Raw genomic sequence first — 243,793 nt, forward strand, 5'->3', positions numbered from 1 at the left:
TTTTTTTTGTCCTAGGGATTGAACCCAGCTGTGCTTTACCACTGAGCCACACCCCCAGCCCTTTAAAAAATATTTTATTGATAACAGGGTCTCTCTGAGTTGCTTAGGGCTTTGCTAAGTTGCTGAGGCTGGCTTTGAATTTGGGATCCTCCTGCCTCGGCCTCCTGAGTCACTGGGATTCCACCTGGGGGATTCCACCCAGGTGTGTGCCACTGTGCCTGGCTCTGGGGAGCTCATTCCTGGGTGGAGAGCTTCTTCCTGCCTGCTGTGTTCCAAGCTCTCACCCTTCTGTGGCCTCTGGGGTGAGGGCAGCTCAGCCTTGGGCTGCAAAGAGGGACCACAGGAATGCTTAAGCTAAACAGGCTTAAGAGGGCCTTGCTTCCAGTCCGAGGGGTTATACAGAGACTCCCCCAGCACCCAGCTGCCCATCTTCCTGACTTCAAGCCAGGGAACTCTCAATCTGGGCCCATGAGGGAGTGGGTTCCAGGGGCCCTCGTACCATGAAGACATGAACAAAGCTGTGTGTGCATGCATGTGGGTGCACATTGTTCTGGGCTGGGGATATGCACAGGGCTCTGTGGCCCCACAGATGAGAAACCTGCTCTGGAACATGAGGGCTGGGGGGAGCTCCAGGACTCAAGAGATCAACCCCTGCACTGATGGATGAGGAAACCAAGGCTCACATAGGAGACATGTTTGGTCTGAGGCCACCACGGCAGCTGGTCTCTGATCCAGGGCCTCAAGGCTCCATCAGGAGCAGCATTCTTGGTGCCATGGAGGGCACATTGAACCCACATCTCTGGGGAGCAAGTCAAAGGGCATATCCCTATGCCCTATTCCCAAAGGTACTGATATACTGTCTTTGCACACCAGAATTTAGGGAGGTTTGTACTAGAGAACAGGCACTATGTGTACACATGTGAGCTCAAGTGTGCAGTACTTTTGGAGCTGATTCTGGAAACCTGGTTAAGAGTGGGGCCCTGAGGGCCAAACAGTGCTTTGCTACTTACTTACTGGGTGACCTTGGGCAAGTCATTGCACCTCCATGGTTCAGTTTCTCCAGCCAGAAAAGGGGCAGAATAATACACCAATTACCTCATGGGATTGTGGTGTGTATGAAATGAGCCCTAAGCAGTGCCTGCTTTGGGATACTGCTCATTCTTCCTACCTTCCCTGATTTGGGAACTGAGGATGACAGGCTGGCTGGGTGCATCTTCTCAAAGTAAGGATGAGCTTTACGTCTGTATCACATTCTGGGTTGGTCAGTTCTGTCTGAGGAGCCATTGGGCTTTCTTCCTCTCAGAGCACCTCTTTGAAGGAAAGCCCACCGATCTGCTTTCACAGTCCTTCCGGCCTGAGCACTGGCCCTGGGAGCAGTCTTCAAGGCTGGGCCTCATCAGACTTTGGACTTACCCAGGCCCAGGGAAAGGGCAGGTGCTCAGTGAGATGACCCATCAGCCTGAGGCCGGGCAGCTGCAGGCTGGTACCTTGAAGCATGATGAGCGGGACTCTGGCCTGGGAAACTTAGTGAAGGGCCCCTGCACTGGACATGGGCCGGGAAGGACGGCTCCACCAGTCAGTCATTGTACACTGGGGTTATGGAGAGGAAGACAGACCAGACCCTCAGCCCCTGTGGTGCTTCTGTTCTAATGGAGGGCGGGGAAGGTAGGGATAGAAGATAACTGAGTCAAACAAGTGGTTTTGGACACTGTTCCAAATGAAATGGAGGGCAGTGCAGACAAGGGACACGGAGTCTGGGGCAAGGGAGGGAGGGCTGTGATTTCAATAGTGTGATGAGATGGGTCCCACTGAGGTGCCACTGGAGCTGAGATCTGCAGAGTGAAGACAGCTAGGTGGGGGCAAGAGGGGTCCAAGCACCAAGAACAAATGTCTCACTAGTTGGCACGACACTAACTGCCAGTAACAGGAAACCCCAAACAAAATAATTTAGTCTGAGCTCATTTTTCAGTCCATTGCAGTTGTTCCTTGGGACTCGCAGGATCCCCCATGTGGTGACTCGCAGGATCCCCCATGTGGTGATTCAAGGATTTAGGTTCCTTCCGTGGTGTCTTAGCAGCTCAGCTCTGCCCACCCCCCACTGTAGTCATCTGTTTCCCTTTAGCAGGGGGATGGAGGCAGGGGCAGGCTCTAGGCTTCTTGGCCATCCTCGAGTTCCCTTGAGAAGACCTAGCCACATGGCCTGTAAAGTGTTGGGAGGCGTCTTCCCGGGCTCGGGGAGTAGCTTCCCAGCCCCAGCTCTACACTGTGGAGAGTGGCTGGAGGTCTCTGCCACAGCCCAGACTTGGGAGCATGCCTGGAAGTTCAAGGAGCAGCAAGGAGGTCAGCTGGCTGCAGTGAAGAGAGAAGGGGGACAGGGCAGATGGTATAGTGTCACACAAGCCATCACTGGGTCTTTGGCCTGTTCTCTGAGTAACTGGGAGATCCTGGAAGTTCTGAGTAGGGGAGGGACGGGATCTGCCTTATGTGGACATGGTCCCTCTAGCTGCTGTGTGGGGAACAGCGGCTGGGGTGTTGGGGGGTGCTGGGCGGGGCAGTGTGGGGGGGTGGCAGACAGGAGCCTGGTATGCGGTGGTCGCGATGGTCAAATAAAAGGCTGTGGTGACCTGGACTAGGGTGGGAAGTGGTGGAACCAATATCCTTTGAAAGCCAGGACAGTAGGACTTCCTGGAAGGATGGATGCTGGGTAAGAAAAACCAATCTGGGGCTGGCGGAGCGGCTTAGTGGGAGAGTGCTTGCTTAGTATGAAGGAGACCTGGGTTCAATCCCCAGCACTGCAAGCAGCAAGAAAACAAAAAGAAGGCAAGGCTGAGACCCACACTCTGGTGTGGGCACTGGGGAGCTGGTGTAGATGTCTTTTATGAGGGGGGGAAGCAGTGGGAGGTCTTGGATGTGTGTACGTGGGGGCCAAGAGTTTGCTTTTGGATGTGTTGACATGCTACTTAGGCTTCCAAGCGCATACTGGCTCTCAGAGTCTCAGTTCCTTGCCTGGCAGGTGGTAACGGGGATACCTGACAGGATGGCTGAGTGGCCTCGGTGAGAGGGGTTCTGTGGGTGTTGACTCAGGACTGAGGGCAGCTGGTGGAGGGAGCTGGTGGCGTGTGTGGGGTGGAGGGAGGAAGAGGGGCCTCTCAGAATGTTTCCCTTTAGCTGGAGGATGGAGGCAGGAGCGGGATCTGCACCTTACACCTTGGCCATCTTCTTTTCCATTAAGAAGACCTGGTCAGTTGGCCCGTTAAATGCCTGGGCCTTTTTCTTTGTCTCCTGCTTCTTCTAGGTCACCCAGGGTCAGATCATTGTGCTGGAGCTGGTGTCACTGCCAGGACTGCAGCCCCCAAGGGTGTGGAGCAAACTCCAGTCCAGTAAAGAGCCTACCGTGGCCCAAGGTCTGGGCCCTGGCCCAGGCTCACTACGCCTCACTCTTGGTCCTAGCACCTCCACACTCTGGTTTCTCGTCTGTCAAATGGGCTGAGCTGGGGCTTCATCACCCAGCCATGGGAAGCACTTGGGGTACTTGCAGGTGCCTCGATCGCACAAGCCACACAAGTCCCTGCCCAAGTGGAGAGCCCCTGCGTGCCCCCGATCTTTGGTGAGAACAGACTCAATGAACAACACACCCTCGTGGGGGGAGGCACCCCAAAGCGTAATACTTTTATTCCCATCAGTGCTGCTGACAGGGCCTGACCCTTTACAAAGAAAATGTTAGGAAAACAGAAGTGGGGTGAGGACCACGGGGCCTCCACCCTCACCGTCCCACCCTGTCCCCACCCTCTGGTGAGGGGCGAGGCACTGCGCAGGTGCAGGTGCTGGTCCCCTCGGGGCTCCTGGGGCTGGCCACCTGCTGGCAGCATGGAAGGTGAGGGCGGGGAGGCCGGCCCAGCAGAGCTCTTCTGGCACAGGTGGCAAACGGAGAGAGGGCTGCTGGTGGGCTGTCCCCTTGTGACTGGTCCTGGACTTTCGGTGCCTGGTTCAGGCCTCACGGGGGCCCCTGCTGGTTCCGCCTCTCCTCCAGAGCCCTGCACACCCACATGGACACCACTGTGGCATTTCCGTCATTGAACTGCACGATGAACGGGTGGCCCTGTAGGGAAGAGGAGCAGGAGTGAGCTTAGCCCCCAGACTTCCACACACCTGCCAAGGCCTGTGCTCAGCCTGGAGCTGATGTATTTTTCTCAGAGAGGTAAAAAGGATAGCTTTCAGCCCCTTTCTCACCCTAGATAGCAGGCCCAGGCCGGGACAGTGACCTGCCCTAGTCCCCAGGGTGGACGTCTGAAGCACTTACTGTCATGCCTCTGCTACCTTCTCCTGAAAGCTCCTTAGGGTGGGGCCTGCCTAACTCCATACTGTCTGGTCCTTATTCAGCTCAGTGTCACTCCCACAGCCACCCAGCCAAGGCCTGGCCCTTGTGTGGCCAGCTTTCCGGTCCAGTTGCTGCCCAGAGACCAAAGAATCATTTTGTCAGGGGCTTTGTCAATCCCTTTTAGTTTTCCCCTTTGTCTACAGCTCCCCTATAAATAAACCGAAATCTGCAGCTGGAGGGAAGGTGAAACCCCAGGGGAAGGGAGAAGGGAGAGGAGGTGTGGGACGTACACATCCTTCTGGCTGGGGCAGAGGGCTGGCCTTCCGAGGGGCCAGCTCTGTCTCCATGCGGTCTGTCTGGTTCTAACCTACTTAGCCCACAGGCAGGCCAGGTTATATTTAGCCAGTCCCCTCCCTGCTGTTCTGAAGCACTAAGATCTACACTCACAATCTCTGGGCCTCCTGGGAGTTCCCAGGGAAGGCCAGAAGAAAGCATGGAGGGCCACAGGGCTGACCTGGCCACAAGTCAAAGGTGGAGGGAAAATTAAAAAGCATTCTCTTCCATCCTCCCCAAGTGGCTTTTTGGCTCAGGAATTTACACCTGGCGGTTCCCCAGGCTGGAGCTGGGAACTTGCTAGAAGCGGTGTACTTCGGAGCAACAAGCTCGTCACACTCTCTTCATAATGGCCAGCAGGGCTGCAGGCCCATGGTGCTCTGACCCCAGCACTGGCAGGAGCTGCGAAGGACTAGGTTGGAGTAGGAAGGGGGCTACTATGGCCCATGCAGACCTCAGGTCAGACCTGAGATGTCCCTGGGTTCGGGAAGAAAGAGCCCAGGCCTCCTCGGTCTGGGCTGCTGCTGTCCGTTCATGGGGTTTGCCCGGTCCAGGTAAGAACTGCTCCCAGGTGCAGCTGCGTGGGTCTAGCTTGGAGGCACTCTCAGAGGTGCCAGGAGGATGGGACCTCAGCTTAGAGGGTGCCCTGGCTCCCAGCCTGGTGTGGGACCCGCCAAGGCCATGGTGGAACTAGGCCTGGAGCCCAGTGGGGCAGGCCTGTGACTGCGTATGGCATTCTGTGGGGCCGTGGGGGGCAGGGCTGACGGCCAGGTTGGGTGGGTGTGGGTGGGTGGCGCAGGCCTGCGGGACTGAGGCCGGAGGCAGTCTATCTGGGTTCCCGCAGGTTCTCCCTCTGTATATGCCCACTCTCCACCTGCTTCCTCTAATCGTGGCTTAGGTGGAGCAAATCCTTCCTGAAGTCCAAGTGCACACACTTTCTTTTCAGGAGAGGTGACCTTGTGCCCTTCTGAAGAACAAAGGGAGAAGCTGTGCTCAGAAGCCATGGGCCCCTCCCCCCAAGCCTGGGGTAACAGTGTCACTTTCCCAGAATGCCGGGTGACTTTGGGGCCATATGCTCCATCTCTGTTATCATCTGTTCGGGAACAAGCAGAGCGGAACTGCAGGAGGGGACTGGAGGCATTCCTTCACGTTACAGGAAGGGCCAGTGGCCGCTCTGTGGGGAGGCGCTGTGTCCAGTGCCCAGGTGGTAGGTGAAGGGGAGAGAGCTGCTGGGCTGCTGGCCTCCCGGCTCGGCCTCTGTTGTCACTGCTGCCTCATGGTGATGAGGCACACCAGAGCCTTGATGGTTTGCACACCCTGCAAGGAAGTGACCTGGACAACTCGTCTGTCCCCAGCCACTAGGACTGGTTTAGGTGGGTGCCCAAGAGGAAGATATGAGAGGGAGAATCAGAGTGGGAGGTGCAGGGGGACAGACAGAAAGCTGTGGCTGGGCAGCTGCCAGGCTGGAGCTGCTCCATGTCTTGCTGGCCTCGCTACTAGGCAGTGGACACCACGCAGTGGACACCACACTCACTTCCTGCCTCCTCGCAGGGCACCACAACAGTTAAACCAGGGAGGGCTGAAGTATTCTGCTCCACAGACTTTGCCACAGAAGTTGGGGGCCAGAATGAAGGCAAAGGAAGGGACTGCAAGAGGGAGGATGCGTCCGACATGGGACAGGACAGGACAGGAGGAGCCAACGGCAGCCAGAGACGGCCAGTGTCACTGCTGCAGACCCCCACCAGAGGGGCCAAGCTCACGAGGAGGGTGCTGGTGAAAGTGAGGCACATCATGAACAGGGGCTGTGAGTCTCCATTCTGCTCCCTTCTTTGCCTGGGTGCTGTCTGGCCTGCCTCAGAGCAGGATGCTCACCTCTCTGCTGAAGTTCCCTCCATCCCAGGTTTTTTTTTTCTTTTTTTTTGGTACTGGGGATTGAACCCAGGGGCACTTTTCTACCAACCTACATTTCCTTTTTATTTTTTGAGACAAGGTTTGGCTAGGTTACCCAGGCTGGCCTTGAACTTGGGATCCTCCTGCCTTGGCCTCTAGAGTCACTGGGATTATAGGAGTGCACCATCACGCCTGCCTGAAGTTCCTAATTCTTGCCCACCTATTCCATCATTATGAGATGCCTTCCCAAAGGAAAGCTAGGACACTCCTGAGCCCCTGTCTAGAAGCCAGAGGTGGAAGGGCTAGTGTGGCCTGCTAGGTAGGACAGGGGCTTGGAGCCTGCTGCAGGGCTAAGTCTGGACTCAGTCCAGTGGTCTGGTGCTCATGTAAGTGGCACCTCACTGTTTGCTTTTGGGCTTTGAGTTTCTTCCTAGATAGGACTTTTTTGGGGTCCCCACATTTTCTTCTCATTATATAACTTTCCTAAAGATCATCATACATTTGAATCAATTCATAACTCATGACTGCAAGGCCTGATGCATGCCTAGCACATAGCAGGCTCTCAAATAGCGCCTGTGGCATGAGAAAGTTTCTTGTACATCTGGTATGTCTGTATCTCCCCAGGCACTTACTGTGCAGAGGTCAAGACCTCCCAGATGCACATGGCTAACGTGAACCTTCCCAGAAACCCTACCTTACAGACAAAGAAAACCAAGGCTCCAGGAAACATGAGGATGGGGGACAAGGCCACAGAGCCAGAAGGTGGCAGGGTCAGGGCTTAAATCCAGGACACTTTCCCAACACGGAAGACACTACACTGTCCCCTGACCACTGCTATCCTCCAAGGTTGGGCACAGTGAGTTTTATATTTCTACTTTTTAAGAGTAGCTTGTACATTGTAGGCACTCAACAACTAATTTTTAACTAAAATTGGAAGGGGAAAAAGCATCCTTGCATCCTCCCTGTTCAGATTCGTAGGTGTCAAGGATTTCTAGTCAGTTATTTGGTACTCAGCAACTCGACTAAGTATTAATATCATCCCCATTTTACAGACAAGGAAGCTAAAGCACAGAAAGATCCACGAACTTGTCTAAGGCCACAGAGCTTGTCCTTGGCATTGCATCTCCAAAGCCCAATCCTTGCTGGAATTTATGGTACAAGAGATCACCTCCCCAGTTTATTTAAAGCATGGGATGAGCTACTGTCACTTGACCTTCACTTTCCTCATATGTAAAATGAAGACAGTAGCAGTACCTACTGCATAGGTTTGTTGGAAAGATCAATATAATAAAATAAAATATACAAAGCTCATAGCACCCTGAGCAAGTATTCAGGAAGTAGTAAATGTAAGTGAATAGCGGAAGGTGGGTGTGCAGATAGACAGACAGCACAGGTTGTCTGTCATTTAGTATCAGCGACTAGTTGGTTTCTTTAAAGTTGATATAAAAAGGATAATATATTAAAGGAGATAGTTATCCAATAATGCTCTCCTAAATGGTTAGTGCAATTTGCTTCTCTAACCTTGCTGTTACTCAACGTTAAGTAACAGGTTTCTCATACAAAGATAGCTCTTGAGCAAGGTGTGGTGGTGCATACCTGTAATCCTAGCCACTTGGGAGGCTGAGGCAGGAGGATTGAAAGTTGGAGGCCAGCCTGGGCAATCATACAGTGAGACACTGTCTCAAAATAAAAAGGGCTGGGGGTGTATGTAGCTCAAGTAGTAGAGCACTTGTGTGAGGCCCTGTGTTCATTCCTTAAACACACATACACACACACACAGACACATGCACACACACATATACACACAGATAGCTCAAAGATTTCAGTTTCCTATTTAGAAGAGTAAAACCTCAGTCATTCATCTTGATTCATCTCCCATCTTGATTCCTCTGCATGGGAGAGGATGCCCTAGACCTTGGCCCAGGTATCTCCCAGTCCAGATCCAAATAAATAACGAGTCCAACAATCTGCTCAAGGGGACAGCAGGGCAGCCCTGTAATTAGGTGGGGGCCTGCAAAAGGTGCCTGCATGGGCCCTCATTCTCCTTCCCTCTTGTGACTTGGGAGCCTTGCTTAAGACTCTATGTACTACTCCAGCCCTCCCCTCTCAGCAAGAATGGAGGACTGTTAGGATTGGATGGGACCTCAGAGACCTGAGGAGTCATAGGGTGTGAGGTATGTGGCATTTCTATAGATGTTTCATTCAAATTCCATTATTTTAAATTACATTAAAATGATTAAAGTAATATATACACTCAGTTATGTTCATTTCAAAGTGTTGCACTGAATAATGATGATTTGTCATCTTGCATTGTGATATTATTATTATTTGCAGGTTTTGGAGCAAAGTCTGTCAACTTGTTAAATCTGTTTATATTATTTGATTCTTACATGTAGTTTGGTAAGTAAGAGTGCTGTTATGGTACTCGTCATCTGAGAAAACTCAGAGCTGGGATGTCCACTCAGATTGTGTGTGTATACATTTATGTGCGAGTATCCCACCAGAGCCCAGGGACATGGAGCTCCTTCCTGAGTATCTGCCCTGTGGCCAGCCCTGTGACATACAGTGAGGTCGGGGTGGGTCAGGGTTGCTCTGAGGTTCTGATGGTATCTGCTTTGAAAGCTCTGAATACCTACGGCTTGAAGTACCATAAGCAATCATAGGAGAGCTGGTCGTCACGGTCAGTGACTAAACTTTGAAATAAAAGTATTCTGCTGTTCCATTTTAAATCATCCACATTGGTTCAGTGAATGCCTGAGACAGCAGCTGGGTGTGTCAAGATTTCAACACAGTGCCACTGAGACTATCTACTGAGATAGATATAAGACAGCAACTGTCCCCGGTGACCCCAGCTCTCCGAGGTTTGTGGTCCTCAAGAGAAGCTTCCTGGATGATTGTAAAAAAGAAGTGTCTACAATGGATACTAACATATTCACGCTAAAACCTTATCATTTCTTGTCTATATTGAGTCCTGCCTTCATTTCACATAACAAAAAGTTTAAAAAGTACTAATATAATCCTTATTTACACAGGAGAAAACTTCAGATTACAGAAGATAAATAATTTATAGAAGGGCGCACAGATGGCCAAGGCCTGCTCAATGGCTGACGAGTGGCAGGGCAGTGGCAGCTCTTAGAACAGTAATGACGTGAGATGATACATCACAACCATCCCTGGGGGCTCCCACGGGGCTCCCCCACCCCGCCCCCTGGGTGTGCCCAGGTCAGTCCACAGGGCAGCAGGGAAGGCTGTGGCTGGACTGAGGCTGCTGGGGGCCCTGATGGGCAAAGCAACAGGGAGAGGCTGAGGAGTGTGGGTTCCACCTGGGGCTCTGGACTGAGTCGCGTTGCCTTTTCCTGTCACCCTGCTGGTTGTGAGGTGTGTAAGGTCACAGCTACTCACCTATGAGAAGGAATACCCAAGCGGGTCCTCCATTCCCTGGCCTCACCATGCAATGTGAAGGGACTCCTGGGTCCTTTCCCAGGGAGGGGGTTGTGACACCAAGGGGGAACTGAGCTACTGGGCCATGGCATCTCCTGCTCTCAGGGGAGACCTCTGGCTGTTCACTCTGAGCGGGGCTCAGTGGGCAAGCTTTTAGCAAGGCCACTGGTACCACACCAGTAAGCACATCCTTCAGTCCAGATCTTCACAGAAGCAAAGCTGACACTCACTCTCTCGCTGTCATTTCTAGGTCTTCTCCCCAGCTGGTTTTGAAGCCTGGGAAGCTGTCGTCTGCCTGCTGCCCTTGTTTGGAAGAGCTCTCCCCCTCCCCCCCGGGGGCTGGGTAGACCAACTGAGACTATCTGACAGGCAGCTGGGCCTCCAGACACCCCATGCAGGCTCACAGGGAGCGGCCCCAGGAGCTGGGGTGCAGCAGTCAAGGGCGCGAGTGTGCATGGCCTGGGTACCCAGCAGGCCTGTCCTGAGAACATGCGTTTCAGCTTCTAATTTCTATGTTTTTCCCAATGTCTGGGGCAGGGGTAGGAGAGTGTCTTCTAGACTTCATTTTCTTTTAAGACCTCAGGAATGATTTGTGGCTGTGACATGCCACTTCAATCAACCTTCCTGAGTTTATTCTTCACAATGGCTACAGAAATAGATGTTTCCCTCCAAACATTCAATTATTAGTAGCAAACTGCTTACCTCTAGCTCTCCTAGATGGCACACGGCCATCTGAGGGGGTCAAGGAGCTCCCCACCTTTCCTCTGAGTAGATCTATGTGTTCTTAATAATTGGTCAGAAAATGGCCTAGCAGAACAAGAGGCTTGTAGAGGTCTCTGTGAGTTGTTCTAGGGCGTGTGCTTCCAGGGCAGACATGGACTAGTACTGTGTGGTGTGGAAATGGGCACAGATTGACTTCAGTAGGCCAAGATGAGGGGTGTATTTGGGGTGCTGACCTTCGGCAGAGTGTCTGAGGAAGTTTAACAATATGAGTGGGCAGGGTGTGGTGGTGTAAGCCTGTAATCCCAGTGGCTCGGGAGGCTGAGGCAGTAGGATCACAGGTTCGAAGCCAACCTTAGCAACTTAGTGATGCTATAAGCAACCTATTGAGACCCTGTCTCAAAATTAAAAAAAAAGGGGGGGGTTAGAGATGTGGCTCAGTGGTTAGGCACCCTTGAATTCAATTCCTGGCGTGTGTGTGTGTGTGTGTGTGTGTGTGTATATATTCCCATCTAAGGGCGCTGTGGTGGTGTGGTGGTTGCCCTGGCAGAGGCAGGGGTACAGTAGAAACATGCTGCATCCTCTCTGCCACTTCAGTCTTGGGCTGGGCAGATGCACAGAGGCGTCAGGACAAGGGCCCCAGAGGGAGAGTGGGAGTCCTGTCCCAGATGATGTTGAGGATTCATGCTTGAGGAGGGTCTGTAGCAGGTCCAAGCTGTGAATTGGAGGTCAGTTAGGATGTCTGGATATTCAAGGTTTGTTTCTTGGGATGACAGCTACGTGGTGGTGAAGGTTTAAAGACACTATCCTCAGAACATACACTCTTCCATATCCTCTATTTTTCTTATCTCTTGGCTGTAATGTTTGAGCACTGAGATCTTGGTTCTGCATACGGGTACTTGTGCACGTGTTAGTTAGATTCCTGTTACTATAACACAGGCCAGAGATAATCACCTTAGGAAGAAAACTATTTATTTTGGCTCATGGTTTCAGTGTGTGATGGATCCATCCTGTTGCCCTGGGCCTATGGCAAATAGCACATTATGCTAGAATCTGTGACAGAGCAAAACCAGTCCCCTGGGGCTGGGATGTGAAAAAGAGAAGAGGATGACACATTCAAGGGCACACTACAAAGACCTAAAACCTCCCACTAGACCCCTCTCATAAACATTTCTCCTACTCCCCAATAGTGCCAAGCCAGTGATGAAGTCTTTTGGGGGACATTCCAGGTCCAAAGATAGCAGCGTGTGAGAACAGCGAAGGGGGAAAGAGTAGCAGAAGCAGCAACACAACTTTCGGCACATGGTGGGAGCTCAGGAAGTTTGCTGAACCAAACAGAACTGAATGATTCTGCAGTGAGTGAATGAAGAAAGAAGCTGACAGATTAGACCACCCCAAGGCCCTCCATCTACAAACACCTGTCCACGTTAGATAGACTGGAACATGAAAAAATAAAGCATGGCTTATTCAGAAGAAAGAACAAAAGTCCCCAAGTCCTAAAAATAAAGAGGGAGCTGAAAATCACAATTATAAGTGTGTGAGTAGAGTCTTGTGACTCTACGGGATTGGTTTCAGGCATGTTGCACCTGGAAACATTTAGACCTAAGTAGATGCAGGAGGAGAGGTCCACCTGGAAATCTGACAATGAGTCCCTGAATGAAGCAGGACTACAGAAGGAAGGATCTGGAAAAGTCTGCCCATAAGCAAGGGGAAGATAAGGTAGCTCTGATGGGAAGTGGCCCAAGAGAGGCAAAAATGAAGCCGAGCCTTCCACGGTTTGGAGGGTTCAATATACCAGCTCTGTGGTCTGAGAATCCTTGGCTAATACATTAAAATAACCCTGATCCTGATCTAGTGATATTCTAGGGTGCCTCAAGAAGCACCCTAGAAAAGGGAAAACCATTCAATATTTCTGAAATCTAAGAATCTCCAGAATAATAGGCCCATTTAATATGAGCTTAATAAAAATTCCAAAACATATAAAGAAACGATTCCCCACGGATAAGAGTTGGCAGACACAACACAGAGGAATATCAGTGCTCTCAGAACAGAGACTATGGAAAAATAACCAGAAAGAAAATGTTAATAAAAAAAGTACATTTGAGGGCTGGGGTTGTGGCTCAGTGGTACAGAGCTCGCCTGGCGCATGTTCAGCCCTGGGTTCGATCCTCAACACCACATAAAAAAATAAATTAAAAAATAGAGGTATTGACAACTACAACTAAAAAATAATATATATGTGTATGTGTGTGTGTATAACACACACACACACACACACACACACACATATATATATATATTTAAACATTTATTTTTTAGAAGTAATTGGACACAATACCTTTATCTTAAGAAATAAATAAAAGAAAATTACCCAAAAAGACAGTACAGAGAGAATTTCTTTCTTTTTTTAAATGCCAAACAGAAAGGTCCAGAGGATACAAATTCAAAAGTCCCACTGATTTTGACTCTGGGTGCAGTGGTGCATTCCTATAATTTCTGCTATTCAGAAGCTGAGGCAGGAGGATCATAAGTTCAAGGCCTGCCTTCGCAACTTAGCAAGATCTTACCTCAAAATAAAAAAGGGCTGCGGCGGGGGGTGGGGGAGGTGGGGAGGTCTGTAGCTCAGTGGTAGAGCACTAAATTCCTGGGTTCCATCCCTAATACGGAAAAAGAATTCCCCCCCCCCAAAAAAAAATAAATGCATGACTATGAAAAAAAAAAAAAAGAAAAAGAATTCCCAATGATTTTCAAGTAAAATAAATATGACAGACTCCATACTCAGAAAAATCAATGCAATTATAGGATATCTAGGACCAGAGGTGGCAATCTGGCAGTCAGCAGATTCTTCCTAGTAGGAGCAGAAGCCAGAGGACACTAGGGCATTTCCAAGGTTCTAGGGAAAATTGTCAGTTTAGGCTTCTAAACACAATGAAACTAACAATCAAAAGAGTGAGAGCAGCTACGTGCAGTGGTACATGCCTGTAATTCCAGATCCTTAGGAGGCTGAGACAGGAGGATCACAAATTCAAGTTCAGACTCAGCAACCTAGAAGAATCTATCTCAAAATAAAATTGAAAAGGGATGTGGAAGCCTACCAAGTGCAAAGTCCTAGATTTAATCTCCATCACTGACATTAAAAAAAAAAAAAGAAGGGCTGGGGATGTGGCTCAAGCGGTAGCGCGCTCGCCTGGCATGCGTGCGGCCCGGGTTCGATCCTCAGCACCACATACAAACAAAGATGTTGTGTCCGCCGAGAACTAAAAATAAATATTAAAAATTCTCTCTCTCTCTCTCTCTCCTCTCTCACTCTCTCTTTAAAAAAAGAAAAAAAAAAAAGAAAAAAAAGAAGAAGAAGAAAGAAAAAGAGTGAGGGGGAAAGTGAAAACAATCCTAGAACAAAACTGAGCCAGTTTTACCATACATAGGACCTGACCCACAGAACTCTTAACATCTTCAGAAAGGAAAAGAAGCCTCAGAAGGGAGGAAGGACTCAATGGCGATGAAGAACAAAGAATTGGTCAGCATATGGTTAAATGTAAGTAAACACTGGAGTATAGAAAGCCACATGACAGTATTCTGAAGATCTAAAACCAGACTGTGGCGACATGGAAGAAGAGGGGGCGATCAGAGAACTAGAGCCCTCAAGTCCAGCATGTGGCAGAGACTGCCAGCTGCTTCTCACTCTTTAGTCCCCCTTCCTCCTTTGTGGTAAGAACCCTGAGTTTCACAAGTAACACTGTCACCCTGCAGAGCAGAGGCATTTCCAGTCTCCCCTGGGGCTAGTTCTGACCAATACCATGAGAGTAGATGTGCTGTGGACCAGTTTCTAGATATTCTTTTATTTTTGTAGTGGGAATTGAAACCGGAGGTGCTTCCCCACTGAGCCACATCCCAAGCCCTTTTTAATTTTGAGACGGGGTCTTGAAAAATTGCTTTGGGGCTCAAACTTGGGATCCTCCTGCCTCTGCTTCCCAGATTGCTTGGATTATAGGTGTGCACCACTGTGACTGGTTAACTCCTAGAAATTCTGTCTGTAAGAGAAGAGGCAGGCAAAACTTTCCACTTCCCTTCCTCTTTACTACTGGCTGGAGCACAGGAGAGAAGAGCTGCCACAGCTGCCAGAGTATCTGCTTCCTGCCTTTGTTAATGAGGGGAACTGCCCCCATCTCATTTAAGTAGCTATTTTTTATTCATGACGTTAAAGCCAACTCTACCTAAAATAAAAGTTGATTCAAACACTAATTATTTTTTGGAAGGAGGGTATATTTAGTGATTACTTTAAGCTTTGCTAAATTAACAATTTAAGGCTGGGCATGGTGGTGCATGCCTGTAATCCCAGCAGCTCAAGAGGCTAAGCCAGGAGGATCTCAAGTTCAAAGTCAGCCTTAACAACTTAAGTAAGGCCCTAAGTAAATCAGCAAAACTCTGTCTCAAAATACAAAAAAGGGATGGGGGTATGGCTCAGTGGTTAAAAACCCCTGCGTTCAATCCATGGTACAAAAAGAAAAAATTAGGGATAATAAATTAGAATTTAGAAATAGAATTTCTAAACCAATGGGAAGATAAAGGGGGAAGGGAATACCTTTATTGTAAGCAAGTGGAGAAATAATAAGAAAATAATAAAAAAGTAGAGAGAAAGTACAAAATAGGTACATGCAAAATGGAATAGGAGAAAAATAATTTAGAATATATCAATAAACAATACAAATGATTAAACTAATCAGTTAAAACTGACTAAGATAAAATTAAAAAAATCAACAAAATGCAAAAGTTCATTTGAAACAAGAGAACACAGAAGAGTAAAGAGATATTAAAATGCATATCGACAAATGCCAACCAGAAGAATATGGCAAAGCTATATCAATATCAGACAAAAGAAAAATTTAAAACAAATATACTAAAGAAAGTTATTACATAAAGATTAAAAAATACTTTACAATGAAGATACAATGTTTTGATGCAGCGCCTGACATCACAGCCTTACAGCATGTAAAGCAAAGAAGGAAAAAAAATGCAAGAAGAAATGGACAAAGCCACACCAAGAGTTTGAAGGAACTGAACACACCTCTCTCAGAAATTGATAGATAAAGCAGGCAGGAAATCATAGAGCTACAGAGTATTAGAGCAACACAATTAACAAGGTTTATCTGAGGGATGTTCATAGGACAGTGCATTAAAAAATTGGAGAAATATGTTGTTTTTAAGTAATGAGAGAGCATAGAAAAAAATGACCATGTACTGAGTTTCAACAAATAACAGACCTGATGTTATACACACCATGTACTTTGACCACAACAGTCACAAGATAATGAAACATCTTTCAATCAATTAGCCTGGACCCACTCAGGGCCCCAGTTTATCTTTCAATATTTAGAAACAACAACAAAAAGTGCTTCTAAATAATCTGTAGATCAAAAAAAGAAGTCCTAATTGAAGCTGGAAAGAACAGGGTGAATACCATTTATCTGAAATGCCTGGGATTGGAGGTGTTTCATATTTTAGCCTTTTTTTTTGATTTTTGGAATATTTGCACATGCATAAATTAGATATTTTAGGGATGGAACCCAAGTATAAACACAAAATTCATTTATGTTTCATATACACTACATACACAGAGCCTGAAGTTAATTTTAACAATATTTTTGGTGCACTTACATTCTGACTATGATCTGTCAGGAGTTCAGGTGTGGAATTTTCCACTTGTGGCACCTTATTAACTCTCAAAAAGTTTTGGATTTTGGGTCATTTCTGATTTCCTGATTAGGAATGCTCAACTGTACTTAAAACTGAATGACATCTAGATGTGGTGGGGCATACCTGTAATCCTTGAAGGGTAGGAGGATTACAAGTTCAAGGCCAGCCTGGGCAACTTAGCAAAGCCCTGTCTCAATAAAAATGGAAAGGGATGGGAGTGTAGCTCAGTGGTAGAACACTTGCCTAGTATGCACAGGGCCCTGGGTTTAATCCCCAGCACCACAACAAACAAAACCTAAAAGCTATATATAAACAATTGTGGGATGCCACTAAAACCATACTTAGGAGGTAATTTATAGAATTGTAGACATATATTAGGGAAAAAGATCAGAGATTTATGAATTACATGTTCAATTCAATAGTTTTTATAAATAGAACAAAAAAAAGTCTAAAGAAAACATTAGCCAACAAATGATAGAGGTAAGAACATAAAGGAATTAGAGAAAGATACAGAACTGAGCACTTGAATAAAACACTCTTTAGAAGAGATGGGTAAAATAAAAAAAATTGACAAAATTGGTGAAGAGAAGATATAAGTAAACACCCTCAGGAATGATAAAAGGACATATAATCTCAAATCCGGCCTAAATTTAAGAAGAGCATGGTTTTACCATATGAATGATATGAAACCAATGTATCTGAAAATACAGAGCAAGGATGCGGGCGCGGGAAGGGTGTTAATGGTGTGGACTGGCAAGGTGCCAAGGAGCTGGGACAAAACGTGCCCTGGCAGCCAGGCCATGGATTTTGAGCCCTGGTGTCACACTTAACTTTTTACAGCATTTCATATCCATTGTCTCATCTTATTTGAAGGAGCAGCCCATTAAGTCAAAGCTGCTACGCACGTGAAATCCATCTTAGTAATCGTTTTTCTAGTTTCTTAACAGGGAGAAATAAACCATTCACACAAATACTGAAGTTAAATTGGAAAAGGTCTGATGCTATCAAACCAACAAAAAACACAAGAGGAAACAAAAACAGCTATGGACGATAGACATCATCATTTGGGGTAAATAACATTCAGTGAAGCACCACCTTTTTCCTGTTTTCACCTATGATGCTCCAGATTTTTTGGAGCCTCACTCAATTCAGTGAACGAGTGCTGTGGGGTTGGGGGTCCAGGGAGCTGGATGGGGGCCCCTTTGGAAAATGTGAAAAAAGAATGCATTTGTAGCCAGGCGTGGTGGTCCACGCCTGTATTCCTAGTGGCTGAAGAGGCTGAGCAGAAGGATCATGAGTTCAAAGCCAGCCTCAGCAACTTAGTGGTCACTAAGCAACTCAGTGAGACCCTGTTTCTAAATAAAATACAAAAGAGAGCTGGGGATGTGGCTCAGTGGACAAGGGCCCCTAGGTTTAATCCCCAGTACTGCCCCCCCTCAAGGAATGCATCTGTAATATGCAGGATTGAAAAATACCTGTTACTCTAGTTTCTGCTATTAGCTAACAACTAATAGCAGAAACTAGAGTTTCTCCTTTCAAAATTTCCTTTTTTTTTTTTTTTTTAAAGGAAATCCATAAAAAGGAAGCAAACTGTTTGAAAATTCTGGTCATTTTGCATCCTGGTTGCAAATAAAAATCATCAATAGAACCTGCTCTTGGCCTTGAGCATTATTTTCTAAAACAAAACACAAAGAACCTGTGGTACTTAACTATTCTGTTATTGATTTACTGTGGTTTGCAAGGTAATGTTGAAGAAGAAAATTAAATGTATAGGAGCTGGGGAATGTGTTTTCTGTGGCAATGAATGGGTGACCTTTGTCTTCTGGGATGGGATCACTGGCTGTGCTCAGGATGAGGGACTGAGGGCCCACACTTTATCTATTTACATATGAGCTGGGTCCTTCACTGCAGGGCCTTATGAAACCCAAGTCTATTTCACTTTAAGAATGACAGTTACTTGATTAGAAGCTTGCTTCTGCTGGTAGCTAGGTTCTGGTTTTCCTGGAGACATTGGTTCAGTGATGTTCACATTGGAGCACTGAGAAGCGTCTATGTACCTGTACCTAAGTCTGGGTTTAGAGCACCAGGACTTTATCTGGCCCATTCATGGCTATTTGGTCTCCTCAGAAAATAACAAAACAGCAGCAATTTGAAGTCCACCCTAGTAACCAACTCAAGAGCAAAATGATCATATTCCTGTTTAGTAAATGGCCTATTTCCAGATCTAGAGTTCCCATTTACCTGCCCCTGAAATCTTTCAACCTTTTCTAAGACTATGAATCTGAAGTTACACTAAGACTTGTACATTTCATCTAATACCAAAACTATGTAACCAACACAAAAACAAAAAACTGGCTTGGGGACATATGCCCTCTGCATGACAACATCAGGAGACACCAGAACAGCAGCAGAATACAGCAAGACAACATCCATAACAATGATCTAAAGGGAGTGGTTTGTTTGTTTTTTAGCTAAATCCTGATGCATGTAATCTGTTTAGGAGGTTGGGGGAGTGCATGATACATTTCAGTGGACCTGCTACTTGTTTGATTTTTTAAAAAATTTTGGTTTTATGTAGGATGATTTCATTTATCTGAACTTGCTTCATAAAGCAGCTCATTCACCACTGGTGCTGAATTACAGAGTGCTGGCACTGTGCATGGCGAAAGCTCTCACTCTGCCCAGTGCCCTCCGTACAGTCTGCTATGAAGCACTGTGTGACGTCACGGGGAAGACAGACCTGCTGTCTTCTGGATTCTATAAAGACTTACGGGGCCACTTAGGGCCCAGTTTATCTTGGCTTCCTCTGCAGAGAGTTTGATTACTTCTGAGATTTATGGCCCAAGTGAAAGGGGAAGGAAAAAAAAAAAGAAAAGAAATACCTTGCAGAGTAGATTTATAACCTCGACTTGTTTTTTAATAACATTAGGGATGACATCCTATGACATAATCTTGGAATGGCTACAGGGCATTTCAGAAACTCTGTGGGAAGTTTTATATTTTGGGTTTGGCGCATTTGTGGTGGCAAGGTCAGGTAGGAAAGGACCAGGGAAATGAGCCAGAGATGGTCAGGGAGTGAGTGTCAGCTGGTTTAATTTTCTGTGTCAACTCTGAAAATTAGATAAACAATGACAAACCAGGCTTTTTAAATGAACTTGTCACTTCTGGTTTTCTTGATACAGGGTAACATTTTTCAAGTCCTGGCAGCCCCCAAGACAGATTTAACCCCTGGGAGGTTTACTCAAGTCTTTGAAAGTCCCTATGTTTGAAAACAAAAGGTTTAGTGAAAGCCTGTACCCCTAAAAGAAAAACTAATATCCTTGAAATTTAAATACTCTTCTCATAACAATGGAGGGGACTTTGCCTAAAACCAGAGGGTCCAGCCTTTTGTGAAAGGTCTCAGCAACTTAGTTTTTTCCGTTCCATCGTTGTCTTTGCTCTACAGGCCAATTCAACCCCTTGGTAGGTTCCTTTGATGGATCTCTCTCTCTCTCTCTTTGGCACTGGGGACTGAAACCAGGGGTGCTAAACCACTGAGCCACATCCCCAGCCTTTTTTTTTGTATTTTATTTAGGGACAAGGTCTCACTGAGTTGCTTAGAGCTTCACTAAATTGTTGAGCTGGTTTTGAACACGAGATGCTCTTGCCTCAGCCTCCTGAACCACTGGGATTACAGGTGTGCACCTCCGTGTCCAGCGGTTCCTTTGATCTTAACTTCCTTTTGCAAATACATTCTTGAGCCACTACTCTAAGCACCCCAGCACTGACCTCACGAGCAGGGGCCGACACTCTTCTCACCGAGTAGGCTCTGCCTGCTCCTGCCCTGCCCTGCTGCTTGTTATGAAGAGTGGTTGGTAGGATCTGCCCTTTTACTGTTTTGTGCTATTGTGAGTCTATACTGCGGCACTGGCACGCTCTGACGGGGGAGGGGCAGATCACTGGATGTTTCTAAGAGCTGCCCTTACTGGCTCTGCTCTGAGGCTATCTAGTCAGTGGTAACCCAGTTTGAACACGGTCTGGAGGAAGCAGTGTCCATATTCACAAGCAGTAGCATCTGAACAGGTGTTCCTACCAGAGCTCCCCTGTCTTCAGGTGGCATAGCCACCCAAGAAATGGCTGGATGGTGCTGCTGCTACTCCCTCAGTTTGTTCATTTGAAAACTAGGCTCAGAGCCGTTATGTGATCTGGCCGAGGTGGAGCTGGGATTTAAGGTGGACAGACTCCACATCTGTGCCTTCTATTCTGACATGGCAAGAATAGCCATGCAACGTGGCAGCTGTGAGCACTCATGCAGGCCAGGGCTTCATGTGGCCTCCAAAGTCCCATCAGAAGTTAAATGTGAATCTGTTTTACAAACAGAGACGCTGCCGTCTGAGGAAGCAAGGAGGGAGCTCCAAGTCTCAGGGCCAGAACTCAAACCCTGCTTCTTGGATGTTACTGTCACTCTTGTGCCACACCCGATGTCCGGTAGAAGTAACTCCCCTAGAAAACAAGGCTACAGACACTATGGTCTGCTCTAGAGAAAATGTGAAATAGGAGACCCAAAGTCCTCCAATCTTCTAGTCTTGGCCTTATTTCTCGATTCTGAGGCTCTTTCTCCTGTTGAGTGTAAAAGGATCTTTTCTTCTGATGCATCAAAACTTCAAAATCACCTATGATGCCAGCTGATGGCTGAGAGGGCAACTTCTGGAAGGCCCAAGTGACAATGTGCCTCTCAAGAAAAGACGCTGGCACCAGCTGCCTGCTCCCATGGCGGGAGATGATCTCCTATCCACGCAATATAGGCACCTGGGTAGGCGGGGAATAAGTCCCCCCTGACCCCCAGGAGTCCTGTGGACTCCATTCTCAATGACACAGCATACCCGCCACCTCCTTTCACTGGGTACAGAAGTCCCAATACACAGGCTGTCACAGAACCATCTCCAGGCACACGATGATGAGTGGCCTAAACTTTCCAGGGCTCGTCACACCCTTCTCCAAGGGAACTTTTATACACGTTCAGTGCCGCGCTCTCCTCACAGATGCAGAGGTGGCGAGATGGGTGGTGGAGCATCCAGAGCCCTGCCCACCACGTATCCAGGACCCGACACTTAGTGGGTGACCTCTTCCCAGAGACCCAGGCCTCAAGGTCCAGCCTGCTCCCCATTTACACCCAGAAGGAGCAGACTTTCCTGGGTTCAGAATTGCGTGTAACTAAAACACAAAATAGAAAAAGGAAGCCCAACTGTTGCATCCGTGCACAGCCTACAGACAAGACGGCAGTGCCCTCAGACAGCATTTCAAATACAGTTTATTAGTGTGTGATATGAAAAGGGTATTTTTATTGCATGATATAATGCAATGGGACCTTGGGCGCTCTGTGGAAAGACCTCACACTCAGAAGTGTAATGAACCCATAGTCCCAAAAACATTATACTGTACATTAACCTATCATTAATGGCACATTAGGGCTAGGGGCATTGCACGCTTGCTGGTCAGGGCTCCATCAGGACAGTGTTGAGAAAACCACACAGTCTTCCCAGGCTGAAAACAAATAGAGAAAATAAATATTCCTGATGTCTACAGGCAGCTTTAAAGGAAGTTCAATCCCAGCTCTGTCTTGCAATTTCCAAGCCTGCTCTTTTAAAAAAGGAAGATATACACCAAACAAAGGGAAAAGAAAAGGACCTTCTTGTAGTTTTCCCCCAGCTACTGGCTATGCAGCTTCAGCACTGGCCCAAAAAAGGTTGGGAGCAGATGATGTCTGGTGGCGTTACAGCTGCCCAGAGGATGCTGGATCTTGGACCTGGACCGCAGAGGTGGGAAGGAGCCCTAGAGGTTGTACATGTACCCCCTCACTTTCTAGAAGGAGAAAGCAAGGCTCAGAAAGATGAAAGAGGAGATAACACATCTTACAGAAAAATAGGCAAAGGATGTTAAAAAAATGGCCAATGAATATAAGAAAAAATATAGTTCATTCTCATTTTAATAAAAGCAATACAAATTAAATAATAACTAGATACCATTTACCACTGATCAGGTTAGCAAAGATTAAAGTCTTATAATCTAGTATCTGAAGAGATGAGGAAGAATAGCATTCTCACATCCAGTTAGGATACACAAAGTCACTGTTTGAACAGTGAAAATCTGAAATGGTCAGAATGTTCTATGACAGGGTCCTGGTTAAACAAATATGGCACATCCATATTGTGGAGTATCATGAAGACATTAAAAAGAATGAAGCAGACCTTTATATGATGTGGAAGGATTTAAAAGGCATATTCATTGAAAAAGCAAAGTGCATAATAAAAAGAATTAAAGATTCTAGGGTACACAAGCTACTATTACCAGTGCTTATTTCTGCAGAGCAGGGCTAGGGGGAGGGGTAGGAGCTTGGGGTTTGTAAAAAGACTAACTTCTTGTGGTATATCCTTCTGTACTATCTGAATTTTAACTATAAATTACAGACTACTTTTAGAAACACACTAATTGGCTGGGTGCAGTGGAACATGCCTGTAATTCCAGCGGCACAGGAGGCTGAGACAGGAGGATTGCAAGTTCAAACCCAGCCTCAGCAACTTAGAGGGGCCCTAAGAAACTTAGCGAGATCCTGTCTCTAAATAAAATATAAAAGAGGGCTGGGGATGTGGCTCAGTGGTTAAGTGCTGCGTTCAATCCCTGGTATGAAACAAAACAACAACAAAAAAGAAACATTAATAAATACACATTTGGGATGGGGTTGTGGTTCAGTGGTGGAGCGCTTGCCTTGCACGTGTGAGACCCTGGGTTCAATCCTCAACACCATATACAAAAATAAACAAGTGAAATAAAGGTGTTGTGTCCAACTACAACTAAAAAATAAATATTAAAAAAATAAATATACATTTATTTTTAGGGCAAGAATAAACATTTTGGGGGCTGGGATTGTAGCTCAGTGGTAAGTGCTTGCCTAGAACTGTTGAGGCACTGGGTTTGATCCTCAGCACCACATAAAAAACAAATTAATAAAAAATAAAGGTTAAATTCTTTAAAATAATTTATTAATTCTTAATAAATAAATAAATAAATAAATAAATATTTTTTGGAGGGGACGTATTGTTTTCTACCACTCATGCTTTATCTTGTTTGGACTTTCCCCAAAACAGAACCAGTGGGTTGGACACTACTGTCCCTTTCCATCAACTGGCAACTTAACTTCTGAGGGTGAAATAATTTGTTCCAGGTGGCCTTCTTACCTGTATACCTTTGATAATGAAATGGTATGTGTAAAATAGAGGGATTCTTTCCAAATATAACGCAGCTATGGACACCTTCTGGGGCACAGCCTGGTCACCCCTGCAGTGACCAAGGAGGGTTGGGAGGTCAGACAAGAGGCTAAGGTCAAATCGAATGTCTTTCTGGGGGCTGGGGATACAGCTCAGTTAGTAGAGTGCTTGCCTTGTATGCACAAGGCACTGGGTTCAATCCCTAGCACCCTCACCCCAAAATAAAAAGTCTTTCTGGAAATATCTTATCTCCCTATCATGTACATGAGGGGAAAGCCTAGTGACCCCAGAACTACACAGCTTAAATAATGTTTGGCAGGCTGGGGTTGTGGCTCTGTGGTAGAGCGCTCGCCTAGCACATGTGAGGTACTGGGTTCGATCCTCAGCACCACATAAAAATAAAATAAAGGTATTGTGTCGACCTACAACTAAAAATATATATTTTAAAAAATAAATAATGTTTGGCAATTGAGACTGAAATATAGAAAGGAAGTTTTCCCTAATTAAATGTGAATAAACTTCCAAGGAGACCCAGGGGCAGCTTGAGGGATGGGTGGGGAGCCTCAAGGTGAGGGCTGGGGCCCAGTAGCTTTCAGAGCCCCCATGTGAGGCCTGCACTGGGCCGTGTTCTGAGCTGCTTCCTCGGGCCTCCCGGCAGTGGAGTCTTATTATTTTGGGCACCAGACTTCCCAGCAACATTTTAAAATGCTGGATTTTATTTGTCCTAGGGTTTGCCAGCATACACGGTAATTAAAATGTTGATTAGTAAACAGTTTAAATATATGACAGACAATGCAGTTAAAGCCTACAGTTAGGTCAATATGTGATTTAGATTTGCCATTTAAAAAATCTCATTTAAATTTTGCATACATTAATCACTACCATACTTCAAGGTTCTGATATCCACCTGACTACAATATTAAAATAAAACTTGCTGCCCCAGGGAAATCCTACTTATTCTTAATTGTTTCGAGGCTTTGATGGGCTTTTAATCTAAGATTAATTTATGCAATTTTAAATAACTCTTCTTATGATTAATAAGCTTGAAAATTAAAAGGAGTCTAAAGCAATTATAATGAGCATTTGGTCATAACCTCATTAGAAGAAGGAGTGAAGGATACAGCTCTGGAATTCTTACAAGACTACAATTTAAGGTTACTTTTAGAGAAGTCAAACATAGTTCCTGAAATTGCAAAGGCAGGTTAGCAAAGGTCAGTTTTAAAATGATGGCTAGTTAGATTAGCATACTAATGATTTTCCCTGATAGTGACAGAAAGGACACTGAAGAGAAGATGCAGAAAGAGAGACAAATGACATGCGGGCAGGAAGCTACAGGCCCTGAGGTCTGGTCCCCACTCTCTTGCTAGAGACCTTCATGGAATTTCAGAGAGAGCGCCAGGATCAGGACATTCCTTCTCAGGATCAATTTTAGTCAGAGTCTGGCCCCCAGGGCAGGCAGATATCGCCTGTGTATGTCCCCCTTGCCAACTGCCCACCTGCTTGTCATGGGTGGCAGTGGCCAGTCACTTCTCTTATAAAGGATCAACAGCTTTCTGCTGCCCGGCTCCTCCCAGGAAGTATGCAAAGTCCCCTTCCAGGGAACCTGGCCACCCAACTAACTTTAATTCTATCATTTCCAGGGTCTTTGTTTGGCCTCCTCCATGTCCTCTACTTACTCTAGTCAGCCTGTGCTCTTTTCCTCCCTGAACATCTTCCCTCTCCCTGGCAGTGGTGATGATGATGAAGGGTTACCATTTATTGAGCACTTACTTTACGTCAGACACTGTGCTGAGCGTGTATCATATTTCTGCCTCACTTCTATGTCCTCTAGCAATGCTCCTGAGGGCCATGTCTCCTCTGCTCCTGTACCAAACTGGGGATCAAACTCAGAGGCCCTTTACCACTGAGCCACATCCCCAGCCCTTTCTTTTTTAAAAAAGTTTTAAGTTGTAGTTGGATACAATGCCTTTATTTTATTTATTTTTATGTGGTCTAAGGATCAAACCCAGTGCCCCACATGTGCTAGGTGAGCGCTCTACTGCTGAGCCATAACCCCAGTCCACCCCCAGCCCTTTTTATATTTTATTTAGAGACAGGGTCTCTCTAATTTTCATAGGACCTTGGTAAGTGGCGGAGGCTGGTCTTGAACTGAGCCACTGGGATCACAGGCCTGTGCCATCATGCCCAGTCACAGAGTTTCTTCTAGTCTGTCTGTACCGTCACACACCTCCCAGCCCTGGACAACAAGTACTCACTGGCTGGCTGTTTGGCAGTAACCCCCTCCCACCACAGGCTCAGCACGGTTTCCTGTTAGCAGAGGCCAGACATGATGGAGGAGTGACTTACCAAAACCCACCCCAGAAGCCACCAGCCAGTGGATGCCAACTGCCAACAGCCAACATGCTTACACCTCGTTCTAGGTCACATTAAGTTCCACTAAACAAATCTGTCTTCCATGAGCTACTAGTTGGAGACCCCCAGGAAGGTTAGATGAGAAGCTCACAGCCCTCTGTTGGTGCCATAGGTCAAGCACTTTACAGTTGACAAGTCCATCTCATGGAAGTTGAAGAGTAACACTCCCGTCCCCTTCCCGCCTCCAGGAGTTTCTTTACCCTGACACACACACACACACACACACACACACAGAGTAGCTCAGGCTCAGACAAGTAAGTAGCTGTTGCTTGTCCAGTTGTCTAGAGGCAGTGCCTGTCCTCGAAACCTTGTCTGCTGACACTCAAATTCTTTAAAAAAATTTATTTTGTAGTTGTAGATGGACAGCATGCCTTTGTTTTATTTGTATTGATGCTGAGGATGGAACCCAGTGCCTCTCACATGCTAGGCAAGTGCTCTGCCACTGAGCCACAACCCCAGCCCCTTCTTTTCTTTCTTTCCAGGTTGCTTCTTATCTCACTGACAGACCCTCAAACTCCACAGTCCTCTCAACGTCACACAGAGAGCACAGTATGTCCGACTGGCTGTTGGACAGACCTCTCCAAGCTGCACCCATGTCACCATGGCTATGGGAAGGAACGAGGCCATGAGCCACCCTGGGGATCTTGCTGCTCCCATTCCTTCCCTGAGCAGCTGTTAGTGTGGACACACCTACCCTCTCCCTCCCGATGGATCCTGTCTGTTGGATTCCCTGTTCTGTGTGTCCTTACTCCTTAGTTCATGTCTCCTAGGGCACGTACCCGAGTTCCAGAGGTTTCTTTTCTTTTCTTTTCTTTTTTGGTATGGGATTGAACCTAGGGGTGCTTTACCACTGAGCTCCACCCCCAGTCCTTTTATTTATTTATTTATCTTGAGACAGGGTCTGATTAAGTTGCTGAGGCTGGCCTCAAACTTGTGATCCTCCTGCCTCAGCCTCCCTAGTCACTGGGACTGCAGGCACGCACCATACATGGGGCCTTGCATGGAGTTCTTTTTGATTGTTAATCTGACAGAGGTTTCTGAACAGCTCCTTGGAGCCTTGTGCTGGGTGAGCTGTGGGTTGCAGGGGTTATGTGCAGGCTGTCTCCTTAACTGTGCTGGCTCCTGGGGGGCAGGATTAGTGTCTGATGGCTTGGGAACCACTTCCTCCTGGTGTGCAGGGAGGTAAAGAACAGTGCTACAGTGGGAACCAGCACGTGGCTTCCTTCACCAACACCAGCCCAAGACAGTGGCAGATGGACTAAGGAAGGCTTGGCCACAGGCACGAAGTGAGGAGCAGGCACAGGCTCCTCACTTGCTGTGCCCAGAAACAGTGTGGTCATGACCATGGTCCACAGCCCACTGTTTAAGTAGCACCAAATCGCAGCACCTCTGCACATGGTGTGTGCTCAGTAAAATCTGTGGGCTCAAAAGAATGGCTCCCAATCTCAAGGAACAACGTCTCTTGAAGCTGCTCGTTTCCATAACCATGAGGGTGGAACTAGAGAGGTGAGAGGTTTGGGGCAGATAACTGACAGGGCACACTCTGCCCTCAGTTTTTGCCATGGGATGCCCAAACCAAAATATAACAGATTCCTCACGGCTTCCCTCAGATGCCAGTTAACAGACCAGGTGCAAACACTGGTAATTGCTTGCTTTCTTCCTGTTGTGTTTTGTTTGGACTGAGGTTCAGCCACACCCTGCCACTTGGGGATGGCGGGAATGTGTGCAGCCACCTACTGTGCCTTGACCAAGGCCCTGCAGGGGTGGGACGGCAGGTGGCAGGGACCTTAGGAGTGAGTGGGGCACTGGCTTCACAAGCACATGCTGCTGAACTCCTACAGGTTTCTTTGCGGGGGGGGGGGGGTGTCCTTGTATTTAATTCTATTTTTCTGAAATAGTTTGATTTAGATGAGATTCTCAGAACCACAAGAACACTCCCCTGCCTACTATGCACCAGTAGATACACCTTTGATGTAGTGCAGAAGAATCCTGTGTTCTTCCTGGCTGAGTGACTCCAGGCAAGTAAGCTAACCTCTAGTTTATTAGTAAAGTGGGAATGAGTATAATCCTCAGTGTTCATGTGAAGGTAAAATGAGATAACTTAAAGGAAAGAACTTCTAACACCTGTGTTTAAAAATTACCTGTTTAGAATAATTTCTATGTAAATACAAAAAATTTTTTGAGACCAGATCTCATTATGTTGTAGAATTGGGACTATAGGCAAGTGCCATTAGATTATTTTTTTTAAGCTTAGGGGACAGAATCCTGTCTGAATTCATCTGCAGCTACAATTTGGGTGCAAATGTGACTCCCCTCTCTTTCAAGTTCTGAGAAAGTCAACTGTGGTACGATCTTGGCTAGTAGATATCAGAGGGTCCATTATTTCCCTTACAATCCAAGTTGTGTTTCACATTTGTGTGCAGAAAGTACACAACGGTCCTGCGAGGCCCAGCTCACCTTTCTCTGCTTACAAAGCCTCCCCAGATGCCCCAGCGGGAAGGAACCCCTCCCCCACGGGGCTCATTTTACCCACTAGTTCCTACCATTTCAACTGACAGCCATTCCTGAATGCGCCACGTGGTTTGAGGGCTGGCCCAGATGCCAACAGAGACAGAGGAAGCTGTTCCGTGCTCTCCATCGCAGCCTGACAGCACGGGAACCAGTCCCTGCCAGGAGGTGTAAGAGGTGCACCAACAGAGGTCCTTGCTGGGAAGGAGGAGGATGTGCCCGAGCAGGTCCCCATCCCAACTGGGGAGGCGTTGGACGGGCTGTGCCAGTTGGGTCTTGGAGGCTAAGTAGGAGCTCACCTGTGCACGAGAGGCACAGGCCTTCCCAGAGGAGGAGGAGCAGCGTAGGCATGGGGGACATGTGTGGGGACTGGGGACATCAGGGGCATCCACAGGTAAAGGGGTGGCTGGGCCAAGGGGGCAGGAGGAGCAGGTGAGGAGCAGGTGAGGGCAGACCCTGGACAGCAGTTGGCGTTCTACCCCATGCAAGGCTATTTCTATCCTCACAGTCCCTGTGGGACTGTGGGCTGGCTGAGGACGGGACCGGGTCCCAGTGAGGCTGCTGGGCATCAGGCAGGATGCTCCCCATGAGGCTGAGGCTGGCGACATTTGTGATGCCCACAGCGTGTGCTCGCCTACCTTCCAAGGCAGAAAGGGTCTGAGCTCGCGCTTGGGCCAGACGTGCAGAGAGTGCTAATTCAGTTGCCCCTCAAAGCCACACTCACACCTTTGGAGCTTTGGTGATTAACCCACTTTTGGTTGCTGCGGTGCTGCTGCCCAGACAGGAGCCCTGGAAGGAGGGGGTGCCCAGCCCTGGCTCTGCCGACCTCCCTGACAGGGGCCCAGGCTTGTTCTAGAGATAGAACTTTCCAGCGAGGATCTGGGGCCACAGGCCCCGCCTGAACCAGCATTCCAGGGTTGCTGATTTGCCTTCCCGAGAGTCAGAGTGAAAGCATTCCAGAGGCAGAGCTGTGGCTTAAAAAAAATCATGTTTAATTTAAAAATTAGAAACTGGAGCAGGCTGTGAGCACAGGGGTTGATTGAAACAAAATTTAAATTCCTGTCAAGCCCATTTAAACACGGGGGCCCTTCATAGACAATTAGCTGCTCCCTGTGAATGCTGAATAAACTCAGGCCTGGTCACTGTGAGAGGAGAGGAGCCTACTGCGAGGCGCTGGAAAAAAATTAACTAAAATCAGGCTGTATGAAATATTCAGCCTTCCAGTGTATCACAGGGGTTTGAAAGTGTAAACAAGACAAAAATCGATTCCTTGGTGCCCTCAAATCAATCCCCCAAAATGGTTAGGGCATCTGTTTCTGCTAAATTTTGTTTACATCGGCAGATTTGCCTTAATTGCGGTTGTTTATCTCTCATTGTCCCTGGGGCCCTAATCTCCCGATTACTAATACTTAACACTCATTTCACATCTAAAGCTACTTCTAATCCTCAACAGGTTTGGGGGGCTCTTAAAATTATTGAAACCACAGAGGCGGGAGACACAGCCGCTTTGTGAAAGGAACATTTTCTTATCTACTACCAGCTGGGCCCAATCATCACCAGGGACGGCCACAACAAAGGTGCTAAAAGGCTCTTCCACAATGACTGCTGCTCCACTGGGGATTCAGAGGATAAAAAAGAGCTTTGATGGAAAAATCTGAACAAGAGGCTAAAGCAGTCCAGCCAAATAAAGTTACTGTCATAATCAAATGCTGTCAATCACCATGAAAATCCAATTAAAAATGTTTCAGCACAGCCCTCTTAAGTGGAAAAATGTACCCTATTTATACAAATTTTTGTCCACTCCACTCCGATCCCACAATTAGAAAGTCCTGCTATTAATTGAATCCCCCCTCCCCCCAACTTTAAAAGGAGGAGCAGGACGCTCGGAAGGCTTCTGAGGGAGCCGAGACACACAGGCTATTGGTATACAATTAAGAGTTAATCGGGTTACATCTGAAAATTCCATTTTTATTTGTGTCAAGGGAACCTTTGTGTGAATAAACGAAGGGTACCTACTCTCCTTCTTCAGAATCAGTGACCATTTATATTTAAGAGAACAGAGGAGCGGTAAACCAGGATACTGGAAAGAAACTAGTCCAAGCTTCGGCAAATGTCTCTCGGTAGACCAAGGCCTAATGTTTAATTCTAATCTTGAAAATTAAATAGAGGACGGAAGGCCCAAATGTCTCCACTGCCTTTCTCGGTCTCCAAATGGCCATGTGAACCTCAAGTTTTCTGCAGGCTGATCTGCCCCAAACAACTGTGCATCTGAAGCCACAAGGCTCAGCAATCCCCAAAGGTCTCTCTCAGAACTGCTACAAATTAAAAAGCAAACAACCCATTAAACAAATCCAGCTGGTTACAACTGTAAATAGAAGGCTTCTAATAATTTTTCTAGCCCTTGAAATTCCTGGTTAGACTTATTAATAATTGATAAGAATTACAGCTATTTATTGGTGTGTACTCACAGGAAAACAACTTTGCTACCTTCAACAGCGATTCCCAATTCCCAGGGACTAGTTTTAAGATCCTTTTATTGTCTTCCTCCAATGGCTCAATGTTTCTGGTCTTTTTCAATCTAATCCATTATTCCCAAGAGCTGGGGGACGGATGGCATGCATCTGATATGATCGATGGGGTCCCTGCTATCAGCCTGAACAGGGAAGACAATGCTGGCCAGGGGGTCCCCTCTAGGTCGTGTTCTCGACCTCAAGTGGACTTAACCACAGTGCTGCTGACCAGCAGCTACCTGCTTGGCACTTTCAGGCTGTTCTGTACATCCTGGTGACCCAGGTGTCTGATCTGGCCTAAGTGCAGTGGTTGTCAAATGCTCCCAATACTATCCTGCTAATCCTGCAACTTCCTAGAAATTTCATCTTATCCCATGACCTCTAGGAAGTCAAAGACCTTTCTTCAGACTGTGTATTCTATATGGTATCATGATGTCCACAGACTGCTTGGGTCCGTTTCTGCAGCTTTATGAGTTCCTAGAGAACAAGGGACATGTCTTGTTTGACTTTAGCTCTCCAGTGCCTAGTACAGTATTTTAGGGACTTGGATTAGAAAAGCACACGTGTTTAGCCTGAATGATATTAGAAAAGGACAGACAGGCACTGATTTATAAGATCATTGTCCTCCTTCAAGGAACTTACAATCTCGTTGGAGAAAAAGGTGAGTTTCATTAAAACATCAGCTTCACTTCTGGCTGCTCCTTACTATCGTTTAGAGAACATTTTTTTTTTTTTTTTTAAAGTGCCTGCTCCTTCAGCCAAATGCCAGAGATCCTCTAATCTAGGCTGGGATCCTGGCACCTCCTTTCATTTTTGAAACCTCCCAGATGATTCTGATGAGAAGCCAGGTAAGAACCGCTGGGCCACATGGACCAACTCTGGAGGAATGTGTCATTAGCTGCTGTGCCAGGTTGTTACCATTCATTCTGGAAGGCTTAGGGAAGGGAGTAAGCCCTGAGAAGGGGAAAAACTTCAGGGAAGAGGACAAAGACCTTCAAGGAGAGGGGAGAGGGGGACTTCTAGGCTGCAGTTGCCACCCAAATTTCTGAGTAGTTCCAATGGGGACCTGCGGTGTAACAGACTCCCAAGACACCCCCCCCCCCCCCCCCCGCAGGTCCCAGTGAATCTGCATGGGACCTAAGAGGAGCCTGTGAGTCTGGCAAAGCCCAGTGAATCTGGCATGGGGCTGCTGTGCCACGTCCATGCACACATATATGGAACTTTGGTCAGAATCTTCCACTCTTCTTCCTTTTTCTAAACCCTTCTTCCTCCTCCTCAATCCCCTTTGTCTGATCTACTGCTCTTTCCTCTATTTTGATGCAATTGCTTTTTTTTTTCCTTTCACCTTTTTATCCTTCTCCCCCTTACTTCATCTAGCATGATAGTCTCCTGTTCCATCTATTTACTGGCAAATGCCATAATGTCATTCTTTTTTATTGCTGAGTAATACTCCATTGTGTACATGTAGGACATTTTCTTTATCCATTCATCTGGGGAAGGTAGAGTACCTAGGTTGGTTCCATAGCTTGGCTATTGTGAATTGAGCTTCTATAAACACTGATGTGGCTTCATTGCTGTAGTATGCTATTTTAAATCTTTTGGATATATATTGAGGAGTGGAATAGCTGGTGGTGGTATCATTCTTAGTTTTCTGAGGAATTTTATACTGTTTTCCAGAGTGGTTGCACTAATTTGCAGTCCTACCAACAACATATGAGTGTACCTTCCCCCTCACATTCTTGCCATTATTTTATTCTTTTTTTCTGATCCTAGGGACTGAACCTAGGGGCACTTAAACACTGAGCCACATCCCTAGCCCCACCTTTTTTTAAAATATATTTTTTAGTTGTAGATAGACACAATACCTTTATTTATTTATTTATTTATTTATTTATTTATTTATTTATTTATTTATATGTGGTGCTGAGAATCAAACCCAGTGCCTCACACATGCTAGGCGAGAGCTCTAACACTGAGCTACAACCCCAGCCCTAGCCCTTTTTATTTTTTATTTTGAGACAGTGTCTCACTGAGTTGCTTAGGGCCTTACTAAGTTGCTGAGGCTGGCCTCAAACTTGCAATCCTTCTGCCTCAGCCTCTTGAGTCACTGGGATTATAGACATGCACCACCACAACCAGCTATTATTTATATTCTTGACAACTACCCTTCTGACTAGAGTGAGATGAAATCTCAAGTGTAGTTTTGTTTGGTACCAGGGATTGAACTGGGGGCACTTAACCACTAAACCACATCCCCAGCCCTTTTTATTTTTGATTTTGAGACAGGTCTTGTTAAGTTGCTCAAGGCCTCAATGTAGTTATGATTTGTGTTTCCCTAATTGCTAGAGATATTGAACATTTTTTCATATATCTGTTGACCATTTGTATTTCTTCTTTTGAGAAGTGTCTGTTGAGTTCTTTTGTCCATTTATTGATTGGGCAAACAACCACAATCTTAAACAGGCAATCACCACGGTGTTAAGAGATCTGACTGATTGATGGAAGAAAGTTACCCTTAACTGGGGAGTCAAAACTGTCAGATCACCGTGATCAAGGAAGACAGACTTTATCTGTATCTCTCTTGCCATGTGTGTTTATATAAAGGTACACACATGCGTGCGCACACACACGTGTGCTTATGTGCTAAAGTCTCATAAAAAGATTAAGTGGTCACATCTGAGGAAAAACAAAGCCTGTTTTCTGGGGTTATAATCTCTCTGTTCTTGCTGAAGTGCTAACGTGTCATCAAAAATTCAAATTAAAGCTGTCTGATTTAGTGCGATCTCAAGCATCCAGGCAGTGATTCTGCTGTTGTAATTATGTGCAATTAAAAAGCTAAAAGCAACTTCTTTACTAGTGGATCCCTATTTATAAGCAGACGCCAACAGATTATTTTAATGGCCTTCAGAACTTGAGGAAAGAAATCATTACACGGCTGTCAAGTGGACCCCGTGTGCAGCCCCCACGCTCCTGCGATGGCTTTTGTGCTTGAAGGCACCCCAGCCAGGACCTCTCTCTGCAAATGAGCTGCTTTGTATGTTCCTCTAAATGAATAGCCAAAAGCAAAAATGATGTCTGCAGAATGGTGGCCAGACATGAGAGCCTGGCCCTAAAGGTTCGTTTTAAAACATGCTGTATGTGACATACACAATAGCTAAATGTATCGAGTGACAACCAAGTTCACAAGTGTGTACTAACCATGACCAGTGTTTTAAAAAGCTTGGATTTTTGCAGGCACGGTTATCTCTGAGCCCTATTCTGGGGACTGTGGAACTGCCTGGTCTCTTCACAGGACTCATACAGGCCCCAGGGTCAAAATGAAAGGAAATTTACTTTTGGCCATTTAGTAGAATGTGGTGGTAACGCTGAAATTTCTTTTGAGTCTAGTGCTCCCAGATAGAAGGAACAGGTGAGAAATCTCCCCACCTTTTATGTCAATCACAAAGGACATCTGCTCTCCCAGATCAGACCCTTCTCCGTGTTTCCTCATGACCTCCTCAAGACTTGCTGGGGTTCCATTCACCTGCCTCCACACAACCTTGCCCCTGCCCCTTCCTTTGAGCCATTCCCCATTAGTAAACATTCTCTCTGTTGTAATCTCCTGAATAAAAATCATCTTCTTAATTGTCTGGTGCATTCTGTCTTTCCCAGTGATCATAAGGTTTGGGTCTAATAATGACAGACAAAGTCATTTGGCGTGAACCCCAAAGTCACACTAGAATTTGAGCACTGAAGACAAAAATCCAACATGGTGCTTCCTCTGCTTCTTAAAAGGGACCATGTAGATGCCCAATTTATCATACATCTTGATTAACTGAGAGAACAACCAACTAGACTATGTGAAAATGTAATTACAATCAGGTTTGGGAAAGCAGAAAAGCTACCAGTGACAATTTAATTTAGAGGAGTTAAACAAGTTAACATCTCTTTGCAAGTAATTAAATGTTTAAACAGATTTTTCTAGAGCAGTTTGGTGTTTATTAGCCCCCAAACATTACCACCTCTTATACATAAAGCCTTCAATGAGAAATGAGATGCCTTCAAGTTTGCAGCTGCTGGAATTAGACGAAGGAAAAAAATCCAAAAGCACTATTTTGATTATAACCCACACCCCTCCCCCTAAGACCCACACCTGCTTCTTGTATTTCCAGCCCCACTATTTACTTGCTTTCTAAGCAAAATGTTAAATTTCAATTGCAAACTATACCCTGTGTTTCTTCCCAGGAGCCTGACTGGAAAAGCAAACCCCAAGAAATGCTAAACGAGGACGCCCTGCTCTGGAATGTACAAGGAAATGCACAAAATAACAGCCATTATTAGAACCTAAGGAGAAAACCCATGTTTTTAAACAATTACTAAAGCAGTATAGTAATAGCATAAAGACAATTTCTGCGCCAGCTTGTTTCTCTGAAATTCTCTCTGCCACTGAACAGCTAGAACAGATAATAACTATTAGTAAATCAAACTCCTCTGCAATATCCAGCTGTGCCTCACGCATTTACATACAGATAGAATGGGTATATGTTTTTAATATGTATGGGATACGTACTTTTCCCACAGCCGAAGTGCATGCTACAAAGGAGGAGGAGAATGGGAATCGGATCAGCATGAGATAATAAAGTGGCCTAGATAAAGTATTAGCCAGCGATTGATCTCAAACCGGGATGCTGCTTCTCCTGACCTGATTACTTACTATGCATAGATTCCATTAAATAGAGCTTAGACATGGGAAGCTCCTGGAAATACTCTAAATGCATAGAAGGATCTACAGCACTCTGAGCCCAAATTGTAACCGTGTGGTTACCCGCGGCACTCGCCCTCCCTGCCAGAGCCAAGGCCCTCATTCAGAACAGGCTGGGAGGTTAAAGGGCTGCCAGACAGCTGATGGAAGCCCTGCTGTGCCCGACAAGGAGGGGCCTCCCCCACCCCCACACCAAGCAAGCACCCTTCCAGTGAATGAATGCCCCCTCCTGAGCTGCCTGTCTGGTCCTGGCCACACAGCCCTAAGGAACAGAATGGGAAGGTAGCAAGGGAGCTTAGCAATCATTTAGGGTCATGGTCTCCTTTGCAAAATTAGTGATAGGCATGAATTTCTCTTTTCAGGAAAAAAAAAAAGCAAATCTTCACAAGCACACATGAAATGTTAGGGGTTCTAACAGACTTCCTGGAGTCATAGACCCTGGGACAAGGCCTGCTGATTCAGTATGTCCCCTTGATTTTTGGAGGAAGATGCTGAAGTAAAGGGGATGGGGCACTGTTTGGGTGACACAGGGAAGGGCCCATGGCAGAGGCTCTGTCCGATAGGCCACAGCCCCACCTGAGCAACCAAAGGACCTAAAGGAAGGTTAATTCCTTAGGAGGAATTCTTTATAGAAACAAGTGGTCTATAATGTTTTATCATATCTCTTTAACTTAAAAATATTTAAACATGTAATTCGAATAGTGAAATCAGACTAGAACCCCTATCCAAATGCTCTCTTCTTTGGTCATCTCTCTGTCCTTGAGTTTAAGGGTCTGATTTTGTTTCCTCAATCAGATTATTGGCATTTTGGGGAAATTTCTCTACCACCTTTCCATTATTTTCTCTCCCCTCTGCTGGAATCTCATCATTCTTTTTTTGACTTGCAGAAGTGGGTTTTTCCCCATGTGAGCCAACATATCCGTGGTGGTCTGAAGCCTGCAGTACATTCTACCTGCCACCTCCTCACGCTCCACTGCCTGAAAACTTTTTTCTAAGTTTGTTGATCCCAGGCCACCAGGCTGGGCAGCACATTCCAAGGTTCTCCCTGTGATTCACATCAGTGTGATTTCAAAGTGGGTTCTTCAATAATGGAATCATTACAGAGGGGCGGAAAGAGTTGGGGGTTCCCTATCTTGGCTGCCCATGGCTGGCTTTCCTTTGTGGAGTTTAAAGCTGACTCTCAATTCATGCAATAGGCTCTTAAAGAGCTGAAGAGAAGGCGCTGCCTTCCTCATTATGAGGGACTTCCCTATGCATTAGATGAGTAGTGAATTTCAAGAGAATTCACTCAAGGAAAAAGGTCCACGTGGACGGGTGTGTTGTGTTATTTCTATATAGTCAAGAATTTTCAGACCTGGATATTAGAATTCCTTCTGTAGAAGAGAAATTTCACTGGGTACAGCTCACAGTGACTATGTTGTCTCTCTGAACTCACAGCTTTGAGGGCTTAGGATTCCATCAGGTCAATCAATGTCAATGGGTTCCTGTTGGAGCAGGCACTAGAGGCTTCCCCCTGCTCTGAGAAGGTCTGGCGCCTACACACAACTCCTCCTTTGCCCTTTTTGCCTAGAATGGCCTCTTGGAAAACTCTATTAAAATCCAACCCATCCTCCGAAGGTCCTTTTCAAAAGCTACATCCTCAACACAGCTTTACTCAGTTGCCCAAATTCCTTTATAAGAGCCACTTTATTCTGAACAGTTATCTGTGTCCCTGACATATACCCTGCAACTCTAAACACCTGTGGCCTACTTTATATCTTCTGCTGGGTCTAGTACAGGACTTTGCACTTAGTGATCTATAAATACCTACTGAATTCTATCACTTACCTGGTCCTGAGACCTTTTTAAGAGGATATAGATGCTGATGATGAAACTTTTGAGGGAATTCTTATGAAGCTTAATGGCTATACACTAGAAAACTGCATCAGCTCATATGGACCTTGGTTTCCCAAAAATGTGTTAAGGGAGTTTCTTAGTCTAGCCTTAAAAGTCTTCCACTTAGGACATAAAAACTGACAATCATCTGAAGAATGAACACCCACAAGAGAGGGAATTAAATAACCAGATAACAATGAATTCTAACACTCAGGTTTTAATGGTCTCAAGAGTTGAACCTTGAGTTTTACATTTCATTTTTAAGACTGACTTGGTCAGTGATTTTAAGACTTGGTATTGAGCATCCTGGCATCTACAGTGACCCCACCCAATAAAAAGACAAAGACAGCTTGAGTGCCCACTATGTGCACAGCCCAGGCCAGGAGTCAGGGTGATGTGGCCCACCCATCCCGTGTTCTAATTTCCTTAGGCAAGGTGTGTTGTGTTCACCAGTCAAGCCAATACTTGGAGTTCATTTAGGAGTGAATGGTGAATCTACAACTCTCAGTATTTCCACCAGACTCCATCTCTGATTTTCTTCTTTTGATTCGGAAAATGCAAACCCACAGGGAAACCTTGAAAATCCTGCAGGCCTCACAGCTGACGCAGCCCAAGCTGTGCAGCCCACGTTGGTACCCGCTGGCTGGAGTTACTGTGCTTGGGAGAGAAACTGCTCTTTTTGCGAAAGGCAGAGGCCCCCCACCCACAGTGACAAATGGGCTCTACAGTTCATGCATTCCAGAGGAGGCTCCTGGCTTCCAGATGGGAGCACCATCACATAGCTTGTAGGGGGAGAGGGAAAAGGAAAAATTAAAGCCATTAATATGCTGGGGGGAATAAAGAAACTGTTCCTTAAGACTGGGTCCCTAGGATGTGACACAGATTCATGTCAAGGGATAACCTACTTCCTTTCCTATCCCCCGCTGGATCTAACCTTTTGGCAACCTTGACCACAGCAGCCCCCACCTCCTGTTTCCAGCCTCCACACCCAGCCCCTACCAAATGAGGGGTGCCTCGTTACTGCTATTCTTCTGGGAATAAACGCATTTAAAATCAAACAGTGAGTTGTACTAGAAATAATGTTAAATTAAGTATAGGATGGCGCTTCTGCTGACTACACTTTTCATTGTATTGTATTGATTTATTGATATTTATTAATTAAACATTTGGGACAGCACACACCAGGGCATAAAGAGATACATCTAAACACCCCTCCATACACACACATGCACGTACATCCACATTTACTTGCTTCCCAGGCACTGGAAGATCTCACCCTTTAGCCTTATCTTTATGACTTGCTACCCTGGAGAGGTGTTCCTTATCCACACACACATCCATTTACATTTATGTGTATGTGCATGATCTGCAGATGTTTTATTTATAAGTGGCCAACTCGTTGCAGCAATTGAAACATGCATTTACAAATAGATATCTGTTTTATGAAACCCCATTCCTTTGTTTTAATAGCTGAGCTATCGAGCCATAGCTTAATAATGCACAAGGTAAACATCTCTGGAACCTGTTCCAAGTCTTCTCAAATGTGACTAACTGCAAGGATTCCCCAATCACCAAAGAGAAGGAAAACCAAACCAAACCAAAAACCAATAAAACCCCAAACCCATCCCAGTTTATTCTAGACACGAAACCAGCATAGCTGTAAATTGCAGAGGTTTTAGGGTGAACTTTAACTTGAAACTATGCTAAAAATTGAATTTTTGCTCTCGGGGCAACACAAAGGAGAAAAGTCCCTACCTGGAGAGCACTCATGATGTAAAAGGGAAAGGTTCTCTATGGGTGGAGAGGAAACCTATATTGTATAAAAGTTTGGGCACTTAGAGCATTTATTAGGATGGACTTTGAAGAATAAAAAGCTCTGGACCAATATCTGTAAAATGTACACTGTTTAAAAAGATAAAGGAAAATCAGTGGTGATTTGCTCTGATTGCAGTGATCTAAAGACAGGAAGAGGTATGCAAAAACTTGGAAAAGAGTAGACCATAATTATTATTTACTAATGCCCCATCCTAACGTCATTCTAACAGCTTGTGCATTGTCAAATCAACAATCTGCACTAAATAAATGACCATTTGGGAATTGTTAGGGAGCTCTCTGTTCCTCTCCCTGCTTGAGTAAAAACTGTCATTTGCAATCAAAGAAGGCTGCCTTGGAACTGAGGACACAGTGCTGGCAGCCTTGTAGTGTCTGTTTCTGAGGAAAGACCAAAGATTCACATTGATTTGATCTTTTACAGCCAGCCTAATTTCATTCCACATGAATCCAGGACTCCATGCCATAATCAGACTCCGTCCTGTAGGACTGCACCAAACACTTAACACACACTGACTCTCCTCTCTGTTACCAGCCCTTTGGCTTCCGAAAGGCTGTAACAACAAATGAGGACACAGAATAATTGACATTAATTTTGAGGTTCTTGAGGGAGGCAGGAGAGTTCTGTACTACATTTCAAAAGGGTGGTAGGTTTTAAAAACGTAAGAACCATATTTGAGGATATGAGTTTCAGAAACACCTACCTAAATCAAGTATACGAGTCTGCCTTTCCAGAGCCTGTGGATTTTTGAAACCCCACTCTGGTCTTTTTAATAGAATGTTAAACATAAATGTATAACTGGAGAATTTGAATGGAACTAAAAAAATGAACTTACCATCAATTCCTCAGGTGCTGGCCTTTCTTTTGGCTGTTTTCGCATGCTGTGGGAGAAAAAACAAAAAAAACCCTCATATTATCTATATCATTCATAAATTTTTGCTGTTAATTTACACCTCTGACTATTTTTCCTTGAATTTGGATGTTTTCAAAATCCATCATGTTCAATTCTTTATGCTCAGGCATAAACATATATTCCCTTTCTTTAATTTTGGCCTTTAATCAGATTTCTGGGGACTTCATGAATTAGAAACACAAGGTTTTTTTTTTTGTTTGTTTGTTTGTTTTTGTTACATTTGCAATACAGGTAAATAATGAATTTGAATTTATTGTACTTCTACTTCTGAAGTTAACATGGAAAAGTAGCAGCAACATTTTTCTCTGATTCAGTTATCTATTCATTTCAATTTTTTTTTTTGTCAGTACTAGAACCCTGGGATGTGCTGCAGCCCTAATCTCCCAGCCTTTTTTTAAAAAAAAATTTTTTTGAGATGGGGTCTAAGTTGTCAAGGCTGGCCTTGAATTTTCAATCCTCCTGCCTTAGCCTCCTGAATCACTGTGATAACAGTCATGTGCTCTAGCACCCAGCTCAATTTATTTCAATCTTAAATCAATATATTTCTGTTTGGTTACTGGTATAAGACAGTAAAAAAAACCACATGTGACTGTCAAGTCAAATGATAATACATTTCATTCCTTTACTACTATTCCCAAAGACAAGTAGTATATAAAAGAGGGCAGAAATCTAGATAATGCTGCGAAATTACAGATAGGTTCTTATACATTATCTTGACTTGAATTTATTTTGGCTACAATGCCAGTTGATAATTCATTCAACAGCTATGGGACAGCTAAGTTTGTTTAAGCTGCTTAAAGAATTACATTCTTCATGCAAAATATTTCTTGTCTCCCATCCAAAAGTATAATTAGTGGCTGAAGCATGTACTTAGCTATGTGATGAAACACATAAATGGTACTAAGTGACCGTGGGTACTGCCTACTTGATGACCATGTTTGTTCTAAACTTGGCATCTGTGGGATGAAGACATGAAAAGAGACTCCTGCTTCTTCAATCATTTGGAAAAGAATACAGATGACTTTTCTTTATAAAATCACCCTCTAACAAGAAAAAAAGAAAACCGTTCATTATAATCTCTGCATTTGCTGACAGTACTATTTTTTAAATAGAGAGATTTAATGATCGTTTTGTAAACTAGAACCGTAGTTATGAACCATTAATGACATCGAGGACATTTGCCTTCCCTATAAATAACCATATGCACCTCTCAAATACTGCATCCATTAGCAAGTAATTCAAGCTGTCTCACTAGTGGAGTTGGTAACAGTCCTAATCTGACATTCCAAAGTAGCTGTATCTCTTGGGAAAACAAGGCTATTACCCACTATTATTTCTCTTTCGGCTTGACATCTGTGGAAATTACAACACAGGTTATCCCTCCCTCTGTCTCCATAAAACTTTTATCTAACAATGGATTAATTTTTTTGGATACAAGGGTAGTAAAGCCTTACCCACTTTTATCCCTGGTTGTCTGGGTCAGTCCCACTCCTGGGATGGTTTCAAGACCACACAATGAGATAAGTGGTCTGTCACAAATCCAACGTCTCTGGAGCCAGGAGTGGTGATACCCAAAAGGGGTTCCAGGTAACATAGGAATTGCATGGTTTGTTTTTCAATTTTGCATCTCAAAGTGGAGTATGCCTATGATGTGATTCTGAGTGCTTTTAGTAATTCCATTTAAAGGAAATTAAGAAATTAATAAATAATTTTGTATAATGGTTCTAACATCATTAATGAGATTCAGAAAAGCTAAGGATTCCAGTGTTTAACCAATATGTATGCTTTTTTCTCAACATGGCATGCTTTGGGAAAAATAGGTTTTTAGAACAAAAAAAGTCCCTAAAAGCTATAGAATACATATACCAAGTATTTTAAATATATAGAAACAGTGTTAAAAAATTTTAAGTCCGTGCTGGGGGTGGAAATTTCTTCCCCACATTTTTTTTTTTTTTTTTTTGCTGTGGAATATAAACTGCATGAGACATTTTTATTAAGAGGTAACATATTACACTTAGTCAAGAAGGTGATAAAGCTTGACGTTTATATTAAGGAATATTTCTTGGTTTCACTTTAGCGTAATCATCAGATGGATCATGGGGGAGGGGACAGGGTACCACCACTCCATTCAGCACAGATTCCTGACTGTACTACCTCGCTGCACCCCAGGATGGAAGGACTCCTTCTGACAGGTGCTGCCTGTGTGCTTTGCACAGTGGACTGACTGAGGGGGAGGAAAGCAGGACTTGGGTGAGGAGGGAGAGAGGAGCAAAGGGAGTTATGAAGGAGTTCCAGAATGTCCTTGGGGACAGTCATTCCTATCTAGTTTCCTCCTCTCTCCCGGTGATACTCCATGCTGGGGTGAGAGAGAGGGCACAGGGGTGCTGCAGGACAGGGAAGGGGAGAATGGAAGGGGCTAATGGAAGAAAGACACTTCCTGGTGTGAGGAAAAGATAGAAGGCTAGGGAAGAACGCTGGGAAGACAGGGCATGCTTCCCCAGGTGCACGGGGACCTGGGGTTCCTCGGGGTTCTGAGGATCCTTTGGTCTAAACCCGGATTCCTCTTAGTTCTTTAAGGGTTGAAGAAGGCCTAAAGGAACTACGCTTTCAGAATCTTTCAAACATCAAAATTCAGTGAAATGGGACCCCAGTATTGTGTTTAAAATATAACCAAAGATAAAAGTTATTTACTGAAAATCCGATGAATTAATAAACTATGCTGCTTCCACTAAGTGATAGGCAGTTTTATGGGTAACTTGAGGTTACATTAATAAAAATAAGCTTCATATGTCTGTTCAATAGGGTCTATAAAATTGTGTATTTCTTAGGGAGGAAAAAAAAAAACCAGGATGGAACACTGTTCTGTGCTCTAAGAAGGGGCCCGACTCTCAGCAGTTTATTAAAACAGGAAGAAGCCTCCGAAGTACGTTTATGACCCTTTGTGTAAATAACGTTTACATAATTTAAACAATTTCTTCAGCTTTGCTGTCCCATCTGCCCAAGGCCCTGAAGTCCCTCCCGCCTCCAAAAGGAAGCAGGGAGAGCCATAAGGTCTCCCGGAGCCGCGAGTTAATGGCATGTATCATTTACATTGAGGGCATGGCATGTTTGCAAACAGGCTCACCACTGAGTGATGAAATGTACAAATGGCTCGGAGAACTCTCCAACCGGAAGGACGGGCGAATCCTGGGATGGAGGAAAAACAAGTCACCAAAAGTCACGACCATTGCTTTCCTTTCTTTCCCTTCTGCCCCCCCCCCCCACCAGGAGCAGCATAGAGACAATGACAGGAGGCCTTATCCAATTAAAAAGACGGCTACACCCTCTTCCCCACATTTAGGCAAAAATGCCAAATTTCAAGGCACACACATTTTATGTTGGTGAGAAACATGTGAGCAAAGAGGGAGGGGAGGTGAAAAAAGGACAATGATAGCCACAGGGTAGGAAGGAAGGTGGGGAAAGTGTAAATGAGAAATTAATGATTATTTAAGTAACACACAAATGGTCTTGTAATTAACAAAGAGCTGTGAAATTATTCTTGTGTTGACCTTTGTTTCTTTTACTGGGTTTGCTATTTATTTACACTTTCCTGTTTATTTACATTTATTTTTGTATATTCAACTGCTCTTAACTGCTTGTCCCTAAACTGGTACCTTTGTGTCAGATTATTAAAAAAAATAAATAAATAAATAAATAAACTGTAAAGAAAGGCATTTATAGAGAAAGTTGTTTCAGGAAAAAGAATTTCAGCCTCTTTGCCAGTCTGGGCCAACTTGTCATAGGAGAGAGCCAGCGAATGAAGGACGCGAGGAAGACGCCCACCACCGCCACCAAACCAAACTGGGATGGAGGTGCGAGTCCCCGCAGAAGAGGAGAAACTGCACAGCAGCCGCCGCCACGGAACACGGGGAGAGGGGGCCCCCATTACCATTTGCAAAGGAAGGCTTTAAGAATTTAGGAGTTTTTCCAAGAATGACAGAGAGCGCCACTGTGTTTATAGTGTAACAGCTCAGGATGTAATGAAATTACACTGCAGAGTACTTTAACAGTCATCTCATTAGACCTACAGTTGGAACAAGAGAGCCACATAAAGTAGGCAGCTGCAAATGACTCCATTCTCATCTATTCTCATTTGCTATTAAAAATACCTTTCGGCGGCTTTTTTCCTCCCTGACATCCCTACACAAAGTGCCCTGCAAAGTATGATACATGCACCTATTTAAATTAACAAAGGAATGACTTATTTTAATCTCACTGTGCTTTGGAGTGCTTTGGCCATTTGGATGAGCAATATATCATTACATACAACCTTCCAGCGCTGCAGGCAAGAAACTCAGAGCATGCAGCATTTGGTGGGAGCCAAACAATTTCTCTAGCACACAACTGTGTCAAATGCATGCATGTATTCATTATTGAGAACGAGAGGAAATAGCTTTGATGTAGTGGAAAAAAGAAGATGATAAAAGCACCTCTGCAATATGCGTGTCATTATCAATGGTGGCAGATAGATACAATTGCACAGCCTCCTATGTGATTAGTAAATATACATATAATTGCTGTGGCCAATTATCAGAAAAATGAGATCGGTAATTACAAGACAGAAAATTAACTAGAACTCTTATTAAGGCTTTGTTTCCAATTCAAACAATTGGAAACTGCTGGAAAATACAATTAAATCAAAAGGAACTGAGGGGGTTAAAGTGGCCAAAAAAAAAAAAAAAAAAAGAAAAAAAAGAAAAAGGAAGAGAAAAAAAAATCCCAAAGAGGTTAACAGAAGAGGACCCAGAACAAAATAGTTCTTGGTTTTTGCATATCTATCCTCTTAGCATTTATTCTCCTCATCCAGAGGAGGGGAAGGCTGGTGATTCGAAACTTAAAATTCTCAGTGGAGAAAGGCTTCCAGGAGAAAAGGAAAACAAAAGAAAATGGGAGTGGAATAAAATCTTGCCAAGTTCAAAGGCTCACATTCAGGCATTACATAGAGAGGACATGAAAAACGGTGGCTGACGAAGCAGTCTACTCAAAAGAAACAAGGCACACAATAACATGACAAGTCCTCGATAAAGGTACTATAAAATGGTCACAGAAGTCCCATTGGTTTGAAGAGCAAAAATAAAACATGATATCAATTTCAGCCTTGGCCTGTTTTAGGAAAGCCATATATATCACCAAGCCTGCAAGATTCCACAAGGTCCAGTTCAAGAAATGACATTTTACTGTCTCAAAAACCATTAGTAAAAAGATAGTTCAAAGTCTGAGGTGCAGAAATTATTATGAACTCTGATCAGTTAGGAAGCTTCTTGAAGTCATTCTCTTAGATCTTTCTTTTGCTCTATCGCTCTTTCCTAGAGTATTGGAAGTGTCTGAGTAGAAGAAGCTTTAAAATGCAGTATGTAGGAAAACAAAAGCATGCTGTCTTAATGGGGCTGAATATTTACCAAGATGGTTAAAATTCTGGATGGTTCTCTACCACGATCTGGTATAAAACATGATGCTAATGTGGGTCTCATTTCAAAGCATGATACCCAGAGCAAGTTAATGAATTATAGACAAGGCAACTTGATGAAGATGTCATTTTAACATGGATGAGAAACAAAAAAAGGAAATGTGACATCTTGCATGGGTAGTTAATTTTATTTAAGACCTGATATTGTAGACTGTTAAGTTCCTCGTATTATAAAACTAAGGAACACTGGGTGGTACCCATGAATAATTTATTTCACTTCTGAAAATGCTAACCCAAGTCGACTTCCCAGAACCACAGTGGATTCTCATCTCAGTGGTGCCTGGAAAGAATCACTCATCAAAGATGTGGGGGGAAATTTTAATTTCATGTGCATAATACCAGATACTTCTTTTCATTCTAAAATCCATGTCTCTTGTGCCTCAAGGAAGAATTTTCTAAAATGCAGAAGACAGACTGACTAGTAGGGGTGATGGAAATGACACATGTAAACACGGGGCAAAGGAGACCCCAGAGAGCTTCCAATTCCACAAAAATATGTAGGCTATTAACATGCCAAAGGGAAGCAGATAAATACACCTGAGGATGTCCACTGTGCTGGAGGGTTTTAAAGTACACTTTTCTCTTTAAAAAATAAAAATAAAAGTAGAAGTTAGTGTAGATCAGGACATGAAAGGTCTCCAAGAACCTACCTATTTTGATATTAGTTCAAATTGGTGGGCAGGAGGGAGAGCAGGGGAACTCAGCTTGGGCTTCAGCTTTACCACAACTCCCAGGAAGGGAATACATCTGGTAACCATGGAGCCAGAGGGGGCACTGACACCCACCCCAAGGGACTCTATGAACCCAGTAAAGTAGTTGCTGCTACTTATCAAAAATGTCCTCTGTAAAACATGGGCTCAGATAAAGTGGAGAAACACATTTTGAAAACAAACACAGATTAAAGAAGCAGCAATACTGCTAACTCTCAGTACTGGCTAAAACTGACTCTAAATTGTTAATAAAAGTTACTCTTTTTAAGGTCTTGGTGCCATATTTCACCTTAAGGGCTTTTTGGGGATGGTTTTCTGTTGAACTTCTCAGCATGGAGGTGTGGAATGATACAGTGGACATAACCTTAACCAAAAGCCTTAACCTGAGATTCTGGTCCCAAATCAACTTTAGAGTCCTGCCAGTGGGCCCAGGCTGGGTTTTGTTCTTGAGCAGGCAACTGTTATATAAAAACAGCTGCCATAAAGTGTTTTAGCAAGCAATTCTGGTCACCAAGGAGGACAGGCTCCAAGTCTCAGAGGTTTCAGTAACTACCTGGTCAGCCCCATTTGCTAAACAACTGGAACGCAAGCATGCGATACGCCAGAGCACAGAGAAGGGACAAAGGAAAAGAAGTTTGAGTGATGCCTTTGCCTTGTGAATAATGAACAGTTCAGGAAGGTCAACCCATTACAACGGAAACTGTTTAATTATTAATTATGCACAATCTATGAGCAAAAGGACAAGTTCAGAATGTTTAATGTGTGCTAACTTCAATTCGACTCTCTCTGGGTATTTTGTTATTAGCACTTGTCAGCAAGGTACTCAGGCATAGAAAAAGGCAAGCCGCAGAAAATCTGAGTGTGTGTGTGAGTGTGTGTGTGTGTGTGTGTGTGTGTACCTTACACACTCAAAGAGGTGGAGGGCGGGGAGGCAGAAGGAAGTTCAATCCTAATCACAGCTGCTGGGAACTGAACCCAGGGCTTGCACATGCTAGGCAAATGCTCTACCACAGAACTGCATTCCCAGCCTTCCCCCTTCCTCTCTCCATTTTTTTGGGGGGTACTGGAGATTGAACTCGGGGCACTCAACCACTGAGCCACATCTCCAGCCCTATTTTGTATTTTATTTAGAGATAGGGCTTTACTGAGTTGCTTAGCATCTCACTTTTGCTGAGGCTGGCTTTGAACTGGTGATCCTCCTGCCTTGGCCTCCTGAGTAGCTGGGATTACAGGCATGTGCCACTGTGCCTGGCCACTTTATGACCTTGAGAGCAGGAAGGTACATTGGATACTCCAAATATAGAAAATGTAACTGAGAAAAATGCTTTTGAAATGACTTACTTAAAAGGGAGACCATAATTTTAAAGAGGTGTTCTTTTTTGAAACCATGATATATTTTGGTTTTAACTGGGTCCATGCTAATCATTAATGCTTATTACCAACTCCCACTCTCCCCTGCCACAAAATCAATCCAGTAACACTGGTAAGATCTGAAAAAATTATGATCGGTGGTTTGTATCTTGTGTCAATGTCAGTTTCCTGACTGTGATGTTGGACAATACTTACATTACCACTAAGGGAAACTGAGTGGAGGGTTCATAGGATCTCTATTTTTTCTTACAACTACATATAACTCCAAAATTATGTCAAAATAGAAAGCCTAAAAAGATAAAGGGGCTATTTTTTAAAACTCAAATAAAACAGATTCTTAGTAGGACTCTATTTTGTATAAGGGAAAAGCCTAAGTACACAATTGGAAAAAAGTTAAGGGGCCTTTGTTTTAGAAATATTCCTGAGGACTTCACTTTTGGCTTTTTCATAATTCAAGATGACCATGGAACCTGACTGTGGAGAGGTAGTTAATTCAGATGCTGACGGGCACAAAGTAGTGTATAAAAATGATACATTCATTATTTTTTTTGCTCATTCAGTCAAGAATTTTTTTGAGTGCCTACTACATTGAAGGAAATGAGTCTGGCATTGTGGGATGGCTGATACTTAACGCATATCCACAAAGGATTTTTGTATTGTTCAGAGGGATGAGATACGTATCCCTAATAAACAGTCCTGAAAGATGGAGGGAGGGGCCCAGTAGCAGTGCCAAGGTAGGTGCTCAGGTGGTACTGGGGAGTCCTGAGGTTTTGATTCAGATTGGCTGGTACATATGACTCTGAAAGGGGAAATGTTTTGAATAAAGTTTTGAATTTAATGCATTTGGATTTCAGGTTTTTGGATTAGGGATGCTCAACCGGCAAACTATGCAACTATTCCAAAATCTGAAAAACCCTGAAATCTGAAATACTTGTGGTCCTAAGCAGTTTGGAGAGGGAACACTAAACCTGTTTAAGAGTCTGGAATATACGGGGTACATTTTTTTTTTTTGTTCTCCTGCCTTCCTCCTTCCTCACTCCAGGAGGGCAAGAGGGAATACAAGAACCTGGAATATGAAGGTCTGTGTCCTACTCAATTCTGCCCGTGCACAAACCAAGTTTTACATATACTGCAGTAAAACATAAGGAAGACAGAAGGGCAGTTCTCAAACTCTCAGTGTGTGTTTTACAATACTAAGTTTCTGGTTGCTTGTTACAACAGTAAGAAACAAAAAGTTAAGGGGACTTCGCTTTAGAAATATTCCTGAGGACTTCATTTTTGTCCCGGAATAAACAGGAAGAGCTTAGCATCCCCTCACCTCACTGACCAAAAATCTTCCTCCTGGACCAATACGTGAGTGAGAAATAAAGTTTTATTATGTATTAATAAAAAAAAATCTTGCGGTGTTGGCTGCACTGGCAAATTCTAAGGTCAATTGTGTTGTGGTCAGATTAAATCAGCCTGGCATGTTAAATTTTTTTTTTTAAATAGTCTATTTCTAGACTTAGTGCTGTCATGGCATCAAAAATCACACAGAGCCCCAGACTGAGAGTTATGCTCCATGTTTTAAAAGTAAGTCATTTAATTCAAATCTGATGTTCCTGTGGCCTGGGCAGTAATTTCTGGTCTCAGGCACTGGGGTTCCTACTAACTGGTACAGCAATCTTAGATCACTCCTCCTCTCTCCTCAGTGCAGGGACCAAAGGTCATTTGTAATTCCAGTAACTTTATGTCAGACAGAACAGCATTTTGTCTGTCAGCCCCCAAATTGTTTTTTGATCCTCTGCTGCCCACTGCTTTAAAGTAGCATCTTTGTGAGACAACTGGCAGAATCCATAGGACAAATCTGTGCTCCCTTGGGGAGGAAACTTCATTTGCGAAAAACAAAAACCAAAAAAACTGGACCCTGCCTTTAAATATCTCTGCAGAAGCTAATCTATAAACCCCAAACTACCAGTCCAAAGTAGAATCCCCGTGGCAGGTTCTGGAGAAATAGCAAAGATTTACATCTCAAACAACTCCAAGGTTTACATGTGCATGCTTTGGCTGTAAGACTGTAACCAGGAAAAAAAGAGCAACACGTTTTATCAGAGGGAGAAAGGTGGGGAATGAACAGTCAGGTGCTCCTGGCTTGTCAGAGTTGCCTGTGTAAACCTTGCCCGTGCAGTGGACTGGTACAAATTCGACTGATGCTTGTTACACACATGGAGTTTGTAAAAGCATGGCTATTCTATGAGGGAACAATTGGTGTTTTTGGCTCTAAATGTCTTTTTAATATCATAATGAGGATGGAACTGACCTACTCCTTGGAGTGTTACGCAGGACAGTGCTGGAGTGGGAGCAGGGCTTGGAATTTAGGAAGGCTTGCAGATGATGTCATCAGAGAAGAAAGCCTCCGACTCCTCAGCAGGAGACTGGAGAGAGCCCTCCTTTTACTCATCCCACTCCACATCAAGCCCTGAGCAGAAAAAGTGAAAGATGACTCAATTTCCACACTGGGTCACCCCATGCTCTGGGTTGCCAGACGTGACAAATTACTTGTGTGGGCATTTTGGTGTGAAGTTCTGTCCCCTGGGTCTGGGCTGACAGTAGCAGCTCATTTAACTTGTCTCAGATGGGCCTGAAACCAGGGGCTTACGGCCTGAATTTCCACCATTGAAACACCTACCGGACCTGAAAACCCCTCCATCAAGGAGAACCAGCTGTTGGCCAAGTGAACATCACTACCAGATGGCTTATAAAAAAAACACAAAATATAAGTGAACAGGTCTAAAGAAATCTGTCTCTAGGTAACTGAAATCTGAAATACAGATATTTTTCCTATTTTATTTTCCTCCTAAATGTGTTTCAAAAGTTCTTCAGTAAAGAGGAATAATCTTTGTCATTAATGTTATAACAAACTTTTCATTTAGTCTACTTACTTTGTTGTCATTTAAAAAAATTATATTTACTTAGAGATTTTCTATATACATGGCAAAGATCCTGGTGTTTAATAAAATTCCTTGAAAATAGGTGGGGTGGGGAAATGGAAAATGGGTTGACCTTTTAAACAGTATTTGCAATTGCTTCCTTTCCGAAGTCAATAAACATTTTTTTTTTGGTTTCTTTTTATTTTAGGTCTCTTGTTGGTTATAAGCTACAGTACACAGCATTTATTTAGCGGTGCCTATGTGAGCAGCACACACACGCTCGCACACTAACATCCACACACACCTCCCTTTCCAGTGGCTTAGGCAGAGCAGCAAAAACAAAACAAAACAAAACAAAAAACCCAAAAACAACAACAAAAAACTTGTCTCATACCAAAGGGATTTCATTCACAAAAGCAAAACCTGTTATTGTCCTCTTTCTCTGTAGCCTCCCAATGTATTTCCATTGCTTTTCCATAAAACACTGCTGCAAATAATCAAGCATGACCATTGACATCCACAAGATTGAGTTTTAGGAACCATTAAATGAGCTCACCCTCGTGGGAAGACTCCTGCTCAGGCTGGTCTAAAGGTAATTATTCAGCAATTCCTACCTGTGGTTTTACCTTGTCCCTATATAGTGTTTGAATTTCCTACTCTGGTAAGGTCAATTTTTTTCCCCTCTGGAAAAGTCCAGCTACACATGTTTGATTCAGGCCCTAAATTATAATGTTAATATATACACTGGCATTCCAACCAGTTTCTATGCAAAGAAGCACTGATTTAAAGCAGTCTTAGATTAATGATAGATTGTAAACTATATCAAACAACAAGAGAGGAAATCTAGGAGAGAAAAATAATCCTTAATAGGTTCCTAAATGGAAGGAAGAATTCCCCTTCTTGCAGGCAAGGATGTGAACCACGTCCACACACTGCTCAAGTGCAAGAACCCGGCAGGTCCGTGTCCTGGAAAACCAACAAGCCGGAACACCACCAAGCCAGACTCGGCACTCACTGCAAACCCAGTCCACATCCCCACACTGGATGTCCTCCTGAATGTTCACTCAACTGTTAGTTAAAATAATTACTGCCATTTGCCACCTGCACTGCAAGCTACAGATAAGGGGAAAAACAGAACTTGCAGTGACTGCATGAAGTATGAGCGACGGCTGCATTTGCTTACATGTTTTTAAACAAATCCAAATGTGACATCAGCTACAAACCAAGGGCTTAGAATTATATGTGAATTTGGGCTATACTTGGTTCCATACAATAAATATCAGAGAGAAGGGACTGTAAAGCTGGCTAACGGAGATACTGCAGCAGTTTAAAATTAGTTAATATGAGAGGAACAAAGAGAGGGGGAAAGGGAGGGAGCGAGGGAGGGAGAGGAAATGAAAAAATAGAACTACATACTGTGAAATGAACAAGTTCAGTTAGAATGTTCATCAGGATTTGGAAAATCATAATGCCATCTGCTACTCTGGACCTCAGAACATCAGGGATCTCGTGGGCCCAGACGCTTCCATTTCCAGGAGGAAGGAAGGAACTTACGCTCCCTGGAATGCTGCCTCCATTCTGGAATGGAGGCAACAACCCCAGCCGACCAGTTTGGAATCTCTTTTGAGAACATTTCACTGCTTGCACACGCATTTTCCCTGGTTTAGGGAAAATTAACGGCAGGCAAAACGATTACAGCAACTTGGCAGTGAAGCAGAGCGGTGTCCCAGCCCCCATGGCTGGGTAACTGACCCTGGCATCCAGCTTGGGCTCAGGGTGTGTAGGTCCCATCATGGTGGATTAAATGAGCACTGTCCTATGGCTGGGTAAGACTTCACAATAGAGCAACACATGTTAAATGACAGCAGCCAAAACTGGCCCCACCAGGCAACTGCCCATTCACAGGACGCTATTCACAGGCCTCTACCACCAAGAAATTAATTCATTAATAATACATCAGGCTTCATGGACGATTCAAAGGAAATGCCACAAAGCTACTTGTTCAATGACTATGTAAAGATGCAGAATTTTTCCTGGTTAAAAAGCCCCACAAATCTAATTGACTTACCGGAACCAAAATCATGGAGATGTTTATGTTAATATTTTGTTTAGTAAAAAAGAAGAAATGAAGAAAGTCTATCCACTGAATTCATCAGTGCCACTAGAAAATAATAAAAATACAGATTTGCAGTAGTAGCTAAGAAAATATGGTTTTATGGAACTTTTTAAAAAATCAGGTTTTCCATCTTTCAGAGTCTATGTACAGCTTTCAGACTATCAGGAAAAAAATGTTCTCTTAAACTGTTTCTTCTGTAACATTTTTTTTTTACTTACTTCTTTCTTATTCCTCTCTCTCAACAACTCATAAATATGAATTAAATATAATTATAAATGAACAGAACATTAACTTTTGGATTACTGCTGTGTTTTGGTAGAATGTTAATGTCATTTCTAAAGAAATAGTTATTACCAATAGAAAAAAGTAATTACTAAAGGAATCCTAGCCTTAATACTAACCTATTTTCTATCTTCAGACCAGCCAAACAGCATTAATTTAAACACACTGGACTTTTCAAAGGAGGTATTAGATTTCTAAAGACTGCCTTACATAAAAGAGGAATATCAGTTTTCAGCCTCCAATTATGTATTCCCAATACTGTGAGACACAGGTCTAGTTAAGATTGCTGCAGGACAGGTTACTGTGCGTATCACTTGTATTAACTTACCAAGTTTCTAAGGCCCGAGTCACAAACTCATGCAAGCTGCACACACCGTGATATCCCACTACCTGCTTACAGGAGTTAGATTAGAGCAATTCAGTGTGGTCAGAGGCTCTAGATTCACATGGACTAGTGGGTTCAGGCCAACAGGTCTCCTCTCCTTAAAGCCACCCAAGTTATGTGTCATGAAAGGAACAGGCCACCCTTTCATGACGCTGGCAGCCAGAAAGGTGAGAGATGTTCATTTTAATTCTTACTAACTTCAGCAGCAAGGGTTATGATAAAATGTAAAATCCTTCCGGAAAAAGACAGCAAGTTATTCCTTCTGGGGTTGGGTGATACCACCTTTTTGTACTTTTTTAATTCCAAGAAAGAATTATCAGGCAGTTATTCTTACCCCACTCCCAACAGCATGTGTATTTTCACAGCCCAGTATCTTCTGAGTTACCCTGTCTGATGGCAATCATTTCACAAAGTATATGTACATCAAAACTTGTTACAGGCTGGTGATATAGCTCAGCTGGTAGAGTGCTTGCCTCGCATGCACAAGGCCCTGGGTTCAATTCCCAGCACCACAAAAAATGAAAACCAACAAAAACATGTTGCATAACTAAAATATATATAATTTCTATTTGTAAATTACACCTCAATAAAGCTGGATAAATGCAACCTTTACATTATACAAGGCACATTTATATTAAAATTTTTGTATACCTTTAACTTGTTTCTTTTCTCTTTCCTCCTGTTCTTAAAGAGAAGCAAAAGTAATAATAATAATAATAATAATAATAATAAAAAACACAAGAGAGTCATCACATCTGGGGGACAGTCTCCTTCATTCAGGAATAAGTGACCTACCTTAGAGTTCATCGGGAATGTGTATGAAACCCAAAACAGTGCATTGTGCAGACAGACTCAGTGTAACAATGACAGGAATAGCTGTGGCTCTAAGAAGGGGACCTCTGTGGCTCAATGTGAGGGAACTGCTGGCCCTCCCCATAAAGTCTGTAGCTAAGAAGAGGGATTGATAAGAACGCCACAGGATGGGGCAGAACAATGGAAACAAGGTGGCAGCTGAGTGATGGACAGGAAACAAGAAGGGGAGTACTTGCTCTGGGGCAGCCTTGGGTCCTCAGTGAGGGAGAGCAAAGAGGATTTAGATAGAGATGGGAACAGATTTTCTCTGTAAACCAAACAAAACAAATGCCAAATTTAACATTCCGTTATTATAATCCCACTTATAAAAGTTTCTGCCTTTTGCAAGTTCTGATGCCTCTGACCATAAAACCTGATAAGATGTAAGAGAGAGTCTACTATTTACCTCTCTGCCTGGCTGACATGAGCACACCATTACAGTGGTACTAAAAAAGTCCCCATAACTGAGGACCATCAGCTACCCCCTCGAATGCCTCAACTCACCAGGGCCCTTACATGGACTCTTTGCTTAGATGCGGCTCTCCTGATATTTCCTAGAAATGCCAGCAAACATGCCCAGTGCAGGATGAAGGCAGTGGCAGAGGCCAGTCCCTTCCTTGCAGCTCAGTGAAGAAGAAGGAGCACAGCACAGCACAGCACACGTGGACAGAAGAGGAGGAAAGAGAAGACATAGAAGACTGAGAAAGGGAGGAGAAAATGAGGGAAGAGCCTCCTTTATATAACCACATATTATTCCCTGGTACTGGGATAGGAGTGCTCTGTCACTGAGCTGTATCCCCAGCCATTTTTATTTTTTAATTTTTATTTTTTGGTATTGGGGATTGAACTCAGGGGCACTCAACTACTGAGCCACATCCCCAGCCCTATTTTGTATTTTATTTAGAGACAGGGTCTCACTGAGTTGCTTAGTGCCTTGCTTTGCTGAGGTTGGCTTTGAGCCCACCTCCGGAGCCACTGGGATTATAGGTGTGTGCCACCGCACCCAGCTATTTTTAATTTTTGAGACAGGGACTTGCTAAATTGCTCAGGTTGGCCTTGAACTTTTATCCTTCGCCTCCCCAAGTCACTGGGATTACAGGAGTGTGCCACTGTGCCCAACTATCACCACATTCTTAAAAAGCCTCAAAGCTCCCCTCTGCCTTGTTTCTCCTACCACTCCGCCTCTACAGAATTACCTCTGAGAAAATACAGACCTCAATGCATGGAACCTTCCATGGATTTCCCTGCCTACAGGGTAACACTGAAGCTTCTTGGTCCAGCGTTTGACGCTCCCACCTGTGGTGTTTTCTAGCTCACTTTAGGCCACTCACACATGAGTCTTTCCAGCTGCTCTCTGCTGTTTGCTTGTGCCCCTGCCTCTGTGGAACAACCTTCTCCTCTTTTCATGTCATAGATGCCTAAGTATTCTCCATGGCTCAGCTCACATACCATCTCCTCTTTGAAGTTGCTTTTGTTATCTTCCCACCTTTTCCAGCCTACCAGGCTCCAGCCCAGTGCCAGGCAAAATCAGCACAGTACTGTTTATATGGCTTTATTATAATTTTTATCATACTAAATCAATTTAGTTCACAAATTTGTCTCTCCCTAGATCATGCAGTCACCCAGCACAGGGGTCTATCCCAGCACATGGTAAAGATCATGGCCCAACAAGGGCTCAATGAATGTTCCTTGACATAATGAAAATACAGATTTAATCCTGTCAGAAGAAAACAGGGGAAACACTCCAACACACAGGGATAGGCACCAACTTCCTGATAATAATGTAATTCTGTTTATAGCCGATAGCCTAGGAAATGATACAAGAGTCGGTAAGTGGGATGGCATCAAATTAAAGAGCTTCTGCATAGCAAAGGAAACAACAGCGTGAAGAGATAGTCTACTGAATGGGAGAATATCTTTGCCAGTCACTCTTTCAACAGAGAATTAATATACAGAACATACAGAGAACTCAAAAAACTCAACATTAAAAAAGAAACTTAATTCAGTAAGTGGGCCAATGAGTTAAACAGACACGTTTCAAAAGAAGAGTACAAATGGCCAAAAAAAAAAAAAAATGTTCAACATCTTTAGCCATTAGGGAAATACAAACAAAAACTACACTGAGATTTCATCTTAAGCCAGTCAGAACAGCAACTATCAAGCATATAAATAAAATAAATGCTGGTGATGATGTGGGGAAAAAGGATCATTTACACATTGTTGGTGGAAATGTAAATTATTATAGCCACTATGAAATCAGAAAAGAGGTGCTTCAAAACACTAAAAATTGAGCTACCATATGATCTGTTACACCACTGCTTAGTATCTGTCCAAAATAATTAAAGATAGTATAGTTTAGAGATACATGCATACCCATGTTTACTGCAGCGTAGTTCACAATAGCCAAATTATGGAATCAGTCTACGTGTCCAACAATAGATGAATGGATAAAAAAGTGGTATAGATACACAATGGAGCTTTATTCAGTCATAAAGAAGAACAGAATTACATTATTTGCAAGAAAATAGATGGCACTGGAGAGTATCATGTTAAATGAAATAAGTCAGGCTCAGAGAGACAAGTGTTATATGTTTTCTCTCATATGTGGAAGCTAAAGGGAAAAAAAGAAAAAAAAGGGATCTCATGAAAATAGAAGGGAGACCACTAAGGTAGAGTAAAGAGATCAGGGGAAAGGAGGGGGGAAGGATAAAAAGAAGTATTGGGAAATGAAACTGGTTAAATTATGTTATATGCAGGTATAATTATGCCACAACAAAACCCACTATTCTGTATAATTAATATGTAGCAATAAAAAAGTTTTGTTTTTCGTACTGGGGATTGAACCTGGAGTGCTTAACCACCGAGACACATCCCCAACCCCAACCCTTCTTTATTTTTTATTTTTTTTAAAGAGAGAGTGAGAGAGGGGAGAGAGAGAGAGAGAGAATTTTTAATATTTATTTTTTAGTTCTCGGCGGACACAACATCTTTGTTTGTATGTGGTGCTGAGGATCGAACCTGGGCCGCACGCATGCCAGTCCAGCGCGCTACCGCTTGAGCCACATCCCCAGCCCCCCTTCTTTATTTTGACACAGGGTCTTGCTTAGTTGCTTAGTGCCTTGCTAAGTTGTTGAGACTGGCCTTGAACTTATGTTTCTCCTGCTTCAGCCTCCCAAGCTGGTGAGATACAGGTGAGTACCAGAATGCCTGGCTAATAAAAAAGTCTTAAAAATAATTAAAAATGGATTTTCTAGCAGGGCTGGTCATAAAACGAACTGTGGGTTAAATTTATCTTCTCTCTCTCTCTCTCTTTTTTTTTTTCCTACTGAGGCCCATCCCATCCAGCTAAATAAGATCTTTTTTCCTAAACACAGCAGCTAAGCATAGAGGCCATTATACAGAAACTTGCTTCTCCTCTTTTTTTTTAACTTAAAAAATATTTTATATAAAATAAAATTCACCTGTTTAAAGTACACAACTCAGTTCCAGGTCATTTCCATCATCCTGAAAAGAAACCTAGTACCAGTAACAGTCACTTCTAATTCCCCTGTCCCCTCCAATGTACTTTCTGTTTACTAGTTTACTAACTAATCTATTTTCTGTCTCTATGAATTTCCCTGCTGTGAACTTTGCCTGTAAATAAATTTCATATTACGTAAGTCTCTTTATGCTTGGTTTCCTTCATGTAGCATGTTTTCAAGGTACATCTATGTTATAGAATTTTTCAGTTCTTTATTCCTATTTATGACTGAATAATATTCCAAAGTATAGATATACCACCTTTATTTTCATGTTTATCAGCTGATGAACTTCTTGGCTGTTTCTATCTTGTCTACAATGAATAATGCTGCTATGAAAACCCATGTTTTTATGTGGACATGTGTTTTCAGTTCTCTCAGATATATTTCTAGAAGTGGAATTGCTGGGTCATATAATGATAATTCAATTTAAGTTTAATTAAAAAAATGTTTTTGTGTGTGCTGCTGGGATTGAACCCAGGGCCTTGCACGTGAGCAAGTGTTGTACCACTAACCTATACCCCCAGCCCTATGTTCCAATTTGTGATGACCTGCCAAACCGCACTTCATAGCAACTGCATCATTTCTACATTACCACCAGTAATTTATGAGGGTTTTCATTTCTCTACATTCTTGCCAACACTAGTTATTTTCCATTTTTCTATTTTAGCCTCCTAATGGGTATGAAATATTTGCTCATAGTTTTGACTTACATTTCTCTAATTAATGATGTTGAACATATTTTCATGTGCTTATTCAACATTTATATATCTTCTTTGAAGTAATGCTATTCAAATTCTTCACCCATTTTAAAATTGGTTTATCTGTCTTTTTAAGTATTACTGAGTTGGGGGTGTATTGCTATCTTAATATTAAGTCTTCTACTCCATGAGCACAGACTGTCTTTCCACTTATTTATGTTTTTAATTTCTTTCAATGATGTTTTGTAGTTTACAGTATACAAATTCTTTTGTTAAATTTATTCCTAAGTCTTTAATTCTTTCTGATGATTGCAACTTGAGTTGTTTTTTTAATTTTGTTTCTGTATTGGCCATTTTGGATTACTGGTGTACAGAAATACAAGAGAGTTTTGTATCTTGATGTTTTATTCTGCACTTTGCTGAACTTGTTTATTAGCTCTAATTTTTTAAAAAAAATATTTTCTATATATAATATCACATTATTTGCAAGTGTAGTTTTACTTCTTCCTTTTCAAAATGGAAGTTTTCTTCTTTTTAAAAAATATTTTAAAATTGTCAATGGATCTTTTTATTTTGTTTACTTACTGATTTATATGCAGTGCTGAGGATCCAACCCAGGGCCTCACCCATGCCAGGCAAGCCCTCTACCACTGAGCCACAAGCCCAGCCCTGTTTTCTCCTTGATGAACTGCCCTGCACAGAACCTCCAGGACAATGATGTGCAGCTGTCAAAAGAAGGAACATCCTTATCTCTGATTTTGGGGGAAAACGTTTGATCTTTCACCATTAAGGATGATGTAACTGTGAGGTTTGGGTAGATATTTCTTATCAGGTTATAGAAGTTATTTTTTTAACAAGTTTTTTGAATGTCTTTATTATGAAAAGGTACACTGGATTTTGTCAAATGTTGTTTCTGTGTCAGTTGAGATGATCACGTGATTTTTGTCTTTCATTAATATGGTACATGATACTGATTGATCTTCATATGTTGGACCAACCTTATATTCCTGGGATAAATGTCACTTGGTTATGATGTGCTGCTCTTTTAATGTCTTGCTGAATTCATATTGCTGGTATTTTCTTGAAGATTTTTGCATCTATATTGATAAGGAATATTGGTCTGCAGTTTTCATTTTTTGTGAGTATTTGGTTTTGGTATCAGTATAATACTGGTTTCAAAGGAGAAATTAGGAAGTGTTCTCTCATCATTTATATGGAAAGTTTGAGAAGACATGTTGTTAATTCTTCATTAACCATTTGGTAGGATCACCAATATAATGATATGGTTTTGAGCTTTCCCCTGTTGGAGTTTTTTTTTTTTTTAAATATATCTTTCCTTATTATAGGTTTATTTAGATTCTTCGTAAGTCAGTATTGGTATTTGTGTCTTTCTAGGAATTTGTCCATTTCAGCTAAGTTATCTAATTTGGTGGCCTACATTTTTCACAGTATTCCCTCAAAATCCTTTTTATTTCTGTAAAGTTGGTAGTAATGTGTCCTCTTTCATTGCTGACTGTAGATACTAGTGTCCTACCTCACTGTCATTCTAGCTATGAGCTTGTCATTTTGTTGATCTTTTCAAATGTTGTGGTTTAGCTATGAGGTATCCCCCAAAAGCTCATGTGTAAGACAATGCAAGAATGTTCAGAGGCAAAATGATTACTTTACGAGAGATACACCTAATCATTGGTTTAATCTACTGATATGGATTAACTGGGTAATAGCTGTAGGCAGGTAGGGTACAGCTGGAGGAGAAAGGTCATTAGGTGTGTGCCTTTGGGGTAAAGCTCTCTGTGTTACCTGGTGCCATGTTCTGAGCTGCTTTTCTTCTCTACATCATTCTACCATGATGTTCTTTCTCCCCTAGGGCCCAAAGCAATGAACTAACACCTTTGAAATGGTGAGCGCCAAATACACTTTTCCTCCTTTAAAATTCATGTTAGGTCTTTTGGTCACAGTGATGAAAAAGCAGACTAAAATATCAAAGAACCGACTTTTGGTGTCACTGATTTTCTCTATTTCACTTATATCTGCTGTAATCTTTTATTATTTTCATTCTCCTGCTTGCCTTGGGTTCGGTCTTTTATTCTTCTTCTAGTTTCTGAAGTAGAAGATAAGGCTGCTAATTTTGAGATTAAAAAAAAAAAAAAAATATATATATATATATATATATATATATATATATATATTTAGATGTAGTTGGACACAATACCTTTATTTCACTTATTTATTTTTATGTGGTGCTGAGGATTGAACCCAGGGTCTTGCATGTGTGAGGCGAGCGCTTTATTGCTGAGCCACAACCCCAGTTCCATTTTTGAGATCTTTTTTTCCCTTTTTTTGGTTCTGGGGATTGAACCCTGGGGTGCTTTACCACTGATCTACATTCCCCAATCGTTTTTATTTTTTATTTTGAGACAGGGTCTCACTAAGTTGCTGAGAGTCTTGCTACATTGCCCAAGATGGCCTCAAACTTGTGATCATCTTGCCTCAGTCTCCTGAGTCACTGGAATAACAGGCATTCGCCACTATATCTGGCTCTTCTCAATTACAGGCTGTTACCAACCACTACAGTTTGTGCTACTTCAGAATTACTTTAATGTTCTACAAATCTTGCAGGGCTAAGAAGCTAACACTTTTGAGTAGCTACTTCTTATCAGGTATAAAACATTACTTAAACAAATTCACATTTTATGGTAAAATGAATAAAGAAACAGAAGTATAAATCAGGGATTTGTTGATTGTTCTGTTGAGCACCTACAGATGCCAAGTAGGAATTTATTTTTAGCTATAATATACCTGAAACATATCTATACTCAGAATAATAACCTATTTCTCTGATTGTCATATTTTAGACAACCTGAATGTTCTGAAACACATCTGTGAACTCAAAAATGATTCACAAGATAGTTTCAGGCTCTTCTGCTTGGCATTTACCTGTTTTCTTTCCTAACCTAGGAAATTCCTCTTTGTCTTCTAAGACTGAGTTTAAATGTCAATTCTCCTAATCCACCTCAGTCCTAGGTTCTATGGTATTCATCCCATACTGAACCATCCTTCTACCTTTCTATATCCATCTCCTCGCCAAGGCCGTGGATTACTTAGGGACAGACTCAAGGGTGAGGTGCCACTTCCATCTTTGTAGTTCTCAGTACCTCAATCCACTGGTAGCCCCCACCAGCCGACTCCAGACAGCTTGGGAATTGGTGACTCAGACATTACTGATGTATTCCCACCTGCTCCAACACCAGCATGCCAGCCCTCTGCTCCCAGCCATACTGGGAGCCCAGGCCTGGAGAGAGCTTAAGGTGAATCTATAGCCTCTACATCCCTCATTTGGAGCCTTTAAGTGTGGCTAGGGTCACTCTTAGGAGTATAAAGATGGAACATATATGGTTGGTTTGCTGGGGTAGCAGGTAGACGGGCACTGACAAGAATGAGGAGTGACCATAGAAAACAGAGGCAATCACAAGAGAGGACACAAGAAAAGCACCAAGCAGAGTAGCACAGCGCAGAAGGCTCTTTAGCCTGGGGCACAGAGCTCTCTGCACTTCAGAGGCCCCAAAACATCACTGGGTGTCAAGGCCAGATGCACAAGCAAAATGGTTGGTAAAATTCAGTGAAAGAACAAAGTAGACCCCACACAATTTTATAGCCCTAGAGGGCATCAATACATCAAAATTTAGTTCAGTACCATGTTCAAAACAAGGACCTGAATCACTGAGAAAAGGTTAAATGATATTCACCACATCTGTCAATAGGTTGCCAAGAACAAACACATTTTAGAAACATTTCTTTCAAAAAATGCAAATTTTCTCATAGATGTCAGAGCTTAAAGTAAGAAATTAGCTTAAAGTAAGAAATTATAGACAATAGGAGCTACCTTAATCCCAAAGATAAGGTGTCAGGTACAGAGACACATTACTTACAATGAGCCACAGCAGTTTCCAAGGCAAGGCAAGCAGGAATTGGGGAGCACATGGTCACATAAAGGTCTTAAGGTAAGAAGTTCTGTGGAGAGAACAACCCTGGGGCGCCAGGTGGTATCTTGAGGACATCACTCATACTGAGCAAGCCAGCTCTAAGTCAGAGAAACTCCACCACCAAAGCTAAACTGGATCACCCAGATTTCTAACTGGAGCCTGTGTTCTTCTGTTGCCTTGGTTACCCTTCCAGTTCCTGATCTGTGGTCCAAGTTTCATGTTCATGATTCTTATTCCTCTGTTTAGTTTTTGGGGTCTTCTATTTGGCCACATGGTGGCTAATTCTGGCTCCGTCCCACAGTTCTACCCCTTGACTCTCAGGCTGGCTCTAACTTTCACTTCTGGCCATTCTGGCTCCTGTGCACCCTGGTCTTGTTTTACTGCTTCTTCACTCTTTGCCATGACAGAAGGTCAAGCCAAATGCACAATATAATAATGTATGTTAAGCTGGGCTCTGCTATAGCTATTTTGTATATGATTCCAAATAAACTCACTTTGTTTGAATTGGCCTCCCTTAGAGGTAGCATTTTTTGACATGACTTTTCTCTAACTGGAAACAGTACCAGTTTCTGATGCCCATACCCAAGGAGCAATTGGCTCAATTCCAGGCTGGAATTCATTCATAAATACAAGCACTAAAAGTCGTATCTCTTGATAGCTACTTGTCCCATGGGACCTACATGGGCAGGTTTAACCTTAGAAAGTCACTCTATAAGAGGTTCTCAAACATTAAAATGCAGAGTTACCTATGAAATTACCAGCCTCTGGGCATCATCTCCAGATTACTCAGTAATCAGGGCCCAGGATTCTGCGTCTTTAAGAATCTAAGCCAGTTAGTTCTTGGACCACTCTATGAGGAACACTGCATCACAGCAAGGAGAAACCTGACACATACACAGGACAAGCACAGCTAAGTACAGCTCCCCACCAGCCTCTTCTCTGATGCCATCAGGCACCTTGCTATTGCAGGTTACTTAGGCTTAATCTTCCCCAATAATCTTAACTGCAAAATATCAGCTCAGTTCAAAGATCAACTTGCATTTAGTCAAGACAAAGTCGATTTTCCAGGTTTCCATAAAGAAGATATTCTAAAATGGTTTTGGAATAAATGAGGATATGATTTTATGTATTTTTTCTCTTGAATGAAGAAGAAATGCTATAAAGAAACATACCAATGAAGTGACAGACTATTGCTTCACAGAACATCACCCTATAATAATTTCAAATCTCATGATTTTGCCCAAATTAAATAAGTAAAATATTTCAAATTTACAGCAACCACTGCTACTATAAATATGGAATGAAAATATCTATCTGATCCAGAAAAACCTTCAAATTAACTCTCCAGCAATACACGTATTACTGCTGAGGAGTATCTGTACCTGAATCTTCTGCGGCCCAGGAGCCTGGCAAAGCAAGAACAGCAGGGCCTGGGAAGTGCAGCAGGCTGTGCATTGAGTTGGGTGGGCCAAGTTTCCCTGGGCATTTCCCCAAGCACAACTGGAGGGAGACCTCAGGAAAATCAGTTTAATTAGGAGGATTCTGATGGGGATAGGAGGCTTTTGGAATCTAAGATGACAGGAGATATTGATGAGCTATTAGATCCAGGAGGCCTGTCTGATATCTGAGACAATGGCGTCTCCATTTGTTTCAGGACGATGCCTTCATTTTTGCACCAACATGGTTTATGGCTTGCAGGGGATATATGGACTGACTGATGCAACCATTAAGGATGTTAGAGCCCCATTCTTACTATTATTGTGATATGTGTGTGTTTTTGTCTTTTTCCTAGGAGGATCTTTATTTTTTCTCCCAAATCTCATAACTGGTTATGCAGATGTTTAATTGAGAGGAATAACTATGAATTACGGTTTGTTTTTTTCCTTTTAAACTTTCCTCTCTGAATCATTTATTGCTTTCCCTCTCTATTTACAAGAGTTCCAAATATTAGAAAATTAAAGTTTAAAAAATAAACAATTGCTGGTAGGCAAGCCCAAGCCCGAAAAAGCAGTTTTGTAAAAATGTGAAGTTTCTTTCCTGAGAGCATTGTGTATGTACTCTGATACTGCTTCTGTACAAGAAGGAATTTAAAGTCAGAATAAGAAGTTGAAAAAGTTGAGAAAGAAATGCAGGTAGATGAGTTCCATGAAGGCATGGAAGGGATTGTGGAACTCTGAGGGAAAAGGATGATTGAGGTGAGATCACTTAAACTGTGAGACAGCTAGTTTCTAGAACATGCATGAAGTTAGCGGTGTGTGCTCGAGGAAGGGCCTAATTAGGAAACTAATGCTGAGCTGTTGACCTAAAGCTTTTGAACCTCTTTTCACCCTGATATGCTCCGAGTAGATAAAGGAAGGCACATTTTTCCCAGCTTGTTGGCCATCCAACTCTGACCCTAGCCTATGGAGTAACTTTAGATGTCTACCGTGGAAAAAAATGAAACGATTTTAATTTCCAGCTCCATCCCCATCTGGCCAGGGAGAGGATCAATTAATATCATCGTGTTTTTTCTTTTGGGCCTCTGACACCCCTGAGGACCAGCCTGTGGGACAGTCTGTCTTTGCAGGGATTCTTGGCCAGAATCAGGAGAACAGGACTCAGGACGAGGCCAGTTCATGTAACACAGCTCAGAGCATACAACACAACTTGCTCCGAGGATGTTGGGCATTGTGCTTCATTAGGAAACAAAATATAAGCTTTCCACACCATTAGGAATGACTTTAGGAGTGAAAGCACATAAGACGATGCCTCACCTCATCAACAATGCACTGCAGAAGCTGGAGAGGCTGCAATGGAAAAGAAGAGAGGGAAAAGTATTAGCCTCCGTGCAATATCTTTACAGTGGAGTGGAAAGAAAAAATCATTAATGCAATAAAATATAGCAAGATTAATCAACAACAGCAAACTCTTATAAAAACATTGATGCTCAGGATGTTCTATTATTTCTAATGGTACCTAATCTAATACAGGCAGTTAAAGGTTTGCATTTTCTTCAAAATGCAATTTGCTAAGTTTAAAACAAGGCATTCAAGCATGCAAAGGAAGCAGCCATCAGGAAAAAGAAAAGTGAATTTTTTTTCTGAACTCATAAAGCTTACCATTAAAGATCCCTGGTTTTTCTGAATCTGAAAAAAGGCAATATGTAATTAGCATGTCATAATCAAAATGACTCACTTGGACACATTATGATCACTGAGAGAAAATTATTGCATTGCTGGTGGCAATTTGTGGGCATGTGTTAACACAATTTACATAATGAAAATACACAAATGTTAATAGCTCGCTTCTCATTTATAGGCGAAAGTCAGCAGAATGTTAATTTCACACAACACTTTTTAGTACCCTCCAGGTTGTATTAGAATAGGGAGAAAAACCATAATCCATTTCAAAAGGCTGTTTACGATTCAGATATAAATAATGTTTTATATTGCTAGATTGTGAACACTGGGCTTAATGTTGCAATCATTGCTAATGTTATGAAGCTCACTCTTTTTAAATTAAAAACCGATTTATTTAAAATTGAAATTAAATCATAGTCAGAAATTAGAATTTTGGATTCCTGCCAGTGTCTGCTCACAATCCCCTATTTTGTGAAGAAAACTTTAATTATGTGGTTGAAGTATTTGCTTCTAACTTGGGAGTGGGGTAGAAACTCCACCTTTTCCTTCAGCCTGTTTCCAGGGCAGCAAGGCTCTCTGGGACAATCAAATTCATGCAACTCTGACACTTTCTCAGGAGTAAAAGCTGAGTCCAATCAGAGAGCTGTTCCTAATCGACATTCTGAGGGCAGGCTGTTCACACTGAACACCAGGTCTCTTAGAAAGTTACCAGAATGTGACAAGATTAACACAGCATCAACTCAGTGATTAAAATATTAAATAATTCATCGCCCCTGCATGCCTACAGTTATTTCAAACTTGGTGAAAATGGAGTCCCAGGGACTAAATTCCCTAAGAAGGAAATTTTTAGGAAGCAAATACTACTATTGATGGATCGACTATTTTCTGGGATACATGAGTTCCAACCAGTGGGTAAAGTGTAGGGAAAATAGTAATAGTCCCTAATATGTTTTTAATAATACTTTAAAAAGTTCTTTTCATACAGACTCTCATTTGATTGGCATGACTACCCTGAGGTATGCAGGGATGGTCATCTCTAATCTATGACAGGAAAATAGGGCCTCCCAGAGGATGGGGTAGCCTGGTCTCAGACCCAGGCTGGGTGGTGCTGGGGCTTCTCCAGTGCTTTCTCTCCAGTATCTACATTACACCTGCTCACAATTACCACACTATTAAAATACCAGTGGATTTACACATTTGTATATTTGGCATGGTAGAGCTGGTAAATGCTCAGTCTTGGTGCGTACATTGTAAGCTTTTTGAGGGCAGCAGCTGTGTTTACGCATTTCTTTTGCATTCACCTGGCTGATCAGCAGACCCTTCCACCTAGTGTTTGAGAGTTTTAAAAGGTGCTTTCTCAATTGCCCACTCATGGCCTCCTTCCGGAAGCCTCTGTCTCAGACCGACTGGTTCTATGCTGATGGTTCCTGCTTAGTGCTGTCCTCAATTACTGCTCCTCCTGGTTCCTTCAGTCAAGGAGACTTCCAGATAGGGCTCTGCAGGTAAAGATTTACACTAGAAGGGCAGGCAGAGCTGTTTTCCACCACTCCAGGGCAGTCAAAGAATTTAGTAATAAGCCACACCACCTTTTAAAAAACCTTGAAAAACCCAGGTAACTTCTCCCTTGATACAAGACACCCATGATGTTTGCTTTTTTTATTTTTTCCCAAGCATACATAGGTATTCCCTCCATCCCCAGAATCTTAGTAAGATAAATCTGCTTCAACGGTACAGTTATTTGTAGTGAACAAAGAATTAGAAATCTATTTAAAATTTTTTTTAAAAAAATTTTAGTTGTAGATGAACACAAAACCTTTATTTTATTTATTTATGTGGTGCTGAGGATCGAACCCAGTGCCCCACACATTCGAGGCAATAGCTCTACCACTGAGCCACAACCCCAGCCCTAGAAATCTATTTTTGGTATCAAAATTTTCACAAATTTCCAAGAGTCAGGGGAACATTCCAACATTCTCTGAGGAAAACATGCAGCAAAAATTTGCAGACATGTTTGGACATGAGTTTAGGCATGGATTGTGAGACATTGTCCCTGGTAACATAAGCTGTGTGAACCAAAAGAATTGAGAGGAGAGAACTGGGGTCTTCCAGAAGGCCTTCTCCTTATCCTATTCTGCCTGTTAAAAGAGTAACTTAAAGAGAACTTGTAATTGTACTATCTTAACACTTGTTCTTTGCTACAAGGAAACAGCAATACCAAAGTCTTTTTTATGATCCTATAACTATCCTGCTTTGCCCAGGTTTTTAAAGAGAGATGTTGTTACCAGGTTTTATTATGTAGTTCTGATAGCAACATATTATATGAAATCATCTTCATAAATTTTGTATTAAGGTAGCAGTGCCAGTACCTGAAATTGATTCCAAATGCTTAAGATACTCAATTACTTTTTAACACTATTATACAATGCAGTGACTTATATCTTCGATATCACAGAATTTGATGATGTAACATCATTGTAATTGATTCATTTTCTCAATTAAATAAAGCTACTGTGCTTTTCTTTATAGGAATGCCACACAGACCATAGAGTTAGATGTATTGTCTCCTTTTCCAGCCTCAGATATATTGCCTTAAAGGCTGTATTCTGTTCCTCTGTTAATTCCACCAGAAAATTTAACGCCACAGTCATATTTTTCAAATTCTGAACTGCCATGCACTCGACTGTATTTATATTAGGCATATTTTTCACTGTTAAACTCTTTGTTGTTTACCTTTTTCAAGATCACATTATTGTACGGGCGCAGCAACCATAAAACAGATTCAAACAAAGTCAACCTCCAGTCATTGCCTCTGCTTTTGCACACAGTTCATGAAAAAGTGAAGCCTCTAGTTTTATAGCACATTAAAAGTGGTACTAAGGGTACTCAATATAAAATGTTAGCTTTGTGAACGACTATCTTTATTCTGGGTCTGCCTTCCAAATGCCTGGCTGTGGAGCAGAGTTCAGAGGAACACAATAATATTGTTAGGGCTGACGTATTGCCTGCCCCTTGCAACATATGAAATGCTGTTTATAACTAACGTGTCCAAGTCCACATTCCTGCTTCTGCATTTTACTTGTGTTGAGCGGTTTCTATGCCTAACTAGTAATTGGAGACAATGAACAGAACAATAATTGTTCCAGACATGTACTTTGTTAGAGTCTTTAGAACTAGTAGTGTTTTGATTCACTAATTCGACGAACCTTTCCCCTCTTCTGGGCCCAGCTTTCTTTTGTCAGCTGTTAGATCCAAGGTTTAAGGCCAGCCTAACAAGGTACAGTTATGCCTCGTTCTCATATGTAAGACAGACCTGTAAGTGTTTTTAAAAGGGAAGAATGACTTTATTTAAAAAAGGGAGTCTCAAGTACCAGTTAGGTCTTTCTGTTATTATATTGACGTTTATTGTGTATTTCTTTGCAAAGACCACATAGTTGATAATTAGAAAAACTCCTATAATAAGACATATGACTTGGGGAAATTATGCTGGAAAATAAATTGACAATAAAAAGTTTGTGTGCGGGGGGCCTCAACTATTTAATCAATGGTACTGGTGATAAAAAGCTATTACTGTGGCTTCCCCTCTGCTTCCCCCCCCCCCCAAGAGGTTCTTTTTGCATACAACGGGAAAACAGACCTTGCTACCAGCCCTTTACATTATATTCAGAGGCACAATCAGAAAACTGAAATGCATCCACCTATGTAACTTAGAGAAGACACCAGCGATAGCTTTCATTTTCTCGTTTTACTCTCTGAAATTATGGCTTGCCCTGAAGCTCTTGTCTGAGAGATTTATGTGTGACCTAGGTCAGATCTTCCAATATCAGTTGACAAATTTTCTCTTTACATATTTACTGCTTTTCAAGCTTGTGTTATTTTCTTTTAAATAGAAAAAGGAAATATAAAATCACATTGTATGGTTGGAATTTTTAAAGAATATCAGTGTCATTTTTTTTTGTGTGCTGCTGGTATCAGATTCTTGCTTTCAACACTGAACTATTCACTCCCTCCTTTTTTGGAAACTTCAAATTTTGGGCACTGTAGTTATTTTGCAAAGACTCTCTTTTTTTTAAAGACAGTTTTTTTTTTTTTTTGGTGCATAATGCTATAACCCTGGATAAATAAACAGGGATTATGTCAAACTGGGAATTTTGTATTCTAGATGAAGAATTATAACCTTAAAGAACTTTTCAAATGGAAAGAACCTCAAAGGTGCTCTAGTCCAACTTGCTCAATGTGCCATTAAGGAAACTGAGGCTCAGAGCAAATAGTGTCCAGGGTCACAGAAGGAGCCTGGCCTGACAGTTGGCTCAGAGGCTGCCTGCCGGGGAAATGCACAACTTGGGAATCAAAGACCCTGGAATCAGATCCCAGGGGCCTCAGCCAGCTTCTCCCTCAATGGGGCTCAGTGCTGTTGTCTACATGGCGAGGAAATGGGCTATGGGAACTCAGGTTCCTTGAAGGCTCCCATCCAGAGCTCTGTTTCCTATCCAGAGCTCTGTTTCCCAGCCAAGGAGAACAGTACCAGCACCAGCACTGGGCTAGGTGCTAACACACAGAGATGCAAGAAACGAAGGGTCTGCACATTGGAAAACCTTTAATGAGAGAGAGAAGAAAAAAAATCACTTCCACAGCTTTATATCCATTCCCTTGTGCCACTAACTTTTAATTTTTTTTAAAGGAGTATAAATGGGAATGTTGATAAAGGGATATTTTCACTGAATATCATATGAGACAAAACAATGGAAAATAGACATTACTTCTAAGGATGTAACACAAACAAGCATAATTTACTTGTGCCATCCTATCTCCCCTGTCTATCAGCTTCTGTCCTTGTTCTTGTTCTTATCATGCCTATGAGTCTATCAGTGAACCTGATGTAGGGTTCAAGACAAAAAGAAGTTCTAAGAGGACTCTGCAGGCAGCTACTGAACAGCGTCTGAGAAAGTCACTGTGACTCCCACATTCCAAGATCTGCTCACTGGTACCTTCTCTCTGGCCCATGTCTCAGACTCCAGTTGAGGTGCTGTATTCAGGAATGACCAATTTAGACAAGAGAGACACCATAAACCCTGAATTTAGCACACAGCTTGGTGGAATAGAAAGGCTGTAAGATGCCGAGAGGAGGGCATGGCTCAGAGAGACCAGACAGAAAATCATCATGGCCATAAATTAGATCACTTGGCTCTCGCTGCTTCCCGAGTATCAAGGACAATGCATTTTCACACAAAATACAACAGCTGGAGCACCAAGGTACGGGGCAGCATCATTCATTTGCTGGGTCTGCCAGTCAGTGAGCAGAAAAAAGAAGACCTGCTTACCAGCCCCTGCTCCCTCACCCTTTGTGTATTTAAAACTGACATAGCTCATGTCCCACCCCACATGCATACAGGAGCCATGGTAAATCCTCCTCTGGGCAAATAGACATTTTAATTTTGTGAGAAAAGCAGGGGCTTGAAACTGCAATCCAAAATAATTGATGTGAATTATAAAATTAATCTTTCCCTTAGTGATACAGGGATTGACCAAGGAGTTCATTAAGTACCTCTCTTTTGAAGAAGATTTTAGACATGTGCTGTGTTGAACTTCCTTTCAATATTCCAGACAAGACTGGCCTTACTTCGGAATCTGGTTTCAGAATATCAGTTGTCTGTGTGGAGGTGGGAAAGGGGTGGCTTTTTCTGATGGAGGCCTGTTGACTACTCCATTCTTCATGATCAAATAAATCTGTTACAGTGAACTTTTAGTGTCAAATATCTGAAAGGGTTTCTGGAGTTTCCATTTGTTTGCATCTGTTAGCTTATGTCTTCCCCACACCATCGAATCCAGGTGATGGAGGAGGTCACCCAGTCCAGTTCTTCACCAGTGTAGAAATTCACTTTATCAGATTCCAGACAGAGACTTCCAGTTTTGGGATTCCAATGATTCCCTCTTGAGCAGCTTGTATTTCTAGAAAGTTCTTTCCTATTTTCAGTCCAAACATGTCTTCCTATAAGATGTACCTATGATTTTGGAGATGTGGCCAATGAATCTAATGTCAGTTCTTCATATATTTGAAGACCGCCATCAGTCTTCGAAATGTTTTCTTTCCTGAGTAATACCCCCACTGCCTTCCTTATGATTAGCTGCTAGTCTGGGTGTGCTCTGTCCTTCTTCAACATTCTCTGATCCTGAGTAGCCCACATACTCCATGAGAGGATGACTCCCCCACATGTATGGCATATGGTTCAGCCTATATTGGTCAGTACCACCCTGGGAACAGGGAATTAAAATTGTCCCATCAAATTGAAGTTCAGGGCTTTGGTTGCCTGTGGAGGAAAGGATCACTCTTCCCCTCTCCAGCAGTAAGTGGTTTATCCAAAAATCCCGGCAGCTATTCCTGGTATGTGAAGGAGAAGCCTATTAAGAAGTGAGCTAAAAGTCACTTGTTGGATCAAGTTCTACCTAAACTCAGCATGACGAGGCTTTTGATTCATGTGATCCAGTAAATTCCCCTGTAGTTAAGGCTACTTTGTGCTGGAGTTTCTGAAGGGGGTCTGATGGACCCAGGCATCATTTCACATTCTCTACCACAATGGTCACCTTCCTCTGAATGTGTGCACCAGAATCCCCCTTATCCACAGGGGATAAGTTCCAAGACCCCTGGTGTATGTCTGTAACTGCAGAATGCCCTGAACCCTATCTATACCTATGATGCTTTCTCCTATACCTATGTAACTATGACAAACTTTCATCCTTTCACTTACAGGAAGCACTTCATGGCTTCCCTTTGGCACATCAGAATGGCTAGCATCACTAGTCTTGTGCTTTGGGGGTACTGTTAAGTACTGCTGATCATGTACTTTCCACCGGCTGGCTTAGGCCACCTTGTTCTGGACACTACACACTGTATAGCAGAAATTCACAGAGGTTAAAAGTACACTCACATTTTTGATAGCCCTATCACAGAGTTGGCTTAACTGAGTGAAAACAGGAAAAGTACTGAAAAAGAAATATTGCTCTTATGTACTTTTCCATTTCTCACATGTCTCATTGACACAGTATTTAAGAGTCAAAATGAGTAGATAGTAAATCAATTTAGGGACATAGACAAGTTTGAAGATGATGCTATCTGTTGCCTCTCTCCTCAACAGAAACTACATCAGCGTTTTGTTTGGCTGAGGTTTGTCCCACAGTGAAGTATAATCATAGACTCTTGGGGTCTGAAACGATCTTATAGGTTTTTTTTTTTTCTTTCTTTCTTTTCTTTCTTTTTTTTTTTTTTTTTTGGTTTATGTGTTTTGTGGTACTGGGGATAATCTAGGGGCACTTTACCACTGAGCTATTTTCCCACACTCCCAGCCCTTTTTATTTTGGGGCAGAGTCTCATTAAGTAGCTGAGGCTGGCCTCGAACTTGCCATTCTCTTGCAGCAGCCTCCTTAGTCACTGGGATTATAGATGTGCACCACCAAGCCAGGGCTTTAAAGGTTTTTTTTTTTTTTTTTTAAATACAACTGAGCTCCACCCTTATCTGATCCTTGACTTATTCCCTACATCATACCCCTACTGACTGAACTGCTGTTGGAAATCATCGGGTGAGAGGGAGCTTGCATTTCTCCAATGGCTTTTCCAACTCTTGCCCCAATTCTACCCTCCTGACAGTACAAACCCACATCTTCTGTAAAGACAACTATGACTTCTCAGAAGTGTTTATCCTTTACTCTGTAATGCTGTCAAGGTGGAGTGTGAGTATGGGATATGGAAGAAAAGAAAGGGAACAAAACGATTAATTGAAAGCTTCAGAATGAGTTGACGGTCAGTTTCTTCTGATTGCAAAATTTGCTTTGCCAATGTGTGAAAAAGTAAAATTGAGCTAAATAATTTAGTTCTTTGATCTCATATTTGTTTATCAAGTACTTACTCTATTCCAGGCAATGTACTAGATTCTGGAACCCAAGAGATGGATAAGATACAACTGCTGCTCTACAAAAATGAATGACTCATTTAAGATCCCAGAAACTCCGTAGCAGGGCTAAGACTTAAGCATAGGGCTTGCAGTCTTCTCTAAAGGTCATGCTGTAGTTGGACAAAATACAGCTCTGTGGAGTTCTGCTTTCTTCCCTCAGGACTCCGTGGACTTCTTCCCCGCCGCCCCCCCCCCCCATTATTAAACTATTTGCTCTGTAGATTTCTAAGACATTTCCCCTAACCCTCAACCCCCAGGTAGTGCTCTTGTCATTGCAAGGAAGATTATGTCATGGGCCTAGGCTCCATGTATTACTGCATTTGTAAAAAACCACCATACATTTGACAACATTGTTTAGTCTGCTGAGATCCTGATAAGCAGCAACTGCAGCCAGTACATGGTACATGTGGCACAAGGAAAGGCAGACTCTTGAAATGGTTACATATAACCTTGTTATATGTTAACTAACATGTACCTTACTGGCTTGATTGCAAATGAAATGCAAAATAGATTTAAAGAAAATAAGTCATGGATGTAGAATGAACAGGACTAAGTTTGATTTTTGTTCCAGAGTTTTAGCTCATTCTTTTCGTATTGTGACATGTGTAAATTTGGTTTCAATAAACCCAGGAGCACTCAGGAGGAGATGGTGATGTGAAAGCTGGTCCAGCATTTTTCATTTCTGTTTACAAAATAACTCTTGGTTCAGACAATATGTTACATAGATGCATTTGAAAAATGGCCAGGTAAAACAGCCACTCTTGGGTTTGCGTGCATGGATGCATGTGGGTGGAGTCTCACCTACTCAACGCACAGACTTCTCACCACTCCGCAAACCACTGACCTAGGACGGCTTCATCACTTTCTGGTGAGAACACTGAGGTCTGAAAAGAAACAGGGTCAAACAACTAAGAGGAAAAGCTAGGACAAGAACTCAGGTTAGTGCTCTGTGTGTAATTGGGGTAGAAACCATACAGAGAGTGACTTAAATTGAGTGTGCCATTTGCTAACTCCCATCCCCTCTGGTTACTGAGGAGGCAGAGATCTGTCCAAAGGGCAGGGGCGGAAGGGAGGCCTCTGGCCAGGAAATTTGTTTTGTTTACAGTATTTCACCAAACTAGAACTAGACTCAGAGTCGTGTTCTGACACGTGTTCTCTATAACCAGTTTCTGAACAGAAAAGAAAAATAGACAAGTTTCAGTACCTACTTTGGTCCTTCCTCCTCTAAACCCGAGGCCCAAAATTCTTCCCCTTATGAGGCTGTTCCATTCCCCAGTTTTTCTTCCCTTCTCCCCATGGTGGTCACCATCTACAGACCTTGATGGTAGAGCACAACAAGAGTTTACACTTAGCTCTAGTTGGTTGTCTCAGTTTCCCACAATTCTTTGGAGGTGATACCTTAGCTCTGTATATAAGCTGCCCCCTTTTCAGACTCCTAGGTATCTCTGGGACTCTTTTCTACCTAGTGTGTTCTGGTAATCTCTAGTTCTAAATCACATCAGCTCTGTGTTCCTTTTAGGCAACTCATTGCTTTTTCAATGAACTTAGTTTGTCTGTTTTATTGGCACTAAAGAGGGTTGGGTTCTTAGCATCATTAACATTTTAGTTGAGGAAGAATTCCCAAACCCCTAGGCATTAATCCAGAACTGTTAAACATCTAAAAAGTAATCTGTGCTCAAACAAAGCACGGCCAGGTCTGCCCCCTTTTAGCCTGGATGCCAATGAGCCCAGAGCCCCAAATCTACCCAAGTGTTCTATGCTGAATGGTGGTAAGCAAAACGCTGGAGTACAATAAAAGCTGATGTCTTTGTTGATGCTGCCACTACTGCTGTTGAGGACCACTTTTTCCCCAGGGATCCATATCCAGCCAGCAATTACCTGGCAGGCACAGAGCATCCTGGGAGAGTAATTTCCATCTCTGTAGACATACCAGTTGGAGGCAGTACTTGAATGGATGGGTGTGTAAAATAAGATGGCCATTTGGGCTCAAAACCTCTGGGTACCTCATCTCACTCTCTTCCTCACTAGCCTCTAGAGAAAAAAATGAGACTGAACTGAGACTGAACTGAGAGCGGGAGACAGCCTGCCCTGCTGCTCAACACCTGGTAATCATGGGAATCATTTAGTGGTTTTAGAGTAGATCATTTTAACATCTTTTTGTATCCAGGAATTCCAGGATTCCATGAAGTAACAGTCTGCCACACCAAAATCTAAGCGAAGAGTGGAAGTCTTCCCAATCACAGAGTCAAGAAGGAGAATAGATGGCAAAATTGCATCCATAAGCCAGACAGGATGTCAAGTTTACTACTACAAATTTCAATCTTATTCATAAGCTAAACTGATTATTTAAAAATTATAAAAGAATCGTAGTCCCTAGTTACTGGACTAAAAATGACTATATTCTGCATGCAATTTTATATATTATGATTGTGAATGACAAATTATGACTCAAAAAAGAAGGACTGTAAAAGGAAGGTTCTTGTGGGATCAGAAAAGTAATTCATTTTAGTCCTACCTGTGTGAGACATGGTCATATATTTTCAGAGTTACATAGGTAAATCCCTAAAGTACTTTCTGGAAATATAAATAATACTACTATTACCTTGTTCTTGTTTACCACCTTATATTTTTCAAAGAGATCCCTTAGGCCCTGGCTCATTTGGTCATGACAATTCCTCCCCAGGTCTAGCAAATGGGCTGTGGTGTCAAGTCAAATTCATACAGGGTGGTAAGGAAGCTTTCAGAGGCTGCCTCAGGGGCAGGGATCTTGAGATGTGATGACTTCCAACCTCAATGGCTTCCAGGGATCTCAAAGGGATTCAGGGAATCCTCCAACCAGCATTCTTTATCTGGTCTCTGCTATCTGTGCCCATCTCCATCCCGATACACTTCCTGCCTCCCCTCCCACTCTCCTTCCCCTTTCTTACTATGGAGCTGCTTTAAAAGTTAACTAGGGGAATTGCTAAATTATTGGTAGACAGAAGAGTAAAGACAGTCATACCCTATTTAGGTAGAGTACTGGATGGATGTTCAACACAACATCCTATTTTAGATCTTTACCTCTCCCCAGCTGCACCTCCCTTTTTTTTTTTTTTTTTAAAGAGAGAGTGCGAGAGAGGGAGAGAGAGAGAAAGAATTTTAATATTTATTTTTTGGTTATCGGCGGACACAACATCTTTGTATGTGGTGCTGAGGATCGAACCCGGGCCGCACGCATGCCAGGCAAGCGCGCTACCGCTTGAGCCACATCCCAGCCCTGCACCTCCTTTTGATCTTAATGTCTCTCTTCTTTAACAATCTTCTGGCCTGAGCACCTGAGCTCAAGCATCTTCTACCTGTGAAACTTTCTTGGCTTCCTCAAGTGAGCTGAGTGCTCCCATCTCAGCTGAGGCCAGTGTCCAGCTCCTGCAGGCTTACTTTTACATCACCTGCCACCTGTTTGTTTTTTCTTCTGACTGGGCTGTACTCTTTGAGAGCAGGGACTATCTCTGTTTCATTCTGTGCTCCCAGGGCTTAGCATACTCCCAGGCACAAAGTAGGTGCTCAATGACAAATAAATGTCAAATTGAGATATATATCAGACAATAGCTTAGATGGTGCTATAAAGCCAAACCAACCTTGGATTGGTACTTTACAAAAGATAGCCCTAGGGCTGAGGTTGTGGCTCAGTGGTAGAGTGCTTGCCTAGCACATGTGAGGCACTGGGTTCGATCCTCATCACCACATAAAAATAAAGGTATAGTGTCCATCTACAATAATTAAAAAAAAAAAGACAGGCATGGCTGACCTGAAGTACCCAGACCTCAACTAAGGTAGTAACACATAATTTACCATTAATGGAAAATTGCTAATTTCTAAGCAACCTATACTTTGGTGATAATTTCTCGTCCATTTCTGCTCTATTTTAAAGACAACCTAGGAACTCACTTCCTGTCTTTGGCAGAGGCTAGGAAAATAAAATTATGAGTCCTCTGGATAAGTTTCAGGTAGATATTGGGAGAAAATTTTGTCACTAGCCATTAAAATAATTCCTCAGCAGAAGCAAATGTGTGTAAGTGAACATGTTCATTATTACTTAAATTTTACCTCTATATTTTATGGAACATAAATTTGATTTTATGTCTTGAAATATTAGTGTATTTTAAATGTACATATACTAAACAGTGAGGATAAAAATAGGCGCTGAATTGAAACATGTAGGCTCTTGTTTACCACCTAATATTTTTCTTTAGGTCAAAAATTGCACGCATGTGGCTTTTGCCCATTAAAGGTGAGTATCTAGAATTTGTGTCAATGACCCCCCACCACTTTTTTTTTTTTGTTAGAGATCTCAGACAATACACTGGATACTTAAAATTTACTTAAATCCTTGATGTTCTGAACTTGAAAAAATTCATGCAATAAGGAGAGATTCCAGATAACCTTTTGTCAAAGAGGGCAAACTTTGCAGGTATGTTGCAGTTCCAGACATATTCAGTATATTAAGACATAAAAAGGATAATATCTAGAGCTGGGGTGTAGTTTATTGGTAGAACACTTGCCTCTCACATGTGAGGTGCTGGATTCGATTCCCAGTACCACATAAAACTAAATAAATAAAAATAAGGATATTGTGTCTATCTACAACTAAAAAATATTTGTAAAAAAGGTAATATCTATAGTTTAAACTTAACATTGAATGTAAAACAATATTAAATGACTGATATTAGGATTAGTGATAATATGCCAATCAAAGGCTTTTAAAAAACAAAATTCAGTGTAAAAAGTCCTAGTATTTTGAAAATTAGCATCTGAAAAGTGTTTAATGTTTTAAATAGTTTTAAGAACACAGGCTTTCTTTTCTATTATTAAAAAAATACTCTTATCTTGGGCACAGTTTATTCCTACAAAATAAATGAATGTTTAAAAGACAATCTGTCAAGTGAAAAAAAAAAGACACATTAAAATAGCAGGTTTCCAAGCCAAGTTAAACAAAATATTTTCTCCTTGACAAAATGCTTACATTTAAATGAAAACAGGGCAAATTTGGTCAATAATATAGATTGCATATAATAAAAAGGACCTTAGATCATGTTAATACAAGGATCAGAAAGCAGTAACTTCAATTAAAACCACCCAATTATTTAGCAAACTTTCAGATACAGCAAATAAATTAATCTGTTTTAAATGAAAGCACTCAGATAAGTAGCTTTTTGACCTCTGAGTAAGTCTCACGAGCAGCACTGTGAAGCAAGAGTCTGCTGAAACCAGTCAAAGTCCCCAAATCAAACACATGGTATTAGTAGTCAAAAAGCATTTACAAAACATACTTCCTTGGTTAGTAGCAGGGGGTTCTGAAGCAAACGCCACCTACAGTTCCTCTCATACTTTGATATACAGTGTGTGTATGGGGGGGGGGTGAATGCACACTTCTCCCACCCCCGAACAGTCAGGTATCTTGGTTTTAACAACAGGATGTTTTCATTTCTGTGCTATGTTGTGGAAAAAGGCAGTCCTTCACCATTAAAAATGCCCGTCTTTCACTTAAAATCCTCTATTATCTACTAATGTTTAACTTTGTAATGAGATTTAAAAATGCCTCTTTATTGAGACAAGTAATATGTCATCATTTTGTTCAGCTAACAGCCCTGACAGGCCTGTCTCCTTGAGTTAAGAACAGTAGATCTCTATTTTGTACGCTGGTGGCAAAACCTGGTGAATAAATGAGAATTAGCCAATTGGCAGTAAAGGTTTCTAATCTCTAAGATTCCAACTTTCCTTTTACCTTAGTTTTAATTATTCTGTTTGGCCAGATGATATATTTTTTCAATAAAGTGATCTTCTCTGTATGTTGCAATAATTTATTTGAACACCATTCTTATGCATTTTTAACAACAAAAAAACACACCACCATTCACTATTTCTCTTATCTTTTTGATCCTTTTTACTACTTATCATCTTCTTTATTTGAAACAGATTTTTAACAGATAATCTTGATCATTACAACAATATCTTGCTTGCATTTTATTCAAATAATTCTTAAAAACAGCTTAAAAAGCCGTTTGGAATAACATCAAGCTTGCCATCAATCAAACGAAAAAATTCCGCTGGCGGTTGTATAAACATCAGATCAAGTCTGATGTCTTCAAGGATTTCAGAGTGAACCATAAAAAACTCCATTAACTTCTGACAAAGAATGCAAATTAATCACAACATGGGGTGAAATGAAATTAAAGGCTCTTTTCTAATCAATGACAAGGCAGGATGAAATATTTGTTACTCTCTCTGCACTCAGGCTGCCTAGGATGCTTGCACTTCCCTTGCAAAGCCCCAAGTGTAAGGTGTGAGCACAGATTCACCCACGGTGGCTCTTCAGCTCTCCACCCCCTCCCCCCTAGAGCTATCTGCTTACAAGTCGTGGAGATTCACAAAACACACTAATCATCCGAATCTCAGGTGCATCCAATTTGTTATTCACACTCTCCCATGCCAGTGAAAAGCCTGGCGCAGACAGATGCACCAGGAACCCTAAATGACAGTTTTGGCCTCCGGAAGTACGATCACTACAGCAAAATCTAGTACAGCCTCCAGGTGAAATGTCTGGAGCTCCATATGGAGCAGGGAAAATTAACAACAAGATGAAAATCACTGCAGCAGCAGGGAGTCGGAATTTTTGAAAAAAAAAATGAAATTTAAAGATGAAGAAAGAGAAGTAATAAATTAATGGGGTGTGAAAACATTCAAAGCTTTACAATACCAGGGGCACTATTTGCTCAGATTTTTTCCCTTTTTTTAACTTCAGGTCATTTTGATGTAATTTATTAACCAAGATCAGGAATTGTAGCCAAAAGAGGAACAATATTTTTATACGTGCAAAAGTACTTTAAATACATTTGTATCTGTATTAGCTTTGCTTTCCTGTGGCATCTTGCTTACCAAATTCCCCAGTGCCAGTGCGGACACATCCCCTGAGAAGACTCCTTAATGGATTGACTATCATCCTAACACAGGGCCCTGCTGTAAAGTTTGAGTGAAGGATGACAATTTTTAGCAGGCAATCCTTTTTATTTCTCCTAAATATGGTGTCATTAAACAAACCATTGCCCACCATCACGGTTTTGAAGTCAACTGAATCTGGATCTGTGTGACTCACCATATACAGCTCCAGTCCTTGTCCAGGGCTGCACATCTTCCCACATTACCATTAAGCTAAATTGTTCAGGAAATTGAGACATCTTTGTAAGATGTTTAAAAAAGCAGTTTCTCATAATCCTGTTGTAGAAGATGCTTTATAGGCACCCAGAATTAATGGCACTGAAGTCGCCGAGAGTTCTCAGGCCGTCTGGATCCCCCTGTCACTCTACTGAATACATGATAAGAAAAGCAAAAGGGCTCTAGGGAATGGCCATGTCATCTACAGGCACAACCCTCTGGTGCCCAGCACTCTCATCTGCACCGGAGGCCACCCTAGGGCAGGGAAGGTAAACAAGAAGGATAACAGAGACTTGGTAGGAACAACCAATCAAATTCAGAGGTCATGAAGCCAGTAGTGGGGTTTAATTGCTTCCAAGCCCTAAACTCAACTATACCCATTCTTCCCTCAGGCAAGGTGCCTGCCCTCTCAGCACTGGAGGCTTGCTCACCTGGAGGCTGGAAAGAGTGGTTCCCTGCAGGAGGGAGGTACAGCCTGGGACAGATACAGAAAGTGCTCGGGAACTCGAGGTAGGAAAGGTGCTGGATGAATTCATGATGCCATTGTTCATCTTCTTAATAAGCCATAGTAATAAACTGCATTCATAGTGGCCCCCTAACCTCTTTCTGTGGAGTCCTAAACTGCGCATGTCCCGAGAGTCTAAAGGAAACTCTAAGAAACACCCACCCACAAAACCATGAAAATAGAATCTCAACAAAAATCCAACCCTGTAACTTATATGTTGGTCCCAGGCCACTGCCTCTTGCTAATATCTTCCCAACGTCCTTCCCTTATCAGCCATCTCACCGTGTCACCAGCGGGAAGAAGGGCTGCTAAGGATGCTGTCAGCGGCACTGACACAGGGCAGAGGGGAGGACGTTCCTGAAGCTTGCTCCTCTCTCAGGATTCCCTCGGCTCACTTTACTCATAGCTCCAGGGATGGCTCACAGGTTGCTAAGAACATCCTTTGGCAATCTTCTCTTGGTAGCTGGAAACTCTGTTGTGTGTTGCAGCCCCACACAAGGGCCAAGATGGAGGCCCTTTGAAACTTCTCTAAGTGGTTTAATAGCCATAATCTCATTTGGTCAGCATGCTCCTCCAATCAGATAGCAGAGGTGGATTTCACAGGACTCTCACTTTAGACAAGAGGAAACCAAGGCCTCAGGATTTACAAGGCAAGAATGGCAGCTGTGGTGAGTTTGTGGACCAGATGGATTCTAATGCTCATCTTCTGCCTCCAGGTCCAGCTCTTTCCAATGGGCTACTCTTCTCAGCTTGCCCCTAGTGAAGAGGCTCAGGTCTGGCACCTTGAATGTCTTTGGGTTTAGAGCAGCAATTCCATGTCACTATCCCTAGCCCAAGTACACAGGGATTCAAAACTATGTTACCTTAACAATATATGAAAAGCTTTTACGTTCAAGGACCTGCCTAGTAGGCCATAATTAGGATGGAGTAGTCCTTGAATTGGTAGATGGTATGTTGCTTTGATTCTATGACTGCTTTGTAGTGAGTTTCCTGTCATTAGAGGTATTCAAACAGAATGTGAATGTTTGCTCTTCAGAGATATTGTAGAGAGATCCCTTCCAACACTTAGAGCGTATGATTCACTCCTGCCTACTACACTTGGGATTCAATGAAACCAAACTAGTCACAGTTCAACCGTAAGCAACCAGCAATTCTGTTGGCCCATCTTCTACGAGGAGGTGGTCTCAGAGTGTGTGGGAGTTCCAATAAGACAATGTAGGCACTTATATTTTCCATATTTTTGTTATACATAATAATGTGACTCATTGTCAGGTATCCATGTATGCACAACATAACAATATAATTTGTTCAAGATCGTTCCCAGTACCTTTCCTTTTCTCCCCTCCTCTCTCCACCTGGTCCCTTTCCTCTACTCTACTAGCCCCCCTTTGCTTTTCATGTGATCCCTTCACCTAGGACAGGAGTTTGTGAGGGTATTTTTGTGTTTTGTTTTTGGTCCTGTGGATTGGTCCCAGGGACACTTTACTATAGAGCTACATTCCCAATCCTTTTAATTTTTATTTTGTGACAAAGTCTCACTAGATTGGTCTAGAACTTGTGATCCTCCTGCCTCAACCCCCAGGGTTGCTGTGATTACAGGTGTGTGCTGCCATGCCTGGCTAGGAAAGCATTTGTAAAGTACTTTCCCCAACTTTCCCTTGATAGTATAAAACCTGTAAAATAAATGCCATTTTCACCAAAATGTAATAAAACACCCAAACTTCTATTGAAAGATCTGGGAAACAGGCCTGAGAATAGGCTCAAAACTACTTCTATAATTTGAAATAAAAGAACCAACTGGGTGACAACATTCTTTCATAATTTGGGGAATCCAGTTCTTTTCCCCACTCTGTTGATAAAGGTATTGCTAATTAGGGAGTTCAGTATATTAGAATTTTCCAACTTCCACGTGATTGATCCAGTAAATGCATACTTAAGACATTTGGGAAACAACACTGCAAAGGTGTTCAGCCTCTTCCCAAATCTGACCATAGCCTTCAAGGGCTTCATTTGTCAAGTGCAAGGGCAATCTACTTCTTAGACTTGTCATTCACCAAATCTTGATGAATAACTACTCTAAACAGGAATCTCAAGAATATAGCTACATTTTCAATATTCAGAATTTTTATGAGATGGCTTTCAAGTTTTTTCTTTTCCTTTTTTTTCTTTTTTAATATGGCATTTTCTAGTTTCCCTTTATTACTTTTTTTTTGGGGGGGGGGTACTACGGATTGAACTCAGGGGTGCTTAACCACTGAATCACACTCCCAGCCATTTATTTTATAATTTTTAAATTTTGAGATAGGGTCTTGCTAAATTGCTTTAGACCTCACTTAAGTTGCTGAGGCTGGCTTTGAACTGTGATCATCCTGCCTCAGCCTCCTGAGTAACTGGGTTTACAGATACACCTGGCTTAGGTTTTCTACTAAGATTTGTTTGAAAGACAGATACATCTTACAGGTCCTCTTCTGTTCATTTTCAAAATTTTACAGGATTACATAAATTGGCCAAACAATGAATTGTTTAAAAATTACTGACAGGATAAGAGTCTTACCAAGATAAATATTCTAATGAGCTATAAATCCTGAAAATGTGATTTTAATTTGATGGGCTACCTAGAGTTAAGCAGCAAGGCTGCAGACACTAAAATCTCACTAAATGCTAGATTAGAGCGCATGCCAAACGATTGCATTTTAGATTCTCTCTTTAAGGAAAAGATTATGTTTAAACAAAGAAGCTTTCAAATTCAAAAGTGAGACTAACATTTCTGGACCTGACAACTTGGGCAGTTTCTCTCCCACTTATCTGATGACTTTAACTGTGAAGGAAAAAGGATACAAAAGAGACATTTCAGTGAGTGAAGGATCTTTAAATGTCCACATGGGTACCAGGAAAATTTGCTTAAAACCGCTTATAAAGAGAGAGAGAGAATGTGCCCCCTCCTATTATTCAATAACCACTGTTTGTGATGCATCTGCATAATCTAACCATGCATAAATTAGTATGTGTAATACAACACTTATTTGCATAATAATAGCAAGTTAATAGATGCTTAAAGAGCAGAGACCAACACCACCTTTAAATCAGACATGCCTCCAGGCACTTTGGCCTGTACAGACCAAGATGCCAGAAAAACAGTGAGCATCAACCAGAGGAAAACAGTCAAACCATTCATTTTTCATTCCTCTCGACATTTCACTTATTTCTCTCCACACACAGGGGAATCATTTTCAAACCACAAAATAGCATTATATGTTAAGTGTGAGCATCCTCCTATAGTAAAAATCTTAAAGAAATTAAAACAATGCTAGTAAAATGGACTGTTTTTTTTTTTTTTCTTAGAAATGTGGATAGGAAGAAGCAAAATCTAAAAAAGAATTATGTTCAAAGTCAAACTCACACAAAATTGGGGGCCTATTTACCTTGCAAAAATAATGACTTCAATTAGACATTTTCATCCTTCTTCTTAACCCTTTAACTCACATAATTTAATTGAATCCAAAAATCCCGAAGAAAAGGGTATCAGGGAAAGACTGGACCCCTCCTCCAACCCTAATGTGAGCACATGGTACCGGGCAGGATGAGGGAAAAACATCTCGAATGTCACACAAAGGAAGATGATCGCTGTCAACCTTTAACAAAGGGGGAAAAAAGTCTGGAGTTTAAAAAAAATCAAAAATCAATAGAGACTTCTAAATGACTCCTTTAAGATATCACTTTTCAATTTAACAGGACAGATTTATTTGTATGTGGCTCAAATGTTCACAATTGCTCCCTGCACCTTCATACATAGGAATGAATGTCACAGTGGCAAACGGCAGTAATGAACAATCTTACCTGAGGATATGGAAACCTCCCAAGAGCAAGCTGGGAAAGGAAATAATATTTGTCTAGTTATAGATTTGCATGCAGGGCAGATCTCCTTAAAACAGACAAGTACTAAATTTCAGAAATGCATCTAGCAAATACAAAAAGCTCACAACCTCAAATGCACAAACTAAATTATTGCTGTAATTACATTACAAGCTGTATTTAGAATGGACATTTTCAATAGACAATGTTGCATCCCTGATAAAATATTCTAATTTTAATAATTAGACATTACCCTTATGTAGTTTCTCTTAGGAATATTCTCAGCTCTGTGGCCATTATTTACATTTACATGTGTGCGACAGTTTCTTCTACACAGATATAAAACTGTTGGCTTCTTCTCTGTAAGATAGGAACATCTAATTGTTCCCAGCCCACAGCTCTGCAGTGATCAGTTTTTTTGTGTAAATGAAGGGCTGTAGGAAGTGGGAATGGGCCAGGTTCTGAAATGAAAAACCATGCTATTATTTTCATACTTTTTGTTTGTTTTATTTGGTCCATTTTCTATCCATACATAGAGGGAAAGTGCTACCTCTTGTGCGAAAATGGCAATTTAAAGATTGTGAAGCTGGAACTTCAGTCTAAAAGTGGGAAAGGGAACCTTAGAGCTTCTGGATTAGCTCGACTCGTAAACTATTCTCTGTTTCTGAGCCAGTCACTTAATTTCGGTCTTTGGGTCCTCACCTGGAAAAACAAAATGATTCCTCCAAGACAGGGCTGATATAATACGATCAGATTTAACAAACCCACGATAATCTATTTAAGGAAAATAACCACATTCAAAGTAGAATCACAACATCAGGGAATTTTAAAGCTGGAATGGATCTGTATCAATCTTCTTCACAGATGGGACTTCCAGAGTCCCACTAAAGCAGTTCCTACACAGTTAATCAGTGGAAACCTAGGGGCTGACCCCAAGACTTGTGACTTCATTCAGAGTTCTTCCCAGCACATTATGCTGTCTTTCTAGATCTTGAGAAGTTGAACACTTATTTCAAAAAAGGAACATTGCTTAAACAATTTTGAACTGTATTTTGGAATTGTGTTTAGAATAATTTCACGCAACACAAGGACACCTACTTCATTTTATGAGAACTGCATCTTGGATTTAAAATGATGTCCCTCAGCTTTTTGATTGCATAAACTATTTGTAGACTAATGGGTAAATGATATTATCAAAACCAAAAGTTATTTGCTAAGGATAGAAATGAAGATGCAAGGTTTTCAAAGTTCCAAAACCAGTCTGAGCAACAGCAATATAATAGGAATTAACCATATGACCTTGTAAGGTGACTATTTTTAGAGTGTCACCACTCATTTGTGTGTGTGTGTGTGTGCGTGTCTGTGTGTTATGGGATACCTAGTGTCATTACTGATTTCTTATATCCAAGATACATACATATACATATATATATATATATATATATATATATATATATATATATATTTTAAATATATACATTTATACTATTATTTCATTTGATGGATACAGTTAATCCCTTCAGGTATAAATAACAAAAGTATCACAAGATAGGGAGAAGGAAAGAAAGTGTGGCTGTTCACCTTAGTGGCTTTCAGAGTCTTGAGTTACAATACATAGACCACAAATGTAATCACACAAGACTCTGAAAGCCACTAAGGTGACCACAAATGTAATCACACATCAGGAATGGGGAGGGGCTCAGCTTTCTTCTGCCCCCACCCAACAGGCTACATTTTTGCCCTACATTTTAGAAATACAGTATGTTTCTGTCCAATGAGAGTGTGCACACTGATTCAGAAGGAGTCACCGTGGTCTATCATGGTGGCTGTCCAGGCATTTGTGCCACTGTGTACTGACCTGACAGGTGACAGCTCACTGAAAGCTGACACCTGTCAACACATGATCTATGGATGATGAATTTTGCATATTATTCCATTTGGAGTTAAAGAAATGGCAAGGAGGGTATTTTATCTAAGAAAGCTAATAGTTCAATAATACTAGAAAATATTTAGAACATCCTGTCTCCAACCCTCCTACAGGTACCGTACCATTCTCTTGGGTGCATGTTGATACATCCTTAGGGACCATGGAAGAATCCCATCCACACAGCTTACAGGCAGAAGAAACTTTTGTGTGACACAGACCATCAAGACCTAAACTAGCTTTCAGGTATCAACACTGGCCATTGGTTCTTGAAGTTTAAAGAATCAAAAAATGATAAATGGAAGTCTTAAAAAAAAAAGTAGGAAAAGGTGAAAATGTGAATTCATCCCATTTCAACACAAAGCCTCCAGATTCTCAAATCATCATTTTGCATGGAAAAGCCAGGCTCTGGCTGACAAGGGACTGTTGCACTCATCTACTTGGCTCCTCTGTCACAACTGGTACAAGGTAAACAAGAATGGCTGATGGCATTTATTTGCTCTTTAAGGTACTACCATGCAGGAGACAGAAAATTCATTGGGGATCTCTTTGTCCCAGTCTGCTTGGGAACAGGTGGCAGTGCTTGAACTGGTGAATACATCGTTTCTGAGCCTGGCTTTGTTTTCTGTGTATTTTCCTGACACCCTATGGAACATCAGTCCTACCTGTCAACTATGCTTCTGAAAGGACTGCTTCTAAGACATCTTGCAAGTACGGACTGGTTCCTCGACCTTGAGCACTGCAAAAGTAGCACGAAAATTGCTTCCTCTCTGACAGTGTCACCACTGGGTTGCTACAGCCCCAGACCAAGGACTCCAATTCTATACTAGTAAACATGGGTAGTGGAACTACCAGGCTGTCACCGAGAGCAGTCATTTTGAGGCCCCAGCAGAGGAACACGCCTTCCTTCCATGTGTGTCCTTATCCTTCCAGGACCAATGCAGCTCCAGTATTTATGCTCCAACCATTTGTCTTGTGGCACATTAGAAGGAAATATGCAGCCAGGCCCTAGAACCCTTTTATCAAGCTGTACTAGGAAGAGGTAAAAAGGAAAAAGGGCTCTTTGCAGACATGGCTGCATGAAGAACAAGTCTTCATGAGGCTGTCAAAAGTCAAAATAAACACAGAACCCTTGTGGGGAGAGGGAGTGCACAGGCTCTAAGAGAATATTTCAGAGACAGACAGACCTGGGGCCATGCTGTATCTTTTACCCCTACTGGTCTATTAATCTACTTGCATTTCCCCAGTTTTTATTGTCAAGGTATTATAAATTAGGAAACTTACAAAAGAGAGTATGTAATCTTCTCTGAAATGGCCTGCAGATATGTCACTGTACTAAATGTGTTTCAGATTTAATGAAGCTTTAATGTCCTTTTTAATTTTGCCTGTTTCTGTATCACCAGGGGTCGGGCAAGGCAATCAGCACTCAAGAGGGTGGTTTGGTTTAAAACTAGGAAAAAACTCATTTGCTTATGAGTTGCACTGTATTTTCTTAATTAAATTTACTGAGTAAAATGGTTTAAGTTCAGCCAACCAATGACCTTTGTATGTAGATTTAGATTTATAAATAGGTTAACAGTTAAAGTAAAGGGGGAAAAAAGAATTGCAACAAAGCAAACAGATTAGGCTAAGCCAATAGAAATCTCTGCTCTCTTTATCATCTTTACAAAAGAAGCATTTAAATATAGACAGCTTAAGTCCAGTTTTAAAAAAGTATATTGAAAAATGTGTACCCACATAAGCGCCAGCAATTTATCAAAGGACTCTCACATCCTTTTCATTCCCAGGAGGGGAGCGGCTCATATTGTAAAAGATTTGGAAAAGCTTTATTTGTTTTTTGGGGGTGGTGGTAGACAAGAAGGAGGGAGAAGAGTCTAGTTAATGTTAAGTAAAAAAAAAAAAGTGCATTTTAATTCCAAACACCTAAGATTCAGCAAACTGCTGAATACTCCTTGTGGGACATTTATTTTATAAAAGGCAAAAAAAAAAAAAAAAGAATGCAGGGGAAGCAATCATCAGTTGGGACTACATTTAAATCACAGTATCCACTAACATCTCACTGCAAAATTATGAATGTTCCTTCCTGCCACCTAGTTAATCTTTGATTTGGCTATCCATAATCTATGAATTGCTTTTGGTTAGCAGCATTTGAATATGTTGGACTGTATAATTTAAATAATGTGCACACAGGTATGTGCACATGTGCGTGCCTGTGTGTGTGTAGTCACGACTGTCCAAAATACAACAGTGGCATGAAGGAAACCTTTCTATTTTAACAAAGTTAGGATACAAGATTTTTGTCTGCAAAGGAACAAAATGGCTTTGGTTGATCATAAAAACAATTAATGTCATGAAATTAAAAATGATAAAGAGAAAATATGTTGTAGCCAGAAAACAGTGCAGGATACAAACTCAGGACATGCTACTGGTGATCAAGTTGCTTACGTATAGAATATCAATCATGCAATGGGAGCAGTTTTAAATTTACAGTTACATTGGACTTTTTTTTTTTTTTTAGGTGCTGGGAATTGAACCCAGGGCCTGTGCACCAGAGGCAAGCACTCTACCAACTGAGCTATATCCCCAGTCCCTGAAGAAAAGTTTTTTGTTGTTATTCTTAATTTAGACATATTCTATGTTTCTCGGCAAAACTGCAAATTGAAAATAAGCATTTTCAATACAGCCAGTGATCTAGCTGAAGGAGGACTTTATAGTCTGAAATGTTCTAAAATTTGTTCTTAATTACCTTGTGCACATTTTATACAATTAAATTTCCATCTAAGGATTTTGCATTTAGATTGTGCACTGCAGTTAAACCTTCATTTCACAGAAATGCAGAAGCCACTTTGGAACATTCAGACACAGGGAAACTTTAAAAAATCAGACTTAACTACTGGATTATATAAAATTCCCCAGGTGAGATTTCGTCCCAAGACCAATTTACACAGTCCTACAGAAAGAGTTTAAATCATCTGAAACCATGCTGGTGAGGAACCATAATAAATATTAAATACCTCAAAATCGACTCTAAGATTCTACTTTTCTTCCCATGTATCAATTTCACTGTCCTCTTTCTGAATGGTTTAAAAACAATCCAAAGGATATAACAGCAATTTACCAGTGTTAAAGTGCTTTGGAGGTTAAACTGACAACAAAGAACACAGAAACACAAAGCATCTTGAAGTAGGGTTTCAATTAAATGTGGAGGATTTAGTAATGCAGGACCAAAAAAAAAAAAAAAAAAAAGGAGTTACAAATTAATTTAATCTTCTGCCTATAGTTTGCAGCTGCACTCCAAAGTGTCTAGGGCTTAAGAACAAAGCCTTGAAAGGCCTCAGAGTGAGGAAAGCTTCAATTTTTAATGTATAACGCCATTAGCTGATAACTTGTAGAATCTGCAACCCCTGCGGAGGGGTGTAACTGCGAGTAACAGAGTGGTGAAGTGACATATTTGTTCATGTCTACAACCATGAGGAAGAGGGTTATTACCAACACCATCAGCCAACAGGAACGTGCCCTAACAACCTTTGGGACCCTCCATATTATCAGTTCTCACTATAGCAAATATATTAAGACCAAAACCTAATTCACTTTAATTAAAGACAATTAGTTTGTTTTACTATTATTGCTTAACTTGTATATTATAATACATTGCAAATTAAAGACGGGATAATAAATATAATGAAAGCATCAAACTGTGTACAACTTTCTATCTATGCTTGGTGAATTAGCTTATCACTAATATCAATTTTAAAAAATTCATTATTAAAAGTGGTATGGAATATTTGACTTGAAAGAGAATTCAGTGGACTCACGCATATCTTTTCCTTATTCAATTTATACTTTTTTCTTTTTTGGCAGTACTGAGGATTGAACCCAGGCATGCCTTTTCCCTCACCTACATTCCAGGCACTTAAATTTTGAGACAGGACTGCCCAAACTGGCCTTGAACTTGCCATCTTCCTGGGCAATTATAAGTGTGTACCTCTGTAACCTGCTTTACTTATTTTCACATAACACTTTCCTACAAACTCTAAGGATTTCTTCAACATAAACAGAATTATGGCCCAATGGAGGTACCAGAAGCTTAATTAATTTGCCCAAGGTCATTCTGTAAGTTGGCGGCAAAGCTTGTTAAATTACTACAATGCTGGGCTCTACAGATGTTTTGGCAATGGCAAAGGACCCTGTCGGCAAGGGCCCTGGAGACTTCCAGTGCAGTGGGTGAGCCACAGCAAATAACTCATTATGCCTGTACGGAAGTGCCAAGTCCTCCTGAGAGCTTGTAAATAACATTTTTTTTCCTTTGTGTAGAAAGAGCCTGAATGTGAGCTTCCCATCAGCAGTAGTCCTTCCTATGTGCCAACATTTTAAAAAGATTCACTCATCTTCACCAGAGTCTACTGATATAGTGAATTTATTTTAACTTAAGCAGCTCAAACACAGTAGCACAAAGAAATAAATCAAGCACTTCTCAATCACTCAGCCTTCAGCATTCTATCCCAGATTACTAAGAATAATGGAGAAAAGACAGTATTAGAAATAAATGTTTCTAATACAGTGTTTTTTTTTTTAATTAGAAATGGGCTTATTATAGTGGACACTTAAGCAGGGAGAGGGCAACAGTAATTCACAAGTACAATATCCTAATGCTGTTCCTTTAATTGCTTTATTTGTTTCACTATTAAAAATGATTGCTTGCTGTGGTCCAACCGTGAATACTGAAAAGCATGATGCATTGAGGTCTCAACCTGGGCAAACTGTACCTAAACTTACACTTTATTGCAGCTTAGTTCACAATCTTCACCTAATATAGGGTTAGATCCCAGTGCAGCAGGAGGATAAATCATCCTGGAATATTACTCCGGCAAAGTTTAGCTGTGACTGGAGCATATGTGCTTTCGAGCCACTGAAGCAAAGGCCCATAAAATACACTAATTACTGGAAGTTATGGTCACTGAGTGATTGATAGCGCTCTGCAAGGCAACTTCCTCATTTTCAGCTCTTCTGACGGGGCTCATCCGCCACATAGCAATTATTAATTCATGACCCACCCCTCAGGCACTAGTACCTTTACTTCTAATTCTCCTGCTACCAAACTACTGCTACTGCTGGACACTGTCTTTCTTCATTCTGATGGCTGGGTAAGGATGATAAAAAGTAGATTTCATGCTAAATGCTATTGTTGTGAATCTTTAAACGTTGCTGGGTCCTCCTAACCCTGCTGTCCCCAAGCACATAATTCTCTTTCCTCTCCCATAATGCTATTGTGCTTGCATCATTTTCTTTTTCTCCTTAAAAAGTGTGTGTGTGTGTGTGTGTGTGTACATACACGCATATATATGTATGTATGTGTATATGTGCTCATGTTTGCGTGTGTGTGCCTGTGCTTAACTACCTCAGACCCCAAAATCTGGATGAACAACTTTTAGGTTGAATACTATGTTTAAAGGCAATACATAATTTCAACTAGGCCATAGTAAATATAAGGCAGTTAATTGTTAGAAGAAGAGGAGGAGGAAGAAGAGGGGGAAGAAAAGGAGGAAGAAGAGGAAGAAGAGAAAGAAGAGGAGGAAGAAGAGGAGGAGGAAGAAGAGGAAGAGGAGGAAGATGAAGAAGAGGAAGAAGAGGAGGAGGAGGAGGAGGAGGAAGAGGAGGAAGAGGAGCAGGAGGAGGAGGAGGAGGGAAATCCCTGCATCTAAAAAGACTACTTCTGTAGTTCTGCAGATACTAATTGTTCCATGTTGATTTTCATCAGTCACTCTACTCAGAGCAATGCTAATTAAAATATCTGGGTATATAACTAAATCTCTAAAAGTCACTTAAAAACAACTGCAAAGGTCTCTTTTGATGGCATTCTATGCATTAGAGGAGATTCAGTGAAAGACTCTGAATTAAAGAGAGATAAAGTTCAATGGTGATGGGTGAAAGCATGCATTTTACTTTTCTAGTAGAAAAATCAATGTTCTCCCAATGTTTGCACAGCTCTGAATGCAGTGCTGAGGGTGGTTTTCCTGTCTGGAATCTGAATGGTGCAACAGATGAGTAAGTGGAACTCTCACCTGTCTGTCTTTTTTCAGGACTTGGCTCACATCTTTCCTCCTGTCCTTCCCCTTCTGTCAGAAGTTAGTCATGAAGATTCTGGCCACAATTTTGTGGACAAATTTATACCATTCCCTGCTCATACCATTCTCTGGGGAGTGTATCACATCTTACCTGGTAAGACTCCTAGCATTCTACATCTTCCTGTATCTCTAATGGCTGGCAACATTTAACCTAAGAGCAAATTCTAAACTTTTATGTTCTCCATGACACCAGAAGCATCTATTTTGCAGTAGGATGACAAAGGCCTTGGCTGGTTATGACAAACCCCCTGATGGTGACACCTCGTGGAGCCTGGAGCCTGGTGGTGTGTGAATGCTTCTGTGCCACAGGGCCTTAGTGACCATGGTACACCAACTCGTCTGTATTAGTGTTTGACAGTCTTAACTGACAAGATTTCTTGCTTAGGAATCACTGCTTAGACTGATCAGTAGCTACCACTTCTACACATTTAAGCATTGTGATTCAGAGGACTTATTTCTTATTAAAGGCTAATGGGTCACAAGAAGGGAAAAGATTAGAGTTAACTACCTCCACACCCACCCCATATGCTTAATTCATTAACCATTTGAATCCTCAAAATAGGAATTATTTTGAGTCAGGCTTGGTGGCCCATGTCTATAATCCCTGTGACTTGGGAGGCTGAGACAGATGGATCTTGAGTTTGAGGCCAGCTTCAGCAATTTAGTGAGACCCTGTTTCAAAATTAACAACAACAACAACAACAACAACAAAACAACAAATAAAAAGGGCTGGAGGTGCAGCTTCATGGTAGAGTGCTCTGGGTCAATTCCCAGGACAAAAAAAAAAAAAAAAAAATTAAGAAATGATACTCCTTTAAGATAGCAATGTCATGTTGACCTGTATTCTCTGACAGGGCAGAGACATAGCTCTGTGGGCTTCCACATCTAAACTGCTCTTTGGAGTGGTGCAACTGTGAATATCTGAGAAAACGTGAGTGTTGAGGTCTAGTCTATTGAGCTCAACATGATCTACACTTATATTTCAAGACATGCAAAGTTGAGGGAGTCACAATCGGGTATGGCCTCAGTATGTGCTGCTGCACAGTTGAACGCTGTCCTCCAAACTCACCCATTCATCAAAACTTCGCTCAGGCAACATCCCTTCCAGAAAGCCTTCTGCATTGTGTTTCTGGAGATGGTCTTAACAGATCTACCTTTCGCTGTTTTATAAAGTGACCCTGTTATTTCCTCATTAAACAGGCTATGTTGTGACCAACAGATTGTGGCAGGAGTGATCTGTGAAATTTCTGAAGCTTTAACATCACAGCATAGAACACCAGGCACTGGAAGCCCAAGCTGGCCATGAGAAGTGAAGGAGAGAGTGTGCAAGAGACAGACTGAGCGAGCCTGAGTGAGGGTGAGCAGCACAGGGAGACAGACAGGCCCCAGCCTCTCCCGGCCTCCACCAAGGCACGATGGTGCAGGTGAAGCTATTGTGGGTCTTTCATCCTTAACCACTATCTGGCTGCAGTCTCAAGAGAAGCCCCTGATGCTCGTAAGGTGGGTGAGCCCTGCTAGAATTCCTGACCCACAGAATCCGGAGTAAATGAGTGGTTGTTATTTTAAGCCACTAATTTGGGGTAATGGATAACCGGAATGCCCTCCCTAACTCTGAGGTTAGTGCTCACGCTCACCAGCCCAGTCCTGTGAGCATCCACTGCACTTCTACTTCTCTCTCCCCCCACTAGTCAAGGAGCTCCTGAGGGCAAAGTCTGGACTCTTACTGCCCACACAAGGTACCCCTGGATAAATGTTTACTGACTAGATGGAATTCTGGCCTGCCCATTTCCTAGCAGAGTAGACACATTGGAGATTAGGTTCATTTTTGTGTTTCTTTTAGTGTGAGGTGTAAGCCTATGAGAAGCAGTCTTGACCCACTGCTGAGCCACAACAAGCCTGTCCTTGCTTTTATCTAATTTCTGGCTCGTTTACATTTACCATTCATCTCCTCTTTTTCCAACTACTTGATCAACTTCCTTTCTGTAGCATAATGGAAGAAGCAGACTAATCCACACGTCAGGAAACCTGACTACTGGAGCTCCAGGTCCAGTCACTTAACCTTTCTGGAAAAGTCTTTTCTAGATTTTTCTCTGGATCTCAGTGTCCTCGTTTGCAAAATGGGAACTTTGATGCTAATAATGTGGAACCACCTTCAATGACTCAAATTACTAATTTTTCAGTCATTTCCCATCACAGTGGGGAGAAGCTTACATGAGATAATGAATATCAAATGGCTTTGTTAAGTGTTATGTACATGTCAAGTGTTGTGTTGCCATCCTTCTTATTAGACTGACATTGAGAAAGAGAATGTCAACTGTCAACAGCTTGGAGGAGAGGAAAGAGCACAAGCCTTCACACGAGAAGGCCTCATTCCACTTCTCTCCTGCACGGTACAGGCTGTGGACAGTACCCACATCACGTTCCTTCTCTCCCTCACTAGTAAAGGGAGTGATTTACCAAGTTCCACAGTCTTTCTTTAGTTAAAAACTTCCTAGTCTCTAAACAAAAGATGAGGTGTGTAAAATAATTTCCTAAATAAACACTAGAGAAAAAGATGAAGTTATTTTTATCCAATTCAAACCAAAGTATGCAATATTGCCTGTAGGATCTTCAAAAGGATTTTTTGAAAAACTATGAATTGTGTCTCTCTTTTTAAAAATATTTTAAAATTATGCATGGACACAATATCTTTATTTTGTTTATTCATTTTTATGTGGTGCTGAGGACTGAATCCAGTGCTTCACATATGCGAGGCAAGCGCTCTGCCACTGAGCCACAACCCCAACTCTTCAAAAGGATTTTTAAAAATCAACTGTTAAGTAATGGGATTTGAATATTGATAGAATTCTAGGAGAAGATGTTGTTACCACTGGATATCCCCAAGTTAGCCACAGGAGCTCCCCAAATTATCAACGACTTGTGGAATTTTCAGGTTGACAGATATCACTAGAAGACTGGTTCCTCATCTTTTAGATCATACCTCAAAAGTAACCCCACAACAGTTTCTCCCATCTAGCCTTTTAACCTGGTGGCTGCCAAGCCCCAACTGTCAAACACCCCTTTTAAAATGTGGGCTCCATGGAAGTAGGGATTTTTGTCAATTTTGTTTATAGCAGGGTCCCCAGCAACAGGACCTGCCATATAGTAGGCACTCAACAAATATTTGCTGAGTAAATAAATGAATAAATGACTACGCAATTATCCAACCACAGCCATCTCTTCTACAAAGAATTACTTCTAACAAAAATAATTTGGTTGAGGATGTAGTTCAGTAATCGAGTGCTTACCTAGCATATGTGAAGACCTGAGTTCAACCCCCAGTACAAAAAAGAGGAAAGAAGAAAAAAAGAAATAACTGGTCAGTTATTTAACTACTTAAATGACCCCAGGGATGGAACATTTTCACTTCCCAAGGCAGATGATCACACTGCTGAGCAGAAAGAGCCCAGGGATCTATGCACTAGAAGATACTTTCTATTGAACAGAATGCCACAGGTCTTGTCTGTTTTTGTTTCTGAATATCAAACGGCTTTGTTAAGTGTTATGTACATGTCAAATGTCATAAAAGCCAGCTTGCTTCTTCTCTACTGACAAGCTCATGAAGATGGGTTGTCAAATGCCAATACTGTCTCCTCTTTATTTCCTTATTCTTCATATCAAGACTGTCAACTCAATGTTTTTTAAGACTCCAAGTTTGGTGTGTTTGTGTGTATATGTGATGAGGGCATGTGCTATTGGAAAAACTTTAAAATCAGCTTGAAATCCATCAAAATAATAAAACGCTTAGCTGGGACTGCTAGCACCTGCTTCAGCTTGTTTTGTCAATCTCATGGTTGTTCCCAGTAGCTCCAAGCACAAAGCAAGCCCAACAATGCAGCATTCAGGGGGGGCACTTCACTGTGTCTGCAGCTTCACACTCACTGTGATCACTGACAACCTCGGAGAAGGGGCATTCAGGCATGGTAATCTGAGACAGCTGGGCCCCTTCACAAACCTCAAAAAGGACTGAACTAGTCAATCCATCATCTGCCAAAGGTCATTTTAACGGCTCCTTTTTGCAGTTAGTTACACAAAATTTTAGACCTCAAGCCCCCAAAATGACAATGTAAAAAAACCAAGTAGAGACATAATTATAGAAAGGGGAGTAGGAGTGTGGGACAGAGTGACAGAAACTGTGCATGCTCTTTTCCTTCACGTTCTTCAATGGAAGGACAGAAGGGCCCACAACAAGGACTCCAGAACCACCTCCTCCCTACTTTCCTACTCAGTCTTCTGTGGATGTTTCTTTTCTCTTTGGACCCTTTGATGGCTTTCAGCAAAAGCTTCTGATCAACAGGTAAGCTGTCTCACTAGTTGGGGCAGCAGACGGAACAATATCATAAGATTTAATTTCTGTTCACAAACTTGAAAATATTTGGTACTGGGAATTGAACCCAGGGTGCTTTACCACTGAACTACATCCCCAGCCCTTTGTAAAAAACATTTGGAGACAGTGCCTTACTAAGTTGCTGAGGCTGGCCTTGAACGTGTTATCCTCCTGCCTCAGCCTCCCAACTTGTGGGGATTATAGGCATGTACCACCATACCCAGCTCCTTGAAAGTAATTTTTTAAATTAAGAGAAGAAAATATTAGTATCTGAGGGAATCACACTAAATGCCAAATTTTTATGGTCTAGAAAAGCTGACAGCAGCCACTCACAGGGCATCCAGAGTCATCCGTCATCCTGAGACCAGGTTCACAATCTATAAGGGGGTTAGAATGGGAAAAAAGCCATAGCTGGAGACCCACTGTTTTTTTGTTTTTCCTGTTGTTTTTCTGTAGCGGGTGGAATGGGTTCTTCTGTGTATTTGAAGGCAGGATCCAAACTTAGATGATGCCTCATAATCCTTTACTTGGTAAGCCTTCAGTACATATAGGACGCTGCATCAAAGAGAAGCTGACTGTCGTTGAAGTAATGTTACAGGGTTGTTACTGTTAAATGACAATGTTACAGAAGTGTCATTCTTGTTATAAAAGAAACTAGAATATTGAAATATTTTAATACTTTTTTCAAAATGTGTGTTTATTATCATTGTTTATCTGAAGAAGAGGAAACTGAGGCCCGGAGAGAAAGTTAAGTGATGTGGCCAAGGTTCCAGTACTTACACTGGCAGAGGTGGATTTTGAATCTGGGTCTGCTTCTTTGGCAAACAGAAAGTGCTTCTTCACATGCACATGAATGTCAGAAGAGGAAGACATTACTTTCAGCTGTAGAGATGAGTGTTGGCATCCCAAAGATGGGTATTTAAATTGTGTCTTGGGAAGATGAAGAAAAAATCACATTCTGTGCAGAGATAACAGCACAGTGTTCCATGGATTTATTTTTAACATCGTAAAGGTGACTCAAAAACTCAAGAAAAACTCTTTTGTCAAAAACAATAGAACCTATAAAAATCTTCAGAAGATGGTGTTACTTTGATGACACTGACATTGTGTGGTTCTCTAAATATGTTCTTCACCTATCTCGAGACAGTTTTTCTAAGCCATGGTCCCAGCTTTCATCATTTAACACATCATTCAAACCACTTCAATAAAACAGTGCTCATGCTGAAGAGGGGCCTCACAGGACTAGATGACACACCAATTAACCAAGCACATCGAGCCAGATTGCTCTGTGCCTGGGACTCAGGAGACTGGCGTAGAGAGGCAGCAAACAAAGGCACAAAGAGCAAGGATCTAAGTGAAAAGAGCAAATGCGTGTGCTAAAGATGGGGCTTTCAGCCTGACTCCTGTGGAAAAGTCTGTCAGAAGATTATTTGCCACCAACCTTAATAAGGTTTATAATAACCCGCCAGAGAGAATCACAAACCAGAACATGCACTTGGGAGAGTACTCTGTGAGAACAAGACTATTACAGCCTGGCCTGGTGCCTTTTTAACGCACATGCCTCATCCTGGGTGCTGCAAATGCAAGGCTGGAGGAGGGTAGGTGACTTAGGCCTCCACTCAAGAAGGGACATCTGAGAATCCAGCTCTTGCACACAGGACTCTCTATTTTTCACCTACAGACTGATGTTGTGACACAAATGACACAAGAATAGAAATGGATCAATTGGTTAGTAAAAAACCGGAATAGGACCCTGCTCAAACCATTCTCTGGGAGGAGAGATAAGCACTGAGCTGCCTGTGAAACCAGGAAGTGGTGCGCTAAGGTGTTTGAGGCACCCCATCCCTAAGGATTAAATAGACCTCTCGAACTTGGCAAAACAGAGCCCTTATTTAAATTTACCAAAGTTCATTTTCATCTTAACTACCAGGGTGAAAAGCCCTAGAAATCACCCAAATGAATCCATGAGAGCTTTCTAGAAGAGGCAAATTCTGGCAAAGGATTTAACCCTTCAGTTTGAGTTCAGGACTTTTATAGTCTTATTAGTGGTATCACTTCTCTTTCTCTCTTTCTTTTTTTGCACTGGGGACTGAACCTAGGGGTGTTCTACCACTGAGCTAAATCCCAGTCCTTTTTTTTATTCTGAGGTTTCCCTAAATTGCCCAGGCTGCCTTGAGCTTATTATCCTCCTGCCTCAGCCTCCCAAGTAGTTGGGATTACAGGCATGTGCCTGCCCCCCCACCTGGCTCCACACTGATTGTTGTTGTGATGTGACATTTCAAAGAAGAACTGCAATTCCACAGGAGTTCCCTTCCCCATTACATAATGAGTATGCACAAACCTCATGTATGGCAACCACTTTAATTTGACTTCATAACTAATCCATAGGAGGAAAACCACAACATGTTTAAAGGTCTGAGTATAAAACCGTAAATACACAACAGAAAGTCCCCCCCACCTCAAACTGACATGCTTGACTTAGGCCAAATGTTTTCATTTTTCCCTTTCTGAGGGATAATTTTCATCTTTATTTACTTTTGCCAATTCCAAATACTTCATACAGCTAACAAGCATCCTGGAGGAAGACCCCTCTACCCTGTGAACAGAGGGTGCAAAACTGAGTAGAGGCAGGGGCAATTCAGTTCTCGGAGGTGTATCTGTCGGGCGCAGTGGTGCATACCTGGAATCCCAGCAGCTTGGGAGGCTGAGGCAGGAGGATTGTGAGTTCAAAGCCAGGCTCAGCAACTTAGAGAGGACCTAAGCAACTCAGTGAGACCCTGTTTCTAAATAAAATATAAAAAGGACTGGAGTTGTGGCTCAGTGGTTAAGTGCTCCAGGTTCAATCCCTAGCACCAAAAAAAAAAAAAAAAAAAAAAAAGATAGGTCTGGTATTAAAGATTCTTTACTTAAGGCACAAATGTATCTATTATTATTATTATTATTATTATTATTATTATTTTATTATTTATTTTTTTGGTGGCATGAAGCATCATCTCTTAAGAAGAGAGTGTGGTGAGAGACCTTGTTCTGGCTCCCCAGGGGACTCTGACAGCACATTAACAAGGGAAGGGGCAGTAGGAAGAAGGCAGGCAGGGGTGACCTGCGTTATTTTAGGAGTTTAAAACAATGAAGGCAACCTCTGATTCTGGCATCACCAAAGCTCAGAGGTAAGAATTGTGGAATTGGGGGAAGGCTTGCTAGAAAGAGGGAGAAGGGATAGAATATTCTGGCCTCCCTTTTGTCTCTATTTGATTCTTGGATAATTTGGGGGAAATTCTATTGCTCAGTTAGTTTCCTATGTTTTTATCCAGTTCTGGACTCACCACGGGTACCTAAGGAAGGAAACTGGCTGACTCAGAACACTCAGAACAGTCTGGACACAAGCGGGCAGTGAACCTGTGCTGGTGAGACCTAGCCGGCTTTGACATCTGACCTCTTAATGGTATCGGAGCATCCACCCAGGAGTGTGCTGGGGGCTGGGGCAGGGGTCTCCATCTTTTCCCTCTTTCTCCTAGTAGTGCATCCATTCAAGGCCCACTCCATGCCAACTCCTTTGTAATCCCCACCCCCACCCCTTGGTTCAGAGTCCTTCATAAACACTGGGACCAAGGCTCACAGTGCTCCAGCCTTTGGGTGGCTTCCTCCTCCCCCAGAAGTAGCTCTCCTTAGCTCTATGTGCCCCCTGAGGGCCTGCCTTGTGGCAACTGCTTAAGTAAGAATTACTGAATGAATGAGTTTCTCCTCTTTATAGCTCATACATAGAAAGGGAATCTTGTTCTAAAAGTGAGAACAAACAGAAGAAATACGATTCTTGAAAGTGCCGACTGTGTTTCACGGTGCAATTTGTTCCTCAGATTTTTAAATGCTTTTGCCACTCACGTTTCTGACAACCATGATTCTAAACAGGATTTACCACACCTATGGCCAAGCATACTTTGGTAAGCAAATGAAGAACCTCAGCCTTTAAGTAATTCTTTGGACTAACTTCCCAATGCCTTCAGGTAATGTTCTCATTACTTGGGCTCCTCTGGGCCTCTCTTGTAATCTTCATTACTGAATCATCCACCATGTCTGCTCTATGGATTCAAATGCTCCTTCTTCTCTTCCCTATCACATGCTTTTCTTTACCTTGGACCCTCCCTACCTAAATATGGTATAAAACATGCCACGGGCTTCATTGTGTTCTCTAATGGCTTACTGGCCTACTACTTAGGTGGGTCAGCCGTGGTCACTTGCTGGTCTGGTGGGTCAGAAGCTCCTGGAGGGCAGGGGCTACAATGCCAAGCTGGCTTTTGAAGGCATTAAGCTTCCTGTACCAAGAGGTGCTCCACAAGCCTTGGTGATGATCATAATTAGATTCCTCTTCACACCCTACAGTATCTCCTCCTCCTGCTCTCACACCCACCCCTTAGCACCCATTTTAAAACACAGGGCGCATCAGAAGGCTGTTGTCTCTTGGCCCTCACTCCCCCCACCTGGTCATCTTACTCTACATTTCTCTGCAGCATGCTCCTTCTGGCATCTGGATGTTTCACATTCAACACTGACATTTTCAGTTCCCTGTACCTAATACTTTTTGATCTTACAAATTCTGTTTTCTTCAATGTTCTAGAGACTAATAGTTTGCCTCCAGGATAAAGGAATATGATCAATGAAATCCCAAACATATTGATGGTAATCTTCACAAAAGTCTCTCTCTCTCTTTTTTTAGAGAGAGAGAGGGAGAGAGAGAGAGAGAGAGAGAGAGAGAAAATTTTTTAATATTTATTTTTTAGTTTTTGGTGGACACAACAGCTTTATTTTATTTTTATGTGGTGCTGAGGATTGAACCCAGCGCCCTGCGCTTGCCAGGTGAGTGCGCTACTGCTTGAGCCACATTCCCAGCCCCAAAGTCTCTTTTTATTATCCACTACATTCCCAGTACCTAGCAAAATATTGGTAGATGTGTATTACAATATGCAACATAAATAAATATAAATGTTAATTTATTTGGCATGTACCTTCCTATCTACCTAAACTGACCTCCTTGTTTCTGTGCTTGCACCTTTGCAATTGTACTCCACGGAGCACTCAGTGATCCTTTGAAAATAATCTAAGTCAGATCATTTACTCTCCCAGTAACAGTTGAAGTCCTCAGCACAGCCTCTGAGGTTATATATGATGTGGCCCCTGGCTACTGCTCTGAATTTATTTTTTTTCTTGCTAACTCCACTCCAGTCACACTAGTCTCTCTGCTTTCTTACATGTGCCAAGTGCACTCCATCTTGTGCCTTTGCACCTGCTCTTACCAAGTGGCATTCAAGTCCCTGATCTAATGGTACTTCAGAGAGGACTGTCTGCTTTCTTTTCCTTTATAGGACTCATCACCACTTGACAAGCTACATATTTAGTTGTCACTTTGCTTTCTATCTTTGCTTTCATGCCCCACCCCTCACCAAATGTCCTCCAGGAGAGCCAAGACCTGAGTGTCCTCTCAATACTCTATCCCCACTGCCCCTGCAGCAGGCACAGCAGGAGCTCAAGACAGGAATACAAAAGTGAGTGAGGAAGGGTGAATGGTGAACATTTATATGTGCTCTGAGTCTGAACCTATCAGTGATGCTCTCTTACAGTATTCTGTGCCCCTGTGGCTAAGCCATGCCAGGGTACAGCCCTGTCTTAGTCACATAGCTCTACAGTTGTGTGAAAGTTAAGGAAAAACAGCAGAATGAGCAGCAGTGGAGTTAGTCTAAAAAGGGTCTTAAAGATCTTATTTTACATATGAAGGAAACTAGTAGCAAAGCGGGAACTGCATACTGCCCCACCCCACCCCACCCCACATACATGTGTGATATGACTACACTAGAATGAGACGGTCTTCCATTCCAGCCTGGGATGCTCATCTCTATACCATGTAACCTCTCAATGTTCTACACTCTATCTGGTCATTTATAAAATATAATCAGTGATGATGTTTTAAAATATGCAAAAGGAAATTATATAATGGCAAGACCTGAGTCCCACAAATCAAAAGAACTACTTTCCACTGAAAGCTAGAACAAGACCTTCAGGATTCTGTTGGGAGACAGTCCTGAGATCCATCCACCATTATGGCTAACCTCTGAGCTGATGCACAAATACTGTATTTCTTCTTTGACTCCCTTTTATAGAGAAACAGAAGAATAAGGTTTAGTATAAACACTGAACCCTTTATTTTTGCTTTCTTTCTACCATGCAGGTGAATTAAGTCTATAAAGATATTTCCCTATAAATGCAATGGAATTCATGCATTACAAAAAGTCACAGAAGGGGCTGGGGATGTGGCTCAAGCGGTAGCGTGCTCGCCTGGCATGCGTGCGGCCCGGGTTCGATCCTCAGCACCACATACCAACAAAGATGTTGTGTCCGCCGAAAACTAAAAAATAAATATTAAAAAAATTCTCTCTGTCTCTCACTCTCACTCTCCCTCTTTCTTTAAAAAAAAAAAGTCACAGAAAAAGTATTTGACCTAAAAAAAGTGATAATATTGTTAACGCAACTCTATGATCTTAATTAAAGACTCCTTTCTACTTTTAAGAAAGTCTTCCTTTATCTCAATCAATGTAGTTGAGAAATAATCTTGAAGCACTGGAGAATACCTGGGTTTTATAATACTGTAATTCAAATTGAACCACATGTCCTTCTAATATAAGTCATATGGTCACTTTATAGACCTCAGCATAGAAATCTAGTGGGGCTGTACCTACCACACTAAGATAAAGTCCATTCTAAATACAGCAATGAAGGGTAAAGACATAAAATTATGTTACATACATGTGTCCCTCCACACCCATCACATTACAGCCCCCCCCCCCAAACGTGATAGCACTATATTGGAACAAGGTGTCCCCCCCTCACCCCTTTTAAAAAAACAAATACAAAGGACTTGTACATCCAAGTAAGTAGGCTGTAAGTTGGGGTGTTATATTCGAACAGGATAGCATCACATAGCATTTTAATGGAGTCCCTCTTTTAGCATAGAGGTTCTCCAGAATTAGTGGGTATGGGGTTCACCCAGAGAACATGTTAAACGTGCAGATTCTTAAGAGATTGGGATTTAACTAGTCTTGGATGGGGCTGGGGAACCTGTATTTTTAACAAGCACTTTGGATATTTCTTACACAGGCAATCTATGAGAAATAGTGCTTTAGAATTATCCAAAGACAGTTCAATATCGAAATAAGAACTTTAGAGAGTCAAACTCTTACATATATACATAACACACTGAAGGTTTATTTTATTTTGTCCCTCCTGATAGAACATATTAACACAGACATTCATAGAAGTATCTGGTTGTAGCAACAACATACCTCCATGAAAGAGATTCCTAAGCTCCAGACATCAGAGTGTATTCCATACTGCTCCCCTGAAATTCTTTCAGGCTGTAAGAAAACAGAAAGGAGTCTGTGAGCTGATGTAAGTTACTTCAGGAAACATAAACTGAACACAAGCTCGGCTAAGATGGGAAGCCTCCAACATCTGCACAGCAAAACAATTTCACACATTCGTGTATATGTACATGTACATATTATATAGAGAATATGTAGAAATTTTCTTTCTGTACATATATATGTATGCATTTATAGAGGTATATATGTATGAGTATATGTTTTATATATATATATATATAATATATGTATATTTTTTTCTTGATCCTCTATACAGTCTCTGTGGAAAAAAAATATTATTCCTATTTCACAAATAAAGAAAATCAAAGTTCCAATTAGTGAATTACTATGGCAGCCACCTAAACTAGCAAATGAGCTGAGACCTAAACCCAGGTCTTCTCCCTCCAAGTCTAGTAGTCTTAACTGAGGAGTGACAAATTACACAAAATTATACAATATTACTATTTACTTGCATTTTGGTAGATAAGTCTTGAAGACTAGAGTTTAGAAAATTTTGATTTTTTTTATTTGGAAATAATTTCAAACTTACAGGGAAGGGGAAAAAATAAGACTAGTGTAAAAAACATCTACATTTCCTTTTCCTAGATTCACCAACTGTTCAATGATTTATTTCACTTACCAGGGTTTCTTTTGATACGAATCAAGGAATAGTTTGGAAACTTGGGACATTTGGTCCTCCATTCAAGATGTGTAGAGACACCTGGTTTAGAAACCTGCTACATGCATACTGTACCTCAACAGAAATAATTTTATACTGAGTGGGGGCTTCCTCAGCTATCCCTCTAGGATTTGGCATTCAGTAGGGTACTTACAGAATGTCTAAAATGAACACATTAACAAATGAGTAAGAGAAACTGAGTTCCCACAAAGGTGAAGCAGTTGCTCAAACTTACACAGCTAATGGGCAGGGCTGGGATCAATACTGGATAATGGATCATATCTCGTTATCCAATTCTAACCAGTTCGATAGGTATTAGGATGTATTCCTATGGAATTGGCTAGCCAGTTATGGGACAAACATCATTATTGTCATCATCACTGTCATCAACATTACCATTATGTAAATTTACTAAAGAATTTCCACATGCCAGTCACCATTTTAAGTCCTTTTACGTAATCTCATTTCAGATTCACATTCATATGAGATTTGTATTATTATCATCCCTGATGTTATTACTGTCCAAGCCTCAAGCTGTGGATTAGCTAGCATTAAATGGATTGTTCAGGAGCAGGACTAGGTTTAAAAACCCAGTTACTTCTTTTCTTTTTTGGGGAGGGATACCAGGGATTGAACTCAAGGGCACTTAACCACTGAGGTACATCTCCAGACCCCCACTTTTTTTTTTGTATTTTATTTAGAGACAGGGTCTCACTGGGTTGCTTAGGGCCTCTAAATTGCTGAGGCTGGCTTTGAACTTGTGATTTTCCTGCCTCACCTCCCGAGTTGCTGAGATTATAGGTGTGAGCCACTGCTCCTGGCTCAAACCCAGTTATTTCTGACTGAAAAATCAAGAGTTCTTTCCAGAGTGTCAAACTTCCCCAGAACTAAAAGTCAGTGGAGCCAAGAACTAGTCTCAATCTGGTGAGCATTTCTGAAAATTCAGTCTTTGGACCAACTGCCAAACAACCACCACAGGTGTTTACCACAAATGAATTTCCTGAACCAGAATCTCTGGGTGAGGGCCTGGAGATCTCATTTTTAAAAATTCTTATCTGGTGATTCTTTAGTACCCTCAACTCCAGCCACTAAAAAGATTTCTGGAAAAGCAGTAGCTCTCAGAGTGCCTCCACCTTCCTCCTCCTCTGCTTAGTGACTCTACCTTGTACAGACCTTGCTTGAGGGCCACCTTTGTTTGTGTAACCTTTCTCTGTTTCTTAGGCAGAACTACCAAGTCCTGTCTCTGTATTCACTGAGATTCATATCTTTAACATTTATTTATCATACTGTGTTATAATCGCCCATTTTCTAGTCTCTTTCCCTTCAGAGACAAAGAGAGTGTCTCATTTACCTCATGCCTGTGCCACAGCTGGCACGTGACAGGCATGCATGCTGACTGGAAGGGTGCAAAACATGTTCACTGCACATTTGTTTTTAAGAATGAACTTCATAATTAAGATCCTCAGAGAATTCTAATGTAACTTCCCCAAACATTATAGCTTTTAATGTCCATCAATAACTTATAGCAAAGATGAAAATCCTAACACCTTCTAGAATTGTTCAAGAAATAATCAAATGCAATCTTACTCCCTGGTCTTTTCTCTTTCTTCTCTCCATTTCTTTCTTCCAGTGCCTGAATAGTTAGCAACACACAGAACTTCATCCAGAATACAGAAGAAACAAACATACAAATAGAATTGGAACGTGCATACAAAATATTCTTGCAGAACTATCAATTAGATTAAATATACCCACAAATTTGCCCACTGAACTACAAAAACAAATGCAAACTGAGAGGTGAAAAATAAAACATAGAGGAGCTGTGGCTGTGGCTCAGTGGTAGAGCGCTCGCCCTGGCATGTGTGAGGCACTGGGTTCAATTCTCAGCACAGCATATAAATAAATGAACAAAATAAAGGCCCATTAAAAAAAAAAGAAGGAATCTCTTTAAAAAACATATAAAATTAGATAAGAAAAAAGTGATAATGTTCATAGATATCAGGTAACAAATAAGAGAACTCCTTCAGGATGAGATTCTGATAACCTCTTGGAAAAATTACCCTTGCAATAAGCTAACATTTAAAATGAGATTACTGTTGTGATGATGTGCTTGAGCAAGAATGCTCAGCAAAAGCAAGTAGTGAGCTCTGTGGGCTTATTCTAAAGCTTGCATAGGTAGACAGAGACTTGCAAACATGCCCAGGGCCCTGCAACTGATCTAGGTAGAAGATGAGCCCAAAACATTCTGAATATATGGAGCTAAGATCTGATGAACTAAGGCTGAATTCAAAGCTAGTCTCACGCTTTATTTATTTATTCATTATATTTTTGTGGTTCTGGGGACTGAATGCAGGATCTCGTGCATACCAGGCAAATGCTCAACCACTGTGCTACACGCCCAGTCCTTGGTCTCACACTTGAACCAAGGCGGTCTGAACTGTCCTCTTCTCTCAAAACAAAACCAGCCACCATGTACAACACGGCTGACAGAGGATCTGTGATGGATATTTTGCAGTTAAAAAGCTAAGGCTGCGGTTACCTTCTCACATGACAGCTGTCAACAGTGTAAAAAGCTAAGTGATAAGATGACTTCCTGAGAAGCACCTCTGTACTGAGGCTGAAGTAAAGAGCAAACAAAACAAAACAAAAACCTTGGCTTGTTCCTGAGAAGAGCAAGGCATGGTGATGATCTAAGATGCAAATTTACAATGGCTCTTCTAGGACGTGGCTTTAAGCTGGAACTCACACTCCTCCCCCTAGCCACTCTGTGACTGGGCATTTAACCAGTTAACTAGTTCCATAACTCTGCTTACAATACAACATTCCAGTACTGACCCCACCTTTTCCATTTTTCTTTCTTCTCCTGCTTCTCTGCTTCTCTCTGAAAGGCCTCTTTTTCAGTTCCCTGGGGCTAGAGAGGAGGAACAGCTTTAGATCACCGACAGTGACCCTCTTCAGCATGAAAATGGGGAGGATCTCTGGGGAAGATCTCCTGAGACCTTCAGTCTTAGGTGGGCCCTGAAGCCTGACCACTGCCTTTACCGAGTGTGGTAAGGTGAAGGCCCTCAGGAATAAACAGCTCTAGCGCTCTGACATTCTACATTCCTCTCTGTTGTGAGATTTCACTCAAAAATTGTCCCGAGAGTTCCTGTACATTTAGCTCTTCAGTGCATCTGAGATGGTTTGATTTTTTTTTTTTAAACTAGCCATTTTGAACAGAAGAGTTGATCCAAGTAACCTAACCTGCCATCCATCGAAACCTGAAGCTGCTGCCCTAATTAAATCTTGCCTCTCACTTCGTGCTGCTCTGAGACCTTGGGCTTAAAGTTATTTCACCTTTGGTTCTCTGTGAAGTGGAGATGATAACAATAGCTCTCTACTGTGGGGTCGTGTGAGGATTAATGAATCCACGTAACATGCTTGATTCAGTTTGTGCCATCTGAGAACCCTCAGTAAATGCTAGCTTTTTCCTAATTGTCACACCTACCCTTCCTGTCACAACATGAGCATGGCCACCTGAGTCAGAGCGCATGATCTTTATAGGTTTTATTCCAGGTAAAGATATTTCTAAGGATGGGAACAGCCTGAACAGTGGTTGTGGGGGGGATTCAGGATATAAGAATAGTTATATAGAAAATAGACTTATTTTCTGATTCCAAAGAATAAGCATTTGTGTGACTTTTTTTAAAATTTCAAAATACTAATAATATCACATTTTAATGACTACAGAATAGTTTGTTAAAATTTAGGTACTTTTGTCTTAAGATTAGAATAAATTTTTAGTAATTAGAATTTCTGGGAAATAGTTTTACTTAATATAACTTCCAAAGCTTCTGGATTCCTTTGACATCCTTCTGGATGAAATACTGTTAAAATGTAGTTGCAAATCTTTCATGCTTTGCATGAAGGAGTCTGCTGAACCTACATTATCTGTCCCCTAAAAAGCATGTTTCCTTGAACAGAACATTTCACTTTGCAGGTCTCTATCTCCAACTCCTCACGGTCAGTGGGGAGGTTGATCATGATGACTTTCAAAACCTCCCACAAGCTCTGCTGCTTAACACAGTTAGAGTTGTTGTCTAGATGACTTAGGATGTTAGAGAAGTCTTCCTTTTTCCTATTGTTATTTTTCTTTTATCTTACACTCAAGGGTATAGGAGAATAAAGTGATACTGTTTGAACATTCAGAGCTATTTCTTTCTGATTTATTTTCTTTTAAACATTTGAGTGGTCTACCTGGTTGTATTTAATCAATCGGGGGTCTTCAAATACTTTAATATGTAAATAAGATTTCTAATACAAAAAGTTGGGTGCTCCCATCTTGTTATTAGGGAACAAGATACTTCTAGATTACAGCTGTCATGAACTAACTCATTCATTGGACATTGTGTGAAGGACAGGTAGAGAGGGTGAAAAGAATAAATAAACTCTGCCCCTGTGAAGTTCATAATATAGATTGGAGAGAGAGACAGATAATTTTGAAATGTTGAGAGGCACAGCAATTAAAAGTTAGCCTCTAGAGGCAGATCACTTAGCTATGAATTCTGACTGCCACTTATTAGCTGTGTGAACTTGGGTAAGTCACATAACTTCTCTCGCCTCAATTTCTTCATCTGTAAAATGAAAATGATAATCTTATTACTTAATAGGGTTGATGTGAGGATTTAAAGAGTTAACATGCAAGAGCTTAGAAGAATGATTGGCGCATAGTGCTAATTAAGTGCTAGCTATTATTAATAATGTTATTACCACCATACAGAAGTACACATGAATACAAAGTAAGGGAAATGGAGGGCATTCCATCATTACATCAGATGACCTCTAATTATACATTCCCACAATTTATTATTTGTCCTCTACCCCACCTCCCACCCCCACAGATTCCATGCTGCCTTCTGTTTCTGAGTCTTTGCTTATCTTTCCTCAGTGATCTTAGTTCTAAGTACCCTTTTTGCATCCTGTTTGAATCCTCAAATCTGTACATTACATGCCCTCTTATTTTCTAAATGTATGTTAGAATAGCTTAAGTCCTTGTCAGGCCATAGATAATGCTGCTATATATGAGGTCATGTTTCCTATCTTGCCCAAATCTTAGGCGGACTGCCAAGTAGTTCCAAAGTACCTGACAGACAGAATGGAAGGTGCTCAGTGAGCACTGGGTGATTAACTGAAGGTACTCAGACTCAGATACACTTTCACTGACATAGACAGGGGACTGGTGATTTTTTTTTTTTTTTTGTAAAGGGCCAGACAGTAGATATTTTTCACTTTGTGGGTTATATGTTCTCTGCTGCAACTGTCACAAATCCTCAGCTCTGCCACTGCAGCCATATCAAATACATACAAAATAAAAACAAATGGCTGCAGCCACATTCCAATAACTTTATTTACAAAACAGGCCAATGACCTGTGTAGTTCGCTAACTCTTTGCATAGTTGCTCATGTGGAACTTAAAATGATAAAACGGACCAGCTGAAATGGAATCCAGTTGTGGTTAAAAAACAAACAAACAAACAAAAACCACACCAGCCCTTCTTCCTCAGGAGACTATCAGCAGATACAAGGTGGGGATTAATACCTGTACTAGAGTAATATAGGCTATTTCCATGTTCCTCACGCCCAGCCTTTGTGATCTGATGCAATCTCAGTAAGTATTTGGCCAATGAGAACCTACAGAATTAAGCCCAGCTCTCCTTCTCAGGTTATCTCTGTTTTCTTCCTAGGTAACTTCTGCTTTTTATAGCTTTTACTATAAAGTTGATGACTAGAATTCACTCACCCAAGAAGCAAAGCAATTTCAGCATTGCCAACCTGAGCTAACGTTTCATAATTTTAATCCTCACATTTTCAATTAACAGATGGACGCATCACATTCATCCATAAACAAAAAGGAAAAAAGTAATTTCTTTAATGTACACCTGGGAAAGACAACAGTAAGCTGGATTTGTACATTCAAATATAATGCAATTTAATTATTTGAGCAATTTAAAGCTACTAAGAACATGATGGGTGGTTGAGAAGTTGTTTCATTTATAGTTTGTTTGTTTTTTTTTAATCACAGTGTTTCATATTCTTTCAAAGACTGAGACTATAGCATCAGCAGGGCTTTGTTAGCTACAAAGGCGGTTCACCAATTTCATCCAACCTGGGGTAGCCAGGAAAGAGACAAAGTTTTATAAAACCAGATATGATGACTTCATAGGTGAATTCATTTTTTTCTTTAAATTACTCAGAAAAATAATAGGGAATAATTTTCTTTAAAAACAATGTAAAACAAAAATAAAGTGTTCTGATATCTGAGTGAAAAAAAATGCTCCCTATTGTTCTGAGAATAAGATCCTGGGTTCCATCCATATTAAAGAATTTTAATCAAGATAATATATGAGTTGGGCTTGGTGGCACATGCATGTAATTCCAGCAAATCGGGAGACTCAGGCAGGAGGACTGCAAGTTCAAAGCCAGTCTCTGCAACTTAATGAGGCTCTAAGAAACTTAGTGAGACTCTGTCGCTAAACAAAATATAAAAAGGGCTGGAGGTGTGATTCAGTGGTTAAACACCCCTGGATTCAATCTCTCCCCCGCCCCCCGCAAAAAGATAACATGAACTAAGAACATTGAGCATAATCACCAGGGTTCTATCCATACTAAAATTCTGCACTACATGATATATAAACCTAAGTGATCAGAACTGAAAGGGAGAACCTAAGTAAATCCAGAGCTCTCATTAAAAAAAAATTAATCCTAAAATGTTAAAACAAAACTTTAGCTCCAAACCAATATACTAAAACATTTTTATGGACATGAATACTTCCCTTACTTAAAAGGCAAGAAAAACAGGTCTGAGCCAAACTACATTGATCTTTGAAACAGCTCTGTGCTCCTACCTTTTATTTTTACAAATTTAAAGTTGTCTTATAACAGGCATGAATCCAACATCTAAACAAAACAGATAGGTACAAGTTCTAAAGAGACTGGACTGCTAACCCTCACATTCAGCGATCTAGAAGTAAAACTCAACTAACTCAGTAATTTCATTTTGATCTGGTGACAAAGCATGTCTGTATTCCTGGAAAAAAATAATCGACCTTATTGACTGACATCTTGGCATATTTTAGTTTTAATTAAGTAAGCAACATGGATAAGCAGCCAGTATTCTAGAATGTGCATTTTTTTCTGTAGGATTAAACTTCAAAACTCAGCAATTTCATACTTAAACCAACTAGTTAAGTCAGCAGAGTCAGATGAGTTGATAGCGCCCCTGCAGTCCCTCATGCATTTTGGAAAGATTTAAAAATTGGATCCTGACTGGATTGACTTTGTAATTTATGATCTGCTAGGCTAAAGCTGTGGAATTAATTCGAGAATTATACATTACCAAGTACATAAAGATAAAGATGTTGGTTTTAAATGTTATTTTTGCATAAGTTTACTTACCGCCATATAAGCATTTGTTCCAACATACGTCTTGGCTATAGAATTCACCAGCTATGAGACAAAACAGTCTGTTAGAACAATATAAAGATAATGTGGAAATAAAATGGGCAATTATTCCTCATTTAACCTACAATCATCATTCCTATAAATCAACTAAAAATTATGTAAAAGGGAACAAATTTATCTACAAAGGCATTAAAAATGATTAAATCTCTCCTTTCTTTTGAATGTGATTTCCAATTTAAACAAGCACAGCATTCCAGTTTATAGCAGATAACCTTAAACAATTCACTTAAGCAGGATGCGTTATCGCTTTAGTACCCCAAACCCGCCTGATATAAAAAGTCAATTTGAAGTAGAATTTGAACACATTCATTTTTTAGTCAGATGGCTCAAGATGTGAATGAAGCCCCATGCATTACTAGAATGAAATGAACACTAAATACGCTGGAGGGATAACAGACTTTGACAACTCATAATACAACGATGACCTTCGCTTTGGTCTTCGTGTTTGGCTGGGAGTAAAGGTGGCTGCAATTCAAATCAACATCACAGCACGCTCATGGGTCACTATCACCGGGGTTCTCAGGGGAGGCCCAAAATGGAAATTAATTAAAATTTGTGCTGCACATTGTAATGGCCCTCCACCATTGTTGCTCCCAATATTAATTTTTATTGTGGGCCAGTTGGGCTCCCCAGGCACAGCTTCCACCCTGCCCTCCCTTTTGTCTGGCCCAAACGCTTTCATATCAAAGCTGCATATCAATGAAGTTTGCTATTCGTAAGTAGTAATTACAATATCAGCAGTTTTTACTGTCATTAAACAATGAACAATCATATTCTGATGAGGGAAACTCGCTTAGAGATTAAAAATGAATAACACACTCCCAGCCGAGGAAGGGATGCAGTTTCTGTTTGTCTGGCAGCAAGGTGATTTTTCAACCCAGACAGCAGATTGAAAAGAAAAAGTGAATGTTGTAGAGGGGAGAGTACACTGGGAGGAAAGAGACCTACCTGAGTGCTCACTCCAAAGTCACACAGCTTGACCTGGCCTCTTGTGTTTACTAGCATGTTGGAGGGCTTCACATCTAAAAGAGACCAGAAAAGCTTGCATAACCCATTCTGTATCCACAGGGCTGCTGGTTTTTAAAGGCTTTCTCTCTTTCTCTCTCTCTTTCTCTCTCTCTCTCTCTCTCTCTCTCTCACACACACACACACATACACACACCATACCACACTGCAGAAAATGACATCATCTGCTCACCCAAAATTCGAATCACAAATTTAATGCACGCATTTTATTTGGAAGCAAAATGTAAGGTTCCCCACTTCTACCCATTCCTGGTTTCTACAGAAGCAAGGGTTTATTTCAAGTGAAAGTCAAATCAAATCTTGGCTTCTGACAATAGTAAATATACCCATCGTCCTATACCCAGTCTTTCAGGATCGTGTGTGTGTGTGTGTGTGTGTGTGTATGATTATATATTATATATATAAATTTTCTTGCCAAGAATCTGCACAAAAATGATTAGCTTTACTCAAATTGTGTAATCAACAAGCTATCCCTTCTATCTTTGGTAGTAAGGTTGAAAGGAAGCCAACAAAGAAAAAAAAATCACTCCTATGTTGTTGGTAACAGGTCACATCCGAAGGAAACAATGAGAAAATGAATGTGCTGTTGCTGTTTCCTGTGTTTCCCATGACAAATGCAACTTCAGATAATGCTCAGAAACTGACGTAAAAGATGTGTGTATGTGTGCACATGCACACACCCATCAGCCTTTATTTTATCCCTTTCTTCCCTGACATCATTTTTGACTGCTATTATACTTAACAAAAGGATTGACATACTTTTCACCAAGGCAGTCAGTGGTAAGTCATGACACAAAGGGTTTCTGTGAAGCAGCCTCACCAACAACAATGAGTCTTTTCTGGAATTCAGGGAGGTCACAAAAACCATCCAAGCAAGACAAGAGCACACCACTTTTCATGGTACACAGAAACTGCTTTGACACTTCATCTTTAATGGCAAAAATGGTCTACGGCAGACAACTGGTTATATTTAATACAGTGTATAACTGTAACTACTTCAGATCTGAACAAGAGATTCATACTTTTTTTGATATAACACTTCAACATTTATTTATGAATGAGTTAATTTGCCCCAACCATCCACTTTGCAAAAAGGTACCCCAGCCAGTATCTTGCCAAGAGTAGGTATTTAATTCAAATTTCAACTTCAAACTCAGTAACTGATAACTATTAAAACCTCTTTACTATGTGACAGGCGATATGCTGGCATTTCCTTACTCAGTGTGGCCTGACACTAGAATGTAAACTCCACAAAGGCACGGATTTTGCCTTTATTTACTACTGTATCCTCAGCCCCTGGAAGAGTGGTAGGCATATATAAGTGCTTAATAAATGTTTTTTGAATGAACGAGTGAATAAATGGATGGAAACCATGAGCGCAAAGTACTATTTTATGTTGATATCCTATTTCAGTGATGTGGGGTCAATTGTAGAACGTGTGTCTGTAGTACGCTCTTCAGATGACACACACTGTGACCACACTGGGGGGGACTCTGACGACAAGTTGATGTGCTGGGATAGGCATAAACTCTCTTATCAGCTGGTCTCTCAACTTCCAGCTTTTCCTGATTTCAATATCATTCTTACACCACTGTCATACCAAACCTTAAATATACCACTTTCACTACATTATTTCTTTCCTTAAGGAGGAAGTTAAATATGCTGGGCATAACCCCACCTACTCCTTAAGAATGGGATCATGTTTTCCAGTGTGCCCCCGTAGTAAGCCCAGCACATCACAGACAGCCACAGCACACACAATCCATGTTTGCTGAACTGAAACAAATCTTAAATTCTATGTAGCCTTGTCTTCTTTTCCAAATCTAATTCTCATTATAGGCCCTCAACTTTTGAGTATTTTTCTTTTAGACAACGGGCTGTTTTACATACTGACATCCTAACATACTCTGAAGCTACCACACCAGATGGAGACAGATCATGAACAAATATTTTGAGCTCCTAGAGGGAGCTATATGGAAATCATAAGGTATGTTCAAAGAAGCAAATATTTAGCTTTAATTAGAGACACACACTTGATCAGTAGAGAGAAAAAATAAAAAACCAAACTGCTAGACTATATTTTCAAAGGCGAGTGTATTTGTCCAGCAGTAGCTGTACTATCCAGCTCTAAGAAAAGCCTCGGCATAGTGTTTGCACATTCCTCTCTCCACCCCCATTTGTAGGAGTACACATAAAAGTACTAGACATCCAGTCATTCTCAAACCAAACTTTACTGTGCCTCAAAGTAAAAATGCCATTGTTGAGCCTTGTTCATGCTGTTTTCATCATTTCCCTCCCAGTCCCTGGTTTATAAACCCTTTCTTCATATTTTCTGACTACTTGAATCCTGCCCATCCTTCATCTCCAGGACCTGCCTCCCCGCTGCCCTAAAAACCAAACTGCTAGACTTTTTTCTCAGGCCACTAAAATCATGACTTCCTTTGAATGGTTGCACCATCTGCTGTCCTTACCATTAATTTGGAACTGAGCATATCACATTTTACTAGATGATCTGTTACAGGTATCGTCACTCCAAGGAGTAAGTTTGTAGGGTAGGAATATGCTTCCTACATTTTAGAACGTATTCCTTCTGGGCATAGTATCTTGCTCACTAGTTAATGGTTTTTTAAACAATTTATTAAATTTGCTAATATAAATGCTCTCGTTCCCAGTAATATCTTGAGGCATAATTTGAATATAACTCTTTAAACAAATTCAGTGGATTCAATCTGCCAGACAGAAGACCTGGGTTTTAGTTTTTTTGGACTCTGCCACAAACTTGGCATATAACTTTGGACTTACCATGTGATATTTTAGTTTCTAAGAAGAGAACAGTGTATCAATCTTAAAGAACTGTGAGGGTTAGAAGAGACACTGAATATAAAATTGCTTTTAAAATTGCCAAACACTCTACAAATGTAAGGTATTAGCAACTGGTAATCAACTAACCTACAAAAAGTGATATATTTTATCACATTTAGGGAATAATTACCATTGTGACTATAGCAATTAAAGCTATATTTGAGTAAAATACTAGCTAAAGGAAAATGGTTTTCAAGCCTAGTGAGTAGAACTGTAAAACCAATTTAAAACTTATGAGGAAATATTTTGCCAGACCATCTGCACTCATTCCTCCACAAGCCTACTGAACCGGTCTCCCTATTTTTACACTTGCTTTGCAATAGTCTGTGTTCAACGCAGCAACTCAAGTGACCCTTTAAAACCTAAATGAGACCACACCCTTCTCTGCCTAAAACCTCCAATGACTTCCCCACTCACTGCAAGTGTGAAGTCCTCCTTGGGTCTCTAGGGCCTGCGCATGCTGCCCTACCTCTGCCTCTGCCTCACTCTCTTACCTCACTGGCCTCCCTGCCAGGCAGGCTCCCACCCTGTGGATCCATCCCTGGACACTCTGCTCCCACATACACGCACTGCTTACTCCTTCACTTCCTTGACCTTTTTGCTCAAATGTTCCCTTTTAAAGAGAAGCCTCCCTAACCAGCCACATTCCAGGTCCTGATGTCCCCTTCCCTTTGCCTCTAGTTCAACCCTCTTAACATTTACCATTTATCAACACCCTGTATCTCTACACGTAAGTCTGTTAATTACTGGTCATTTTCTCTTGAGGAGAAGCTCCATGAATGCACACTTGATCTGCTTTATGTTATTTCTAGAATGGCATCTGCTTTATACAGGAAATAATATTTGTTGAGCAAATGGTTAAGGAATGTCATCTGTACTGAAGAGATGGGCTAACATACCCAGACAAGGAATGAATTTGACCTGAAAAGGAATTGCGTCTTTGCCACTTAATGGAATACACTTCAGAATGAAAATATTTCTAAAGGACATTCTTCATTCTGAGATGAGTCCACATCATTCAAAAATACTCATTCAATAAATATTTATTGATGCTTTACCATACATATGTCAGATAATGGTTTTAGGTACTGTGGGGAGAAACAAGAAGAAGACCCTGTCTCTGGCCTCCAGGAGCATGCTGATCAAGGAGTTGGTGGTATATTCTTTGACCAAAAATACTGCTCATGAGAGAGTTCAGGATCATAGTGTTGCTTGCCCATTGCCTAAATATGATGCTCCTTCTGACCAACTGGCATTATTCTTATAATAAAGATAATGAGAGTTATGCAACTAAATAGCTCCATAAAAAATAGTTTTTGTTTTTATTTTTTCGGTTCTACTCCAGATCTACAAAGTTAGAAACGGATCCCATAAAATCTGGTCTTCAGGCCAGCAATTAAAAAGACCTATCTAACTCACTACTTTTTCCTCAGATTTAACTTCTAAAATGTTCAGGATATTTCAAATTTCTTTTCTTGTTTCCTTTTATTTTTTGAAATAAACATTTTTTTTGTTTTTAAAAATAAATTTTAGTGCAACCATTTTTGCAGTTTTACAAGTTTGACAGATGTATACATACATGTGACCACAATGAAAATACGAAATATTTCTATCACCCCAAAGTTTTTTGTGTCTCTTTTCAGTCAACAACATCCTGACCTCAGGACTCTGGCAATCACTGAGATTTCTGCTATTATAGATTAGTCATCTTCTCTTATTTTATAAATACCACTGTAAGCTATTACGTTTTGTTTGCTTTAAACAGTCTGATAATAGTGTTTGGATAGTACACATTTGTCATTATTTATATTTATTATATTTAAAATATATTTTAAATATAATAAATCATTATATTTAAATCATTATATTTAAAATAGAGTCTTGAAAACAGTATAAAGTTGAGTCTTTTTTTAAAAAATATGTATTTTTTTATTAGTTTTCGGCAGACACAACATCTTTGTTTGTATGTGGTGCTGAGGATTGAACCTGGGCTGCACGCATGCCAGGCGAGCGCGCTACCGCTTGGGCCACAACCCCAGCCCTGAGTCTTTTTTTAAAACAGTCTTGACGTTTGTGTTTTTAATTAGAGTGCTTAACTCATTTATATTTATTTTTTGTTTATTTATGTATTTTTTTTAAATGTAGTGCTGGGAATCTAACCCAGTGCCTCATGCATGCTAGGCAAGTGCTCTACCACTGAGCCACAACCCCAGTCTTCCATTTATATTTGATATAATTATTGATATGATTGAGTTCAAATGTACCATCTGACCATTTGTCCCATGTGTTCACTGTTCCTTTTTTCTTCATTTCCTGCCTTCTTTGGGTCAGTTGAGCCTCCCCCGCCACCTGCCTTAGCATTTCACTAATTTCTCCTAATGGCTTCTAAGCCAGAAGCTGGCAAATTTTTTCTGCAAAGACCCATAAAATAAGTATTTGAGGACTTGAAAATCATCAGTTTGTTGTAACTACTCAAGTTCACCTGCTGTAGTACAAAAGCAACCTTAACCTTCACATAAATGAATAGACAGAACTCTGGATTGACAGCTCTTTTTTCGTTCAATGTCTTTAAAGATGTCTTTCCATTATTTTCTGGCTTGCATTGCTTCCTGCAAGAAGTCTGCTGTTGTTCATATTTTAATGTGTTGTATTTTCTTTGAATATTTTAAATATTTTCTATTTAATCACTGGTTTTCAAAATTTTTATTTTGAGATGCTTTGGTGTGATTGGATGTTTATCTTGAACTTATAGCTGCAGATTCTTAAGTTCACCAAATTCAAAAAGATTTAGGCCATTATTTTATTTAAATTATCCCCTCACCCCCACCTTTTCTCTCTCCTTTCAAAACTCAATTACATATATACCTTAGACTTCTAGATATTGTCTCAAAAGTCACCCTAGCTGGGCTCATTTTTTTAAAAATCTCTTTTCTCTAATAGTAGAAAGGGGAATTCTATATTAATATTAATTTTGGATAATTTCTATATTTCTAACTTCAAGATCATCATTTTTTTGGTAACCCACTATTAATTCTATCAAGTAGAGTTTTATTTCAGATATTCCATTTTTATTTTTCATTTCTATATGTTCCACTTCATTGTCTTTTACATCATCCATTTCTCTCCTCATTGTGCTCATGTTTTCTTTGAATTCCTTGAGCATATTTATAACTTTTGTAATTACTCCAAAGCCCATTATCTCTGGTGTGTAGGTGGGTGGTTTGTTTCTACCGACTAGCTTTTCTCCTTATTATGGTACTTCATCCATAATAAAAAAAAAGTTCTTTTATTTGGATGCCAGATAATGTGAATCTTATATTATTGAATATTGAATTTTGCTGTAATTCTTTTAAAAGTGTTGGCCTTGATACTACCAATATAATTAAGTAACATGCAGATAGCTGAATCATTTTAAGGCTTATTTTAGACTTTGATTTATGGAGAATCTAGAATAATTTCTATTCTAGTTTAACCTCACTACTAAGGCATACTCCCTCTAATGTTTCTCCTGAATGTTCCAATGTATTTGGTGAGAACCCGCCACATAGGTGGTTGAAAATAGAAGATTCTCAACCTTGTATAAGCTTTGGAAATTGCTTGACTTACAACTCCCCAGAAATTTTCTTACCTGAATAGTAGCTTTTTGTCTAGTTTTGTAAGGTTTTACACTATGAATAGAAATTACCACTTTGTCAAAGATTCAAGGACACTCCTACACCACTTCTAGAATTCTTTCTTTGCATAGCTACTGACTCTCTCTAAGACTCTCCCTGTGAAGGCTAGCCATTCTGGACTCTAAACTCCAAACTCTATCTCTTTAGCTCAGTAAGATGTCTGGGCTCTGAGTGGGTCTGCAGGTGGAAAGGCTGAAAACAGGCTCATCTTACTTGCTTCCCAGGGATTCCCACACTGCTTACTGCCTAATGTCTGAAGACAGTTGTTTCATACATGCTGTTCAGTTTCCTAATTGTTGGCAGAAGGCAAGTCTCATAGTAGTGATTCCTCCATAGGTAGAAGTGGAAATATCCCTTCATTTAAAATTTTATTTTATCTCTTGCTCATTGTTTTGATCTTATAAGTCACTTAAATCTTTTTGAGGTAAATGGAATATAAATTATATTAGAACTTTATATAGTTAAGCTAAATCTGAATTCACTAGGCAGAATTGAAAGCAAAGAGAATCCCTTTAAATGTTGGACTAAGCACAGTTCCCTTAATTTAAATTCTGCTTGTTCCTCCATTATAATATTCCACATGATATCTGAGGTATGAAGCCACCACACTGACTACTTCAAGTTTCATTTAAAACATGCAAATACTAAAACTCTCAAGAATAGCTCCAGGATTGCTAAAATGATATGATTTTTTGTTTGTTTGTTTGCTTTTCAAAGCCATAGACAATAGCACATCTGATTAGGCAGAAAAATTACTTTTAAGGAAGTAGTTACATCTATGCTTATTTTAATGCTATATCAAGTTATGGAAAACAAACAGCAATTGAAGGCATACAGCTTTACATTCAGCTCACTTAAAACATCATAGCCTTTCTTCTGTAAGCAAAGCGCAGAAAAGATGAGTCATTAAAGTGACTGATTATAAATGGGAATCATCAGGGCAGATGTAAGTCATTGTGGTTTAATCAGGCCATTAATTATTAGGGTTTATCAATTAGTTTTATTGAAGGCAAGGGAGCTTAAATGAATAGTAGGGCATTGATTTTAACTGAGACACATTTTCTCAAAGAAAATACAAATGAGGTATGTAGAAGCCTAGAATTATAGGTCCTTTCACACCACTAAATAGAAATATGCTTCTTCTTTTGCAAGACATAAGCCTTTACTGAAAAACCAAATTAACTTTCATTCCCTTTAGCACTAAGAATGGAACAGTCATGTTTTGGTGTTCCTTAATTTGAAGTTTGGTTTTAATTCATCTTGGCTACTAGGTCAATATTGTGTTGGAGAAAGAGACAAAAATACAATGCAAAGTGACCCATTTTTAATGATATTCCTCATCATCTTTCTTTTTAGAAAGAAAATAGTCATTCTCTGCAGAGTAGTTTTTACAGGAGTTAGAATAGGTTCTTGTTGGTCAGATAATATCATGGGAAATGGCCTATGGACTTAATCCAAGATTGACTGTGACACTAGACAAACTGTTCAAGCCTCTGAGCACATGTGTGTATATACATACACCCACCCATGCTCACATGCTTAGTGCTCAGCACAGTCTGACTTAATTCTCAAAACAACCTTGAACTCTCACTGAAAAACTACCTTACCAGTTCGGGTAAATCAGATAAAACCCAATCTTATATATGATATATTGACATCTGATTATATCTTACTATATCCAGATATCTTATCTTCCTACACTGACAAAGTGGTTACAAGAATTAAATGAGACTGTGTTTAGTCTAACTGGCACAAATTAGTGCTCAATGAACTGTTGAATAAACCAAATGAATGGAAAGAACATTTTGTATACTTAAATACACAAGATATACTATAAGCTATTATTTTGCAGAACTGGAAATGACAATGATTCCCACTCTTTTTGGATCTTCTAATATATTTGACTGGACCCTAATGCTAAATGAGGTTAACTTTCAATACACTAGCTGCAACTGAGGGGAGGCTTCTTCCAGAATGGCAAGTGCTGTTCAGCTGGGATAACACGAAAGTTAACAATTATCCAATCACATCCAGTATCTCTTGTCACAATGTTTTCCCGCTCCTTCTGTGGGATGTCACAGTAAGCTGAGCTTTTTAATGATATAATGACTCTGAGTTGCAGTAGTATAGTACAAGTGAATAATAGGTGGTTATGATGCAGTTCTGTCCAATGATGTGAAGGGCTAAGAAGATGATCAGAAAAATACCAGGGAGCTGGAAGAATGTTGAGCCCACAAACAGGGTCTGTCCCTTGCTGAGGATGATAATAGGTGATTTTCTATAGGAGCCTGCAACTGCAAAAATCAATCTTAAAGTGTCTTTAAAAATTAAACACAAGCCCTATGTTTAATAAGCCAGGTAGGTGTTTGCCTTTAGTGCTAGCTACTCAGGAGACTGAGGCAGGAAGACTTTTTGAGCATAGGAATTCAAGGTCAGCCTGGGCAACCCAGCAAGGCCCCAGTCTCAAAAAATAAAAATTAGGTGTAACAATGCCATACTGGCTTTGTGGTCATTATCTTTTTTTTGTTTGTTTGTTTTTTTAAATATTTGTTTCAGTTGTCAGTGGACCTTTTTTTTTTTTTTTTTAAATTTATGTGTGGTGCTGAGAATTGAACCCAGTGCCTCACACATGCTAGGTAAGCACTCTACCACTGAACTACAACCCCACCAGTGGTCATTATCTTATTGTACCTTTAACAAAGTATAAAAAAAGAGTTAATTACACTGATTACATAGTATACATCAATGGCAAAATGGTTACTTCTCAAAACTGATATCTACTGGATTGTCTGTGGTTACAAATATTTAAAAAGAAATACTAATTACACTCCTAGGTTTCTACCTCAGAGAAAGGAAAATGGAATCACATAAAAACTTACATGTGAATATCAGCATTATTTGTCTATAAATGAATAGACAAAATGTGACATATCTCTATCCAGCAATAAAAATGAATGGTCTACTGACATACTACAATATAGATCAACCTCAAAAATATCGTGCTACCTGAAGAAGCACAAGGCTTCATATTGCATGATTCTGCTTACATAGAATGTCCGGAAAGGGCAAATCTGTAGTTAGAAAACAGATTAGTGTTCCCTGGGGCCGGGGACAGGGGCCTGGGACAAGAGTAGGGATTTCCTGACAATGGGTATGAGATCTCCTTTTTTGGGTGATGTAAATGTTCCAGAACTAGATTATGGTGATGATTGTACAACTCTACAAATTTACTCAAAACTACTGAATCATATATTTAAAATGGATGACTTTTATGGCATATAAGTTGCATATCATTAATAAAGCTGTTTTTAAAAAATAGCCTGAAGACGCAACCTGATTTATCATAAACATTATTTATTACCGAAAGACTAACTGATAAGCCATAGTTTTGTGGGTGCTTTGTGACCATGGTGATCACTTTTCTATTCTATTTATGACAAAGTATGAAACATCAGCTTCTTATATAACCTAATAATATTACAACACACACACACATACACACACACACAGTTATTCTCTCAAAACTGGTATGTATTAGAAGGTCTAAATTTGTGATTACAGATATTTAAAGAAAGATACTAACTTTAAAATGCCATTTTTGTGTATTTATGATTATTTCCCCAAATGGCAAAGGCTATGCCTATAAAATACAAACCATAGGTTCAAACATGAAAAACTCAGTCAGTCAACCAGGTTGTCTCAATAACCTCCAGTAACTGTTCTGACTGATTTTTAGGCTGGACTGTCTTTTTTTTTTCCTTCCTTCCACTGAATTGACCAAATTGACTGTGGAAATTGGTATCATGTTGAGACAACTCATGTTGCCACCCATAACTACCTCATGCAGGAAACTATATCTTTACACATGCTGCATCAATTAGCCATTAAACAGTCCACACAAATAGCATCAAGCTCAAGCTTGTGAATAAAGGCCAGAGCCCTCAAGAGCTCATGCTTTCAGCAGCTCTTCACAAAGAGCTTCTCCGCCCACTGCCCAGCCTCTGCCCCCAACATAATCAGGGGTCAGGGTGGGAGTTACCCTCAGACAGGATTTGGCTGGGAGCCGAGGGGGCTGTTCAAAACAGATAAATAAAAGCTTGTTCACAAAACTACAGTTAAGACAGTGCATTCTGAATAGGGGCTTGCAAATCAACTTTCTGATAAGACTGGTTCTAAAGGATATACTAGGTGTTTTTGTATATACTAGGTGTTTTTTTCTGTCAGAAAAAGAAAACCATACAAATTGAAGACTCCTTTTGGCATGGTATATTCACATCAGATGCTGGTGACATCTCCTACTTCTCCCTTCTCCTCTCTGTTTTCCTTTATGTTTAAAATATTTAATTTACTCGGTTCTTTGAGATGTAAGCCTCACCGAATGCTCTTAGAAGCAGGCATGGTACAATTCTTAAGAAAACATGAGTTGAGTTTTAAAATGTGGAACGTGGCTCTGTTGTGGGGTGATATTGGAAGCAAAAATAAACTTCTCTTCAACTTCTTCCCTCTATTAAGCGATTGCATTGCTTGCTTGTATGCCAGGAAGCTACTCTCAGTTCAGGAGGAGCCAGAGAACGCAGGACTCCACTCTTAGTACCTCTCCTAGCACTGTGCCAGGGCGCTTCAGCAATACTCTTTCATTATGTTTAATTGTCTTGTGAAAAGACAACAACCAATATATCTATGTAGTTATTTCTTGGGGACCACATTCTAATGAATGAGAACAGCAGGTACAATTAAATATAGACTATGCTGATATTCTGCATTACACATTCATCTGTGCACAACAGGAATGCACTTAAGAGAAAACCACAATGCAATATAAAAGTTATTCTAATCACTCCATCACATAATAAAGGGTAGGTCATCCAAATATTCTTGCAAAAGCCTTAAATAAAATTAAGCAGCATAATTAGCCATCCTAAATGGCAGTTATTGTCTAGAGTCTCATGATTCATTTCATAATGGAGGCAACATACATGGCTTCCCTTTTCCACATGATAAAAAAGGGGCACTTAGCAGGCTAATACCAAGGACAAAAAGGCCTGCCATCCCAATTCTTCCTTCTCTCACTCTTCCACAGTAAGGAAAAGAGATTTCTTTCTAAAGTGGTGAATCTTAGATTTATCTGTAATGTGTATATATTCTTGTCAGTGTTTGAGAAACCCCAGGGGTGGAGGAATGAGTTCCTGAGAATCAGAAGAAACCTTCATTCTGCTCTCACTCTGGAACAACCTACTTCCCCAAGCCCAAGATACCACTGATTGTAAGATTCCTATAGACTGAAATGCTGCTCAGCCAAAAAAGAAAAAAGAAAAAAAAAGGAATTCATTAAATGCAGAAATACAGTGTAAGATTGTAGACTGGACTTTGAGCAGCATGTTCAGAGGACCAAGTCTGGTAAATTGTTTTAATTAAATAACAATAATCAAAATAGATGATACTTACTTGGCCCTTGCTATGTGCCAGGAATGGGCTAAGCCATTATTAGCATGCATTATTTCCTTTAATTCTCATTGTAACCCTTGAGATTGGTATTATTATTAACCTGGTATTGAAGCTTAAATTAATAAAATTAATTTTCCAAGGCCACACAACCAGAGGTTCTAACTGTACCTCTTAAGCTTTAACAGACTGCATTATGAGATAAATCTCATTTGAACTAGCAGGCTGGATGATTGTCTATGCTTTGGCATTGAATAATTCGGTAAACCTGGGAAGGTCACAGATGAACTGATTTTACTTTAGGTTCTTTCTACTTCTCACAAGCTAATGTTCTCTCTATGAAAAGGAGATATAGGGGGAAGTTTGGGAGCTTCTAACTGTTCTCTCTCAATCTCTTGCTTCTATTCTTGGGAAACAACTGTCTGAACTATTAATACTTGCTGCGTCCCAGGTACAACACTATGACCTCAAATAAGTTAAGACAATGACCCAAGGTCAGGTAGCTGAGACGAATTAAGAGGAAGAAACAGAACTTAAACAAACCTAGGTCTGATTCCCAGGGGTGCTCTTCCATTGAGTAACTAAGTGCTTACTGCCTTTCCTATGACTGAGCAACTTATTTATTTAGCCTCTTTAAACCTCAATTCCTCATCTAGTAAATGGAGATACAGTGATACCTTCCCTACAAGGTTATCATAAAGATTAAAAAAAATTATATACAGAAAAGATCTGACTCAGTAGCACACCGGGGATACTCAACAAATGACAATATTAATAACAAATATTAAACTATTATAATTATCAACCTCAATCCAGAAGAAACTTAATCCTCCAACAGTGAAAGTCAGGATTTGATTTTCGCAACGCTGATCACCCTTAATCACACCTCTGGAGAAAGAGACGACGTGGAGCAGTCCAATTGCTAGTGTTGCCTGTCCATGCTACTTGGCAGAATCCTTTGAGGATAAAGCTTTTATACTAGAAAAGAGAATAAAGGATGGCTTCCAATTATGCCACACTGAAGGAGAAAAATATTATCCCCGGAAAATTATGATGCAATTTTTTAAAAATTTTTTATTTATTTTATTCATTTTAGTTGTTGATGGACCTTTATTTTTTATTTATATGTGGTGTTGAGAATCGAACTCAGTGCCTCACACATTCGAGGCAAGTGCTCTACCACTGAGCCACAACCCCAGCCCGATGATGCAATTTTTTCATCCCACAAATAAGCATTGGCAATCAGTGCCATAAATTCACTGTGGCCTCCATCTTCTACTGGTAAAAATGACCCTATCATCCATCACACAGGTAGGGTTCCCTTCCCTTTGATCAATCCTAAAATTCAGGTTTGCCTCTGGCATGAAGCCATAATCAGATCTGTCTGTGGGGCTTGATGAGTCAGACATTCATCCATAACAAGTTCATCATGCTATGAGTTAGACAAGGGCTCACCAGAGTGGACAGCATAAAGTGAGTCAAACACAATGAGGGCAAAAACACAAAACAATCACATGATTTACTTTAAGTCTCACTCACTACAGAGGCAGAAGAATTTTAGGCAAAAGTATTGGGGGACTAACCTCCCTCTCCTATTTGCATTTCTTCCTTGTACAGCATATAATCTCTTTGCTTCTGTCTCTTCTAAGGTTTCCACCAATACTCATTTTCAGAACAGAGGGGGAATTGGGTAGTATGGTAATTTCCCTTGGGTTCCTTACTCTCTCAGAGTCCCAAAATGGATGATTCTATCTTGATCAGATCCTATCACAGATGCATATGAAAGAGAAAAACTAAGTCTAGGACCACCTTCTCTGAATAAGGATTCCACTTGCATACAGGAAATGCAGAAAGATATTCCTTTTCTCTCTCATATGCACAAAGATATTTCTTTCTACACATTGCTGTGTCTTTATGTTTATATATTGCTATACATGTTTTTATATTAAACTTTTAAAGATAACTGTAAATTCAGATGCTGTTGTAAGAAATAACACAGAGACATAATGCTCATCTTCTACTCAGTTTCCTCTAATGTCTGCATTCTGTAAAACTATAGTAGAATAGCATTACCAGATACTGACACTGAAATCAAGATAGGGAACATTTCTGTGACAATAATGATCCCTCTTCACGCCTTTTTATAGCCATACCCACTTCCATCCTATCCTCCATTCCCTTATTAGGCCCTGACAACCACAAATCTGCCTTCCGTTTTATAATTTTATCAACTCAAGAATTCTATATAATGGAACTATATGGGACACAGCCTTTGTGACTGGCTTTTTCACTCAGCACAATCCTCTGGTGACTCATACAGGTTCTGTGTTAGTTTTCTAGTTTTCTTCTACTGCTGAGCAGCATTGGCTGGTAGAGTGCACTGCAGCTGGCTTAACCATTCGCCTGCTTAAGGACATTTGGGTTGTTTCCAGTTTGGAGGTGATATGAATAAAGCTACTATAAACATTCGTGCACAGGTCATACCTCTGACATAAATGTCTAGAAGTGTGACTGCCGGGTCATATGAGTAGCTGCATGTTTAGTTTTGTAGGAAATGCCAACTGTGGGGCTCTATCATCTTTCATTCCTACCAGCAATGTATTAGTGGTCTGATTTCTCTGCATCCTCACCAGTATTTGGTATTGCCACTATTATATTAGCTATTCTGATAGGTGTTTAGTAATAGCTTATGGTGGCTGTAATTTGCATTACCCTAAAGGCTAATGATGCTGCATATCTTCTCATAAGCTTATGTGCTATCTGTAGATCCTCTTCAGGACAATGTCTCCATGGCTTCTGTCCACTGCAAATTGGATTGGGTTATTTTAATGTTGAGTTTTGAGAATGTTTTATATATTTTAGGCACATACTCATTTAAAAGAACAATTTTAAGTAATGATGAATAGGGTTTCTTGTCCTTTTGAAAATCATTACCACACATACAGAAATTCCCAGTGACCACCTGAGGCAATGAGAGCAAAAAACCAACACGGGGAAGGAGGTTTAATTTCTAGAGGGGTTCATTTGTGTGGCTAGTTGGAGCTGCAGAAAAACCAACAACCCAGATTCATTCAACTAGTCTGTTTACCTCAGTTCATGGGCTAAGCCATTTTATTTTATTTTTTTTCAAAAACATAAATATTCATAACTTATGATCTACTCTAACACTGTCATGTAATATTTGCATTTAAAGGACAATATCCAAAGCATTTTTAAACAGGAGCTAAGGTGCAATTGGGACTCTCACCACTAATACTTGCTTAACACAAACTCCCCCTTCCAGATCCATCTGACTAAGCAGTTCCAGAGCTCAGGGAAAGATATTCCCTGTACCCAGACCTCTCAGCATTTCCCAATGTAACATAAAACCAACTGGGGATGACTCCTTTAAATTGACTTGGATTGCTTAAACACTAACCAGTCCTTTAAAAAACTGTCTGATCTTCCAGAAAGCAAAAATATAGCTTAGATTATTTCAAAACTTACTGTAACCCACAGTTAAGCACAAACTATATAGATTTCTGCAAAAGAGATTTGTTATGCAAGTTTTGTGTAAACTACATTTCATCATAAATTACTTAAAGTTAATTAGGTTAATTTTCTATTGGTACTTAATGCTTTCCAACATCTTTCATTAAAGAATGACCTTATCCAGCAAAGGATCATTTCCCTAATTGAGTTCTGCCACAAATCTCAACTTAAGACGTGCTCCTATAATCTACCACCTTGACATCAAAATTTCTTTCCTAAGATATTCAAAAGTTTCACTTCTACCATCTCTTTTCTTTTAGTGCATACTTTTTAGATATGGTATGAACATTCTTATAGTGTTTTTTTAACTTTATAATTCACACTGATTTCATTTGAAAGGCAATAGCAGATATATAACATTTACCTGCCTACACTCCTTTGGATTATCAGCCTTCAATTTTCTTCCAAATTTCCTTCTTTAAAAAGGATGCCCTTGAATCAGACCTCCTCGTACATATTTTGTCAACCTCCTGTGGATCTACAATTATTTCAAAATAAAAAAAAAGACCTTTAAAAGGGATGTTTCTGCTTTCCATCCAAGTTGTGACTCTACATATCCTTTTTATAATTCTTTATTAAGGATAATACTTGATTTTCAGTGTCTTTATACTTCAAAAACTTTTTCTCTCAAAGATGTCTTCTGATTTGATTCCATTAATCTGGCTTAGAAAGCAACCTTTGTCTCAGCTAAACCACACTGCTTTAGTTCTCCATTATTTGTTTATACTTCATCTAAAAAATATTTTGTATTCCCAAGAATTCCTTATTTTGAAGGAACACTTTAAAATAGTTTGTACACATTAAGCACTCAGTGACCGGTAAAGAGTAAGTGCTTGACAAATATTTATTATTATTATTATTATTATTATTATTATTATTATTATTATTATTATTATTTTCATCCTTTCAGCATTTCTCACCTTTTCTCTTTCTTTTCCTGTATGTCATTTACTCTGTACCTCTACCTCGTCAACCCATCACACTTCCTTCAGTCCTGACATCCCCAAGCCCAGAACCCTGGTTTGTGAAGGAACCTGAGTGGTCATCTAGCCCCTCTCCTGTACATATGCATGAGTCAACTAAGATGCAGAGAACAGCAGAGACCTGCCTGTCCAGGCTCACCCAGCATGGAAGCCAGTCAGCAGGACTGAAGTGGGAATGACAAGCAAAGTTTTAATTCCTTCTTAGAAACTGAACCTTAAAAATTGCCCAATAGGCCAGGTCAGTGCTGCACATTTGCAGTTCTTAGTAATATCTTGGGGGTGGGGTGTATGTGACTTACTGAAGGAAAAGCAAACTTTGTCCAATTTCCAGATGGTCTGAATTGTGCCAATGACAATTGCAACTTCTAATTTTTTCTCCCTGTTACCCTTTATCTGCCATCCTTTCCCCTAGCCTTCTGTTCTTTCTGGCATCTGGCATTGTAGATGCTCTTTAAATCATGAGGAGTTATTCTGCTTTGTCTGTCTGCTTGGTTTTAAGCTATTGGATTATTAGACTAAACCTAGGTAGGATTTGTCAGGAGCCATGGAATCACAGAATAGCCAAGACCCTTTGAAAGAATAATAGTGTTTTAAGAGGTGAAATTTCTTTTTAAAGTAGAGCATCTAAAAAAGGCTTTCTCTCTAAAACTGATTTTCTGAGGCATAATATCTGTATCTAATTTTAAAGTTACCCTTTTAAAATTAGATACAAATATAGATACTTGTGTTCCAACAAATAGATAGTCAGGTAACCACCACTAGAATCAAGATGTAGAATATTTCCAACAGCCCCAGAGGCTCCCTTGTACCTTTATAGCCAACCAATCCTTCCTCTGCCCTCTAATGTATATCAACTACTGATATATTTTCTGTCCTTATAAATATGCCTTTTTCAGAATGTCATATAAGTGGAATTACATGGTATAGCTGGAATCTGCTACCATCTCCCTGATCCAGAAAATCATCTGAGTGCCAAAACAGTTTCCTAACAGCTGATTCTACCCTTGTCCCCCTATACTTGGCTTCAGATGCATTGGCCTCTGCCAGCCTCCGAGTGTTCTATGCACATGCCCATCTTTAGCTTCTGCTCTAACTGTTCCCACACATGTCATCTTGACAAGTTCCACTCCTTCAAGGCCACTCTAAGGCCATTTTCTCCAGGAGGACTACTTTGATTAATATTGCACCCTCCCCTTTGCCTCCATGTACTTCACCTACTTTTTCTTTTCTCCATGTAACTACCTACCTTCTAACACATGCTTACTGTGGTTTTGCTTTTGGATTATTTCCTATCTCATGTACCCCTGCTAGAATATAAGTTCCATGAATATAGAAATCTTGTGTCTTATATACTGAAGTATTCCAAGTACTTAGGCCAGTGCCTGGATCATAGTAGGTATAAAATAAATAACTGCTGAATGAGTAAGCTAACCATACTGGCTTTTGCATATAAGGTAAGACTGGGTGGAAGACCAGCATGAGGCCAGATTCATGAGCAGAATAAAAAGCTAGGAGTAGAACCTATAAGACTTAGTTTTTCTACACAGATCTCTTTGGACCACATTTATCTCTAGAATTTCTGCAAAAATACTTTTAAGGTTTTCCTATTAGAGAAAGTTAATGAAACGCTATACACACACACACACACACACACACACACACACACACACACATATCCTGGGACACCAACTATCTAGGTTTTTCTCTTTTTATAAACTTCTCTCTCTGTGTAAGATCACCCCAGAATGATTACCAGTTTTATTTTCTTAATCTAAGTTCTATTCTCATTACCATTCCATTTCTATTTTTTATCCTCAGGGAAAGAGAGAGCAGTTACTGCCAGGGCATTCTCACATCTTCCAAAGAAATGGCATAGGTGTTAAACTCGTATTTTGTGTTTGATGTGGGTAATGATGGCTATGACTAGAGCTGCAGGTTTATTAATATGCAGGGCTCTCACCTCATTAGTGGCGATGTATGTTTTGAAGTTAAGCTGCAATGTTTGCTGTAGTGTCTGATCTGGCCTAATAGACTTTCTCACTGTTCATTTTCTTTGCTTTTACCCACAGTCAGCAATGTTATGCTTACAGGGCTCTCACGTATGCCTTCTGATAAGGACAGTTTTTCCATAGTAGTTAATCTTGGTGGGAATTTCAAACATTTGAAATAATTATGTCCTTTTGTGGTATCATCGTATGTTTGCTTTATCTTAGAGAAAAGATTTACAAAATTTTTGATCCAGTAATATAAAGTATAGTAAACTCTCTCCTTGGCTGGTTTTTGGAGTGGGGTAGCCTTATTAACAGAATAAAGTGATCAATTCAAAATTTTAATAAAAGCATATGAGTATTTGATAGACTATAAAGTACTCTTACACATATAATCTCAGCCAAATATTAAAGAGGAAAATAAACAATAGTAACAACTGACTAAATATAATATATGATGACCCACTATGAATAGTGACTACTGTATTTGAATTCCCAACAGCTCCCAGTTGACATAAAACACTACCAAATAAACTCTGGCCACACTAACAAGCCTCAGGGGATGGTGCTCTGTCACTGATTACTGCTCAGATTTCATTCTATGGTTTTCACTGGATACACTAAGGGAAAGACTCCAGATTCTCAACAATTTGTTTGGAAGTCATTAGCTATATTTTGTAAGTTCTACAATATTCTATTTCTATGTACATTTTCTATAGATAAAAATTCGGGAATGAATTTGGCATTCCAAGGAAACCATTTATTTGTAAGAAAGAGTTTGTTCTCCTTTTATGTTAGGTGATTGAACATATCTCCATTCTTTTTTTAAAATATTTTGTTTTTAGTTGGACACAATACCTTTATTTTATTTTTATGTGGTGCTGAGGATCAAACCCAGTGCTCTGTGCCTGCTAGGTGAGCACTGTACCGCTGAGCCACAACCCCAGCTTTCCATTCTTAATTTTTAAAAATTTGGGCTCGTAAGTATAAATCAGTGTCTCCTTTTTTCTTGCTATGCTGGTTTTGGGGGGAAGCATCAGAAACCAACACTCAGAGGAGAACCCAGGTACATTGACCAAGACAAAGGAGAAGCTTAGATGACTTGTCAGTATTTTATCTCACCATCTTCTTTTCCCTGTCTGTCCTCTCACAAAGCCTGACCAGGCTCTCCCACTTCTTGAAAAAGGACCTGTCTTTGATTTGACAATGTGACACATATTCAGCTAGAATTCTCATCATCAATCAGAGGAAGCAAAAATGAGTATATGTGCTTTTAAGAAGGTACAGCAACAAGCTCATATAGCAAAAGCGTATAAACAAGTATATTACCTACTTAATTGCCTTAGCTGAACTTAAAAGCTCTGATCTTTAATTGCCTGATTGAACTCATCTAAAAAGCTACAATTTTTTAATCAAGGAGAAAATTAAATAGCTTTTGGTAAATAAAAAGGCATCTTTAATCTTAGTTTTATGGAATCCAAGTTATTAAATATGGACAAAACCTCTAAAATATTAAGTTAACAGCTACTCAATCTAGGGTAAATTTCTCATTACAATGCTTTACAAAAGTCTTCAGGGACATCTGGCTTCTTCTGTTCTTCAATAAAAAACACATGCTTTTAAATCTAGAAGGTAAAAGTTTCCATGAATAGCTAGGAAACATGTAAGTATATTTAATAAGGTCTATTACCACAGCCTACTGATTTCTACTGCTGAGTGCCCATGAACTACTGTTCATCGGCACTGTAATTCACTGGTTTCCCCTGACAGACAGGCATACATGCGCATACACTCCCTGGCCCCTACTGAGAACTCAATCCTTGAGAGGATCTGTTGGCCCACCAGCATGGCCCTCACTCACATCTTCCCACAACAGTGGTATTTTATAGTGGGCTACTCTGTGGGGATTGGCTGGGTCAGCAAAGACTGAAAAGAAAAGTACAAGTTCAGATTCTCTTTTGAAACCTTCCTTCCCTCAAACAGGGCATGCATCACTTCACTGCAGCCCACATCCATCACAAATCGGAAAGCTCTTTCTTTGCCTGAGCTACAACCAGCATCTGCCACTCTCTGAGAGCTCTGGTCAACCATATTTGCCCACAGAGACCACAGGATCATTGTTCTACGAATCTGAGCCCACACTTCATTTTCCAATCTAGATAAAATCATTTGAAACATGTCTATCAAGATCTCAATTAAAATTAAAAAATGCAGTGATTTCTCTCAAACACAGAGTAAAACTAAAACCAAATAATACAGACACAGGAATATCAGAGGTACATCAATTTGTCAGCATGATTTCTAATTTTAAAGAAGAAAAGCCAAGTTGATTTCAGAATATCTAAAACATATTTTGCTGCACTTTAGAGTTCTTGGTGCTACTAAATTGTTTCAGGAAGTTATGGCTAGGACAATTCACTACAAGCCGGAACAATCCTGCACACCTGGAGTACAGAATGGTCCGAAGACTCATGTTCATCACAACACTCTCATTTCATGGTATAGTCCTTCTAATGAAGGTTCTGTGACTGAGCTCTAGGTCTTCCTCTAGTTTCTTAGTCAAATGGACAGCAGGTGCTCAAAAAACAAAAAACAAAACAATGAAACGATGAGAACTGACCACTGGGTTAATCCTATTAAAATGGCTTAACCACTTTATGGGTTGGTGGGTATACGGACGTAGAAGGACAGGGAACAGAAAGGAGCAATATAAGCCACATAATGTTAAATAACATTTCCTTAATCTTGATGGTGAAAAATGTTTCATTTTTCTTTCACTCACCAGATGTGTTTACACACTGATTTATAGCCAGGGAAAGTAATACTAATACAGCTCAGCTCAGTTTATTCACCCTGCATCTATATTCTGTACCAACTATGATATAGAGTATCTTTAATAAAAAATTTGGTTTATGATTTTGCGGGGGGCGGGGACTGGGGACTAAACTTAATGGTACTTTACCACTGATCTATATCTCGACATCCCTATACTCCCTCTTCTTTTGGAGATAGGTCTTGCTAACATACTGAGGCTGACTTCAAACTCACAACCCTTCTGTTTTAACCCCCCAAGTCGCTGGGATTACAGGCATGCATAGCTTATGATTCCACTTAATCAACATAAACAACTTCAAGAACTGAATAGTTTACTTGTTAAAATCTAAATATCTTCTTTAAGAGAAAGAATTTAAGAAGAAATTGGAATCACTAGGAATTAAAACCACCCACAAAAGAAAATAATGCTTGGTGACAGATAATGATAATACACTTGATGATACCAGTTGTTTTCTCCCTCTCTTGATTTATACCTTTAAAAAAAAATACTTTCCTTTAATTACATCTAATTGTATGCTGTTTCATTTTCCGAATGTACATAAAGCTAGGATGAGCAGATGTGTAAAATCAAACAGCACTATTTTAGCATTAGGCCCTGAAGTTGCTTTGTTATTGTCTCTTTCTCACTTAATAATTTGCTGCAAATGAATTTAGACATTTTGAGAACATTAAAAAAACACAAGGAGATTCCTTTTGCAACTTTCAACAGTCTTCTGATTATTTTCTCATGTGTTTTGTGACTCAATCAGGGGATTGTTTATGATGCTATCACCACTTACTTACTTCAAGTTTTACTTTCCAGGTATATGAGCAATCTCTTAAGGAACAATACATAATGACATCTGAAATATTAATAAAAGGCAGGGTGCAACTGAACAAAAAGTGAAGGTTTTGCACTACCTAGAGTTAAGTAAGACAATCAGATCCTGTCACTTTCAATCACTATGAAATATCCTTTTATATATTTGGTAAATGTGATTCACAAAAATATAACACCAAGTTTATAATATAAATGAGAGAAAGAAACAAGAAAATAAAAGGAAGAAAGCAAAAAAAAAAAAAAACCCAACATAAACAAGCATCTTTTTGACTTCCAAATATATCAGCTAGCATAAATGTCAGATCATTTTCCCACTTTAAAAATCAAGGTATCTAGAGAGCTTCACCCCACCCCACCCCAAATTAAATCAGAGCTTATAACCCAGCACATACCTCTGTGTAAAATCTTTAAACTCCACAAATAGGTAAGGCCTTTAACAACCTAAATTTATGAAAGAAAAAAACAGTACAATTATGGGGAACTTTCAACAGTTAAACATATCAACTGTAATTTTTCTTTTATAAGTCTAGAAACCAACAAGCTTTATTGAACATCTACCATTTCTGTGCCAGGTTCTGTGGGGACAAAGCTACATGTTCCTGCTTAGTTAGTTTATAATGTTCTGAAGATAAAGTACGCCAAGTGAAAGAAAGAAGTCTATGTATACAAAATGATCTGGAAGGCTACATACTAAACTCTTTTTTAAAAAAATAATATTTTTTAAAGAGAGAGAGGGAGAGGGAGAGGGAGAGGGAGAGGGAGAGGGAGAGGGAGAGGGAGAGAGAGAGAGAGAGAGAGAGAGAGAGAGAATTTTTAAAAATTTTTTAAAAGTTTTCGGCAGACACAACATCTTTGTTTGTATGTGGTGCTGAGGATCAAACCCGGGCTGCACTCATGCCAGGCGAGCACGCTACTGCTTGAGCCACATCCCCAGCCCTATACTAAACTCTTAATGGTGCTATGGGCAGGGGAGGATAGGGACAGAAAAAAAAGGACAAAAAAATTGTTTATACTTTGTATGATTTTGTTTGAAGTCAAGACATTTTCGAACAAGGAGAGTGTGTATGTGTGTGTTTGTGTGTGTGTGTGTGTGTGTGTGTGTGTGTTGCTAAGCACATGCTTTATCACTGAGCTACATCCCCAGCCTGAGAAATTTCTAAAAAGTTAACTAATAAAATAAGGCAGTGCATAGAATAGGAATCATTTTTCCTACCATTAGTCAGGAAGCCCTCACCTTCACAAGAAAGTCAAGGGAAAAAGACATTTTCACCAAATGTGTTAAAATGTTAATTGGGGAACCTCAATGAATCATCTGCAGGAATTCTTTGTATTATTCTCACAATTTTTTTTTGTAAATTTAAAATAATTTCAATATAAAAAGTTTTTTAAAAACTTAAAAAAATTATCAGCATAGGAAGGAATAAAATATACCAAGACAATTCTGGTGTAAAGCATGTATGTGGAGGAGTCACACAGACAATACTGAAAGCACAGGTCACAAAATGAGAAAATACAAACATTTGGAATTAGATTTGAATTTTTGTCTGTAATAGGCTAGAATTAAGAATAATCAGCCAATGAGATATTGAATAAAGACATTTTAAAGATCTTAAGTACAACGGTTACAAGTGTGAACTTCTATGTGGAAAATCTAATCAGAGGTTGCTGTTAACATCCAAAAAAAAAAAAAAAAAAAAAAAAAACCTAAAAGCCCAACTGCATGAGGTGAGGCTCTGGAGTCAATCACCAGCACTGCAAAAATGAAACTTGCAAAATCTTTATACAAAGATTGTTGTACAGGGAGACGTACATTTTATTCACAACCATTGACCTTGTAGGCACATGAACATACACTTAAAATTTCAAGGTTGGCAATTGGTAATTAGATACCATAATTATGAAACTCAAAACTTCCCAGAAGAATTTAAAAGTACCCATCATTATAGAAAATATTAGGTAGTCAGAGCTATATTAACAAGAACACTTACCACAATGAAAAGTAATGAGTGGTTTAATACCTTAAAATGACAAAAAGAGGGCTGGGGCTAAATACAGAAAGATTTTAGTTGATCAAGAAAGACTAAGGGCAACATTAAAAACAGAAATGCAAAGGGAGAAAACCAACTACTTCTACTAAAGAGGTAGAAGACAACAATCTATACCAATTAATATAGAGCAGAGGTTAACATATTTTAATTGTTCTCATAGAGTAGAATGTACTCCTGAAAGATTTGCTAACATGGTATGATCAATTCTATTATATGCTATCGATTCTAAGAGGAAAAAAATACATTTTTATAGAAAATTATTTCTTCTAAAATTTGGAATGAGACATTACAATAAAATGTATTCTGAAAAGTTAAACATAAAAAAGGAAATGTTAAGATATTAATAATGCAATATAAATTATACACATGTATTGAAATGTCAGCTTTTCTCCATAAATACATAATTGCTATGTCAACCAAAAATTTTTAAAAAATTAAGTAAAAAATATTAATGATAATTTTATAACAGAAAAAAGGACAAGATATTTCTTTAAATGTTTATAATAATACTATCAATAATGAATACAGTTTTCTCTTTGAGTTGTAGGAGGTTACCTTATTTAGCCTTAGTTCTGAGGAGTCTGGGTGTTTTCAACTTAGAAATTGTTGAATATTGGGCTGGGGTAGTGGCTCAGCGGTAGAGTGCTCAACTAGCATATGCAAGGCCCTGAGTTCGATTCTTAGCACCATGTAAAAAATAAATAAAGTAAAGGTATTGTGTCCAACTAAAACTAAAAAATAAATATTTTTTAAAAAATAAATTATTGTGTATTATAAAGCCTGCCCAATACAGACAGCAAACCACTAAAATTGTTTCAACAAAGCAAATAATCTGAAAACACTCCACAAAGGGGAGGCAATCCAACATATTCAGATTGTCAAGTAGTAAAAAGATAAAACAAATAGTATCTTGATTTTATGATACTGCTAAAATTATAAATTTTTTAGAGATTCAAAAAGAAACTGTTCTTCCAACTATCAAAGTAGACTACATTTTCCTTTAAAGCATGTAAGTATCAGTGTAAAATGAGCTAGAAATCTATCTATTGAAAATTTAGAAAGTATTATGGGTATTCAGTAGGCTAGGTTTCAAAACAATGACTTGACAAAGCCTTGACACTAAAAGTATTTATATCTGCTGTCAATCACTCACTCCTTGACATGTCAAGTACATATCCTTTCAGGGACAACTTCAATCAACATTAGCACTCAAAATACAGTACACGGTGTCACTGCTTCAAAAATGTGAGGAAAAATAAAATGTGTTAGATGGCAAGAAAGCATTCCTTTTTACAGGAGACCAGATTCAAATGAATAGTGGATAAAAATCATGGAGCAGGTTGGAAGGCTGAAATCAGACAGTTTATATGGATTTCTTCAAGGAAAAATTCCCTCCTGCCATATATCCTACAAGAGAAAATTTGAACAACATATCACAGAGGTTGACAGAGGTCAATCCTGTAATGAACTTTGGCTCTATGGGCTTGCCTTGCATGCCAGATCATTAAAACCTGGAAAATAAAGTTCACTTGAGGAAAAAGGGATGCCTGAAATGTAGTTCTAAGACATGAAAAGAATCTGATGCTGGGTGCAGTCGTGCACACCTGAAGTCCCTGCTACTTGTAAGGCTGAGGCAGGAGGTTCATTTGAGTCCAGGAGTTCGGGACCAGCCTGGGCAACACAATGAGACCTGGTCTCAAAATTAATCTGAAGCAATTATATGTATTACTTTATTACTCTTTCACTTGTAATTTTTTTATCCCCCCTTTTTTTTCTTTTTGGGTGGTACTAGAAAACAAACCTAGGCCTTGCATATGCCAGACAAGCACTCTATCACTGAGCTCCTGCCAGCCCTCTTCTCTTTTTTTTAAACTAGTTCTCACCTTCACTTCTCCCTCTTATTTCCTCCCACTGAGACTCTTAGGAAAGCTGCATAAAAGAGCAATGGGCCTGGAGTTCGACAGCCCTGGGCCTGGGGTTAGATAGCCCTGTGTTCAAATTGGCACTAATTAGACAATAACTCTAGGTAAGTTATTTAACTTTCCTAAACCTCATATTGCATAATACAACATATATTCAACAGTCTGAAGTTTATAGGGTTGCTATGAAGACTAAATGACATAATATTTGTTTATCAACTTATAACAATGATTGGGACATGAAGTATTCAACATACACCTATTTCCCATCTTGACCCTGATCCTTTAAACTTGGCATCAGCTAAAACTATACTCATGTGCCCACTAAGGGAACTCAAGGGAAAGAAGTTGATGTTATCTTTGGAACATTACAGGACAAAGAATCACAAATAGTGGAAATCCAACCAGGCTTATTAGAACATGTATTTTACAAATCATAACCTTTGACCTATTAATCTGTTAGTCATATTTTAATTGGCACAGTCCTCCCAGTGTCAGGCGTTAGCCATGTGCCAATCTGGCATATGTTGGTTTCAACAAAGGATTATCTAATTTTGGGACCTACTCAGATTACACACACACACACACACACACACACACACACACACACACAAATACTTTGAAGGTATTATACAAGCTTAAGTCCCCAGCAGAGTTCTTGAAAAGCGACAAGAAGAGCAAAATTATCAAAAGCCTTTCTTCTACTCCAGCCATAAGCAGTTTTCATTACTATAATCTGATGAAGCATAAAAGCTGGAGAAACTGGACATACTTTATAAATCACCCCCAAATTTAAAAAATGTAAAGGCATATTATCAATGACTTAAATGAGCACTTATTTTAACAACTGTCCCTAAAATAATCTGTCATATTTTCAGTTACCCAATAGGCAAGCCCTGTATTTAAAGCTTGCTTATTTTTTCTGCTGACTGTGTCCACTTCCTAGCCTTCCCACTCCAAAAGAAAAGAGCAGTGGCCTTGCTTGGCTGCCCCACACGAGAGGCAGGCAAGGTTTATGATGTCCCAGAAAAACACGCTTCTCTATTTTTGCCAAGTTCAATAGATAATTGAGTACACAGAACTTGTAAATTTCTTTTTTTTTTCAGTTTATATTCTTTGCTTTTTTTCACCCTTTATCATACGTGTTATTAAACTTTAGAGCCAATAACTGCCAAAAGCCACAAAGCATTCCATCCCCCCCGAGATTAGAAAAGGAAATGAAACATTTTTATTTTCATCTAAACAAGTGATTTAAGTACTCAGATTTCATATGAATCCACCTACACATGTAGATTAGAAGCTACTTAGCAGCAATAGCATCAGAAAAGAAAGTTCTCATCACCTTGAGCAGTTCACACCAATAATTAGAGAGAAAAAAGGAAAGCTGTGAATTACAATGAACTAAGACTAAATAAGTGTTCATGTTGGATTAAAGAATTTGAGTTGTCAGTTTGATGTATAATGAATGTGAAAATAAGCCATTTAATTAAATGGTACATGATATAATCACTTTGTTCTGCATTAAACCATTTAAATTATCAGAGTGCCTTTAGTTTAGCAATTGTTTACTATTATACCACCCTATGACTTCTCTTAGACACTGTTTAGCCTACATTATTCCAAATTTGAAACCTGGAACTTACACAGAAATGTTAGTTTAGTTGATATATTTCATCGGTTTATTAGTGAAATCAGGAAACAGAAAAGCTGCTTTTAATGACAAAGGGAATAAGCTCCTAGTTGTAGTTGATAAAAAAAATGAAAAAAATCAAGAACATAAAAAAGATTGCAAAAATATTTAAGAGCAAAGTAGCATTTTTTGCATGTTTTTAATGATTTGGACTTTTAAGTATTTACTAATTTTATGCCTATAACTACCATGTCCAAAACACTAGTTATCTTTTGAAGAGGCTGAAAATTCTAGTGGTCAACCTGATCAGTATGGTCTCTGCAAACCCAGGATATAGAAAAGGTGAGAGTACCACTGAGCCTAAGAGGTATAATGTGCTGTGTTGGGGGTTGGTCTATGAAGGGGAGAAAAGACAAAAATGATAAAAGCTGAAGGCAACTAAGAAGAACCTGATAGTCAACTGAAAGTGAGGGAAAAAAAATACTGAAGACATAAAAGTAGGCTTAACTAGAAGGATCAAATCACCCAAATTTCCCAAGCCATTTACTTACTGCTACTGCAATTCTTCCAAGGACATGTTCTGGAATTTTCCTATATACATCCAAAGATCCCCCTGCAAGAGACAAACATCTTGTGTTACCTCAAATGCAACTACTAGAACAGGGCACTGGGCTCCTCTCTGTACAATCATGGTGAGAATGTTTTTCTTCTTATATCATGCGTTGAAATATGACTAGTCATCATGAAATATAACTAAACACTTCTATTTTATTCCCAATTGTGTGGTCACCTACAAGAAAAAAACTGAAGGACATTAGTCCAGGGCAGACTAAGAATCTGTATTTTATAGAAACGTGAATACACACATACAAAAGAAAAAAAAAAAACTAAAGATCAACATGACAATCACACTTGTCATTTCATTTGTGTGCCAGCTTTCTCAAATGTAAACCCTGGCCTCATCTAGAAAGCTTTACATTAGCCAAATAAAAGCTGGTGGATATGAGGTTCAAAACACACAGTGACTTAAAAAGCAAAAATAGCAATGTTACTTTTATCTTAATGAATGTTACCTTCAAATTAGGTACCAAAACAAGCAATCAATCTATTTTCAAGATACTTTCTTGGTGTTCTGGAAAGTCTCTTTGGAAAATGACTTTATGAGGTAAAAAAGAAAAACCAGTATCTTTATATAATAACTTATTTTTTACCAACATGGTTTTCACTAACATCCTTCATCTTTACCAAATTCAGCTTTAAATGATTTTTTTTGCCAATTAAAAAAAAACAATAAATTATGAATATAATTAAGACAGCAACCATGTTTTTTTTGTTTTTATTTTCATCAGTCTAGACATTACACAACTAGCACATAGTAGGTGTTTAAAAATATCTGTCAGGGGCTGGGGTTGTGGCTCAGTAGTAGAGCGCTCTCCTCGTACGTGTGAAACCCTGGATTCTATCCTCAGCACCACATAAAAATAAATAAAGAAAATAAAGTTATCAAAAAAAAATCTGTCAGATGAATCAATGCATGAGTGAAAACTACCATGAATCTCACCAGATAGGTACAGTTGCTCTGAAGCAATTTCAAAGAAGGAACCCACACCATTTGTAGCAACAATAGCATCACTGAAATAACTGAAATTTCATAGGTGACTATTTTGAAGAAATCAATATTCTTTGGAAGTATAAATTTGGGTATGCTTATTAAATTTTCAATATCATATAAGTGGTATAAGAACTTCAACAATATAGTTTATGTAAAGAACTATTACTTCATTCATTAATGACATAAGACTAATAATGTATGATAACTTATTTTTTTGATTGTGAATGGACACAATATTATCCATTTATTTATCTATATATCTATCTATCTATTTATTTATGTGGTGCTGAGGACCGAACCCAGTGCCTCACACATGCCAGATGAGTGTGATACTACTGAGCCACAACCCCAGCCCTGATAACATTTTTTAAGAGTCAAATTAAGGTGTACAGCCTTCCATTTGTATAAAGAAACTGTCCAGAATATTTGAGATTTTTTTCACATCAAAGGCTAAAAATTAATATTTACTATTTTACTATTGGATGATTTACAAGGTATTAAGCTGAAGCATTTTACTCTTTTGAAATGTTGTCAATTATACAAATGTTTATATTTTTATGTCTCATTTTCCTAAAACTGAACATCGGAAAAAAATTATTTTCTTTATAAAAATATTGTATATATGGGCTGGGGCAGTGGCTCAGTGGTAGAACACTTGCTTTGCATGTGTGAGGCACAGGGTTTGATCCTCAGCACCACATAAAAATGAATTAATAAGGTACTGGGTTGTGGCTCAGTGGTAGAGCTCCTGCCTAGCATGTGTAAGGCCCTGAGTTCGAGTCTCAGTACCACATAAAAATAAATAAATTAAAGGCGTTGTGTCCAACTACAACTAGAAAATAAATATTAAAAAAAATGAATTAATGGGGGAGGGGCTGGGGCTCAGCGGTAGTGAGCTCGCCTAGCCATGCGAGGCTCTAGGTTCAATCCTCAGCACCACATAAAAATAAATAATATAAAGACGATATTAAGGGGCTGGGGATGTGGCTTATGCGGTAGCGTGCTCGCCTGGCATGCACGGGGTGCTGGGTTCGATCCTCAGCACCACATAAAAATGGAATAAAGATGTTGTGTCCACTGAAAACTAAAAAATAAATATTAAAAAAAGACGATATTAAAAAAAGACAGACAGATTGTGACGTCTGGTTTATCCCTAAATAATAGACATTTATATACTTGGAAATTGGTGTTTTCACTCCAGGGAGCACTTTTCCTGAAAACTCCAGCCAATTGCTAGAGACTACCTGTGCCTGTGCCTGCCTTAGCTTAGATTCCATTCCCTGTGCCTGCCTTAGCTTAGATTCTCAGAGACATCTTTTAAAGGCCATTGGAACTAAAAAAAAAAAAAAAAAAAACCCAAACAAAAAAACAAAAAAACAAACAAACAAACTAAAAATAAAGGTATTGTGTCCTTCTACAACTAGAAAAATTTAAAAATATTGTATATGAACACATAAAGCTACTGGCTTTCTACCATCTTGTTTAAAGCAAATAGAGGAAAATTATAATTCTTTTAGGTAAGTTTTGCTTGTACTTTTTAGATTCTAACAAGAAGCTGGGAAACCACAGTATAACTAAACCTTATGCATTGGCTCTAGGGGCTAATGGGAAAACCATGAAGGAAAAAAAAGAAAAAAGACAGGTCTAATGAGCAGAACCATCCTTATTTACTAAAGCAGAACTTTTATTATAGATTCAATGACAGTGAAAATGTGGCAGAAAAATAAGTTTATATTCTCATTGATCTTTTAGATGAACTGGCAATTCCAAGGATGAATAAGCTGCAGAAGATCGAGGTTTCCAGGTTAGTCCTGGGAAGGCTGGTAGCTCATTGAACTGATCCCTTGGGAAAGGAACAGCTTGAGGGATACAGAACCTGGAGGTGCAAACTCATGCATATGTACCAGGACAAAGTCCTTGGTGAGGAGATTTATTTTTACAAAGGAAGTGAATTAGAGTTTGATTAGCTAAATGAACAATGGTTTAAACAAGCTGAACCAAAAAGTCAAAGATTACCTTACCACCATTATCAGCAGAATAAGCAAAAAAGGAATCCCATTTTGAGGTAGTTCACTGGTTTTTGTAAATACCTCTTTAATCTCAGATCCTGCCTTCCTTAGCCCTCCATGGATAAATCTTTACACAGCTGGCTCTGTTTCATCACTGATTCATCCTGTTCTTTCCATGCTCACAAGAGATACATGTCAGAGATGAAAAATAATGTAGCAGATCCACACAGAAGCAAAAGTTCCTGTTAAGCCCTTTGTGCAGTTTGGCAACTCTTATCAGGCTAAAAATTGAAGAGAGTTCTGGTTTAATTTTTATTCAGTTTTACTATCATTTCTATCCTACAAATCTTTCCTAAAATGTTGGCTTTTTGTTGTTTGTTTGTTTGTTTGTTTTAGTTCTGGGAAACGAACTGAGGGCCTTGCACATGCTAGGCAAGCCCTCTACCTTTGACAGATGGGAGAAAACTGAGTCCCAGAGATGTGAGTGTTATAGCATGGACATGAGTCAGTTGACAAAGAGCTCAGAGAAGTCCTGACCCTTTGAACTCCCCAAAATGCAAAGATCTAAAAGGTTCCCCAATAACATTACACAGCTTTAGAGTCACAAAGGAACTTTTTTATAGCTTAAAAAAATCCCACTGCAATATGATGTTATTAAAACACATACTGACAGAGTTTAATCTTAGCTGAGATGATGGGATTCAAGATATTCAGGAACTCATTTGTGGCTCCTAGGTTTCGAACATTTTGTTTATTATTCCAAGGTCACTGGTTTTCTTGCTGTGACCTGCCACTTCCCTGTGTTCTTTGGCCACCTAACATTCCTGGCCAGATATTTCCCTGCATGCCCTATTCACCGTGGGAACCAAGAGGAAGACTGCCAGTAGTAGATTAGTAAAAACCCATGCCAATTGATAAACTACTACACACTTCTATTGATAAATCAGGACCACCACTGTCGTAAAAGTAGACCAAAGGGTCCTATTAAGGATCTAAAACAGAAAGTAGTTATCATGCACATAAGATAAATATAAACATGTAGTAAATGAACAAGAGGCAACATTAGTTTTATTAGTCCCAACATTTGCCTTAAAATGACCATGATTATTATTAATGTCAACTAAATGAAATCATGAACCACAAGCAAAAATTTCAGTAGAAACTCTCTTAGTTCCTGTTGGTTGAAAATATAAAAAGCCCTTTCTTTGCAATAGGGTATTTTATTTTGTGGGGGTGGATCAATTTATTCCTGTGGTGATAATTTAAATACATGTATATGTACTGAGACCTACTATTTGGATGTTTCTGAGTGAACTTAAGCTAAGACTTAATAAAAAGGTAGACTACACATCACTCCCCTACTTAGAACTTTCCAAAGGCTTCCTAATAAAGTCAGACTAAAACCTAAATTTCCTTGCCATGGTGGACAAGGTCGCTATAATCTTGCTTCTGTCTGCTGCTCTGGTCTCCTGTTGAGCCACTGGTCCTCTCATCATTACTCTCTAGTCACTTAAACCTTCTTGATTACATCAAACTTGCTCCCACCTTGCAGCATTTATACTTGATACTCCTTCGACCTTAAAGCTCTTCCCCATGACCTTCCCTGAGCTAACTCAATGACATTAAGGTCTCTGTTACAATGCCATTTCTTAAAAAAAAAAAAAAAGCCATCACTGACCACTCTATCTAGACCTCCTCTATCTACCCTGGATTATAACTGGACTTATCCCTCCCTAAAGGTATACTGTATGTCACCTGTCTGTCTCCCCTTTTAGAATATAAGCTCCAGGAGAACAGAGATTAATCCTTATTCACTGTTCAATCCCTATGTTTATAACAGTATCTGAAATAAAGTGCTCAGTAAATATTTGGAAAAAATGCTATTATTAGATGAAAACTAAGTAAAAAATGAGAATCTACACTGATAATGCTGGAGTTGGGGGGAAAGTTGTCAATAAGTTTGATCACAATAGAAGGGGGAAGGAAGAAATGACAATTGGAGGGTGGTACATAATTTTTTGATTTTTTTGTATGTTTTGCTATATATGAACAAAAAACTATATAATATCTTCCAATTATCATGTCCAAAAGAAATCATGTATGTGTAAAGAACTAAAGGAAAACATGAGGCTGACATCTTCCCAAATATAGGTTATTGATAAAGAGACAGAAATCATATGTAACCAAACAGAAATTCTGGAATTAAATAAGCCAGTTTAGATTATCCTAAGAAAAGACAAAGAAAATCAAACACATTCTCAAGAGACCTGTGGGATACTATCAAGCATACCAACATATACATAATGGGAGATCTAAACACAAGGAGAAAAGGAAGGAGAAAGAAAGAATATTTAAAGAGAAATGGACAAAACCTTCCCAAATTTGACAAAAAATATTAATCTATACATCCCCAAAGTTTATTAAACTCCATAAAGATAGACTCAAAGAAATTCATACCTAAACACATCATATGAAACTGCCCATAGCCAATGACAAAAAAGAGAATCTTGAAAGCAGCAGAAGACTCAACGTATTATAAGAACTCCTCTATAAGATCAACAGTTGATTATTCATAAAAAACTATAGAGATCAGAGGCAATGGAATGGTACTTTCAAATATCTTTAAAAAACATGATCAAGCAATCACTCTAAAACTATCCTGTTAAATATGAAGGAGAAATTAAAACATTCCCAGGTACACAAAAATTGAAAAAATAAAACACTAGCTGGCCTATCTTAAAAGAGTTAAAATGGACTCTTTCATACTGAAGGAACATAAGATTGAAGTTATAAGATAATAACCAAATTCATATGAAGAAATAATGAATATTGATATAGGTCTAAATAGGTAAGTACAAAAGATAAATGTATTTTTTTGCTTCTATCATTTTTCCTCCTACCAGATTAAAAAGACAAAATCATAAAGCAATAATTATAAATCTGTGTGAGACACACAATGAATAAGAATGTAATTTATAAAGCAATAACAGTACAAAAGAGAGGGAAAGAAATTGAACTCTATAGGATCAAAATTTTTGTATAGAGATTGCCCCTGATTTATAATTGTTCACCTTTCAATATTTTAGCTTTATGATGGTGCAAAAATAATACACATTTAGCAAAACTGTACCTGTAATTTTGATCTTTTTCCAGATAAGGAATATGTAGTAAAATATGCTCTTGCTAAATTGGGCAAAAGCAGAGAGCTACAGCTCCTAGTCAGCCACGTGATCATGAGGGCAAACAATTGATACATTTACCATGTCGTTAAGTTACGACATTCAGTATATTAGGTTTATGAAATGCCTTTTTATGATATTTTCAATTTATGATGGGGCGTAAACTTATCATAAGATGAAGAACATCTGTACCATTGAAATGGAGTTGATAATAATCTGAACTGAATTGTTATAAAATGTTAATTATAATCCCTAAGGCAATCAGAAATACAAAATACCAAAATTTCTAGAATGCAGTTAAAGCAGTGCTTAGAGGAAAATTTATAGCTATAAATGCTTTTGTTTGTAAGAAAGATTTAAAAGCAATATCTTAACTTTCTACTGAAAAAGGAAACAAAAAGAATAGCAAAATCCAACAAAACAGAAAAAAGGACTAGAGAATGTCAATAAAGTCAAAATGTGTTCCTTGAAAAAGAAACTGAGAATATTTTGGTAACACTGACCAAGAAGAGAGAAGACTCAAATTACTTCAACCTATTACAATTTGGAATAAAGAAGAGAACATGACTACCAATTTTCCAGAAATAAAAAGTACTATATGGGAATATTAGAAACAACTGTACACTGACAAATTAGATAACTTAATTGAAGTGTTATTCTAATATAAAAACTGAACAATGACATTATAAGAAAACTATAGATCAATATCCCTTTTGAACAAGGATGTAAATATCCTCAACAATGTATGTGGTTAACATGCACAAAAGTCTGGGTTTAATCTCAACATCTCATACACACACACACACACACATACATCTCTATAATTTATCATCAATAAAATATTAACAAACTGAAATTAGAAATATATGAAAAGAATCTATATCATAACCACATAGAATATTGCCAAGATTCCAATGTTGGTTTATCATGAGCAAATCAATTAACATAATATGCCATGTTAATAGAAGAAAGGACCAAAACCACATAATAATTTCAAAAGACAGAGAAATGTGACAATATTTAATATCTTTTCATGATAAAAAAAAAACACTCAACAAAATAGAAATAGGAGGGAATTTTCTCAAACTGATAAAGTACAACTACTAAAACCACACAGTAAATATCATGCTTCCCGGAGAATGACTGAAGGCTTTCCCTCCAAAATCAGGTGCAAGAAAAAGGATGTCTACTCTCATTATTTCTATTCTAGCCAGGGTAATTAAGCAAGAAAAGTAAGTAAAATAAAAAGCCTCTAGATTGAAAAGGAAGAAAGAAGTAAAACTTCCTCTATTTTCAGATGGTATGATATGTATATAGAAAACTCTTAAGAAAGACACACACACACACAAAAAAAAACTAATACTAAAATTGATAAACAAGTTCAGCAAAGTTACAGGATACAAGACCAATAACAATAAACAAAAAACAATTATATTTATATACACTAGCAATGAACAATCCAAAAGTAAAATTAAGAAAATAATTCAAGTTACAGTATCATTTAAAAAAATATTAGGAGGCTGGGGTTGTGGCTCAGTGGTAGAGCTCTTGACTGGTATGTGTGAGGCACTGGGTTCAATCCTCAGCCCACATAAAAATAAATAAATAAATAAAATAAAGGTGTTGTGTCCATCTACAACAAAAAAATTAAAAAATAAAATAAATGATGGTGCAAAAATAATACACATTTAGTAAAATCTGTACCTATAATTTTGATCTTTTTCCAGACAAGGAATATATAGTAAAATATACTCTTGCAAAATTGGCCAGGAGCAGAGAGCTACAGCTCTCAGTCAGCCATGTGATGATGATCATAAAACATATTTTTAAATAAAAATAAATAAAATATTAGGAGTAAATTTAACAAATAATTGCAAAACTTTAGATTGAATATTAATATACATTATTGAAAAAATTGAGATCCAAATAAGTGGAAAGACATTTTATATTCATGGAATGGAACACTTTATATTTTTAACACAATAATACTGCACAAATTGATCTACAAATTCAGTACAATCCCCACCAAAATCTCAGATGGCTTTTTTAGAGAAATGAATGATGGTTCTAAAATTCATATGAATTTACACTTCTCAATTTCAAAACTTATTATAAAACAATAACAATCTAGAGTAATCAAGCACTCTAGATTGAATGTGGTACTAGCATAAAGATAGACAAAAAGATCAATGGAATAGAACTGAAAGTACAGAAATACATTTTATGAGTCAATTAATTTTCAACTAGGTTGGCATGAAAATTAAAGGGGAAAATAGTCTTTTCAACAAATGTACTAATATAAATGGATATTGACAGGCAGAGGAATGAGTTTGGACTCCTATCTCACACTGTATGTAAAAGTTAACTCAAAAGTGGACCAAAACCATAAATATAAAAGCTAAAATTATAAAATGGGTTAGAAGAAAATAGGTATAAATTTTTGTGATGTGGGATTATACAAAGGCTTCTTAAATAGGACATCTAAAGCAACAAGTTGGCAATGATACAGAGAAATTAAAATTTTCATACATTGTTGGTGTGGATATAAACTAGTATAAATGGAACAAAACAGTTTGACAGTTCCTCAAAACTTTGAAGAGGCTTATCATATAACCTAGCAATTCTACACCAGGATATAAATTCAAGAGAACTGATTCAATATACATACACAAAACAACCCATATACAAATACGCAGTAGTAGTATCCATTATTAGGCAAAAGTGAAAATATTCCAAATGACCATCAATTCATAAAACAATAAACAAAATGCTGTATAACCATGCAATAAAATATTATTCAATGAAAAAGAAATGAAATACTGGTACATGCTTCAATGTGCATGAACTCTGAAAACATTATATTAACTGAAAGAAGTCCAGATGCAAAGACCATATATTGTAGGACTCCATTATGTAAAAACTTCCCGAATAGGTAAAGTTGTCAAGGCAGTAAAATCAGGTTGACAGGCACTGGAGGGAAGGAGGCTAATGAGGGACTTATAAAGGGTAGGGATTTTCTTTCTGGGAATACTTAAAAAGTGTTTTGAAATTAGATAGTGATGATGGTTGCATAACCTTAGCAACATACTAAAGACCACTAAAATTATATACTTTAAAAGAGTGAATGTTTTATGATATTTGAATTACATGTTAATTAAAATGTTTTAATGTAACTGAATAATTGAAGACTTCAAAGGAAGAATGATGAAAATTTAAACAGTAACCTATATTGGCATATGAATCCTCTTTTACTAGTTGATCTCCATAACTGTCATACTTCTATATTTTAGTAAGATTTTAAATTCTTGACATCTACTAGAACTAATTTAGCACACATTATACAGTTATTGTATATCAAGGTATCAGTGTTGACTCATTAAAAGTCTTGCATAGGGGCATGAACTACCTGGTTTAGTAATGTACTGAGAACTCCCACAAGGAGCTAAGTACATCTTTATTTAAAATGTTGCATTTTAGTGGCTAGACATGGAAAAAACTGAACATGTGAAATTTAAAGACTGCTTGGATTTAAAGTGAATAAACAACAATAATGATGACTTCATTTCATTGTTCAGGATACCCGGAAACCTTCATTTTGTCACAATTTTCAGATTAGGAAAGCTACAAAAATAGAAATGATTAAAAAAATACAGAAGGAAGGAAAGGGCTAAAGTCCAAAGAAAACCAAACACATCTGACTAAACAGCTGTGTTGAAAAACAATTTCTTATCTTGCAATTAAGAACCGATTTCTTTCTGAAAGACACAGGACATTGGGTTAATAGATTTCTTTAAAAGAAAATCTGTTTTGGCTATTGAAACATTAAAAGAACAGAACATCTGTTTTTCAAGTAAAGACAGATTGCATAGAAGAATCAAATATCAAACCACTGATTAGACTAGCATTTAATCTATTCTATTTAAATTTTCAATAAAAGTAAATGAAGTTACATTCTTAAAATTATAACTCAGCCATAAATATTTAACACCGGGAACCTCTAACACTAAGATGCTTTCAGAGTATAAAGAAAGGAATTATTAGTATATTTTAATCACCTTAAGTTGTTCTTGACATCTGTATCAAAATCAGATTGTAAAAACTTCAATGTGCATAAACTCTGAAAACATTATATTATCTGAAAAAAGTCCAGATACAAAGACCATATATTGTAGGACTCCATTATGTGAAAACGCCCAGAATAGGTAAAGTTGTCAAGGCAGTAAAATTAGGTTGCCAGGCACTGGAGGGAAGGATGCTAATGAATTTAAATAATAATGGATTTAATGATAAAACTCTACTCCTAAAGTAATTTTTAAAATATTGTACAAGGGAAAATACTTACCATCCATGAATTCGGTACATATTGAAATCCTGTTTTCTACAAAAAATGCCCCATAAAATCCTATGATATATGATGAATCACACTGCAACAAAAATAAGACAAAAAAGAAGTTGAAAAACCTACAAGCCAACACCATAAGGTATGTTTTGTAAGTAAAAATGACCAGGAAAAAAATTACCTTATAAAGAATTTCTAATTCAGACATAATTTGCTTCTGAAGTTCCAGCGTAATATCTAGTAGTATTACCTAAATATAGAAAGGTATTAACATTAACACATTTATCCCCATCTTCAAATTGAATATAATTATAATCATTTTGAAACGTAAGAATTTTTTTTTAAATGGTGGTTCCTTTATTCATTCCCCTCAGCTCTCCCACTGTATACACATCTGTTTAAGCCTTTGTATTGGGAGAAGTGGTACAGAAGTGATTGATGGGACCTGGGAAAAAGCCAGGTCTCAAAGGTCAGCATTAATGGCATTAAAAGTCAGTTAAGTCATAGCACTTTTAATTTATGCACCCTATTTTGGCCACATTGGTTATTTTCACAGGAAGATACAAATGACTCCCAAACCATTAAAAGAATTGTCATGTAATTCAGATTCTAGGCAACAGAATGCTAAATAAAAATAACATTTAAAATGAGGGTTTTAGTTATCAATAGAAGTTTTTAAAATATGTCTTTTTAAAATTTTCTCCCAGGTATTAGATTTTTTTTTTTTCAAACAAATATTGTTAGAGAAAGAGCTTGAAGGAACTTCATTTCACCCAATTTCCTTCTTTTAGAGAGGAGGAAACCAAGGCTTCTCTTCAGGGAGCCTTGCTGTTGGGCAGTGCTGGGACCCCTGACTTCTGTTCTCCTGTGCTTCCTGGGACTTCCTGTTACTTCATGGTTTTCCTAACAATATCAACCACTGAGTTGGTCTTGTAACACAGAAATGTAGAAAAAAATCTATGAATTTACATAGGACAGATTCCAGTTTGTTTCAAATGTTTACTTTTAAAGGAAGAAAACAATCAACTGTTCAAAATTTACTCAGCACTTCAGTAAAACCAACTCAAGATAAACTGTTTTTTACTTAAAATGACAGTGATGAAATAAAACAGGTAAAGACAAGTTTTAAGAATTGTGGTAGTTTCTCGCTCTAGACATTTGTAGGTAAAAACAGCAGTCCATATTATCATGATAATGTAGTTAAACACCATTCAAAACTGAATTACATTTTGTATAACAAATGAATATATATAATCATACCAGGGAAAAACATAAATTAAGACTTTTAAACTGCTGACAGAGCAAAGAAAGAAAAGGGCAATTCTAAAACACATTTTTAGTAGTGACATCCATTTGAGGAAGGGGAAGGTTAAAAAAAAAAGGAGGCATCTCCAGTTTCTATCAAGAGTTTGCTTTAGGGTTATTTATAAAAGCTCTCACTAAACTAGATTGTAAGTGTAATACAAAACTGCCAAGACACATTTAAACACTTCTCTCGATCAATAGTCATTTGCCAACAATATTCACTTACATTTTTGTTCTAGTCTAAAATTTAGCAACAAAATAAATTCATCTAGTGTTGTTTCAATTCTATGCCATAAAATACCACTTGTCAAATACAGGGCATCTTTTATCCTGAAAAACTCAGCTAAAAGGAATGTAGTTATTATTGACCCTGGCTTTACGTTATAATTACCTAGGGTACTTTTAAAAATTCCCAATGCACAGACCTCATCCCAGAACAATAGGTCGGGCCTCATCTTTGTATTTATAAAAAGCTCCTAGCTGATTTCTAACCCACAATAAGGTTAAGAAACACTTCTTTAAGGTTTCAAAAATGCCATTTATGCAGTGCTAAGAAATATGAGCGTAAGGATGTACTGCATCCCTGGGCCATCAACCTGGAGATGAGAGGATTCCACGTGGCTCTCCAACACCTTGAAATTAGCTCAAAACTAAGGAGACAATATCATTCCCTTGATCAAGAGCCTTAGTTGGGTTCCTTTTTTTTTGAATATTTATTTTTTAGTTGTAGTTGGACACAACATCTTTATTTTATTATTTATTTTTTATGTGGTGTTGAGGATTGAACCCAGGGCCTCGCAGGTGCTAGGTGAGTGCTCTACCGCTGAGCCACAACCTCAGCCCCCTTAGTTGGGTTCTTGATCCCAATTAAGAACAAGGCTGGGGTTGTGGCTCAATGGAAAAAAGCTTGCCTATCATGCGTGGAGCACTGGGTTTGATCCTCTGCACCACATAAATGTAAAATAAAGATATTGTGTCCACCAATTAAGAACAAAGCTAAAATCTAGCATGACATTTCAGAAATTTTTCCATACTAACCCCTTCTTCCACTACTCCCAGCACAAACCCACTCCCTGTGGGAACCTGATGGATTTTCATCATCCACACACGCCTGGTATTTTTTTTCCCTTCCTCCTTTCCCTGTGTGCTTCCTCTTTCCACTCCACAGTCAACAATTATAAAAACCTATTTGATCTCTCAGACTCAGCTTGAACACTTCACCACTTCCATGAAGCCACTCCAAAGCCCTCCATCAGATTTCTTCTCTAACTCTGATCCTTTTCTCCTTCTCACATTCTGCTTTAGCCCTCAACGCTCATCTTCTGAAATCAAAGCAGCCTTGAGGTTGTAGAGTGGTCATAAACCCTCCAAGGGCAAGGACTGAGGTGCACTTCTCTCCCCTCAGCTCCCAGCACAAGGCCTTCTTCACAGAAGTACCCATTAAGTGATGTGGGATTTAATTAAAGTGCTCCATACAACCATGATCCTCTATAAAAGCTGTTTCCAGACATGAAAAAAATAGATTGCTTGATTTCTACACCTAAATTTGAAAGCAAAGACATAAACACTAAAACAAAAGTGCTACACTGATCTAAAATGGAGAAAGGAATACTATATTTGTGGAGCTAATCCATTATGCTCTAATTGGTCTTGATCATTCTTGGTATTTGCTCTAATCCAGAAGAGTGGAGATTCCATAATGGTGGAAAAGCGAATAAAGTAATTTCTAGGAACTTGAGAGGGAAAGTAAACTACCTTAAAATAACTCTACTCAAATGCTCTCTATTTTCTGGGAGACCTGGCACTCTGGGTGGAAGGTTAATTCCCCTTTCCCCTGGGCATTCTTGTGAGTGAGCTTTAAAGCTGCTTAAAAAAAAAAAGAGAGAGAGAGAGAGAGAGAAAGAGACCAATTCATTCTTTGAAGGCAACAGGGGTAAAGTAAAGCAAATGCTAATTTTCTTTTTGAAATCCAAAGAAAGTCTGGACTGCCAAGTCTTCATTGCTTTTATTTATTTATTTTTTATGGGTTTTTTTTTTTTCCTTAAGCAGCACTAAAATGTTTTGAACTGGAGAGAATCTAAAATATGAAGCATTTCATGGAGAAAGGGTTAAGTGGGGAACTGAAATACCTGAGTGCTTTTCCACGGCTCTCCACTACACCTCCAGGACAAATAGGGATGAGTTGTCAAGTTAAATACAAGCAGTCAAGTGACTGAATTATAATTTACTCTGTGTTCAATTTAAATTAGTGTGAGGCTATTAAAATATACAGTATAAATACGGCAATTCATCACGAGCTGTCATGGATGACTTCATTTATTTGCTGGAGTGGCACACGCTCCACTAAAGGGAAGGAGAGCAAAATCACAGGTCAAATTAAGCCGCTATTCTGTTTTAATTCACTTATTTAATCTGTGGAGACATAATTGTCTTTTACAGTATGTACAACTCAGAAAGGAAATTTGGGAGGATTACAGTCAGTATACAAATGATTAATCAAATGGTCCATTTAAATGCTAGTTTAAAAGCAGCAGAAACCCAAAGCAGTCAAAGAATGATAATCAGCACATGCTATGTACAATGCTAAGAAATTTCCTGTTAGATGGATTTTTCCCAATTAGAAAACAAACAATACTGGGAAATCAATTAAATCCTCTAAGCGTTACTATTTGAAAGATTTTATAGAACACAATTAATGGTATAAAAAGGTTCTGTTTGTAAGATGGCTAACAGTATTTTTATTTGTTTTCTGCTCTACTTATTTGCTTGCAATTGTCTTGCCTACCTATACCAAACAAACAAAAAGCTAGTTAAAACCACATTTCATACGTTACATGGGTCATAATCAAATAGTTATCTTTAAAATATGATTAGCATAATTTTCTAGATGTACTCTTTGAGGCAGAAAATTATCTAAATTCCATAGTATAAAATAAAAATTTAAGGTACTTTTATTCTTCTCCAATCTCAGCTTCTTTTAAAAATATATGATCTCTTCCCACCTTTAAGTCTGAAAAGGGAAACACTACAATGAGCCTTTTTGCCTAAAAACAAGAACATTTAAAAAGACATAAACGTTGGAAACGCTAAATAGGAATAGAAAAGTAACACATTTTCAAGGATTCCCATCTGATTGTTCCCAGAAACATCCAAAGTGTGGGTCCAACTGACCACTTGACTTGGGAAATCAAATCTCCCCCATCATTCTATGCAGGCCTCCGAGCCCTGCAGGTGATTCTGTGTAGACAAGGACTGTGATTTGCTGCTCTTCACAATCCCTCTGTGACACCAGGCAGCCCTGTTTCACAGCTGGGGTCACTGAGAGGTTCAAGTGACATGCTTGAGGTCACACAAAAGTCAGGAGAGGGTCAGGAAAAGATCAAATGCGCTTCTAACTCTTAACCTTCCATTTCACCCTTTAATATATATTTAAAAAAAAGCTAAGAAATATTCCAGTGGAGAGCAATGGTCCATACAAAGAATACTATAGGATATTTTGTTTGTGAATTGAACCTGCTTTCAAGATATTACTTCAAAAGATGAATGAAAGCCAAGCACAACAGCACAGGCTTGTAATCCCAGCCACCAGGGAGGCTGAGGCAGGAGGATCACAAGTTCAAGGCCAGCCTCAGAAACACAGTGAGACCCTGTCTCAAAAAATTAAAAGGGCTAGAGATGTATCCAGAGGTAGAGTATCCCTGGTTTAATCCTCAGTACCACAAAGAAAGATGAATGAGTGAACTAAAGAACAAAGAAAAGAATGAAAATGTATTCTTTCATTCAGTCAGTCAACAAATTATGTGTTAACCACATTTACCCATCATATGTGGTACCCTGTACTAGGCCTTATATAAGTCCATGAAGGGTAATCACTGAGTAAGGAAAAAAAAATAGATAAGCTCTGCTCACCACTTACAAAGAGAATTCAAAATAATAAGGGAAATATATTCATCACGAGCTGTCATGGATGACTTCATGGAGCATGAAATATGAAGCATTTCATGGAGAAAGGGTTAAGTGGGGAACTGAAATACCTGCGTGCTTCCACGGCTCTCCACTACACCTCCAGGACAAATAGGGATGGGTTGTTAAGTTGAAAATTATACTAATTGTATTTTAAAGATAACTATTTGATAATGACCTATGTAACTATGAAATGTGGTTTTAACTAGCTTTTTGTTTGTTTGGTGTAGGTAGGCAAGACAATTGCAAGCAAATAAGTAGAGCAGAAAACAAATAAAAATACTGTTTGCCATCTTGCAAACAGAACCTTTTTATACCATTAATTATGTTTTATAAAATCTTGAAATATGCTAGCATAATGCAAGATGGTGCATGGTATCACCAAGTCACATACAGAGAATTCTAGAAAGATAAGTGATAGATACATCCAAAGTGGCAGGGTTTATCCAAAAACGTTCGATGAGAGGTGGTTCCTGAAGTGTGTTAAGGATTTTGATAGGTGGAGATAGAGTGAAGGAGTCCTAATTAGAGATAATATGTGAATAAAAGTTTTGAAATGAGGAAGTGCCTTGGTTTACACAGGGCAATGAGTTCAAGTTAAAAGAAGCCCAAGATCCAGACATGTAAGAGGATGCTGTAAAAGTTGACAGATGACATACAGTGGAGGGTCTTGAGTTCCATTCCCTGGAGTTTTCATTTATTGGGGGAGTACTATGGAGCCTTTGAAGACTTGAAAGGGGAAAATGATATGACCAGAACTATACTTTAGGGGGGACAAATGAGGGTGGGTGAGCAGAAAAGGCATGGGTTTAAGAGCACATGGGACAAGATTGTCTGGGTTTAATCTGGGTTCCACTAATTATGAATTGTGAGGAAACTGGATAAGCTATTTAACTTCTCTGTGCCTCAGTCTAGCATCTCTTAAATGGGGATCAATAACAGTAAAAAAGACTATTATATTAACTGAGGAAAATGTATGTAAAGTACTCAATACAGTATAAATCATCAGCAAATGGCAGCTTCCATTTACTGAGAGAACAGTTTAAAAGCTGGCCAATCTGTCTGAGGAGACGCAAAACAAGCATCTGGATTAGGGCAGGAAAGGAGGAGGTGCCAAGAGCAAGCAGAGAGAATCACACAGAGACCCACAGGCCTCCAGACCTGGGACATGCGCCAGAACACAATGATCACTGAGAGGGGGATAACAAGTCAGAGGAGCCCTCTGGTAGTCCAGCTTCCTGACTAGGGACAGTTTTTAGGCCTCAGTGCAGGGAGGGGAACTCAGGTAGAGATCAGTCATCTTCTTGAGTTGAGAAGATAGAGGCCGAGACGACTAGTGTTGGCTGGCAAAGGACTAAAGGGAGAAAGCTCAGAAGTCAGCAGAGGGGGTGATGGAGTCTTCAGCAGGGTAACGAGCGTCACACGGATGTCAGAGGAAGCAATACTGGGCAGAAGACCTACCCAGGGCAGAAAGAGTTTATGTTCCACCAGCCAGGGTACAACTCTTGTAATTTCCAAGACATTGAGTAGACTATTCAGAAGAACACTGCCTGTGCTGGGTTAGTTCTGCACAGATCACTGGACTGTCCTCTCTAATAAAGCTCAAAAGCAAGTCTAAAAAAAAAATCAAATTATTTCAAAGTCACTAAATAGTATCTCAGAACAAAGTCAACAATATTTATAGGAATGCAAAACTACAGAGCAATTATGCTACATGACTGGCACCATAAAAAACTGTAAGACAAAAAAAAAAAAAAAGGTAAGAAATACAACCCCAAATGAGGAGATATAGGAACCAGTCAAAACTTATCCAAAAATAACATATATGGTAGAATTAGTACAAAAGATCATTAACTTACTTTCACAACTATATTCCATACATTCAAGAAGGTAGAAAAAATTAAGTATGTCAAGTAAAGACATTATCCCTATTTAAATTATTGATAAAAAATAAATTAGGGATGAAAAGGACAACATCTGAAATGAAAAATAAACTGAACAGGAGTAACATTACATTAGACAATGGAAGAAAAAATCAGTGAACTTGAGGACACAGGACTAGAAACTATCCAAAATTAAACATTAAAAAAATGACATGAATAAATAATATAGTGTCATTTTGTTGTAGGGTAAGATTAAGTGACCTTGTACATATGCAATTAAAGTTCCCAAAGGCAGTGGTTGATACTTGAAGAAAAAATGGTTAAACAATTTCCACATTTGGTGAAAGTTAAAAACCACAGATCCAAGAATAACAACAAATTCCATGCATGTGAATAACAACAACAAAAAAATTACATCAAAACTCAACATAATCAAGTTGCTTAAAAGCAGTAAAAACAAACAAACAAACAAACTTAGAAGTAGCCAGAGAAGAAGCCATTACTAACATACAGGAGGACAAAGATTAAAAATAACAGTAAGCTTCCAGCTGGAAAGAATGCAAACAGTGAAACTAAATCTTTAAAATCCTAATGAAAAGAACAGTCAACCCAGAATTCTGTATCTAGTGAAAATAAAAATACCTTCCAAAAATAAAAGTGAAAAAAATACACACTTTTTCTGACATACAAAGGCTGAAAGAATTTATTGCACTACGAGACTTACACTACTACTAATGTAAAAAAAAAAAAAAAAAAAAAAAAAAAGGAGTCCTGGGCTAGGGCTGGGGCTCAGTGGCAGAATGCTTGCCTGGCATGTGTGAGGCCCTGGGTTTCACCCTCAGCACCACATAAAAATAAATTTAAAAATAAAGGTATTGTGTCCATCTACAACTAAAAAGTATTAAAAGAAAAGAAGTCCTTCAGATCGATAGAAGAAAAAGAGTATCAGATGGAAATCTACACCACAAAAAAGATTGAAAATCAATGGAATTGGTAAATACATGGATAAATATTAAATGTATCTTTTCTTACTTTTAAAGATATGTCCCTAAAAGATTAATATCTAAAACAAAAATAGCAACAGTGCCTTTTGAGATTTATTACATAGAACGAAGTAAAATGTACAATAGTAACACAATGGTAGAGATAGGGAAATGAATATGTACTACTGTAAGATTCTTAGTATATAAAGTACTGCAATGTTATAACATAGGGAGACTATGAGAAGTTAAAAATGTATACTACAAAATCTAAAAACAGAGGCTGGCAGGTATACAAACACACACACACACAAAAAAAAAAAAAAAAAGAAAAAGAAAAAGAAAACAAAGAACATAATGATAGCTTTGAATCTGACCATATCAACAATTACATGAAATGGCCCCAACATACCACTTAAAAAGCAGAGATTATCAGACTGGATTACAAAGACCCAACTATATGCTGCTTACAAGAAATTCTTTTCAAATATAAAGATACAGAAAGTTGAAAATAATACATTAACACCAGTCAAAATACCACTGGAGTGGCTATATTAATATCAGACGTGAATTTCAGAGCAAAGAATATTTCCACAAAGACAGTCATTTCATAATGACAAAGGGACTAATTCATATAACAACCCTATACATACCTAATAGTACATCTTCAAAATACAGAAAGTAAAAAATGATACAAGTATAAAAAAAATACAGGCAAAGCTACAATTATTGTTAGATATTTTAATGCCTCTCTTTCAAAAATGATAGAAGTTTAAAAAAATCAGTAAAGATACAGAAGATCTGAAAACTACTGACAGCCAGCTTGATCTAGTTGATATTTATACAACACCTTCTACATAATTTGGACAATATATTCTTCTCCTGTGCACAAGGAACATTTACCAAGACAGATCATGTTTTGAGCCTTAAAACAAGTCTCAATAAATTTAAGTTAATTTCAATTATACAAAGTATGTTTTGAACACAGTAGAATGAAATTAAAAATCAATAACAGAAAGATATATGGAAAGTCTTCAAATATTTGGAAATTTAAAAATTCTTAAGAATTAATGAACAGCACTACCTGTTTTGAAAAGATGGTACATTTCTTTTTTTTCAATATGACTATTATATAAGCTACATGATTTTTGCCTCATCTATCAAGAAGCAGAGGGCTGGGGGCTGGGATTGTGGCTCAGAGGTGGAGCATTCTTTTGTATGTGTGAGGCACTGGGTTCTATCCTCAGCAACACATTAAAAAAATAAATAAATATACAAAATAAAGTTAATAAAAAAAAGCACAGGGCTAAACAAAAAGTTTAATCAAAATATCATATCTACTCTTATATTATTCATTCGTTCAACTCAGTTTGAACACACAGTATGTGATTGTATAGAATCCAGAAATACAAAGTGAATTTAATATAGTCCTTGGTCTAAAGCCCATTTTAAAGCTAGGGTGTAGTGAACAGTATATTTGTAAACTCCAACTATTTTCATTTAATTAAAGTCTCTACTTTGTAAAACATATCCTTTTTAAAAATTTGCCTTTAATTCTTTCCGGAAACAGCTGCTGGTCCCTTGCCATTCCCAACTAAGTAATCATGCACAAGAATTTTAACATTATCCTATGTTAAACATGATTTAAAATGTATGAAATTATTTAAAAATTGATAATGTACTTGTAAGGCAAAACAATTATAGTTTTTTGGACAATTTATAGCAGTGTTCTTCTCTCTTGGAATAAATAACCTAAATGTGACTATCTTTAAGTATACCATCAGCACAATCTAAGATTGTTAGCATCCAAGAAACAAATAACTGAATAAGTGGGAAAATAGTGCTGAAGTTGTTGTTGGTGTTCTGTTACTGCAAAGGGAGCTCAGGAAGGAAAGAAAAGAATCCAGCACCAGGGTGGTATAACATCTGCACTTGGTGAGCTCAGGGGAAGATGGGGATAGAGCCTGCTCCTAGAATTTCAATCTTGGACCTCAGTTTTCTCCTATAAATAGATGAATACAATACATTTACAATAGATGGTCTCAATTCTACAATTCTGTGGACCTAGTTTGGTTGAAATACAAAAGAACATACTCTAAGAGGGAAGCTCTGTTGTACCTCCTCACCATAAGCTATTTAAGTTATTAAAATGACTAATGATGCCACATCACACATTCTAGGTGCTATACTACATGTGATATGGAAAAAGAACTCTGGACTGTGCTAGTAATCTGAAGATATAAGCCTTAGTTTCAGTTTAATCTTTATAAAAGGTATAAGCATTTGCAAATTAATTGTTCTAATCCTTAGTTTCTTCAGGAAAAGATGAAGAAAAATAAACTATTCAAGTGTTAGGGAAGGAGACCAGTTTCTTGCTGTGAAGGGTTACAAAGTCCTTTTGGAAATATCCCTTGAAAGGACAGATAGAGAACAGAGGGATGAGCAAGGGTAGTGACTTTAAGACTATCCAGTATAGTAAGGGACATGAGCTTTAGAGTTAAACAGACTTCTTTACAAAAGAAGTCCTTCCTCTTCTAATCCTGTGACCTTGGACAATTCAGGTTTCTGAGTCTCAATTTCCTCAAATTTAAAATAGGTAGGATTACTCTTCAGCTTTAAGGATTAAAGTTATAAAACATCTAGCATCATACCTGGCATATAACAGTCACACAAAAAATAAATGCTTTCATTATTAAAGTCAAGGAGGGCCCGAGAGGAAATAATCAACTAGTAAAGCAGAGGATATGTATGTAGAGGCACCAAGAGACAAATCTGCAGAGGGCCTGCCCAGGTTGCTATCCAAGAGCACAGTGTTAAAAGGGGTTTGTGGGGTTCGGACTTCAAGTTACAAAGAGCTCAGTCATAGTACAATTCAAGACAGTCCATCAGCAAACTTGAACTTTTAAATAAGGGAATTTGTAAGTTGTGGCAGATAAGGAGAAAAGGAAATGCATGAGCGCTAAGGTTCTGAGCTGCATTACGAGGAACACAGGGAGGCAGCTCAGCAGAGATCAGGGAAAGAATGTTCTCTTGAGAAGAGCTACAATGCAAGGAGCATTGTACTTAAGACACCCCCCCCCCCCATGCCTGAATGTCACAACAGGGCCACCTGAACCTTAAACCATTCCATCTCCTCTCTGACAATACCTGTGACTCAAGCTAACAAGAGAAAGGAAAGCAGTAAACATCAAGAATTTCATAAAATAAACCCAGTGCTTACCTTTACAGCTAATATTTTCCCACTTGGAACATGATATGCTCTATAGAAAGAAAAAAACAATAACAGTTACTTGAGATCACTAAACGACCTATAAAATGGTTAAGGACACAAATGTCAATTCAAACATTTCTGCAGCAATGGGAGACATACATGGTACTTTCAAAGAACATTAATCATGTTAGTCATTTATATTTCTGTGGAGCTTAATGGTTTAAAACCAAAGTGATTCATTATACATTACCTTAAAATAACTCTCCAAGGTAATACTGGTACTATTATCCTCCTTTTATAGATGAAAACTGAAGCAAAGAGAAGTTAGGCAGTTTGCCCAATGGCGCAAAGTGAGTAGGGACAGATCTAGACCTCAAACCCCGGTCTTCTGGCTCCAGATCATTTATGACTGTTATCGTATGTGTGCGTGGGTGGGGAAGGGGTTATCTACAATTCCATGCTAAGCACAGAATGGAGGCATGTAAAATGAGAAGTTTTGCTTGTGTCTCTTTCAATTACATATGCAGATAAACCACACCACCACATTTCATCAAAATAATCATAAAACACATAGAATTAGTTTTGGATGGCAATATAATTCCATGTAAGGAATCACAGTTATAATGCTCAAGCATGTGGCTCTTCTTAAGCAGAAAGGTAGGCTCTAAGTATCAGATACAGCAAAATAATTACAACTTAAATCAAGAAATATGAACAGGGCCTCAGTGTAGCTCAGTGGTACAGAGCTTAAGTAGCAGGTGCAAGGCACTGGGTTTGATCCCCAGCCCTGCAAAAATAAATAAATAAATAAAAGAAATGTGAATACATTAATTTATGAAAAAAGAGTAAGAGAATAAAAATTGTGAAATAAAATACCATTCACCAAGCCCTACTGTGTTTAAATGTAATGTGGTCTTTAACACATACATAGGATGGACCACATATTCTGACCATTATCCAGAAACAAATTGACTTGCATTAAATTTCAAAACCATGTTACATAAACAACTATCATAACTGCAAGCTCATAAAAGCATAAAAAGACAAATTAGTTTGGAAGAACTAAAATATGCTCTGTAGAAGATGTCACACACATCCAGCTAGTGTTAAGACATGCACAGCTAGGGACCACGTGAGGGAAACAGAAGGAAGTACTTCAGGAATGTCTTGTCCTCATTTATTTAATTGAAAAATAAATTTATCAGGCCCCTAAACTGCTCATTTCTTAAAAATAAAAATAAAACTTCTATATTCCACTATTACCAAAATGGAAGCATCATTTTTTGCTATTCTGACAAATATATTTGGTTGCTCTGTCAAGTTATAAAGTTTTATTAAGGTATAATCTATATTGGATAAAATTCACTTGTTTTAAGGGTACAATTTAATGATTTTTAGTAAATTTATAGAGTTAAGCATCACTGATGTTTTGGGAGTGAATGACTTCTAGAAATGGTTGTTACTAAATGCCTACAGAGAAGAATTGGGAAACACACACACACACACACACACACACACACACACACACACACACTCTTATATATCAATAAATTGATATATAAAGACATGCACTATACTTTTCTCAATGCCTAACAGGGAAGTTGGGACTATGTTAATTTGAAATGCAATTTAAGGAATTTAGTAACCTTATTCCATGTAAATATACCAGTTTCTTCCCAGAACTTTTAAAATACTGTGTATTGGGATCATTAACCAAGGACTGAAATAGGAAGAGAAATAGTTGAATGCATAAACAAGGATTTGAAAGTTGTAAAAAGAGCAGTGTTGTTACTTTGAACAACAAGCAACACCTGGACTTCTGAGACCAGCTGCAGCGATAAGGAAATGATTAGCAGATAGTCTAATATATATACCATACTGGGCAGTTTGGCAACTTAATTAGCTTGTCAAGAAAGCTGATCTCTTTTCCAAAAGAAAGGTCTTCTATTTCCAACTGAATTAAAAGGGGGAGGCTTGATGATTTAATTATGACGCACGCTAATTCATCCGTGGAAGTTTGGGTTCGATTTCGAGCAATAAAGATGCTGTGTGGCTTGGTTTACAGTGCAATGACAGTACCAATTTAACATTTAATCATCAAGAAGGGGATGACGGAGGCAATGCCAGGCATGAGTCGGTATGTCCCTTGACTCTGCAAATGGCATTCTACCTGGAGAAACGGAATTTGTTTACTTCCAACAGATACTGCATCTCAATTGGATACTGCATCTCAACTGTCTTGACCTTCCTCAACACATTAACTGTAAAGTGATTAATGAAGTTTGAATGGAGGCTCTGGTTACACCAAAAGACATCTATACACCTCTGCAATGTTTTAATTAACAGCTAACACTTCAAATTAGTTTGTTGTTGCCACAGTAATTACCTGTTCCAAAGAGTGCATGGAGGAAGCATTTTTATGAGATATTTGTAGTGCTTAGTCCTTGAGTGTTCCCTTTTGTTTGTGACCACCACATGTCTTCTGGAAACAGTCCCAGCCCTTAAAATTGGGCACACAGCATATACACTTTACAATGGCAAAAGCCAGGAGTCTGGCATAAAGTTTTGGATATATAAAAATAACAAAAAGATTAGCACAAGAGATCATTTAATGTCCATACTTCCTCATGTTCTTTTGTTATTTTTTGTGATGCTAGGAATCTAACCCAGGGCCTCAGACACACAGAAAAAGTGCTATAGCAAGGAGCTACATCTCAAGCCCTCTTACTTCCTTTTCCCCTTGGAACAATAAATTCTAGACGACTGAACAAAGAAGCTGGTAGCAATCTTTAATCTTGATACAGAACCAGAGTTTATTGAGCTAGTAGAGAATACAGAAAATGACCAAATCAAATCCCTTTCTTTCACATTAGAAACATCCAAAAAGCCAGATTAAATTACTTGTCCAAGCTCACCGTCAGTAGCAAAGCCAAGACTGGAACTGTGGCAGGATTTACCTATGCTCGCACCTGAAGGTAATGTGAAGGGAAGTTTCCCTGGCTGTATTCTAGGACAGTGAAACACACGATGCACAATGTACAAAAGTACAGATTTATTTCAGTCAAGCTCAGGACCATCACATCCAAATCTCTCCAGGCAAGGAAGCATTCTGCAATGGCCACCAACCTATCCCTGAGGCAGAAGAGCAAAGTGTGTGGAACCAAACACAGTGCCTGGTTCTCACCCCAGCTCTGCCACCTCTTAAACACCAAAGCATGACCATTAGTAAACCTCACTCTGGATCAGTCTTATCAAGTCTGGAATAGGTAAAGTAGTTTCTACTTAACAGAGTTGTGAGAATTCAATGAGATAATACTGAGGACAGGACCTGGCACTCAGGAAGCATCCACTAAATGTTATGAGCTAGGAAGCCTGCAAAGTAGCTGAGTGTTTTAAAGAGTAAAACCATAGCCTGAAAGAGCAATAAGATATCTCAGCTTCAATCAGCTATACAGTCCACAAATGAACATCTAATAAAGCTTTAGATGAAGAACTGGCAAAACACTGAAATAAATCATTCATTATAAAGAAAAGTTGTATTACTTCATGTTGAACCAACTTTGAAGACAAAGAATTAAAGCAGCCATTTGAAATGTGTATATACCACGATTTAAATTCTAGACTTCTTACCATGTGTAGCTCTTGCCCATGATTGTAAGCTACACCATAGACAATTGTGACAAGTGCCCTGTACTGGTGTTCACAGCAGCAGAAATACCATTTGACAATCACTGTTGCTAAGTTAGAAAGTCAATGCTACATTCTCTTTGGCTTAATAAAAAGAAAAACAGAAACCACCCTAAAAATATCTGTCTACCTTCCTCTAATATACATCCTCACAGACTCCATGAAATAAAACTGCGAGGACTCTCCTGCTTCAGAGGCCTTGGCTGCTCTGTTATAGCTCCTTCCACACTGCAGAAAACTGTTCATGCATCTGTGTGCCATACTGGTGAGCAAGGGCTACCAAGTCTTAATCACCTTCTATTCTTTATGTTTGCAGAAGTGATAGCCCGTGGTAGGTGCAGAATAATTAATGAAAAAAACCTATCTTTTGGATGGTGTTTTACAAAGAAATTCCACATGCATTTAATTAATTGATTCTATAATCTTATAAGTAGATGTTATTATCATCATTCCCCTTTCATGGGTAGATTTCTAACTACTGAATCAAAGGTCCTTATAGATTTCACAATCTGGCTCCTGGCTATCCCACTGATCCCTGCTTCTGCTAATCTTCCTTATCCCCAATAATTATTCTGCTCCACTAGACATGCTCCTGCTTCAGGGCCTTTGTACCTACCCCTGAGGCCTGGACCATTCCAATGTCACCTGGCTTGCTCCATCATTTCCTTCAGGCCTACTGTTACTTGGTTAATGTTCCTACATAAGACAGCCCATTCTCCCTTTACCTCATTCTTCATAGAATTATAATCACCCCCATAGAGTGTATTTATTTATCATCTGTTTCCCACCAATGGAAAGGAAACTCCATGGAAACACTTCTGGGTTTTTTTGTTCACTGCTGTATCTGCAGTGTCTTCCTATGCCAGGTACAACTTGGTAAATATTTGTTGAATGAATAAATGTATGAATTTTCTTAATTGCTATAGGTTGATTTTTATATTTTTCTAGAATAGCTTTGTTTAATTTCTGTAGGAAATTATTCATTTTATTTTCAAATTTATGTCATAAAATTATTCATTGCACCCTCTAATTATTCTTTAAATCTCTATGTAGAATTATGTTACCCCACTTAATTCCTAATTTTGTTACTTATGTCTTTGTTATATTTGATCAGTGTTTTAAAGGAACCAATTTTTGATTTTGTTGAATTGTTACATTAACTTTTATCCTTTAGTATTTCTTCCAAATTTCTTTGGGTTTACTCCCTGCCCCTGCCTATGTAATTTTTTGAATTATATCATAGGTCAATTAATACCCAGTTTTTCCTTTCTAATGTCTATAAAACAATACTTTAAATATGACTTTGATGTATTTCATGAGTTTTCACACATGGCACTTCTTTTTTGTTCAGTTATAAATATCTTTATTTCCATTATGATATTTTATATGACTCATAAGTTATTCAGATGTAGACATTTTAATTTCTAAATATAGGAAAGTGATTAACTTATAAATATTGATTTCTAAACTAACTGTACTTTAATCAGAAAAAGTGATTTGTATTTTACAGACTGAATTAAGACTTGCTTGGTGCCCTAGTACATAACCAATTTAAAAACAACAATTCTTTATCTGAAAAAAAGTATATTCTCGATTTAATTAGTTCAGAGTTCTATATATGATCATTAGACCAGGCTGTTAATTGTGATGTTAACATTTTCTATGTCCTTATTAATTTTCATCTTATGGATCGATGTACTAAATGCTGATATTCTCCCACTATAAGGATTTACCAAAATTTCCATGTAATTCTATTTTTGCTTTATGTATTTTAAAGTTCTGTTATTAGTTACATGTAAGTTTAGGGCTGTTGTGTAATCAGTGTCTCTCTCTCTCTCTCTCTCAATACTTTTTTGTTATAGATAGACACAATATCTTTATTTATTTATTTATTTTTTATGTGGTGCTGAGGATGGAACCCAGTGCCTCACATGTGCGAGACAGGCGCCCTACAACTGAGCTACAGCTCCAGCCCCAGTTTCTTTTCCTTTATCATCAGTTAGTAATCCTTTTTATCTCTAAAAATGCTTTTTACCTAAAATTTATTTTGCTTTACATTAATATATAAACTGTTATTTATTTATTTAAATTTTTGCTTCCTCCTACCCCTTTTCTTTCAACATTACTATGTCTCTATATTTCAGGAATTTTTTTTTAGTCTAAAAAGATACAGAATTGTATTTTTAAAAGTTCAATCTAAGTAATCTATTGACTGGCAGTATTAATCTATTTATATTTATTATAATGATTGGTAACTTGGATTTATTTCTACACATTATTCATTTACTTTATACCTCACTCCCTCACTCCTCTACCCTAGTAAATCTCTTCATTCTGTCCATTTGTTTTGAAATTATACATTCTATTCATTTTCTTTTAGTTGTTATCCACATAATTTTTTACAATTCTACCTGACTCAATGAACTGCAAAGTTAAATGCTATCTCTCTCCTTCTCCTAAACAATATAAAAATCTTAGAATGCTCTAATTCTAATCAGCCCTTCTCATCTTAGTATATTATTTTGTCTGTCTTTTTGTCTGATTTAATTTTGATGTCCCTAAGTTAAAAACTATTATTGGTTTTATATATCCAGTTTTACCTAAATGGTCCCCATACTTCTTTCATTCTATTCCTTTCTGGATTCAATTTGAATCTATTATCTTCTTCCTAAAGTAGTTCCCTTGATAGTAAATTAACTCCCTTCCCCCATCTATCCTTCCTTTCTCTACACACACAGAGACACACACAGACACTTTTATAATAGTTTCTGAAGGTGGATTTATTTTGTCTTCATTCTTTTTTTTTTAATCTTTTTTTTTTAAAGAGAGAGTGAGAGAGGAGAGAGAGAGAGAGAGAATTTTTAATATTTATTTTTAGTTCTCGGCAGACACAACATCTTTGTTGGTATGTGGTGCTGAGGATCGAACCCGGGCCGCACTCATGCCAGGCGAGCGCGCTACCGCTTGAGCCACATCCCCAGCCCTTGCCTTCATTCTTGAATCATATTTAACTGGGACAATTATTTTTCTCTCAGCCCTGTGAGGATACTGTCTTTCAGCTTTCATTATTGTTTCTGAAAAAAATTTGCTTTCCAATACAAAGTCACTGAAGGATTTTTGAACAAGGTAGAGATATTGTAGGACCTTAACTTTAAAAATCATTATTTCAGCTGCCAATTACCATGACACGAGTAGTAAGAAAAAAAAAAACAGAGCTAGCAAGGAACACTCAGAAAGCTGTTGCAGTTGTCTAGGCAAGAGGTGGTGCCAACAGGAACTTGGGTAGTAACAGTGGATGCGAGAAAGAAGAAACAGACACAAAAGACTTCGACAAGGGACAATGCATGAAACACAAGAATAAGGAAGATAAATCTTCAATTTCATGCTAAGGTGATGGGAGAACTGTAGCCATACTTATTAGCACAAGTAGGCATGCTCATCCTACCAGCCTTAGACTACATACCCTGTACTTTTAAGCTATTTCATTCAACAACATGTACCTGGTACCTATCACAATACTAAACTCACAGTAGATACTCAAATATTTCTGAGTTAATAAATAAATGGGGTAGTAGGAAATGGGAGAAAGGAAAAGGGATTACTAACAATTCCTAAGATTCTATAGAATTATTCCAACTTCCCTATGATCTATGTATCCTAAGTCACATCTTACAGATGACAATAGAAACACAATCAGGGTATTGAGAAACCCATTAAGAGTTCATGAGTGGCAGACACAGAATTCAAATCTGAGTCTACCCCAATTCAACCTTTATGTTCTTCCACTATAAAAAAAAAGTATATATAGACGGTAACTGTAAATGAGTTTACTTCAGGATATTGTGAATGCTGAAGGTGGGATTTAAAAAGAGTGCAAGGAAATTATACTAATCAGATTGCCCTCACTGCCATTTCATTTATCCATTGGCATCAATTACTTTATTGCCTTATGATACTTCAGATGTTCCTATTCTAAATTATTATTTTTCTTCAATAATTTAGTATTTCAATTATTTCATTTTAAATATACTTTATTTAACAATGCTATAAACTCTAATTACTTAACTGTACTATCGATTATTACCATGAGGTCTGTCTATGTTTTGAGGGCCAAGGTCTATTTGTTCATTGCTGATATGCCCCACCTCTACCACAGTGTATAATATACTATCCTCTTAGATTAGATGTTTGATTTATATATTCAATGCCTGTCTCTGTTGCCAGGAAGTTTTTGGGCAATGTGGATACAGCAGAAAACAAACCAGATAAGTCCCTGTTCATATGGAGCTTACTCTCTAATAGAGGAGGTCTGACAATAAATAAATAAATAGCAACATGTCAGGTGGGCAAAACTGCACTGAAAAAGTATAAAGGTAAGGACACAGAGAGTGCCCAAGATTAGGGACATTATGTCTTGATATCGTGGTTGGGAAGATAAGAGTGCCTCCCTTCTCAGATACAGGCAAACAGTATGGGCAGCACACTATTTTGCGATCTGGGGGGAAGAGGATTCCAGGCAGAGGAATGGCAGGTTCAAATTAGCACAAGTGGAATAAGCAAGAGGCCTAGTTTGGGGAGATGAGTCAAAGAGACAGTGGGAAGATAGATATGCATAGTACCATTTAGGCCATGGCTTTATATTCCAAGTAATGAAGAAGTCATGAGTACAAGAAGATAACTAATGTTTTAGGAAGATCGCTTCTGCTGGTGGGTGGGTGGGAAAATCACACTGTAGGAAAGCAAGGATTCAAACTGGTAGACGAGGCAGGAAGCTGTTACAACAGTCTCAGCAAGAAGTGACTGTGGCTTGGAATAGTATGGCAGAAAGAGAGTGGCAAGAAGCAGTCAGCTTGGCTGGGCATGGTGGTTCACACCTGAAATCCCAGCCACTCAGGAGGCTGAGGTAGGAGGATCAAGTTCAAGACTAGTCTCGGCAACTTAGCTAAGCCCTGTTCCAAACTAAAAAATAAAAAGGAATGGGGATGCAGCTCAATGGTGGAACATTCCTGGGTTCAATCCCAATACCCACTCCCCCACAAATAAAAAAAAGTAATCAGCTTTTTTAAATATCTAAATTCAGAGGTCAGAAAGATAAGGGGGGAAAAAACAGTAAAAGAGATGAGAAGGTGCAGACAGTGGGCGGAAACAGACTCCAAAGACCATGAACGCTGGCATTATATCTCCCACTGCCAAGTGAAGTGCCTTGCACAAAGTAGATGTTCAGAAAACATGTGGTCGATTTCAAAAGCAGTACTTGGGGACAAATGCAAGTGATTGTTATCTGCTCTTTGAAATTTTAAAGATGGGTCTAAACAATACATATAAGGTTGGAGGTATGCTCACCTTCATCTAAATCCTAATGGGAATTTGTTTAAAAGATAACATTGCTACAAAGAATAAACTGAATTTCTATAAGAATCTATAAGAATTTAAGGAGAAGAAAATTTTGAAAATAAAATGTTAAAAAAAGTCCTATATCCACACAGGACATAAGGGGAAAACAACCTGTGTTCACATTCTAACATCTGGACTCCCACACAAATTTATGTCAAGCATAAGATCAATTGCATCTGTATTTTACAATGTTTACTGAAATTATTTATGCTTAGAATTTCAAATTCTAGAAGAACCAAAAAATATGAATCATCCCAGCTGACTCCTGTTCACAAAATAAATAACCTAGAGCTGATCATATATTTTCTGATAAAGCTTGTACAATCTCATTCAATTAAAGTAGGCATCTCGTTTCTATTATACTATTCTTCATATTAATTTCTGAACATATTCCAATCAAATTATTTTAAATTATGAGCAGGAAGGATTTGTAATAGGGAACATCTGTGGTTCTCTAGTGATTGTGAGGCAGAATATAATTTAAAAATGGGAAGCTGACCTATGATCTGACTATAAATATTTCAGGTTTCAGCATAACTGATGATACAATATATTTTAAAAGCCAATTTATTACCAAAATAGTCATCAAAATGAATATGAAAACACTCTTCCTTTTTGTAATCTCTTAGAGAAAAGGCCTCAAGAATAATTCACATATAAAGACTTTGAATCACAATGTAGAACAGAAACACTGAAATGACAGTATTGCCAGTATCCTATGAAGGAGGAAGGTATTTCTTTCCTGAACCATGAGAACTAACTACCATTGACATAAGTTGTGCTTCTCACATAACATACTTCAAAGAAAGTGAAAAGAGAAACAACAATTACTCTATGAATTATTTATAGAATGTTGGAAAGTTCTCCAAATGGATGGGAAACCGAAGAAAATAAACCAGTCACTGAAATAGTGAAAGCAATGGTTAGAATCTGGTTTAACCAGGAATTACAAAGTGATGACCTTATTCTAGTATGCAGGAAAGAAGGTGATGTTTACTTTGCTCCTGGGTCCCCTAGAGGACAGATAGGTCGAAGACCAACAAAGAAAGTGAGCAAAGCCTGTTTAAAAGTAAATAAAAAGTTACAAATGCATTTGTTGGTGTTAGCTCACTGTAGAGATGGCAATCTCTCTCTCTAATAAAAAAATAAGTTCTTTGTTTTTCAGGCCATTATTTCACAGCTTGTGGGAAATTCTGTATTCTCCACCTCTCTGTTCTCTGAATGCACTAGAGATTTCCAGGAGGTCCATCAGAGGCAGGCAGAAGCAAAGAGACAAGGCAAAAGAGAGATCTGAGATATGACTGGTGACAAAATTATGTTTACTAGCGAGGAGACAGAAACTGTTGTCTAAATGAGACTTCAGATTAGCTATCTATTTTAATTATCTATGCATGTCTAAATTCTCATTAGCATAGAAAGTGAGGGTCATACTCAGATTCAATTCTTTTTTTTTTTTTTTTTGTACCAAGGATTAAACCCAGGGGCACTTAACCACTGAGCCCTTTTTATATTTTACTTAGACAAGTTTTCACTAAGTTACTAGAGCTTCACTAAGTTGCTGAGGCTGGCTTTGAACTTGTGATCCTCCTGCCTCAGCCTCCCAAGTTGTTGGGATTACAGGCATGTGCCATTGTGTCTGGCTCAGATTTAATTCTTAAATGTGTGTCCTTATCCAAAAAAAAAAAAAAAAAAAAAAAAAAAAAGGCATTCACTGAAGCCAACACAAGGTAGGATCATCAATTTCCACACTTACAGATGCTATTCTTTTGTTCTTTATTATTTACCAAAAATCGTAGTTGTACTTTCTGCAAATTTCGAAAAACAAGATGGAAGTCTTTCACTAATTTTTAAGTTTCTCCATTTCAAAGACTATAATTTATAGTCTTGGCACAAAAGGAAACTAAAACAAAAAGAAAGGAGGTAGCAGAAATCCAGAGGGATAAATGTACCACTGTGAGGTGACACTTTGAGTCTCCTACTTAAAACAGGAAATCTGGGGCTAGGGTTGTGTCTCAGAGATAGAGCAGTCGCCTAGCACTTGTGAGGCACTGTATTTGATCCTCAACACCACATAAAAAAATAAAATAAAATAAAGGTACTGTGTCCACCTACAACTAAAAACTAAATATTGAAAATAAATAAAACAGGAAACCTGAGAATTTACTGCATTTTCATTATTCCAAAATGTTATAAGGCTAAGCGATCTGAAGCCAATATGAAACAAGTAGAATACTTCTTTACCATATAAAAGTGCATATGTGTGTATATTTTATAAAATATTCATACACAAAACAAAAATATTTTCCTATTGTGTGAGATTCGCTTTTAAAATCTCTGGATGTCTACTTTTAAAGCAATGACATTTTCAGTAACTAAAAGTAAACTAGCTGTGGTTCAACTAATGAAAATTTTGTTTTATTGCTTGGTCTTTTTAGATATTTGTTTACTTGGCAGTTTTTTTAGGGGTTAGATTTTATTAACATGTTTTGGACTAACAGGCTTTAGCATTTCAAGAAATGCTGTCATATATTAAAATAGCCACAGCTATACCCAGGAAAAAAATTCAAATAGTTTCAGGGAAATCAACACTGACAGTTGTTGCCTTCCATAATAGATAAACACATTAGCCAGGCTCTAGCTGTTAAAATAGAAAATCCAAAGTAAACAGCAGTTGTAAAAAGAAGCTCTTATGTAAACTATACCAGTTGAAATGCGGTCTATGCCAACTTTGCTTCTGCCTAAAAACCCATTACAGATGCTTGGCTACTGATTTCAAAATAATCTGTGGTTAGGCAACAGAGCCCCCAGACTGTTTATGTTAAATCAAACATGTTATTAGGTTACAGATATTAACTTCAAGATACTGATTGTAGCAGGGCTTGTAAATCAACTTAACATATGATATGGGGACTTTGGCTGGGTTAGAAAGACTTTCAGAGAAAAGCAAATACAGCCCTACATTTTATTATTTCTTCTTCTACTTACTTGGGCTATAATGCCCCTTTTTAATCTCATACCCACCTCAAAGTTAATGTGGTCATCACTGCCTCCAGATTTCTTCTATAAATTGATGCAGCCTGGCTCAAGCCTTTAACATTCTCCACATTAACTAGAGTAATGTCTTTCAATATATAGCCTGAATACCTTTGAGATCAAGGAAGCTACAGTCAAAGTAATCTCTTGATCAAAGGTTCTAAAAGAATGTAATGTGCAAAACAGAGAAGCAAGAGATACAATGCCTAGTGACAGGAAAGTAGGAAGGAGGGAGGGAAGGAAGAACTATAGGTCTGCTGTAGGTTGTAGTTAGATAACAAACACATGTAGGAGGGGAAAAACAGAAATACCTGGAGGATTAACTGCTAGAAACTCTCCTGAAATGGCCTGATTACAAATGGTTTCTACTCACGGTTTCTTGGAAAATTAATAATTAATTACTTTCCAAATTCAGACACAAAAATGGCTACTTCAGAAAACCTTCTATTAGTAACTAATATTCTATTTGTGCTTACTTAGCTCATAAAGTATTTTCACACTAGAAGCTATTTGCTTTGCATGAAATCTGCCAGGTAGCCATTACCCTCACTTATAACTGAGGAGGCCAAGGCTGGGTGAGGTTAACAACTGCTTCAGGATCCCTGTCTGATGAACACTGGAGTGGGAAGTAAACTCAGGTCCTCAGCACACATCCTACGGCTCTGTGTGAACATACACAGGCTGCTTCCAGATGCTCCATTTCCAATTGTCTTCAAGGCTCTCTGGATATGGTCAGCGTTGGTTTTTAAAAAGCAATAGGAAAAATCGATTGAATGACTTGCTTTTCTCAGTTGCATTAACTTTTTCAAGCCACTGGGGTACAATTTACTAAATTACCTCTTCTAGAACACTAAATAGTACCCTAGTGGGTCAAAGAGTAAATGCACCTCTGAAAAGTGAACCATTTATTCCCTTCTTCCCTGTAGTACCAGATGTAATATGTCCCCTACAGCGAAAATATTAACCCATTTCCATTTAAAAACCCAAGAAACTGTCCCACACTAGATAAAATGAGTATGGGGAAGCTTGGGGAAGGGATGACAAAAATCTCTCTTCTTTAATCCTGCTCACAGTACTATAGACAAGTCAACATGAATTTATGTGAAAATGCATATTTTTCAATCAACAGAGATTTATTTTACTCAAAACTTAAAAACAGAATTAAAAATACCCAAAGCTCATTGTGTTCAGCAGGGAGATGCACAGGATCTCAAGATGGTCAGTTCCACCCTACACTGTGTTAAAAACAAAATTCAAGTGTTCATCTTACTTATGCAATAAGGTACATATCACAAACAGCTGGTCTTTCATTTGTATCATGATACTGCATTTCTTCCTTGCCTCAAAACCAAACTTTCTTGACTGACAAGTAAGCATATTATTTCTTCTAATCTCCAAAAGCTTCTGAATGTATTTTTGAGTTCCCTTAGCAGAAGCTACTGAGTGATTTGCATTTGTGAGATGCCTTAACCGAGCCAAACTTTTACGTTTTCAGCACTGTTAGTCCTTTACTCTTCTGGAAGATGGCTATGCAATGAAAATAAGACAACTTTAATTTAAGAATCATCCAGCTTCTAATTAAACTGCCATAGGCAGCTGGTTGGATAAGTTTTAATCAGTTTCAATCACCTATTGATTGGTATACTGAAGCCTAAAAAATTAAAAGTAAAAGATGATTGGGGAATTGTCCCATCTCAGAACAACAGTAGAGGCCTCTGTAAATAACTCCTCTTTTAACCATCAGCTAAATGAACACTTCAATACTGCAGTACAAAGTCTTCTGCAAAATTACTTTAACTAACAAGCAGAAATTTATCAGCTTCAGCCAAAATCAATGCTGAAATCAATTTGAACACTGGTTGTGTCTAAAGGGGCTCATTGGCAATTTAGGGAAATTACACCATGTAAATGCCTGTGCTTTAATTGAACAGTTTCATCAACTAGGCTGTGATTGCTGTCCATTCATTTATTTACTTTCACTGCAGCTACCATTCTGCAAAGGAATGGCTTTTGTCAGGCTGGAGAGAGGCACTTTATCTTCATTTCGTGTACTTTTGTGCATAACAGACTTTGTGGAATGGGCATATCATGACCAGAGTCAAAAGAAACCTGGAGAGACTTTCCTTTAGCATAAAAACTGAACAACTTGAACTATTATACCTTGCACCATCTAGACACATGCATCTTTGAACCAGTAACAAGGAACCTGGGTGACTTCCCTCCTCACTGCACTGCACCTCTGTGTTGGAAAGAATGTCTGTAAGTGTTCTTTTTGAGAATGTTGTGTTCTTTTTGAGGTATCTTTGTTGAAATCCAACAACATACAAACTGTTGGAATGTCCTCCTTCAAAAATTAGGCAACTTTTTGCTTTACAGAGTCCTCTGAGATCAGCCAGGAGAAGGTGATATTCTGCAATCATTTAGGAAGATGCCATATGTATTTTTAAAGTAAGATAAGTGGGAAAAGAAAACAGGGTCTATGTGGGAAGTGAACTACCAGCAAGGCAAGTATCAACACAATTCCAGAGACCATTTAAACACACTCATGAAATCTTGCAATGAACACCAAAGATAGCATTTCCAGAGAATTATCTGCTGAAGGGACTGAGGTTCAGAGATCACCATTAACATTTCTGTCTTTGGATTAATCAGTTACTTCAAATATTATAAGTTCCAGGGAAGAAGGGTACAAGTGAGATACCTGTTCCTTCACGTAGGTCATATGTAAGGCATATGTGCCTGATGCAAAGATATAAACACAAGTGCACCTTTAGAGTATTTATTAGAAAATGAGGGCAGAAATTCTTTTTTATCCCCCCAGTACCAGGGGATTGCACCTAGAGCTTTTTGCACACAAGACAGACACTGTATCACTGGGCTGCACGCCCAGGCCAAGCCCGGTAAAAAAACAGCAGGAATTCTTAGATTTGCACATAATTTGCTTACTTTAAGTTCTTCCTACAATGAAAATGTAATTATTTACCAAGAAGAAAGCCTGGGTTTTAGTGATGGTCTTATCCCTGACTTGCTTTGAATCCTCAGGGAAATCCACTTTATATGAATCTGTTTCCTCTTCAGCCAAATAAGGATGGTGATCCCTATTATGTTCCAGGACATTCCAACGCATCTAGGGGATAACACAAGGTATGTGATGGTGGCCCACTTTGCAAATGAAAATGAGGCCACTGACTCTGAGCACCTCTGGGTCTTGGGTGTACAGAGGCAGGCAAGGCCTTGAACCATTTTTACTTGGCCTCCACAGTAACAGGGAAACGGCTCATTTGCCCTTTCTATCAATTACCCCAGCTCCTGTGTTCTGCAAGGATTCACCCAAAAAAAAAAATCTTAAAAAAAAAAGGTTAAACACGATATACACAAATTTAACTCAATACATGTGTTCTTGGTAAACATTCATTTTGTAATTTTACCCCATACATCATTTTCTCTAACACTATAAAGATTCATTGGCTATACTTGTTGCTAAGACAATGTAAAAACATACTTTATTCATAGTTTTTAGATAACTCTTCTGAAAATTTAATTATAGTTTAATCAGGGCTTTATATTTATTGACTAAGTATATTGTTACATTTTGCTGCTACAGTTAGCAGTCATAATAGAATCAGTATGTTTGAGAATCTTACACAATACATATTTTCCAAATACACTAAGCTTGTTAAAATGCTATATTGATTGTGCCCTAAAGCAAGTTCTAATTTTGTCTGAACTTTTTTTTCATTTCTTTATTTGAATTCATAAAACAAAAACCACACACTCTGCTTTTGACAATAACACTATACATACTTTTTCTTTTTCTTAATACTGACAAGGAAAACTATGGAAATTTTAGAGTCAAAAGGACAACACAATATAAAGTCACATTTAAAAAGCAAATTACTGGTTTTGTTTTTTTAAAAAAACTTTATGCTTAACATTCCAACGTAAACCTCTATTGCTATTTCCCCCTCTAATATTGTAACCTATTCCTTCAATTCAGTGTTAGTGTTCAAATCAGAACCTAAATATATTTCACTCCAGCAAGGCAGCAATTTAACAGAAACATGGTCTCCTACATCAAAATAACCAATGACAGAGGCAGGGAGGGGGGAGGGCTATGGCAGAAAGTTATACGCAGTAAATGCCTTTTGGACTTTGTAGTGAATTATTTTCCAAAAAAGCAATTTAAGTAAATGCCCTAGATGCTATGGTATACAGATATTTGCTTTTGCAATATGCCAACCAAAAGACTACAATTTTCTAACACATCAAATCCTGCAAAATAGCTTAAAATTTTTAGTGTGTTTTAGAAATCAAGAAATGCACCACCTCCATTAACACAACCATACAATTAATCTAGAGATTTTATTATTAAATTCTAAGTGTTCAATAAGGAAGGAGACCCAAAGGATAGACCAAACAACAAGTCATGCTACAATAACTGTCAGCCAAGGAATGGTTGTGTTAACATGTACTAAAAAGTCTCGAACTAGACATGGTTCATCATTGACTTTCAGAATTATACATTAATTCATATTTTATATCCAAATCTAATGTGGCCTAAAAATGACAAAACTCAGTCAGTGAATGGCAAACAGAAAAACCCTGGCTTTGAGAAGCACCCCTAAGTATTGATGTAGGTGTCAGAGGACCTGCAGCCTCTTCTTAACTTGACCTTGGGCATGCCACTTCGCCCTTCCAAACTTTTTCTTTCTCGCTGGTAAAAAGCAGGTAATCATATCTTCTCGGCATGATCAGGCCCTGTCCCTCTTCCATGCTCCCCTGAGCTCACTATACTTCATGACCCTGACCTAGACACAACACACTCATGTCCATCTCAGGGCTTTTGCTCATGTGGCTACTTCTGCCTAGAAGGTTCTCCCAGATTTTCCCCTGACAGGCTCCTTCTTGTCTTTCAGGTTTCAGCTCTGAGATACACCTTCCCCAAGCACCTCCTCTGCATTCTTTACTGCACTTGCAACGTCAGGCATCATCTTATTTCAGATTTATTTCCTTGATTATTATCTGCTAGCCCACTAGTGTGAGCCCCAGGAGCATGAAGATCATGAACGTTTTGCTCACTATGGTATTACATGCACTTATAATAGTCTTGGGCACTAGTGACACCCAGTAAATATTTATTCAGTGAAGACATGAATGTACAATAAAACAAAATTTAGAAGAAAAAATAAAGCATCACCTGACAAGATTTTCATGGTCCCTGAGTGCTACATTTAGTTCTGGAACTTGAGACTCAGGAGACACCAATGTGGTCATCATGTGCCCAGGTAGAACTGGGGGATTCTTAGCAGTTCTGAACAACAGTAATGTCATTCTGTTTATGGTAGGAAAGTCTGCCACCTGCCAGAGCCACCTTGCAATGGACAATACTTTTGTGTTCATCTTTGGACTATAAAGAATCTGCCTCTGCAAATTAGTTCTGGTAACAGTAGGTAAGGCACTGTGTAGGCACAACCAAGATGACCAAGACAGGCCTCTCTTCCAGGAAGGACCATCCAGTGGGAAAACAGGAAGAAGAGAACATTACTCATGCCGGTCAAGGCTACTCTCAGAGACATTCAAGACAAGCAATTTGTGTCTAGCCTTTAGAACAAAAGCTAATGTATTTGCCTATAGGAATGCCCTTCATCTTTTAAGCTGGCTGTCATAAAACCCTTTGACTCTCTCCTTGAGGTCAAAGTTAGCCAGATCCTTTAACCACTTCTCAATTCAAATATCAGTTCCTCCATAAGGCCTTTCCTGATTCTTCCTGAGGAAGGAACTAAGTCATCACTCCCGCCCAAGCTCCCAGGGCCTGTGCCCCATACATACTGACATGCAGCCCAGTCTGTAAGGTTCCATGCTTACCTGTGGATAAAATTTCAGGCTCTCTCTGGGGGGGCTCTCAGCACCACACACAAGTAGAACTTGGTGGCTCCAATGGATGAAGGAGGATGGAACAGACACAATTCCCAGGTCCCTCATTACCTGTCCATGCTCCTCAGAATGCTCTCTGAACTGTCTGCAGTTTTCCATCAACTCAGCACTGAGAAACAGAGCTCTGGATCTAAAATTGGCATACTGCAGGTGAAGCCAAACCCAGATGTTACGACCTCCTAATGCACACTTCATGGAAACCAGATCTCTCTCACCCTGTAACAACATATGTGTGCTAATATAATATTTTTCCTGTTCCCAACCACATTTGCTGGGGACTTTAAAGTTCTTTTTAAAGAACTTTATTAAAATAATATATGAGAAAGAAGTCTTACCATTTCAAAATTATTTTTCCCTGAAAAGAGATGGTATTGAAATACTTACATTCAGCAAATTCTTACTTGAAATATTACCATAATGTATTGATTTTTACCAGGCTCAATTGACTGAAAAGTTGTTTGTATAGCAATATTGGCCTAACCAATATACTAGAACAATTTTGCTACCCATAGTAATCAAGTGCATTTCTGAAGTATAATTATACTGTCATAAAAATAAAGCCAAGATACCCTTTTCCAAGCAATAAAACTATAGGGGCTATAAAACAGGAAGAAGAAAAGACTAAATAAATGAGATTTTTAAAAATGAAATTTAGTGTCTTTCAAAAATACCACCACTTCCTCTTCCTTCCCTTAAGCCACAGTTAGCAAAAAAAAAAAAAAAAAAAAAAAAGAAAAAAGAAAAAGAAAAAAAGATCAATACTTCAATCTCAATAAACTATTTCAATAATAGTTAATTCGGGTGGAAAACAGAGTCTGAAAATCTCTGCTCAGCGACCTGTGACATGCTGTCATGTTGGTTAGATGCCAATAATCCATCATTGCCATAATGGATTTGAACACATGTGAGGTTATAGGAACATGGAGGGGTGTGGGGAAGCAAAGGTGAGAAAGGTATAGAGAATCATGAGCTCAGGTTTATTCTTTAGAGTCTAATCAATACAGTAAACATTATTGTATAAAACAAACCTATAACAGTGAATGCTGAGAGAGGGAGAGAGAGAAACATACATAATTAATTTTATTTGACAAATACTCATTGATTTTCTGAAAACATTAATATCCTTGCTTGTCACATGATCCCATAATGCAACCCAGCTATATGTAAGTATTTAATTTTGCATTAGGATGATGTCTTGTTTGCTTGTTTAAAATATGGTCTTGGCTGCAAGGAAAAGGCCCTTCATTTGATTGGAAATTTAAAGTAAGAAATAAATCAAACAATCACCGTAGCTCTTAGGTCAATATCAAAATCATTTAAAAACTACTTTTCATTTACAAGATGCATGTCAGGGAAAAAAATATAAAGAAGTGGGGTCATCGACACAGTCATTATAGCTGCTGGGACCAGACCTACCACTCTCTGGTTTGAAACCTTCAGGTTGGCTGATGAAAGAGGAAGTCAAAGTTTCCTGGGTACTCTGGGTTCTCTATTTAGTCATGCCTCAGCCAACAATGGGACCATCTGAGAAATGTATTACTGGGAAATTCTGCCATTGTGTAAACAACATATACTGCACTTAACAAAACTGAGATGGCTGTAATGTCACTAGGCTACGTAATCATATGGGACCACTGTGACGTACATGGTTGGGCACTGATCAAAATGTTGTTATTTAGAATGTGACTGTATTTTCACCAGAGAATATTTTTAATAATATTTTTTAGAAATTCTATACTTTGAAATATTCCGATACCTAAATAGCATTTAATGAGATAATTCATATATTTTTACACATTATATAAATTACCTTCAGAGCTTCTAATTTCATTAATGAAATTATATTATTATATCCAGCCCCAAACACAAATTTATTTTAGGTGGTCTCTCAGCCATGTCACTAAGGCAGCAAACAACTCATTAGCATGATCTCAGTTACTATTTCCGAGGACCACTCTCAGCCCACTCCTCAACAGATATTACTTAAAATGTAAAAGCAATATCTTTGAGAATTACTATCCCCTCTTCTCATTGTCTCTGGATAATAATTCCTGAATAATAGCATAAAACCAATCTTTAAAACATCATTTAGGTAGCTTATATGCTATAAATTATATCACAGAAAATTCTACCCAAACTAGACTCTTCCCCATACTGTGAGAAGAAGCTAGAAGTACAAATTTACTGCTGTTTTCAAATACCTAGAGACCAGAATATGTGGCCAAAACACTGGCAATTGCAGTTAGGAAAAAAAATAATGTAAAAGGTGATCCTCCAATGATTGTTGGCTAACTGATTTAGCATGATTTAATCCTAAGTGTTAAATAATTACTTCATGTCTGGACCCAAAACTTGAGAGACTCTGTCCAATAAGGTGCTATGGAAGCAGAGTCCTGGTGAGTGGTGCTGGAATCACAGAATGTATGCAAAGTAATGGGAGCAGTTCATTGCTTTCATCTCAATGTGGCACACTATACAAAAAGAGGACAGTGACTAGTATGTCAGGCCATCGGATGCTTATCACTCAAAACTTTTACGTGTGCATGGAAATTAATCGAATATATGTCCTTTGTTTAGAAATGCCTATCTTCTAAATGAATGTCACAGAACAATCATGTAGCCTCTAAAACTAGCTAGATATGGGGCCAATCCAAGTAAAGAGCCCGACTAAAATCTAATTGGGAGAGATTTTATTTGCCTCATTCTCATCTCAGCTAACACATATCAAACATCTACTCAGACCTGTGCTGGGTGCACTAGAAAATACAAGGAAACACCAAGGACTCTGCATGACCTTGAGAAACAACGCTGTCTGGGGGAAAGTGCAGACCAAAAGGAGACACTGCTCCAAGTTCTGGCTTAGCCACAGAATGGCCACAAACTGTGAGCCCTTGTGTTTTCCAGTGGTAAAGTGGGCTTTACATTATACCAGCTGTCCTATATCAATCTGAAAATAAATTATGATAAGAGAAACTTTTAAATCATGTAAATATTTATGATACAACTGAACAATAGCAGAAAACAGAATTATGTGTTATGATATAAATTAAGAATTTCTCAAAGTTAATTCAACACAACTGTAATTCTATGAGGTATTTACGCTGTTTCTCTAAAAGAGTCCCATGACCAAGTGAAGGTGGAAAATAGAGGGTTTAAACATTTCTTCCATTATTAGTACTACCATTACCAGTAGCTAACATTTAGTAAGTAGCAGCCAGTGCTAAAACTTGTATAGATCATCTCATTTAACCTCACAACCTGATAAAACAGTGTTATCATTGTTCTCATTTTACAGCTGGGAAAATGGAGGAAGGCAACATTATACAACTTGCCCAAGGTTGAAAAGCTTGTTAGGAGCACATGCAGGCTCCAAACTTAACCAAAACACATACTATTTTGTCTTTCTCAAAGTTTAAAATTCATTGTGAATTTCTCAGAGGGAAAGAGAACATGTAACTGTCTTCAATTTTTTTTTGCGGGGGGGGGGGAGAGTCGGTGGGGGGGGCAAGGGAGCAAAACTTGCAGCACTTTGGAAAACAGGAATAATGAAAATGCACCCATTTCCTTTTCCTGAACTTTCCTCCTTCCTAGGTTTGGGCTTAACTATAGCCTAAGATATTTCTTTTACGATCCATTTAACACAAATTAGTAATCCAAGAAATCCCAATTTAAAATTACCTGCTTAGGTTACTATCGTAATACAGAGAACAGCTCAGTAAGGGACAACATGGAGAATCTACATTACTATTTAGCTTAAATGATGGAGACAAAAATTTCATATTGCATAACTGTGGAAAATATCTAGACTTAAAGGAAGACAGTGTACTATTAAATAATATACATTGCATATACACATGACATCACGTCCCTTCAGATTTACAACATCCCATCAAGTGGAGTGAATAAGACTAAAATATTAAACTTTTGCTTTGCACTTATTAGCTTAATATACTCTATAAGAAAAAAATTAAATAGGCCTGTTAGGCAGTTTTGTTACCAATGAGTGGATTTTCCAATATTTTCTTCGTCTAGTTTATGTAGCATAGCCTCTAATGTAATCATTTTTGTTTGAAAAACCATAATTTTATAGTCAACACCATTAAGGTAAACTTAGTGTAGGAGAAACCCTATCATAACACATCAAATGGTGTTTTATAAAGACTTTAGTAAAGTGGATTCTCATTTCTTGATGATTACACCACTTCTTTGTGCTGAACTAAAAGCCAGAGATACAAGAACAATAATACAAACTAACACCCAGGCAGAAATGAAGCTCAGTGATTAAGAGAATGATGCAATTGGGTATCTTCATATTCCTCTCCTTTAGGAATCACATAGGCATTGGGTACAGTGGTGCACACCTATTCTGGGAAGGCTGAGGCAGGAGGATCACTTGAGCCCAGGAGTTTAAAACCAGCCTGGGTGACACAGTGAAACCCAGTCTCAAAGGGCTGGGGCTGTAGCTCAGCAGCAGAGCACTTGCCTAGCGTGTGTGTGTGGCACTGGGTTCGATCCTCAGTACCACATAAAAATAAAATAAAAACACTCTGTCCATCTACAACTACAAAAAAATTTTTAATAAAAGAAACCCAGCCTCAAAACAACAAAACCAGAATCACATAGGCAAAAGGATAAGTAGAGTTTTTTCTTTTATGAGAAATCTATTATATAAATAGAGTATTAAAATTATCATAATACACACCTTCCATAAGAAACCTATGTCCAACACATTCTTCAACACTTGTATAGAGCATTGGCAATGGTAAGTAAATAAACTCTTAGAACAAGTTGCTAATGTCATCCCAGCATTCTAGCAAATTGAAGAACTTGTGCTAAGAACATGTAAGAGAATGTTCCTGGACATTGGGGACCTCATGGAAGAAGTTCTTGATATGCTTCTTAGCTAAAAAAATAACAATAAAGAAACAAATGGGAATTACTGCTTAATGCACTGAGAGGTAAGAGGAAAGGAGATCTGGAGATGGATGGTGTTGACAGTTGCACAACAATGTGAATGTACTTAATACCACCAAACTGTACACTTAAAAATGGTTAAGATGGTAAATTTCATATAATGTGCATTTTACTATTAAAATAATTTTAAGGCATTAACATAATTCATGCTGTAATTGTTCCTTGGGGGATGGGCGTGTTATTTCTACTTTCCTCTATATTTGCCCTTTGTATACACATTTGTTTGAACTTGATAGAGGATTTTAACATCTATGCTGGGGGTGTAGCTCAGTGGCAAAGAGCATGCTTAGTATGCATGGGCCTGGGTTTGATTTCCAAAACATAAAAAAAGAAAATTTTTAATAACTATGATATTATGTCTAACAAAAATTATCTGCCAGGTTTTGGTGACCTTATATTTTTTCCCTTATAGAACATAACAAGACAGTAAATTCATGATAGGTCTTCAGTTAAGAAATCCAAAGCTGGGCTGGGGATGTGGCTCAAGCGGTAGCGCACTCGCCTGGCATGTGTGCGGCCTGGGTTCGATCCTCAGCACCACATACCAACAAAGTTGTTGTGTCCACCGAAAACTAAAAAATAAATATTGGGATATTCTCTCTCTCTCTCTCTCTCTCTCTCTCTCTCTCTCTCTCTCTCTCTCTCCTTTTGAAAGAAAGAAAGAAAGAAAGAAAGAAAGAAAGAAAGAAAGAAAGAAAGAAGAAAGAAAGATCCAAAGCTAAATATTTGGTGCAACAACACAAATAAGAAGTTAGAAGTCCAAATAAATGGTTTTTGTTTCCATTTGAAGCCAATAAAGGGAATCCAAAGGGTTGGTATAAGTCTTTCTTGTTTATTATATCTAGCTATCAGAATAAAAGCATTAAAAAGAAAGGTTGAAGCAGTGAAAGTTGCTCCTTCCAGGAAATTCAACAGAAGCAAATCGGAGCAAATAATGGTTCATCTTATTTCCTTTCTAGGAAGCTTTAGAACAGGGTAAAAATTCAGGTCAGATAAAGGTAGGGAGGGGAAGACTAAGGTGAAGAGATGTCATACATGTGGTGCTGGGGTTGCCTGGAATGAATGCCAGTATAACCCAGAAGAACAACAGCCTCAAAACTCAGTAGGGCAGGCCTCCAACACCTTACAGGCAAAGCCCAAAGATGGTATAAGGAATATGTTATGTACGTCACAGTAGAAGGACTTAACTTTCAGACCTACTATTCATAATACTCAGTCATCTGTGGGAGAAAAGAATCCAAATAAGTGAACAGAAATTCTTAAAGGACTATATTTGGGAGAAAAAACTCACATCCTGGTTGTACCTAAAGAGGGGGCTAAAGCCTTGGATGGGTAACCAGATCAGATGACTTCAAAGGAGCTTCTAACCTTGAGAAATCAAATATTATGCCAAGGCCACATTGATACCTGAGGCATATTCTGGGATTTTAGGATACGACCCTTTGTGACCATAGGACAGCATCTGTATTCATGTGGTTAATCAGAACTTAAAATTCTAAGAATGTGAGTAACCAATTAGAAAATAAATTAATTATAACTCTGAAATTATATATTATTATTGATATTAAAATATCTCAGGTAAAAACACCACCATAATGTAATGCAGGGTTAGTGTATATATGGAAAACAGCTCTCTAGAGGAAAGCTTTATTACTCCCTCAGGGTTTTCTTACAGAGTATGGATTTTTTAATTCCTAGTGGAATATTTTTCATACACCATTGCAGACTATTAAGTACCAGATATTACATTATGTAGTTTAAACTTTGCACTACTGCATGAGAAAGACTTCCCTATTGAGAGAACTATTTTTTATGGTTAGCATTTTTTAATATGAAAATGAACACTCCTTTAGGGTAAGATCACCGAGACTGGAATTTGGGAGAGTTTTATAACTTAACATATTCATCAATGTGTGTAGAAATTCTCTCAGGGGAGTAGAGTGAGGAAAGAAGAAAATACAACAGGAAGAAGGCTTTTTAATAACTTATAGTGTCAACACAGGGCAAAGCAGTGGTATTTATAAGGTTTGGCTTCCACTGGGCATAACTGTAAACAGGCAAGGAACAAGCACAGGGTGCGAGCAAGTTAAAAATAATAATAATAATAATAATGGTGTTAAAGAGTGAAGGAAAATATGCATTAAACTTCAGGCCAGTTAAAAGTACGCTTGCTAATGGTCGACTATTAACTGCTCACCCAGGAGAGATGCAGACCCAGAAATATTAAAAGGCAATATAAATGCACTTTTCAGGCAATTCCTGAGAAAATACAAGATGCCTTGAAGAATTTTGGAGTCAAATGTGGAAATAAAATCTAAGTACTGGTGGTCATGAAAAAATTTTTTGCCAAAGAGTACTTGGATTCCTAGCATTTGGTAAAAGTGGAAAGAAAGTTTAAACAAAATTGACTACTCACTTGTAGACTGTGCCTCCGTTGCCATGACCAAGGGTGTCTCGATACCGTATGTCTTGTTCATTTATCTCCACAAGAAAGAAAGAAAAACAAAAAGGGTGTCATGCTGTGGATGGAAATGTCAAGGAAAAGCAACTCTGGGCCATAAACAACAAGCGGTCTGGGTCATTTCAAGTTCAGCTGCAAGAACGAGAAGATCAATACAACATTTGCTGTCCAATTTATAAAAGACGATACCAAGGGACAAAGTGATGGAAAGTTTAATGACAATTTGTTTGCCTGGGTCATTTCATTAAAGTTTGATAAAAGGTGTCAAAATGGAATGATATAACATAGCTCAAAAGGGTCAGGTCAGAGATACTGATAAGAAAACAGTCTCTAGCCCTGCATAGAACCAGTGCTGAACAGCAATGCACACAACCAAAGTCAAACTTGGGAAGACAGCATATATACACAGGCGCACAGCCAGGCCCATAATCTAATGCATGATGTGTAAATAAATCAGCCCTGAAAACTCCTTAGGTGACCCTATAATTAACATTTAGCAAACTAACTGGATAATGTTTATGATTTTCCTGAGCATAAAGAGCCTTTCTTTGCAAATGATAAATTAGTATACAGCAATAACCGGTAGAAACCGTATTATGCTGATGGAGAAATGCCAAATCAATGCACTTTTAAATTTACATATACTCAAACATTATAATGCATTAAGGGAAAATATGCAGGCATGTGATTTTTACAAACTACGGTCATTTTTATAATTTGATATACAAAAACAGCATGCATATTTTCCAAGACTCCATAAAACCTACTATACCCAAAATATTATTCTCATTTGTATTACAAATAATAGGTAAATTATGCTAGCACCCACAAAATGTTTCACAGTTTCTGAAGAACTGTAAAAGTAACTGTAAATAAGTATTTATCAGATAACTAAGACTAGTCAGCCTTTATTTGAGGCATTCAGTAATTTCACTAAGTAGATTTAATAAAGGTGTTTTTGGTGTTTTTTTTTTTCCATACCTAAAGCTTGAAGAAAGCCATCGTAAGCCTTGGGAAAAAAAAAAATCAATTTCCAGGGAATTGCACTGCCTTGCATGGGCAGAAAATGGATGGAGTTTTTAATTCAATATCACTTGGAAAAAAATAGTTTACTCTCAGACCATTATTGTAAAGCTTTAAATATTTGCTCTACTCTAAACTTCCACCAATTGAATAAAGCAAGGCATCATTTATCAAGGGACATTTTTTCTTCTATACATTTCTGAAGTTGAAGCTTCAGAGAGCTGTGATAATTAGGAGTGCAGTGCAAGTAACAGAAACAGCTCCTTTTCCAAGCCGTTTTGCCAATCCTAAAAGAATATCGACAGATTAATGTGTAAAGGCCAATGCAGCACCCAATTTAATTGTAGTACAATGTGATTGATGCAATTTACAATCAGTTAATTACTATATTTAGGGTCAGTGAAAAAATGACAGACAAGTCAGAAAAATTGTCAACTACCTTCCTACTTGAGAAAAACTCTGTTTACCACAACCTTTATACTATAAATACAGAAAACAATTTTTTAATCTGTATAAAAGATGTGGTATAAAGGAAAGAAAAGAAAACCACATTATTATGGACTGAATGTTTTCAAACAACATGAAGAAATGCAGTACATAAAGTGGACTGAGAAGCTATACTAGCAGAATTGCTATTTGGTTTACTTTGATCAATGAAGGCACATAAAGAGCAATATCTATTGGCGCATATAAATAGGCTACTAGGCCAATGCTCTAACAACATTCTCTAGGTAATCTAAATGTGCCTCCAACAATCTAATTTGTACCATTAACTTGCCTAACAAGCTATATTCTCATCATGGCTTGAAAGAAATTTCTAGGAGACAGAAATTTCACTTTCTTGAGTTCACAGATTTTGAATTAGTGGCACCAATACATAAGGGTAAGCAGGATGTAGGTACACAGTACCTAGGTTCTCAGCTCTGGAAGGACTGTGGTCTATGGGCATGTCCTCTCCACCACTGCAGAGGCAAAGTGGTAGGTATAGCTGTCCCTGAGCACCTGCACTCATTATAATCCCAACATCATAGTCTTTACCACTGATACTAAGCTGTAAGAGAAGTGGCCAGCATTCCTAGCACTCCAACCCAAACAGGAGTGATAGGCACACAACATCATCAGAGGACAGGCAGGGGAGAGGTGAGAAGGACAGGAGAGGGAGGCAGATGAAGTTTGCTGCATGTGTGCATGCATTAGCACTAAGCACTGGGTAAACAAGCTACGAATGGAAAAAATCCAGACAAATATGGACTCCCTCAGAAAATGGGGAAGGCTGCAAAGTTTGGGTAAAGATAAAAATGGGTTTGAAGAATAAGTTCTAGGATCATTTCACTGTAAAAGACAGTATCCATTTAAAAAATAATATTAGAGACTATGGGATGCTTTAAAGACATACAGGCCTTTGTTGAGCTTATGCATCAACTGCTACTTTTATTGATTTTTCAATATTAAAAAATATCAGACTCTTAATATTTGCTTATTTGAATTTTCTTATTTTTATATATTATATAAATATTTCTCACTTTTTCAAAAGATGGGTTTGGTTTTGTTATTTTGTTTTGAGACAGTCTCACTATGTTGCCAGGCTAGTCCTGAACTCCTAGGCTCAAGCCACTCCTCTGTCTCACCTCCCAAGTGCTGGCACTGTAGGCATGCACCACCCCACAAGGCTTAAAAAAAAATTAAAGAAAAACTATTAGAACAGAACTTGAGAATTGATTATAAAAGCACATTTTGAAAATTTCATGTTTGATCAAAATGGGTTACCCTAATTGTTCTTAACTATTAAAAAATTACAGGGTTTAACAAACTGTTAATAAGAACATTATTTTTTTAGTTAGATGAGCATATTAAGTCAATTTTTCAAAATAAAGCACAGGAACAGTGCTGATTATGAAATGAAGGTGGGATTTGTAAGTCTATACAGTATAGCATTTAAGTATTGTAGCTGGAATCAAAATCAGTTTTACAGCATTTTAAGACCATCTGGCACATTCATTTCAGCTCTGTAATGCGTTAATAACGACTAGTCCAGGCTAGCTCTGTCTTTTAGCACACTTCAGTTCCATGCTGTACATCAGCAGCTTGTCTCAGGTGAGGTATGGAAGGAGGTTCTTCTCTATCAAGGCCACTGGCCCAGAGGAAAGCAAACCATCAAGTAACAGGCACACACAAGTAAAAAGCAATTTCATTAGCTATATCTGTTTTTTTTTTAAGTTTTTAAAAATCGCATAATCACATAGCTCTTCAAATTGAAAAGAAGTGAAAGAGGGTTTTTTATTATTTAATAAAGATATGCTAAATAGTTTTAAAATGTATTTCAGTTTCCTTGTTTCAACTAAAAAAAAAAAAAAAAAGCAAGAAGCAAAGAATAGGTGTGAGGGAGGTGGAGGAGAAAACCACTTTTCTATACAATTACTAGGTGTGAAAGCACATGACCAAGGAAATGACTGCCAGGGTCTCTGCTGAGAGGCTGCCACCCAGGGCAGTCAGGCTGTGTGTATGTGTGGGCACAGGTGGGCACAGTGTAGTTAGGACTTAGACACTGTCTCATTTATGTTTCAGTCTTCATGAATCTCAGAGTTTTGTATACTAGTAATGATTCCGTTTTAAACCTGATTTATGGTGGATATCTATTCCTCCCTCTTTTCTCCTAAACTCAAAAGAATTTTTTCTAAAGGTATTTGAAGTTCTCAAAATAGCAGCCAAAGATGCAGCAGGACCAAAATCAGTTCTAGACCTGTTACTTCATAAAACATTCATACTTGATTTATCAGAAACGGGAAAAAATATTCTCACCCTCCCCCACAGACGCTAAAACACAAAAAGAGGCAACACTAGAGATGCAAAGGTCCTAGACACATATCCTTGAGGAGCTGTGCACTTTTAAAATCCTTTAAATTGACCCTTTGGGCTATTTCTAATCAGTTTAAACCCAGGACCAATGTTAAACAGATGATGCCACCCTGAACCTGGTGAGAAAATACTCGGAGAACACAGCAGTGAGGCTGACTTACAGCCTCAATAAAGCATGCCAAAATTACCTTTTGATTTATTTTTTGAGTTGGAAAAACAGAATCCTCCATTACAAAGTGTGAACAGGAAAACAATGTCTTCATTCCAAAGACTAAATGTTAAACTCTTAAATCAGTGCTTGATTAAATATATTAATGAAATTAATGGGAAAAATGAAATGGAATTCAATTATGGATTAGCAAAGAAAGCGTTCTTTGTTTATTGTCTGCCTATATTAGGAAGAATCAGTACCTATCGCTTATAAATCATTAAAATAAAAATGCTCAATTAATCCTTATTTTATATGTAAAGGTCTAACAGAAACTCGTCCTATCACTAGACCTTTGCTTCACAAATCGAAGCAATAATGGTTTCAGAAAGCAGTCACACTCTATGAGCAGACAATTGGAGAGATTTAGTAAATCCCACTTTATAGAGCAGAGACTAATCGGAAAACACAAGCCAGTCAAATGTTTCTTATGAACTGTTGACACTATATCAATGCTGAATCAATTGGTGGCATTTACTCTGAGTGACAGAAAAGAAATAAATATTTATATCACATAACCTATATCAATGAACCCAGGCAGAAAGCTATTTCTAACCTGTCAATATTTGATTATCTTGAAGAATCATGTCCCTTTCTTTTAATGATTAATATGAATTCCTTATTAAATCTAAGTGGAGGCCAGTGGAAAGGCAAATCATTATTAATGCTTGAGAGCATAAACCACTAAAATAAAAAACTACGCTCAAGTGTTAAAGTATCGTTAAATGTGACTTACATCTTCCATATCAAGTGGTGTCAGCGCTCAGCCCAGAAATTTATTGATGCCCACGCTGCACGTTACCTCGCTAAAGTGCAACCTCACCCATGGTTTAGTTAATCTGTAGCACCAACAGGAATCAGTAGGAGATATTTTGAAAACTTCCAAAGGTGGAGTGTTTTTAGTTTTTGAATGAAAGTAACTTAAGAAAAGCTTATCCTTAAAATACATAAAATGCCAGACTATTTAATGTGGGGTTTAGCACATCCCCAAGGGAAAGAGATGAACAATCTTTAAGTGTCAAAAATCATTGCCATGACCACCTCCCACCACAGAGAATCTCATAGCTGAGACCACTAAGATGTGTATGGTACTAGGATTTGTTGTCAAAACATTGGGAACATTTCAGAATGCTTATTTTTTGCAGTGGAAATCAATTGTTTTTCATTTTTGAAAGAGGAATCTATGACAGGTTATTTTCCATTGCCTGGGTTGAACAAATGTAGTTAAAGCTTCTTAATTTATGTCAATTTTGAAATATATTTTCCAGCTGAAGAACACAAGTGACTGCTACATAAATTACAATTAGTAACTAGAATGCAAGCATGGTGAAGATACATAAATATCCTAGGCTCAATGTTTCTAGTTAGGTTTTATTTCAATAGTTAGGTTTTATTTCATATAGGTTCTGCACACATCCCAAGCACTGGGGTGACCTCTAACAAATTTTTTGCTCTTAAAGGCAAAATTATTAGGTAAATACTATCTAAAATTTGAGGGCTGGAGATAAAGCTTTATTTATTTATTTATTTATTTTTCCTGCTCTGGGCTCAATCCCCAGCAGGAAAAATAAATAAATAAATAAATAAAAACCTATCTAAAACTTTGAGACCACCAAGATTATACATACATATAATGCTAGATTCTCCTCAGCTGCTTGCAAGATGTTTAAGGACAGGAGTTCACACACACTGGATGACAACCAGCTGTCAGAAGCCAATCAACTTAATTTTCTCTAACTGTATTCAAGGGATGATATGCTAAGTAAGAAAGGCTTTCAGAAGCACTACCATACAGCCACCGTTTTAAAGCACGCGCATCTATCAGACCACAATGTTACAGGTGATATTAAAGGACAAGCATGAGGACCCAGCTTTGTCTTCCTGACATGCTCCACTACAAGTACTTGATTCATGAAATGCCAATGAGGCTTGGAGAGGTCAGCGTGTGAAGGCACTGAATAAGCATCTGAGATAATTAAGATTTCAGCCTTCGAAACATGGACGGGAAGTGAACAGCAGTTAAGAAAATCAATAAGAGTCTTTTATTTGCAGTGACACAGATGTCTCAGTCAATAGAGCCTAATAGGCAGGCTTGATCGCAATGGACAGGCGCCTGCCTGCAAGGCTATCAGAGGGCTTCCACTATAACAAACATTAAAACGCATTTATGTTGCTATTGAAGAATCGAGGACCCTGTAGGTAGCGTAATTTACCAGTGTATGTTTAAAAGCACTATACTATATCAAATGTGTCCATTTACTTGAATTAAAATTAGTGAGAAATAACTGGCCTGCAGGCCTGTTTGTCCTCACTGGCTGGGTTAGGTCACTCAGTTTCACATGGCCATCATCTAGGCAAACCAAGGTTTCCAGAAGCTCAGGGATTTTCTGTGCCAAAGGTCTGATGTCCTGCTGCTCTCCTAAAATCAGTGTTAGTTTCAGGACAAAAGGAGCTAAGGTAAAAAAAAAAAAAAGTACCAGTTTTTCATTTTCTCCCCCAAGATAATGAAAGAAACAGCTGCCTCAGAATGCAGGACCATTTCAACAACCCATGGGTTGACACACTTGTTCAGAACTGATTAACTTTTTTAAAACTGAGATGGCAGCAGGGTGTGTGCATGGTACTTCAATCTGCTGGGAGTGAAACCCATTAGCACAGTTTGAAAAACGTGCTGCAAATTGTTCTGCCAATCAAATTAAACCATGTCATTCATTTATGACAAGAAGAAAGTCACAGGTTCTTTACTGTTCAATAAGTTTACGGATAAAAACTGTACAGTAATAAGTTACTATTACTTGAAAAGCTTCATATTTACATAATACCTACCTGCCCAGTGGCTAATATTTTTTTCAGTTCAGCAGAAGACTTCTTCAAGCTGAAAAGGAAAGACATAATTAGTGGTGAGATCACCAACACCTCTGAACACTACTGAAAATTCCAGACGAAAATACACATTTGCTTTTAGGTATAGACACAGACTATACTTCTCTCTGTGTAAGATTTTTTTTTTTCCAGAGTAACTGGCTGAATATCAAAGGTATTAACAAGGTGAATGAAATCTCATTAATAATCTAAGCAATAAAGAAGCCTACAGTCAAGAGGAAGCTACAATATTTAATGGACAACTGCAGTGATATTTTGGATATAGTTCCGCTGCCTTTGGGTAGCCTTTCAGTAGCAATTTTATGTGGACACTGTCGTCTGGTAAGCACAAAGTATCTAACAATGCACTCTAAGAATGTTCACAGTAAACACAGGTTACAGAACTTTAAAAAATAAAATAGAAAAGAAGTCCTGGTCTTTTAGTACAGTTAAAAATTACAACTCAACTCCTGGGAAGTCAATGTACAGTAGAAATAAATCCTGGTTTTCAACAGTTGCATGATCTGGGATAAGCTACTCATCCTCTCTGAACTTTAATTTTCTCTTTCTATAAAATGGAAAAAATATCAACTTTATTGAGTAAACAGGAAAATTAAATATCACAAAATAGCACTGTGTCTTATACATAGTCAATATATTTTTATGAATAAAATCAATAAATTGTAGCTGCCTCCTCTGCTTTCCTATAGACACGAGACTCAGCTCCAGTGTTATTTAGGGAATGTTAAGATGTTCTCTGGACATATATGGTTATGTGCTATACCTTGGATCTTGATGTACCCTAAAGGCTTAGTGAGAAGAGGTAAGGCCTAGTGAGAAGTTTTAGGTCACTGGGGGCATGCTGGAGGGAATTGTGGAATGCTGGTGTCTGCCTCTTTTTCACACACACACTCTCTCTCTGCTTCTACACTATGAGGTAAGCAATTTCACCCCTACACGCTCCACCATGATGTGCTCCACCACAGGTACAAAAGCAATGGGAACAATCAACCAAGGACTGAAACCTCCAAAATAAATTTGTCCTGATGGTCTCAGGTATTTGCCACAGCAACAGAAACCTAATACACTATTAAAAATGTATGTGGATGAGGTTAGCAAAAGACCATCTTAAGAAAGAGGGGTGGCCAAAGGAAGGTTCTTCCAACTCTATCATGAGTTACACCTGTACATGTCCACCCAACCAATAGAGTGGTGTTCAAAATGGCATCAATGTTCTATTTTTTTTAATATTTATTTTTTAGTTGTAATTTGGACACAATACCTCTATTTTTTCATTTATGTTTACGTGGTGCTGAGGATTGAACTCAGGGCCCCACACATGCTAGGCAAGCACTCTACCACTGAGCTACAACCCCAGCCCCTCAATGTTCTACTTTTTAAAAACTTTTTTTAGTTGTAGATGAACACAATACCTTTATTTTATTTTTATGTGGTGCTGAGGATCTAACCCAGTGCCTTCCACATGTGAGGTGAGCACTCTACCACTAAGCTACAACCCCAGCCCTCAATGTTCTATTTGACATTAAAATCTTCCTAATTCTATTCTTAATTATGCACTCTAACCCTCTACCTATCTACCAGATTAACTCTCTCCCTGTGTGAGTCATTGGAGTAGTCATCTTTCTTCCTACCCCAAGATGGGGAGCTCCCTGAGAACACAGACCACGTCTCATTCTATCTATTCCATTCCCTCCTCATCCTCAAAGTGAGCTGGCACAAGCAAGATGTTCAGTAAATGGTAGTTGTTGCTCTGGTTGTTACTATATTTGGCAGTAGTTGTAGAAACACAGTAAAACATAAAGATCTTAAAAACATCAGAAAGCAAAAGGACTCAGGACCTAATACAAAATACACATGCATCATTTAGTATCTTCAATACATTACATTTGAGAAAATCTCAGACTTCAAGTTTTTCAATTGCTAAATTATAACTATTCTTCTCTCTAAAGACTTCTTAAACTTCTGTGACCCAACACAGACCATGGAGCCTCAGTCCTCACTTTCAAAGGTTTCAGAAGACATGTTCTCATTCTAGATGTTAATAATGTTCCCCCAAGTCTAAGAATCCATGTACTAAAGTGGCACTTAAGAGACTAAAGCCAAAACATATACCAAAAAGCAAACAACTGCATATAATCAGTCCAATTAACAAAATGACAACAGCAGGTCCCATTTACCAAATGATGTCCAAAGCCCAGAACTGTGTTGAATGCTATTACTTATTATCCTAATTTAATCCTCACAATAACTATACTTTTGAGGATATAGATATTATTCCTAATTTAAAGATGCAACTAAGGTAGAGACCTAGCTCAAAGTCAACCCCCCCTCTCTCGCCTACACATACCAAAAAAAAAAAAAAAAACCCTTTCATTCTGGGAAATATTTAAATACAAGTATTCTCATAAATGACTCCCAATTTGATAGTTTCAATTATTGTAAAGACACAAATAACCAAACAAAGCCTAGGTAATGTTTCTCCACAGAAATTCAATTATGTCATAAACTTGAAATAATAACATTTTGATTCATTGCATTTACAAAATGCCTTTCATCCAAGAAACAAAATGTGATGCCTTAATACAGCTTCATCAATCTTGCTAACACCAGAGGTAGATAGATGGAAAGTTTAATCATCCTAACTTTACAAAAGAAAAAAAGCCAAGTTGTTTAGGAAAAGCCTTGTCTTGGCAGTTGGGACTTGAATTCAGTAAATATGACCCAGCAACACCACATGAATTAGAAGGCTTAGTATAATAAACAGTTTAATAAACAACAATGCAAAGAACAATTCATGCTTTGAGAGCAACATAAGAAAACCCTGATTTCATTCAATATGCCAATATCTGGGTACCAACTTAGTCTGGTAAAAAAAATCACTGTGGGGCTGAGGCTGCATGTTTAGCATTATGAGGCCATGGGTTCAACTCCAACTGCCATTGCCCCCCCCCCAAACAAAAAACATTTTGTATCCTGGAAATTACTTTGTGTATCACTTTATTTATGATTTCATTCATCTGTATGGCCAGAGTGACTTGAGCTTTTTAAAAAATAACTTTTTTAAAAATCATTTTAAAATTTAAATGTCATACAGTGTAACCTGGGCATGACACTGAAGAGAGACACTGAGATATCCAAAGAATAAAAAGGTAAAGAATCAGAAAAGCAAATGAGCTGGGAGAATTAAATCCAGAGGTGACATTTAAAGGCAATGTAAGCACATATAGTCATTCATCCACTCACTCCACCATGATTAATCATCTCCTATGTGCCACACATCATGCCAAGAATTGGGACTTCAATAATGGATATGCTATAGTCACAGTCATTGGTACAGAAGCTGTTGGGGGGACAGAGGTGATTATACTGCCATGGGCTCACTGATGCAGTAAAGGGAAGCATGGGGGATTATAGGAATCTATAGAAGGGGTATTTGGTGTAGACTGGGAGGTAGATGGTAATCACAAACAGCTTTCAAAAGAAGAAAATTTGGTCCACAAAGACGACTAAGGTCAGCCAGATTGAAGGGGACGGTGGTTACAGAAACAAAAAAAGGGGGGGGGGACAAGAGAGGCAAAAACAGATGTGCAGGTCCACTGGTAAGAGGAAACTGATCCATTCGGGTACCTCGTGTTCATCAGCAAAGCTGGAGTGAACAGAGCATCTGGACCTATCGGGCCGCTGGCTCACCACCAGTGGCAGTCATGCTTCATTCTGAAAGCATGAAGAACAGTAAAGGACTTAAAAGTAGGCAATGATGGTTCACAGCTGGCCCTCAGTGCTATGGTTTGGACTTGGTTCATCCCACAAGAGTCCATGAGTTAGAGGCTTGGTCCTTAGTGAGACAGTGTTGGGGAGGTAGACCATTAAAAGGTGGGGCCTAGTGAGAGTTCTCAAGTCAACTGATGTGTGCCCTCAAAAGGGACTGTGGGACCAGGGTCTTTCTCTGGCTTCCTGTATCAAGATGTGATTATTCAGGCTGGGGCTGTAGCTCAGTGGCAGAGCGCTTGCCTAGAATGTGTGAGGCACTGGGTTTGAGTCTTAGCACCACATAAAAATACATAAAGAAAGGTATTGTGTCCATCTACAACTAAAAAAAGAAAATTAAAAAAAAAAGATATGATTACTCACTCCTACATACCTCTAGCTCCTGCAATCAACCATGAGGTGACACAGCCAAGAAGAAATCCTTACAAGAGCTATGCCATGCCATTGGGACTTGCAGCCTTTAAAATTGAACTAAATAAGCCTCTTAACTTTATAAAATTAGACTGCCTCAGCTATTTCATTATAGTGATGAAAAGCTAACTAATATAACTAGCAAAACCACTCCAGCTATGGGGTGGAGGACAGCCTGAGATGGGGTGGAGGACAGCCTGAGATGGGGTGGAGGATAGCCTGAGATGGGGCAAAGCTGGAAGTAGGAGCCTCGGAAGGCTGTGTGGTGCTCTAGCCTAAAGCACCTGAGCCACAGCGGGGACACAGGCTGGTAGACAAATGCAGAGCTGCTCAGAAGGGAGGCCTGGGAGCAGTGAAGGATGACTGGCAGGTTATCCAGAGTCAGCAATGGGGCGAGAGAATTTACTGAGACTGGAAGTCTAGGACAAGAAGTGTATTTGTAGGAAAGACAACTGGAAAAACTATCACCTCCAAGGGGGAACGGCTACGTTTTGAAGTTTCAACATGGGAAACATGGGAAACATGTTCCAGCTCACAAAACGAACCTTCTAAGAAGTAGCTAAATGAAAGCAGAAGGGGCTTCTTGGGCCAATGAAGTGGATTCCTGTCACAGGGATGTTCAGAACAGGTTGGATGGCTACCGGTTAGGAGAGGGGCATGCATCAAAGCACAGCAGGAGTAGGTGGTGCTTCTGCTATTCCTCTGCACCACAGGCTGAGGATCTGTCACACTGCTGCCAAAAACCCTCTACAGGCTCACAGAGCATGAGAGCAAAGGCTGAACACCATTGGCCTTCCAGGCCTTGCATGCCTGTCACCTGTCCACAGCCTTATCTCCTATCACTCCTGCTGCTCTCCCCCTCTGCTCGCCCTGGCCCAACCAGTGTCCCTCCCTGTGCTCCAGCTGAACTGGTCTACTCACTTATGTGCTGGGCTTCCTCCCCACTTTGGGGCCTTGCTTATGCTCTTCACTCTATCTGAAAAGCCCTTCTCTGCATGTTGACATACCTAGGTCCTTCTCACCCTTCAGTCTAAATGGAAACATCACTCTCCCCAGAAAGCCTTCCCTGGGTACTCAGTCTACATCTCAACACATCTCCATCTAGTCTTCTCGCTCTTTGCATCTGCTTGTTCCCTGCATAACACTAACTACAAGGCGTAAATGTATGTATACTTTTGTTTTATCTATATACCCATGAGATGGTGGACTCAGTGGATAAGGACCACACTGTGTTCCTAATTCATAGGACAGCACCTACTGAATAAAGAATTCAATACATACCCATTGACTAGTTATCAACCTGAAGCATAGAATGTGGCCAACCTAGGTTGGCATATTAAAGTCACCTGTAGGACTTTTTCAAATAGCATTCTTTCCCTAACAAGAATCACTACTGAAGCAAATTATTATTACTATTTGTGAGGCTATCATCTCTCTCCTAAGTTACAATGCCACAGACAAAAAGGCTGAGGAACACTAGGCTATCAGGTGGCCTCCGAACTTCTGTCCAACCCAATATTCCGTGAATACACATGATAATTTTTGAACAACCAAGCTAATTCTCACACTTGTTAAAATAAATGTGAGAAAACAGAAAAGTTATCCTGCTTCTCTGTCTTGCCATCTTTTCAACTCCATTTTGCTTGATGAAACCTGACTTAAAACACTATGAACACTCTGTTCTACCTCAGGGCTCACAGTCAGTCTGTGGATAGCACCTTTCCTGAAAGCAGTGGTAACAATAAAATGCCTTGTCTTCTCAGAGCTGCATGAACCCGGTGGCCCTCTGCCTCCATGCCTCAACTCTGCAGGGCCATGGCTCACAGGGCCAGCGTGCAGAAAGAAGCTGCAAAGCACCATTGGCAGGGCCTATCCCTCTGGGGAGAACTAAAACACCTGCCAGTGTCACCACAAGGCAGATGGTCCTCTGGGGAATCCCAGGCTAACTGTACTGTAAGACGGAATAAACTGTTTAAGCTACATGTCACAGCAGGGAAGCTGGTGGTAGATACACTGACACCATAATGAAGTGATTTTGGAGGAAAGGACAGGTAAGTAAAGCAGGAGTCAGAGGAGGAACTTAAATCACAGCAGTACACCCCCTGGGCCAGAGAATCCAGACTGGGTGAAGGGGTAGCAAGAAGCAGAGAAGGGAAAGCAGAAGCCTGAACACACCTCAGCCAGGAAAGGGCTGTGCGCACTGGCTGAGGCCCCAGAACCAGGGTTTCCAGCTCAACGCTGGCTTTCCAGTCACCAAGGTGAAGCCACACATGTGCAGTAATCACCTTCAGGGTATCTCCCTCCAATGCAGCAATGTGATGTCTACTGGCTGAACAACTAAATGCACAACCGAAATTAAGCATGTCACTCCTTCTGAGGCCCATGACAGTCTGGCAGTGAGTTCTCAGGCTTGTGAGAAGGACACTTTGAAAAGGCTGTGTCTTACATCTGACCCAGTATGGGGCAATGTTAGTATGAATTCCCAAAAATGATCTTCCTGCTATACAGTTGTGATCTCCCGTAGGACCAAAGACATGACCAGTGAGCGTCACAACTGGTCACATCAAATCTCACCACCTCTCCCTGCTTCTTTCTGATGAAGATGCCATTGATAACCATACTGCCAGAAGATGGATAGGCAAGAAAAAATTAATAAGCATTATGCCATCTACAAATTGGACCTTCAAGACGTGAAACAGGCACTGAATTTTCTGTATTATTTAGAGACTGACAGAAAATCATCCCACAAACCAAAATTAATCATCTAACATGTCTAATTTCATCATCTTTCTATTTGAAGTCCTTTCTCTGTAGCCAATATGGAGCTAGGATTATCTGGCCAGACAAATTTCTTTCTGGCCACAGACACATTTTTGTTTTACAGGAAAGAGGTACCATCCCACAAGCCCCTTCCCCAGACTACCCCCAACTTCACAGATAATCACAGGTAGACATGCTTCAATTGCCCACTCTCACCTATTGCTTGGAAGTGAATCTGAGATTGCAGGGCTGGTGTGTTGAGAGGGTCCAGCCCGGGTGTTAACCTATAAGTAAAGAAAGAATCTTGATCAGTTTTGTGTTCTGGGGACACAGTTCTAATTAACCTATAATTTGCCACAAATTTCTCATTTCACTATGAAGGTTAATTAGCTTGTTGCTAGACAGACCCACAGTTGGAATCTATTCCATATATAGGTTACAGAACTGTACAGTCCGTATATTACATAATCCTCTATTCCTACCATTATTCAAATACTTACACAGGGCTGCAAAAGGAGAGACAAAAAGAGGGAAAAATCAGTTCACCATCTAGAACACATTTAAAAATATATGCTCAAAGAAATACAATGAAGACACATCCAGGGGTTAGTAGAGAACCAGCTGGTATCACCTCCCAGCTCTATAAGCGTACACTGGAAACTGTTTCTTATTCACCAAAAAAAAAAAAAAAAAAAAAGAGGCCCAAGCAATTAATTATGAAACCTTTGAGCCTAATAAAATAGCCAGCTTTTAGATGAGAAGCCTTCAGCAGAATTCCAAAATTCAAAATACACAGAACAATGAAAAGACATTAACTAGATATATGTTTCTAGCATAAATATGTCAAGAGAAGGGGGTGTTCTGTGTGCAATATGCTTGAATGCTTAATCAATCACTGAAATGAAGCTTGTATTCTCACTCCAGTAAACCTTTGTAGAGACCAGTGTCCAGGATCATCTTCAAGAAACTGGCCAAGAAAACAATTCCAAATAATTAAAAACACAGCACCAAAACCCCAATATCCAAATATATATACATGCTGAGCAAATACTACAGATGAATCCCCCTCCAACTCCCATTTAAAAAAAAAAAAAAAAAAAAGAATCGCTTGTCAGAGCTTGAGAAAGTGCAGTTTTATTTGACATTTCAATAAGTGGAACACAGCATTACAAATCCATCTAACTTTACTGAAACAATTATTGAAATTCGTACCTTCAGGCCATGTATGTTCCGTTCCCCAGGAGGCTTGCAGGCTGAAACAGTAATTGACTAAATTGTAGAACACATCAGGGCCATTTACAAATTTGCTCAAAATGAATCGTTTAAAAAGAAATGAGGGTGACACCAAAATTAGCAGAGAGAAATGATTGAAAAGTGGCTTCCAAGACCCAAAGTGGGAATTATGAACCAGGGTTTTAACTTGCAGGAGTGAGCATTTATAAATGCAAAGAGCTTTCTGACACTACCTCATATAAATTCCAATTTCTGCTTAAAACATAAAAATCAAGTTAACTGAGCTAAAATGATTATATTCCTTTCATAATTCAAATTTCTGTAATCTTTCACTCTATTGTAGAGTAAATCTGCTATCACTTAGACTACTTTGAAAATAGCTAAGTTTTTTAAATTTTTGTTTTGTTTTTGGAAGGGGAGTAGGAGAGAATCTTTTAATGCCAAAAGATTGCTAGAGACTCTAAGATGGAATATTTAAGTTTGAACACTACTTTATACAGCCATAAACAGTTGGAAAATATAGATATGTAATTAATTTTATTACATTTCTTGCAAGTCTTGACACCTGCTAATATTTAGGACTAAAAATTTAAAAACTCAAAATAATTTTAATTTTCTGACACCATCTTGAGATAGAAGTTATCACTTTTCCAATGCTTCTTTATCAAATGTTAAAAACACAAAAGCTTCCTGTCCATGCTATGAACTGCTTCCATTTGAAAACTAAGGAGCCCTATAAAAGGGCTGTCAATTTTGATTGATTGTTTGGGGAAGGATGAATTTGATTTTTTTTTTTTTTGCCTTTCAATGTATATGTATTTTTCCTGTTTCTGACAACAAATAGAGCTTCTTAATAATAAGAAGATGTGGGTAATAATTACAAAGCTTGAGTTGCTTTCATTTTGTGTATTTCAAGTAAATTCAAATTTACTATCTTATTTTCCTAGAAAACAAGCTAAACCATAATAAAGGGTTTTTCTTATCTTTCTAAAATACATTCAAATTAAGACTCCAAATCTTCTTTCCTTAAAATGGAAATTAACTTTTTGAACAAAACAATAGTCATATACATTTGATGCCTAGTCTTTGAAGGACCATCAGTACTTCCTAAGATAATACTTCAAAACATTTCTGCTGAAGTAACCAGAACATTTCATAAACTTCATTTAGTACAAGAAAGTGGCTGATGAAGGATGAGAGCCAGGCTTCAACTCTTAACTCTAACCTTAACGTTTGCTTTGCTTCTTCTCAATTGCTTTCCCCAATCTTTATGATCGAAAATCTAAGCAGCATTCAAAATATCCAGGGAGGCAGAAGTTACTGTAATGCTAGTGAATATTCATACTTATTAATATATCTAACACATCTTTTAACTGTGGGAAAGAGTTGGTCATGAGCTGAAAATTACAATCCAAGGTAACTGGAACGAAGAGAGCATATTTCTAGAACAGAATCATTTTCTCCTGTCCTTCCAATTTGTTCAGTCTAAAGATTCTTTTTTTTTTAAATTTTTCTCCTGGTTTTGGGGATTGAACCCAAGGGCACTCTAACACTGAGCTATATCTTCAGCCCTCTATTTTGTACTTTGAGAAAGGGTCTTGCTAAGTTGCTGAGGTTCTCAATAAGTTTAAGTCTGATCTTGAAGTTGCAATCCCCTTGCCTTAGCCTCCTGAGTCACTGGGATTACATGTGTGAGCCACCTCACCTGGTTAATTTCTTTTTAACTTGGGGCCTAATCACAAAATCTAAGATCTGAGGATCTCCAATGAACTAGTTAGACCCAGGTAATATTTCTACGTTCTTGTTGTATACATTTCATAATCTCTCTCATTTACCTACATGTGACATGGCATAGACAGGTAGAAAAAAGCAAAAAAATACAAGAAAATAGTGTTATAATACAGCATACAAAAAAAATAGAGATGGGAAACTAGGTTTCATGTTCTGAAACTTAATCTCTCCCTCTATGTTCTCATGTTTTGAAATCTCTCCATTTGACCTGGAGAGGCTATATTTAATTGTTTCTTACAGTCTAGTATGTTTTGTGCTGGAACTCCATGTGACACTAACATCTCACATTTTCTTCCTTTCAGTATCCTCTCTTTACATTATACTCTTCTCTCCACCTTTACACCAAACCCTGCGAACTACCCTCATGCATGCATAATAGTATTTTAATTGATGTGTCTTTCCACTTTAAGCAAATCATAGTTATAAAATTCTTATTCCAAGGGTGTGTTAACCACTTACAAGCTGTATAACTCTGAAGTTACTTAACATCTCTGAACCTCAACAATTCATCCATACACTAGAAACAATAATACCTAGGAGGTATGTATTATTCTCTGGGGGGAGAAACAGAATTGACACATAGGGCAACATTAGTGCCTGAAGAGAATAGATATCTAAAAATGGTTGTTACTACCACAGGAGGGGCACAATGGTATGAACAATGAAACTGACAAGACTTCTCATAAGATGAAAGAAAACAAATTGAGCTTGAGAAGATTTCAGATGAAGAAAAGTAAATATTACAATGAAAAGAAAAACAGCTGAGTGTGGTGGCACATGCTGATAATCCCAGCACCTTGGAGGCTGAGGCAGGAAGATCACAAGGTCAAAGCCAACCTCAACAATCTAACAAAGCCCTAAGCAACTTAGCAAAACCCTGTCTCAAAATAAAAAATAAAGCTGGGCACAGTGGTGCACGCCTGTAATCCCAGTGGCTTGGGAGGCTGAGGCAGGAGGATCGCAAGTTCGAAGCCAGCCTCAGCAACTGTGAAGTCCTAAGCAACTCAGGGAGACCCTGTCTCTAAATAAAATACAAAAGAGGCTGGGGATGTGGCTCAGTCCTTGAGTTCAACCCCATACCCCTAAATAAATAAATAAATAAATAAATGGGGCTGGGGATGTGGCTCAGTGGTTAAGTACTCGTGGGTTCAGTCTCTAGTACCGAAAGAAAAACAGAGCCTACAGCATTGGAACTATAATTCTCCAGGTTACTGTACTTAGTTTGCTATAACAGAGCTCTGAAGCAATTAATGGAAATTCCCAGTTTGTTGAAAAAAACAAAACCCAGTCCTTGTTGAGAAACAATTTTGAAAGGTACCCAAATTCTCCACTAAGAATATTAAGAAATAATCCCCATCTTGTTAGTAGCCTAATACAGAGAAATGGCAACATTTCTCTCTCTTTTCCTTGTTTTGGTAATTAGTCTTCAAGTACAACAGAACTGAATTAATCATAATCATTGTTTCGGACATCACTGATCTTAAATGGCCCAATTTTATTTACTTCCTTAGCACTTTAGTAAGTGACTACTAATAACAAAACAAGCACTCCTGACCCTGCTGCCCACACAAACACTGGCAGCACAGTGTTACCCTTGAACCCAGATCTTCTCAGGAACTGGCCATGCTAGCTACCTTCAGAGACTTTATCACTGCAAATAGGAGCCTACTAGTTAATTGAGCCATTCAAACTTCAGAGAGTTACAGGTAATGAAAGTCTAGAATGTTTAATTGGAAAACTCATACCATGATTATTTGTACAGTATTAGTTAACAAAGGTAAGTTTAACTTTTAATTATTTCAATTAAGTTATTTCTAGAAGAGTTACTTAGAGAATTTCCTTATCTGTTCCATTAGTTAGAAAACATGGATTCCAAGTGGGGCAATGTATGACAGGTAAAAGACTTAATGGTTTATATAATTAAACTGCTCTTCTTCACAATTATTCAGATTTTGAGGGAACTTCATACACAGTTGAATGATCGTATCGGATACAAGGCTAGTGCTGACAAACCTAAAAGGGAATTATTTTTCCAGGTGATTCATTGAGACTCACTCTCATCAGCTCTTATTTCTGGCAACTTGACAATACAATTTCCATTTGAGAAAATTTTCTATTATTTAGAAAATACCTCCTCCCAAAACCAAGCACCAAACATTCCACCCACATTTTTCTCCTAATAAATAAACACAAATCACATCTGCACATCTTAGCTGCCACACTAGCCGAAGGCTTCTTCCTCAATAGCAGTTGTGGCCACCATTGTGAGCCACGATTTATAAATATCCAGAGTGAAAGTCATTCATTTGCCTTGGTTTAGAAACCATGCAGACCCCCAAAGAGTTCTTTAAGCGAATGTAAGTACGTACTTCAAAAACAAAAAACAATCTAGTTAGTTTAATTTACTCTAGTAAATTAGATATTTTATCTGCTATAACTATAATATAGCCTGCAATCCCCACGATAATGAATACTTCTTTTGTTTTTTCAAATTAAGAGCTAAACATCATGCTATGTGCATTTAAACCTTTGGAAAACATAACTGTTGATGAAACAGTTTACTGAAATAATCATTGTTGATTAGAATTTGTTCAACATTACCTCTTGGAAATATCTGCAGAGGCTCTATTAACTGTCCATTTACTTGCTGTTCCATTACTGTGGAATAATACTGCAAAGAGATTATAGAAAGAGATTACTCAGTAATGTATGAATACTGGAACAAACACTTAGGGGTTATTTAACTCATATTACTGTTGCAGTCTGTTGATATACACATATCAGCCTTGAGAATACCTTCCCCCTTTCTGTGTACTGAAATGACTACAGTGAATCTATTCAGGACCGAAAGTCCAGTACAGCGCTATCCACTAAACTGCCATTTACCTTTACAAGTCTTAAGACTACATATTAGTTTTTGGTTTAAGAAATATTTTAATGAAATATATTTAAAATGACACAAAAAGCATTTTAATGGAAATTTCTCAAATTGCCTGTTGTCCTTTTCCCTTGGATTCTGGAAGGCAAAATGACAAAGTTTCACCTCTGGCTTTGATGTACTAGCTAGTTAATCAAACATTACGCATATTTGAGTGTAAAACCTACAGATAGTGAAAAATCTAAGTCACAGGGACTATGGAACCATCAAGCAAGATATTACTCATCCAAAGAATAATAGGATTAATATGATAAAAGCGAGTCTAGTTTCATAATGTGTTAGCTTTATAAACACTTTAGAATAAACTGAATTTCACTGTAAAATTATGGTGCTAAGTAAAACACAAATCCTTCATGAACACAAATCATTAAGTAGTTTGTACTGGGCCTGATTCCCATTTCCTTGATATGCTAGTTGGTGCACACATGCCCACCTAACTCAGGGGTGGCTTCTGTGTTCTCACTTATCTTAATGCTGGACAAACAACAAAATCATGTTCTCAGTGGAAAAATAGCAACGATGAAAACCACTGAATTTGTGCTTTGAGGGGCTGTAAAAAGAACTCCTCTTTCATCCTTGCTATTTCTATACTTAAAACATATTATTTGCACAACTTCAAGAAACATATTCCTTGATTGTCATCATTTGCTGACATTCTAAAAAAAGTTTCCATTTAGAAGATATACATAGGGCTGGGGATATAGCTCGGATGGTAAAGTGCTTGTCTCGCACACATGAGGCCCTGGATTCGATCCCCTGCATCACACATATATACACACACACACACACACACACAAAGAAGAAGATATATATATATATATATATATATATATATATATATATATATATATATATATATATATATATATATATCTTCCTATTTCTTTTATGAACATTAGAATTATTACAAGACCAAGGTTTTTTTTCCTTAGGAATAAAGGAGAGTCATAAAATTCTACATCATCTTGGGAATTATAAGTTAATAAGCCTATGCCTTTTGCCACAGCAACAAATAAGGTAAGGGTGGATTTTTTTATATCTGTGGACTGATATGAGTGTCCCCTGCACTGCAAGGCTTTCAAACAGTAAAGGAATGTGATCCTTTCCTTCTATGGAACTAAAAACTTATATACCTACAGTGTAAAGACATGCAACACGTTCTACGAATACCCACTAAGGCAATGTCTTTCAGGAGCCTCTGTTCATCAAAACCACAGAAATATAGCACTCGCCATTACTCAAATAGTGATGACAAGTAAGTGAAATATCAATCATGTTGGCTGTCAACCTTTTGGGACAGCAATAACTGTTAACAAGTAGTCTGGAAAAATTGTCCGAAAATGACTTGTCCTCGGCACACAAGTATTTGAGGTTTCCATGGAAAATTAAGATGCCAGTGGCTATTTGGAACATTGCTCAGGTATTCTTTTTAATGGGAAATTTGCCGGTTATTGATCCACAGCATGTACCCCCTTGCTTATGGAAGCCTGCAAGCAACTTTCCAATCAGTGGCTGTCAAAAAAATTACTGCCTTTTTATACTGATACAAGACAACAGCAGTGGTGGTGTTCTCCTATCGCATTAATGCTCTTCTTTAATTAACTGCTATGTACAATAGGTTAGTAATTCCAGTTACTGTTTCATCACCATCCTAGAAATAAAAAAAAAAATCAAATATCCTTATGCTTTATCTAACAAATTAATTATAGACTTGTCTGAAACTGGTGCTTGGGGTCAAGTTTGAAAACAAATAACCTCAAATGTAAAGGGTCAGAATAGGTGCAATGCATTTTTTCCTACTATAAAACCTTGCATGCATGAAATTGACCTGTTTTCCAGCTTTATTTATTTATCTCACAAAACAAATAAATAAAAATGGTTTCCTTTCATTTTAGGTTTGTGCAGACCCAACTAGCAAATAACATATACTTTTATAGCCACTGTGAGAATTTTTAAGCAATCTATGAAATCTTTGTAATATGATTTGTAGTATGATTAACCTTATCATGGTTATGATATTTTATATGCTACTTACCAATTTACCTAGAGCAGTTAGTTTTTTCCCCCCTTCTTTTTTACAACCTTTCCAAATCCAAGTCTATTTCCCTCCTCCTGCTTACATATTGGGTTCAGTCTGTGTTTGAATGAATGAGGAATCTTGCATTCCACAGAGCAAATTCACCATAAAGGACACACCATGAAGTATGGCAACCAAACCCACAGTGTGGATTCACTACACACAGCTGACCTCTGACAGGCAGGTCTGATGAGGGAGAGGTGAACACCAAGAAGGTACCAGGCCTCAGAGCTCAGGCCACTGCAGATGCAGCGTTCCCTATGGAACAAGGATAAAATATGGCACATACGTGGTACATTTCAGCATACAGCAGTCCCACCAGACCACAGGGCCTTGCTGCCCAGTAAGATGAGCAAGGCACTTGGCGGAGTGAGAGGGTTCACTCCCAGTGGTCACAGCACTAGCTGAATCCTAGCACATGATCCCAGAGAAGCAACAGTTGTAAGTAAAGATGAGGTCTACCCAGAGGACTGCTGTAAGACTCACATGAGAACAAAAGACATCAACTAATAAACTTCAAATCGAGCCATTTTCAGATCTTGATTCTCTCTCCATGTCTTTTTAGTATACTCTTTAAAGGGATTCTCTCCAATTTGATTTTAAATAGTGATAAGAATAATCAGTGATGACAAAGGCAAGGCTTCTACTAGCCAGAAACAAAAGAGAAAACAAACATAACAAAAAAATAAAACCCCTAAAACTTATACACCAACATACATGGCTTGAACAGAAAAGTGACAAAATGACCAGCAACAGTAACAAGGCCACAACTTGAAGTTATACAAACAACTTCTTTATCTTAACCTCTATAATCCTGCCTTGGTTTTTATTACCCCAAGACAAAGCTCTGCACACAGTAGGTGCTCAATAAATATTTACTGATTGAAATGGGGTTAAATCCTGATTTTGTCACTCATTAACTTGTGTAACCTTCTGCAGTCATTTAACCTTACTGAACAACCTTAGTTTTCTTCAAATGAGCATAAAAATATCTACCCTGTCACAAAGAATTATTATGTGACTCAAAAATTAAACTGAAAGTAATAGAATTAAAAGGCACGTTAAACCATAATGAAATATTAGTTAGAAATGAAAAAGTGAACCTCTAACAGTGAAGCAATATTAAGCACAGTACTTTCCATCTTAGACCTGTTGTAGCATTCAAAGATGCAAACATATGTGTAGAAAGTACAGAATGTTGTGCTCAAAGTGAATATATGAGCAGCAGTTCTAAAATGTGTCTTCCACTACTATGCCTTGCATAATCTGTCACATGCAGTAATTGCAGCAATAATCAATAAGCTAACTGGGTAAAAGATTAATCAGTTTTGCAGTTGCTAATGGAATCTCCAGTACCAGGCTCATATTAGTTTCAGAGTCCCTCTGAGATGTTCTTCAAAATCCTTAAGCAATTTTAATAAGGATGTGACAAAGTTTAGCATAGTTATCCAAAAATCTAATTAATTTCAAACAGAAGGCCAGATTCAACAAGGGGATAACAAGAACAATTTTTGGCTTTGTTTTTGTTTGAGAGTTTATCAGACAGTGTTCCTATTTGTTATGAACCTAATTCTAATTATAACAGTACAATTCAATCAATAATTAAATTTTTTTTTCTTCATGGAAATCTGCTGCATAAAAAACCTGAGTTCCAAAACAACACAGTTTAATTTTACGAGGCATAAGTTCTTTATTAAGAAAGAAGAGAGCTGGGGACATGGCTCAGTGGTAGAGTGCTAGCCTCGCATGCTGAGGCCTGGATTCCAAACCGGACACTACAGAGAGATGAAGGCAGAGATAAAACAACTCTCACCCTCTGAACAGCTGTGTGTTAGGCTCAGCACTTCATACTTATGTTCATCCATTCAATTTCTCACACCCCTGTGCATTCTAGGAGTACCATCTCTTCCACTTAACAGATAAAACAAAAGGTTTACCAGTAAATAAAGAAAAATGCTCTCAGCAAACAAAATACATGTTTACTATTTGAGAGTTAAAAAAACAGGTAATCTCCTATTTCTCATTCCTCAAACATTGAACTAAATAAATGGGACTGCTAGGTAGGCTGCTGACTTTGTCACTTGTGCCCTGTGTGGATTCAGCCCTGTGCCCTGGCTGGGGACACAGCACAAAGCCATCTGCACAGATGGTGACATCCGACTGTCTTTGGTGCCCCCAGCCTTCCACCCACCTCTCCAACCACTGCTCTCAGCTTCCTGTGAGTGGCCCTCTGCCCAGCTCTCCTTTAAGTGCAAAGCTCCCCATGGTCCTTCACCAACCTTTTCTTCTCATTACATACTCTCCTTGAGTTACTTCCGCCACTTCAAAGGTTTCAATTACCAAAGGAGTCATTGAGACTAATTAGGAGCTGATGAATCACAAATCTTTATTTCCAGCCCAGATTTCTCTCCTAAGATTTGGAACATACCCCATTGGTTGTCTTGAGCCTCCTCCAAAGCAATAGATCCCAAATTAAATTCCCTGCCTTCCCCTCCCCTCCCTCAACCCTAAGGGGTCTTCTGCTGTCTGGGTTTGCTATGTAAGCCCAGTTTTCCAAACCATAAATCAAAGTAATTCAGATCATCTCTTTCCTTCTCTCCACATTCCATCACCAGGCTTATTAACATCACATCCTCGCCACTTCCCAAATCTATTACCTTCTCAACAGTCCTGTGGCCACCACTGTCTTTCACATAAAACAGCCCCCTAAATAGCTTCTGTGCTTCAAATTTACTCCCCCAAGCCACCTTCTAGAGAAAAGGAATGTGGCCCTGTCATTTCCCGTACCCTCAAGCTAAGGCCCTCCAAGATCTGACCCACCTCCCTCCCCACCATCCAAATAGACTGAATCTTGCAGGCAGCTCCAGACATCCAATACTGCTAAGCCTTCAAGCATACTGTTCCCTGTGAGAGGAGCACCCTTCCTAGTTGAGAAGCCTCCTCTGTCCCCAAAGCTAGATTGGGTGGGCCTTTGTGCTCACGGAGCACCTACTGCCTAAGCATACTGCATCATTTATCACTCTGCCTGATAATGATGAGTTTTCTAGTCCCCTCATACTGGTCTCCGTTTCCTCTCTGGGACTCTCCCAACAACCCTGAGGAAGGCACGAACTATGTGCTCACAGTGCCCCACCACCCAGCAGAGCGCTTGGCGGAGTGCCGCCATCTAGTGAACACTGCTCTTAGGAAACTGGCTATACACAGGTGAGTGAGCAAATCAGCAAGCAAGTGAGCTCAGGCCCAGGCCTCAGTTCACTAGTCATGTAGACCTAGAGAAAGGCACAGAGTTGTGCCTCAGTATCCTCAGTTATAAAAATGGGAAAAACACCCACCTTGCTCACCTTATAAAGGTATAAAGAAGGTCAAAATTAAAAGAGCTGATAAATGGGATGCCTTCTTACAAAAGTCCTTGAAACAGGGCACAGTGCCCTGAATCTCCCATCTCCAAGCAGGAGCACCTAGAAGCAAAGTGTTCATGATGACAGGGGGATGTGGAAATCACTAAACGAGATCACTGGAAATGTTTGGACCAAGTATAGAGGTAATTTTAACTAACTGGCTTATTGAGGTTGAGTCTGTATCCCCTACCTTGTACATAATCACTACAGTATTATGAATAATAAAATACAGTAGTGGGGTATCAAGAGGAAGACTGCCTGTTTCTCTTTTGGAAACTCTCAAGAGCAGGACCTTGTCTTGTATATTTTATTATCTCACAAGGCAGAGGTATTAACCTGGGATCTATATGGGCTTTAGGAGATCCTAAAAGCTCAGACTGTATGTGTGATGTTGCCTTATGTGGATTTTCTTGGAAAAGATTAAAGAAGTTCCCTCAGATTTTCAAAAAGGACGTGTCTCCAAAACCTTTGGAGACCACTGCTGTCGAGTGCCCAGCATGCAGCAGGTGCTGCACAGGCCTTCCCAGGGAGGAAGTGTGCAGACAGCAACTGCTCTCACTGGCCAACCTTTGAACTCACTCACAAAGGACTCATCAGGCCCTGTTAGTGTTCTTCCCTACATTCATAAGGGGAGAAGTTCCTAAATTTCTCCTTAACACATCTTCTAACAGACAACATAATTGGTGGAGTTTTTTCATTGATGAGGAATACGCACACTGGATTTTTCCCACTAATGATAAAATTTTCAAATTCCTCTCTTGTCAATGCTGCAAGCATACCCCATTATATGTAGCTCAGTCAGTAATTACAGCAATAATCAATAAACTAACCAACTATTTGCAGTCCATAGTTAATTTATTAGTTTCCCAGTGAAGAATCCAACAATGTTAACTCTGTCAAACAGGCCACAAATTCGATTACCACACTCCTTAGACATGTCATCAGCTTATGCCTTCTCTCAATCACTTCTTATGCTTTACAGTAAGAGGCTTTTCCTCTGTGATGCTGACCTCTCACAAAACACATAACTGCCCCAGTAGTCAAAAATACATGAAGCCAATCTAGTTTGCACACCGAATCAGTGGTTACATTTCCTCACCTGGCTTCAGGTCTCCCAGTTCCCTAATAATTACTGTCCTGCCTCCGGGAGACGACAGTGTGCACAGCTCTTCTTTAACTGACTCCAGACCAAGGGCCCACATGTGGCCATGGACTGAATACATGATGAGAAGGAATATCACAAAGAATGTCTTCCAGTGAAAAGGTCAACAGGGAACAACTCTGGGGCCTGTTGTATAATCTACTGTTACTGGATAAATATATTTATTAATGATTTAAAGTGAAAATGACAGCAAGTTGGCCAAGTTTAATGACAACACTATTTGTTTCAGATAGTAAAACCATAAAGGACTTTTGGGAGCTCCAGATGGTCTTAATAGAAGTTGGGCAGCCAACAGCAGATGAAATTCAACTTGGCTAAGTTTAAGGTAATGTGCATTGGCAGTAGGAGTTTAAATTTGTATACAGCAATGGGTCCAGAACTTCTGGGATCCTCTCCCGATGAGGCTTGAGGAAGCTTTCCAGGGTCCTCACCATGATTAACCTGCGGCAATGTCTACACTGACCTTTCACCTAATTTCTAGGCTGCTGGGATTCTACAATTCTTCTAATGATGATGTTTAAACAGTAGCTTCAGGGAACCTGCCACTTAAATAAAGCAGGACCATGAGGCCAGGGAGACAGCAGACGGAGCAGGACTTTCCTTTATAAACAGGCTGCACAGAGCCCTCCACAGAGATGGAGCTAAACTGAGAGCAGAGCCAAAGATGACAAAATACTGGTGGTTCAAAGCTCCTGTTCCAGTAGTCCTGAATGTCCTGGTGCATGAAGGCTGGGACGTGACTCTGCTTTTCCTTTGCTTCCAAAAGCTGCCTAATAAATCACTTGTTAAGGCAAATCTGAGTATGCTTCTGCGCCACACCACCAAGCATACTCCAACATATTTCACAATGGGAGCTGAAAATGGGATGCTGCCTTTTTATCACTATTCTAAAGGCATCCAAGGCTCCCGAAAGACACAGAGAAGAAGATTAAAATATCTGCCTCTGAAAACAAGGATAAGAAAACAAAACAAAACTTAACTTATGGCTTGGTACATGCTGTTATTTGAGTAAATAAACTGAATAATTTTCAAAACAGATTCTTTGCTTCAGTTTCCCTTTCTTGCTCTTTTGATCATTTGTCTGCCCTGCCTGAGGAATACACTGTATCATCAGCTGTTCAGGTGTATTCAGGAAATTAGGGACTCACCACTCACTGAAGGCCGAACTGATTTTGTTACCTCACAGTAAGTTCAAATATGGCCCTATTTAATATGGGGTAGACATAAAAGCACCATGTAAAAAACGAGAGTACAACCTTTTAGCTCTTTGAAGAAGATCCTAGGGTTGTTAAACATTCAGCTCCTAAATGGGCAACAAATTTTGTGGTAAAACTCAGCCCTGTCAGTAAGAACAAGATTTGTAAAACTTCAGAAGCCCGTAGACTATTTTTGGCATTCTTGTTTAAATTCGGGTGCACTGGCATTCTAGTAAAAAGCATATTTCTTACCACAAGGAAAAAAAGGGAGCATTTGCAAAGCTTCTTCAGTGAAACTTTAGTAGATACCAAAACAAAAACCTGACTTAAAATAGGCAGCTTGAAGTCGCTGGGAACATGTGCCCAGGTCTCCTGTTAACTAGCCAAGTGGCCTCCAACCCACCTCTGAATCTGATCTCAGTTGCACTCAATGTACCTTAAAATCAAAGAGATAGACAGGACCTTTAAGGTTCCCTTCCAACTCTACCTGAGTAACTGCTTGATTTTAGAGGCAATCTCCAAGTTATGCATACTAGGAAAAAGCTAATCACAGCCCTATTTACAAGATGCTCCACAGGTCACAACTACTTTCCCCTTGTGGTACCCAGGGTCTAACAAGGTACTCTATGGTCAAGTATACCAAAGGGAATACTTAAACTTCATTAAAACACAAGGTCTCTGCCATAATGGGAAACATTACAGTAAAACTCATCCCATACTCTCTGGCAATGTGGGAAAATAGTATAAACAGAGAATGGGCAAAATGAAGAAAATTATTCTTATTAATACTATGCTCCATTCATACAGGCCTCTCAGCATCCACAGAATCAGGTGCAAAAACAAGCCCTTACTAGACACAGGATTTAGCAGAAACAAATGTGAATATATCTATCAAAGCAAGATGCTGAATTCTTCAATGAATGATCACCCACAAAAAGAGGTCAGCATTAAAATAACCCCCTCCTAGAAGTGGGCCTCAACAGTACTACCAGACAACAAAAGTGAACTGCTAGAAAGGGAAAAGCAGCATACCATTTTCAATGTTTCTAAAAAATGAGAGGGGGAATAAGCACAACAACAACAAAATTTAAACTACATTAAAGGAATATTTAACAGGGTCCTTTAAATAATTAGCAATGATCAGGTATTTAGTTTTCAGAATATGTAGGTTGTGTGTATTTTTTTCTAATAAAGCATTTCAAATTCTAATTAAAAAAATACTTTATGGAGGAATTAAAAAGATACAATGGTGTCAGAGGAAAAGCCAGGATCCCAGAAGTGGAATATTCTAACAACATAACTTACAAGAAACTACGCTATAAAAACAGATTGTTGATTAACACAAACTCATAACAAAACGCAGAAAGCTCTCACAATGGCGCTGCAATAACACTTGGCTGCTGAATTCTTTCAATACATTAAATATCTCCTTGGAGACCAAATTACTTTACATTTTCTTAAAAGACAATTTATTATAGCTTTGTTTTCTTCTCATTATCTCTTAAAAATATATTGAATGAAGTAAAGAATACAACTTGTAAATAACTTACATAAAATGGTACTAATGTGTGACAACTGACTTTGGTTTAATATGTAGGTTATTATTTAACAGCGCACAACAACCTATTGGTCATGACAAATCCTTACTACTACAATATTCCACATGTCACATGTATCAAAAACCACTGTATGCCATTATTATAGCACTCATAAAATTAACAGCCTCAGGCAGCTAGCGATTTAAATAATTGATAAGTTTTCAATTAAAAAGGCAACATTTTCAAGTCTAATACAAAAACCTATTTAAATTACTGATAAAAACTTACACTTGTGTTGGCCCAAAGACAGAAAATGCTTACATGGGAGGGAGGGGTAATTTAGCAAGTTTTAACTCAGATGTTGCAATTTTTTCCCCCAATTCTTATACAAAGATCTAGGCTGTGTATTCACTTAACCTTTGTAATCAAAGGAAAAGAATGATTAGAGGACTAATGGTAAAAATGTCCCTACTTTTGCTTTTCCTCATTTGGCTTTTAAATAAATACTAAGGTGACCACAATTGAATACCATATGAAAATCTAAGCTGCTTCATTTTTTTACAATAAAAAGATGGTCCTCCATCAGTATCTTCCCTATGCCACTACACCAAATCCTGCAATCAAACTTGCTCAGAGCCAAACTGAAGCGAAAAAACAAAGACCAATGCAAAATTTTAATAACAGGTTAATAATCATGAGACCCTCTCACCAAAATCTACTGTAAAATTAGATACAAATGGTTTTTTTTTTATGGCAAAACTGAATCCCAAAGGAATTTCCAACCATAGGAACCAAAACAGACCAAAATGATAGCCAGCCCATGTGGTTTGTGCTTTCTAAACACTCTTTACCTTTTGAATGCTTGTTGAGAGCCTGACTCTCCCTAAACAAAGAGTATGTGATGGCAGGGGCAACAAGTAGTGGAGGAGAAGAAAATCCATTTAAGTTTTAAATGACTTAAAACATGTTCTCTCTCAGCAATATTTTCAATTCACTTCAAAATATTTTGCTGAGTGGTGGAGTACTGCCTAGTATATACAAGGCCGTGGGTTCAATTTTAAGAACCACAAAAAGTAAAAACTTATTTTTTTCCCCCACTGAAACAGCATCAAAAAAATCAGAGCTTTACCTTAATACATTAAAATTTGAGAATGGGGCTCAGGTTCCCACCTATGAATTTTTGTTAGGTGAATTAGTGAGAAAACTCTGATCCAATCAGTCAGACCACAATCTACCAACCAGTGACAATTCATGATAAAGTTTTCAATCATCCACAGAAAAATAAGAAAAAACAAGAATCAAGTAGTGAGTGGTACATAAAACTAATATTCACTTTAATGAAATTATCACTGTTATTTGTGAGATTACACCCTGCCCACTGTTTTACTCTTTAAATTACTACCACTATTTTTCTTTGCTAATAAAATAATGGTAACAGAGAATTTTTATTAGTTTACTTATTTCATTAGTGTTTCTATTTGGCAAAATTAAAAGTTACTGTGCCTGTCTGTCCCCTAACCTGAAAATGAGAAATTTATTGATTCATGAAAGCCAAACATTTGGGGATGAGTGAACTGGATGATCTCTTTTTAGACTAAAAAGTACCTATTAAGAAATCTTGGGAACTTCTAAATTTAAGGACCTGTAATGTAAGTTTGTGTGATCATGACTAATATTTTTCTACAACACAAAATAATTAAACATTCCATTTGAAAAAATAACCAGAAGTTCTAAGGACTATTTTGTTCAGATACTATAGCTAAGGTATTATATAAACACAAATTACTTGGAATTTAATAATGGTGATAAATTTTTTTAAAAACCCAGTATGAATTTGCAAGATCGTGGACAGGAGAGAGGCAGTGGAAACACATGAGTGAGTGCAGGCGTTAGGAGAGGCTGGACTTAAATTCAGTATTTCTAAACTAGTCCTGAGACTTTGGGCATGTCTCTCAATCACAGTTTCCTCATTTACAAAACATGGAATGTAGTATCTATCTCAGAGTGATTATTAAATTAAAAAAAGGAAGAAGAAGAAGAAACAACAACTCGGGCATTTAATTTACATAGCATGCACTCAGAGAGGGAAATGATTATTATTATCCCTATGATCACACTTACCAACATTTTTCAAAAAGCACAATTAGTTATGATCTTCTAAAAAGGATGTTATCTCTTACGGGTGGGTATGCTGAATACATAATGAAAACATATTGATGTCTGTTCTCTGTCAAGGATGTGAGAAAAATAGAACCCATCTGTGTGTGTGTTTTCTAAAAATAAGAATGTCCCATTCCCAGGAGAGTTAGCCAATCTATCAATACTAGTGCTAGACCTTTCTGAAGACAATCCTACTCTGCCTTTCAAGTACTGATGAGTTCAGCTCTAAATTCTCAGTACACAAAGACTCCCACATAAGTTAATGGGAAGTCAATGGGAAATTGACTTTTCCTACTCGGTGCTGGTTGGAATGCAACGCTCTGTTAATCATGCCATCCTTCTTGTTCTCTTTCCTCCTACCCTAAATTAAAACTATTGGCGGAAACCCATACAGATAGTTTACAGTTTTCATTACAATGAAACAATGTCCTGGTTGAAGCTGAAGTCTATCAGAAACCTACAACCTAACTGTTGGCTATGATTAGATTCTCAAGGAAAAGCAAGGGCCCCATTCCATTCTACCAAGATACCACTTTGCATTTCTACAGAACTTTTAACTTTTCAAAGGGCTTTCACATCTATTATCCCATTTGATCACTACAATGACCCTGTGCAGTAGAAAGGACAAGTATTATTATCTGCAATTGATAGATGAGGCAACTACAGCACTGAAAGGTTAAGTGATCTGCCTGAGGCCAGGAAGCCAGCACAGAGCCTGATCTCCCACTCAATACTCTCCAAACCACTGGAAAAGATTTTGGTAAACAGATTCCAAACTTAGATAAAATAAAATAAAACTTGAGATGAAAGCTCAAATCGGAGCTCAGGAAAGCTATGTCTCTTCATCATCATTGAATTTTTCAAGCTCTAGAAATGTGCCCTTTTCTCTTTCTTATTTATTTCAGTCCCAGACAAGTATTAATACAAATGTTCACAGAGATTTGAAATACAAAAAAAATTCATTTCAGGATATATTCACATCTCTTTGATTCAGTAAGTAACCCTGTGGTTTGTTTTGGGGTGTGGGTAGGAGGATGGGTTGTGCATAAAATAATGGAGAATACATCTTTAAATCCTGTATCCATATTAAGCCTGCAGCTACATTATAACTATAGTCTGGAAGGGTGAAAGAGATCTCCAGTTGAAAGTAGATTTTGAAAAATTTTTAGAGCCCAGGGGTTCATTTTTAATGAGCCGTTACTTTAAGTACTGCATAAAAAATACAGGAAATTGATAGTCCATTTAGTCTGCACCATACCTAATGCAAAAGTCATTAAGATGCATTATTCTTAATGTTCATGATATGATCAGTAAGTGTCTTTTGAAAAGAAATGCCCTCAACTTTCACGTAAGGAAATCTGAAAACCTTATCTATTATGTGGAAAAATATTATGGCAATTGTGATCTACTTACATGTCTTCACTATGACCAAGAAACAGCAAGCTCGATCACATTAACAGTTTTAACAACAATCCTCATTTGTAATGCACTTACATATGACAGCATGGCCTTCATTTCTTCATCACTTCTCACTGTAATTCTATCACCATCTTCATCTTCATCTGTTTAAAAAGAAACATAATGCTAGCGGTAAGATGTGCATTCTTTTAATGTATAAAAACCATGCTGGATGGGAAAATAATACAATTGGTTTTTGATAACATGATACCCAAACCCTTAACACCAGAATTTTTTAAGATGTTAGGATTATTAGCTTTTAGTTTGGTTTGGTTTAGAACATAATTAGAATCTCAAAAAAGAACTAAAATTTAGGGACATTTGAAAATCAAAATACTGTTCATATCATTCATGACCTAGGTCCAGGTTAAAGTAAATATAACTGGAGTATGACACAACAGGTTTGTTTGGGAGAATTTTTAAAACCAAAGAAAGGGGCTGGGGACGTGGCTCAAGCAGTAGCACGCTCGCCTGGCATTCGTGCAACCCGGGTTTGATCCTCAGCACCACATACAAACAAAGATGTTGTGTCTGCCAAAAACTAAAAAATAAATATTAAAAAAAAAAGAAAGGCCAGTCTTGTTCTAAAACTGGTACTTTATTTCCCAAATGGCATCCTATTCTTTTCTATTTCTTCCTGTTGCTCAAGTCATCTACCACATCCCAACAGCATAATTAAAATAGCTAACATTTACTGAACACTATTACACGGGAGGCACCATAATTTGTACTTCACACGCAATACTGCCTTAAAACCTCAGCACAACCCTCTGATGTGGACATCACCATTATGTTCATTCCCTTTTTACAAAAGAGGAGCCTGGGGCCTGGTGTAAGGTTAACTCGCAAAGCAACTCCAACCCAGGTCTCCCCACCTCCCATCCTGCCTATCAGTGCTCTCTTTCCAGTTGCATTTTTGTTAGGTACTCTCTATCAAAGGCAGCAGTAATCGGGAGTTACATTATTTTGAAATAGGCTTACCAGTCCTAAGACTAGTGGATAATAAGACTCAACAAAATTCATAACCAGAATGTGTACTTTGAATCAGATCTTCAAGGACACCTCATCAGAAATGTTATTACTTCAATAACTGTCTTAAAGTAGTTTTGACAAATTTCTTCAAAAACTGCTTTAAGAACCTAAAGATAAACCATGTGCGAATATCAAACCTCATTTTTAACCCAAAATCAAATTGGTGGTCTGATTACCTACCCACACCATCTGCCAGCTGTACCCAGAATGGCTTGTGGCTATTTCTAAATATTTAGCTAGATACTTCTTGTGTCTGGAAATAAAAATTTGTCAATAGTGAGGATACCTGACAGTCTATGTGGCAGACTCTAAATGCATAGTTGAAAGAAAAACACTAAAAACATACTTAAGCAATACACTTAGCCTCCCAAGGTGACAAGTAGGAAGGGGCAGGCTCTGGGCAGGACACCTCAGCTCTGGGGCACTACCTAAACAATAAGCATCATTATTTTGTTACTGCTGTTCACTCCTTAGCACGCAATTACTGATTTGATCAGAGGCAGAGATGCACCAATCCCAAGCCAGGCAAACCAGATATCTCTCCCCAAGAAATGAGGACACTTTTAAGAAGAACAGGCTGGTTCAGTTCAAATCCTGCATCCTCCTCCCTCACACATCTGCAGTCCACCCTCCTGTCCAGCCACAGTTCAGATGATGTCCCCTTGCCTGGTGACCAGGCCATGGGCACCTTGGGAAGGAGTCTGTGCTTTCTTTCAATTAACCTACTGCCAAGCAAAATGCTACTACTCCCTGTCCCCTCAGTAGCCAACATGTGACAACGTGATGGAAAGCAGCACTCAGCCAGCCCCACTCATTGACCAAGCCAACAGCTCCCACACAGGTCTTCTTTCCAAAGCATTTGCTTCTGGATCCTGGATCCTGGTTCATTCTGCACATTTCCCCCAACTAAATGAGAATCAGTATTATCAGTCACTCTGTCTAAATAGGTGTTATCAAGAGCCACTACTGGTATTCCACCAGCAGGGACCACCTGTTCTCAGGGTAAAGGGCACACACTGGACTCTTCCAGTAAGGAAGAAGGCAAATTCCCACCGACTCTCCTGGGGGACGTTACACACATAAAGTGCAACACAGGAACCCAGCACTTTTTCTTTCTTTCATTTTCGGTACAGACTCTCTAGGGGCAAACTGAGAGAGGGTCATTCTAGCTATAAAAACAGAAGAAAAGAGCTTCGTACAGGTTCTAGAGACTAACATTATCAAGGCTAAGTTGAAAGTTTTCTTTCAAATAGAGAAGACAAAAGGAAAAAACAGTTACAATGTAAAAGAGTATAATGTTATATATCATCATTATCACACATGACAGCACTTTACACTTTTGCTTTAAAACCAGGTCAGACACTGTTTGTTCCAGCCTGAAGGAAGCAGTTTTTTTATACATCTCATTTCTGCACAAGAACTAGCTATAGCAATCATGGTCACAAAGGGACTGCTTATATTCAAACTTCAATACACACAAGACCTCAGTAAGGTACTGTTTGCATGGGGAGTTGCATAGAGTTTAGTAAACAGGCAAAAAAACCTTTTTACAGCTTTTAAAGAGAGGGCACAAATTCCAAAAATATCATTTAAATCACAATCTCTCTAAATCAAGATGAGAGGGAGAGAGTTCTTTTAAGTTCCAAAGTCAGCCTCAAGTAACTAAGGCTACTTAAGATAAAATATTCTGGAGTTCTAGACTTCTACGAAATCCCCTGAGGGATTATTACAGTGGGGAAAAATTAAAAACACCTGAGGGAAGTGGGCTAGGAGAATAATGTCTTGCAGAGCAATTCCACAGAAAGGAGCTATGAGACAATGCTTTGCTGCCAACCTAGCAGAGTTGGTGCTGCCCGGAAGGGTCTGACTCCAAGGGGAAGACTGTATGCAGGCTGAAGGGAGCATTCCAATAAGGCCTGGGGATAAAATAGGGCTTCTGTGACCCAGTGCTTGACAGCTCTTAGGAGTTAACAGGTGACACAAATTTATGTGGGTCTTGGTTTTTTTTGGGGGGCTGCCTGTTTCACTTTTGAAAACCTGTGCTTAGTTGCCTAATTAAGACTGAGACTCCTGGTTCTTGTCAAATAAGAGACTAAGGTAGAAAAATAACCACTCCCTTGAGAAGACTAGTGTTTTGGGCCAAAAGGCAAAATCAAAACTGTCTCTGACCCCTGGCAGCCAAAGTGCAAAGCATTCACCTTACAAAGTGAGAATGCACTTTTCTCTAAAGACACCTGAGTGCAGGGCAAGAAAGCAGAAATACATTCCGAGCAAGGCAGTTCGACAGTAACCAAAAATACTTTTCTAAATAAAAAAGTTAGACATATGTAACACATCCAGCAAATGTTCTGGCTATTGGCCTATCAAACTGGGTTAGCTATAAAAATTACACTAGCTGAAACTATAAATCATAAAAACTTAGTAAAATGGCACAAAGAGTGTCGACATAAATGTGCTGGTGAAGAACACCAGAAAAGTAGTGGTACTAAGTGGAAAGAAGCAGAAAAATAATTTGAACTCTTTCTGTCTTATACATGAAGGTTCTTTGCCATCTGACCAAAAAAGCATTACTGGATATAACCAAGAAATGGGGGGGGGGTGGAAATAGGGGGAGGACAGATCTGACACACTGGTTCACAATGAGAATTCCAGGCTTCTCTAGTTGCCTGGAGCATAGTAATATGATTTTCCAGCACATTAGGGAAGCAAAAGTAGAACCAGAAAGTCTATGTACTGGCTGGATTTTGTTAATGTCACTTAAAATGGAGGAAAAAATCCTAGCAAGATACCAAATAGAGTGCAGCAGATGGTAAACAAATATTATGAAGCAATCTTCACAAAATCTGTAGTGTGTCACAAATATACAAAATGGCAGAGTTTGGGAAAAGAGAATCATAACAGGCCATATGTTGTTAGTGATTTTATTTGAAGCAACATACAATCCAAAAGGGAAACCTAGAAGAGGAACATAAAGGCCCAATAGAGGAGCGGCAGCCTCAGGTAGGGGGTGGTCAGAATGGCCTACCAAGTAAACAGCAGACGCTGGGGAGCTCTCAGCCACACAGCACCCACTGCAGTGAAGGGGGCTCCAGAGGGCTTTCTCGGGAGAAGCAATCGAGCTTCTACAAAGAGTAATAGAAAGTTAAGGCAATATATTATATGTCATTTGTCACACTCCTTCTGTGCCAGGTGGAAGTCAATTAGAACTATATCAAAGGCATTTTTCCCAGGCAAGAGGAAAGAAATGAAAACATAACTGTAGAAGTGAGAAAGACATCTAATAGAAATTACCAGAAAGGATGTCTATTCTGATCCCTTCTCAGGGCAAGAGTCTAAACATCTGGGCAGGACTTCAAGGCCACAGTTAATCTATGGACACACTTTCATGGCCAAGAGATTTCACTTAGCTCCAGGTCTCCCTCCTTCTGGTTACTTCCCTGTTTTTTGACTTTCTTTCTCCTTCCAGAAAACAAAAAGTGCCCATTATGAGGTAGACATTGTACTGGGCACTGAGATAAAAGTGAAAAACGAAAAAACACTGTCCCATGGAACTCACACCTAGTGACAGAAATAAGGGAACATACCATGCAGATAACTGGGAAAGTGCCTTCCAGGCAGAGGGAGCAGCTGATGCAGAGGCCCTGCCTGGCATGTTCTAGGGGCAGAGAGGATGTCAGGGTGGCTGAACCAGAAGGAGAGGTGGAGAGAGAAAGAGCATTTCAGAGAAGTAATGGTGGGACAAGGCTGAGGCAGATGCAAAAATGTAGGGACTTGTGGGGCATTTTGAGGACTTGGCTTTTACTCTCAATTGAAATGGAAGTCACTGAAGGATTTTGAGTGCATGATCCTGCTGAGGAGGATCTCTCTGAGCTCTCAGCAATTTGGGAGCTTGAATGAGGCAGAGGGATCACAAGTTGGAGGCCAGCTTGGGTCACCTAAAAGACCCTCAGCAATTTAGTGAGACCATATACAAAATAAAAAATTTAAAGAAAGGACTGGAGATAGAGCTCAGTGTGTTCAATCCCCATGATCAAAAAGAAAAAAAGCACTCTGGCTGCTGTGTCAAAAAGAGGCTGTGTGGAGGCAAATCACTGCCTTCTGTTTCCCTGTTCAGGTTAGAGATGGTGGTGGCCTAAACAAATTGGAAGTTTGTTTTTAGTTTTTTGTTTTAAAGAGACTAGGTCTCCCTGTGTTGCCCAGTCTGGCCCCAAACTCCTAGACTCAAGTAGTCCCCCTACCTTAGCCTCCCAAGTAGTTGGGACTATAGGCGGGTGCCACTGTACCTGGTCAAGCTGAGGTTTCACAAAGTCATTACATGCTGCAGCCACTTTGAAGAGAGAGTAATGAGGATTGCTGATGGGTGGGCCACACCAGGTTTGTCTTTACTGATTCAGTTCTTCAACCATCCTGGCATTCCAGAACCACACATTGAGTCACCTTTGTGCCACGTACTATGGTAGAGTTTCTAGAGATTAAAAAATGAGAAGCACTGTCCCCTGACATCAAGAAATGACCAGTCAGTGCTTGGGTAAAGAATTTAAACTTTTTAATTCACATACAAATTAGTAAGATTACTAATAAGCAATAATGATTCCCTTGAGACTAACAGGGATTTGGACTTTTTACATCAAGGATATTTCAAGCCAAAATTTCAATAAATTAAAGCTCTCCTCAAATTGCCTCAAATTGTACTATGCATAATTAACTCTTACATGTGAAATACCTTTGAGACTCAATGTAGGTTTATTATGAATTGAAAATTTTCCCCAAACTATCTATTTTGCTTATAAGCAACAGCTTATCTTCTGCATATACATACTGTTGTAACAGTTTAAGAAATGGAAATCTATATTTCCACATATCTTATGACTCAGACTGTTCTCTGAAGCAGAAAGCAGAACCTACCCAATTATTCTTAGTGAGACTGTCTTTGCTATTAAGACATGAGGTATCTCCTACAGGTGTCACTCTAGTAACCAATTAGAGTTGTTCTCTATACTTAGAGGATTTACAACTTATATAACTACAATTTTCTTTTAAAAGGTCATGCTATGTTTAATTTAAAATAATATATGATGTGTTGGTTTAAGGATTCCCAGTCAAGATTGTAAATTAGTACAACCACTATGGAAATCAGTAAAGATGTTCTTCAAATGACTAGAAATGGAATCACCATAGGACCCAGCTATACCTCTCCTCAGTACTTATCCTAAAGTACTAAAGTCATCATACTATAACAATACACGCCTACCCATGTTAACAGCAGCAGAATTCACAATAGCAAAACTATGGAACCAGCCTAGGTGTCCATCAGTGGAAGAATGGATAAGGAAAATGTAGTATGTATACATAATGGAGTTTTATTCATCCATAAAGAATAAAATTATATCATTTGCAGGAAAATGGATGGAACTTGAGAACATTATGCTAAGTAAAATAAGCCAGACTCAGAAAGTCAAGAATATGTTTTTTATATGTTTTCTCTCATATGTGGAAGCTACAGAAGAAAAAGCAAAAGAAAGGTAGGGGGTGGAATCCCATGAAAATGGGAGGAAGATCAGTAGAATAAGAAAAGGAACCAGGGGAAAGGAGGAGGGAAGGGAAAGAGGAAATCCTGGGGAATGATACTGGCCAAATTATATTGCTATATTGTGTGCACGTATAATATGTAACAACAAGTCCCACTATTATGGACAACTACAATACACCAATGTACATGGAAAAAAAATAAAGATTCCCACCCAAGTACATGGAAAAAAAATAAAGATTCCCACCCAAAATACAAAATAATCATCCAAAAATTCATAAAGCAAATGAAAGAATTAAGTCCAGTGAGAAATGAGTATAGGGGCTGGGGTTGTGGCTCAGTGGTAGAGTGCCTGCCTAGCATGTGTGAGGCACTGGGTTTGATCCTCAGCACCACATATAAATAAATAAAATAAGGGTCCATTGGCAACTAAAAAAAAAATTTAAAAAAAGAGAAACGAGTATAAAACAGTCAGGTTAAAAGTAGACACAAAAATATCTAAATCAAATTCAGATGCACAGTTTATCACGTGCAAAAATACTTATAATGGATCTAGTCCTGAATCTGTGAAGTCAGAGTGCCATGGAAAAGTGAAACCACATGGCATCTATGTGTGTGAGCCAGCATTTGTCTATATAAATTCAAAATGCATCCTTTAAGTCACCACTGACTTACTGTCCAGCAACACCAGTCCAACAGTCATTTCAAAGTAATTACTTGTCTAGAGAAAAATCCAGGGAGAGGAACACATGTAACAGACACTCACAGGAAACGCATTAGTGGGCACGGTAGATTTTTATCACCTCATGTGTTGGTGCACTCATTAATCTGCTAATGAAACTGTGAAAACCAGCAGGGGTCTCTGGGCACATATGAATGTCAGGCTCCTACAGCATATGTAGGGCCCACACATGCAAACATACAGGATTTTTTATGGTTATACAACCTGGCCTCATCTCAGAAATGTTTTCACATCTGGGAAAAGACAAATTATTCAATAACTGGCATAAGATCAACTGTCTATCTGTCAGAAAAATAAAGCTGGATCCCTACCTGACTTATTTCATAGAAATAAACTGAAGATGAGTTTAAAATAAAAAGCAAAACAACCCTCATCTTTGCAATAAAAAAATGCATGTTTTAAAAACTATGATACATACAAACATACATATTGATATACATAACTAATATGTGTTTGTGTGTTAACTTCATTAAGAAAAAAGAACACAGATGAATGTTTTTTCAATATCCTAGAACATGGAAGACTTTCTAAGCATGAAGTTAGAATTACAAAGGAAAATGTGATAAATTCAACCATGTAAGAACTTTAACTTCTTTATAAAAAAACAAAAATGGAAATAAACTGAATAATAATATCTGTAACATGTTAACACAAAGAGCTGATTTTCTTTACAAGAAAACTCTTAAATCAATTTTAAAAAACAAATAACAATAGAAAAATGGGCAAAGGTGACCAAAAAAAGTTTACAAACATTAAATACAAATAAAAACATGATAAATCTCATTCATAATTAAATATAAACAGTATTATAATATTTTTTCACCTATCAAATTGACATTAACTAAAATTTTTGCTAATACCCAGTTGGTAATAGTAAAGAGAAATGGGTTTTCTTACGCATTATTGGTGGAAGTGTAATTGGTCCTACTTTTGAAAAACAAACATGGTACTAAGTATTGAATTTAAAATATGGGTACTCTCTGTCTCCATAGTTCCAAAGTCTAGGAATTTATCCTACAAAACATATTTCCATAACAAGGAAAGATATAAGACATCTATGTTGAGTTCAGCATTTTTTTTTCTAAAATTGAGAACTGGTAACAATTAAATGTCAATAAATAGATTAATTACGTTAAGCCATAGCCATAAAATTAAGTTTAATATAATTATCTAAGATAATGAAGTAGATACTGGAAAGAGGTATAATATATACTATTTAGTAGGGTCAGGGGAAAGTAGAACATAGTACAGAGAAAATTTCTGTAAAGATACAGAAGAAATTGCTAACTATGAAAAACAATAAAATCAGAGGACTTGAGGATTGGAGACTTCTTTTCCCTTTTTTCTGTGTTGCTTAGACTTTTTAAAAAAGACTATCTATACCTTCTTCACTTTAAAACTAATCAAACTGTAACTATTAAAAAGTACTTTTGGGGATGGGGTTGTGGCTCAGTGGTAAAGTGTTTGCCTAGCATGCTGAGGGACTGAGTTTGAGCCTCAGCACCACATAAAAATAAATAAATAAAATTTTTAAAAAAAATCTCATCAACAAATATCATAACAGATTGTTGAGAGCCACAGCCAAAGGGGCCCCAGCAAACTTCCAGCTGCCAGCAAACTTCCAGCTGCCAGCTGATGATTGGCTCACAGAGGCCCCAGCAACATCTAGCTGATTGGCTCCTCTGCGGTGATGTTCATTGGGCTGTTTCCCTGCCCTTCAGACTGCCAGCTGATGATTGGCTCACAGCGGCCCCAGCAACATCTAGCTGATTGGCTCCTCCCCGGAGCTACTCATTGGGGGACTTCTTTGGCTCCGCCCACGCAAACCAGCCAATCGGCCTCAAGAGCAGGAGGATTGTGGAAGGTGGAGAGGCTGGTGTGGGGGGGGAGAGGCTTGTGGGAAGCCGGTGGTGGCAGTTGGGCTCTGAGGGTTTTTTCCTGAGGAGCTGTTTTGTTTGGCGTTTGTAGTTCTAAAAATAAAGTTAGTTTCTTTTGACAAGTGGCTCCTGAATTGTGCCCAGCTGCTGAGGGCCATTGCCAAGTAGGAATGACAGCATCAAAATTTCCTTGCTAGCATACCCCATGTTAAATGGATTTCGCTGTTGACATTGCATGTAAGGTGACCTTGCTCAAGGACCAAGGCGGATCCGGGTTTAGAGCTGATCAGGTTTGAGGAAGTATCCCGGTCCTTGTTTAGGGCGTTCCCGGTTTAAGACAATAGGGGTTTTAGGGAAGTTGGAGGTTGAAGATTATTGCTGCTGGGATTAGGGTGTTCCTGCTGCTTGTTCCCGATGAGTTCTCGTGAGAGATTCAAAGGGGATATTGGAAAAAAAGCCTCGTGGAGTAGGTGAATTGGGCGGAGAACTGGGATTGCCCCAGAGCGTGTGTGGAGGCCAGTGTGAGTTCGGGAATAAAGAATTGCTGTTTGAATCTACAAAGCTGTGTGGTGGCTCGTGATCTTGTACCCAGCCAAGACATTGGCACCCAGCCAGACTGTGGCAACAGATATCCAAAAGAAAAAAAAAGTACTTTCATTTGTAGTGTAGTTGTGAGAGAGAAAGGACATGAAAAGGGTAAGAAAAAATAGAGGTTTAGGACCACTAGTCCAAAAGGCAAGTTTAGCTCAGACTGGCCTCTCTCCTCTCAACCAGCCCTAACTCCCCTTGGACAAGAAATCAGAAAGGTTGTCACCCCCACAAACCTTCTGCCCCTCTGTACCCCTGGGTTTTGAATTTGGGGCCTGAATTATTCACCACCAACAAATTATATGTCATGCCCAGACAATAGCATAAATAATACGAAAAAGGAAATTACTTGTTTAGCTTTAGATCATGTGTATTTTATAATTCCCATTTGAATACAGACACATGTACCTTTCCATTTTGTTCAACAAGTACAATCTTCTAAGGCTCTAATGCTCAGTACTAAGAAGAGAGTAACAGCAAAATAAAGTGTAGTATCTATCACAAAGTAACTCAAAAATTTAGTGAAGGAGGAAAACACACAGCTGACCAGGGGGTAGCTTGTCCTAGTAAAGGTGTAGTGGGGGAGGGGGCATGCCCCATCTGGAATCATCATAGGTTTTACTGACAAGATGGAGAATCTGTGAGAGAATTCTGTAGCATCACCTAATCTTTACCCTGTTTTCTATTTTCTTTTTTTTCTACATTTATGTAAAACAGGTAGATCTGACATCTGCCCTTTCTCTTACTGCTTAATTCATATCACTGAATAAAATGCTACCTCTCCTGTATAAGAAATCAATTAATGTTGGGTATATGCTTATAGTATTAAATACTTACTAAATGCCTTAAGCATTTCTTTGAATAAAGTTGTATTCATTTGAGGGCTGTTCATTATACCCATAAGCCACAGATATATCCCCCAAATTCCAGTAAATTAATTTATAAACTATCTCTTAGCTATTTCTTTCTTTCTTTTTTTTTTTTTAAAGAGAGAGTGAGAGACAGAGACAGAGAGAGAATTTTTTAATCTTTATTTTTTAGTTTTCGGCGGGCACAACATCTTTGTATGTGGTGCTGAGAATCGAACCCGGGCCGCACGCATGCCAGGCGAGCGCGCTACCACTTGAGCCACATCCCCAGCCCCCTATATATATAAGTTCCATTTACGGGTTCAGATTTTTGGTTCAGAAAAAAATAAGCCACCCTAGAACAGTCATAAGAAAAGCCAGTTAGGACTTCAAGTCTGTAATGGAAAGTACACAGTAATCCAAGCACAAAAAAATAAGCCCTATTGTTATTTTGTCTATGTGTGTGCTTCTGTTTGCATTGTTTTCCATATAAAACTGGTCCAGTCGTAGATGGGTATAGAGATGCTGCCCTTGCTGAGAGAAGAGGAAAAGCACATGTCACAGAACTTAAACATAGAAGTTTAAATGTTTTTTTCCTATACTTAACACTCCATAGGTTTTCAACATGCTTAGTTATAAAGAGTGCAAGTTTTACAAAGATCTGTGTTTGAATCTGGGCTACACCACTCAGAGAACAGAGATATTCACCTGTATCTGAGTTTCACTTTCCCCATAGGTTTAACTTTCTTACCTCACAAAGCCATCATACAGATTATTAAAGTCACAGGCACAATCCAGTAGGTAAAGCACCTACGAGTTGGCTAGCACAGAGAAAGCCATCAATAAATGACAGGAAAAACAATCATTATTATTATTATTAATATGAACTCCTAACTCTGGGAGCCAGTGGAGTAGGCACACATCTGGGGACCCAGAAGCAAGAAGTAGAAAGTACAAAGCAAGCTGCTTTTTGCAGGGCTTAGAAAAACAGACTACATGATTTAAATTATGATAACTCTCAGAACAAGTCCAACACAATGGCTGGGAATATATGCTCTGGAATCTACTCTAGAAATTCCATTTTACCACTTATTTGAGAAAATTCCTCAGAAGGTGTCCTTTCCTCAAAGGAGAAGTCCTCAAAGGAGATTTCCTCTCCTCAATTGAAATGGAGCTGATATTGGTCCTTCAAAGTAGGGACTTTGTGAAGGTTAAAATAAACGCTGACCATGGAATGCTTTTAGCACAGCTTCTGATAACAGTACATATTGCAAATGCAGACTCTCAGGCTGCCCACTGAAACCCCTGAAGAGCCTGCAACACTGTATATATTTCAGATACTGTGTCAACAATATAGCCTATTGCAGTTAATTAATATTTTATTTTATTAATTGGTATAATATTTTTCAATAATTATTACTGTTTTTTTAAATTCTTTTTTGTAGTTGTAGATGGACAGAATGCCTTTATCTGTTTGTTTATTTATTTATTTTAGTGATGCTAAGGATCAAAACCTGTGCCCCACACATGCTAGGCAAGTGCTCTGCCACTGAGCTGCAGCCTCAGCCCTACTGTGAGTAGGACTGTGAAGCACTATACTATACTATTGACACTGCACTGAAATACATACAGTGTTGCAGCCTCTATTTAGATTTCTTTCAGTAGCTTCACAATCCTATTCATAGTAGCTTTTGAAAACCAGTAATAATTATTGAAAACTATTCAAAAAATAGGGAAATATATAAAGTAGAAAGTATGCTCTTCCATTCACTGCCCCAGATCCCACTTCTGCCTTCCAGGGGAGACAACAGGAAAGCACTGCAGCAGGCACTCTTCAGTTCCTGTCCCTCAAAATACACATGGGGGGTGAATTTTTCATAAATTGGGATCTTATTATCATACTATGAATCAACTATTTGTTGATTCAACCCTTGACTTCCTCTCTATGTCCATGCATAAAGTCCTAACTCATTCTTTTAGCTGCTGCTTAGCTTTAGAATATGGGTAAACCACAATGTATTAATCCATTATACTAGATATTTAGTTTACCTCTAATTTTGTGCTAATAAAAATAAGCTCACAATGAACACCTTGTTTGAGGTGCAATTGGCACATGTATAGTTATTTCTGTTGGGTAGTTTCCAAAAGTGGATCTGCTGAGTTAAAGGTCTTAAACACTTCACATATTGATAAATATTGTCAGATTGTCCTCCAAAGAGGAGGTACCCACATACTATCTGTCAGTAACCATCTTTTTTTAAAAACAGAAACCAAAAGTACACTATCATGTAGGAAAAAAAAAAAGATTTTGATGCTCAACATTGGTCTGCTTCTTCAAATACCGATAGGAATCACAGTTCAAACTCTTAACTTATCCTTCCCAGGACTTGGGCCTCTATGCTATTGACTAATCTCACACTGTGGCCTCCAATGCAATGACATGGTTCATTTCAAAACCAGTTGTTTAGCACATCCCAGCCCTGTCTGGAAGCCAATTCAGTGGAGAGGGAAAGGACTCAAAACCAAAGTAGGCTGGGGTTGTGGCTCAGTGGTAGAGCACTTATCAGCATGTGTGAGCACTGGGTTTGATCCTCAGCACCACAAAGAAACAAAGATGTTGTGTCCGCCAAAAACTAAAAAATAAATATTAAAATTCTCTCTCTCTCTCTTTCTAAAAATAATAATAATAATAAATAATCTACCTACAACTAAAAAAATATATATTAAAAAAATAAAGACCCAAAGAGTTCCTGTCATCACCTAGCAGTCCTGCCAAGCCCCACTAAAACAGAATTATTCCATTGCAATGCTCACATAAAAGCGCTACTCCATTGCTATGTTTTAAAGCAGTAAAGGATTAAAATCTCTTAATCAATAATCATTGGTCTACAGGTAGTTTACACCTTTCATTTTGCCCCACAATATTATTATAGTAAGGAGCAAGAGCAGATAAAGGTCATGTTGGTAATTAAAGCTATATTGTAGAAATATGCACATCCAAGATATGATTAAATAAGAAAATATTACTCAGTTCAGTATCATCATTAAACTTGTATTAATTTATAAATATTTAAATGTACCATATGATGATCATAAATAATCTGATTTTGTCAGTTTCTAAAGTAATACAACCCATAAACCCTTTGAAATATTACTGCAGAAGAAATAGTCAAGAAAGTATTCAAGCCACACTTACATTCAAATGCTGTAGTTGTTGCTTCAGGCAAAACCTGGCCTATCACATCCTAAACAAAGAAAGAATAAAGAAACACAATTAGCCATCTTCTTTATTGCTAACATGTGGCAAATCCTAGAGGAAATATGAGAACCTGGGAAAGCTTTTTGAAATGTTGACATAAACTGTAAAAACATTAGCTCATAATCACACTTAGCCCATCAAGGTATTCCCAGACTTTAAATCTCTGTTCCAAGGAGAAAAATCTTCAGGAAATTTCTAGATTTGTATTAATAACAATCTTTTACTCTCAATTCAACAGAGCACGCAACTACACTATTGTGTATCTATACACACACACACACACACACACACACACACACAAATGGTTTCCTCTGTGGGAGGCTATGGAATGTACTGCAGGGGAAAGAGAAAGGAGTCTGGGAGTCAGGCCACCTTAGTTTTGGATCTCAACTCTTTGTTAGATGCATGACTTAGAAAAAAAAAAAAATCACTTAAACTCTCAGAGCTTCAATCTGATTATCCTCCAAGATGGATCTAGTAATATTCTTGGACGTACTGTAAAAACTAAATAACATAGTAAATATAAGCTTGGGACCTGTCACATTGTAGACATTCAACAAATGTGGTTCCTGTTATGAAACAGGCAAGTGCAGCCTTGCACTCACAGTGGTAGGAGTGAAGCACATGGGTTTCCATGATGATGATCTAAACCTATAAAACATTTCACACAAAGAGTTCTCATCAGCCCTTACACTTCAGCAATGGAAAACATATTTAATGACACCAAAATAAAATTTAATCTAGCCTATGAAAAAGTCAAAACAGTAGAGAGAATCTCATGTCAATGTGAATCCAAAAAGCTGAAACACTCAAAGACTACTCTAGAGACAGTTTAAATGAAGAGGCACAGAACACCCAAGTTCTGGAGAAAGTGACCCTGCATTATGTTCAGTCCCATCCGAATGTCCTGCAAACCTCCTTTCTCTCTGAGAGCCCTCCCACAATGTCTCTGCCAGGCTGTGCCAGAATTGGCACCAGGCAGCCAGCTGACAAAGCCTCAGCCGCTTGCAGTATTTCTCAGCAGGGAGCCCACAGCCCTTCCAAGCAGGGCACTTAGCAGAGTAGCGGCTGCAACTTCCTCTAAAGGCAATTCTTTAGAAGCTTTTGCTGCAGTGGCAATTTGCATAATAGTCTTGCCTCTACAGTGTTTTTTTTTTAAATAAATCTATGCATATAAAATTGATCAAAGAGAACTGTCTTAGGCAGCCCTTGCTCATTAGAGTCAAAAGAGATTATGTTTTCTCTGACTCTAGTCTTAGCAAATGAAACATCAACTTTCTGAGGAAGTATCTGTAAAAGATTTTAGGGTTAGAAAATTCTTTCTACATACTTAAAGGGAAAAAGTAGTTTTTTGACAGGAAAACGCACAGTTAAGTACAGAATAAAGGACCCAGGCATCTCAATGAAAATCTCAAAAGCACCAACTACAACCAGGCTGCTAGGGCTGGATGCCGCTCCGCCTCTCCCCAGCTGGGTGAATGAACCTCTCCATGCCTCAGTTTCCCTATATGAATAAAGAGATCATAACTGTACCCGCCTTGTAGAACTAGTAAGTTAATAATTGTAAAGGGCTTAGAAGAGTGTCTAACACATGGCAAGTGTCATATTAGTGTCTGTTAAATGAGTAAATCACTGATCACTAGAACATTACAAAGCTTACCTCATGTTAAACCTTTAAATTCAGCACCCAACAATCAGTGGAGGAGGAGGATAATTTGCTCACTGGCTCCACCCCTTCTCAGTATTTAATAAAGACCCTTTTTTAACCAGTATGGAAAAAATGGGGAGGTTATCACTGGTTACTTCCAAAGAGCCCCAAACACTCTGACAACCAAATTTGAGATGTGAACTAAGTCTCTGCAGAATTAACAATCTAACATAGACTCCTTCCTTCTTAAGAGTAGCAGACCCCATCAAACAGAAAATTTCTAATAACCAGCTGAAACCCCTGCTGGGCAGCAATGGCATGCTTTGCCCATCAATATAAATATGGCGCCCCACATGCTTTACATCTGACAGGAGAAAAGAGAGAAAAATAGCAAATTTGATTGAGAGAATCATGCAAACACAGCTGACCATCCTGGGTTTTTTTAAAATAAATAAATAATGACAAAGGGGTAAAAAGTCTGAATATTATTAAATATCTCCTGCTCATTTTTAAGCAGGGTACATTTAATGATTCCATGTATATTTTCCAGTAATATTTAAAGGACTTATTTCCAAGTGACTTTCTCCTACCTTTAAACAATATAACTTTTTACCTCACCTTGTTTCAAAATGAAATGAAATTTACATATCTTGACAGTGATCATTTCTTGATCCTTCTCCTTCCTTTCAATAAATTGGATAAATATCTGAGAGACCAAAAATATAACTGAGTGCCTACATATCAGGAGCTTTGTAAGTAGGCTCTAGAATAATGACTTGTTCCTTGACTTCAGGAAGACTAGAATCTGATCAGAGATAAAGTCTAACAATGTAAGGCACTTCTAGTGTAAGAGCCAAACTAAAGATATAAATAGCAAATAGTGTTTGCTAACTCGGGAGGAAGGAAAAAATCACAGGCTTCATTTAGGCAAATTTTACAGATGATAAAAAATCAGGAGCTGGGACTTACAGACAGGGTACAAAGAACAGAGGGAGACTGGGCATTCTCTTCTACCATGTGCTAAACTAATGTAAATCCTGCACAGGTTTCCTAGAACTTAAGGACTCAGTCCCAGGGAGAAGAAGAAACCCTAGAGCTGAAAATCAGACACAGTAGATACCCAAATGCCTCTGCCCTTAGGGACCAAGTAGACCTCCTTCACACTGCAGCTAGTGCTAGATGATCAGACAAAAGACAAGGTCCAGAGAGGCCCACTGACTTACCCAGGGTCTCCCAGAAGTTTGGTGAAGAGCCCTCAACAACTCACATGTGGTCTGCGGTGTTCAATTATGCTAACTCAGTGATGCAGCATGGCTTCTGTTAAGTTCTGCCAAACACTAGCTATATATGGTTTCAGCAAGGCATTTTTCCCTCTGGGGTTCATGCCTCCACATTTGAAAACTGAGAAGGTGGGAGTAGGAAGCAAGTAGGTTAGAAGAGATGCTTCTAGCTTTCATATAACTTTGAAGTTTAAGATTCCAAGCCAGAGATAATGACATTCTGTTGGGGGTTTTTTGCCTTTTCTTGATAAAAGATGAAGTGAAATGGGAGAGCAGACCACAGGGATCTCTCGGCTTGCATGCTGGCAGAACTCCCTAGGAAACCACACAACACCTACATGGGGCCTTCTTGACAAATGTACTCCACCTAGACTTACAAGAGCAAGGCGGACATATGGCACTCTGAGCACTAGCAATGGGGCCATTTGAGCAGTGTCTCCTTTAGGCCACAAATCCTGGGTCAGGAACAATTTGGAAGTGCTCAAGAAGCAGAAGACCAAGAGCCTATCCCTTATGTTGTAGTGACAACACTTCGAGAGCACTTACTATACGCTAGATTGTTCTAAGTGCTTTGTACGCATCAACCCAAGTAGTCCTTACAACTCTATGAGGTAGGCACTGTTTTTACTCTCTTCCTTAAAAAAAAAAACAAACAGAAGAGGAAACTGAAATAAAAGGCCCCCTGCTCACATGGTAGGACTTCCAATTTATGCCCAGACATCCTGGATTCAGAGTTTGAGGTCTTCAACACTGTACTATTCTACACAAAATAATATTTTGTTGTTCCAAATGAATAAAAGTAAGAGAAAACTCATCTTCCTCATCATAAACACAAATTTCACTTAACCTTCATAAATCTTTTCTTTTTAATCTTTTTAGTTGTAGATGGACACAATACCTTTATTTTGGTTATTTTTCACGTGGTGCTGAGGCTCGAATTCAGTGCCTCACACATGCTAGGCAAGTGCTCTACCACTAAGCCACAACCCAGCCTCACTTTTCACAAATCTATTACAAATAGGGAAACTGATGTTCAGAGAGGTAAATAACTTGTCTTATTAGTGGGACAGATGGCAATTAAGCCCAAATTTCTTGAATCAAAACCCAGTACTGTGTCCACAGAATTATAATTGCAGCCATCCTCTTTTAAACTCCACCATTAAACAAATATTTCATGGCCCTGTGAAGCAGCAGAGATGGGGGAAACAAAGATCTCCATCTCTAGCAGTGAATCTTCTAAAGAAACAGGCAAATAATTGTGACCAAATGTGTGTTTTGCTGGAGTAGCACGTGAAACTGCAGAAACACAGATACAGCCACATAACCAACCAACGCATCATGGAGGAAAAGCAAAACTTGACTTTGAAGGACAGGTGAGAATTGGCTAGCTGAAGAAAAGGACAGTGCAGCCTGAGCACCTGGGAGAATTGACAGTGATTATACAGACCTGGGGCACAGGATGCTCATGGAGGTATGGTGAAAGAGGAAGCTAGTTCCAGTCAGACCAGAACCAATCAAGATGGACCCAGAGGACCATGATGAGGAATGTGGGCTCTTCACGAGAGGAAATCCATGTGCATGTGAGTGTGTGGAGAACTGCAGATGCAAGAGTGAAGGATGGTAAGTGGTGTACAAGATTGGAGGCTCCTGGCTTAGGTACCTGAAAATCTACATAGCCTACTTGGTCAGTGACATCCAAAATTCAAAATGAAGTCACTGGAATCAAAATTTTATTCAGTTGTCCAAAACAATCAAAAAAGCCACATCACAATTCTTTCTCCTTCCAAGGCCCTGCCACTCAATCCTCCACATACCCTTTTCCCCCAAGTGCTGGGAATCAAACCGGGGACTTGTACATGCTAAGCAAGCACTCTACGCTGAACTACATCCATGACCCTCAGCCCTCTCTTATGTTGCAGGTAAGTTCCACTAGGCATCTACCTTTTACAGCCTACTTCTCAACATGTCAGTTTTTGCCTTTGATGTCTCAGTTATTCATTACATAAAATGGGCCCAGTGTATCCTGTCTATGTCAATTGAAGACAAGAAAGATACAAAGATGGGGGAAAAATAGGTAAAAGTAAGGAAATTTGAGTTCTGATTTCCACTCAGAAGCTATACAGCTTTGGAAAAGTCATTTCATCTCAGTATTCCTTGCCAAAAAAAAAAAAAAAAAAAAAAAGACTTGGGGGCTGAATAGGCCAACAACAAGTTTACACACAATACAATACATTCCACAATTTTATTTGAAAATACCTTCTGAGTTTCCTGAAGGTAATACACTATCAATTATAAGATGCATGTTTTCCTTGTACATTTTTTCATCTCTGAAATTGGGCTGTATTTGTACAGGGATGGCATGTCATAGTTTAACAGGCAGTGTTTTTTTCTTTCTTCGTGGTAAGACTGTCTTGCAATCAATGGCACCTTAGGTTTGCTCAAACATGGTTAAGTTAAAGTTGCTCTTATTTCCCTTTCCAGACAGGTCACCAAATTCAGAGAAGTCAGTATGGCTGGAATCTGGCCAGGGACATTCCCCAAACATTTGGGGAGAAACTCTTCTAAATTCAACTTTTTATATTCTAGTCTGTTCCCTCAGTGTGTAAGCCCCAGTCCAGTCTGTGAGCTTTCTGAGGACGGGTTTAGCCAGATTCATCTTTCTTCTGGGCTCTGCACATTTGCCAGGTTTCAGTGAATGCAATTAATCAATGTTGTGGTTGAAACAAAAACAAAACAAAACTACCCCCACTGGAGGCCAACAGGGGCCACCACCACTAGCTCATGCCACCATCAGTCAGTGTGCTAAATCCCCATGACCCTGAGGCCCCCCTTACCGGGATTTGGACACTAAGATTGTCACTCACCAGCACATCTCTGAAGAGTAACTGCGGCCCAGAGTGCACTGTCCAGTCCACCGCGCCACTATTTGGAATCTTGATGCGAATCACCAACACCTGGTTCTCCATGGCACGGAAGGGGCCAAGGGCCAGCCACAGCATTACAGGTTAAAGGGGCTCACATCCTGGGGCAAGGTTTACCCACTGGCCCCTGATTAGAATGGGCTCTAAGAGGTGACAAGGGAAGTGAAGGGCAGAAGACAGAGGGTGGGAGGTAGTGAAAGAGGGAATCAGGAAGGAGCCCGCAGGCACAGAGCCAGGCCCAGGTTGTGTGGGGATTGAGCGTGTCTCCCGGGAAGGGTGCCCTGGGGAGCAGGCAGTGACCGAGGTGGCTCGGTTCTGGAGTTGTAACTAGGGCAAAACAGAATCGTGACGCTCTCAGCGGTCCGTGAGGGTGTGAGGGGTTGCAGAGCTAGGACCCGGGTTGGGGGAGATGTAGCGGCAGGTGTCCACCCCTCCTTGGTGGCTTAAGGGACGAGGGGAGGGTCCTCGACCGGAGGGGACTCAGTCCAGGGCTATTAGGAGGAGCCCCAGGGCCACGGGACCACGAGAAGGCCGAGGTGGGCCCTAGGCGGGAGGGTCAGGGGACAAGTCCTCTGCCCCACCTGGAGCCAGAGGGCGCGGCGCGTGAGAGCTCAGTCCCCGCCACCCGAGGCCGCGAGTCCAGCGGCAGCGGTGGCAGCGGCGACGAGAGGCGGAGTAAGGCGGCGGCGAGAGCACTGTTACTCCGGAACCAAAACGCGCGGCGCCGGAACCCCGGGAGCCGAAGAGTGGGACCCGCCTCCCGCGGCGCCATGTTGGAAGAGGGCAGCTCTCGGACGCGCCGCCCCCCGTGTCCGGGCGGGCGGGACCGAGGAGCCAGCGGCTAGGCCGGACCCAAAGCTCCGGTCCTGCTCCTTGGTCAGACCGAATCGCCCTGTGACCGCGTGTGGCGGCCGAGCGACGGCCCTTTCTTGGCTCTGGTTAAAGGCAGCGGGGTGAAAACATCTAACAAACGAAGGATGAGTCTGAACCAGGTCGGGAGTCTGCCAAAAGCCAAGTTAAGGCTTAAAATTGCGTAGTTTGCCTTCACGGAGGCTTGCGAAGCACAGGAGGGCAGCTCCCGTTTATCCACACTTTGTCAAGCCATGCATCTAAGTA

The 243,793-nt window shown here is 39.3% G+C and overlaps 1 protein-coding gene across 5 annotated transcripts; it reads right to left on the minus strand.

Moving 5' to 3' along the window:
• Nucleotides 1-3,654: 3,654 nt before the first annotated feature.
• On the minus strand, nucleotides 3,655-243,463 carry MAP2K5 (mitogen-activated protein kinase kinase 5). 5 transcript variants are annotated; one of them, XM_081290299.1, is made up of 23 exons: nucleotides 243,259-243,463; nucleotides 242,621-242,820; nucleotides 236,766-236,814; nucleotides 222,992-223,059; nucleotides 209,630-209,699; nucleotides 205,217-205,257; nucleotides 204,221-204,288; nucleotides 197,009-197,057; nucleotides 190,051-190,115; nucleotides 164,622-164,661; nucleotides 153,452-153,520; nucleotides 153,274-153,355; nucleotides 142,683-142,744; nucleotides 136,927-136,975; nucleotides 114,322-114,395; nucleotides 113,308-113,358; nucleotides 105,117-105,188; nucleotides 85,359-85,388; nucleotides 65,862-65,888; nucleotides 65,517-65,549; nucleotides 43,555-43,616; nucleotides 40,353-40,398; nucleotides 3,655-4,099 (listed from the first exon to the last, which is right to left on the minus strand). In XM_081290299.1, the coding sequence occupies exons 2-23, from the start codon at nucleotides 242,753-242,755 to the stop codon at nucleotides 3,995-3,997; spliced, it is 1,347 nt and encodes a 448-aa protein (XP_081146425.1). In that variant the 5' UTR covers nucleotides 242,756-242,820; nucleotides 243,259-243,463; the 3' UTR covers nucleotides 3,655-3,994. The 5 variants fall into 5 exon arrangements, with proteins under 5 accessions (XP_081146425.1, XP_081146424.1, XP_081146428.1 ...); XM_081290298.1 differs by having other exon boundaries at nucleotides 242,621-243,463; XM_081290302.1 differs by lacking the exons at nucleotides 242,621-242,820; nucleotides 243,259-243,463 and adding an exon at nucleotides 239,700-239,783.
• Between the last annotated feature and the right edge of the window lie 330 nt (nucleotides 243,464-243,793).

This window comes from Spermophilus citellus (assembly GCF_964194105.1).
Source record: "Spermophilus citellus genome assembly, chromosome: 4".
NCBI classification, from domain to species: domain Eukaryota; kingdom Metazoa; phylum Chordata; class Mammalia; order Rodentia; family Sciuridae; genus Spermophilus; species Spermophilus citellus.

Excerpts from the sequence above, each read along its gene's own strand:
- MAP2K5 (XM_081290299.1), bottom strand. The coding sequence starts at position 242,755 with ATGCTGTGGCTGGCCCTTGGCCCCTTCCGTGCCATGGAGAACCAGGTG. Across the intron at positions 85,389-105,116 it reads TAGGAATCTCTTTCATGGAG|CTTGCTCTTGGGAGGTTTCC; the intron begins GTATGTTGTTGC and ends TTCCTTTCCCAG. Across the intron at positions 43,617-65,516 it reads TGCAGTGCATTGTTGATGAG|GATTCGCCCGTCCTTCCGGT; the intron begins GTGAGGCATCGT and ends CCTCCATCCCAG.